This window comes from Eschrichtius robustus, chromosome 12, assembly GCF_028021215.1.
Source record: "Eschrichtius robustus isolate mEscRob2 chromosome 12, mEscRob2.pri, whole genome shotgun sequence".
Taxonomy (NCBI): domain Eukaryota; kingdom Metazoa; phylum Chordata; class Mammalia; order Artiodactyla; family Eschrichtiidae; genus Eschrichtius; species Eschrichtius robustus.
In genome coordinates, this window is record NC_090835.1 from 31,170,331 (window position 1) to 31,408,968 (window position 238,638).

General features: G+C 43.7%; 6 protein-coding genes, 2 non-coding genes and 2 pseudogenes across 33 annotated transcripts; 4 read left to right on the forward strand and 6 right to left on the reverse strand.

Moving 5' to 3' along the window:
* Positions 1–1,004: 1,004 nt before the first annotated feature.
* KCTD6 (potassium channel tetramerization domain containing 6) lies at positions 1,005–59,317 on the reverse strand. Of its 4 annotated transcripts, XM_068557548.1 has the most exons (6): positions 59,100–59,317; positions 20,405–20,523; positions 19,457–19,530; positions 12,202–12,301; positions 3,592–3,661; positions 1,005–2,336 (listed from the first exon to the last, which is right to left on the reverse strand). In XM_068557548.1, the coding sequence occupies exons 4-6, from the start codon at positions 12,210–12,212 to the stop codon at positions 1,650–1,652; spliced, it is 768 nt and encodes a 255-aa protein (XP_068413649.1). In that variant the 5' UTR covers positions 12,213–12,301; positions 19,457–19,530; positions 20,405–20,523; positions 59,100–59,317; the 3' UTR covers positions 1,005–1,649. The 4 variants fall into 4 exon arrangements, with proteins under 4 accessions (XP_068413649.1, XP_068413650.1, XP_068413652.1 ...); XM_068557549.1 differs by lacking the exon at positions 19,457–19,530 and having other exon boundaries at positions 12,202–12,294; XM_068557551.1 differs by lacking the exons at positions 12,202–12,301; positions 19,457–19,530; positions 20,405–20,523; positions 59,100–59,317 and adding an exon at positions 11,101–11,267.
* Positions 59,318–59,325: 8 nt separating this feature from the next.
* On the forward strand, positions 59,326–64,703 carry PDHB (pyruvate dehydrogenase E1 subunit beta). Its single transcript, XM_068557547.1, has 10 exons — positions 59,326–59,500; positions 59,608–59,661; positions 60,855–60,962; positions 61,053–61,115; positions 61,223–61,258; positions 61,413–61,698; positions 62,124–62,234; positions 62,581–62,672; positions 63,723–63,864; positions 64,172–64,703. Exons 1-10 carry the CDS (start codon positions 59,459–59,461, stop codon positions 64,315–64,317), a joined length of 1,080 nt encoding a protein of 359 aa, XP_068413648.1. The 5' UTR covers positions 59,326–59,458; the 3' UTR covers positions 64,318–64,703.
* Positions 64,704–65,239: 536 nt separating this feature from the next.
* PXK (PX domain containing serine/threonine kinase like) lies at positions 65,240–139,584 on the reverse strand. 9 transcript variants are annotated; one of them, XM_068559524.1, is made up of 19 exons: positions 139,382–139,584; positions 114,674–114,724; positions 112,479–112,526; positions 104,441–104,627; positions 96,459–96,536; positions 95,878–95,951; positions 95,079–95,153; positions 92,010–92,114; positions 91,122–91,223; positions 90,499–90,660; positions 89,950–90,067; positions 88,611–88,689; positions 85,881–85,929; positions 81,327–81,404; positions 80,707–80,793; positions 80,196–80,265; positions 77,428–77,487; positions 68,273–68,309; positions 65,240–66,527 (listed from the first exon to the last, which is right to left on the reverse strand). In XM_068559524.1, the coding sequence occupies exons 1-19, from the start codon at positions 139,481–139,483 to the stop codon at positions 66,341–66,343; spliced, it is 1,749 nt and encodes a 582-aa protein (XP_068415625.1). In that variant the 5' UTR covers positions 139,484–139,584; the 3' UTR covers positions 65,240–66,340. The 9 variants fall into 9 exon arrangements, with proteins under 9 accessions (XP_068415625.1, XP_068415624.1, XP_068415618.1 ...); XM_068559523.1 differs by having other exon boundaries at positions 77,428–77,490; XM_068559517.1 differs by lacking the exon at positions 68,273–68,309 and having other exon boundaries at positions 65,241–66,527; positions 139,382–139,583.
* Positions 139,585–145,817: 6,233 nt separating this feature from the next.
* Positions 145,818–147,069, reverse strand: HTD2 (hydroxyacyl-thioester dehydratase type 2). The gene has a single exon (XM_068557464.1). The coding sequence runs from the start codon at positions 147,067–147,069 to the stop codon at positions 146,563–146,565; it is 507 nt and encodes a 168-aa protein (XP_068413565.1). The 3' UTR covers positions 145,818–146,562.
* Positions 147,019–153,923, reverse strand: RPP14 (ribonuclease P/MRP subunit p14). Of its 8 annotated transcripts, none has more exons than XM_068557470.1 (6): positions 153,792–153,923; positions 150,860–150,957; positions 150,675–150,759; positions 148,224–148,300; positions 147,697–147,775; positions 147,019–147,244 (listed from the first exon to the last, which is right to left on the reverse strand). In XM_068557470.1, exons 2-6 carry the CDS (start codon positions 150,934–150,936, stop codon positions 147,188–147,190), a joined length of 375 nt encoding a protein of 124 aa, XP_068413571.1. In that variant the 5' UTR covers positions 150,937–150,957; positions 153,792–153,923; the 3' UTR covers positions 147,019–147,187. The 8 variants fall into 8 exon arrangements, with proteins under 8 accessions (XP_068413571.1, XP_068413569.1, XP_068413566.1 ...); XM_068557468.1 differs by having other exon boundaries at positions 150,860–150,978; XM_068557465.1 differs by lacking the exon at positions 153,792–153,923 and adding an exon at positions 153,510–153,717.
* Positions 153,924–161,180: 7,257 nt separating this feature from the next.
* ABHD6 (abhydrolase domain containing 6, acylglycerol lipase) lies at positions 161,181–221,352 on the reverse strand. Of its 8 annotated transcripts, XM_068558815.1 has the most exons (11): positions 221,301–221,352; positions 220,779–220,878; positions 195,822–195,886; positions 187,855–188,007; positions 177,336–177,492; positions 175,838–175,951; positions 174,400–174,532; positions 170,896–171,053; positions 167,733–167,787; positions 167,425–167,525; positions 161,181–162,287 (listed from the first exon to the last, which is right to left on the reverse strand). In XM_068558815.1, the coding sequence occupies exons 4-11, from the start codon at positions 187,971–187,973 to the stop codon at positions 162,111–162,113; spliced, it is 1,014 nt and encodes a 337-aa protein (XP_068414916.1). In that variant the 5' UTR covers positions 187,974–188,007; positions 195,822–195,886; positions 220,779–220,878; positions 221,301–221,352; the 3' UTR covers positions 161,181–162,110. The 8 variants fall into 8 exon arrangements, with proteins under 8 accessions (XP_068414916.1, XP_068414919.1, XP_068414915.1 ...); XM_068558818.1 differs by lacking the exons at positions 220,779–220,878; positions 221,301–221,352 and adding an exon at positions 214,422–214,440; XM_068558814.1 differs by lacking the exons at positions 220,779–220,878; positions 221,301–221,352 and adding an exon at positions 213,770–214,086.
* LOC137774368 (U6 spliceosomal RNA) lies at positions 173,003–173,107 on the forward strand. Its single transcript, XR_011075889.1, has one exon. It is a non-coding gene; the product is annotated as a U6 spliceosomal RNA (small nuclear RNA).
* On the forward strand, positions 173,861–173,964 carry LOC137774366 (U6 spliceosomal RNA). The gene has a single exon (XR_011075887.1). It is a non-coding gene; the product is annotated as a U6 spliceosomal RNA (small nuclear RNA).
* Positions 177,619–178,301, forward strand: LOC137773233 (histone H2A.Z pseudogene; annotated as a pseudogene).
* LOC137773137 (nucleolar protein 56 pseudogene) lies at positions 178,580–179,105 on the reverse strand (annotated as a pseudogene).
* Positions 221,353–238,638: the final 17,286 nt, after the last annotated feature.

The following is a 238,638-nucleotide window of genomic DNA, read 5'->3' on the forward strand; positions in this document are numbered from 1 at the left end:
CAATTTTCTAAAAAGATAACCTCATACTTAGTACATTTACTGAAACCACAGCAACCTACCAATAACATTAAGGGATTTTTAGTTTGAAGATGGTAAAAATGGGGTAGTTACAGGTTTCTGGATATTGGTCATTTGTCAAATCTTAAGTTTTCAGAGAGACGTGGGCAAAAATGGATGTAAGTAAATGTTCTCATCCTCCTTTGAAAGAGAGAACTTCAGAATCTTCTCAGAGGAGAAAAGGAGTGAGCTTCCCGGGGGCACACAGCCTCAGGACTCTACTCCTCCCTTAGACAACAGGGAAGAAATTTCTGAACTTTCTTTTAAAAGGTGTTCTAGCAAACTAGGAAGTTTCACTATAGTTAACATAATCCTTCCAGTAACTTCCAAGAAACAGAATCAAATGAACTATGCAAAATAAGACTACAGTAAAATTTTTAAAAGTACATAATATTTCCAACTGTTCTAGATCCTTCATTCACTGCAGTTTTCTTCTCCTCAGAAATTTAACCTTAATAACAAAATACATTTGTGGGTCACCATAATATATGAGAATAAAATGGCTAAAGAGTCGGTTTGTCCCTGTGCTCGATACAAAGCTAGAATGAGGGTCATGGAGCAATGACAACTGGTGGCTTACTGAAGAAAAATCTATAATCTTCAAAATAAGTCCTATTGGAAAAAAATTTGTCAAACTGTACGTTCACTGTCCAGATATGCACTCTTTTAGACAAAACTAATAATGCCATCAATTCCCTGCTTCAACAGCATAGTAGAATTCTATAAGCCGCATCCTAAAGTTCCACTGAGTCCTCCTGAATCAAATACAAATGTGCTATAGGCAGCATTTATTGGGACATAAAACAATGCATATTTTAGACAAGGAATATGATTTTCCCCCTTAACTGACGATAATCAATAAATACAAACCTAATTTTCATATTTCATTTATTTATTTATTTATTTTTTCTGGTAGACAGTACATTTGGGAATTATACTGCACCAGGCATAAGAAGTAAGATTTCTATCACAGGGACATTTTGTATTCAGAAGCCAATATAAATATTTCTAGTCAGACATTTCCATGGCTACAGATATTTGGTTGCTTGATTTATATGCATAGAAAGAAACAGTTGTCGTAACTGTAAAAAGCAGTACTTAACAAGTACTTTTAAATGATTGGAACAGTTTTCCTTTAATATTATAATACTGCTTATTGGTTTGAAAACTAGGTCACCCTACATGATGTTTTGATTTTTCCCAAAGGCATCATGAGTACTCTGTTTATTCTTTCATTCCTGCGTTTTTAGCCTTCTAGTTGAGTTAGGGACTATTTAATCAGAAATCATTTTAGCACTGTAATAAAAAAAGCTCTGTTAAGGGTAGATTATATACCATCATGATTTTCAGACTTCTTTTTATAAAAAAGGTATCTGGAGGCTCTGAACAGGCACATGCATACTCAGGGTGAAGGGAGCAAAACACAGAGGAGTCCTGCTAAAGCACAAAACTTCCTTCGGGTCCCCAGTGCCTTCAAATAAATACAAATATTTAAAAAAAAAAAATCTCACACTGTGATTTAAAAAAAAAAAAATCAGCCTCTTGGATCTCCTGGAGAGCCCACTTCCAGGAACTTCTCCCAGTGCTGGAGGTCAGTCATCTGTCTTCCGGGCCAGCCTGCAGAAGGTCCAGTTGTGCTCCACTGTGTTCTCGTTGGCCCGCTCACTCATGTGATGCACTCGGGTGTTTCGGATTGTGAAACCTTGTTTTGTAATGTATTCCATCAGGTGGACTCGGAGGGAAACTTCCTGGTGATAATCACAGGGTCCAAAAGTAAAGGAAACCTGGCAATCTCTGGTGTCCATCATGTGCTTATTCCACTTTGTAAAATAGTTTGATATGCCTTCTAGTAAGGAATGGACCTTGGTGGTGATGGTTAATTGGGTTATGATGACAGCTACTGGATTGGAGTACTTAGAAAGCTTCCGAGTACTAGATAGCTCCACAACTTCTTCAAAAGTATCCATAGGATACAAAGGCTTGGGGTCATTGAGACACTGAATCAAGGGCTCAATCTGATAAAAATCTGCTTCTTTCCGAAGCAGATCAAATTCCTTAAAATCCAGGGGTAAGGTCAACTCTGAAGTTCTCAAGAAGTTGAGGACATATCGGAAAAGAGGTCCATCTCGATCAATGAAGTAATTGCCTTGAGGGTCTCGAGCTGTGGGGAAGTCCCCCCCAAACATAGCTCCAAGCATGGAATCCGGGTAACGCGTCAATGTGGTGAGAGACGTTGTGTACAAGTGTCCACCTACATTTAACGTGACTGGGTCAGTCATCTGAAATTTTTTAAAAAATGATCAGTCATCTGAAACTTTTTTAAATCCTAACTTTGACAAATTAAGAAAATCAGTGGTAACAAGCAAAGCAAAAGATTCAGGCTACAACACATCTAGCAATCCACTGATGCAAAATATAGCTTTACTTTCAGTGAGAAACCCACCCGGATGAAGGGATCTAACATTTGCTTTCAAAAGAGAAAAGGGATACGTCCAATTCTTCAAAGCCTTACACTAAAAAAGGAGGACATGGCTTCCAAAGCCACTTTATTTCAGGCCCAGTATCTAGAGAGAAGGTTTCAGGTCAGAGTATATTATGGGACGAGAAAGGCCAAACTAAAATATACTCATTTAAGTTTTTTTCAGATTTAAAAAAAAAAAAAAAAAACTTTCACTTTTCTTAACTCAATTTAACATAAAATAGAATAAAAAATGATTTGATAACATAAAACATCTACTTTCAATATTTCTTTTGTCTTTTCCCCCTCAAAAAGAGGGGGAAAAACCATGAAATTTATTTTAAAAATAAAAATTTGTGTAGAACTAATCTTCCTAACTTTTTCATGGAAATAACAGTATCAAATACTAAGTTAAAATACACAGTTTGGTCAACACAATCTCATATACCCAATGGATAATAGCAGCTTTCAAATTTCATAATCTGATAGTATATTCACTTTTGTAATATTAATGTTGCAATCTGGCCTTTAATTTTCAAAAGCAAGCTTCTCTAAATAATACATACCGTTGGTTTTTAAAATCATATTTAAGAAATAAAATAAGACAGATAAAAACAGGTACTATACAAATAAAATATTTCTTACCAAAGGAAAAGAAAAATAGGAAGACACATGCACATGCGAAAAAAAGTGCTAGTGGGAGAAGTGGCACCTTCTCAACCGTACACCTCCCCAACCACAAGAAAATGTCCTCTCTACCCATTACCTACTAGACATTTAACAGTCACTACTCTATGATGGAAGAGTTTTAAGGGCAACATATTTTAAAGACCAAAAAAATAAATGATTATAAAAAGTTACATAGAGAGCCCATGTTGAGCTTGCTTACCTAAAAACACCAAACAAAGTTAAAACACCCAAAAAATACATCTAAACTAATTGGGGGGGGGGGGGTTGCACCATTGATAATTTTCATTCTTATGAGATGTATTATACCTAAGAATACATAAGAGGCAGGGAAAGACACACAAAAATAATTTGCCAGCCTTCAAAATGCATCTGCAAAAGCCTCTCACCATATAGCCCCAGTCTCCATTATCCATCTGCTCCAGTGCTGCGTCTCGGGGAGCCCAGGTTCCAGGGAAACTTGGGGAAGAGAAAAAGACATGTGACAGTGCATGTAACTATGAAAACAGAATAGAAAAGCTTTCTCACCCAACAGAGCAGGTCAAACACCAGAAAACTACTCATCTTGGCTCAACTAAAACCTGCTACAAGGCAAAGATCTGGGGAGGAAAGGATTCCTCTAAGGCCTTCTATGGGTCCCCAAGAGACTGGCAAATCTTTACAGAGAAAGAGTTATCCTATACTTAGAGAAGAAGGTAGAGCCTAGTGAGTAAACCAGTCATTCAAACTCTACCTACCTTCTCTGAGAATTCAATTTTTAGAATTCCTACAGGAGAACACTACGATTACCTCTACAACCTTATCCTGGTACAAGCCTGTGATGATCCTTATCAAAAAGGTTAAGAGAAAGAGAGAAAGGGAAAACTTTTTCATCAGCATTTCAGCTATATAAACTAAACACCTTAGCAAAAGCATTAAAAACCATAAACCTCCAAGACACCAGTATCTCTTTCCAGGAGAAATATGTCAGAATGGCAGCTCTTTTGTAAAATAGAAAAACTAATTATACTTTTAATAACGATACATTTCATTTTGTACAATAATCAAAACAAATAGAAAACAGTTAAATGCCAAACCGTTAAAGCACAACGGGGGGCAAAAAGAACCTTAGAAATCAGTCAGCTGGCACCTATGGAGAGCCAGTCTGAAGACACTGATACACACCTAGATACTAATGATGCCAGTTTGAATTTACTTTTATCTAGAATTCAAAAGCACTTTAACAGTTTCCCAGCTACTGAATTGCTTTAGTCAGTTCTCCCTCACACACATCATTCCCCAAATCACCCGGCAAAGCAAACTCCAGAGCAAATTTCAAAAGCTTTGGCAAGAGACAGTAAGAAACATGGAGTTATCGGTATTTATCCAGGAAAAGCACTGTTTTGTTTGTTTGTTTGTTGTTAACGTGGTCTTTGCACAGATTCACTTTCCCCACTTTTAGAGGAATCTGGCACACTAATTCCCAGAACAGGCCCTGGCTACAGAAGATCACAAAGGCTCTTTCTCAAAAGGTCACTCAGGCATGTAGAGAACATTTGCATAGCACAGCAGGGGCTGAAATCAGAGCCTGAAGCATCTATTTCTCTACCTTGCAAATTCTTCAAAGCAAACAAGCTAAAATGTGGACCAGACAACGTGGGTTCAGTTTTTATTCTCCACACTCAGCAGTTGGATATAGATAGGTCTCCACATGGTACAGGGTGAGAAATGGAACAAATGTCAAATTCAGGGCTGTTGTGACAACCTTTCATTCCTCTGACTTGCTTCATAAACAGTATTTGAAGTAACAGAACCAAGAAACACGTTTTACCAATTTGTATTACGAGCACCTGATTGAGTTACTGATCCAACAGACAGATCAGTAGATCAGCAACTGAGCGATTTAAAAGGCCAGTCATCCAAAAGTTCTGGTAAGATGCCCATCTTTGGCATTTTCCCATCACCTGAAGTATTCGTTACTGACAGCCTCAAAAATAATTCAGTCAACCAACATTTACTGGAGAGTAGAGCGAGGAAAGGTATGGTCCTTGCCCTCGTGGAGCTTTCAATCCATGAAGAAAGGCAACATGCAGCAACTGAAGTACAGAATAAAATTCAAAAGTACTATATAAGGGCTTCCCTGGTGGTGCAGTGCTTAAGAATCCACCTGCCAATGCAGGGGACACGGGTTCGAGACCTGGTCGGGGAAGATCCCACATGCCGTGGAGCAGCTAGGCCCGTGAGCCACAACTACTGAGCCTGTGCTCTAGAGCCTGTGCTCCACAACAAGAGAAGCCACCGCAATGAGAAGCTCGCGCACCGCAACGAAGAGTAGCCCCTGCTTGCCTCAACTAGAGAAAGCGCACGTGCAGCAACGAAGACCCAACCCAGCCAAAAATGAAAACAAACAAACAAACAAAAAGTACTATATAATAGATGGCCTGGCAGAGACCTGAGCCAAGGAAGACGCAGAACCATTCCAAATGTGAAAATGGAGGACTTCCGGGAAGAGCTTACTCAGTGGAGCTCTGCAGGCATATTAGGACAACCTGAAAAGGGATTCTAGAATAAAGAAACAATTTAAGTAATGGGCGGGGGCGGGGGCGGGGGAGTGTCCCCCCAACATTCCCGATACAGTAGCAGAGCGTGAATAACTATCCCCCTTTTAGAGATGCAAAAGAGAGAACTGGCAGATTAAGAGACTTGCTCAAGTCCCCACAGCTAGAAAGTAACTAACAACTGAACAAGAGCTTGGGTGTCCTGACTCCTAGTCCAGATCTTTCCATAAAATCCCTCCTCGGATAGAAACTGAAAGAATAGAATCCAAGAAATGAGAAATCGAAAGGATTAACTTAAAACACCCCTACAGCCATCTATTAACCCTATCCACCTAGTAGGGATTTATTTACAAATTTAACAGTAACTCAAAGTGAGCAATCATAATGGGTTTGTAAAAATTCCCCTGAAGCAAAATAGCAAGAACCTACTCACTAGTGTAATTGAAGGCTGCTATCCTCTGTCTTTTCTTTTTTTTCTTTAACTTATTTATTTTATTTATTTTATTTTTGTCTGCATCGGGTCTTCATTGCTGTGTGTGGGCTTTCTCTCTAGTTGCGGTGAATGGGGGCTACTCTTCGTTGTGGTGCGCGGGCTTCTCATTGCAGTGGCTTCTCCTGTTGCGGAGCACGGGCTCCAGGCGCGCAGGCTCAGTAGTTGTGGCTTGCGGGCTCTAGAGCTCAGGCTCAGTAGTTGTGGTGCACGGGCTTAACTGTTCCGCAGCATGTGGGATCTTCCCAGACCACAGCTCGAACCCATGTCTCCTGCATTGGCAGGCAGAATCTTAACCACTGCGCCACCAGGGAAGCCCTGTCCTCTGTCTTAAGTGAAGTAAAGAACTCCACTCCATGAATATCCGAATGGTAAGAAATGGGAGACCAAAGACAAGTAAAAAAACAGACATCATCAAAGTTACAGCTGTTATGCAAGGACTGTCCACTATTAATCCTTTTTTTTTCTTTTTTACTGCTAAATCAAAACAAGATAACTTTTTGAGCAAACACACACACACAGAATTAGATGATGCCCCTGAACCTGTTCCACAGCAAAAGCCAAGGTTCTGTTCCAGTACAAAGATGTAATAAAACCTCAAACTTAATAATTCAGGAAAGCAATTATGGGAATCTATATAAGCCCATGTTTCTTAAAAAGTACCCAAAAGCCTCCCTTCATTTGTGTGTAAGATACATCAAAATAAAATGAAGTTACTATTAGTCACTTCCAATAACAACTACTAAACTATCCCCCCAAATCAAAACGTTCACTAAAGAGATCTAAGGGGAAAAAATAGTATTGATTAGTTTAAATTTTATCTCTGCACCTTACTTCTAAACATCCTCTGTGAAGATGCTCAGATACAGCAAGAAGTAAACCAAAAAAAAGCAAAGAGATTCCTGGTCAACCAATAGCTGGATAATCGACCTCTGAATTGATGACTATTAGGACCGTCTCAGAGACAATGCAGATGAATGAAATAAAACATAATGCAAAAGAATTTCCGGAATAGCTTCAATTTCTAAGTCATTTTCCAGAGCTGCTAACAATTAGAAAATGATTCATTTGCTTTTCATCTTCTCTCCCTTCTGGCACTCTCCAGTGGAGGGCTTAATGAGAAATGAAAGGACCACAAGACAGGCAGCTGAAGGAAGATCTTGAAATGGGCATCAAATGGGCCTGTTTTACTTGATGAAGACAAAGAAAAATCCAACATTTCAGAAAATTGTCCAGGAATGGAGATTATGAAGGTAACAATGAAAAAAATTTTCCTTTAAAGTGACTTTCCTTACTAACAATCATTTTAAACAACAGTGAATGCAGCCAAGCACAAACAATTGTAAAGTTCAAAGAAAGACATCTGACCCTGTAAAATCAGCTCACCTGAAAAGAGCTGACCTTTGGTGCAAATAAAATACATGTGGAAACAACCAGCTGACCGTTCCCAAAGAATGTAAAGCAGTACTGAAAATTATGACTAATGTACAAATTCTGACAGTGTAATGTTAGCAGATAATTACATTAAGGAAAACACACACACACACTCAAGAATTTATAAAAGTCTTAAAAGAAATCGCTAAGAATTTTCCACAGTAGCAAATGTGAAAAATGCACAATTCAACAAGTTAATGACTTAAAGAATAGCATAAGAACACCTGAAAGTCATTCTCCTCACCACTGCAGAACTCAATTACAGGCTTCATGGTTATGATGAACTAATTTAACACAAATATTCTGGGTTTATCATTTCTGCTACAGACTAAGAATTCTCCGGGCTAAAAGTCCTGCTCCTACATAATAACCTATACACTGCAATACACACCTCCAAACTTGAATAAATAATAAAAATGTATAACTACCGCCTTCCCAAAGTTTCCAGGTAGCCCTTTTAAAACGCCTTCCTACTGAAATCTTTGTGTCTGGCATTCAGAAAAGAAGACTCAATAAATTCCACCTATACATACCCTCAGAATTACCTTTGTGCTGAATTTCTCTGTTCTTGAAATGTGGGAGTTTGAAAGTGAAATACTTTTTATAGTAACTAGTTCAGCGACATCTAAAGGAGTCTTTTGGGTTAACATTCACATACAAGGTGGCATAGGTAGCCAGGCGCACAAGGGGAATGTGATTATGGTGTTAGGTTACCCCAACCATAACCACTGCAGAAATGGATTGTTTTGTCCAAAAACTAATCCTTTTGTGGTCTAGGAGAAAGGCGCTCTATGTTGAAAAGTGACTTTAATACTAAAGAGCTGTCACAAACAGTCACAAAACCATAAAATTCCTCTTACCCCCAGTTTCTGTAAAATAAAACGGAATAACAGCACCTTCCCAAAAGTAATTATACCACTTGGGCACAACACAAAGGCAACAACTGGCCTACAGGGTAACAGATCCAGACTAGAATTCTAAAGTCACAGGCAGGCCAGCGCAGAAGAAAGAGAACTGGTCACCAGTGAGGATGTGTATCCCAAGTCGGCTCCATTACTAATTATGAGACTCTGAGTAAATCACTCTTTATGCCCAGCTGCTTCTTGCAGAAAACAAAATGAGATCATGAATCAAAAAACATTGGTAGGACTTCCCTGGTGGCGCAGTGGTTAAGAATCCACCTGCCAGTGCAGGGGACACGGGTTCGAGAACTGGTCCGGGAAGATCCCACATGCCGCAGAGAACTAAGCCCGTGCGCCGCAACTACTGAGCCTGCGCTCTAGAGCCTGTAAGCCACAACTACTGAGCCCATGTGCCACAACTACTGAAGCCCGTGCGCCTAGAGCCCGTGCTCCGCAACAAGAGAAGCCACCGCAATGAGAAGCCCGCACACCACAAGGAAGAGTAGCCCCTAGGGCTTCCCTGGTGGTGCAGTGGTTGAGAGTCTGCCTGCCAATGCAGGGGACACGGGTTTGAGCCCTGGTCTGGGAAGATCCTACATGCCACAGAGCAACTGGGCCCGTGAGCCACAACTGCTGAGCCTGCGCGTCTGGAGCCTGTGCTCCGCAACAAGAGAGGCCGCGACAGTGAGAGGCCCGCGCACCGCGATGAAGAGTGGCCCCCGCTCGCCGCAACTGGAGAAAGCCCTCGCACAGAAACGAAGACCCAACACAGTCAAAAATAAATAAATAAATTAATTAAATAAATTAAAAAAAAAAAAAAAGAGTAGCCCCCGCTCGCCGCGACTAGAGAAAGCCTGCGCACAGCAGTGAAGACCCAACGCAGCCGAAATAAATAAATAAATATATTTTAAAAAAACACACACTGGTAAACTGACAAGTATCAAACAAATGTGAAAATACTAGTGGCAGTACCATAAATAAAATTTCTGTGGTAAATTGAGAAACTTGAGAGTGTGAACACAAGTAATTTAGAGCACGGGCATGGAGACAGGGCATACATGGAAGAGAAGGCCTCTTAATCTGCTTCCAGTCTCCCCGACACCATCCTCCTTTCCCCCGAGCTCCAGAAGGGAGAACTACAGGTAAAGGGAAGCATCTGGCTTCCACAGAGACCACCAGACATCTGAGCTCTTCATCACAGAAGCAACTTCCCTAAAGCATGACTCAGGATTATCTCCAAGGTAAAACCAATCCAAATAAATATGTGTATTCCATTTTAAACAGACTCCAAATATCAAAATCCAAGACACACTGAGGGATTCATAGAACCCTAGAATTCCTTTATGCAGTAATGCTTTAAAATATGATTTATGAAAATTCAAATCACACAAACCTTAGAAATGGCATCTATGGAGGTCCCTGACCACTCAATCCTTAATATCTACGGTGTTATACAAAATGAAGTATTAGTATGGCCTGATAGTTCTCAGCCAAAGGGCAAGTTCTCTCAACCTGCCAACCATGTAGGTAAAAAGGTTTTCCTTTTCCTAGCTACACATCTGTTCATTTGAAAACATCTCAATCTTGGGCTCAGTCTTGTGTTAAATGCTGGCCCCTCCCTTCTTTCCTATCTTGGGATCATTCATGTACCTAGGTATTTGTGACGGCAAGAAAATGAACATGCCAAGGGGAAAGAGTAAGGGACACTTAGGCTACCCCAAACATTCTTAGCCAAACCAGGTCACCTCGGGTCTCTTGACCACTCAAACCTCTTCTATCACAAAGCCCTAAAACTGGAATTATCAACTTGTCCTAGAACTGGTATACTTGCAGAAACATAACTTCAGCAGAATATCCAAACAGGATCTCTGTTTCATTTCTCGAGTCCCACCCCCCAGACACAGCCTCCACCACTGACAGCCCGGCAGGTGCTTCAGGGGCTCCCCCTTTCCACGGCCATTTATCACCTCTGACATCCAGCATTAAAAATGCCCTGACACACACAAATCTGAGCATAAAGAACTCAGCTAGAGTCAGTCTCTTTGGGGCGGAAAATCCCCTAAGGCGTAGGCTTTAAATTAAGGCAAACGGTGGCCAATAAGCACCACCCCAAACAATCATTTTCGAGCAAACCTCGAGGTGCTCCCGTCCGGGCCGGGCTTTGCTGTTGCCCGCAGGCGGAGTCCCCCGCCCCGATCCGGCCCCGGCGTGGGACGGGACACTCTCGGGGCCTGGAAGGGGGCACGCACCCGAGCCTGGAACCCGGGTCCGCCGAACCCGCACGTCCCCCCCCCCGGCCCGGGCGGGGCCCGGAACCTCCGCCCAAGACCGGCCCCCGGCCGCAGCCAGCCCGCCGCGGGCTTGTGCCAGCCCCGGAGCGCGCCGCCCGGGCTCCCCACGGTCCCTTCAGTGCGGCCCCGCCGCCGCCCGGATTCTCCTCAACCCCGCTCCCCGGGCCGCTCCGCGCGGGCTTCTGCTAGTGCCCGGCCCTCCCGAGCCGGGCCCCCACGCCGTGGGCCCGCCCCTACTACTCACTGCGCTGCGGCAGCGGTGGTGGCCGGGCCGGGAGACGCCGGCGGCCGGAGAACAAGAGCGCGTGGACGAGTGAGCCCGCGCCCGGCGGCGACAGTGGCGGCGGCGGCAGAAGGGACGACTGAGCCCCCGCCCGGAGTTGCGGCTCCTGCCGCCCGGCGCGGGCGGCGCCTTCCCAGCCGAGACGCGGCGCCACGAGCGCAGACGCCCCCTAACGGCGGCGTGGGATGGTGGCCAGAGGGCCAAGCGGCCAGAGCAACTCAATCAAGCGTAGCCTGGGCGCCTAGGTCAGACCGGCTCCGCAGCAGCCCCGAAGCCCCGCCCCGACGCCCCAATCGAGCCCCTGAGGCTCCGCCCAGAATCCGCCCGACGTCCCGCCTCCGCCTGCAGATTGGGATCAGCCCAGACCCCGGCAGTTTTCGCTAAGTTCTCAGGCCTAGGGTCCCCACAGTTGTTTCTCTTGTCATTTCACGAACTCTCATGGGGCCCCGAGAACTCCCATGTTCCAGGCCTGGAGAGTAAAGCGGTCACCAAGAGGGAGGGGCGTCCTAATGAGAGGAGAAAACAGAAAAGACCCAAGGAAACAGCCAGTAGCCAAAATAATGACGTTATGATTATAAATGTTGGGAGGTACATGAATCAGATGGAGAATAAGGGGAGGGGACCTCTGCTTCAGATACAGTGGCTATGGAAGATCTGGACTCCGGGACTGTGGCCAGAGCACCTCCCGGCCCTGTCCTCTGTGGGATAGGTAGTAAGGTCACCTCTCCAGCCTTGTCGGGGAGTAGTGAAAGGCAGCCAGGTGGGGAGAAGGGCAGAGTGACTTCAGCAGAGGAAACAACTAGTGCAAAGGCTCTGAGGCCTGAAGGAGCCGGCCCTAGATGAAGCTGGCGCCGCTACCGCCACGAAGGAAGCCAAGGCTGCAAAGAGTGGGGAATTACCTAAAGTCTCAGAGCTAATTGGTCTCCAAGCATAGACTGTTTCCAAATCCCATTCACTTCCTGCTAACCAGATCTCCAACCCTTTCCAGGTGGGACCAGGTATGTGATGTTGGTATTTGCCATTTCCCCTTCAGCAGGATAACCACTTGCCTTGGAAACTCACCTGTGCTTCATGGCTGCGATTGCGTGAGCTGCCGCTGGGGTTTAACTTTTATCTGCAGGATCATCACAGTCATATCTGATACTTGGTTTTTCTCTGAAAACTCAATACGTTAAATAAATGACATATGCTTCATCAACATAACTGAGTGCTACATTATCATACTCAAAAAGACTAGGTGAGGATACAGGGAAATGTGTGTGAAAATAAGCAGTGCACAAAATGGTATACATGGTATAATCCTAACTTTATTTTTAAAAATAACTATACACAGGCAAAAATTTTGAAGGAAATACACGAAATCACTGATCCTAGTTCTAGGCAGTATGATGGGAATATTAGTGACTTACTACTTCCAAATGTTCTTCTGAATTTTCTATATTTTCTAGAATGCACGGATGCTGAATTTATAATCAGAAAAATACGAGTTTTATTTTTTACGGAAGAAAGGTAATGCTGAAAGTACCCAACACAGATCTCCAGGATTTGGTGCCACTGAAAATCCAAAATTGCCCCTGGCTTACTGGTGTCCTTGGAGGAGTCATTTCTCCTCTCGGGGCTTCTATTTCCTCAACTAAAAACTGAGAGGAATTAATTTTGTCAGTGGTTTTCTCAGAACAATTCCTACACATCTCAAAGTTTTTAATACTATTGTAAATTATATTTTCAAATTTGTATTTTATAACCTATTGATGGTTATTGAAATGTAGTTCATATTATATAATAATCTTATATCCAGCAAACTCTTTTTTAGTTCTAATTTAGTTCTAGGAAGTTTACAGGCTTTCTTGAATTTTCTATGTAAGTAGTTATAGAGTCTGTAAGTAATAACATTTGGTATCTTCCTGTCCAGTCTTTATTTCCTTTTCCTCATTTTACTGCACTGACTAAAATCTCCAGCACAATGTTGAGTAACAATGATGATAGTGACATTTTTATCTTGTTCTTGACTGCTTCTAATATGGCACCCTTAAATATGGTGTTTGTTGTAGATTTTTGGTAGATACCCTTTATCAAAGTAAGGATGTACCATTCTGCTTTATTATGAATGGGTGTTGAATTTTATCAAATGTGAGATTTTCCCCCCTAATGTAATTAATTACAACCATGGATTTTACTATAACCCATCCATGCATTCCTTGATGATGTGCTTTTTTTTCCAAAATAGTGCTGGATTTCATTTGCTAATAATTTAGAGTTTTTGTGTCCATATCTATGAATGAGATATGCCTACTATTTTCCTGTCTTATTCTCTCTTTGTCTGATTTTGCTATCAAAGTTACATGAGCCTCATAAAATAAGTTAAGGGGGGACTTCCCTGGTGATCCAGTGGTTAAGAATCTGCCTTCCAATGCAGGGGACGTGGGGTTCAATCCCTGGTTGGGGAACTAAGATCCCACATGCCGCAGGGCAGCTAAGCCCATGCACCACAACTACTGAGCCCGAGCGCTCTTGAGCCCGCGTGCTGCAATGAAAGATCCGCATACCGCAACAAAGATCCTGCGTGCCACAACTAAGACCCGACGCAGCCAAATAAATAAATAAATAAATAATTTAAAAAAAAATAAATTAAGGAATCGGTGTCTACCCACTAGAGCAGCTTCTATAAGATTGGGGTTTTTCTGTGGTTTAGATTTTCTATAGGATTCTCCTGTAAACCATCTTGGTTTGGGGCTCGGGGGTAGAAAGTGTTTACCCTTATATACCGACCCACAGCTTTCAATCTGACCTTAGGGCCCACTTCTCCACCTGCATAGCTCTTGTGGGGCCACCAGAAAACTCCTTGTTGTTGAATCCGAAAGACACTCCTCAGATCTCCTCTCAGGCCTCCCTGCAGTGATGTCACTGACCACACTCTCCTAGGGACAACCTCTTCCCCGAGCCCTGTTCTAGTTTTCCTCCTTCCTCTTAGACTCATGGAGATGCTCCTCCTCTTGCTTTACCCACTCCTTATGCCCAGGTTTCTGGCCAAGGCCATACTCTCTTCTCCATCTACTCCTCCCTGTGGACTGGCTCAGCCACCTCTGTGGATTCCATTCTTGTCTCTAAGCCCAAAGATTCCCAAATCCATAACTCCAGACCTACAGATGCTGCATTTCCTAAAGCCCCTACTATGTGCCAGGCACTATGCTAAGTGCTTTTATCCTCTGGATCAGTCCTCTATTGCTGCATCATAAGTTGTCCCAAAATTTAGGGACTTAAAACAACAAACCTTTCTTCCTTTTTTGGCTGCACCACGCAGCTTGGGGGATCTTGGTTCCCTGACAAGGGATTGAACCCAGTCCCAGGCACTGGAAGTGCCAAGTCCTAACCACTGGACCGCCAGAGAATTCCCAACAAACGTTTCTTTTTTTTGTTTTTGTTTTTTTTTTTTTGGCTGCTTGCAGGCTTTCTCTAGTTGTGGCGAGCAGAGGCTACTCTTCGTTAAGATGCTCGGGCTTCTCATTGTGGTGGCTTCTCTTGTTGCGGAGCACGGGCTCTCGGCGCGTGGGCTTCAGTAGTTGTGGCACGTGGGCTCAGCAGTTGCGGTGCGCGGGCTCAGGGTGCAGGCTCAGTAGTTGTGGCACATGGGCTTAGTTGCTTTGCGGCATGTGGGATCTCCCCGAACCAGGGATTGAACCCATGTCCCCTGCATTGGCAGGAGGATTCTTTTTTTTTTTTTTTTTTTGGCAGGAGGATTCTTAACCACTGCACCACCAGGGAAGTCCCCCAACAAACGTTTCTTTTCCTTTTTTTTTTTTTATAAATTTATTTATGTATTTATTTATTTTTGGCTGCGTTGGGTCTTCGTTGCTGCGTGCGGGCTTTCTCTAGTTGCGGAGAACGGGGGCTACTCTTTGTTGCGGTGCTCGGGCTTCTCATTGTGGTGGCTTCTCTTGTTGCAGAGCATGGGCTCTAGGCGCACAGGCTTCAGTAGTTGTGGCACGCAGGTTCAGTAGTTGTGGCACACGGGCTTAGTTGCTCCATGGCATGTGGGATCTTCCCAGACCAGGGATCCAACCCATGTCCCCTGCATTGGCAGGCAGACTCTTAACCACTGAGCCACCAGGGAAGTCCACCAACAAACGTTTCTTATCTCAGTTTCTGAAGGTCAGGACTCTGGAAGCAGATTAGGTAGGTAGCGGATCTTGCAGTCTAGATGTCAGCTGGGGCTGCAGTCAGCTGAAGGCTTGGCTGGGGCAGGAACATTTGCTTCAAGCTCACTCATGTAGTTTTTCGCAGAATGCAGTAGGTCCTCTTCACATGAGCCTCTCCTGACAACCTGGCAGCTGGTGTCCCCCAGAGCAAGCAATCTAAGAGAGAAGCCACAATGTCTCTTATAACCCAGCCTTGAAAGTGACATACCCATAGTCTCCTGGTCTCACAGACCAACCCTATTGCAGTGTGGGAGGGTACCACACGTGGACCTGAATACCAGGAGGCAGGGTCATTAGGGGTGATCTTGGAGGCTTCCCACCACACCCCCACAACTGTGAAGATGACCCACATCATCCCATGAATACAGGTGAGAAAATGAAGGCAAGGAGAGGTGAAGTCGGTGATCAAGGCCACTCAGCCAAGTCTGAGAAGAGATCTGAACACAGCTCTGCTTGCCTCCCCTTGGGTTTCTCCTCGTTCACAGTCTGTCCTCCATGGTCCACCACCAGCTTCCTCACCTTCAACATGTGCAAACCTGAACCCTCTTGCCTCACCACCCCCAAGCCTCCCAAGTCCCCAGCTCAGCTCAGCAAGTGGTGCCACCATCCTCCCATCTGTCCAAACCAGAAGCTTTGAGTCATGCGTGCTACTCCCACCCCCTCACATCCCGGTGCCAGATCACCCAGCCCTGCCAAGTCTTCCTCCTCAGTGCAGCCTGGATCCATCTCTCCTTCCCTCTCTCTCCATCTCCACCACCATCGCGCCGGGCCAAGCCACCAAATCGTCCATCCTGGGCATCCGCAGTAGCCCCTCCTGGCCTCCCTCATTCTCTCAGCCGCCACACTACCCACCCGTCCTCTTCTCTCCACCGTGAGTCACCTTTAAGAACACAAAGCTGGTTGTGTCACCCTGCCTGCTTTAAACTCCTTCAATGGCTCCCACTGCCTTCAGGATCCGGCCCCTGCCCACTTGTCCAGCCCCCTCCTCTGCACCTCTTCTCTCTCTCAGGACCCCAGCCCCTCTGCCACATTTTGGCATCTGGGACCCGCTGCACATTTTTTCACTTCAGGGCCTCCATTATGCTGTTCCCTTAGCCTAAAACACGCTTCCCCCAGCCCGGGGCAAGCCTGTCTCCTCGTCCTTCAGCATGTTGTCATCTCCTCAGAGAGGCCCTTCCTGACCTTCCCTGACCTCCCAGCCAGGCTGATGTCCCCCAGCTATAACTTCCACAGTGCCTGTCCTTCCCTCCTCCCCTCACTGCTTCTCAGCTGAACCATGGGCTCCCTGTGTCTGTCTGGCTCACAACAGCACCCTAGATCTTCACAATGTGCCTGGCACCTAGCACATCCTCAACAAACAGGTGACAGTTCAGTGCCTTCTCTCTGCCCCCTCCCTTTCCCCTTGGACTCCATGCTGCAGCCACTGGGCAATGTTCAGTTCCTTAAGTGAAGCATGGTCACCACCAGGTCTTTGCACGTGCTGTTCCCTCCACAGGATGCCCTTTCCTCCTGTCCCTCTATTTACTCAGCTAACTCCTGTATATTCATCAGGAACTAGGATTGCCAGGTTTAGCAAATGAAAACACAGGATGCTCAGTTAAATCTGAATTTCAGATAAACAGCAAATAATTGTTTTAGTATAAGTCTGTCACAAATATTGCATTAAATACAAGCCATCCTGTATTTTATCTGGCAACTCTAGCACAAACCAGCACCAATTCCCCCCTCCTTTGGGAGATCTCCCTGGCCTCAACCCCTCCCCATCCCTGGGCTCCCAAACCACCCCCCTGCTCGCCCCCACTGAGCATAAACACTCACTCTGTTTATGATTGTCCATTACCAGCTGGAACGTGACCTTGTTGACAGAGAAGGCTGTGTCTCAGTCTTCACTCAGGGTGTCCTGCTTCACCTGGGACAACCCTGGCCATAACCCTGGGCAGTATGGTTTACTGAGTAGAGAAATGAAAGAGCACCAAAGAGAAAACAGTAAACAAGATAGGAAAAGGAGCCAGCAAATGAAACTCGGCCCCCAAAGCAGCATGAATCTCTTGGATGATTACCCACAGCGGGGAGCACCCCTTCCCACCCCACCTCACCTCTGTCACTTAGAGCCCCTCACGCTGCCCCCTGCCTCAGGGAGCCTTAGGATTGGTGGACCAGGAAGGCAAAAAAGAAAGTCTGTGTCCCTTCAGGGCGTTTTCCCCAACAGCCTCTTGAGCATTCAAATGGGGGGTCCTGCGGGGAGCAGGGTGGGAGTGTATGCCTCAGCCATAGATTGGAGAGAGGCTGTGACCATCCCCTGGGTAGGGAGGTGCCCCCAAAGGTTGGGGGATGCTGATCAACTGCTTGGAGAGCTATCGAAGTCCAAGCAGGTCACCTGGGGGCTAAACCTACACTCAGCCACCTGTGGTCATACAATTACCTCCCACCACCCCTCCCAAGATGGGGACAGATGGTCCCAAGGGACCCCAAGAGGAAAGGGACCTTAAAGCAGCTAATTGCATGGATTATCTGGACCCAAGACTTTGCTGAACTCCTCCCAACTACCCTCCTGGGGTATTCTGAATAGCCAAGTGGATGGCCAGTGGAGAAACCCACTCAACTCAGCCTTTCTTGGTGGTGGGTCCTGTCTCTTTTGTGTGTGTGTCTCTCCCTTTCTCCCCCTCAGTCGCCTTTGGTCATTGTGCCACTGGTTTCACCAGCTGAGGTTCTCCTGGGGCTGGTAAAAGGCTTTCCTTAGCCTTTTACCCACTGGCTGCTGACTGGGAAACACATTTCTAAACAGTCTCCCCGCTCCACCCCTGGGGACCAGCTCCAGTCCCTCTGCACACTTGCCCCAGCCTGTCGGCCAACCGCTGGCACAAGTGGCCCTTGCTGCTGGCGAGGTTTCCAATGCCTTCCCCGCTTCCAGCCATGGAGATGCTTTGGTAAGTTTGATAAGAGCATTTTTCCTCTTTGTAAGGTTTCTAATTACCTATTATTACAGATTTTCTCTTTAATCAGCTTCCAAAACTCTGCTGGGAGCTACAGAACCAGGGGAAGGAATCTGGTTCTCACCAGTGGTGAGAGAGAGGCCCTGTGGTCGTCCTTGGATGTCACCATCCTCTTCACCATTATGACTCTGTAATTAAAGGGATCAGAAGATCTGGCTTCTGCCTTTAGTCCCGTGTGTGTCTTAGTGTGCCGTATCTGCGAAGTTCACAGGCCTTGAGAGTCCATAAATGCCAAAAGGGAATAAAGCTGCCTGACCATAGCATGGCCAGCTGGCACACAGGAGGCAAGACAACTCCACATTCTGAGTTCTCATTCTCCCTGACAGCTCAGTGCTCTAAATGCTTGTCAATAACACATTTCAGGCCTTGGTTCCTCCTGCCTCATTCTTAATCCAAACCACTTCCTCCGCGTGGGTTTGCTAGTTTAGCAAGAGGCTTATTCACTTGAAAAGCACAGCTCCTGTCCCCTCTGTCCTGTCCCTCCCAGGCTGAGTCTCTTCTTCCTAATACATCCAAGTCCTCTCTTTCCACACGTCTTCCTGCCTGGATGCCCTCTCCCTCCCTCAACGCATTGAGGGAGCACCCGTGTACACCCCCCCCCCACCCAAATGCATCGCTTTTATAAGGAGTCCTGTGGGACTCTGCCTAAAATACAGCCGTATTACCTTTAGAAAGCCCCTATGTTTTACACAAGGTGCAAATAACAATATTTGTAAAGCTCCCATAGTACGGAATCTGTTAATATCCCAGGGGCTTCTGAAATAAAAGGTCTGATTAAAAGGCAGGAACACGGGGGCTTCCCTGGTGGCGCAGTGGTTGAGAATCTGCCTGCCAATGCAGGGGACGCGGGTTCGAGCCCTGGTCTGGGAAGATCCCACATGCTGCGGAGCAACTAGGCCCATGAGCCACAATTACTGAGCCTGCGCGTCTGGAGCCTGTGCTCCGCAACAAGAGAGGCCGCGATAATGAGAGGCCCGCGCACCGCGATGAAGAGTGGCCCCCACTTGCCGCAACTAGAGAAAGCCCTCGCACAGAAACGAAGACCCAACACAGCCATAAATAAATAAATAAATTAATTAATTAATTTAAAAAAAAAAAAAAAAGGCAGGAACACTATTTTAAACCTACTGAAATGTCCTCGGGTTTCATGATGATGGTGGAGGTTCAACACCTCAATGGCTAATAGTGGATCCATTGTTATCCTGGCAAAAAACAAGAGCATCGTGTAGAGAAGTAACTATAGTAACCATGTAAAGAGCCATGTTTTGGGATTCAGAATTCTACACGTTATCACTTATTTCCTGTTACTGACGTCAGGTCCCAGACAGAGCAAAGCACACTGGGTGGGACTCCAGCTGGCTCTCTGGCTCTGTCACTCACCAGCAATGCGGGCCTGGACCCCTCAGCCTCAGTTTCCTCTACTATAAAGTAGAATAAAACAACTCTGTGGCAGGGTTGTTGTGAAAATGAAGTGAGGCAATTAAAGTATGAAAAACTCTGATAATGCAGGGCCTGGCATAAAGTCGGCACACAATAAATTGGTAGCTCTTATTATAATAACTAATTGCTATACTGCTGATTTGAAGAGATAAATATAGAATTGAAACTCTGGCAGGCAGTGGGAGAACTGGGCTGAGAGAGGGGGTTACTTTTTGAGATTGATGATTTGATTGTTCCACCAAGGTCTCTTAAAACATCTATTTATTTTGGTTGCAAGTTGAATATTGTCCATGTTGATAATTGCAATGAATAATTAAGAAACAATTGCTTCCGCTGACATTCTTATAGCACTTGTGTGAGTAGCTAAATGTATCTTTTTATAACCCTTTCTGTATTAAGACACACAAAACCTGAACACCTAACATCATGAAACTAAATTGGCAGGGCAATGTGATTATACAAAATAATAAACAGGAAAGTAATAACTTTTTATTACTTGGAAAGAAATGGTGTCCCTACCTTGGCTGATTTTTTCTTCTTTTTAGTAAATTTTGTTACTGGGATATAACACTCATATAGAAATGTGCATAAAGCATAAATGAATGGTTTGATTAGTTTTTCACAAAGTGAACATACCTTGTAACCAACACCCAGATCAAGAAACAGAACATCACCAGGACTCCAGAAGCCCCGTCTTGCCCCCTCCTTGTTGATTATTTCTTTTCTTTCTTCTTTTTCTCCTCTTCCTCCTTCTTCTTTGAGATACAATTTACAAAAGATTCAGTGTATCCATTTTAAATATAGAGTTTGATGAATTCTTCTAAATTCATACAGTGTGCAACCATCACCACCATCCAGTTTTAGAATATTTCCGTCACTCCAGAAAGTTCCCTGTTCAAGGTCAATCCCCACTTCCATCCCTAGCTCCAGGCAACTACTGTTGTTCCCTCTGTCTCTAGAGTTTTGCCTTTACTAAAATGTTCATATAAAAGCATACACAGGGAAGGAATGGAAGCTGTCAGTTCTTTAAAAAAAAAAAAGCATACAATAGTAAACATACAATAGTAGTCTTTTGTGTCTGACTGGCTTTTTATCATAAATTATGTAGATATGAACATAGCAAGATCAGAGATTCCCAAGTGTGTCACATAAAATAAGTTTAGGTGTCACATAGACAATTATTTGATATCTTAATTGTGTATTTTTTCTAAGATACATGAAAATAACTAGCACATAAAGCCCCCGATGTCACAGATACTATTGCTTAGATCTAGAATAGGTTTTAAAATGAATCAATTTAAAGAAACATGTTAGTAATAACATAGACAGTGCATAGGTAATGTGAAAATTCTAAGGGTGTATGCAGCAAATGTTGAAGCCAATTAGACGGTGACCTAGATTGAAAAAGAGAAATCATTTCTCTGAGCCCTGAAAATCTCTGCATATCAATCAATACGCAGCCTTTTAAAAATAATGTTCAGAATTTTAAGGCTATTCAGGTGTTTTATTGACCATTTCTACACTTTTTTATTGAGTGCCTCCTACATGCCAGGTGCTAGATAAATGTTCACTTAGAGATTCTAGTCATACTGCTTTTGTATCTGTATCATGGATGTTTTTCACAGGACTTCGATGATTGTGTGGTTATGCACTCACACAAAGCAACTGCCATGAAGGTTCTGGGCTGACATGAGGAACCAGAATTCAGGGAAGGGAGAGAAGGTGTGTTTGAATGCCGAGGGACTTGGCTCAAGGAAGGGGGAATTTGGACAAGTGGAGAAGAGAGGAGGATGGTTCTAGCAAAGGAAGCAGCAGAACAAAGCACATTCCAGAGTCAATGAGTTGACTCTACTGTCTAGTGCAGAGTTGAAAAAGGTGAAGAGTTGGCGACAAGACTAGAAGGGCTGATCCAAATGTTGACCACTCACAAACAACTATGAGCTGGACACCATGGAAACCAACCAGAGAAGCAGAAAGAATGTCAATCTTTTGTGGAAGATATAGAGGATGGATGGATGGATGGATGGATGACAGAAGGCAGGAAGGGATGGTTGCTCAGATGGATGGTCATCTGCCACATATATATATCCCACATCCATCCCTGTGATGTTAAGCCCTAACATTAAAGTTCAATAGTATGTGCTGCCTTGACATCTGATAAAATTGGGAGGACCTTAAATGGCCTAACTGCAAGTCCCCCTCCCCACTATGCTGCACCCATAAGGTCCCCTAGCCATATAACCCTTCTTGTTGAAGGGACCAGGCACAGTTCCTGCTTATCCCTGAGAAGTGGGCTTCAGTTCCTGCCAGCCCACGGAATTATTCCAACAAGCCAATCACATCCTCCTGCAGCAACTAAGGGGCACCTCACCTCTTGTGACTACAGATACTGTGTTCTCGAGTGTACCTCCCATGTGGCCCTGCATGGTGTGTGGTGTCCTCCTCCCCAAGGCTGAGTATAGGTGACTAATAAACTGCTGTCAGTCTCATCTGCCCAGTGTCAAGTGTCATGTATTTGGTCACCCCCATAACCCTAGGGTGGGAATCCCTCCTCACTAACAGGGTGAAGAGGAGGTGATCAAAACAACCCTCCCCATATTCCTTTGCTAATGGAACCTGGATTTCATTCAAGGAGCTATCCTCCCCAACGTGACTTAGGAAATGCTCACCTCATCCCTAGCTTAGAGATAAATCCTAAGTGGTTTAATTCCATCTTAGTCGTCTCATTAGACGACTCATTAGTTTAATTCTCATTAGTCGTCTCTAGCATGCGACTCAGTTCTGCCCACTGAAATGTAAGGATACACCTGATGGGACGTTTCTGGGAAAGGTTTTCTGGCTCCGAAGAAGAGGACACTGGAATAAAAGCCCCCTTGTTCTACCTCTGGATATTGCTGTGTCTAAGTATGATGCCTCTACCTGCTGCTCCAGTTACCTGTGACCACGAGTAGATACAACCTACTGTAGAGGAGGCTGAGAGACAGCAGGGAAACCTGGGTCCTTACCAACACCAGTAAGCCACTGAATCAACCATCACACCGTTGGGTAACGTATTTTCTTATTATTTATGCCAGTTTGGGTCAGCATTTTCTCTTCCTTGCAACTAAAAACATCCTATTGAAATGTCGCCTTTAAGCTGTATTGGTAAACATGAATTCCTAAATCCATCCATCCATGGCATTCTTAAAGAGTTTTCAGAAGGACCTAAGTTTAATATTTAAATTGATAGATTCAATTCATAGAGGTAAGAACTAGAAATTGAGTGCCTATTATGTATACTCACAATATCCCTGAAGTACGTTTTATTATTGCTCCTGTTTTATGGAAATTTTGTGGAAACTCAGAGAGGTATATGATGAGCCCAGGTCACACAAATAGCAAGTGTCCGAGCCAGGATTTAAAGGCCAGTTCTGGGACTTCCCTGTTGGTCCAGTGGTTGAGACTCCACACTCTCAATGCAGGGGGCACAGGTTCAATCTCTGGTAGGGGAACTAAGATCCCACATGCCTCACGGCCAGAAACAAATAAATAAATAAATAAAGGCCAGTTCTTACTGTCTTGCCAAAACCCTGCAGGGCATCCCATCCTGAGTGAGTTTGGCTGGGAGCTAGGAAGCCCAAATGAAGGAAGAATTGAAGAAGTCTCAGTAGGCCAAAAAAAAAAAAATTTTTTTTTAAACAGACCTAGAAGGGTATTTCTTATTTTTTAGGGAAGACAGTACCACCAGTAAGCTCTCGCTTTTTCTGTCACTTCTGAACCAGACACAAAAGTATTTGAAAATGCAAAGTTTTGCATTTGAGATGTACAATCAGTCAGTCAACCAGCTATGGCAAGAAGAATTCAGAGTTGCTTGTTCTCAGGAGATTGGAGTAGATACAAGGTCCATAGATTCCAGCAAGGAATAGAAATGAAGGTAAACTGTAGTCACCTGTACAGGTCTATCACCTGGAGGAGAGCACACCTTTGGTCTGGGCTTAGGCACAAACAAGGAAGCAAATGAAGGAGGGGAGAAACAAATAAACACACCTGGCAGAAAACCGCCATTAGGGGGCTTCCCCGGTGGCACAGTGGTTAAGAATGCGCCTGCCAACGCAGGGGACACGGGTTCGAGCCCTGGTCCGGGAAGATCCCACATGCCGCGGAGCAACTAAGCCCGTGCACCACAACTACTGAGCCTGCGCTCTAGAGCCCACGAGCCACAACTACTGAGCCCGTGTGCCACAGCTACTGAAGCCCACGCGCCTAGAGCCCGTGCTCCGCAACAAGAGAAGCCACTGCAATGAGAAGCCCGCGCACCGCAATGAAGAGTAGCCCCCGCTCGCCGCAACTAGAGAAAGCCCGCGCACAGCAACAAAGACCCAACACAGACAAAAATAACTAAAAATAAAAATAAATAAATTTATAACAAAAAAAAAACGAAAGAAAACCGCCATTATTCACAGCCTTTCACACCCAATTCTTACCAAATCCAGAGATTTGGGTTTGCAGCTAGGGTTTAGCAATTAAAACTATGTTGCAACACCTTTCGGTTTAAAGTGGAGAAAGCATAAGGCCTGTGAATTTGTAGACTTGACACCACAGCCTTCCGTGCAAACATCTAACTCACTCCGCCCCTCCAGGGGGGAAGAAGCCAGCTCAGGTTTCACTGTTAGCCCCCAAAACCCGCTGTGAATGTCAGTTTTTTCCCAGAAGTAAACTGAACTACCAAATCTCTTTAAATCAGTGCTGACAGACTAAACCCAAGTTTATGAAGCTGCAGGCCACAGAGGACGCCCTCTGTTCCAGGGCTGCACCATGAGGGGTGAGCAGCCCTGATTCAAATGAACCAGAGCCTAGATTTCACTGTTTTCATCACTTTAACATTTACATTCTGAGAGCCTGGGGAAATGGATCTTTGAGACACAGCACATTAACCTTTGCTATAGCAAAGTCTTGCCTGTCTTCAAACGCTTCACAAAAAATGGTACTCCTTATCTCCATTCTAGCCTCTAGTCTGCTGGAAAGGTCACAGCATGGGAGGAGTTCTGACAGCAGTGAAATCTCGGGAAATCGTAGAGCCTACAGGGACTGCAGCGACCATCTAAGTCCACCCTGACATTTTATGCATGAGTAAACTCAGGCTGAGGAGAGCTTAGGGAACTTTTGCAAAGTCACATTACTGGATGGTTGATGAACAATGACTGGAGTCCGTATTACCTGAGTCTGTCTATTCATTTACCATAATGAACATCTGCTGGTTACTATCTGGAGACCTCTGTGGTTGTGCGGGTCATAGAAGGGAACAGTGCCCCAACTTAACCATATGGAAGTCAGAGAGGCCCCATATCCCTCTCCCCACTTACTGGAAGCAGGGGTGTAACCTAGACTCATCCAATAGGACACTCCCATTCAGCCCTATCATAATAGCCAACCTGCCCATGGCTGCCATGTTGGTTCTACCCTAGGAACAGACTACTCTGACCAGAGCCACATGTCCTAATGATAAATTACCTAGTGACCAGTTTGTTCATTGACCAATTTGCATAATGAACAGTTTGCCTAAAATTCAGACAAATACTCTTTTGAGTATTTTTGCATTCATTCAGCTGCCATCTTCTTCTTTTTTTTTTTTGGCCACCTCTTTTGGCATTTTTACAAATTAAAAAAATTAATTTCCTCTAAGGGTTTTTTCCCCTGCTAAATTTTGTCTTTCTGATTAAGTATTTATGAAATATGTTGCCTTTTATAAACAATGAAATTGTTCCTTATTGTTGTGGGAGTCTTTTGATAATACATGGACCTTTGAACACACTGTTAGGGACTTTTTTGCAAGTTTGTATAAAGACTCTCTTTTTCAAAGCTGTTGCAGCAAGAGACACTTTCTGAATCTGATATTCAAGCTATTAAATTCAGGCGACTTCCCTGGTGGTCCAGTGGGTAAGAATCCGCACTCCCAATGCAGCAGGCCTGGGTTCAATCCCTGGTCAGGGAACCAGACCTCACATACATGCTGCAACTACAAGTTCACATGCTGCAACTAAGAGTCCACATGCCACAACTAAGAAGCCCGCATGCTGCAACTAAACATGCTGCAACGAAGATCCCACGTGCCGCAACTAAGACCCAGAGCAGCCTAAATAAATAAATAATATTTTTTTAAAAAAAGATATTAAATTCAGAATAAACCTAAGCGTTAAGCACAAAATGGAGTGACTTTGGTCAGCAATTTATCTGACTTTAGCAATGGGATAAACCAGCACACTCCTAACAATTAATGGCAATTAATGGCTGACTACAATGAATGAGACTATACTAGACCAGATGTGTAATACTCGGTTCATATTCCATTCAAGTCCACAAACAAGTATTGAGTTTAACTACAATAATGAAATAACTAACATTTCTCAAGGGCCAACTACATGCCAAAGGCTGGGCTGAGCACGGCAGTTATGGTCTCCTCTTTTAGTTGCGCTCCCGGAGGGCAAGGACTCCTCTTTGTTCACCACTGTATCCTCAGCTGGCCCATAATAGACACCCTATAACTACCTGCAGAACAACCGAACGGCCCTGTTAGCAGGTACTGTTGTTATCTATAACCTCAACTGTACAGGTGAGGAAATTCAGGCTCAGGAGTTATTATATGTCCAAGGACATCAGGAAGGGCAGCATGACCTGGAGCCTGCATTCCTGACATGGGGAAGTGTGTGACCTCACGCCTGTACCCTAACAACTAAAGCCTGGAGGGTGGGGGTCAGGGTAGACAGACATATTCAAAACAGTTTTAATGCTATTTAGTGCTGGGGATCTGGGGGGCAGGGTGTGTAAGTACAGAGGTCCCTGGGAGGGGATGGTTCTGAAATGACTCTAAAATCTCTAAATGACTATTCTTGGAGGTAGAACATTCCAGAATGAGACCAAGCTTCAGAGGGTGCCTTGGGACAGAATACAAGCAGGGGTCATAGGTCAGGGGTACACCCAGGTGACCTGCACAATGTGTTGCAGCTTTCCGACCAAAGGTTAGCTTGATGGTGAGGGAAGAATTATTCTGAAAACCTGGGACAATAAACATGGGACCTTGTGGGCCAGCAAAGAGATTAGTCCTGACCTCTCTTTTTTCCTCCATCTAATGTATATTAAATTTATTTTCTCTAGAAATTCAAAATAGCTCAGATTCTCATGTGCCTTTGGCCTCGTGCCGTTGTGGTAACACTAGTCAATAGCATTCTGTATGAAAAGAAAACTGTGGTTGGGAATGTAAAATGGTACAGCACTCTGGAAAATAATTTGGCAGCTTCTAAAAAACTAAGCATACACTTATCCTACAACCCACTGATCGCAATCCTGGGCATTTATCCCAGTGAAATGAAAACTTATGTTCACACAAAAACCTGTCCATGATTGTTCATAGTAGCTTAATTTGCAATAGCCCCAAACTGGAAACAACCAAAATGTCATACAATAGGTGAATGATTAAACAAATTGTAGTACCTCCAGATCATGGAATAATATTCAACAATAAAAAGGAACAAGCTACTGATACAGACAACAACTTGGATGGATTTCAAGGGCTTTATGCTAAGTGGAAAAAAAAATCTCACGCTGCATTACTCCATTTACATAATATTCTCAAAGTGACAAAACTTTAAAGATGAAAAACCGGTTATAGTGGTTGCCAGGGGTAGGGATGGTGCAGGGAAGGGTGGGTGTAACTGACACAGGGCAACAAGAGGGAGATCCTTGTGGTGATGCAACAGTTGTGTATCTTGACTGCAGTGGTGGTTACTCCATTCTACACTGGTGATATAATAGCATACACACACGTTGTACCAATATCAGTTTCCTGGTTTTGGTATTGTACTATAGTTCTTTGAGCTGCAACCATTGGGGAAACGAGACGAAGGGCACAGGGACCTCCCTGTACTATCTTTCCAACTTCCTGTGAATATATAATTGTTTTAAAATCAAAAGTTTAGGGCTTCCCTGGTGGCGCAGTGGTTAAGAATCCACCTGCCAATGCAGGGGACACAGGTTCAATCTCTGGTCCGGGAAGATCCCACATGCCACTGAGCAACTAAGGCCGTGTGCCACAACTACTGAGCCTGAGCTCTAGAGCCCGCAAGCCACAACTGCTGAGCCCACGTGCTGCAACTACTGAAGCCCATGCGCCTAGAGCCCACACTCCACAACAAGAGAAGCCACCACAATGAGAAGCCTGCGCACCGCAATGATCTCCGCAACTAGAGAAAGCCCGTGCGCCGCAACAAAGACCCAACAGAGCCAAAAAAAAATTTTTTAATAAATTAATCAATTAATTAATTAAAGAAAAGAAAGTTTAAAAAAAGAAAAGAAAATCATGGTTGAAAGCATCATCTGATTTCTCAAATTTCCCTTCATAAGCATTCTGAAGATATTCTAGTAAAGAAGAAAAATGGATATGCCTCTTGTATACGGAAAGCACCTTTATTTCTTTTACAGATTCATAATATTCCATTTCATGGATGTCCCACATAAGTTTTTTAATCCAGACCCTGAATATTTAGGTTATTTCCTTTTTTTGCTATTATAAATAGTTACCATGAATCATCTTATACATAAATCTATTTAACCCATTTTTTTTTTATAAATTTACTTATTGATTTATTTATTTATGGCTGCATTGGGTCTTCATTGCTGCGCGCGGGCTTTCTCTAGTTGTGGCGAGCAGGGGCTACTCTTTGTTGTGGTGCGTGGGCTTCTCATTGTGGTGGCTTCTCTTGTTGTGGAGCATGGGCTCTAGGCGTGGGCTCAGTAGTTGTGGCTCGCAGGCTCTAGAGCACAGGCTCAGTAGTTGTGGTGCACGGGCTTAGCTGCTCCACGGCATGTGGGATCTTCCTGGACCAGGGATTGAACCCGTGTCCCCTGCATTGGCAGGCTGATTCTTAACCACTGCGCCACCAGGGAAGTCCCTCACCCATTGCTTTTATGACTATGTTTACAGTACAAATTCCTTTAAGTGGCAAAACTGGTCTTCTGAACAGCTATGCTATATTGCTATATTTATGCTGTATCTTAAGCAACATATAAATTTTTTTCAAAGAGCCTCATTTCTGAAAATACTTATTTATAGACACATTCTTTAATTATTTATTTTTTATTGAGATGTAGTTGATGTACAATGTGTTAGTTTCTGGTGTACGGCAAAGTGATTCAGTTATACATACATATTCTTTTTCATATTCTTTTCCATTGTGGTTTATTACAGAGTATTGAATATAGTTCCTTGTGCCATACAGTAGGACCTTGTTGTTTATCTATTTTATACATTAGCAGTTTGTATCTGCTAATCCCAAACTACTAATTTATCCCTCTCAACCCCCTGTCCCCTTTGGTAACCATAAGTTTGTTTTCTATGTCTGTGAATCTGTTTCTGTTTCATGAATAAATTCGTTTGTGTCATATTTTAAGTTCCACATATAAGTGGTATCGTATGGTATTTGTCTTTCTCTTTCTTACTTCACTTAGTATGATAATCTCTAGGTCCATCCATGTTGCTGCAAATGGCATTATTTCATTCTTTTTTATGACTGAGTAGTATTCCATTGTGTATGTGTGTGTGTGTATGATATATATATATACCATATCTTCTTTATCCGTTCATCTGTTGATGGACCTTTAGGTTGCTTCCATGTCTTGGTTATTGTAAATAGTGCTGCTATGAACATTGGAGTGCATGTATCTTTTTAAATTATAGTTTTCTCTGGATATATGCCCAGGAGTGGAATTGCTGGATCATATGGTGACTCTATTTTTAGTTTTTTACTGTTTTCCATAGTGGCTGCACCAATTTACATTCCCACCAACAGTGTAGGAAGTTTCCCTTTTCTCCACTCCAGCATTTGTTATTTATAGACTTTTTGATAATGGCCATTCTGACCAGTGTGAGGTGATACCTCATTGTAGTTTGGATTTACATTCTCTAATAATTAGCGATGCTGAGCATCTTTTCATGTGCTTATTGGCCACCTGTATGTCTTCTTCAGAGAAATGTCTATTTAGGTCTTCTGCCCATTTTTTGACTGGATTGTTTGTGGTTTTTTGTTATTGAGTTATATGAGCTGTTTGTATATGTTGGAAATTAAGCCTCTGTCAGTCACATTGTTTGCAAATATTTTCTCCCAGTCCGTAGGTTGTCTTTACGTTTTAGTTATGGTTTCCTTTTCTGTGCAAAAGCTTATAAGTTCGATTTGGTCCCATTTGTTTACTTTTGCTTTTATTTCTTTTGCCTTAGGAGACTGACCTAAGAAAACATTGGTATGATTTATGTCAGAGAATGTTTTGCCTATGTTCTCTTCTAGGAATTTTATGGTGTCATGTCTTATATTTAAGTCCTTAAGCCATTTTGAGTTTATTTTTGTGTATGGTGTGAGGGTGTGTTCTAACTTCACTAATTTACATGCAGCTGTCCAGCTTTCCAAACACCAGCTGCTGAAGAGACTGTCTTTTCTCCATTGTATATTCTTGCCTCCTTTGTCAAAGATTAATTGACCGTAGGTGTGTGGGTTTATTTCTGGGCTCTCTATTCTGTTCCATTGATCTATATATCTGTTTTTGTGCCAATACCATGCTGTTTTGATTACTGTAGCTTTGTAATATTGTCTGAAGTCTGGGAGGGTTATGCCTCCAGCGTTATTCTTTTTCCTCAGTATTGCTTTGGTAATTCTGGTTCTTTTATGGTTCCATACAAATTTTAGGATTATTTGTTCTATTTCTGTGAAAAATGTCATGGGTAATTTGATAGGGATCACATTAAATCTGTAGATTTCTTTGGGTAGTGTGGTCATCTTAACAATATTAATTCTTCCAATCCAAGAGCATAGGATATCTTTCCATTTCTTTGAATCATCTTCAACTTCCTTTATCAATGTTTTATAGTTCTCAGCATATAAGTCTCTCATCTCCTTGGTCAGGTTTATTCCTAAGTATTTTACTTTTTTGGATGTGATTTTATTTTATTTTTATTTTTATTTTTTAAATTTATTTCTTTTATGTATTTATTTTTGGCTGTGTTGGGTCTTCACTGCTGCACGCGGGTTTTCTCTACTTGTGGTGAGCAGGGGCTACTCTTCGTTGCAGTGCACGGTTTCTTACTGTGGTGGCTTCTCTTGTTGTGAAGCATGGGCTCTAGGCACATGGGCTTCAGTAGTTGTAGCACGCTGGCTCAGTAGCTGTGGCTCGTGGGCTCTAGAGCACAGGCTCAGTAGTTGTGGCGCATGGGCTTAGTTGCTCTGCGGCATGTGGGATCTTCGCGGACCAGGGATTGAATCCATGTCCCCTGCATTGGCAGGCAGATTCTCAACCACTGTGCCACCAGGGAAGCCCCTGGATACAAATTTAACAGGGATTGTTTTTTTACTTTCCCTTTCTGATATTTCATTGTTGGCATAAAGAAATACAACAGATTTCTGTATGTTAATCTTGTATCCTGCTACCTTGCTGAATCCATTTATCAGTTCTAGCAGTTTGTGTGTGGAGTATAGACACATTCTTTTTTTTTTTTTTTAATAAATTTTTTTTAAATTAATTAATTTATTTATTTTATTTTTGGCTGTGTTGGGTCTTCGTTTCTGTGCGAGGGCTTTCTCTAGTTGCGGCAAGCGGGGGCCACTCTTCATCGCGGTGCGCGGGCCTCTCACTATCGTGGCCTCTCTTGTTGGGAGCACAGGCTCCAGACGCGCAGGCTCAGTAGTTGTGGCTCACGGGCCTAGTTGCTCCACGGCATGTGGGATCTTCCCGGACCAGGGCTCGAACCCGTGTCCCCTGCATTGGCAGGCAGATTCTCAATCACTGCGCCACCAGGGAAGCCCTAGACACATTCTTAACGGCAAAACTTTATAGTCTACTTCAAGTTACTGTACATAGTCAATATTAATAAAACATTTCCACTTGATTAATTTAAGCTAGTCATTTATCTATTTGTGTTGATTTAAATTTTTTAAGTTGCAGTAAAAGCAGTCCTAACAGGGAAGTTTACAGAAGTACAATCCTACCTCAGGAAACAAGAAAAATCTCAAATAAACAACCTAAACTTACACCTAAAGCAATTAGAGAAAGAAGAACAACAAAAACAAAAAAACACCCAGGCACAAAAACAGAAATATAAATCAATGGTACAGGACAGAATGCCCAGAGATAAACCCATGCACATATGGGCACCTAATTTATGACAAAGGAGGCAAGAACATACAATGGAGAAGACAGCCTCTTCAATAAGTGGTGCTGGGAAAACTGGACAGCTACATGTAAAAGAATGAAATTAGAACACTTCCTAACACCACACACAAAAAATAAACTCAAAATGGATTAAAGACCGAAATATAAGACTAGGCACTATAAAACTCTTAGAGAAAAACATAGGAGAAACACTCTTTGACATAAACCACAGCAAGACCTTTTTTGACCCACCTCCTAGAGTAACGGAAATTAAAACAAAAATAAACAAATGGGACTTAATTAAACTTAAAAGCTTTTGCACAGCAAAGGAAACCATAAACAAGACAAAAAGATAACCCTCAGAATGGGAGAAAATATTTGCAAATGAAACAACAGACAAAGGATTAATCTCCAAAATATACAAACAGCTAATGGAGCTCAATATCAAAAAAACAAACAACTGAATCCAAAAATGGGCGGAAGATGTAAACGGACATTTCACCAAGGAAGACATACAGATTGCCAACAAACACATGAAAAGATGCTCAACATCACTAATTATTAGAGAAATGCAAATCAAAACTACAAAGAGGTATCACCACACGCAGGTCAGAATGGCCATTATCAAAAAACCTAGAAACAAACAAACAAAAAAAACCTAGAAACAATAAATTCTGGAAAGGGTGTGGTGAAAAGGGAACCCGGGGCTTCCCTGGTGGCAGAGTGGTTAAGAATCCACCTGCCAATGCAGGGGACATGGGTTCGAGCCCTGGTCTGGGAAGATCCCACATGCCACAGAGCAACTAAGCCCATGCGCCACAACTACTGAGCCTGTGCTCTAGAGTCTGCATGCCACAACTACTGAGCCCATGTGCCACAACTACTGAAGCCCACGCACCTAGAGCCTGTGCTTCATAACAAGAAATACCACCGCAATGAGAAGCCCGCACACCGCAAGGAAGAGTAGCCCCCACTCAATGCAACTAAAGAAAGCCCATGCACAGCAATGAAGACCCAATGCAGCCAAAAATGAATAAATAAATAAATAAAAAGAATAGGGAACCCACCTGCACTGTTGGTAGGAATCTAAATTGATACAACCACTATGGAAAATGGTATAGAGGTTCCTTTAAAAACTAAAAATAGAACTACCATATGACCCAGCAAGCCCACTACTGGGCATATACCCTGAGAAAACCATAATTCAAAAAGAGACATGTATCACAATGTTCATTGCAGCACTATTTACAATAGCTAGGACATGGAACCAACCTAAATGTTCATCAACAGATGAATGGATAAAGAAGATGTGGCACATATATACAATGGAATATTACTCAGCCATAAAAAGAAATGATAATGAGTTATTTGTAGTGAGGTGGATGGACCTAGAGTCTGTCATACAGAGTGAAGTTAAGTCAGAAAGAGAAAAACAAATACCGTACGTTAACGCGTATATGGAATCTAAAAAAACAAAACAGAAAAAATGGTACTGATGAACCCAGTTGCAGGGCAGGAATAAAGATGTAGACATAGAGAATGGACTTGAGGACACGGGGTGGGAGGAGGAAGATGGAGTGAAGTGAGAGTAGCATCGACATATATACACTACTGAATGTAAAACAGTTAGCTAGTGGGAAGCAGCAGCATAGCACAGGGAGATCATCTCGGTGCTTTGCGATGACCTAGAGGGGTGGGATAGGGAGGATGGAAGGGAGGCACAAAAGGGAGGGGATATGGGGATATATGTATGCATATGGCTGATTCACTTTGGTGTACAACAGAAACTAACACAGTACTGTGAAGCAATTATACTCCAATAAAGGTCTATTAAAAAAAAAGTTAGCAGAAGGAAAGAAATCATAAAGATCAGATCAGAAATAAATGACAAAGAAATGAAGGGGGCTTCCCTGGTGGCGCAGTGGTTGAGAATCTGCCTGCCAATGCAGGGGACACAGGTTCGAGCCCTGGTCTGGGAAGATCCCACGTGCCGCGGAGCAACTAGGCCCGTGGGCCACAACTACTGAGCCTGTGCGTCTGGAGCCTGTGCTCTGCAACAAGAGAGGCCGCGATAGTGAAGAGGCCCACGCACCGCAATGAAGAGCGGTCCCTGCTTGCCGCAACTAGAGAAAGCCCTCTCACAGAAACGAAGACCCAGCACAGCCAAAAATAAATATAAAAATAAATAAATAAATAAAAAGATTAATAAAAAGATTAATTAAAAAAAAGAAAGAAAGAAATGAAGGAAACAATAGCAAAGATCAATAAAAATAAAAGCTGGTTCTTTGAGAAGATAAACAAAATTGATAAACCATTAACCAGACTCATCGGGAAAAAAAGGGAAAAGACTCAAATCAACAGAATTAGAAATGAAAAAAGAGAAGCAACAACTGACACCGCAGAAGTACAAAAGATCATGAGAGACTACTATAAGTAACTATATGCCAATAAAATGGACAACCTGGAAGAAATGGACAAATTCTTAGAAAAGCACAACTTTCCAAGACTGAACCAGGAAGAAATAGAAAACATGAACAGACAAATCACAAGCACTTAAATTGAAACTGTGATTAAATCTTCCAACAAACAAAAGCCCAGGGCCAGATGGCTTCACAGGTGAATTCTATCAAACATTTAGAGAAGAGCTAATACCTATGCTTCTCAAACTCTTCCAAAATACAGCAGAGGGAGGAACACTCCCAAACTCATTCTATGAAGCCCTGATATCAAAACCAGACAAAGATGTCATTAAAAAAAAAAAGAAAACTACAGGCCAACATCACTGATGAACATAGATGCAAAAATCCTCAACAAAATACTAGCAAACAGGGACTTCTCTGGTGGCACAGTGGTTAAGAATCCACCTGCCAATTCAGGGGACACGGGTTCAAGACCTGGTCCGGGAAGATCCCACATGCCACAGAGCAACTAAGTCCATGTGCCACAACTACTGAACCTGTGCTCTAGAGCCCACGAGCCACAACTACTGAGCCCGTGTGCCACAACTACTGAAGCCCACATGCCTAGAGCCCATGCTCCACAACAAGAGAAGCCACCGCAATGAGCAGCCAGCGCACCACAACAAAGAGTAGCCCCTGCTCGCCACAACTAGAGAAAACCTGCGCACAGCAACGAAGACCCAACGCAGCCAAAAATAAATTAATTAATGAATTAATTAAAAAACAATACTAGCAAACAGAATCCAACAGCACATTAAAAGGATCATACACCATGATCAAGTGGGGTTTATCACAGGAATGCAAGGATTCTTCAATATACGCAAATCAATCAATGTGATACACCATATTAACTAACTGAAGAATAAAAACCATACGATAATAGATGCAGAAAAAGCTTCTGACAAAATTCAACACCCATTTATGATAAATACTCTCCAGAAAGTGGGCATAGAGGGAACCTACCTCAACATAATAAAAGTCATATATGACAGACCCAGAGGTAACATCATTCTCAATGGTGAAAAACTGAAAGCATTTCCTCTAAGATCAGGAACAAGACAAGGGTCCCACTCTCGCCACTATAATTCAACATAGTTTTGGAAGTTTTAGCCACAACAATCAGAGAAGAAAAAGAAATAATAGGAATCCAAATTGGAAAAGAAGAAGTAAAACTGTCACTGTTTGCAGATGACATGACACTATACATAGAAAATCCTAAAGATGCCACCAGAAAACTACTAGAGCTAATCAATGTATTTGGTAAAGTAGCAGGATACAAAATTAATGCACAGAAATCTCTTGCATTCCTATACAGTAACAACAAAAAGTCAGAAAGAGAAATTGAGGACACACTCCCCTTTACCATTGCAACAAAAAGAATAAGATACCTAGGAATAAACCTACCTAAGGAGGCAAAAGACCTGTATGCAGAAAACTATAAGACACTGATGAAAGAAATCAAAGACGATACAAACAGATGAAAAGATATATCATGTTCTTGGATTGGAAGAATCAACATTGTGAAAATGACTATACTACCCAAAGCAATCTACAGATTCAATGCAATACCCATCAAACTACCAATGGCATTTTTCACAGAACTAGAACAAAAAATTTCACAATTTGTATGGAAACACAAAAGACTCTGAATAGCCAAAGCAATCTTGAGACAGAAAAATGGAGCTGGAGGAATCAGGCTCCCTGGCTTCACACTATACTACAAACCTACAGTAAACAAGACAGTATGGTACTGGCACAAAAACAGAAACATAGATCAATGGAACAGGATAGAAAACCCAGAGATAAACCCACGCACATATGGTCACCTTATCTTAGACAAAGGAGGCAAGAATATGCAATGGAGAAAAGATATCCTCTTCAATAAGGGGTGCTGGGAAAACTGGACAGCTACATGTAAAAGAATGAAATTAGAACACTCCCTAACACCATACACAAAAATAAACTCAAAATGGATTAAAGACCTAAATGTAAGGCCAGAAACTATAAAACTCTTAGAGGAAAACAAAGGCAAAATACTCTATGACATAAATCACAGCAAGATCCTTTTAGACCCACCTCCTAGAGAACTGGAAATAAAATCAAAAATAAACAAATGGGACCTAATGAAACTTAAAAGCTTTTGCACAGCGAAGGAAACTATAAACAATACGAAAAGACAACCCTCAGAATGGGAGAAAATATTTGCAAACGAAGCAACTGACAAGGGATTAATCTCCAAATTATACAAACTGCTCATGGAGCTCAAAATCAAAAAAACAAACAACCCAATCCAAAAATGGGTGGAAGACCTAAATAGACATTTCTCCAAAGTAGATATACAGATTGCCAACAAACACATGAAAAGATGCTCAACATCACTAATCATCAGAGAAATGCAAATCAAAACCACAATGAGGTATCACCTCACAACACTCAGAATGGCAATCATCAAAAAATCTACAAACAATAAATTCTGGAGATGGTGTGGAGAAAAGGGAACCCTCCTGCACTGTTGGTAGGAATGTAAATTGATACAGCCATTATGGAGAACAGCATGGAGGTTCCTTAAAAAACTAAAAATAGAACTACCATATGACCCAGCAATCCCACTGCTGGGCATATACCCTGAGAAAACCATAATTCAAAAAGAGTCATGTACCACAATGTTCATTGCAGCACTATTTACAATAGCCACGACATAGAAGCAACCAAAATGTCCATCGACGGATGAATGGATAAAGAAGATGTGGCACATATATGCAATGGAATATTACTCAGCCATAAAAAGGAACAAAATTGAGTTATTTGTAGTGAGGTGGATGGACCTAGAGTCTGTCATACAGAGTGAAGTAAGTCAAAAAGAGAAGAACAAATACCGGATGCTAATGCACATATATGGAATCTAAAAAAAACGGTACTGATGAACCTAGTGGCAGGGCAGGAATTAAGACACAGACGTAGAGAATGGACTTGACGACTCAGAGGTGAAGCTGGGACGAAGTGAGAGAGTAGCATTGACATGTATACACCATCAAATGTAAAATAGATAGCTGGTGGGAAGCAGCCACATAGCACAGGGAGATCAGCTCGGTGCTTTGTGACCACCTAGAGGGGTGGGATAGGGAGGGTGGGAGGGAGACGCAAGAGGGAGGGGATATGGGGATATATGTATACATACGGCTGATTCACTCTGTTATACAGCACGAACTAACACAACATTGTAAAGCAATTATATTCCAATAAAGATATTTAAAGAAATAAAAATAAATAAAATTTTTAAGTTATACACTCACTATTATAATACAGTTCATTTTTACACAGATCCTGAGATAATGTGGTGAAAACTTGTCTCCCTAAATTATGTAACAACCAGACATAGAATAAGACTGGTGTTATTAATTCACAGGCACCTTCCAACCCCAGTGTTATAAAGAAGTTCTAATATATTAAACAAAATGGCTTTCCTTTGGTCAAAAATGAATTTTCTAAGTCTAGTCAAGTAATCAATATCAAAATGTCTGGGATGCTATGAAGTGTTTCTTGTGCCCAGAAATGGGGGGTTTTATTTATCCTTTAAAAGTTCACAGTACAGCATGTGGGTGAAGCTTTCTGAGCAACCTTTTCCTTTGCTACTGCAAAGCCAAACTGTGGGCTCAGAGTCTGAGCTTTCCTTCCCACAAAAAATGTGGCTAAGGCCAGAGAACAAAAGTATTTATACTTTTGGAGGCCCCCCTTTTCGTGAGTCACGTGGCAGCGGCCGTGATACTGTCCTTTCTGCACCTTCTGCCATTTGCTGCTTCCAGTCGAGTGGAGGAGGGCACCCTCTAGGGGTGAGACTGGGGAACAAAAGAGTCTCCAACCCCTGGGAAAGGGACTGTGGGAATTCACCTGGATGGGCTTTCCAAGGCAGCTACGCTTCTAAAGCTTCCAAAAACTGAAGTCTATCAATGCAGTGCCAGATGTAACCTAAGGCACTGATACGTGTGCATGCAAGTTTGTGCGAACACACTAATAAAATCTGAGTATCTCTGGAAGGAGAAGCAGGAAACTAGTAACGGTGCTTGCCTCCTGGGAGAGAAATTCATAAGAGAGATGGGGATAGGGGGGAGACTCACTTTCCCTCCCCCCAAATTTATGATGAAAAACTTTCAAACATACAGAAAAGTTGAAAGAATAGTGCAATGAATTCCCACATGCTCACCACTGAGGTTCTACAACTGTTACCATTTACCATATTTGCTTTATCTCTATATTAATTTGCCTGAATTATTCGATTAGAGACTCACAGTAAAATCTTTATGTCCTTTGAATTTTGTACACAGTATATCATCTATCCAAATAAATAAATTTCTTAATAATAATAACCACCTCTGAGAGGCGTTGTGAGGGAGGATTACATTAAATAAGATATATGTAAATACCTGGCACAGTGCCAAGCACAGAGTACCTGCTCAATAAATAAATGCTAACTATAGTCATTCTCACATTTCTCTTCATTTGCTTTTAGTTCCCATGGTCAACTCATCGCCTTTGATCACCCCAAGGCAGGCAGCACAGACGTGACAGGGCTGTTACGGAACAGAGGACAGGCCTCTAAAAAGCTCAGTAACTCCAAATTGGCCAGGCACCAAGGGCCCCCAGACGGGCCTAGCATCTGGGCCTTTTCCCAGTTCAGCCCTCTTCCCACTTTTCCAAACTTCTCTCAACTCCTCAAAGGCTCCTGGCAGGTCCAGAGCAGGAGGGTCATAGTACCCTGTAGGGTGTATGACCACCCTGTTAGAAGCAGGCCAGGGAGCAGGGAGGAGGCCTAAAGTGGCCATGACAGTAAACCCTTCTGGGCTGCTCCAAGAAAATTGCTTCATGCCTACAAATATCCACCTTTTCCCACGGACTATCTTGTAATGAGTTTCACTAGTTTCTGATATCAAAAAGTAAAATAAATATAAAATATAATTTAGCATGTGGTAAAAACCAAATAGATATGCTACCTAGATCTCTAAATATATGTGTCATATAACATATGTAATTCATAATATACATATATACAATACGCATATATTAACATAATATATGTTAACATGTAATATACATGTTATCAGATAACATAAATATAAAATACAATTCAGTATGTGGTAAAAACCAAGTAGTGAGAGATTCTATGCTAGCTAGGCCTCTTTTTTTCTCTACACACACTTATATGCAACATATATAACACATTATATTACATGTTATTTACAGTATATATGTACATTATATTACATTTATTTATTTATTTAGAGACCTAGTTAGCATCTCTGACTATGTGGGTTTTACCACATACTGAACTATATTTGGTCAGACTAATCCTTTTCCTCACCAGGGGAAACCAGTTGTAGATAAACCAGTGAGTCACCATTCGCTCTGCTGGCCATGACTAGTATCTCTCTGGGGCCTCACACCTTCCTGCCAACTGCCCACGAACCCAGAGACTTCCTCCAGTCCTTGTGGAGAGAGAACCGGGGAAGGCACCTGCCCCTCAGTCCTATGAGGTAGGAACTACTATTATCCTCATTGCAATAAACTGAATGTATTTTCCCCCACAAAAGTCATACGTTGAAACCTAATGCCCAATGTGATGGTATTTGGAGATGGAACCTTTGGGAGGTGATTAGGTCATGAGGGCAAAGCCTTCATGAATGGTATCAGTGCCCTTATAAAAAAAGACCCTGGAGAGCTCCCTCACCCCTTCTGCTATCTGAGGACATTAAGACAGACATCTATGAACCAGGAAGCAGGCTGGTTGACACCAAATCTGCTGACACCTTGATTTTGGACTTTCCAGTCTCCAGAACTTTGAGAAATAAATTTATGTTGTTTTATAAGTTACCTAGTCTATGGTATTTTGTTACAGTGGCCCCAAAAGACTCAAGACACCCATTTAACCAAAGAGAGATGAGGTACAGACGCCACGAGTAATGAGCTCAAGGTCACAAAGCTAGTAAGTGGCAGTGCTGGGATGCCAGTTTCTGCCAGTGGACCTTTAATACAGATCTCAATGTAGAAACGTGCACACATGAACTATATCAGCAAAAGTGTGGGGGAAAAGGCACTTTTAGATATTCCTTGTTTGAAAGTAAATTTGGAAATCAATATGACAATACTGAACACAATTTAAAATGCACATAGTTACTTTGACCTTGAAATTCTTCCTCTAGAAATTATTCACAGATGCCTTTACATGGGTGTGCAAAAACACATGGACAAGACATTCCATTGCACCATGATTATAACAGTAAAGACCAGAAGACTAGGACATGGTGTAATAGGGCATCAGTTAAACAAATTATGATACAGCCACACTCTGGAACACTATACACCTGTGAAGATGAATGAGGGAAAGCTACTTGCACTGATATGCAGAGCCCTCCAAGGTGTATTTCTAATGAAAAAACAGCACAGGGCAGTACATGTGTCTTAAAAGGTAACATTTAAGCCAATGTACAGGGTGGTGATTCCAGGAAAGATGGAGTAACACACTCTGCCCTATCTATCACACTAACTGCAACTACAAACCCTTTCAGAATGCATGGAGCAGTGACCTAAGGATTTTGAAAAGCAAATGGTAGCAGGTGAATCAGGGAAAGAGACCAGAATCCAAAGGTCCACAAAACTGGTGAGAAGTTCAGGTTTTTTCCCTTCAGTATTGCCCAGCCTGGTTTCAAGTGCACCTGCTCAAAACTCAGAAGTGTTCATCAGGTGCAGACAGAAAGAGTTCCAAGAGAAGCCCTCTCTTTCTGATCTGAGGAGTGTGTGTGTGTGTGTGTGTGTGTGTGTGTGTGTGTGTGTGTGTGTGTTTGGGGGTTGGGGAGTGGGGAATCAGGGGAATATTCCATTTTGGTTTTTGTTATTCTTGTTCTTTTTTCTGTTTTCCTGCCCCACCCTGCAGGCAATACCTTAGTGTTGGTGGCAGTAGTGGGTGGTCAGATGCTTAAAACTCTAAATGGAGGGGAAATTTGTCTCTAACCAGAGGAGCTGTGATTCCAAGAGCATGGAGAGAATACCATTGCTTTGTTTCTCTCCCTGTCCTCCCGTGGTCCCAGACGCAGACACAGCAGTGAGAAGTGCACAACAGAGCAGGGAAACTAAAGCCACACTGTTAGGGGCTGAATGATCCCCCTCAAATTCATATATTGAAGTCATAACCCCCAGTATCACAGAATGTGACTACATTTGGAGATGGCCTTTGAAGCGGTAATGAGGGTAAAATGAAGTCATTAGGGTAGGGCCTAATCCAATATGACTAGTGTCATTATAAGAAGAGGGGTTTAGGACACAGACATGTACATGCACAGAGGAGAGACCATGTGAGGACACAGCAAGAAAGCAAGGAGAGAGGCTTCAGAGGAAATCAACCTTGCAGGAAACTTCATCATGGAATTTCAGCCTTCAGAACCGTGAGAAAATAAATTTCTGTTGTTTAAGTCACCCAGTCTGTGGTATTTTGTTATGGCAGCCCCAGCAAACTAATACACCTATCTTTCTGGCTAGGGGACGAGGAAGGAAGGGTCTAGGGCATCAAAAGGTATTCAGAACATCATAGAGATGAGGGAGATCTAGAGAGACATCCCAGAAAGCTATGTATGACCTCCTGGGCTCACCCTGGAGCTTACATGTACAGATCTGACACTAAACAGCATATCACAAGCCTTGCCATCTGAGCTACAAGGTAGCACACTACCACGGTCCCCGACTGACCACTGGGTAGCACACACGTGGGACTGATCCAAAGGGCACTGCAAATGCTTTAAAAACTGAGCTGACTTTGGAACCACAGCCCACAGCAGGCAGGCTGAAACTTGCAACCTGAACCGAACCTTCTGGATTACCTACAAAAATGTAAAATATCAACATTCTCTAGCCAGACTGACGAAGAAATAAAGACAAAAGACACAGGTTACTGGGGCTTCCCTGGTGGTGCAGTGGTTAAGAATCCGCCTGCCAATGCAGGGGACACAGGTTCGAGCCCTGGCCCAGGAAGATCCCACATGCCATGGAGTAACTAAGCCCGTGTGCCACAACTACTGAGCCCACGTGCCGCAACCGCTGAAGCCCACGCGCCTAGAGCCCATGCTCCGCAACAAGAGAAGCCACAGCAATGAGAAGCCCGCACACCACAACGAAGAGTAGCCCCCACTCGCCGCAACCAGAGAAAGCCCACACACAGCAACAAAGACCCAACACAGCCAAAAATAAAAATAAAAAATAAATAAATTTATAAAATTAAAAAAAAAAAAGACACAGGTTACTAATTTCAGGAATTACAAAGGGGATATCACTACAGACCCCACAGACTTTAAAAGTGAATTTTGTGAACAAATCAACATATATAAATTTGGCAACTTAGATGAAATGGACTTATTCCTTGAAAAATAAAAACAACTGTAATTTACCCAAGAATAAAAAGATACCCTGAATAATCCTATATTCATTAAAGAAATAGAATTTGTAGTTAAAAGCTCCGTAAAGGGACTTCCCTGGTGGCGCAATGGTTAAGAATCCACCTGCCAATGCAGGGGACAGGGGTTTGATCCCTGGTCTGGGAAGATCCCATGTGCCGCGGAGCAACTAAGCCCATGCACCACAACTACTGAGCCTGCGCTCTAGAGCCCACAAGCCACAACTACTGAGCCCACATGCCACAACTACTGAAGCTCACACGCCTAGAGCCCATGCTCCGCAACAAGAGAAGCTACTGCAATGAGAAGCCCGCACACGGTAACAAAGAGTAGCCCCCGCTCACCACAACTAGAGAATGCCCACGTGCAGCAACAGAGACCCAACACAGCCAAAAATAAATAAATAAATAAAAATTTTTTAAACTTTAAAAAATATATAAATAAAAGCTCCATAAAAAAGGTACTTCCCTGGTGGTACAGTGGTTAAGAATCCGCCTTCCAATGCAGGGGACGTGGGTTCAATCCCTAGTCGGAGAACTAAGATGCCACATGCGGCAGGGCAACTACTGAGCCCACACGCCACCACTAGAGAGCCTGTGTGCTGCAACTACAGAGCCCACGCACTGCAACTACAGAGAAGCCTGCGTGCCGCAACGAAAGATCCTGTGTGCTGCAACTAAGACCTGAAGCAGCCATAAATAAATAAATATATTTTTTTAAATTGTTGAATGATTAAATTGTAAAAAAAAAAAAAATCTTATATACAAAAAAAAAAAAACTCCATAAAAAAGAAATCTCTGGATGTTTTCAAATATAAATTCTACCAAACATTTAAAGAAGAAATAAAACCAATTCTACACAACCTCTTTCAGAAAACAGAAGAGGAGGGAACACTTCCCAACTCATTTTGAGGCCACCATTAATTACCCTGATACCAAAGTCAGACAACAGAAGAAAACTATAGACCAATTATCTTTCATAAACATAGACAGAAATCTCCTCAACAAAAATTAGCAAATCAAAATCCAGCAATATATATGTGTGTGCATATGTGTATATGTACATACATATATCCCACTGTGACCAAGCAGAGTGTATACCAGAAATGCAATATTGGTTCAATATTTAAAAATCAATCAATGTAGGGACTTCCCTGGTGGTCCAGTGGGTAAGACTCCTCACTCCCAATGCAGGGGGCCCAGGTTCAATCCCTGGTCAGGGAACTTGATCCCGCATGCATGCTGCAACTAGGAAGCCTGCATGCCACGACTAAAGATACTGCGTGCCACAACGAAGATCCCGCGTGCCGCAACTAAGACCCGACGCAGCCAAGCTAAAAATAAAATAAATAATAAATATTTTTTAAAACTCAATCAACGTAATCTACAATGTTAACAAACTAAAGAAGAAAAATCAAATGATCATATAAATTGTTGCAGAAAAGGCTTGTGACAAAATTCGATGGCCATTCAGGATAAAAGAACTCAGTAAATTAGAAACAAAGGGAACTTCCTTTGCCTGAATAAGGATCTCTACAAAAAAATTAAAACAAACATCACACTTACTGGTAAAAGTTTGAATGCTTTTCCTCTAAGATGCGGAACAAGGCAAAGATGTTCCTTCTTACCACTCCTATTCAACATGGGTACTAGAAGGCCAGCAAAAAAGGCAAGAAAAAGAAAGAAAAGACATAAATATTAGAAAGATAGAAATAAAATTGTCTCTTTCGCAGACAACATAATTGTCCAAGCAGACAATCCCATGGAATCTACAAAAAAATCTTCTAGAAATAACAAATGAGTTTAGCAAGGTTGCAGAACATTATGTCAACACCTGAAAATCAACTGCATTTCTGTACACTAGCAGTAAACTACCAGAAACCAAAATTTTTAAAACATAACATTTACAATAGCCTAAAAAGGACAGAAAATCTTAGGCATAAATCTAATAAACTATGTGCAAGATCTGTATGCTGAAAACTACAAAAGCCTGATGAAAAAAATCAAAGAAGACTGAAGTAAATGGGATACCAGTTCTTTCCAAAATGTTCTATAGATTCAACACTATTCCAATCAAAATTCTATCAAGATTTTTTTTTGTAGCTGCAGTTAAGCTGATTGTAAAACAACTTTGAAAAGGAAATGCTGGAAGACTCACATTACTTGATTTAAAAAATTACTGTACAGCTGCAGTAATTAAGACAATGTAATACTGAAAAAGGGATAAACACAGAGATCAATGAAACAGAACAGAGTCCAAAACCAGAAACCACTCAAAACAACCAACTGATTTTTGCACAAAGGTGCAAAGGCAATTCAATGGATGAAAGATGGTCTTTTTACCAAACAGTGTTAAACAATTGGACATCTATATGTAAAAAAACTCTGGACCTAAACCTCACACCTTATACAAAAATTAACTCAAAATGGACCATAGAGCTAAACGTAAAACTATAAAACTGTAGAAGAAAACATTAAAGAAAAGCTTTACAACCTGGTGTTAGGCCGAGTTCTTAGACATGACACCAAAACATGAACCATAAAAGAAAATTTTGGTAAATTGAATTTCATCAAAAATTAAACCTTTTCTCTGAAAGACAGTGTTGAAAGAATGAAGAGATATGTCACAGACTGGGAGAAAATACAGTGGGCCCTCAGTATCCACAGATTCCACACCTGCAGATTCAACCAACAGAGGATTGTGTCAGAGGTCCTACTGTTAGAAATTGATAAGAGGCCGGACAAGGAATTCGGGCAAGGCTTTACTGGGACTCGGGCTGCAGCACGAGGGAGTGAGAACAAGTAACAGCTACCCTTGCTCACTCTCCGAGGGGGGTGGTGAGCTGGTTCCTTAAATGGGGTAAGGCTAGAGGCGGGCTGGCTTAGATGTTCTGCCCACCCCCTTGGTGGTGCTGTGTGCAGGCATCATCAGGGTACCCTGCTTTTGCTCTGGGCACCTCAGAAGTGGCAGTTGGGTTTTGGCCTTTTTGCATCTTATTGTTCACACTTTGCCCCAACTGCACATGCATGCAGTTATTTTTAGTCCCTTATACTTTCTTTGTATTTTATTGCCGAAGGAGACGTTTGTCCAGGTGCAAGCACTCCAGTAGAGGGTCCCAGATCCCAGGTCCTAGCCTGTCTCACTACTATAAGGGACTTGAGCATTCACAAATTTAGGTAACCTCAGGATGGGAGAGGTTCTGGAGACAATCCCCTCGCAGATACCAAGGGATGACTGTATTTGCAAATCGCATATGCAACATACAGCTTATATCCAGAATATACACATATACATACAAACACACACACACACACACACACATATATATATATAAAACTCAACCTTAAGAAAACAAACAACCCAAGAAAAAATGGGCAAAGACTTAAACAGACATTTTACCAAAGATGACATACAAATGGCTAATAAGCAAACGAAGAGATACTTAACATCATTAGCCATTAGGGAAATGAAAATCAAAACCATGATGAGATATCACTGCACATCCATTAGAAAGGCAAAAAACAAAAACAAACAAATTATAACATCAAGAGTTGGTGAGGATGTGGAACAACTGGGACTCTCATACACTGTTGTTGAGAATACAAAATGGTACTCCAGAAGACAGTTTGACAGTCTCTTAAAAGTTAAATATACACTTGCATATGACCCAGCAATCCCAATATCGCATGGTAGAGAAATGAGAATGTATGTTCATACAAAATTCTGTACAAAAATTTTATATTAACTCTATTCATCATCACCAAAAACTGGGAACAACTAAAATGTCCTTTAACAGGTAAACGGATGAACAAACTGTGGTGCGTGCATAAAACAGAATACTACTCGCAATAAAAAAGAATGGACTATCCATACATGTGACAACACAGATCAATCTCAAAGGCATTGTGTTGAGTGAAAGAAGCCAGTCTCAAAAAGTTATATACTGTGTGATTGCATTTATATAACATTCTGGAAAAGGCAATAGTGTGGCAACAGAGACACAGATTAGGGGTTGTCAGGCATTAGGGATGGAGGGTGTGGTGTCACAAGGACAGCCAGAGGGAGTTTTGGGGGTCATAGAGCCATTGTGTATGCTGATTGTGGCTGTCATTACCCAAATCTGTACCAGCTTAGAAACACACACACACACATACACACACACATACATTTAATTTTACTATATGCTCATTAAAAAAATATTTTAAAAAACCTAACATTTGTGTAAAGAAAGAGCTTATACATAAATAGCCCTTCTCTGTAAACTGACAGAAGAAATGAGTAATGGTGGCTGCCGTGGCAGGGGGCAGAGGCAGCGTAACTGAGGTTCAGGAGCAGGAAGGACGATTACGTCGTACCTTTCTGTACTACTTGAATTTTTTTTCCTGCAATGGGATGAATTTCCTATTCAAAACATTTTTGAAATTTAAAATAAAATATAAAACAAAGTGTATATGGATATATTGGAATAAAATATGCAAAAATTATAAAAGATATTTTGCTCAGAAATGGGATAGAGAGTCTCCTTTTGGGAAAATGAAAAAGTTCTGGAGATGGATGGCGGTGGTAATTGAACAGCAGTGTGAAATCATTTAATGCCACTGAACTGTACACTTGAAAATGGTTAAGGGACTTCCCTGGTGGCACAGTGGTTAAGAATCCACCTGCCAGTGCAGGGGACACGGGTTCGAGCCCTGGTCCGGGAAGATCCCACATGCCACAGAGGAACTAAGCCCACGAGCCACAACTACTGAGCCTACGCGCCTAGGGCCCGTGCTCCGCAACAAGAGAAGCCACCGCAATGAGAAGCCCACGCACCGCAACTAAGAGTAGCCCCTGCTCGCCGCAACTAGAGAAAGCCTGCGTGCAGCAATGAAGACCCAACGCAGCCCAAAATAAATAAAATAAAATAAATTTATTTTTTAAAAAATGGTTGAAAAAGGCTTCCCTGGTGGCGCAGTGGTTAAGAATCTGCCTGCCAGTGCAGGGGACACGGGTTCGAGCCCTGGTCCGGGAAGATCACACATGCTGCAGAGCTACTGAGCCCGCGTGCCACAACTACTGAAGCCCACGTGCCTAGAGCCCATGCTCTGCAATGAGAAGCCACCACGCACCGCAACGAAGAGTAGCCCCCGCTCGCCACAACTAGAGAAAGCCCGCACACAGCAACAAAGACCCAACACAGCCAAAAAAAAAAAAAAATGGTTAAAATAGTAAATTTTATGTTATTCATATTTCATCACTATATAAAACAATCTAATTAGAATATGAGCAAAAATCTTGAACAGACACTTCACCAAAGATGGATGGCAAGTAAATATGTAGAAAGGTGTTCAACATCATTAAATATTAGGGAAGTGCAAATCAAAATCACGAGGGATATCACTATACATCTATTAGAATGTCTGAAATAAAAATTATTGACAATATCAGGTGCTGGCAATGACCCCAGAGCAACTGGATGTCTCCTACATTGCTGGAGGAACCCTAAAATGGTACAGCCACTCTGGAAGAACAGCATGGCAATTTCTTAAAAGTTAAACATACACTTAACATACAATCATACTGCTGGATACCTAAAGAAATGAAAATTTATGTTCACACAAAAACCTGTAAACCAATGTTCACAGCAGCTGTATTGGAAATAGCTAAAACTGAATACAACCCAGAAGTCCTTCAGTGGATGAATGGATAAACTGATATAGCCATACAGCTGTTAAGCAATAAAAAAGAATGAAATGTTGATACATGCAACTACTTGCACGGATCTTGGGGCATTAGGCTGAGTGACAATAGTCAATTGCAAAGAGTTACATATTGCATGATTCCATGAAATAACAAATTATAGTGTTTGAGAAGAGATTAGTGGTTACCAGGAGTTAGGGGTTGGAGAAGGTGTATCTATGAGGTAACACGAGGGAGTTTCTCTGTAGTGATGGAAAAATTCTATATTCTGACTGTGCTGGTGGTTACATGAATTTGTACTTATGATAAATTTCCATAGTACTACACACACACACACACACAAATGCATATAAAAATTGGTGAAAGCTGAATAAAGTGTCTACCTGAGTTAATAGTATTGTACTAATGTTAATTCTGGGTTTTGACAACGTACTATGGTTATAAAAAATATTACCACTGGGCAAAGCTGGATGGAAGGTATATGAAAACTCCTGCACACTCTTTGTATTTTTGTTCTTCTTGTGAGTCTTAAGATCTCTCAAGAGAAAAATTTATGAGAAAAAAAAAAGAGGAGTAAATTATTAATACTTAACATGGATGAATCAATCTCAGTAACATTTTGCTGAGCTAAATAAGCCAGACACAAGAGCACACGGTGTATAACTCCATTTGTTTCAAGTTCTAAAACAGGCCAACAGAAATATGACTATGGAAACCAGATCTGTGTTTGCCTGTGAGGTGATATGTGGGGAATAACTTAAGAGGAGACATGAGAGAACTTTCTGGGGTGGTGGAAATGTGCATTTTACTGTGTTTAAGTTACACCTAAAAAGATGGAGGAGCGAGGGCTTCCCTGGTGGCGCAGTGGTTGAGAATCTGCCTGCCAATGCAGGAGACACGGGTTCGAGCCCTGGTCTGGGAGGATCCCACATGCTGCGGAGCAACTGGGCCCGTGAGCCACAATTACTGAGCCTGCGCGTCTGGAGCCTGAGCTCCGCAACAAGAGAGGCCGCGATAGTGAGAGGCCCGTGCACCGCGATGAAGAATGGCCCCAGCTTGCCGCGACTGGAGAAGGCCCTCGCACAGAGGCGAAGACCCAACACAGCCATAAATAAATAAATAAATAGATAAATAAATAAATTAAAAAAAAAAAAAGATGGAGGAGCGAGAAGTCCTCTTTAAAAAACCTTGCTTGCAATGACCAAAATACAAACAAACAAACAAAAAAAACCACCACAAAAAAATATTGGTCAAGCCTGTGGAGATTGAAAACTTTGGATAAAGGACTTTCTGATGACTGACAACCCAAAGAGACTGGAGGACAAATGTTCCTGGAACTTTGGGAAGATTTAATTCCAAGAGAAAAGTGGCCTAGTTGGCCAACTTACACTTTCCAATCCCTTTCTGTAAAATCCAGCGAGCATATAAATGTAGAGTGGCTTTAAAAAGATAACGGATTTAAAATTCAGCACTTCTGTTACTTCCCTGGTCGCGCAGTGGTTAAGAATCCACCTGCCAATGCAGGTGTCACGGGTTCAAGCCCTGGTCTGGGAAGATCCCACATGCCGCAGAGCAACTGAGCCCGTGCACCACAACTACTGAGCCTGCGCTCTAGAGCCCGTGAGCCACAACTACTGAGGCCGCGTGCCACAACTACTGAAGCCCGCGCACCTAGAGACTGTGCTCCGCAACAAGAGAAGCCACTGCAATGAGGAGCCTGTGCACCACAACAAAGAGTAGCCCCGCCGCTCGCTGCAACGAGAGGAAGCCCACACGCAGCAACAAAGACCCAACACATCAAAAAAATAAATAAATAAGTTTATTAAAAAACTAATGAAAAAATAAAATAAAATTCAGCACTTCCATCTTTTGTGCTTTTTACTCCGAAACATAAAATTATGCCTAGCTTTTCCAAACTGGCCATTTATAAAGTTTAAAAGGAAAGCACATATACTGATGAAGATACTCAATGTGTCTGAAATGTCCACAGTCATTATTTTAAAAGGAAATTCTCACCTGAGGCCAGCTGAGTCCTCTGGAGTCGCCGCGGCCTTCCTGACTAAACTGGCCAGACTAGCTGCAAGGACTCAGGGTTCCTGGCTTTTTGGGATCTCTGTGTAAATATAGCCCAAAAATCCTGTCCTTTGTCTAGATCAAAGGACAGGATTCTGGCTTCTCTTTGGGTCACTGTTCCCTTACCTGATGTCTCCTTTTGCTTTGTAATTTTAATCCTGAAATCTTTTTTTTTTTTTTTTGGGCCATGCTGCATGGCTTGTGGGATCTTAGTTCCCCAACCAGGGGTTGAACCCATGCCCCTGCAGTGGAATGTGGAGCCCTAACCACTGGACTGCCAGGGAATTCCCAATCCTGAAATCTTTTAGTGTTGGATGGTGGGACAGACGGGAGTGGTGGGAGAACTGACACACATTTTCATTCTGAGTAGAACCCAGGAATCCGTGAGGGCTGACATCTCAAATTCAGGGATTTCCCAGGGATGCCGTGGCTGTCTGGAAACTGCTGGGGTCTCCTGCCAAGAACTTGCCAAGTAGAGAATGTTGCTCACCATCGTGCTCTACAAGTATTGAGTCATTAGCCACTGCAGTCTCTGACCATCAACATACCCTGAAAGGTGTTCAGGACAGAGACTGACAATGAGGCACTCTATGCTCTGAGAAAACTGGCGAAACAGGCCTTCAAATAAATAGTTTCAGGAGAAAAATTTATGAACCCAATTTCTTGCATCTTACTATACTTAGAAAAGCACTAAAAATCATTAACTAGGGCTTCCCTGGTGGCGCAGTGGTTGAGAATCTGCCTGCCAATGCAGGGGACACGGGTTCGAGCCCTGGTCTGGGAAGATCCCACATGCCGCGGAGCAACTGGGCCCGTGAGCCACAACTACTGAGCCTGTGCGTCTGGAGTCTGTGCTCTGCAACAGAGAGGCTGCGACAGTGAAAGGCCCACGCACCGTGATGAAGAGTGGCCCCCGCTCGCCACAACTAGAGAAAGCCCTCGCACAGAAACGAAGACCCAACACAGCCAAAAATAAATAAATAAATTTATTAAAAAAAAAAATCATTAACTAAAATATCTACTCATGACTAGCAGTAACCTTCTACCAAGATGTGTGCTTGACTGCATACCCTTCTCCAAAATCATGTATGTGCTGACCTCCCCTCTTACCTGTTCGGAGCAGTTCCTCAGCCCCATCTGAGAGGCAGTCTCCTGGGCTATAGTCCTCAGTACATCCCCAAATAAAACGAAACTCACAGCTCTCACATTGTGCGCTTTTATTTCAGTCCACAGACTGAAGGGACTAGAGGACGGTGCCAGATGAGGGAGACAGAAGGTCCTGACTCCATACCTTAGAGACTATCTCTCCATTTTAAAGACGATGAAGCGGAGGCCCAGAGACTAAAGGCCATCTCTATGCAGCTGCGCCCAAATTTATTTCTCTAGCGCTACCTAGCCTCTAGCTCCAAGCTTCTATATTCAAGCTGGGTATGATCCAGTCATCTAAATACAGCTTATTCAGAATGGATTCTTACCTCCCACCTGCTCTCAGGCTCCCCCCCTCCATCCAACAACAACAAAAAACCCCAAAACCTTCCTCCACTCTTCCCCTTTCCTCACGGCAATCCTATTGATTCCAGTCTGAAATAAATCTCAAACCTGTCCCCTCCTCTTCATGCTGAAACTGCCCTCTAGACCAGCTCTCCCTCTGCCAAAGACTCCCTGGGGTCTCCCTGCTCATCCCCCTCTTTTCATTCTCACTCAGCAACCAGACCCACTCCTGTGACCTAGTCGCTGCCCTGCTGCACTGGCCTCCCAGAGCCCTTACAGTAAACCCAGATTCTGAGGTTGCAGACCAGCAGCCCGCAGCCCTCAGAAAAGTTTTTGGAATGTCCTGGGGAAGAGTGAGGACTGAGGGAGTCCCCAGGGGTCCCACTTGACACCCCCCACCCCCTCCCCACCTCCCAGCCCCACCCCGGTCGAAATGAGACCAAGGAGAGGAAGCTTCCAGAGGCTTCCCTAGTAGGGTGTTTGGCCCCATAAGTCCCTCTCTAAATGCGGGTTGTTGTAACTCCCTCCCAGGCGGGACCCCAACTTCCACTTTAGGAAGCAGTGGGAAAAGACTACCCTTCAGAGTCAGACAATCCTAAAGCCAAATCCTGGCTCATTTAACCAATCCCAGCTTCAGTCTACCCACCTGAGAAATGGAGCCCATAATAATAACACTAATTACCTGAGAGGGTTCTTGTGAGAATTAAATAACACAATGCGTGGCACACATGAAAGCTCTTGTTCACATTCTAAAGAACCAACAGAGAGGAGGACCTTCAAGATGGCGGAGGAGTAAAACGTAGAGATCACTTTCCTCCCCACAGATACATCAAAAATACATCTACACGTGGAACAACTCCTACAGAACACCTATTGAACAGTGGCAGAAAACCTCAGACTTCCCAAAAGGCAAGAAACTCCCCACATACCTGGCCATGTGGCTGACAGGGTCTTGGTGCTCCGGCCGGGTGTCAGGTCTGAGCCCCTGAGCAGGGAGAGCTGAGTACAGGACATTGGACCACCAGACACCTCCCGGCCCCACATAATATCAATAGGTGAGAACTCTCCCAGAGATCTCCGTCTCAACGTTAAGACCCAGCTCCACTCCATGACCAGCAAGCTCCAGTGCTGGACACCCCATGCCAAACAACTAGCAAGACAGGAACACAACCCCACCCATAGCCAGAGAGGCTGCCTAAAATCATACTAAGTTCACAGACGCCCCAAAACACACCACTGGACACGGTCCTGCCCACCAGAAAGACAACATCCAGCCTCACCCACCAGAACACAGGCACCAGTCCCCTCCACCAGGAAGCCTACACAACCCACTGAACCAACCTTACCCACTGGGGGCAGACATCAAAAACATCGGGAACTACGAACCTACAGCCTGTGAGAAGGAGACCCCAAACACAGTAAGTTAAGCAAAATGAGAAAACAGAGAAATACACAGCAGATGAAGGAGCAAAGTAAAAACCCACCAGACCAAACAAATGAAGAGGAAATAGGCAGTCTACCTGAAAAAAGAATTCAGAGTAATGATAGTAAAGACGATCCAAAATCTCAGAAATAGAATGGAGAAAATACACGAAACATTTAACAAGGACCTAGAAGAACTAAAGAGCAAACAAACAGTGATGAACAACACAATAAATGAAATTAAAAATTCTCTAGAAGGAATCAGTAGCAGAATAACTGAGGCAGAAGAATGGATAAGTGACCTGGAAGATAAAATAGTGGAAATAACTACCGCAGAGCAGAATAAAGAAAAAAGAATGAAAAGAATTGAGGACAGTCTCAGAGACCTCTGGGACAACACTAAATGCACCAACATTCAAATTATAGGGGTCCCAGAAGAAGAAGAGAAAAAGAAAGGGACTGAGAAAATATTTGAAGAGATGATAGTTGAAAACTTCCCTAATATGGGAAAGGAAATAGTCAATCAAGTCCAGGAAGCACAGAGAGTCCCATACAGGATAAATCCAACGAGAAACACACCAAGACATATTAATCAAACTATCAAAAATTAAATTCAACGAAAAAATATTAAAAGCAGCAAGGGAAAAGCAACAAATAACATACAAGGGAATCCCCATAAGGTTAACAGCCGATCTTTCAGCAGAAACTCTGCAAGCCAGAAGGGAGTGGCAGGACATATTTAAAGTGATAAGAGGGAAAAACCTACAACCAAGATTACTCTACCCAGCAAGGATCTCATTCAGATTGGACGGAGAAATTAAAACCTGTACAGACAAACAAAAGCTAAGAGAATTCAGCACCACCAAACTAGCTTTACAGCAAATGCTAACGGAACTTCTCTAGGCAGGAAATAGAAGAGAAGGAAAAGACCTACAATAATAAACCCAAAACAATTAAGAAAATAGTAATAGGAACATACATATTGGTAATTACCTTAAATGTAAATGGATTAAATGCTCCAACCAAAAGACATAGACTGGCTGAATGGATACAAAAACAAGACCCATATATATGCTGTCTACAAGAAACCCACTTTAGACCTAGGGATACATACAGCCTGCAAGTGAGGGGATGGAAAAAGATATTCCATGCAAATGGAAATCAAAAGAAAGCTGGAGTAGCAATTCTCATATCAGACAAAATAGACTTTAAAATAAAGACTATTACAAGAGACAAAGAAGGACACTACATAATGATCAAGGGATCAATCAAAGAAGAAGATATAACAATTGTAAATATTTATGCACCCAACATAGGCGCACCTCAATACATAAGGCAAATGCTAACAGCCATAAAAGGGGAGATCGACAGTAACACAATCATAGTAGGGGACTTTAACACCCCACTTTCACCAATGGACAGATCATCCAAAATGAAAATAAATAAGGAAACACAAGCTTTAAATGACACATTAAACAAGATGGACTTAATTGATATTTATAGGCCATTCCATCCAAAAGCAACAGAATACACTTTCTTCTCAAGTGCTCATGGAACATTCTCCAGGATAGATGATATCTTGGGTCACAAATCAAGCCTTGGTAAATTTAAGAAAATTGAAATTGTATCAAGTATCTTTTCCGACCACAATGCTACGAGACTAGATATCAATTACTGGAAAAAACATGTAAAAAATAAAAACACATGGAAGCTAAACAATACACTACTAAATAACCAAGAGATCACTGAAGAAATCAAAGAGGAAATCAAAAAATACCTAGAAACAAATGACAATGAAAACATGATGACCCAAAACCTATGGGATGCAGCAAAAGCAGTTCTAAGAGGGAAGTTTATAGCAATACAATCCTACCTCAAGAAACAGGAAAAATCTCAAATAAACAACCTAACCTTACACCTAAAGCAATTAGAGAAAGAAGAACAAAAAAAAAAACCCCAAAGTTAGCAGAAGGAAAGAAATCATAAAGATCAGATCAGAAATAAATGAAAAAGAAATGAAGGAAACAATAGCAAAGATCAATAAAACTAAAGGTTGGTTCTTTGAGAAGATAAACAAAATTGATAAAACATTAGCCAGACTCATCAAGAAGAAAAGGGAGAAGACTCAAATCAATAGAATTAGAAATGAAAAAGGAGAAGTAACAACTGACACTGCAGAAATACAAAGGATCGTGAGAGATTACTACAAGCAACTCTATGCCAATAAAAGGGACAACCTGGAAGAAATGGACAAATTCTTAGAAAAGCACAACCTTCTGAGACTGAACCAAGAAGAAATAGAAAATATAAACAGACCAATCACAAGCACTGAAATTGAAACTGTGATTAAAAATCTTCCAACAGGGCTTCCCTGGTGGCGCAGTGGTTGGGAATCCGCCTGCCAATGCAGGGGACACGGGTTCGAGCCCTGGTCTGGGAGGATCCCGCATGCCGCGGAGCGACTGGGCCCGTGAGCCACAACTACTGAGCCTGCGCGTCTGGAGCCTGTGCTCCGCAACAAGAGAGGCCGCGATAGTGAAGAGGCCCGCGCAGGGCGATGAAGAGTGGCCCCCGCTTGCCGCAGCTGGAGGAAGCCCTCGCACAGAGACGAAGACCCAACACAGCCAAAAATAAATATAAAAATAAATAAATAAATAAAAGAGCCTTCCCTAAATTAAAAAAAAAAAAAAAAAAAAAAAATCTTCCAACAAACAAAAGTCCAGGACCAGATGGCTTCACAGGCGAATTCTATCAAACATTTAGAGAAGAGCTAACACCTATCCTTCTCAAACTCTTCCAAAATATAGCAGAGGGAGGAACACTCCCAAACTCATTCTACAAGGCCACCATCACCCTGATACCAAAACCAAATAAAGATGTCACAAAAAAAGAAAACTACAGGCCAACATCAGTGATGAACATAGATGCAAAAATCCTCAACAAAATACTAGCAAACAGAATCCAACAGCACATAAAAGGATCATACACCATGATCAAGTGGGATTTATCCCAGGAATGCAAGGATTCTTCAATATATGCAAATCAATCAACGTGATACACCATATTAACAAATTGAAGGAGAAAAACCATATGATCATCTCAATAGATGCAGAGAAAGCTTTTGACAAAATTCAACACCCACTTATGATAAAAACCCTCCCGAAAGTAGGCAGAGAGGGAACTTTCCTCAACATAATAAAGGCCGTATATGACAAAGCCACAGCCAACATCGTTCTCAATGGCGAAGAACTGAAACCATTGCCACTAAGATCAGGAACAAGACAAGGTTGCCCACTCTCACCACTATTACTCAACATAGTTTTGGAAGTTTTAGCCACAGCAATCAGAGAAGAAAAAGAAATTAAAGGAATCCAAATTGGAAAAGAAGAAGTAAAGCTGTCACTGTTTGCAGATGACATGATATTATACATAGAGAATCCTAAAGATGCTACCAGAAAACTACTAGAGCTAATCAATGAATATGGTAAAGTAGCAGGATACAAAATTAAGGCACAGAAATCTCTTGCATTCCTATACACTAATGATGAAAAATCTGAAAGAGAAGTTAAGGAAACACTCCCCTTTACCATTGCAACAAAAAGAATAAAATACCTAGATACTTAGGAATAAACCTACCTAAGGAGACAAAAGACCTGTATGCAGAAAACTATAAGACACTGATGAAAGAAATTAAAGATGATACAAATAGATGGAGAGATATACTATGTTCTTGGATTGGAAGAAACAATATTGTGAGAATGAGTATGCTACCCAAAGCAATCTACAGATTCAGTGCAATCCCTATCAAACTACCAATGGCATTTTTCACAGAACTAGACAAAAAATTTCACAATTTGTATGGAAACACAAAAGACCCCGAATAGCCAAAGCAATGTTGAGAAAGAAAAACAGAGCTGGAGAAATCAGGCTCCCTTGACTTCAGACTATACTACAAAGCTACATTAATCAAGACAGTATGGTACTGGCACAAAAACAGAAACACAGATCAATGGAACAGGATAGAAAGCCCAAGAGATAAACCCACACACATTTGGTCACCTTATCTTTGCTAAAGGAGGCAAGAACATACAATGGAGAAAAGACAGCCTCTTCAATAAGGGGTGCTGGGAAAACTGGACAGCTACATGTAAAAGAATGAAATTAGAACACTCCCTAACACCATACACAAAAATAAACTCAAAATGGATTAAAGACCGAAATGTAAGGCCAGACATTAACAAACTCTTAGAGGAAAACAAAGGCAGAACACTCTTTGACATAAATCACAGCAAGATCCTTTTTGACCCACCTCCTAGAGAAATGGAAATAAAAAGAACAATAGACAAATGGGACCTAATGAAATTTAAAAGCTTTTGCACAGCAAAGGAAACCATAAACAAGATGAAAAGACAACTCTCAGAATGGGAGAAAATATTTGCAAACAATGCAACTCACAAAGGATTAATCTCCAAAATATACAAGCAGCTGATGCAGCTCAATATCAAAAAAACAAACAACCCAATCCAAAAATGGGCAGAAGACCTAAATAGACATTTCTCCAAAGAAGATATACAGATTACCAACAAACACATGAAAGGATGCTCAACATCACTAATCATTAGAGAAATGCAAATCAAAACTACGAGTTATCACCTCACAGCGGTCAGAATGGCCATCATCAAAAAATCTACAAACAATAAATGCTAGAGAGGGCGAAAAGGGAACCCTCTTGCACTGTTGGTGGGAATGTAAATTGATACAGCCACTGTGGAGAACAGTATGGAGGTTCCTTAAAAAAATTAAAAATAGAATTACCGTACGACCCAGCAATCCCACTACTGGGCATATACCCTGAGAAAACCATAATTCAAAGAGTCACGTACCACAATGTTCACTGCAGCACTATTTACAATAGCCAGGACATGGAAGCAACCTAAAAGTCCATCGACAGACGAATGGATAAAGAAGATGTGGCACATATATACAATGGAATATTACTCAGCCATAAAAAGAAACGAAATTGAGTTATTTGTAGTGAGGTGGATGGACCTAGAGTCTGTCATACAGAGTGAAGTAAGTCAGAAAGAGAAAAACAAATACAGTATGCTAACACATATATATGGAATCTAAAAAAAAAAAAAAAAAAGGTTCTGAAGAACCTAGGGGCAGGACAGGAATAAAGATGCAGACGTAGAGGATGGACTTGAAGCCATGGGGAGGGGGAAGGGTAAGCTGGGACGAAGTGAGGGAGTGGCATGGACATATATACACTACCAAATGTAAAATAGATAGCTAGTGGGAAGCAGCTGCATAGCACAGGGAGATCAGCTCGGTGCCTTGTGTCCACCTACAGGGGTGGGATAGGGAGGGTGGGAGGGACACGCAAGAGGGAGGAGCTATGGGGATTATGTATGTGTATAGCTGCTTCACTTTGTTATACAGCAGAAACTAGCACACCATTGTAAAGCAATTATACTCCAATAAAGATGTTAAAAAAAAAAAAAAAAAGAGCGAACAGACAGTGCTTCCAAGAGAACTTAGGCTCACCTCTAAGACTGTAAATCCCCAGTCACCAAACTGTGTAAAAGGGCTACTTCTTACCAAAGAATTTCAGCGCCTGCAGAAGCCTGGCCTAATTCTGAACGTCCCTCGGCCTCGAGTTATGCTTCTTAGAGTCTGATTTTTGGTCCCCGCGATCCACGTATCAACACGCAGGGACGTGCTCCCGGCGTGCAACCGGCGCGCCAGCAGCCGCCAGCTATCAATAACGTTGATCCCAGGTTGCCTCAGGCTGAGTGGCGAGACCCCTGACACGCCTCCTCGGCCCCCGGCGCCCTGGGGGGCGGGGCACGCAGACGCCGTGCCCTGCCATTGGCCCGCGCCAGCAGGGGAAATGGGGCCTGAGTAGTCCGCGTCCCTGCTGTGTTGTCATTCGGCGGCGGCTAGAGGACACGGTCAAGATGGCGGTGGTGGCTGGGTTGACGCGGAGACCCCTTGAGCAGGTCGGCAGCGGCTCTCGGGCCCATGACCCTGCGCGATCTCTGCCCAGTCTGCGTCCCCTCTGAGCGTCCTCTCTCTCTCTCTCTCTCTCTCTCTCTCTCCCCGCCAGGTCTCCGGGCTGCTGAGGAGGCGCTTCCACCGCACAGCGCCGGCTGCACTGCAGGTAACTGGCCTGGACGCTAGCCGGGCCGGCGAGGCCCCTCGTCCCGGCGCGGAGGCTGGGGCCGCATGTCACCCGCGCGAGGCTCAGGGGAATCAGATGTCCGATCTGAGGGAACTAGACTTGACGCTTTTTCCCTCACTCTCCCCTTTAAAATTTTTTATTGTGGGAAAATATACATAACAAAATTTACCCTTTTAAACTGTATATGCAGTGGGACTAAGTACATTCACCACGTTGTCCATTCACCACCAGAACTTTATTATCATCCCAAACAGAAACTGTACCCATTGAACAATAACTCTCCATTTCCCATTAGCCCCTGGTAACCTCTATTGTACGTTCTGTGCCTATTAATTTATTCTAGGGACCTCCTATATATGGAATCATACAGCATTTGTCCTATTATGTCTGGCTTATTTCACTTAGCATGTTTTCAGGGTTCATCCATGTTGTAGCATGGTGTCAGAATTTCATTCCTTTTTAAGGATGAATAAATATTCCGTTGTAGGCATATACCACATTTTGCTTATCCATTCATCTTTGATGGACATTTGGGTTGTTTCCACCTGTTGGATTTGTGAATAATGCTGCTGTGAACATTGGTGTGCGATTATCTGAGTCCCTGCTTTTCAGTTCTTTGGGTCTATATCTAGAAGTGGAATTGTTGGATTATATGGTAATTCTGTGTTCAGCGTTTTGAGGAATTGCCCTCTCTTCCCCTTTTTGTTACTGGAGGATTCTACCAACCTGTGTAGTAAAATAACTCCTACATCCTGAAGGCAAAGTGTTTGGCAGTGCCTGGCACCTAGTGAGCGCTCAATATGTAGTAGTATTTAGGCTTCCTTGACTGTTCTCTGCCCCACAGTGTACCAGATGTGGAAATAAAATTAACTAGTACACTTTTCTACTTAGGAAGCCACCTATGAGCTGGTCTGGCCAGCAAGCAGATTTCTTAAGCTTAGGTGCACATCAATAAAGTGTTCAGTATACTTCTCATTTACACATCCAGTCAAAGACTGGCTATGAGTGATAGAAATGTTACTTTTTCAATTTTTTGAACTTTTGAAGAGAAGCCTGTTCTAGTGATAGTTTTTACGTTGTGTGCTGTGGGCAGCCTAGGTCAAGAGAGAGAATCTCAATAGTATCCTAAGTAATGCTGTAGCTTATTGACTGCTTTCCCATACCTGTGACAGGTGACAGTTCGTGAGGCTATAAATCAAGGTATGGATGAGGAGCTGGAAAGAGATGAGAAGGTATTTCTACTTGGGGAAGAAGTTGCCCAGTATGATGGGGCATATAAGGTAACCAAGATACATGAAAGCTATACAAAATTGAGGTGGCCATTTGCCCCCAGTACAATTAAAAGTAATGGGGTCATTGCTTAATTGTAGGTTAGTCGAGGCCTGTGGAAGAAATATGGAGATAAGAGGATCATAGACACTCCCATATCTGAGGTAAGCCTTCCATCAGGAAGCAGACCTTTGAGGGGCATGTCTATTAAAGTGTTCCCACTGTTCTAATTTTTGTGGATTTTTACTTATGTTTGCGTTTTACGTTCTAGATGGGTTTTGCTGGAATTGCTGTAGGTGCTGCTATGGTATGTAGTCCTCTTTATGAATCTTATGCAAAGAGATTGCTTTCAACATGACCTTTTAAAAATATTGCTTGAATGTTGGGGGAGCGAAGTGGTGGTCTGCCACTCTAAATTGCTGTTTCTAGTCTTTTTAACATCTATGTTTTTGATTTGACAGGCTGGGTTGCGGCCCATTTGTGAATTTATGACCTTCAACTTCTCTATGCAAGCCATCGACCAGGTTATAAACTCAGCTGCCAAGACCTACTACATGTCAGGGGGCTCTCAGCCTGTGCCCATAGTCTTCAGGGGGCCCAATGGCGCTTCAGCAGGCGTAGCTGCCCAACACTCACAGTGCTTTGCCGCCTGGTATGGGCACTGCCCAGGCTTAAAGGTGGTCAGCCCCTGGAGTTCAGAGGATGCAAAAGGACTTATTAAATCAGCCATTCGGGATAACAATCCAGGTCAGTAGCGTGACGTGTTGTGGGTCTCTTTTGAACATTAAAGAACAAAAATGAAATATATGCATGGAAGGAACCATTAAAGACTTCTAGTTAGGCTTAGACATATCATATAAAATGTTAGTGATTTACAGATATAGTAAAGATAGGAAAAAGTGTGGTGTTTTTCTTATTTCTGACTATAACGGGGCCAATTAGATACCGGAGAAATTTGCTGCATACCTACAACACCGGTTTAACCCCATAGATAAAATCAGGATCGCCCAGACTACAGATGTCTGTACTTAAACCATCCTCAAGGCTACTGGACACGATAGGTATGAGGCTTCCTAATCAGCACAGTGAAACTTTTCACAATATGAATGATAGTGTTGCATATACATTTTTAGTCATGTAGTTACTTTGGTTTAAATATTTATATTTTGCAGTGGTGGTGTTGGAGAATGAATTGATGTATGGAGTTCCTTTTGAACTTCCCCCAGAGGCTCAGTCAAAAGATTTTCTGATTCCTATTGGAAAAGCTAAAATAGAAAGGCAAGGTAAGAGAAATTAGTATACATGTAAACATTATTTGTAATCCGTGCCCTCTATTTATGTTCATCAAATTCAGTCTAGAAGTCACTGCCCTTTACTTTGACTAGGAAATTATAGGATGAGTTCAAGTTTAAAATGTGTCATGCCCTGATTGTGCATATATTTGTTCTTTTCTAAATCTCGGTCCAGTAGATTTGTATTTCGTTTCTAGGAAGGCTGCCACATTCCTCATCTCGCTGGAATGTAGTTGAGTTTAAGATTCTAAAATGAAGAAGAACCATAGCTGGCTGCAGAGCAGGACAGTGTCTTTGGTTTCAACCTGACCTCTGATCTGTGACCACTTTGTTTCAGGGACAAATGTAACCATAGTTTCCCATTCAAGACCTGTGAGCCACTGCTTAGAAGCTGCGACGGTGCTATCTAAAGAGGGAATTGAATGTGAGGTGAGTGGATATTCACTTGTTCTTAAAAAATCAGGGGATTTCCCTGGTGGCGCAGTGGTTAAGAATCCGCCTGCCAATGCAGGGGATGCAGGTTCGAGCCCTGGTTCGGGAAGATCCCACATGCCGCGGAGAACTAAGCCCGTGCGCCACAACTACTGAGCCTGTGCTCTGGAGCCCGCGAGCCACAACTACTGAAGCCCGCGCACCTAGAGCCCGTGCTCCACAACAAGAGAAGCCACCACAGTGAGAAGCCTGCACACCACAATGAAGTGTAGCCCCCGCTTGTTGCAACTAGAGAAAGCCCACGCGCAGCAATAAAGACCCAACGCAGCCAAAAATAAATAAATAAAAATAAATTTATTAAAAAAAAAGAATCAGAAAGGTCCCTTTAAGTTTAAGACCCAGAAAGAGGCGTTTGAGTTCTATAACATGTCAATTAGGTATAAAATCTTGCTTTGTCACTTAGTTCTGCCTCTGCTTAAAGCTGGGAACCTACTTGCTTTTCAAATACCTAGCCTTCTACCACCTAGGGTCTGGATCTTTTTAGTATGTATTTTGTCAAGTTAAGATCCAACCTTGGAGCTGGAGTTTGGGAGAAGGGAAAACTTAGAAGTCATCGAGTCTAACCCTTTCATAACCAGGAGGTATCACTTCCTAGTTACACTTGGGCATGTTACGTACTCTAAATCTCTGTCATCAGCTATAAAATGAGGATAATACATTTACTGTCCCATCAGGGTGGTTGTAGAATTATACTTAGTGTAGTGCCAGGTACAGGGTAAGCAGTCACATGTTAGTTATTATTTTGATGAGGAGGAAGTTAAGGCCAAGGGAGGATAAGTGAGTTCGGTAAGTGACCAAAGATGCTTGTAGTGGAGATAAAGATTTTTGTTTTAATTAGTTTTCCTTTTGACATTTTGTTCATGAATGGGCAGATTATGTTTCCCTAGACCCAAAGATTAACAGGAAACAAGAAAGGAAGTAGCATTTTGGGGATAAGACTATATTTGTGAGGAAGTGGCTCTGTAAAGCTATTTATTATCTGTTTAGGTGATAAATATGCGAACCATCAGACCAATGGACATTGAAACAATAGAAGCCAGTGTCATGAAGACCAATCACCTTGTAACTGTGGAAGGAGGCTGGCCACAGTTTGGAGTAGGAGCTGAAATCTGTGCCAGGATCATGGAAGGTATTTCAGAGAAACTGATTCCAGAACAGTTAAACCATAATAAACACTGTGTTACAGGACAAAACAATCAAAAGCTAGGGGTGGTCAAATGACTTGAATTTTCAACTTGTCAGCTTGGGATTTTTCCTTTGGGTAAATGTTTTAAAAAGCAAGACCAGAAAAAATTCTCTGTAATTAGCATTCATTTCAGATTTCAGATTTCCTTCTTCAGATTTTCCTTCTCTGGGCAGCCATACCTGCTATGCTGAGGTGGTGGTGCTCAGCTGGTTTTTCATGCCTCTCTCATTTGCACCTCATTCCCTCTTAGGCCCCGCGTTCAACTTTCTGGATGCTCCTGTAATTCGTGTCACCGGTGCCGATGTCCCTATGCCTTATGCAAAGGTTCTAGAAGACAACTCTGTACCTCAGGTTAAAGACATCATATTTGCAATAAAGAAAACATTAAATATCTAGCTTGGACTTGAATTTCAAGTCATTGGGATTTCCTTAAAATACTTAATGACATTTCATCTGGATTGTCCTATAAGACCTTTTGATTTGTAAAGTTATGTCTAAAGCAACAACACAGATGTTTTTGTACTGGGAAGAAGTTTAAATATGTCTGTGGAAAAACTCTCCACTCTCCTGCCTAGGTTCCGTGCTTTTTTTGTCTGTTACAATAGCCATGTTCTTTGAATACGATTAATGTAAAATTTTACCCTCTTACTAGAAGGACAAGGTATAAATGTGGCAAGAGTCCTGATGAAAGATATCTCCAAAAAAAGATAACTTATATGTAAAAATAAAAGCATATAATCTACATTTACTGTTAGACTGTTTTGATAAGGAATAAAGGAATTCCTAACTATGACTAATTGTATTTTTATATTCTTGAGATAATAAATGTGGGATAGAAGTCTTAAAATTCTGTTAAGAAATTACTGCCATCAGGAACTAATCAGTAATCATTAATCTCCTAGACTGCATCACTTACTTAAAATAGGAACTTGCCCCCCGACTCTTCAAATGCCTAATTCTAGTAGGTTCTCTTTAAAGTTAAACCAAAATCTGTGTCAGGTATTTTTCCCACTGCCAACAAACACACGTTCTGCCATACACTGCCCTCTTCAGAAGCTAAGATAGAAAAGATAGATTTAAATTAGTTATAGAAGCATACACGTGGTACCTAATTAAAACAGGAAGACAGGATTGTTAGCTCTTATTAATTAAGAGGGAAAATACGACACAAAAGAAAATAGAGATAGAATAGGTAGGGAGGAAACTTTAGAAATACTGTGTGAATCTTTTCTTTATATTTACCCAAGTTACTACAAAAAGTTCCCATTTAAAATATCTAGCCAAGCTACAAACAACACATTTTCTAGACATGGTTTATTTTAATAAAAAATACAGCTGAACATTTATCACAGATTACATGAAACTATACACAATGACATTCTCTCTGCATAGTAACCAACACTGATGTGTGTAACTTGAATTTTTAGATGGATTATTTATAATCCTTTAAAGTGCAATTTATTTAAGGGTTTAAGCAAATCATAGGATAAAGGATCTTTCTAATAAATGAGTAACATTAAAAAGATGATATATTTGGATAAATCTTTGGAAAATCAGAACTGATTTTGCCAGATGTACTTGTGTTGTAATAATAACCCACCCCCACAAACGCCAAACTTGACTTAATTGCTGAGGATTAAGAAGATCCTCTAATTGGCAAGAGCTTTTTCTGATGTCAACATTTTTTTGTCTGTTCGATACATACTAACTAAAAAGAACTAAGAGTCTAGAGTAGTTCCTTTAGCAGCCCTGAGTTCTATAACCACAATGGAGTTCCTGTTTGAACTTAAGAGACTGTTATGAACTTTCCCGGTTCTACTTCAAGGGAAAATGAAGAACTCAGTTGCTTCTCTGACTCTCAGCGACATAACTATGCTTTGGGCTACAGTGTTAATGTCTAGGATGAAATTAAGGTAGCAAAAATGGGAGTTATCTAAGAAATAACCAGAAAATGCTTTAGAATAGAAAAATGAACTATGAGAGGAGCATTTCTAGGAGCTGTCTGATGGGATACGAGGGATTGCAACACAAAGGCCGTTCACCGCTGTGACTGTATATTGTCATTGTTTTTGTTTTTTGTCCACTTCCTTCTGTTGGTGGAAATAATTGATTCCAATACGCTGCTGCCACCAAAAGATGACCATTAGAGGAAGAGCAAGACTCCTTTACAACAGTAACAAAGGAGCAAACTGTTTCTTAAGGCAGCAATGCCAGCCTGACTTTATTCTACTTGAAGACTATTTCCCTCTTGAAAAGCCTCTTACATGAGCATCTGCGAAGTCGTATGTGACTGTACTGGCTCAGCAATTATTCATCCAGAGAGAGGGTACTTTAGGGGTTGGAGGTGGAAGGAAAAACAAAACAACTTTTCCCTCCAAGTGTAAACACAAAGCTTTAGCCGATCTTAGGAGCGCTATGATCACAGGTTTCGGCTTTCCTCAAAGTTCCTTTTCGGAAATTCTGGATGGAGCTGAGTAAGGCCCCTCGGCTCACGCCATTCACAGCCTGGGGCGGAAGCTGTGTGGGCGCCTCTGTGCTCGCAGGAGGCAAGGGAGCTGCTGGTGGCGGAGGCGCAGGTGGAGGAGGTGGGGGTAACGCGGACATCCCTGTGGAGGAAAGGGCACAGTCAGTATCTCCACACGCCCAGTACCTGTGCTACTGCTCAGTCCTGGGCAGAAAGGACTTCGGTGAGACTGCAAATGTTTTCCCTCAAACGGGCCAACACACCTTGTACTGTGTGATTTTTTTAAAATACTTGAAACGTAGAAGCATTAAAGGGCAATTAATTAAAAGTGGCCATTTCTGGGCTACCCTGGTGGCGCAGTGGTTGAGAATCTGCCTGCTAATGCAGGGGACACGGGTTCGAGCCCTGGTCTGGGAAGATCCCACATGCCGCGGAGCAACTAGGCCCGTGAGCCACAACTGCTGAGCCTGTGTGTCTGGAGCCTGTGCTCCACAAGAGAGCCCACGATAGTGAGAGGCCCGCGCACCGCAATGAAGAGTGGTCCCCACTTGCCGCTACTAGAGAAAGCCCTAGTACAGAAACGAAGACCCAACATAGCAATCAATCAATCAATCAATCTTTAAAAAAAAAAAAGTGGCCATTTCTCCCAAGTAACAGTCATGTGAGAAAAGACTGAACAAATATCACAGATTACATGAAACTATACATAGTGACGTTCTCTGCATAGATGAGGCTCTACTTCCACTTCCAAACTTTAATCATGGTCCCAAAAGAAAAGTTCCATTAGCTACTTTTTCCAGGTTCCAGGCAGCTCCACCTATTCCTGAGCTAGCAATTAAAGATAGACATCTGTATGCATAGAGCTGGGCTACTGTAATATCAATTACTAGTAAGGGATGAACGGTTCTTTAGCTGCTCCAACACACACAATATTTGAAGGACGTGATTTAACATAAAATGACAAATCACTTAGGATTCTCGGCAAGTAACCATTGTCTGCTGGGTTATGGGCTCCCCAGGGGCATCTGTCTTGAATAATCATTTCCTATTAGGTTGCATGAAAAAAAACATAAAACGCTAATATTAGCAATGCACAGCAAGGCGCAGAGGGCTTTCTCTCTCCAGCAATGGTATTCTCAAGGAGGAATCTTCCTCAAGCACCCGTGTTTCCACTGTGGCGCAACCCAGGGACAGGAGGGAAATGCCGTAACCCTACATCTTTGCTGAAGTGTCAGGGGAGACTGGAATGCCGAGCTCTACCCTGGTGGGCAAGGAGAAGGAAACTGGACAGGTATCTGAAACCTCCCTTAGCTTTCAGAAACACGAACATTGGGTGCTCGAATTTTATAGTTCTGAATCAATGAATTGTCCTCTTGGGACAAAATAAACACTAGGTACAGAAAAAACCCTGCTGGGACTTTCCTGGCTCTCCAGTGGTTAAGACTCCGTGCTTCCAGTGCAGGGGGTGTGGGTTTGATCCCTGGTCCGGGGAACTAAGATCCTGCATGCCGCAACTAAGAGCCCGCGTGCCATGTGGCATGGCCACAAAAAAAAAAAAAAAAAAAGCCCTGCTTTAAAGAACTTGCCTGTGTCACAGTTGCCCCATTTCCTGTGACCCTTGCAGCTCCCCGTGACTCCACATCTCTTTCTAGTCTTACCCTCTACCCCATCCCAGTGCTACCACAGAAGACATTCTGCTAGATGGCTCCCCTACCACCTCCCTCAAACTGCTACTGAGCTGTGGTGATACTAGGTAAACATACCAACCGCTACTTGAGTTTATATGGATGAGTGGTCAGGATCATCCATAAAATACTTCAGTAAGTGCAACCTTTTTACCAACTGTGACAGGCAATGGTTAAAGCACTGTATTTCATAGAAAACCACTTACCTTCCTTTACATCTTTACCCAAACCTAAGGCAGCTGAAATTAAAGAATCACACAGATGCACACACTCATGCTCTGCAATCTTGGAATTCTCAAATAATAATACAGCAATACAAATAAACATTAAATACAGACAAATGAACAAAATGTAATTTTCACTGGTTCTGGACAATAACAACTAATGAATGAAGTTCTATTATGTTCTATGCCAAGGTGGATTATGGGGAAATGTTCCTGGCTTTACGTTACAGGGTTACAGAGATAAAAAAGGACTTCAAACCTGAAATGACTGTTGAGACGAAAAGAGCAGGGAGAGTAAGTGTGTGACATAAGCATTCCTCTGAAGGGGGTTCTTGGAAAGTGACCCGTAAAATACCAGGAGGAGGGGAGACAGCCTCTGAAGCCTCTTGGAACTCAACTGCAGAGCCCCGGAGGACTGAGTGGGAGCCAATGCCCTCCCAGCTGCCCCCTCCCCTTCCCAGCACTCTCACCCAATGGCCAGAAAAGGGCAGCGGAATCTGGACTTGACATGTACGGCCCAACACGTACCCGAATGAGTGCCAGCATGTCTGCCTCCCAGCTTTGTGCTTTGACCCTGGCAGAAGAGTCAGTGCGGGTTACAGACGAGAAGACAGGGCTGCACTAGCACTTTGTTCCACTAAAGGCATGGAATTGGCCATCCAGAGACTGCAAGTCTTCTAGCCCAGGATTCTCGGAGACTAGAGATGGGCCTCAGGCACTGGACTTGGGTACAGGCTGCTATCTTGGCACAGAACTAAACTGCTTGGCCCTCATGAGGAACCATCCCTTGACTTTGGCCTCATTACTAGGCACTCAAAATTAAAAGTGCAAATTCACTACCAGAGAGTTTGGAAATTGGGGGGTGGTATTCCGTAAATAGATCTTCATCTTCCAAGTAAAGGCTGAAACTGTCTGAATGAATCGCTTTGAATATGTAGGCAGCATAAATAAATAAATACACTGTCCAAAGTGCCACAGGGTAGCCTGTGCCTATAATAGGATGCTGAGGGCTGTGAGAAAGGAGACTATGCCCATCCAAGAGGAAAGAGCAGGTCACCTGCGGTTCCCTCACAGAGGGCCCAACCAGTCGTAAAGGGCACGATGTCCCACGAGGTCCACCTTTCCTCATTGGGCCTGCAACAACTAGGGCAGATCCTGATATGTATGATTAGGGCCAGGAGCAGCTCAGAACCCTCTGGAAGGGGAGAGGAGGTCCAGGTCTGAAGGTCAACACTGGAGAAGGCAAGAACACAGACCCAGGGACTCACAGTCTCTGATTACAGGCCCCATCGATTTTTTTTTTTTTTTTAAGCTTTTCCTTTTTGCCTCTTCTGTCGTCCACAAAATTCCTTTAAAGGTTCACTGGAGCTTAAGCTACAACACGTTGGTAATGATGTGGGAGGGGGGAATGTTAACAAGGGGCCAAATTCGGAGTTGGCTCTTTGGCCTGGAGCAAACCTGGGAACAACTGCCTAATGCCTGGGCGCCCCACTCCCCAAATATGAGGGGGCGCCCCCCCCCCCCAGAGGCCTCCTATCACCCTCATCCCCAGGCCGCAGACAAAACCAGATTCCGTGTCAGACTGATTGCCAAATGAATTCACCCAGCTTTGAAGAACATTGGCCTGCAACACCCCAGGATGAGGGATGCTCCGAAACAGCTTACCTACAGTGATCACCAGGTCAGCCCTGATCTCTCTGATCTTACCTTCTCTTAGACAAAAACCCCAAGAGCCAACTACTCCACCCTCCCCAGAACCCCAGATGGAAGCCTAGCCTGGAAATCCAGCGGAGGCCCTGGAACAGGCCACAGACTGTTGCAGCAAGAGCATAGATTAGATCTGGGTAGGAATGTCTTGCCAGAAACATCCTCCCCAGCCCCGTCAAAAGGACGTTTGAGGGTCCCCTTGCCTTGGGCCAACTCTGACAGTGGGCAGTCTACTAGTGTCTGCGGTCTGGGTTCCTTTGTGGTCTCCACACACATCAGGGGAGGCCACATGGCCGCCAGACCAACACCACACCTACCAGCTACCCTCGAGGGGGAGTGGAGGGCAGCGACCCCTGGAAGCAGGCAGGCCCCAGCTCTCTGTAACCGCCTTGGCCTCTTAGCTCAGAAAGATGCAGAGGCTGTACTCATGTCCCAACTCAAGTATTGTTAAGGATGCTTAAAAAAGAACTGTTTTTCCCTATTGTCAGTTATACAAGCCGTAAGTTGCTTCCCTGTGACCAAGAACGCAACTGCCCAGCGCCTTTTCCCCTTTGTCAGAGGAACAAGGAACCGACACGTTTGCAGCAACAGGACTGTGAGGTGCTGGTTTCCAAAGTTAAAAGACACCAAAATGCCATGCAGTTGATTTACAGGTTTTAGAGCTCTATTTTAAAACTAAAATCAGAGTGAGAATGAAGATTTTGAAGGTCATGATGAAAATGAAATGAATGTAAATGAAGTCACTTGGGTGCTTTTTAAAGATGCTGTATTTCATTTAAATATTCAGATAAGGAAATCGTCTCGAATCTGCTTTCCCATTTGCTCATCACTTCAGTGAGCTAGACACACTGGGTCCCATTTCAGATACAGAAACAGAGCATCTTTAAAGTTAGAAAAATCAGTATAGCTTACTTTACCGAAAATTCACGTTCAAAATGGTGCATGCTCTACTGAAAACAGCAAAGAGAGAGAGGGAGAGAGAGGACACAAGTCATTATTCAGATTTTAGTGTCATTTAATCAAATAGTAAGAGACAGTAAAATATTAGTCTGAATCACATGCTGATCATTCTCACTGCCAAACTAGGATACACTTAAGTTAACCACAAGAAGCACCGGTGTGTAAACATGACTGTGACCCTTTTAGAACATGGCAAACACGCTAACAGAGTAACTAATGAGTCACTTTCCTCTTCATTCTTTTTTTTTTTTTTTTTCTTTCTTCTGAGATATTTTTAGTTATTTACAAGCACAGCACTCATTTAAGAAGACCCATCACGGTTTTACCTCCCCTGAAAAGCAGAATGGGTACTGGGAGCGTACCTAGTGTACTAAGTAAGGACAGTTTATCAAGAGGGGAGAGAAATTAGAACATCACTTCCCCAAGCAAGTCTTCTATGGTCTAAAATAGAGATCTGTCTTTTTAAAGCTGGGAAGAGCAAGAGCCAGGGAAGTCTAGGGGGGGGCCCCCGGGCAGGAGCATGGGGCCTCTCCCCTGAAGGCGGCGGGCTCCAGAGGCTGGACAGGGCAGTGAGCAGCATTAGCTTACCTAAGGCTAGAAAACCATTCAAAAAAAAAAAAAAAGGTGGGAATTCCCTGGCGGTCCAGCAGTTAGGACTCAGTGCTTTCACTGCCGGGCCAGTTTGGGGAACTAAGATCTCACAAGGCCCAAGGCGCAGCCCAAAAAAAAAAAGGCAAACATTTCTTCCTATCTTCTTTTTAACTGACTGGATTCCAGGTTAATTGTGAAAGATAACCCTTTCCCTGACGGTGAATCCCAGCGTTCCAAACCTATGTGCCCCACTGCCCAGAGGAGAATCCCTTCAGCGAGGCCCACGTGGGGCAGGGCAGGCTGACCACTGCTGACCTGGGGGAGGGCTCTGGGAGGATGCTGGGGATACTGGCTGCCCCGCCCCACCCCTAGCAGCTGAGTACCCTGGGGAGGAGCTCACACACTTGGGCTTGGAAGCGGGCAGGAAGGCTGTGAGCCGGCAGGAGAGCAGAACCACCACACTGTTCGGAGAAGCGCTACAGGGCAGGCCTGTGTATCCTAAAGATGGAAACTGCTTTGTGTTTGTGTAGTTTTGAGAAAAAGAGGCAGCTCTTAGGGCCAGAGCCATTGATTTTGAGCCTAGAATGGGTTTCAGACTTTGACCTGGCTAGATAAATTCTGGAAGCTCCAACATTCTAAATGAATTCATCTCTTCTTGTGCCTTACTTATTCCTTTTCTTTGTAATTTTTTTTTTTTTTTTACTTAAGTATAGTTGATGTACAATATTATATACAATATTATATAATATTATATAAGTTACAGGTGCACAATATAGTGATTCACAATTTTTAAAGGTTATAATCCATTTATAGTTATTATAAAATATTGGCTATATTCCCTGTGTTGTACAATATGTCCTGGTAGCTTATTTTATGCATCATAGTTTGCGCCTTATTGATTCTTAACCCTCCTTCCTGTTATTCAAGTTCTCAGTCACTCTGTGCCCACAAGGCCCTGTTTTCCCTCCTCCAGCTCTCCAGATATGAAACTTCCCTCTCTCTACAGTCATGCTCACAGGCTGGGTTTCTACAAACCGCCAGCTCTCTCTTCAAAAGTATTGCTTAAAATGATAAACTTCAAGCAAGAAGGGCTAGAATTCTCTTGCAAGGCATTCATAGCTTATACTTGACAGTACTTTACTGCTTATAATAAAGCCCTGTTGTGTACATTATCTACCTCATAAAGACCATACATTCTCTTAAAAGACAGCTTCAAAGTATGGAAATTACTTGCCCAAGGCCACCTGGAAAGTGGTGGCGCTACGACCCAAGCCGGGGGTTTCTAACTGTTCTTTTGGAGCTCTTTTCACGCCAGCCAAGCAGAGCGTTTAGCAGCACAGGCCCTGTAGTGCACCTGAGGCAGCAGGCGCTCAGGAGAAATCAAGGAGATGAGCAAAGACAGAACCAAGTTTAAGTCTTGGCTCTAGTATCCCCCACTTGTGTGACCTTGGTCAAAGTCCTTTAACGCCACTAGTGCCTCAATTTCTTTGTCTGTAAAATGGAGCTGTAAGTATAATCCCTGCTCATTGGATAGGGAGGTATTCATGAGGATTAAATAAAACAGTAACTATAAATCACTTAGAACAGTGCCTAACACAGAAGAAGCACTCAAAAGATGTTAAACACAATTATTAACAACAACAACAGTAATAATTTGGGTCCCCTGCTTACTAAGCTTTCCCCAAATACTCTTCTGCAAATCTTTTGTTTAAACACACACACACACACACACACAATGGCAAGGCAACAGGTCTGTCTCCTCCCAAAGGGAGGGTAGGAGCAAGTATCAGTGTGTAAATTAGGCCCGTCTAAACCACTCAGCTCCATGAATACAGAGTGTAAACACTAGTTGGTGACACTGACCATGACATAAGTCAAGATAAAGTATTTTAAAGTTCTTGAAAGAATGATCTTCTAGAGGCAGGAAACAGAAACTTTCGCAGAAAAAGAAAGTGCTAGGAATGTTCTCACTGGAAAAAAAAAAAAAAAAAAGAGTTTTAGAGAATCCCACCCTACCTGATGGAATTGCCAGCAGACTTAAGGAAATATTTCTCCCATCAATTTGGTAAGGATTTCAAGAAGAGGCCCACGGCAGGGAAGTGCAGTAAGAAACAGGAGAGGCCCCAGTCCTTACACAAATGCTGGAAAGGGCTCATGAGAGTAAGACCCCTTCGCTTAGAAACATCTGTCACTTCTGCCCCGTCCCGAAAGCAACTGAGCTGAAGACCACCCTCAGCTACCACGAATGTGCTTAAAATTGATACTTTCAGGAAGAAAGGCAATGCTGTCAAACTGAACTTGCCTCAGTTGATCTACTACTGAACAAACTGCCAAAGGGCGGGGTCCACAGTGGGTTTAGAGGATGCTTGATTAGAACTGTGAGATAGTCTCCTCTGACCCCCACGCTTTTGCCTTCTACAGAGGACATAACCCAAACCCAGGCACGGAAAGTGACTCACTCAAGGTCTCTCAGTAACTAACAGTGTCCTGAGGGCTTACTGTGTATCAGGTGCTGTTCTAACTCCATGGGCATGGAACTCTCTGGATCCTCGTAATAAACCCACTAGGCAGGCACTGTTATTATCCTCCTTTACAAATGGGAAACTGATGCCGAAAGCTCAGCCTCTCTGTACACCACTGCCAAATCAAATCTCGGGGACAGAGTTTTGGGTGAAGTAGAAAAGGATAGCTTTATTACTCTGCCAGGCAAACGGGGACACAGCAGGCTCCTGCCTGGAGAAACTATGTGTCCCCACCCCAGAGGATCTGATGAAGGGTTTGATAACAACAGGTCCAAGGGTGGAGTCTCTGACAAGATTAGGGCGTGTGCAGGACTTTCACTTCCTTAATCTCATCTCAGGTGGTTTCCTGGCTGCTCCTCCCGTGATTAGCAACTCTTCCAATCTGCCCTTTGGAACTCAGGGAAGGTCATGGAGCCTGGAGTCTTGCCTACAAGAAACAGGGGACAAAAGGGCCTCCGTGCCCGGGAGCCCCACAGGGCCTCACTCGGTTTCAAAACCTGAAGCCCAGGGAGGTCAAGTATCTTCTCCAAGGTCCCGGAACTAGCGAGTGGTGATCCTCAAGTTCAGGTTCCGCAGCCCAAGGTGTAGTTCCCAAGGGCTCCCAGATCGAGTTGTGTTTGAGATGCTACCTTTAGCAGGAATTCCTTTTCTAAACTAGCCCTTGAAAATGAAGAATTTTCCTTCATTTCTTGAGAAAATTGCATTTTATCATAAAGCTGGAAGACACTATGCTTGACTTAGTTCCCAGATAAACCATAAATGTGGCCTAGAAGTAAAGACATAAATTGGAGTAAATGTGATTCCAGCAGTAAGACAGGCAGCATGCAGAGAGGCGGCAACATAGATGAGCCCAATGAGGAGCCTGGCCTCCTGTCCTGGAAGGAAAAGAACCAGTCTAAGCAAGGGCTTCCAAGCCAGAAGTTGCCACCCGTAGGCTGAGAGCCTTGCCCTCACCCAGCAGAGACCCTGAAGGCAGACCAAGTCCAAGCAAATCCACCCATAAGGATTTACTGAGCATCTCGCATGGGTACGGTAGCATGAGACTATCACCTGTTTGTAGCTCCCTGATGCCTTGTACAGAACAGAAGCTCGAGATGTCACTTTGTTGGTGGACTAGTTTTTTCAGGTGGAGATTCTCTATTTAAGAAGGGGAACTACTGGGAGAAAAAAATTACCACGGGTGGAGCCCAAGGAAAGCACTTGCTTGAACTGTATCTATCATTTTGGAGCTCCTGAGAGGTGCTGGCAATGTGAGGCCACCTCAGCTGGGGCCTTGTCTGCCTGCTCATCTCTGTGACCCAGCGCTTAGCACAGTGCTGGGCACACAGCAGCTCTCAATAAATGCATCTCCAGTAGCTGAATGAATAAACTCACCATGGGTGGCTCGCTTAGGGCCTGAAATGCTAGGTTGATAGGCAAATACTAGCTATTATTTTTATGAGACGCATTACAATAAATAATCAGCAGAGGTCAGAGTACAGTCTCTGGGGCTGAATCAATCATTTCATCAATAAAACATTAAAGGACATAAAGGAAAAGAGGGAGCCAATACTTGCTGGGAACCTCCCATTTCTGCCAGGCATCGTGCCTGTGGCCTCACATATGTTTCCCTCTGAATCTTTACAACTCCCCTTCAGGATAGGGAACTATCCACCCAACTGCTCCCTCTTGCCTCAGATGAAGTTTTTTCCAACCTTGAGTCTAATTACAAAAGATTCCTCTTTTTCTTCTTCTTCTAAAAGTTACCTCATCTCATGCAAACCTGCTACTGTATGAGAATCCTCCCACTGAGAACTCAGGTCAATTAGAGGATTCATCAAAAATAATCCATATAGACTGAATTCTCCAAGGCGTTTAAAAATGAGCACTGGCAGGTAACTTCCCACCTCCAATGCACCCAGCAAGGTGCTCTGAGCTACCGGAGAGACACCTAATTTGTTAAAGGAGGCTTCATGGATTCTCACTATTAATTCTCTCCAGTTTCCTTAATATGTCTAAGTGGTGTGAAATTAATATCCTATCTTCTAGAAAATGCCTCAGCATGATCTGGGCAGTGGCTCCCCCGAAATTTCTGATCGGCCTATACAGGTCACCTCTACAAAAGGCAGAGAAGTCTATTTTCTATGTTGATCAATATTTGGAAGCTTTCTTGTAAAATCTGCTGACAAAGTCAGACAGGAAATAGAATATTATCCCCCAACAGCCAGGTACTTTGCTATTAAAACAGGCCCTGGGCCCAGAACACTCGACAGCAAACTACCAGTAACCAGGCTCGGCCAGCAAGGAGAGGCACCCACCAGACAGATGCGAGGCCTTCAAACCAGTCCCCTTACATTTGACTGTTGTTTTGGGGGGTTTTTTTGGAAGGTCAGTTGGAAGCATTTGAGAGCTGTTGGGTAATGCTCTTGGTAGCTCCTGGGCACCACTTTAAGCCTTAATGAATATGGTGTCATCAACTCATAAATCAACCCCAGCCCATGACTCTCCCTCCAGACAGCTGCAGCAGCTCTTCCAAGCACAGCCAGCCAACAAGTTCTGAGTGGCAGAACCGACTTCGCTGACATCCAGAACATCTGGTTCAGTTAAGAAGTGAAAGGAGATACTGGTGCCCCAGTGTGTTTTTATGAGGCTTGCAAAATGGTTAGGAGAGAGATACTAGTTCAAAAAAAAAGTAGAAAGATAGCATTATGAGGCCACTCCACAGAATTAGAGATAATTTTTATAAGTATTCCCTGAAATAAACTCTTTTTACATTTTTCAAACAAAACTCCCAGTATCTATCTGATTTAAGTCACAAAGGCAAAACAAAAGGCTAGCTAGCCACAGAAAAATATTCAGGTGATGAAATGCAGAGCAGAATAAAGCACAAATAGTTATCAGGAAATCAGAAGCTCGGTGGGTAGTTCACTCCCATACCCAGGCATTTCACCAGCTGTGCTCTGTGACAAAGCCGACACTGTGGCTGGGCTCCCTGAAGAGAGAGCCCTGGCAGGACCGGGCCCCTGGGCAGCAGCGCGATTGTTTTGTTCAGCTGAGCGCGTACCCAGACAGGCTGTGATCTGAGGAGCCTGCGTGAGGGAGGTTTTTCAGCAGAGAGAGCAAGCTGGAGGTGGGGGCGGTGAGCAGCCCTGAAGCCGACCATCCCGCTACCTGTGAAATCCGACTTTAGAGACCTGGACCCTCGTCTCTCCCAAGTGACACTGCTAATCTGCACTCCCACCGGTTTCTCTGGAGGAGGCTGGTCCCCTCTGACCCCTGAAATGTTTGGGCCAAGGTGAGAAGAGAAAGCCCCACCCTTCTCCCCGGCTGGTGCAGAAGGGGAGGAAGGCAGGTTACTCTGCCTCCTCACTAACCTGCTGTGGAGGGTGGAGTCGGCGATGACGGGGATGTGAGAGGTGAGCTGGCCCCAGATCCTGCTGAGAGAAAACACAGAGAAACCCTCATGGGGACCAAAGGAAGACATCTGGAGCTTGGCCAGAGCCGGCACCCACCACTGTCTGAGAATCTGCCCTTGGCTGAGTGTGTGAGCCTTGTGGGAAAAAGCGAGGTGGGGCAGAGAATTCAGGGACGGGACCCCTGACCACAGGTGTCCAGCCCGCTTCCTTCCCCAGGTCTCGTTGCCTCCCACTGCTCCCCACAGCCTGCCTGGTTTGAAACCAACTTTGTGCAATCCAATGGCTTATGCAACTGGCTGCAGTGTCTCTTCCTGACCCAACGTCTGTCCTTGGGTAATGAAGGACAAATGACAGTGCCACAGCAGTAGAGGTGACAGAGAGGTGTAGAGCAATCTGGTGGAGGCCTCTCCAAAAGAAGCGAGAGTTCCCCACAACATCCACCCAAGGAATACTCTCTGTGGAAGTTCCATTTTACCAGTAGGCATATTCAATTGATTAGGATCAGCCTACTCAGTGTGTGGATTTCCCAGGCCTTTTCTTACCTGAAATTCAGTAAATACCATTATTTACATTAAAATAATGTGCATATTCCCGCACGTTGCATGCTTTTTCTGGACCTAGTAACCTTTTCATAGTTCAAATATTGCCAAATTCCCAGTATCTCCTCCATTGCTCAGAAATCCCCAGAATACATCCTCCTGGCTTGACACGGAAGTAGCCCAATGAGCAGATGGAAGCTCCCACATAAGCCCCCTCCCCCACATGGCGGTCCTATCATGGGGTTACCAAAGCTCCTGGGGGGCTGAGGCCATGCCCCTGAGAAGCCACTAGCTGTCCTGGGGCAGCCTCCCACCACCTCACGCACACCCACAGGACGTGGGGGGCACAGCACGGACACTGAGCACGAGGAGAATGTCCTAATGAAACCACACCTCCCTCCAGCTGAATACCCTTCCACTATCTGCAATCTCCTCTCGCCTCCCGATAAAAGGGAGAGGCGTTTCACTGAAAAAGGTGGTGAAAGTCAACCCATCCTGATATCATACTGCTGGTAGTGCTAACACAGATTTGAAGGGGGAGAATGTTTGAATTTGTGATTCCAGTGGGGTCTGGAGATGATCTATACATTTCTATCAACTGCTACTTTGCTTTCCTAAACTCCTTGAGGTGGTGTCTGGGAGTCCTTGGCGTCCCATCCAGCTGCATCTGGCAAAGAGGCTTGCAGGCAGGCAGGGCCTCAGGAAGGTGGAGTACACCAAGCCAGGCTTTCTCTGCTTTATAAAGAAGTAGATGCTGGACAGAGTGCCTGCCAGGGTGACAGGCTAGTTGGAGACACGAGTCTCAGCCTAGTGATGACAATGACTGGCCCATGTCCATCCCATCAACCATGGAGAAAACAGACCTCCAACTCTGAAATTACCCGCCGGCCACAACAGCCTCCAGCCCCTTCTCCTTTCCCAGCCTCCATCCCCAAGGAGCCTGCCTTGGTCCTCACAGGGACCTTCAGGGCCTGGAGCCTCCCCTCCTTCTCTTCCCTCCTAGCTCTTCCCTCCAGAGCCCGTCTCTGGCTTGGCTCTCCAAGCAGTGGTGCTGGCATGATTCCCACCCTCCCTCTGGAGTCTATGATCTTCTTCCATCCCAACTCTTCCAATTTCAGCTCTACCCACACTGCCTGCATTCTCTGGCTATGGCTAGACCAGCCTTCAGGTCTTGCGAACCCCTCACTTCTTCTTCTCTTGCCCCTGGCAGATGTCTTCCTCACTGACTTCCCTGAGAAGACCTGAGAAGGCATGAGCTGTGAACACCCTCAATTTCCTCCCTTCCTTCCACTTTTAAACACCCCTAACTCTTCACCTACCCCTCCTGGCTCCTGACACCAGGAAGGGATGGATGGGTTTCCTCCAAGAGACTGACAGCTGGGCTCTTGATGCTAACCCTTTGACCCCCAGCCCCCTCACTCCCCCCAACAATCACTCTCTCTTTTGCATCTTCAACTTCTCCATCTCTACTTGGTCCTTATCCTGCCTGGAAGTATATGCAGCTACCCCTCAACCTAAAAAAACCCTCCCCTTCCTTTGGCCCTCCAGGGCTAAACCAAAGCTGCCCCTGTTAGGATGAAACCTTCCCTTCTCTATGTGGAACTCTACTTCACAGACCATAAGGCAGAAGAACTAGAAGGTCCCAAGGGATCACTTGATCTGATTTCCAAAGATGGGGACATTAAGGCCCAAAGCCAGCAGGGCTGGGCAAGGGGCATCCAGGAGTGACAGCAAGGATGGCCAACTCATGACACTGCACTCTGTGCCATCTTGGCCCTTCTGGAATGTTGCTTTTTGCGATCCCCACACACTATAGAGGCCTTTCCTTGATGCAGGAGGGCATATCCTTCTGCCACGTGGGGACCAAGCAGAGGGCAGGATTTAGGGCCATTTCAGTTCCTATAGACTCTGCTGATAAACAGGATGCCTTGCATTGTAAGTTGCGTGGGTTTTTCTTCCAGGGCTGATGCTGCCATCAGTGAGGAGGCTGGATACCCAGTGAGCTCTGAGGTGCCTTTTAGCACTTGAGTCCTGTGAGCCTCTGAATGCTGTGGCAATCCTTCCCCGGGGACAGAGTTCTTTTGTTCTCTGCACTGGTCACCACACTGCCCAGGAAAACCCAAGAACCCTTGACTCCTGGTCCTAACCTTTGGGACCTGGGCCCCGCTACAACCTATAACCAGTTACCTGAATTATTGGAGTTGCTGTATTTTGCTGAATGCTCTTCACTATTTTCAACAGCAGATCGTTTTGACTTCTTTAAAAATAAAACATAGAGGGGGAAAAGCAAAGAATACACATACCAGAATAAAAACATTTTCCAGGCATAGTTAAACTAGCTACACACAGTCATATTTGGCCTCATAACTTAATACAGTGAAGAAGCCACAAGCCAAAACTAAAGGGAGAAATAAAACCAAGAATGCTGAGTTTACTCTCTCAGGCCAGTCATTCCCCGCAATTACATTAAGGCCATAATCAGCCCAGCAAGCCAGGAAACTCTATGGTCCATTTCTCTGCTGCTATTATATGGCTTTTCTTTCAGAAGCTGCAAACCAGTCATCTGGAAATGGTTTTAGCTTTCATGGAGATAAAGCACAGAATCTGTCATTAACTAAATGGGCACCATTAACCTAGAACTTTCTTCACATGTAGTCAGGAATTCGCAAGAAAGAATTCAGAGAGACACCAGACTTACCTTTCGAGCTAAGATCTTCCTCTTTTTTCTTTCTTCTTCGGATCCATGGTGAGACTGAGCTCTCGTCAGTCTTCGATGCTGGTGGATCTTTAAGAGACCACAATTCACCACAACTGTAAGCATATCCTACACTAATGAAAATCTCTAACATGTTTTGCCAAATCAAATCATTTGGATGAAAAATCTTTCCTTGCTCAGCCTGTCTGCCTCCAAGCTTGGGTCTGGATGTCTGGGAGAAGAGTGTGCCAGCAGATGAAGACCTTTCTCTCTCCCCGAGTTCCTTCCTGCCTTTCTCTCTCTTACGGAAAATGAGTGTGGTCCCCAGCACCTTTAGAGCATGGAGCATGTATGCCCCACCACCGCCCACTCTGTCCTGATCATAAAGGATGACCGCTCTTTGTGGACATGTCTGTTTCCCCCACAGGCTGAGCTCCTTGAGGGTAGGACTGTGAAGTACTCGGCTATCTCGCAGCATTGAACATGGAGCCTGGTCCAGAGCAAGTATGCAAGAACTGTTTATGGAATGAACACTCAGTTACAAGTAAATCACTGTGATCACCACAGCAGAGGATGGGGACACTAAAAGATCAAAAAGCAATGAGGAACTATTAGCAATTTACCTGTTTCTGTTCTTCAATTAGCCTCTTTTCTATACATTCTTTGGCAATTCTCAATGCCTCTTTTAACTTTGTGGGGATCTGAAAGAAGAGAAAGTACATAATCTATTGAGTAAAATAGCTGGAGAGTCTCTCAAGTCCCAGTTTGAATGAAAAACAGTTGCTAGTCAAGGAAGAGGACACCTGGAATGAAATCAGTTACAAGCTGTCCACTTGACTCCTATCCTGGCCACTTTTGGTATCCCCAAACACACTCACCTCATTAGCATGCTTTAGCAATAAATATATAAAACTAACACATAAATAAGCATGATGTATGTTTCAAGTATTTAAAGTTATTCTCAAGGAACCGCAAATTGCCAAAATAATCCTGAAAAAGAAGATGGAAACTGGAGGCCTCACGCTCCCTGATTTCAAAATGTACTACAAAGCTACAGAAAACAGTGTGATACTGGCAATAAAGACAGATACACAGACCAATGGAACAAACAGAGAGCCCAGAAATTAACCCTCATGCCAAAAGCACACAGTGGGAAAAGGACAGTTTCTTCAATAAATGGTGCTGGTAAAACTGGATATCTACATGCAAAAGAATGAAGCTGGACCCCTACCTTACACTGTATGCAAAAATTAACTCAAAATTGGATTAAAGACCTAAACCTAAGACCTAAAAACATAAAACTCCTAGAGGAAAACACAGGGAGAAAGCTTTGTGATAATGGATTTGGCAATAATTTCTTGGACAGGACACCAAAAGCACAGGCAACAAAAGCCAAAATAGACAAATGGGACTGCATCAAGCTTAAAACTTCTGAACATCAAAGGAAACAATCAACAGAGTGAAAAGGCAACCTACGGAATAGGAGAAAATAATTGGAAATCAAACATCTGATAAGGGGTTAATATCCAGAATATATAAAGAACTCCTACAACTCAAAAACAAAAACATAAGTAATCAATTATAAAATGGACTTGTCACCAAAAATGGATTATGCCACAATAAACCTGAAAAAAATAAATAAATAAAGAGCAGAAAATCAAAGGAAAAAAATGGCAAAGGACCTAAACAGACACTTCTCCAATGAAGATACACAAATGGCCAACAAGCATATGGAAAGATGATCAACATCTCCAATCATGAGAGAAATGCAAACCAAAACCACAATGAGATATCACCTCACATATTAGGATGGTGACTATCAAAAAAACGGAAAATAACAAATGTTGGTGAGGATGGAAAAAACTGGAACACTTGTACACTAATGGCGGGAATGTAAAATGGCACAGCAGCTATGGAAAACAGCATAGAAGTTCCTCAAAAAAAATCTAAAAATAGAATTACCATATGATCCAGCAATCCTACTTCTGGGTATATATCCAAAAGAATTGAAAACAGGATATCAAAGCATACCCCACGTTCACTGAAGCATTATTCACAATAGCCAAGGGATGGAAGAAACCCAAATGTCCATCGATAGATGAAGGGATGAATAAAATGTGGTATATACACACAGGGGAATATTATTCAGCCTTAAAAAGGAAAGAAATACTGTCACATGCTTATAATATGGATGAACCTTGAGGACATTATACTGGGTGAGATAAGCCTGTCACAAAAGGACAAATCCTGTATGATTCCACTTATATGAGATATCTAAAAGGTAAAATGTGTTTGCCAAAGGGCTGGGGGTGGAAAAATTGGGAGTTGTACTTAAGATGGGTCTCGAGTTTTGGTTTGCAAGATGAAAAAGTTCCAGAGATCTGTTACACGACAATGTGAATACACTTCACACCACTGAGCTGCACACTTAAAAATGGCTAAGAGGATACATTTTACATGATGTTTTTATCATAATTAAAAACAAAAAAATATACAAAGCTTACTGGAACATACACACACAAATTCAAGTAATTATAATATTTTATAACTTCAGAGGGATTTTCTCTGTGAAAGACTTATTTCCTCCCTCCCTCCCTTCCTTCCTTTCTTTCTTAAGACTTATTTTCTGAATTTCACAAGATTAAGTTTTTTCCTACTGGAAGATGCTATTAACAAAAGCTTAGTGTGGTTTTGAGCTTGTCATTTCTTAATTTACTAGTTTTTCAAACCATGAGGAGTTCAGGCCTAGAAAACAGACACCCAGACCATGTTCAACTTTTTGTCTCTATTATTCTTTTAAAAATTTAAGTTTAGGGGACTTCACTGGTGGTCCAGTGGTTAAGAATCTGCCTTCCAGTGCAGAGGACGCGGGTCCGATCCCTGGTCGGGGAACTACCATCCCACATGCTGCGGGGCAACTACTGAGCCCGTGTGCCTCAACTAGAGAGCCTGCGTGCCACAAACTACAGAGCCCATGCGCTCTGGAACCTGCGTGCCACAACTAGAGAGAAGCCTGCACGCCACAACGAAGAGCCTGCATACCACAACTAAGATCCGACATGGCCAAAAACAAATAAATAAATAAAATGAATATTAAAAAATTTTTAAGTTTAAAAAAGTTTTGAGTAGGTAATACACAGTGATATGGTTCAAAACTCAGAAGGCATAAAAAGGGTATATCCACAGTAAAAAACATCCCACCTAGTCCCCCACCATGGAGGCAACCAACATCACCAGTCTCTTGTGTATCTTTCCAGAAAGAAAACAGACATACAAGAGATTAACGCTGGTTTTTAAGATCACAGTGTCTTTGCTGCAGGCTCTCTGGCTTGGAGGAAGAACAAGGGCTGATGATGACCCCTGGGCTGGACTACTAGGGTTGAGGAGAGCATATTTATTTACAAGGCTGAATGCATTTCCTGAAGAGTTTCAGTAAAGAAGACATGAATTTAAAAGTTTTTTTTTTCCTACATCAGATCCAAAGAAGCTATTACTGTCAGAACTCCTCTAACTGGCAAAACAGGACAGAGGAAAGCTTCTCCCTTGCCTGTAAGTCTTCTGACCCCACCTTGTTTGGGGTTTTCTTTCTTTTTTTCCCCCCTAAATGTAATTTCTTCGTAAGAGTTTTACAGGTTTTTGGGGAATAGAGAGAGAAGAAAGAGAAATACCCTTCATCTCACTACCCAAAACAACGCTAACAGTGAGCGCCCAGCCCTGAGCTAGGCGTTCTCAGGGATCATCTCAGTTGTCCAGTGACAACAGACAAGCTATACTCACCAATTCTACACAACGAGTAAACGTAGACCAAAAGAATAGGTCCTTGCCCATATATCAGTGGCTCTCAAATGAGGGTGATTTTGCCCCCGTCCCCTCCCTAGGGGACAGCTGGCTGCGTCTGGAGGCAGTTTTCACGGTCACACAGTTGGGGGGTGGAATGGGAGTACTACTTGTATATAGTGCGTACAGGCCAGGGGTGCTCAACATCCCATAACGCACAGCAGAGCCCCGGCAACAAAGAACAGCTACCTGGCCCAAAGTGTCAAAGGTCATGGCTGAGAAGCCCTGCCTTAGATAAATGGCTGGTATCATGAAAGCAAAGCAAGGCATCAACCTGGTTTGAGGGAGTTCCAAAGCCCCTGCTCTTTTTTTTTTTTTCCTTTTTTTAAATTGGGGGATAGTTATTTCACAATGTTGGTTTAGTTTCTACTGTACAGCGAAGTGGAGTTCCCTGTGCTATATACAGCAGGTTCTCATTAGTTATCTATCTTATACATATTAGTGTATACACGTCAACCCCAATCTCCCAACTCATGCCACCCCCGCTTCCCCCCTTGGTGTCCATACGTTTGTTCCAAAGCCCCTGCTCTTTTCACAACACCGCATAACACCGCCACTTCCCAGGAGACTTCCTTCCAGTCCTTATTCTAGACAGAGGTATTTTTTTTTACACACTATATTTTATATCCTGTTTTTTTCCCTTAGCCCAAATAATAATCATTTTCCAGGCTACTACAATGTCTTTATAAATTTTACTTTTATTAGATAAAACACATTTAATCCAATACATGTACTTAAATTATTAAACTATTCCCTCATTATAGGATATTTAGATTATTTGCCATGTTTCTTTATGTAAAATAAAGAAGGCTGCTGGCCATTCCCGTTCCACAAGGATTAAGCTGCAACCCGTTGCAATTGCCCTCCGAAGCTTCGCCCTGGGGGGAATTCAGGGTGGAGAAAAACAGGAAGCATTTGGTGGTGCTTTGGATATACAGGACCCTAGAGAGTTAAGATGCCTATCTAAAGAAAAATTTCAATGACCCCAGATTCTTGGCATCTTTCATAAATAGAAAAACACTAAAATCATTAACTTGAGATGTCTGTCTTCTGTGATTAGCAGTAATCTTTTTATGCTTGACTACATGTTTTTTTCCCAGCGAAAACTTCATATATATCCTGGCCCCTCCCCTGTCTCTTCATAGTTCCTTAGAGCTATCAGAGAGGCTGTCTCCCGGCTATTGTCCTCAGTAAGGTCCCCAAATAAAAACGCTCTTAAGTGTGCGTTTTTCCAGTCCACACTTATAAATACTGTACCTTCTTTTTTTTGATTAAAAAAGCGCTAACTTTCCAAGTACACATTTATGTCACAAACCAAGAAATGATATAATTTGCTTTACCTTAAACTGTGGCTTTTCAGAAGTAGTTAGCAGAACATCACTGAATAACCTGTAAAGAAAAGAAACAAACAAAAATATCTTTCTTAAACCAGGTGCACTCCCAGAACAGGATCAAAGCAGAATGAGACATCTTTTGCCCATCAGGTCCCCTCCAACATCCTCCAGCCCCGGGCCAACCCACCATCTCGTGTTTATCAAACTCAAAGGAGTTTCCGGGCCACCCAAGGTGACCTCCAGAAACCCGCCACTCCCCACCATCTCGGAGCTCTCCAGGGGGAGTGGGTCAGCCATGTAGGGGAGGTGATTTCCCCACTGAGGGGTGACAGTCTTCTCATGCTACATAGTGAATTAATTCACATTTTGAAAAGAAATTTGCACGTTATTTATTGTATTTATATTATATTGCAAATAATATATGCAGTAGATATTTCTAAACAGAATAATTGGCTTTCCTTTTTTCTTTTTGCCCCAGAGGAGGATAAAATTTATTCTAGAGCTCAATATAATAAAAACATGAGAGTAAATAAAAAAGGAATTGTACTGATTGGAAACCAACGAGAAAATAATTTTCTTCTAAGAAAAGTAGTGTTTCTCATGCTCTCTTAAAAAGAAACAGCAGCTCTGGGAGAATATCAATTCTCTCTTCAAAAGTGTGTTTTTTGTTTTTTGTTTCTATAAAGGGAGTTATTTATTTTTTTAATAAATTTATTTTATTTATTTATTTTTTGCTGTGTTGGGTCTTCGTTGCTGCGTGCGGGCTTTCTCTCTAGTTGTGGCGAGCGGAGGCTACTCTTTGTTGAGGTGTGCAGGCTTCTCATTGCGGTGGCTTGTCTTGTTGCAGAGCACGGGCTCTAGGCTCACGGGCTTCAGTAGTTGCGGCATGCGGGCTCAGTAGTTGTGGCTCGCAGGCTCTAGAGTGCAGGCTCAGCAGTTGTGGCACACGGGCCTAGTTGCTCTGCGGCATGTGGGATCTTCCCGGACCAGGGATCGAACCCGTGTCCCCTGCACTGGCAGGCGGATTCTCAATCACTGTGCCACCAGGGAGGCCCAAAAGTGTGTTATTAAAAACAATAGCATGAGGAATTCTGAACTGTTTTGGCTAAAACAGGTCAGAGAATTTAAATGGTTGTCTGGGCAGTGCCCAAAAGGCTCTAAGTAAGTCTTCCCTTGAACGGTCCCCCTTTTTAAAAAACAGGAACTACATCACAAGTAGAAGTGACAGGGTTAACTTTTCCCCACAGCACTCCCTGGGCGGCCTGGAGGTGGAGACATAACTCTCCCCTTCAAGGCCGAGGGTCCACTTATTTCCAGACAACACATTTGGAACTGAACAGAGTTCACACCTCTCCAAGTGCTGTCTCAAGGCTGAAGCCCACACGGTAGAAAGACTTAAGTGAAGAAAAATTATCTGGATTCACTTTAGAACTGGAAGACTGGGAGAAAAATGTAAGCGCTTTGGAGCAGGGGTTGCGACTACAAACCCAAGTAAATTAACGTGGATACAAGCTGTTCCCTAACTACAAATGCATATGTTCTAAAAGTGTGTGTGAAAATTGTTTTGTTTCCCTGACTAGATCTATTTTTCCACATTTACACTGTTATTAATGGTGGCTGGTTCAGGGAGGGAGGCACCAGCGTCAGTCAAACATTAGGAAGTCACATCCACGTGGCGGGGGCTTGGGCTGCTCTGTCCATCACAGCCTCCCCAGGGCCGAGGACAGCGCCGGAGCTGGAGTAGACTTTCCCTAACACAAGGAATCTGAAGTGATCACCGCCTCCTCTGACCTCGGGCTGTACGTACCTCAAGCTGTCCCGCCTTATTTCCCCATACAATTGTTTCCCAAATACATCTGTTTACAGAGCACTGGGTAAGTCGCAAGGCACAGCGTATAAGCTGAATCAATAGTAAGCATAACTAACATTTAATAAACTCTGCTTTAGTAACTGGCACTGTACTAGGAATCATCACAATAAATCCTCCCAACAGCCCTCTGAGGTGGGGGCTATTATTGTCCCCATTTATAGATGAGGAAACTCAGCTTCCAGAGGTTAGGAAACCTGCCCAAGGTCACCCAGGTAGAAGTGGTAAGGCTGGGCCCACCCCCAGGTCTGTCTAACCTCAGACACATGCTTCTTAACCACCCTGCTGCCTTTCCATGAAGGAATAGAAAACATACCTAAAGGAAAGGCCCCAAAGCACTATGTCACCCACCTCAATTGACTATTCATAACCCTGTTTAAAGGAGAATGTCTTCTGAGCTCTACGCCCCAGCACAGTGCCTGGTACACGTCAGACGTTAGATACGCGTTACCCAGTGAGTAAATGAACAAACAAGTGCAGGGGAGGCCGGAGCCACGCTGCCCTCCTCCGAGAGGCCAGACCCTCCCCAGCCAGCGGCTAGTGAAGCAGCCACAGCCGTGGGCCACGCGGTGCACTGAAACAGGGTGGCCCCCCTTCACTACCTCCCAAGCGGGAAGTCCACGTATACGATGCCAACACGGACAGGGAGAGACACACGTGAAGATGACACTGATGTGAAGAGAGAGCAGTCAGGCTATGGTGCAGGGAGGTCACAAGGAAAGGTCAGGACATCATGCGGCAAGTGACCGTCAGCAAGCAGGTCACGGTGACTCTGCGGGGACGCTGTTGGGTCTCTACCAGGACCAGACACTCGGGCTAGTGGTCAACACAGTTAGGAAGGTTACAGCCAAGGTGTGGGATTGACTTACGGCATCTGTAAGAGCCGGGAGACGGTGGGCATGCCATTTTTACAGGCTTCACAAGACAGCGTAGACTCCAACACGGCCACTTGAAATGAACAGATACACATTTTAGTTCCACAGGACATGCTGGCAAATCCACTTGGTGATGAAAAGTTTGACACCGCTTTGCAACAACTGTCTGCGGGCTCATCAGGACAGTGTCAAAACTCTTCACGCACAGACAGATGGCACACGTGCCGGGGAGGCGGATGCTGGCAACACTGACACCACTGACGCCTCAAAAGAAATGGTTCAGGAGCCACATGCTGACAGAGAGCTAAATATACTCCAGAGATAACTGGAGGAGGGATTCAAGATATCATCCACAAATATGTTTGCTCTCTGAAAAGAGAAGTAAACACTACACAGAAGTAAAATTCTGAACCTGAGCGACATTTCTCTGCTTGCCTGCTTTTAGTCAAAACCATCACACGAAATGCCAACTGTTAGTATCGCACCATCCCACACCTTGGATGATGTAAACAAAAGCAGCCAGATTTTTCTACTTGCAGGTAACTGTTCAGTTTCAGCTGTTCTGTTCAAACTCAACCCAAAGAAGTCTCGGGGCCTGTTCTCTGGAACTATCTCATTTGATACAAAACTAACACTGGTGGAGGGTTGCCCCGCATGCCTGGAAGGCACAGTGGTCCAAGACCTGCCCTGCCCTCCCCTCCCTCTGCTCTGGCAGTGAGTTCTGAGCTGGCTGTGGAGGGGATGAAAGGGTCCCAGGATGACACTGCATCAGTCCTCACATCCCTTCTTCTTACAGGTGCCCACCCATCCCCGCACTCGCTTCAGCCCCCTCAGTAATGCTAGAAGAGCTCCTGAATCCGAGGTGCCAGGTATCTGCATTCCTGTCTGCCTTTCCTAGCCCTGGGCTTGCCAGGCTCTCCTCTACCATGTGTCTAGCCTGTGGCTGTCCTCGCAGGTCTCTCTCCAGCTTTGGTCTGACTCCTGACACCTGCCTGAGTCCGCAAGACTGGCTGCAAGTTGCCTGCTCCTGGCTCCTGCTTCTATATCAGACTCAGTCTGGCCATACTTCTCTTCACATCCTCTTGCTTCCAAAGTTCTAATGCATGTTATAAAATGTCCCCTGAGGTTTCAGATAGCCTGACAAATAGACAAGCTCTCTGAATTTTCAGGGAAATGCATTTAAGGAAGTCACTCAAATTACTTTTATACGAGTAAGACTTTCTGGCTGTGGAACGTAGCAACTTCCTCTGGGTCTTTCCTGGACTCTGGAAAGAGGGTGAGTAGCTCTGCACATTACGAGGGCCCAGAAGGCCCCTCCACACCCCATACTGACCCACAGCCATAGACGGTGCAGGAGGGAAGGAGTCTACAGGCACTGAGTCTGGCGGTCGTCCGTAAGTCATTTCATACAGTAAGTGGCCAAAGCAGTGGACGTCCACACTCTCCAATGTCTGCAGAAGAAAAGAGAGCAGCGGCATATTTGGCCTTTGCTTTGGCTTTGTGAATCCCAAGCCTCCTGCCCTGGGCTTCCACTAAGAAACATGGCCCAGGGGCAACCCCACTCACAACTGGTAGTGATGACCCAATTCCAAAGCCTTTTGTAAAAGCTCACAAAGCATTGCTCTGACCAAAGGTCTTGGTCCTACCCTCCATGGTATTCCAGTCACTGGTTCTATGCCCTCCTTGTCCCAGCTACCACCTCAACTAGCCTCTCGGAGATACAGCAGTGCTGTGGGAAAACAGCGCCAACAGGCACGCCTACCACAACTGTACCTGTCACTGCTTTGTGCATATTTCTTACAGTGGCAGATCATGCATCCTGCCATGGGCATAATTTATACCTAAAAATAAACCTGCTGTTTCATGACTTTCAGCAACTTACATTGATTTTCCTGAATTGTGAGAAATAAGATCGGTAGAAGGAAGGAAGGCCCAACAAGGAATTCTCAAGGTCCAGCAGCCGGCAAGTGTCCCCTTCCAGCATCACGTTGGAAGCATGAAGATGCCCATAAGGGAATCCCTTGTCATGGAGAAACTTCAGTACCTATTAAAAAATAGGTAGAGGTCACATTCCCCCCCACAACTCGTTCAGATACAAGACAGGTTAAACTTTGCTTTTTCAGTCAATATATTTTGAAACAAAACCAAACCGGTCACTAGGGAGATTCCTAGAAAAAAACTGAACAAGATAGCTGAGTTATCTTGGCACCAAGATAAAGATCAACCGAAAATAACACAAAAGTTGGTACTCACACAATAAAGTTCTTAAATCAGACACTAACTTAGGAATTTCCAATAGCTAAGCTTTTGGAACTGTGTTGATCTAAATTACTGCCTTAGTCTCAAATATTTGCTTTTTGGGATAAAATATGACAATGCCACCAGTTTATAAGCCATCAGACAACTTAAACTACTTTGGATATTGCCTGAGATCTTTCCCAAAAGAGCATGGTGAGGCTGGGTGAAATTCCAACGCAACTCAAACAAAAATTAAATAACTCTTACCTCTAGTATTTGCCGCCCATATGTTTTTATTTGCTGGAGTTCAAGGCCTTGAATCTTCTTAGGGTTGCAGTACTTCCTTAGGAATGGGTCTTTTGGTTTTGCCTTTGGAAAGGAACAAAGAGCACATAAGAAGGCAGTAGACTGGTCGAATTCTACACACAGCCTCCCTGAACAAGCAGGACGCTAAGAGGCTGGGGGGCACCAGATGAGTCCAGCTGGCAGGATGTGGGCTTTTAAATACAGCAGTCTGCACAGTTAATAGAAAGAGGCTGACCTGGGTTCCAGCCTTTCTCTAGTCCAGTGAAGACGCCAAAGTCTTGTATACTGTTAGAATTCTTCAGTATTGCTTTTTTTTTTTTAACATACAGAAGTGTTAATTATATTATCATGTTGTATACTACATCTCTAGTACTTATTGATATTACTTACCTTACAGCTGTGAGTTTAGACCTTTTGACAGCCTTCTTCCACTTCCCCCTCGCCGCCCCCCTCCCCACCTCTGGGGACCACAAATCTGATCTCTTTTTCTATGAGTTTGTAAAGTTTCTCAGTATTGTTTTTTTTTTTTTTAATTTTTTTTACAGCTTTATTGAGATAGTTCAACATTGCTTTGTTAAGTCAAAGTCATAAACTTTAAAACTGACCTAAGAGCAGCCTACAATGTAACGGATATAATTATGTAATGTTCAACCTTCCCTCATGTGGAGAAAGGAATGCTCTTTAGCCAAATTGGGTAGTTTCTATTGCTAAGATAAAAATTAATTCCAAATAAAATTAAAATTAAATCCTCAGGGCCTAGCTTCTGGAAGCCTAGGGATCAAGTATGAACAACAGGTTCTGAAGGGACATGAGAACGTCTTTATGACCATGAATTTGCACCACAAGTACCTTGTAGATCAGGTCCTTCAAAGTTCCTTTTTCATTAAACATTCTAATTAGCAATGCTGAGGATTCGTTAGCTGTGGCAAAGGTAACACGATAGATGTAAGGGTGCTGCCAAAACAAAAAAGAAATTCGCATTTATCTGCATCAGCATCTACTCTCCTTTTAGATCCAGGATCTGGTTATGCAGAGTCAAGTACCAGCTCGATAGTTTAATTGCACATAAATGCAGAATATTCCCGGAACACATGGCATTTTCAAGTTATTAGATGGTCAAATAGTAATTCATTTCTTAGATGAGAGAAGGAAGGTAAACTATAGTGACAAAAGGAAGTGGATAAATGATGAGCTAAGCTCTCCAAGTGAAGGTGTCTACTTTGGTACAAGTAGTCTCACAGTTCAGACAAAAGTGTGGTGCAAGAGAGGGAAAGTCTGCATTTTTGGAACAGTGGTTTTAATATTCTGCCTCTGTAAATTGGTAAGAAATACAGCCAAATCCTAGAACAGCCAAGTGGGAACCAGGATAAATGTGTCTTCACTCACAGCTTTGCCTAACATTCCACACTGCTGTTTAGTGACAAGCCAGGGAGTGTAACAGCCAGGAAACAAGCAGCAGCAGCCATCTTTCGGCATTTTGGCCCTTTTCCAGGGCAGCTAGCATGAATCTTCCTGTCCCTCTACTGGAGTGTGCAATGGATGTCGACAAAGTGGGGTGGGGAGTAAGACAAATTATTTAATGACTGAAAGAAAAGTCCTCACATGACCTGGAATTTTGGTTACATGGACAAATTGGCTTCAGGTATTACAGTGTCCATTAGCTCAAAGGAGTACCATGAGCATTTAAACCCTTGGGAGCTGGGCTGTGCAAGGACTTGATGAGCAGGGACTGAGTGTGTCGGGGGATGGAAGGGTGTGCCCAGGGAAATACAGCAAATTGATCATGAAGTTTCTCCTGATTATCACATCAAAGCGATTGCTGCTGATATTTTAATGGCTTTATTAAATATAATTCACATCCCATTATAAAGTGAACTCAATGGTTTTCAGTACACTCAGAGCTGTGCAACTATCACACAATCTAATTTTAGAACATTTTCATCACCTCAAAATGAAACCCAATGAATACAATAAAAATCCTTGAGTCCATATTGATATAAATAGACAAAGAAGAGAGAAGAGGAAGCTCTTCCTTACAGTAGAATGCCAACTAATAAATAGAAGAGGAATGATGGAATTAGAAAATCTCTATGAATGCTAAAACTAGTGGATTTGATAAAGAACAGGCTATTTATATAGTGTCAAAAAAATCTCCTTCAATTACTTATTAATTAATTCTAGCTATTTATCTTATAAAAATAATTAAGGAAGGGTACAAATGTTTAGCCAAAATTGTTCACTATGGCTTTTTTTTTTTTTAGTAAGAGCAAAAAACTAGAAGTGACCCAAATGTCTAATAGATTAGCTGAGTGAACTGAGGTAGAGCCAAGGATAATTCTAATGCAGCCAGTAATAATGATATTATACTATATTTATTAACAATAAAAGATGTTCATAGTATACCATTAACAACAACAAAAAAATCAGGTTTTAAAACAATATCTATATAATTTTTCAAATATAATCATATAAAATTCTAGAAAAGTAACAACTGGACATTTTGGTTCATAGTTCTGGTTGGTTGGAATTATGGGCAAGTTTTATTTTATTTTTGCTTATCTGTGTTTTCTGAGTTTCTGTAATTAATATGCACCAGCTTTTTATTTATTTATTTACTTTTGTTTGTTTGTTTGTTTTGGCCATGCCACATGGCATGCAGGATCTTAGTGCCCCCAACCAGGGACTGAACCCATGCCCCCTGCAGCGGAAGTGCAGAGCCTTAACCACTGGACCGCCAGAGAAGTCCTGCACTATCTTCTTTTTAAAAAGCACATCCATTAAAAGAAATTTAGAATTGGGTGCTCACAGCCTGTGTGACACAACTAATCAAACTCAAAGACCACAGCATTTGTTTTTTGGCCAGGCATCACACCTCATTAAAAGCTTGGTTTTGCTAGCCTGACAAGACACTCTATCTTCAAGAATGGACTTGCCGGGACTTCCCTCGTGGCGCAGTGGTTAAGAATCCCCCTGCCAATGCAGGGGACACAGGTTTGATGCCTGGTCCAGGAAGATCCCACATGCCACGGAGCAACTAAGCCCGTGCACTACAACTACTGAGCCTGCGCTCTAGAGCCCGTGAGCCGCAACTACTGAAGCCCGCGCACCCTAGAGCCCGCATGCTGCAACTACTGAGCCCACATGCCACAATTACTGAAGCCCTCACGCCTAGAGCCCATGCTCCGCAAAGAGAAGCCACCGCAATGAGAAGCCCGCACACTGCAATGAAGGGCAGACCCCGCTCACCACAACTAGAGAAAGTCCGCGTGCAGCAACGAAGACCCAACACAGCCAAAAAAAAAAAAAAAAAAAAAAACAAACTTAAAAAAAAAAAAAAGAATGAACTTGCTAACCCAACTGGACAGGTCAGAGTAATTGTGCTCATTCAAGGGTCCTACATCCTCATGCATAAAACAGATAAAGAACATTAACACTAACTCAATTTTCTGGCCAGATTACTCTTTTCCTTAAAAATTTCTGCATATATTTTGAAATACACTCATGACATTCTTTCCACTGAAAGCCTTCGATTAGAATCCTTCATCCAGTTTACCTAAAACTGTATCAGTTCTGTTTTCTCAGGCTGGAAACAGCTCTTTCACTGATACAAACGTCCTTACCAAGAACAAGAGGCTCAGAGAAGTGGCTGCTTTCCTATTCTGGTATTGGCTTAAAACACAAAAACTACATTTACATTACCACATGTGCCATGGATTGTCTAGAGGTCATGAATGTCATTTAAATGGCCTCTGATCTATGGGAGTAGCCCTGAGCGCTCTCAGTCTGAAATGAAATCCACTGTACCTCTCCATTCTCAGGCCTAGAGACTATTTCCAGCTCTTCTGTCCATGGTCACTCATGAGAAAACACTGTGAATCTCTCATCAGCACCAAGAATAATAGAAGGACTTGTACTCACCAAACAGGACGGCAGAAGTTTGATTAGACACTGAAAATCTTTATCTGACAGATACTTGTCAGGACCAAGGTCAGCCTGCAAACATGGGAAGAAATATCAGGGTGCTGTCTTGGTCATCAAAAGAAAAACTCCTTATAAGTCTTTCCTTTTTCCTTTTTTTCATGTTTCTTTCTTTTTTTTTTTTTTTGGCAGCGCCCCATGGCTTGCGGGATCTTAGTTCCCCGACCAGGGATTGAGCCTGTGCCCCCTGCAATGGAAGCGCGGGAGTCCTAACCACTGGACCGCCAGGGAATTCGCGAGTCTTTCCCTCTTTTTAATCTGTCCAAATATATAACTGTAAACCAAAGATGAAAACCACATTAATTCTTGCTGTCTCATGGCCTTTCTGGAGAGATAGCATATAAACATACAAATACTAGGACTTAACTGTAATCTTACCTAATTCCATTTATCAAGTGTATCACTAGAACTCTCAAAGTGACAGATAAAACAAAGTATTACCCAAGTATTTTCTTTAAAACAAACTGCCAAACTGTCAACCCTACAGAGGTTCCAGAGAACTATTTTAAACTGTTTGCATTTTTTTCCAAATGTTTACTAGTTGATCAAATATAATCACATCGATACTACCAAATGCATAAAAAAGTGACTTAAATGACTCTCCTTTGATGTGTGACTAAGGAGGCCTTTACATCACTCAGGAGCACAATACAATTTTGTAATTCTCTTGTCAATATCTGCTTTCATAAACCCATCTGAAGTCCTTGAAATGAGCCTGAAGTAAAAAAAACTAGCTTACCCAGCTTAACACTAGCCGTTCCTTTGGCTGATTTTTAATCTTCATCAAGAAATATTTCTTCCTTATCCTCCAACCTGTCATAAAAGCAGAGATGTGTTTATAGCTACATGATTTTTCACCAACTGATATGTTTTGGTGACCAAGTAAATAATAAAAATTAATTTTGGAAATATTATTCATAGCTATATAGGCACCATTAAACAACTATTTGGTAATACTGACATGGTAAAAGCTGAACTAAAAAAAAAAAAGGCAAAGAAATTACTCTACTCATGGAAAAGGGAAAACAGCACTTCAGTTTAGATTTAGTGAAAAAGATAAAACAAGAATGAATGATGGTTCTGAAACTATTAGTTACTACCATCCAAATCTTCAGATGGAGCTTTAACCAAGATTCATTAAGTAATAAAACTTAAGGACTGCATCCTCAAACAGTACGAAGGCAAAAAGAAAAACAAATCACCTGCATTTCTTATGCATTTCACCTGCATAAAAACTTCCTTGGGATACTTATAAGAAAGCATGACAAAGAACCCAGTTCTCTGATCTTTCTTAACGGAATGGGCATGCCAGTTTCTCACCTATGTCTTTCAATGGTTCCACCACCTCCCACTTTGGTTCTGATCGGAAGAACATGGAAACCTGTTGTAAGGCAATCTCTGCAAAGATATTTTAGAAACTCATTAGTCAAACATTATCGGGAAACTGCCATACGCTTAAGATATTATTCTTGCAAATGAAATTCTTATGGTCTATGACCTTCTTGAAAAACTTAATTATAAAAAAATGAACACAGACTAAATAAAATGTGGGATTCTAGATTGGATCTTGGAAGAGAATAAGATCATTAATGGAAAAGCTAGTGAAATCTGAATAAAACTATAGTTAATAGTAATGTACCAATGCTAATTCCTTAGTTTTGACAAAAGTACCATGCTTACAAAAGATGTTAACATTAGGGCAAAATGGGTGAGGGGTATATGGAAACTCTGTACTATCATTGCCATTTTTTCTGTAAATCTAAAATTATTCCAAAATAAAAAGTTTATTAAAGAAAAGAAAGTAATTACTAATGGAATAATTACTTAAACTGGAAGATCTAAAATATGCAAACTAGTTGGCTTAACCCAAGAATTCAATATATGCACCAGACAACAACCCGAGCACAAAACTCAAAGCGTATGGTAAGCTCAGCTTGGAATAGCATTAAATGTTGCTCCAAGTGATATTTATCCCACCTTCATTCCTCATGAAATTATAGCTTTCACCAACAAAGAAGCGATTAGCCTTAAATATATACATACTGGAAATAAAAGCCAGTGTTTTAGAAAAACATCCATGTACAGCAACAATATGGTTCTATGGTGGGAAATTACCGTACGCCTGCTTACTGGAAAAAAAATCCACCCTTCTCTTTGTGTTTGTTTATCATGAGAACGTTTCCCCCTTCTAAGAAGACAATGAAAAGAGGAAGTTCTTTAAAGTTCACTGTATAAAGAAATTATCAGAATAACTGTGTTTTTACATTTCCTGCAAAAAGCAACATCTATAATTTGCTATTTTCCCTCAATGTAGTGAGTGAATGAAGCCACACTGGATCCCTGAAAGCAAACAGCAATCCTGCAAATTCATTGTGGAACTGCACCTCTGCTTAGCATTAGTTACATTCCAGGCACGAGGGATTTAGCAGAAATGTTTTCCATGTGTCAAAATGACCTAGTCTGGAATTAACTATGCCGAGAGCTAGGCAAACAATATCATTTTGATATATTTTACAGTACATTATGAATTGAGATTTGGGGAAGAAAACAATCTTACTGACTCAATATGTAAAGTGTCAGTGTTGTCCACACACAAGAGAACATGAGATGACAGACACAGAACAGGCTCCATTTACATTTGTTTCAACTACTCCAACGTGACCACCCGTTTGGAGAGGTTCGGAGTGGCAGAAGCAGATGAATTTTTATAACCGACACTGGGGACCCTGAACCTCCTCTAGAAGTAATGCGGGTATAAAATGCTTTCAGTATTTCCAAAATAACTTGAACATAAACTACTTAAAAAGATATTCTTTTACGTGAAAATCATAACAACTTTGAGAAGGATTATGAAAAATAATTTTCTAAATGGGATACAATGTCATTCTCAGAGGCTGTAAAGGACAGTTGGTTCAAAACTAACAGTGACTCATAATTCCGCACAATATCATTATTCCACAATGTTTACTGTATGCTACTATATATTATACATTGTTTTAGGCATGGGGAAACAGCTGTGAGCAAGTGGAATATGGTAGATTTGTTATTGGCAAATTAAGGACTAGAAAATAGCTTTTTTTACCTTTGGGGTCAGGGAATTGTAGACAGGACATTTTCTTTCCTCTGAACTATGATTTATTGCCAAGTAAATCACATGACTACCATGCTCCCGAAATTAATCCCTTCTCTCCCCAGATTCAGGTAACACACTTCAAACCTAAACATCTACTCCTCTGCTTAGAAGCCTTTATTGGGGCCCCATTTCCTTCCCAAATCAAGACCAAGCTTCTAGCTCTGGCTCTACCTTACCCTTCTGTCTCTACCCCCAACAGTGTATATGAGCCTCACACTCTTTTCACTGAGATTTGCCTGCCAAGGCCCCTGAAGACTGGCCTACCTCCACCCCTTGGCATTTTCTATTCCTACCCATCTATCCTTTGAGGCTTAGCCCAAATTTGCTTCTCCCCTAGCCAGGACTCCCTCCCTTCTTCCCTCCTCTGCACACTTCAGTGCTACACCTGTCCCTGTCCTATGGGATTCTGTCTCACATTCGGGCTACTGTCTTCCACTAGACTGTGAACTCTAGCTGGAAAGAAATATCTTAAACAGGGCAGAGCCCACAGCCATACAAAAATACTTCTTTCTCTCTGGGAGCACTGGCCCTTGCCTCTTGGCCTGGCTAACTTCTACTCACCCCGCAGATCTCCATGTAGGTATCACCTCTTCTGGGAAGCCTTCCTCCATCTTCAGATCTGGATCATCTGCACCCTGACCCCCACCCTCAAGGTGCTGCCATGTTTTTAACCTGCCACAGTCTTCACCTGTCAATCTCCCTGCAGAAGTGCCATGGGGTGGGCATGGGATTAGGAGATTATTCATTCCTTGGTGCTGTATTTGTAGCACCTGGCACACAGTAGGTACTCAATAAATAGTTGATGAAGTAAGAACTAAGGGTTCAATACATGTTCAATGGATGTGGACACTCTCTCCCATTAGAACATGAAATCCATGAAAAGCAGGGCATTTGCCCTATATTTCTCTAGCACTGACACATGGGAAAAGCTGCATGCTCAATAGATGCTGATAAACAAGCCCCGGACAGGAAATGCAGAGCGATGCCTTCAACTCCATCCTGTGTTTCCCACAGAGCTCAGACTTCTCAGCTCAGAACGTACCAGCTGCCCCCACTGTGTGCAGCCTTTGACGTCCTAGATCCCAGCCCCGTGGGATGACTAAAGGGAATAAACACTGACTCCTCCCATCCCACGACTGGGCTCCAGATCCCCCAAACTACTACAGAGGGTGATACTGCAGCGGCCTGCACAGCGGATGTGGGCCTCCAGCCTCTCTGAAGCATCCTGCTCTTGTTCTGAATATAATCTCATCTTCCCTCCCACCCTCCCCTCCTGCCCAATCCCTCTCTCACTCCCTCCTTCCCCTCATCTTGGAGTCCACTACTATCTGACCTGTTCATAGCATTCCTGGGCTTTTAGGACTAGAAGAGAGCTTCGACACTACCTGGTCCACTCTCCCCACCCCCACCTCCTGTGTTATAGGTCGGGACCTCAAGGCCTACAGAGTGGAAATGCTGCTAATAACAAAGCTGGGACCAGGATGCAGGCCTCTTGATTTCTGGTCCAAGTGACTTCTGCATGGACATTAAAAGCTTCCTTACCGAGTTGTTTACGGTGGAAAGACGGCTACAGTGCAGTGAAGCACCTTGCTAACAAGATGAATAAGGTGGTGTGTGTGTGCATGCATGCATGTGTTTCCCAACACAAACCCCTCATGACCGGGAGACACCTGTTTTCCCTGTACAGTAGCTGGCCCTCAATTAGACTTTCTAATTCAAAGGAACACCCCAAAACCTGCCCTCAACAAAGCACCAAGGACCTATACTTCCCTCCTGTGAATTTGGCCATAAGGAAAACATAAGAAAAAGAAAAAAGGGACCAGCAATCCCAAGCTGGGGACCCAGGGAGGAGAGGAGGCAGCTGCTGATGTCCTCCGAGTTCCTACTCACCCATCCCCTGGGGAACGGGTGGTATCAACAGTTCCCCTCCAACAAAGCACCTTCGGGCTCAGTCAGAGCAACAGGCAGGAATGTGAGCACGGTGATTTCGGCCACATTTGAATGCAGAACTCAAATCCTGCTGCAGTGAAGCTGGGTGGTGAGCACAGACCATTTGGAAACTGATGAGAGGTAGAGACGTTATCCATATTAAAGGGAAACTGGCTCTGCTTAGGGAAGTGCCAGAAGTTTGAGGTATGCAGGGAGCCACGCTGTAAGTTTGGGGAAACCTGAACAAGTCTGTCTGGCTTTTCGGGGAATGGCTCAATTAAGATGGTGTGGAGGAGGTGGCCTGGGTTTCCCTTTCCTGAGGCTGCTGGTGAGTCAGCATAGAGGAAAGACAAGTTCTGACATTTCACGCAAAGGGGGAAATAAATCAGCACTTCTCTGAAAACAGCATCCATCCCTTACTGTTTCATCAGGACTGTGCCCTCTAAATAGCAGCAGCTTCTTGAGCATTTGAGTTCTGGCAGGAGTCTCTGACAATTTTCTTATACTCCTGCCCAGTCCATCTGCTTTGGACTCCTGACTGTCTGCCATGCTGGGAGAGGGGAAAGATCAGGACAAGAGCAGCATGTGAGAGAAGTACAATAGAAGGAAATACAGGGATCAGACAACCTTCCAGGGGCTGAGGAGCATTTCAACTGGGAAGCATTCAGACACTGGACACTTGTACAATCATACAAACCTGCAACCCTAGGTAAGGCCCTTCTTGGGGGGGCCACTCATGTATAAAATGAGAGGGTTCTACTGGAACTCATCAATGAGTTCGGTAAAGTTGTAGAATACAAAATTAATATACAGGGGGCTTCCTTGGTGGCGCAGTGGTTGGGAGTCTGCCTGCCAGTGCGGGGGGGGCGCGGGTTCGGGCCCTGGTCTGGGAAGATCCCACATGCCGCGGAGCAACTAGGCCCGTGAGCCACAACTACTGAGCCTGCGCGTCTGGAGCCTGTGCTCCGCAACAGGAGAGGCCTCGATAGTGAGAGGCCCGCGCACCACGATGAAGAGTGGCCCCCACTTGCCGCAACTAGAGAAAGCCCTCGCACAGAAACGAAGACCCAACACAGCCAAAAATAAATAAAGAAAGAAAGAAAGACGCTTTCATTTAAAAACAACAAAAAAACAAAAAAACACAATGAGGTATCAACTCATACCCATCAGAAGGGCTATCATCAAAAAGACCACAAATAAAAAACAAGTGCTGGTAAAGATGTGGAGAAAAGAGAACCCTTGTGCACTGCTGGTGAGAATGTAACTTGGTGTAGCCACTAAGGAAAATGATATGGAGGTTCCTCAAAAAATTAAAAGTAGAACTACCATATGATTCAGCAATTCCACTCCTGGGTATATATCAGAAGAAAATGAAAATGAAAATTAGAAAAAAATATATGCACCCCCATGTTCATTGTGGCATTATTTACAATAGCCAAGATATGGAAGCAATCTAAGTATCACAATGGAATATTAATCAGCCACAAAGAAGAATGAAATCTTGCCATTTGCAACCACGTGGATGGATACAGTCAATAACTATGTAATATCTTTGTATGGTGACGTATCGTAAGTTGACATCATCAACTTTTCATGATGATTATTTTGAAAGGTATAGAAACATCCAATCACAGTGTTGTGTAACAGGAACTAACGTAGTGTTGTACGTCAATTATTCTTCAAAAACAAACAAACTCATAGAAAAAGAGATCAGATTTGTGGTTACCAGAGGTGGGGGCTAGGGGATAGGGGGATGGGGAATTGAATGAAGGTGACCAAAAGGTACAAACTTCCAGTTATAAGATAAATAAGTACTAAGGATGTAATACACAACATGATAAATATAATTAACACTGCTGTACATTATATATGAAAGCTAACAAGAGAGTAAATCCTAAGAGTTCTCATCACAAGGAAAAATTTTTTTTCTATTTAATTTTGCATCTCTATGAGATGAGAGATGTTCACTAAACTTATTGCGATAATCATTTCACAATGTATGTAAGTCAAATCATTATGCTGTACACCTTAAACTTATACAGTGCTGTACATCAATTATATCTCAATAAAACTGGAAGGAAAACAAAAACAAAAAAATAACACTAAGAAATAAAACAAGAGGGTTAGTTCTGATACGTCTGCTCCAAGATCCCTGCTAGCTCTGACCCCTGGCAACTCAAGGTACTTCTGGTATAAGCTCCCTGAGAACAGGGAGCACAACTTCTTCACACCTGCACCCCAACACCCAGCCCTGCACCCAGCACGTGGCATAGGCAGAGCAGACAGTCAAGGTTTATGGAATGAATGGCATCATCACGTGTGCACTACACCTTGATGCTTGCCCTAGGAGAACATTAGCAGACACCCTCAGGAAAAAATGTGGACAAACCAATGAAGAGGGCTGGGTTGGGACTGACTTGATAAAAGTCAATACAGCGACTTCCCTGGTGGCGCAGTGGTTAAGAATCCACCTGCCAATGCAGGGAACACAGGTTCGAGCCCTGCTTCAGGAAGATCCCACATGCCGTGGAGCAACTAGGCCCGTACGCCACAACTACTGAGCCTGAGCTCTAGAGCCCGTGAGCCACAACTACTGAGCCCACGTGCCACAACTACTGAAGCCCGTGTGCCTGGAGCCCGTGCTCCGCAACAAGAGAAGCCACCACAATGAGAAGCCCGCGCACCGCAACGAAGACCCAACTCAGCCAAAAATAAATAAATAAAATTAAGAAAAAAAAAAAAGTCAATCCAGAAGGCCCATGATCTGATAATTCTGAGAACAAGTGAGGTAAATAAAGCATGGAGAAATGAAAGCCAAGCGAGATCTACTCTGAAAAAATGCGAACTGTCCTGGGAGCCCCTTTTCTCCTATGTGAACCGAGAAACACGTGGGGGAAGGATGCAAGCCTTGTAACAATTCATTGTTACTTACAGTAAATGTGAGTTTGAAATTAACTTTCCTTCACTTGATTGCAGTCTAGAAACGCATTTTTTTCTTACAGGCACTTCCATTAGAAGATGGCAGGTACGTTCTAGGACAAGGCTTCTCAAACTTTAATATGCATGCAAACCACATGGCAACCCTGTTAAAACCACATCCTGATTCTAGGTTTAGGCTGGGGCCTAAATCCTGCGTTACTGACACGCTCCCAGTGATGCCAGTGCTGCTGTCAGAGGACCACACTGTCAGTAGCAAGTTCTAACTGTGGTTGTCAAACTCGGCGGCAATTAGAATCTCTAGGGGAGCTTTACAAATTACGAACCCAATCCACAGAGATTCTGATTTAATTGGCATGAATGCAGCCTGGGCATCAGGAGTTTTTAAAGCTCCCCAGGTGGATTATATTATGCAGAAAAGTTTGGTGCCTGACAAGTAGTCCTCTATTTCCCTCTATCTGACACAGAAATAAGTGTCTCCCTCCAATTACTTCAAAAGCAGCGTTCTGAGGACCTAAAACGTAGTCTGTAAACAATCTATTCTCTTAGCAAGGAAATCAGCTTATTAATAATACCCAGAGTTCCACTTAGACTCTAAGCATGGTTTAGCTTTAAAAAACCAGTTGAATTCTAGTCACTGGTTCAGTTCTACAACAGTTTCTATTGGTCTCTTCAAGGCCACGCCAGAGTGTATTAAATATTTAATCACTCATTCTACTGACAATGAGCTTACATTACTGATGCTAGCTTTGTGTGTGACTGGCACCCTTTCCAACTCAGGCCCCTGGCTGCCACCCTGACCCAGGGAAAGTTTGGAAGAGAACCACCTCTTCTTTAGGCTTCGCACAGAGTAGATTTCAGCGAGCAACTGGGAAGACACAGAAAGAACACTTCTGGATCACTGTTGTGTTTAAAGTAATTCCCAGAAAAACCAGGCATAGTATATACTGTAAACACAAAAACAGTGCCAAATACAAATCAAATTGAGATTACTGTATAGATTAATGTGGACTATTTACTCTGTTTTGTCAGGGAAAATAATAAAGACAAGACTCTGTACATAGACAATAAGTTCTCCTCCATATTTTTCTAAACAGACATCACAAACATTTTGGAACAATTTTCTTCTTATATATCTATGGTAAAAATACAATCAGGTAATTATTAGTAAATGAATAACACCCTGTAACAGATGTACACATCTCCCCATTTGGAAGGAGAATTTCTCCCATGTATATTATCTCCAGCAAAGAAAAGTGCCTCTTTTGTCCCGGGACTGTAGCTGATAGATCCTTCTACTTACCAGTATAGCTTGCAGAATAGTTGTTTGGATCTAAAAACTTCTTAACCAGCTCACAATTAGACAAGATATGATTTGTGGTGATAACGTTGAGATAGTTCTGAAGACCTTTCTGCCTCTCAGCTATGAACTCACGATCCATGTTACCAATCAATTTTTTGGGAGGAAGAGGTAGACTTAGGCCTGCAATCTTTAATTAAAAAAAAAAAAAAAAAGTATTATACTCATGTCATCCCCAAATAAGATACATTATCAGAATCCTGAGCCATCATATTTCATTAGGTCTAAGGCATTTTAGGATGCATCCTAATTTGTCATACTATAAAAATGTGAAAAACCGTTAACAACTGAGAATTGATAAAATGCTTTATTCAGCGTAGCAACTTTAAAACTTAATTTTGTAATGTGGTTTTCTTTTTATCAAACATATACACGAACATCACTTCAAGAGTCAAACAGTTCTTTTTTTATTATTACTAGCAGTCCCACAGTGCTCCTACCACCCCCCCCAACAGGTGACATATCCATTCCCCACTCCCCAGAGGCAGTCACATTCAACTCTTTCAGCTGATCTTCTGGAATAGGGGAATGTTCACATTGTTATGTCTTGATTTTTCACTTTTATGCATTATCTGTAAGTTTCTAATTATGGAAGATTAGGATTAAGTTCTCTTTCACCATCCTAATCTCATTCCATACACGTTCTATTACTACTCCTTCCAATATAGTGATGTTATAATTTTATTTAGTGCAATATTCATATTTACATTAGGTAAATGATATTCACAACTGAGCCAAAGAGCATGCTTATTATTCCTTTCTGTCAATTAGTAGTCTTTTTAAGTTTTCTATTCAACTCCAAACTCTCTGCCTAAGCCTTTTCTCAACACACTCAGATACAAAGATGTATCAACTTTATCTTCTTGAGGAGTACCTTCCAGAACCCACCAACCTGCTCCAAGCAGGACTGGTGGTCCCTACACCTGCTGCAAAGCTGGCATCCTGGGACCTCCCTTCACCATCATGCTGGAGAAGCTTTTGCCCTTTCTCCTGCCGAACCCCATTTCTATATCCATACCTGCCCTTTTCTTAGATAATTCCCTGACTTTGGGTGGAGATACCCTGTGTCAGCTTCCTAAAAAGGGAGTAAGGGAGATAAATTTTTTGAAACCTTGCATGTTAAAAAATGTCTTTATTCTACCCTCACACTTGATTGATAACGAGTCTTGATCTGGAATTCTAAATTGGAAATATATTTCTTCCTCAGAATTTTTAGGAGCTACATTATTGTCTTTTAGTTTCTGGTGCTGCTGTTAAAGGTTCAAGCAGTAGATTCTTGATTCTGGCTTTTTTTCTCTCCCTGGAAGATTTTAGGATCTTCTCTTTGACCTCGGTTTGTGAATTCCATGTGCCTTTATGAGGCTCTATTTTCATTCTCTGTGCTGAGTACTCAGCCCTTTCAATCTAGAAACTAATATTCTTACATTCTTTGGTATTTTCTTGTACTAGGTCATTATTTCTTCCCCTCCATTCCCTTTGCTTTCTGTTTCTAGAACTCCTGTTTTCCAATGTTGGACTTTCTGGACTGGTCCTCTATTCTTATCTTTTCCCTCCCATTTTCCACCTATGTTACACATTTTCTCCCTGGGATATTTCCTCTATCTTTCAGCCCTTCTAAAGAGTTTTCATTCCTACTATTATCTTTTTTACTTCTAAATACTTTTCTTTCCTTAATAGCATCCTGATGTAATGTAATGCAATTTTTCATCTCTCTGAGATTATAAAAGACAATTTTTCTAAGAACCTGTGACCTCACTGTCTTTAGCTCTTTCCTCTTAGGCTGGACAGATCCTCCCAAAAGAATTTTCCAGTCTCCTGCCTGGAGGGTCTACGCCTGACTGCCAGTATTCTGGGAGCTGAAAGGAAGAAGAGGGCTTGGCTGGGGGCAGGGGTGGGGAGTAGTCAGGGCTCCTGTTTGTTATGTAAATTTTCCAACTATGCCTGCATTCTCCAGTCCAAAGACTGTTCTACCCTCTCCAGGAAATAAACTCAGTTTTTCTACTGGAGGGAGAAGAGCAGCCATAAGTTGCTCAGATGGGGAGATTTGGTGATCTGACTGCTTAAACATACTTTCAACTCCTGATTTTAGCTTGACCTCAGCCCAGGCTGCAGGCAGCAGCTGGTGCTGTCAATTGCTAAATCTTTTGGCGGTTCTGTGGTATAAACTGGGACCCAGTGGGGTTAGCCACCCTCACTGCCATCTCAGAATTCTGCCTTCCCATATCTGCTTAATTAGTTAGCTCTCATCCACTGGATTTTCAGTTTCAAATGTTTTTGTTGTAGTTTTCTCCTCTCCTATTCTATTTGTCCTTGAGGGTGTGTGTGTGTGTATAAGATCAATTTACTGTTGTTTTAGAGTGGCTTCGGGAGAGAGGGAAAGTAAATGCGGGTGCTCAATCTATCATTTTCCAGATCATTTAAAACTTATGAGTCCCGGGCTTCCCTGGTGGCGCAGTGGTTAAGAATCCACCTGCCAACGCAGGGGAAAAGGGTTCGATCCCTGGTCCGGGAAGATCCCACACGCCGTGGAGCAACTAAGCCCGTGCGCCACAACTACTGAGCCTGCGCTCTAGAGCCTGCGAGCCACAACTACTGAAGCCCAGGCGCCTAGAGCCCGTGCTCTGCAACAAGAGAAGCCACTGTGATGAGACGCCCGCTCACCGCAACGAAGAGTAGCCCCCGCTTGCCACAACTAGAGAAAGCCCGTGCACAGGAACCAAGACCCAATGCAGCCAAAAATAAAATAAAATAAATAAATTTATTAAAAACAAAAAAACAAAAAAAAACTTTATAAGTCCTTTTTCTTTTCTGGCCACACTGAGTGGCACGCAGGATCGTAGATCCCCAACCAGGGATCGAACCTGGGCCCTTGGCAGTGAAAGCACGGAGCCCTAACCACTGCACTGCCAGGTAATTCCCTATGAATCTATTTTTTAAACTTAAAAAAACAAAGTGTCAGATTGGTATCTTAATGAGCAAAACTGCTTTGAAAGAGCACTGCTAGTCTACACTTGTACGTAGATTAGAGCTGTCCAAGTGGCATGTGTACTGATCAAGGGGAAGGTCTAAAGAGAAGGGCATCTTGAATTCAGACAAGCATGTCATCTAAATCACCCATGTGAACGAACCTAACTTAGCCTGTTCCACTCTGTTGTATTTTTCAAACAATGCTGAAGACCTTGAACTTGATATTGGGCAAGATGAAAAGGCTGGCTGACAATTCTAAATTGCCTATTTCTCCAACATATTTATGAAAACATGTCAGAACATACTTAGAGTGAATTTTCAACCATGGCAAAATTCATTGCCAGATGACACACTTCAATTTCAGGTTGTTTTCCTCACTCATACAATTAGGCTTTACCTAACAGCAGTTCCTTTATTAGCTAAATACAAAGCATACTTATGAAGAAAGCACATCACTCAGCTAGCACACATCCAAGCCAATCGTTTTATTATTATTTTTGTTCTGGAGCATTGAGTAATACAGGGGAATCAAAGGTAATATATTACTGAAAACATAACTGATTTCTTTTAAAAACTCCTTTACTAAGTTGCAGGGTACAATCTCATTTGTGTGTGTATGTATGTGTGTGTGTATAAGCCCAGGCATATAGTTATATATGCACCAAAAATGTCTAAAAGGACTCACACTACCTGCTTGAGAATAGCTACCTCTGGGAGTGGGTTGGTGAATTAATTTTTATTTCTATACTATGAAATGTTACATTTCTCATTTACTACTTTTTTCAATTAAAAAAAAGAAAGAAACAAACAAACCCTTTTGCTCATCAAAGTGATCATATACACAACAACGATTTTTTTTTAAATTACTATCAGCCAATATCAGCACATTTTCCTGTACTACCTGCCCAAGAGCAGACCCGGCTGAACCTCACATCACTCGGAATGGACAGTCACATCTGACAATATCGGATTCAAACCCCAACAGGGCTATTTTTTTGGGGGGGGGGGCTGTTTTTAATTCATGAATTTGATAAGCTATCTGTTTCACACTTTGTGGCCTCCAAGCTTGAACCAATCTTTTTTTTCATGCTTCATTTCTCTTTAGGAAAATGTATTGATCTTCCCAGACATCCCATCAGCTCTTTCAAATCAACAGGTGAAACACAGTTCTTTGCCAACAGCTGTGATTAGAGTGTCCCTGCCATGTCAGTCTGCTAGACAGATGGGAGGTGTTTTCCTGCCCTGGTTTAAGATCTCACAATAAATATTCCTAAAAGTATTAAAACTATGCTGTGTGTGTTATTTTAAAATCTTGCCTTTGAGGGACTTCCCTGGTGGTCCAGTGGTTAAGACTCCGTGCTCCCAATTCAGGGGCCCCGGGTTCGATCCCCGGTCAGGGAACTAGATCCCGCATGCCGCAACTAAAAAGATCCCGCATGCCACAATGAAGATCCCGCATGTGGCAACTAAAAGATCCTGCATGCCGCAACAAAGATCCCGTGTGCCGCGATTAAGACCCGGCGCAGCCAAATAAATAAATAAATATATTTTTTTTAAAGTTCACTAAAAAATAAATGAATAAATAAAAATAAAATAAAATAAAATCTTGCCTTTGAAAGGAGATTAACATTCAAGAGAAACTTCTCTTTCAGCTTCCTCCCAGAATTTCTCAAATGCTTACCAGTCACAGAATACAAAATTCAGAACTCCCATGACTAATTAGAAAGGAGGGAGAGAGAGTACTAGCACATAAAGTGATGAAGCCACTAAGTCAGTGATTTCCTAGACACCTCCACAGGGATGGCTTCAAGCCAATCATCCCATTTTTTATTGTTCCCTCTTCAACGTGCCCTATGGATTCCCTTCTTGAGTTCCTTGTATAAAGGAAAAGAGAACAAGAAGGCCAGCAGAGAAGTCCCCAAAGTTCCTCCATTCATAACACCTGCAGAGTGACAAAGCAAAGGGGGGATAACAGCCAAACTGGGGTCTGGAGCCCATAATCTGACCCATGCTAGCCTAGCAGAAGCTTCTAAATTCCATGACAAACTCTATCAGTTTCAAGAAAACTAGCTTTTTCTCTGGAGGAAAAACCTTCTAACTCTGAATCTACTAGCCTCTCATTTCTGTTATCAGACCTTAACGATCTGCAAATTGTCTTCAACTACATTCTAGGGAGTATTCTAGGGAGTTCTAAGCTCTCAACAGACCCTAATTTGTCCCCATTTCCCCCCCCCAGTGTTCAGTAGAGTCTCTCCTACGTCAACAATGGGCAGTACAACCAAATTACAAAATATCTGTGCTACACCAGACCTGAGAAGTCATCTGGTTCAACCCCTTGGCTTCAGATGGGGAGAGTGAGGACAGAGACAGGAAGTAACTGAGCCCAGGTCTCAGTGCTGGTAAGGGGCAGAGACTGGGTCCCATGCAAAGTCTGAGGGTTCCCTGCCAGTTCCCATCACTGCAGCTCCTTCTTCTTTTTCTGTGTCGCATGCTATCTCCCTAGATGGTCACCAATTTGATGGTGCCTTTAAAATAAGGTGGTGATTTTTCTTCACTGTTACCACAAGATATGCTCACTATAAAAAGTTGGGAAAGTACAGCTTTTTTTGTTTTTCTACTTATATAGCTTGCATGTGTTTTCTTGTACCGAACTTGGAAAGTACAGAACAGTATAAAGAACCAGAAAAAAACATAACCCATAAGCCTGCCACCTGGGGATCCCCATTGTTAACATTTTGGCATATTTCCTTCCAACCTTTTTTTCTAAACATTTCAATGTAATTATTATATTGCATGTATAATTTTACATCCTGCTTTTTTTCTTTTTTTGCTTAGGTATGTTTCCTATTGGACTCAGACAACTCTTGCATATGTGTATTATATTTCTCTTTTTTCAGCAGGAACTCATTTATCTGCCAGAAGGGTAATCAGACACTGAAATTCATGGTCACAGTTTTATTCTGTGGTTTTGGAATCTTTTTGGTCTGTTTTATGGAGGTTGTTTTGAAATTATTTTGTTGCCAAAAAGCTGTATGTGCTTTCTTCTGTTTGTTTACTTGGATCCAGAAAAACCTCCCACTGAAGTGCTGTCTGGCCATATCCTGCCCAGCACAAGCCAACATCAATACATGTGGATATTTGCATTTGAAATAAGATGCACAGTGAAAGTGCCTATTTTAAAAAGGAAAATTACACTGATGCAAAAATAAAATTCTATTATATTAAAAAGGCTATAATTGAATAGTCATGGAGATGGAACTTTATATCCCCAAAGAAAGAACAAATAGGGGATAAAACCCTCCTCCCCACCCCCCATTCTTGGGGGCTAGGCCTAGGCAATTTCAATTTCAGAAGTATTTTTCCCATGATTCTTACTCAGCCGTGGCTGAACGGCACTGTACAAAAATCACTCCCCCTTCTGGGACTTCCCTGGTGGTGCAGTGGTTAAGAATCCGCCTGCCAATGCAGGGGACATGGGTTTGAGCCCTGGTCCAGGAAGATCCCACATGCCGTGGAGCAACTAAGCCCACGAGCTACAACTACTGAGCCGATGTGCCACAACTACTGAAGCCCGCGCGCCTAGAGCCCACGCACAACAAAGAGAAGCCCCCGCTTGCCACAACTAGAGAAAGCCCGTGCACAGCAACAAAGATCCAACGCAGTCAAAAATAAAAAAATTAAATAAATTTATTTTTTTTTAAATGTAGACAGACAACATGTGTGAAATGCATGACCATATGTCAATTACAAGAAGGTCTGCAGATACTCAGGCCAGTTCTACTGGAAGGAAAATAAGGCATTCATGCTTTCAGCAGTGTTGTAAATAATGTGAAAGTCTGGACTCTACAAATGCTATTTTTCCAAAGTCTGGTCAATAAAAAATGGCCTTTTGAAGGAAAGGAAGCATTACGCCGCCTCCCAGGCAGCAGTCCTCCTGACCTTTGTGGACAGGATCAGAGGTCACTCAGAATGAGTGATGATGGCCAGTTCACCTCCCAGCTGGGCTGGTCGTAAGCCAAGCACTCTGGCTCAAGGGTTTATGCTACCAATCAAAGCCGAGATATGATACAAGCCCAGTGGTCTTCAATAAACCAGGGCCCCTGAAGACCAATCTACCCTACCAGGTGAAGACATGGGTGGTATTGCCAGTACCTACGGTGCTAACACTTCTCTAGGACTCTTCGATCATTACCAGCCCTAGCTTTGTTTCCAGCTCATCTCTTTCCATTATGGCCACCAAGTTACAAACATTTAAATCAAAGGGATTTAGAAATACATATTTAAGAGAAAAAAGTTACACTGAGGGACTTCCCTGGTGGCGCAGTAATTAAGAATCTGCCTGCCAACGCAGGGTACATGGGTTCTATCCCTTGTCCAGGAAGATCCCACATGCCGCAGAGCAACCAAGCCCGTGCACCACAACTACTGAGACCGCGTGCCACAACTACTGAAGCTCGCATGCCCTAGAGCCCGTGCTCCACAACAAGAGTAGCCACTGCAATGAGAAGCTTGCACACCGCAACGAAGAGTAACCCCCGCGCACAGCAACGAGGACCCAATGCAGCCAAAAAATAAATTTAAAAAGTAAAAAAAAAAAAAAAAAAGTTACACTGAAAAAGGCTGAGTCTCTAGTTACTGCTGAGTGTTGTTGATCTGCAATGCCGACTATGCAGCCTTGTTTAAGAGAGTCTGAGCGTCCCAGCTCTCAGTGAACAACTCTAGCAATCCATTTAGTCATTCCTAACCTGCGAAAAGGAGGTAACACACAGCATCCCATGATTGTGGTAAGGACGCAGTCTGGCACAAAGGTGCCCAGCTGCAAGGTGACTATTATAAATGATGTTTATTCCCCAAAGTTTATTTTTAGAGTCACACATCATCTGTTTAAAGTATGAGCTTATCTCCTTTGCTAGGGAAATTTGCTAATTTCTTGTTCCTAATATTGTCGTTTCCAACCAGTTTCCAAGATACCCCAAGCAATAAATGTGTGTCATTGGTGTTTTAAAATAATTACCTGCAAGCTGTTGTTCAGCAAATCAAAGTCACTGTATCTCCTAACAATCTGTAAGAAATAAAAGTGGTGTTTTGATTCAGCACAGACCATCAATTTTCATTTCCCTATTTAATATTTATTGGCATTTTAGAGCCAAGGCACTTGCATTAAGGGTAGCAGGGCTTATATACCTGCTGCTTAACTTGCTTAACTCAGCAGCCCCAGAAAACAGACCGAGCAGTGCCCCAGAGTTGGCTGGGCCGTGGGAAACTGGTTAATGCTAGCCAAACTCGCAAGATGCCAACAAGTAAGAAAGAATGATGATGTATTTGTTTCCAGGGTGAATAGCCCTTTAAGTTTTGTTTTTTTTTTTTTATTAACCAGGCACCTAGAAAGATGAATTAATGATTTACAAAAAAAAAAAAAAAAAGTTTTAGTGAATATGAAATTAAAGTTAAAGCATGTGGACAGTCTGGAGACCATTTCATCCTTGCCCTGGATAAAACTTCCCCCATTTGAGATCCAACCAGTCTAGAGACTGGATGCATCTGCAGGCAGAGAGGTCACACCGCTCTCTGATTCCCCCTGTTTCCCCTCTTGGCCAACAGTCCACATCCACTGTGTATGCATTCTTTCTTAGTTATGTTGATGCCACTGGTTAGGCCATAGCCAAATTCCACTAGCTCTTCAGTCTCTGGGGAAGGAAGTTATTTTGCTTTCAAAAAGCTTTTTCAATCTTTATTGATGATTCTCAAATATTAGTGTGCAGGGCTTCCCTGGTGGCGCAGTGGTTGGGGGTCTGCCTGCCAGTGCAGGGAACGTGGGTTCGGGCCCTGGTCCGGGAGGATCCCGCGTGCCGCAGAGCGGCTGGGCCCGTGAGCCACGGCGACTGGGCCTGCGCGTCTGGAGCCTGTGCTCCGCAACGGGGGGGGGCCGCGGTGGTGAGGGGCCCGCGCACCGCGGTGGAGGGTGGCCCCCGCTTGCCGCAATTGGAGGGGGCCCTTGCATAGAGATGAAGACCCAACACAGCCATAAGTAAAAAAAAAAAAAAAAAAAAAATATTAGTGTGCATAAGAATTACCTGGAGATCACCTAGGAATTCAGGAATTTAAGGAGGTTAAGTATCTACATTTTTGTTAAGTATCCCCCAGGACTCTAAAGCACTGGATCTAGAAGACAACATCAAGGGTTGATTTTTCTGGTAGGACATTGCCCTTGGGCCTGTTTGACATATGTACATTAGAAAGTTAAACATGAGGCCATCCCTGATAAGTGCAAAGGAGCAAAAGGTAGTACAATAGTTAACCACAGAGAATGTGCAAATTCCAACCCTGTTCTGGCAGGGATATAAGCGTGACCTTGGACCAGTTACTTACCTTTTGAATGTAAAATGGGGCTAATACTATCACACAGAACTGGCTTTAAAGGGCTAAGTGAATTAATGTGCCTAACAATAAATGCTCAACTGATGTTAAATATTATAATTATTCCAACAAAAAGCAGTTTGAATTTTCAGGCAAAGAAAAGACCAAGTATGGGTCACTGAGGTCAAAGACTGCTTAAGGTGAGAGGTAAGGTTCAACCTGGGCTATGAAGGACCAGGTAAGATTTTTGGAAGACAGGAGGGTCATTGTAATTACTAAAACAGGAAAGAAATGGTCCCTGTACTGAATTCAGCCACCCTCTGCAAGTCAACTGGGATGGGAAGCACCTCTAGATCTATATAGTTAAGTTCTGCCTCTCTGAGGCCACCTGTGAGGAAAGCAGGCCCTGGGGCTGTAAGCAGATCCTTACCTATGGTCAGTGCGGGAACTAGCACTAGAAATTGTCCATGACTGGACTTGGGAGTCCATGAAATGCACAATGTCCAGGGCAGTGTCTCAGCCTTCTACCTGGTGGACTGAACATTAACCTGCCTCACCCAAACCATGGCTTCAGGGCAGGAGGTTTGAATTACTAGGAACAAAACAAGTAATTTGCCTACCCCACTTACTCTGTGTCCAGCTGGAGAACAAATTACTACTCTCTGTAGTAACATCATACACAAATTAAACCAAACAACTGGGAACATAAAAGCCTTTTATAATACATGTGTTAGAGCTAAACGTTTATATCTAAAAGACATATGATTAATATAGTTTTTCCAGATTTTTAGACGCCCCAAGTCAGAATTTTGTTTAAACATTTTTCTAATGAAAAAAAAAAAAAAAGCTTACCTGCCAGCTATTTTCTACAGAAATTCCTCTTTGTACCCGAATGATATACTCCTAAAAAAGAAGGGGAAAAGAGCCTCAATTACAAAACACCCAAATCATGCAGCTATATGGATGGACCTAGAGATTATCATACCAAGTGAAGTAAGTCAGACAGAGAGAAACAAATATCATAAGATGTCACTTATATGTGGAATCTAAAAAAAAAAAATTATACAAATGAACTTATTTACAAAACAGAAATAGACTCATAGATATAAAAAATAAACTTATGGTTACCAAAGGGGAAAGTGGGGGCCGGGGGGGGAGGGATAAATTAGGAGTTTGGGATTAAAATATACACATTACTATATATAAAATAGATAACTAACAAGGACCTACTGTACAGCACAGGGAACTATACTCAATATCTTGTAATAACCTATAATGGAAAAGAATCTAAAAAAGAATACATATCTGAATCACCCTGCTGTACATCTGAAATTAATACAACATTGTAAATCAACTATGTTTTAATAAAAACCAATTTTTAATAAGAAACAAAACAGAACAAAAAAAGCACCCAAATCAGAGGATCAAAAACATTAAGTGAAAGCATCAGGTAAAGTAGACTTCAGAGCAAAGACTACTAGAAACAGAGAGGGACATAAAGATACAAGGGTAATCTCGCAGCAAGACATAACAATCTTAAATGTGTGTGTACCAAATACCAGAGCTGCAAAATATGTGAAGCAAAAACTGATAGAACTGGAAGAAGAAATAGATGAATCCATGATTACAGTTGGAGACTTCAACACCCCTCTCTCAGCAATTGATAGAACAACTAAAGAGAAAACCAGTAAGGATATAGACGAATTCAACAATACCATTATTGATGAAAAATTAATAAGATTAATAATCTTACTGAATATTAATTAATAATTAATAACCGATTAATCTAAGAAAGAAATGAAAACTTTTATTCGAGCCAACCTGGGGGCTATAACCCAGGAGACAGTCTTTCAGAAAGCTCTGAGGACTGTTCCGCCTGTTAGAGGTCAAAGCACAGTTATGTAAGTTTTTAAGACAAACGGTTATACATCAAATGACATATCAACAGTTTACACAATCCAGATCTGCACGTACAAAGCAAGTCGTGGGTCATGGTGACCCTTTGCGAGATTAAGAAGGAATGTTATCTCCTAAGGAGGTCTAGTTAATGCAGCCACACAATACATACTAAAAGGGAGGGAGGAAGCCTAAATGGGCTGAGAAAAATTTTATGTTCGAATTTTTCTTGTCTTGCCATAGAATATGAATTTTACTTCATTACCATCAACCAACAGATTAATCAGCATTTATAGAACACTCTATCCAACAACAGTACTCCATCCAACAATATTCTGCTATTCAAGAGGATATACAGATGGCATACAAGCACAGGAAAAGATATTCAACATTACTAGTCATCAGGCAAATGTAAATTAGGACCACAATGAGATATTACTATATCCCTATGAGAATGGCTGAAACAAAAAATAATGATAACACCAAATGCTGGCTAGGATAACAGACAAACCGGATCACTCATAAATTAATGGTGGGAATTTTAAATGGTACAGACACTCCAGAACACAGTTTGACAGTTTCTTAAAAAATTAAAACATGCAACTATCATATGAACCAGCAACTGCAGTCCTGGACATTTATTCCAGAGAAACAAAAACTTATGTCCATACAATAACTCACATATGAAAGTTCACAGTAGCTTTATTGGTAACAGCCCAAAAGTAGAAACAAGCCAGATGTCCTTAAGCAGGTAAATGGTTAAACTTTGCTACATCCATACCAGGGAATATGACTCAGCAACAAAAAGGAATAAACTATTGATACATGCAACAAATTGGATGAATCTCCAGAGAATTGTGCTGAGTGAAAAAGCCAATACCAAAAGATTATAAACTACATGTCTCCATTTCTACAACATTCATGAAATGACAGAATTATAGATATGGAGAACAGCCTAGTGGTTGCCAAGAGTTAAGGCTGGGGTAGGAGGGTGTGTGTGGAAGGGAAACAAGTGTGGCTATAGAAGGGCAAATGAAGTGCTATGGTTTGAAGGTCTCTGTCCCCCCAAAATTCATGTGTTGAAATACTAACCCCCAAAGATGATGGTATTAGGAGGTAGGACCTTTGGGAGGTACCTAGGTCATGAGAGTGAAGCCCTCATGAATGGGATTAGTGCCCTTATAAAAGAGTCTTCAGAGGGGCCCTTGCCTCTTCCACCACGTGAGGATAGTTTGAGACGGTGCCACTAGCTATGAACCCGGAGGAGGACCATCAGCAGAAGGCAAGCATGCTGCCACCTTAGTCTTGGACTTCCAGCCTCTAGAACTATGAGAAATAAATTTCTGTTGTGTATAGGCCACTTGGTTTATGGCATTTTGTTATAGCAGCCTGAATGGACTAAGACGTGAGGGATGTCTGAACCAATGGAAATGTTCTTGATTATGTATCTTGACTACATCAATGTTAATGTCTTGGTCGTGATATTGTACCAAGTTTTGCAAGAATACTACCAATGAAAAAACTGGATAATGAATATATGGGATCTCTCTGCGATGTTTTTTATAACTGTATGAGAATCTACAATTATCTCAAATTAAAAATTTTAACCTTAGGCATTCAAAACTAGTATGGTAGAGTCAGAAGACTAAGATCCATGATTTTTACCACTCAAAGTTTGCATTTTATATGCATAGTCAACTAGAAAAGGCCATGGTTAAGAAAACAAGTAAAAAGGTAGAATAGATATGCAGTGATGGCATTTTCCAAAGAAACCAAATCTAATGACCCCCAAAGCTGCCTGATCATTGAAATCTTCCTGCTCCTGGGGAGGGAAGAGAAGACAGGGTGTTAAAAATACACGTTCCCAGGCCTTGCACCAGACTTGCTGAATCAGAGTCCCTAGGATAGAAACCGGGAATTAGAAGTTTTAAGAGCCTCCCCAGGTAATTCTTACTAATCAAATAAGAAGGAAACAGAGACCTAGTTCAGCCTTCTGCTTATACACACAGGGAGTTATGATGAAGGTACAGATGAAATCATATAAAAAAACATTAACTTTTTTTCCTCAAATGCTCAGAATTCTTTTAACATCTTTGGATGGTATGATTCAGGTATTACTCATAGTCACTAGTCAACAAGTGCTTATCAACACAGTACTCAACAAATCCTTTCTACTGAATTAATTCTGATTTAAATAGGTTATTTAGAAAATAAAGCCAAATAAGCATTGTTAACTTGGTAACTGAATTTTAAAATAGATCTTATTTTCACTACCATTCATTTCCATTCTGTTTAGTTTGCAAAGGTTGATAAAATCCACATACGCAGGAATTTCTCCTGCTCTGGACTATGTTAAGAATGGTACATTCAACAACATCCACTCAATTTACGAGTGAATCAACTATGTACCTGGCACCCTGCTTAGCTGGTTTCATGTGGGGTTATAAAATAAATATTTCAAAATTAACTTGGGTACTACGGCAAATCTCTTAAGCAATATGCCAATGCAATTATTTCTGAATACACAAAGATAAAACACTAAAAATATCTGACATTCTTGTATTTGGGGATCAGTCCATTAGCTTTGACATTTTCTTCTTTTCTCCGGGTTGTCCTCCTGGCAAATTGTCTGGGCTTTTACATTCTCATAGTAGAGCTAAAATCAGCACATATAATTGAGTACTTCCAAACAACTACACACAGACAAGTTGATGTCTAAGTCAGGGAGGAACTGTTATTTCTCAAAAATCACTTCAAGCATCCATTGCTTCACTATGATTTATAAGAGGAATAATATTAATTTTAAAAATTCCAGTTCAACGTTGAGCACTCGGTAGGTGCTAACACGGCTGTCCTGCTTTATATACTTTGGGTTGAAAGCTTAGACCTGTGTTTTACAAAGATGTTGCGGCCAGTTGTAAACATCAATTAAGCACCTATCATGTTTCAATCCCTGTGCTTTGTTCATGCTGGGGGTATAATTCTAAACAAGAAAGGTACAGTCTGACTCCATTCCTTCCCTCTGTATATGCACAGTTTAGGGGCTTGGGGTTTTTTTGGGTTTTTTTTAACTTGGCTATAATACGGCACACAATAATGTCGGGGAAAAGCATTTGGCAAAAGGGAAGCAGTAACTACAAGACGGTGCCTGGGTCCTGATGTCAGACTATGATATCCCAAACTGACATCCTAATTAATGTTTCTGCCGAGACACTCTTTATGTTTATATCAGTGTTTCTCCAAAGAGGGTGGTTCTGCCCCAGAGGAGACCTGGCAATGTCTGGAGACATCTTTGGTTGTCACAGCATGAGGGAGTGCTATGGGCATCTGATAGCTAGAGGTCAGAGATGCTGATAAACACCTACGATGCACAGGACAGCCTTACAAGGAAGGACTACCTGGCCCTAAACCTCAACAGTGCTGAGGCTGAGAAACCCAGGTCCAGGTGCATCGAGTAAAACAGGTCATTCCAGTCTATGGAGGCTGGGGATGCAGGGTGGTGGAGGGGTTACTTCTGTCATCATCTGCCCCCAGCTGCAGCCTACTGGTACGCCACACACCACACCATTGAGAGTATGCGCACGCCCACCTAGAGGGCTCGCTTAATTACCGGTGGCCTCAAAAACCCCACTGTGTTTCTTCCGTAAAGACACGTTAAGAGACGTTAAGGCTCCAGTGTTGCCCTCAGGTCCCATCTGCCAGTGTGGTTGCAGATACAGAAAGACAATGGGAAATAGGCACAGTGATTTTGCTCAGAAATACTTTCACTCCACTTGAACGGAGCAAGTTCATCCCTAACTACAAAACATTTTAATGTTTTTCCTTTGCTTGATACCACCACCCAGCCTGACCAAAAGGAAATACTTTCACCTCAGACCTCCGATTTGTCAACTGAACATAGCACAGCTGTTCTACTGCTTGCAACCAGGCTGAAGCTCTGATTAAAGCAGAGAGAGGAGTGCCCTGGAGACCAGTAGAAACACGACATTTGAAGTCAGGCTTCCACCTCCAGAGTTGGAGTCACCAGCCCAGAATCCTCCGGTGAATCATTCCCATCTCTGCCACCCTCTCTGATGTGGAACAGAACCTGCAGTCTATGTAAGAGACAATAAACCACCAGGCACAGAAGGGAGAGCTAAGAGCCCTGTAGGGCGGCTCTGCGTCACACAGACCTATGCCGGCTGCCCATCCCTGCCATCTGCTGCCACGTGCCCAAAGGGCCTTCTTCCCGCTCCTCTTCATGACACCACACCCTTATTTTGGCGGGGCAGGGTGGGCATTTCGGCAAGTCAGGGTGGTTGGTACCGAAGTTCTTCAAAGTGGAAAGGCATTGGGACCATGTGATTTCTGACTTAAGTAAAGGAAGAGAAGAGAGAATTAACGTAAAATAAGCACTGATCTTGTGCCAGGAACTTTCCTAGGCCCCTTAACACTTCTCATCCAATCCTCACAGCTGCCTGGAGGGTAGATCTCAGCAAAATTAAGTGAGCTGTCCAAGGTTGCACAGCTAGGAAGCAGCTGACTGGGAACCGGAACCCCAGTCACTGATTCCTAGGACCCTCCAACCTGCCAGACATGGCTGGCAACCCCCAGGGACCTGGGGATGCCCTGAGCCTGGCTCTTTCTGCAGCCCTGAAAGATGGGGGTCCTCACCAGTCTGGGGAACTCAGGTGGACTCATCCTGAGGGTGCAGGGGTAGGGGCTGTCATTTCCACAACTGTTGATTAATGCTTCCAATGCAGGCCATTTCCCCAGTAAGCATCCTCACTGACATTTTGTATCTCCCGAGTTTCCGAAAAGATACTTAAGATTTCACTGCACTGTAGCTGGCAGGCATTCAAAGATGCCTCAGTGTGATGAGATTTTAGAAAAACTAGGGAGGAAAACTTATTTTGAATCTTTCTGGCCCCAAATTACTTTAGTGAGGGCACACACCCAGACCACTTGGAAAGAAATGTGTAAAAGAAGCTAAAGCCAAAACTTAAGCCAACCTCCAAACCCACCTAACCCACGGCATTCTTCTCTCTTCCCTTTTGGCACAGCTATCAGACTTACTGAGACTCAGAGTACGGAGAGACGGGGCAGCTGTCTGGAGGTATCTTACCTGTCAGCGTTTCCACATCTCTACCTCTAAAGCAGAAGGTCTCAACCCTCCTACATTCTAGAATCACCCAGAGAACTTAAAAAAACAAAAACCAAAAAAACCCCATGCTTTGACCCTACCTGCCAGAGATTCTGATTTAACTTGTCTGGGCTGAGGCACAGGCATTAGTAGGTCTTAAAAGTTCCCAGGTGATTCTAATGTGCGGCCAGAGGCGAGAATCACGGTTCTAAAACCTCTTAAATAGGAAGCAGCTTCACACTACAAAAAGAAACACCCTGGCCTGAGAGGAAGGAAACCAGTGAACCAAGCACCCACCACAACTCACAGCATCCTCTCCGCCTACCCTCAGCCCTCCTGGCCTCTTCGCAGGCACTCTCCTTTCTTCTTGGCTGTAGGAGTTACCTAACCTGAGGCCTCTAGGGTTTCCCGAATGGTCCTACGGTGGTGGCCCCACTCACAAGATCCGCCAACGTCCCCTTCAGGTGAACAAGGAAGAACAATAACTCTCATTTGCAGCCAGGGGCACTGAGTCTCTGAAAGCATAAACGCCTTGACTGGAGAGCAGTGGCTCTGGGATAGGAGGCCAGATCTGTGCGTCTCCAGCGCCCACGAGCTACACCACTCCCAGTTCACTGCCAGACCCGCGTCCTCCCGGCACTTTCCCTTCATAGGGAGGCCCGCAGAGAAGGCTGAGCACAAGTGACCTTGCTAGACACCCAACACTATGCTACTTCCCCGCACAGGAACCTTCTAGGGCTCCCACTGGCCACGGGATAAAACCCAAACTCCTCAGCCTAGCTTCCATGCTCTTCCATCGCCTGCCTGAACTGTCCTAACCCTTTCTTTCTGCTTAATCCCTCCTCTACCCAGTCAGACCCTGCGTATCCTCAACACCCCTTACTTACTCCTCTCCCTTTGCTTTTCTACCTAATCAAAACCTGGGAAGGTCAGCTTTTCAACCATGTTACGGCTATCTTTGTCCCATGTCTGCCTATGTTTGCGGGGTGGGGTGGGGGACTGGGTTTCCTCTCCAACTGAACTAAGTTCATCAAGGGCTAGAACACACGTTTCTTCATATTCCAAATAGCACCCAGCACAAGGTCAAGCCAACGGGCAGAAGTGCAGCGAATGCTCGGTGATGGGTATTTGTTAACTGACCACCTGCACCTTCGGGAAGGAGGCAGCATGTTGCTATCTTCATGTGCACCTATATGCAGCTAAAGTCTAACAGCACTCTCCAGAAAATCCCCACGGGTCTCCCACGCCCTCAGGTTTTATAAAATCAGTATTCAAACCCGCGGTATCACATGGCACAACAGCTGCGGCCTCTGGGCAGTGGGTGGCACCACCCTGCTGGACAGCAAGCTTTCTGAGGAAATTCTGATGGTTGCAGGACTTCTGCTCAGCCCACTGGCCACCTGCCTGGCTGCTTACCATCCTTAATATTCCACTTAGAATTAATGATTACTCCTTGCTCTGCTGAATATTCATTACTTATCGTTGTTTCATCCGCAGATTTTCAGGGATGGAACATGCCTTTGCTTTATTTTAATTGCTGTGCAAGTCAATAATGTACAAAACCTGCCCCCAAATGAATGAAAGCGTTAAGGGTTTTAAAAGGCATCTGAAGAATCACCACTATCTTAACCTGAGTTTTGGCAACTCAGGTTAAGTTTTGAGTGAAGCCAAGTGTATCTCCTTTTCAACCAAGTGAAATAAATTTCATTTAAAACCTAACTGACTGAATCACAGAACCCTGTGCTTTAACTTTATGCAAAACAAATTCTCTAGTTTCCACTCTGCGTTCACAGAAGGGGCAAGGAACACATCACAAACATGCTCTGATCCGCGCAGTGAGATTCAGCGGCTGTATTGCGCATGCCTCCTTCTCCAGGCCTTTTGAAGTCCACGCTCTCCTCTTCGCGACGGACTCCTGCCCTGCCAGGGGAGCTGGCCTCCACGCTGACTTCAAAGACAGCCAATGTTCCAGCCAGGAGAAAGCGGCACTCCAAAATCCTCTGACCTGAGACACGACTACGGAATGGATGCGGCATTTTAAACAGCAGTTTCTGTAGCATTCTATAGTACAGAGACCCCTAAATGATGCCAACGCAATTACATAATTTGCTAAGATGGGAACCCATGAATTCCATCTTACGTCAAAGCAAAGAAAATAAACCCTGGAAAATCTGAGGCTCAATTAAATAGTAATTAAAAATGAAACACAACCTTCGCTTGTTCAGTAATCCTCACATGTCTTGGGCCCATGCCCTGAAAGGGCAGAAACAGACACACTGAACATAGTCTCAGAGAACCACACACGACATATTTAACTGGCTAGAAAAGACAAACACACAAACTCTGATCTGGCTGGCAATCATGATTTTTATGTGGGTTCTGGTATCTAAGGCGGCCAACTCCTCATCCCTCACGCCCTGAGCTGGTACCAGCCTAAGTACCTGCCAGGACTGAAGTGCTCCTCTTCCTTGGGCTAATTCTCTATCTACCCCCGTTTGCTGCTGCCCGGAGACAGGCCACCCAGAGTCCTTTTGGAGCCCGCAGCAGGGGCTGGCCACTATGTAGAGATCGGCTACGATGTGCGCCCCTTCCCCGCGTCACAACCACAAGGCTCCAGGGAAAGGGCAACGGCTCTCTGCCATTTACTAGTTTTGTGACCTAATTCCTCTGAGCCTCGGTTTACTCATCTGCAAAACCATACCTTTCCAACAGGGTTGTGGCGAGTATTAGGCAGGGTCGTGTACTTAGAACTTCCAGCAAAAAGGCTAGCTTTGTAACTTAGTTTTCTTTTCTGCTAAGAAAATAGTGAAGGCAAGGTGTCTGCAGGTGAATCAGCACACACGAGACAGCAGCAGCACCAAGAGCACCAACGAAAAAGAAGCAGCAGCCGTTTTCTCTGAACATGGGAAACAATGTTGTCAGTCTCTGATTGCTAACGAGGAGCACCATCCTTCCAGCCTCTATCGTCCCAGCTTCTACGCCCAGTTTTAAAGGGGGCTAATTAAAAAGCCTCCCCCCCTAAGATAACTTGGATATCAGCAACAAGAGGATTGGACAAGCTATTTATGGTTTATCTACATAGTGGAAGAATATACAAGCCTTGGAAAGGATGTATTGGGACCTCCCTGGAGGTCCAATGGTTAAGACCTCACCTTCCAGCGCAGGGGATGAGGGTTAGAGTCCTGACTGGGGAGCTAAGATCCCACATGCCTCGCGGCTCAAGGCCAAAAAACCAAACAGAAGCAATATTGTAACAAATTCAATAAAGACTTTAAAGGCACTTCCCCGGTGGCGCAGTGGATGAGACTCCACGCTCCCAATGCAGGGGGCCCGGGTTTGATCCCGGGTCAGGCAGCTGTATCCCACATGCATGCTGCGGCTGGGGGTTTGCACTGCCACAACTAAGGAGCCAGCCTGCCACAACTAAGACCCGGCGCAGCCAAATAAATAAATAAATCTTAAAAAAAAACAAATGGTCCACATCAAAAAACAACTTAAAAAAAAAAAGGATGTATTAAAATGATTTTTCAATACATGGGAAAAGGTGTATATTATAATGTTAACTGTTAAAAAAGGATTAAAAATTCTGTGATAACATTGATAGGAAGAGGGAACTACACCAAATGTTAATAGTTGTCTCCAGAGGTGAAATTATATGCGATTTAAATTCTCTTAGCTATTGTTTTCTATTTTTCACTTTATCCTCAATGAGCATATATTACAGTCGCAATCAGGAAAAACAATTTTTTAAGAAGTTCCTTGGTTTGTCACACATGTAGTTAAAACATGCTACTTTAGGACTTCCCTGGTGGCGCAGTGGTTAAGAATCCGCCTGCCAATGCAGGGGGCACGGGTTCGAGCCCTGGTCTGGGAAGATCCCACATGTCGCAGAGCAACTAAGCCCCTGTGCCACAACGACTGAGCCTGTGCTCTAGAGCCCATGAGCCACAACTACTGAGCCCACGTGCTGCAACTACTGAAGCCTGCACACCTAGAGCCTGTGCTCCGCAGCAAAGAAAAGCCACCACAATGAGAAGCCGGTGCACTGCAACAAAGAGTAGCCCCCGCTCACCGCAACTAGAGAAAGCCCGCACGCAACAACGAATACCCAATGCAGCCAAAAATAAATAAATATATAAATTTAAAAAATTTAAAAAAAACAAACATGCTACTTTAAAATAAGGAATCCCCGGACTTCCCTAGGGGCGCAGTGATTAAGAATCCACCTGCCAATGCAGGGGACACGGCTTCGAGCCCTGGTCTGGGAAGATCCCACATGCCGCAGAACAACTAAGCCTCCACATGCCGCAGAACAACTAAGCCTGTGCGCCACAACTACTGAAGCTGCGCGCCTAGAGCCCATGCTCCGCAACAAGAGAAGCCACCGCGATGAGAAGCCCGTGCACCGCAATGAAGAGTAGCCCCCACTAGCCGCAACTAGAAAAGCCTGCGCACAGCAACAAAGACCCAACACAGCCATAAATAAATAAATAAATAAAATAAAATAAGGAATCCTGAGTGATAAGGATTGAAATTATCTGAGCTTAGATAAGAGCACAGTATGTTATCAATGATAAATGCAAGCTAGCATCTTTTTTCCTTTGGCAAGGGATCTTTTGGTCATTTTACAACTCATCAGCACTTTTACTGTGCTGGGAAGACTGGAAAAACAGAAGATGAAAGTCAAATAAACGAACTCGGGGGCTTCCCTGGTGGCGCAGTGGTTGAGAATCTGCCTGCCAATGCAGGGGACACGGGTTCAAGCCCTGGTCTGGGAAGATCCCACATGCCGCGGAGCAACTGGGCCCGTGAGCCACAATTACTGAGCCTGCGCGTCTGGAGCCTGTGCTCCGCAACAAGAGAGGCCGCGATAGTGAGAGGCCCGCTCACCGCGATGAAGAGGGGCCCCCACTTGCCACAACTAGAGAAAGCCCTCGCACAGAAACGAAGACCCAACACAGCCATAAATAAATAAATAAATAAATAAATAAATAAATAAATAAATAAATAAATAAATAAATAAATAAGACTTTCTCTCTATTTCACTGTCTAAAAATAAAATAAAATAAAATAAATGAACTCTTCTACTTGTATCAGGGGTGCTAAAACATTTGGTGGGAAAAAAGCTTGAAACTATAAGTTGAAGTCAAGCTAGGGCAGTCCCTACTGGTTTCAATAATTTATAGTAGAACTGGCCACCATCTCTAAGGATAATGGAGAGCTGACTACACATAAATCTATTCTACCTGGCCTAAAAATGTCACTGTGCTCTTTCCTGAGACACGAGTTCCAGTTCATAACTAACCACATACGTGACCATTCACACCATGCTGCCATTTATCTCTTCAGAGCTGAAAGGTTATAATTGCTGTTTATGGAGCACTTACTCCACGCCTTCTGTTCCTCAGCTTATTCCATCTCCCAGCAGTGCGTGGAGGTAGATATCACTATTCCTCTTTTATAAGAATCCCAAGGCTCAGAGAGGGTAGATGCCCTGAACAAGGACACTTAGCTAGTAAGTGCTGAGAACAGACTCCACCCCAGGCCTGACTGACAGTTCTATGGCCTTGGGCAGAACGCTATCTCACCATCTACCCTCTCATTCTGAGGAACTGAGGTTGGCTGAACAGGCAGAACCAGTCCATCAAGTCAGGAAGAGGCTGGGAGAGAGTGGAGGCAAAGTCAGGAGAAGCCAGGCCTGGGTGATCTGAGTTAATACGGCTGTGGGGCTCGCACAGCACCTCCCAGCCCAGTCTCCTGACTTCAGTGCCCTGCACTTTGCAACCTAACCTCCTACTACATGTACACAGACTGTTGCCTACGTACATCTGGGCTGGATGTTAGCTGGGCACTGCACAGAGACTGTGTACAAATAAGAAAACTATTTTAAACAAGCCCCACTATGAACACTAGGCAGGTTTTGAAGAAGCAGAAAGAAGCATTTTTATATAAACATGCCTAAAGTGGACACAGATTTACAGAGTACTCAGCAATCTGAATGGCAGTTGCACCAAAAGAGAACAGGGTCTTTGACTAGGCCGTTCTGTTTCTACACTATGCTCCTATTAAACTCTAACAACAGCTGCACAATAAGTGAACCTCTTTCCTGTGCTTTACTGTTAAAAACCATGGCGGCTCTGGACCTCAATGGTCACAAAGCCCCGCTGGATGCAGACCGAAAGCTTCTACTCTCTAGCTCAGCCTTCCCCAATCAGGTCAGCGGTTTGAAGAAAATAATGACCTAAGGCTGTGAGGTCCAATATGGCAGCCACTATGCACACGTGGCCTGTGTGACTTAGGAACTGAATTTTAAATTTTATCAAATTTAAGTAGTCCAGTGGCTACAGTACCATTATAGACTACTTATTTGCAGATATAAACAGATATTTATGAAAATGTAAGCATACTAAGCATAGTGTTATAACTTGCTTTTTTCCCACTTAATATAACATGAATTTTTTCCATTTTAGTAACTATGCCTCTGGATATTATTTTTAATGTCTACATCTGTGCTGTCCAGTATAGTAGCCAAGTGTGGCTATTGAGCACCTGAAATGAGGCTAATCCTGGAAAATACACACCAGATTTCAAAAGCTTCATATGACAAAGAGAATGTAAAATGCATTAATAATTTTTATATTGATTACATATAATCAATGACAGTATTTCGGATATAGTGGGTTAAGCAGGCTATATTATTTACATTAATTCCACCTGTTTCTCTATACGTTTTTAATGTGGGCTACTAGAAAATTTTAATTTACACACATGGTTTGCGTTATACTTCCATTGGACAGCACTGCCCTAAGGCCTCCACTATATGTAATGAATTAACTCCACTCCTAGCAGCCAGAATGGAAGAACTGAGAAAATAGTCACCCAACTCAGTGTCTGGTTCTGCGGCTCAGGGAAGGACCGCTAACTTGTCCTTGGCTAGGCCTAGGCTTTGTGGAGCCATCGTACTGGTGTGGCCGTAATAACAGATCAGGTTGGCTATGGCTCCCGACTGGTATCTCTTTCATTCAAAGTCCACTAGCATCATACAAACCTTCGTTCTGCTGCCCCCAGTCCTATGGCCTGGAGCAAGTTACGTACCCTCTTTGCACTTTACTTTCTTCCAACTGAAAAATGGGAATAATAACAAACTCAATTCAGAGTGGTTATGAGAATCAAATGAGAATCTAGAAAAGTCTGGCAACTTCTTATAAAGTTAAATATTCACTTAGCATATGACTAAGCAATTCCATTCCTAGATATTTACCCAGGAGAAATGAAAGTATGTCTACACAAAGACTTGCATGTTCACAGCAGCTCTATTCATAATCAGCCCCAACCTGGAAACAGCCCAAAAGTCTTCCAGCTGGTGAATGGATAACAAACTGTGGTACATTCATACAGCAGAATACTACTCAGCAATAAAAAGAAACATGCAACAGCATGGAGGAAGCTCAAGGCTTTATGCTAAGTGAAAGAAGCCAGACACAAAAGACTATATCCTACAAGATTCCATTTATATATGACATTCTAGAAAAGGTGAAACAATAGTAACAGAAAGCAGATCAGTAGTTGCCAGGGATCAGAGGGAAAGTACTGACTGCAAAGAGGACCAAGGAAATATTTGGAGTGATGAAAACGTTACACAGTGGTTACATTTACATTTGTCAAAACTTATCAAATAAGTAATGTAAAGCACTTAGCACAGGGCAGGGTATATAATAAGTGCTTAAACAATGTTAGCTGTTATCATGACAAGTATTGTCTAAAACCAAACTTAGACTCACGATCTTCCTGGGAAGACCAGGTACCCCTTGCTTACCTTGTACTATTTTTCTAATCATTTCTAGTGCCTCTTTTTCCCTCCCGGCCCCTACCTAGCAGACTTTCCCTCTGATGTGTTCCTCCTCCTCTTTCTACCTTCCCTCCCTTCTGCCACTGACCTGAGATGTGGCCTTTCTAACTGCACTGCTTCGTTATCACCCTGGACTCTCTTCTCCCCTTCCCTCACCCTTTTTACTGAACCTCGAACACCACCAGCAAACTAAGCTTCCTAAAATACCACTTTCTGCCACATATATGCTCAAGCCCCCTCACTGCTGTTCAGATCCCTTAGCCTGGCATCCAAGGGGCCCCACAATTGGCTCTAGTCTCCCTTTTCCATCTTTTTTTTTTTAAATTTATTTAATTTATTTATTTTTGCTGCGTTGGGTCTCCGTTGCTGTGCACGGGTTTTCTCTAGTTGTGGCGAGCAGGGGCTACTCTTCGTTGCGGTGCACGGGCTTCTCATGGCAGTGGCTTTTCTTGTTGCGGAGCGTGGGCTCCAGGCACACGGGTTTCAGTAGTTGTGGCACGTGGGCTCAGTAGTTGTGGCTTGCGGGCTCTAGAGCACAGGCTCAGTAGTTGTGGCACACGGGCTTAGTTGCTCCAGGGCATGTGGAATCTTCCTGGACGAGGGCTCGAACCCATATCCCCTGCACTGGCAGGCGGATTCCCAACCACTGTGCCACCAGGGAAGTCCCCCTTTTCCATCTTTTACTCCACACCAGAATCCTCCACAGTAAATCCTTGTGGGATGAATGAACAAATGAAGGCAGGGACCAAGTCTATCTTGCTTAGACCTACATCCCAAGTGCCTAGGATAGTGCCAGGAATACAGGGGCATACTCACAGCAGTATCAGCTGAATAAACTAATGACCTCCTGCAGCCTGCAAATGCATCCTGACCTCAGAGAACATAGCTGCTCACTCTTTAGTTTTTTAAACTGAGATCCTTATGGTGGATTAGTAAGAGTTTGGAACAAGATGAACAGTTAGGGGCTCTGTTAAGCGTTTCAGAATTTATGTGTTAAAGGCTATAAGGCTTCTGTTTCTATTTCTACTTTAAAAAAAAAAATCTGTCAATAAATAATTATTTAAATATTTTCTCCCTTTAACTCAAAACAGGCAAAGAGCCTCCAAGTGTGCAGCATGCAAGAAGTATGGGAGGCACCACAGAGATCAGATGAGGGTGTGCATCGTTTAGTTGGTTTACCATGGTTTTGACCATTACATAGCTTTTAAAATTATTTTGTTCTTAGTCGTATATGTTTTCATTTACACCCATAATGGACCATGACTAAAGGCAGGCTTAAGGAATGCCAATGGCAAAATATGACTTAGTGAGAAATCAGTGAGAAACACAGGAAGTGCGAATCATCACAAAAATGGTTATTCTGCAAATTGTCTGAAGAAGCTCTTTATCGGTGCCTTAAGTTGTTATTCACCTTATCACAATTCTTACTGTCTGTAAGATTTCAGAAACCAGTATAATTCTGATCCCAAACATTAATATAATTTTCAAAAATGTGCTAATCTGAATAAAATATTTTTTAAATTTAAAATCACTTCCAGAGGAGGTTTTCACAATTCATTATTACTATGAAAAGAGTCTGCGAGTTAAAAAAGGCCTGGGGAGGGATTTCCCTGGTGGCGCAGTGGATAAGACCCCACACTCCCAATGCAGGGGGCCCAGGTTTGATCCCTGGTCAGGAAACTAGATCCCAAATGCATGACACAACTAAGAGTTCGTATGCCGCAACTAAGGAGCTGGCAAGCCACAACTAAGGAGCCTGCCTGCCACAACCAATAAATAAATAAATAATGAAAAAAATATATATATATATATATCAGTTAATAAGGCCTGGGGACAAGAGAAACTAACACAGCACTGTGAAGCAATTATACTCCAATAAAGATGTATTTAAAAAAAAAAGGCCTGGGGAGTGCTGATTTAGAACAAGTTCTCTGAAAGGCTCTGTTAAGCCTTTCCTAGTTCCCCCAGGAGGACCTGGGTTGAGCCACGCCCACTTTGCCCTCCCTGCTCCAGGGCAGACTGGCACGTTCTTTCATTTTTTTAAAATTTTATTTAGGTATAGTTGATTTACAATGTTGTGTTAATTTCTGCTGTACAGCAAAGTGACTCAGTCATACACATATATACTCTTTTTCATATTCTTTTCCATTATGGTTTATCACAAGATATTGAATATAGTTCCCTGTGCTATACAGTAGGACCTTGTTGTTTATCCATCCTATATATAATAGTTTACATCTACTAATCCCAAAGTCCCAATCCTTCCAGACTGGCACTTTCAATACCTTACTTCTTCTTTGGTTTAGAGGTCTGCCACCTCTACCGGGATATAAGCTCCCTATTTCATTCATCTTTTTACCTTAATACACAGCACAGTGCTTGGCACGCAGAAGACTCTTCATAAATGCTCATTAATGTTCCCAACATCTTAAGAGTCTTTCTGACACTGCAGAAACTCATTCTATGCCTCATTCATAGAGCAGACTGCATCCAAGCCCAGGATATGTACCCACAGCCTGACTGCACTCCTCTTAGGGGAAAGGAAGACAGCTGGGCCACATAGAATATAAACGCATTTCTCAGGAAGCAGCGTTCTGAAAGATGTCAGCTGTCCCCTACCCCCACAAACGTCAATTAGCGTGGTCACTTGTCAGAGGAAGTGGCAGGAAAAAGAACAACGCAGAGGGCGATTTTATTTTTTCACCCCGCTGCCAGAGGTCAAGTGTGTGTGAACTGACGTTGGGATTCCTTCGGCGATGAACAAAAGCTGGGATGTGAGGAGCTGAAATGGGCATTGGCCAGGGGCCTCCTCCCTTCAGGCCTGGCCTCCGGGAGCTCCTCTGCCAGGCCCGCAGCTGAGCCCGTGGCCTGCCCACTTGCCTCTTCCACCTCTTCTGCCACCTCTGAACACCAACAGCCAGCTCTGCTGCCAGGTAGGCCTGGTAAGGAGACCCTGTGCTGTATCTCAGAGCCTGGTTGTCACAGCGTGTCCCTCCAGGGTAAAAGGGTAAAACAAGCAGGGGTGACAGGGCAGTGGGAGTGTTCTTTGAGACGTTACTGGGTTTTTTGCTATTTGTTAGCAGTCACAGTTGACAGTGAGACAAACTTTTAAATAAATAATTTTCCTTTTTCCATTCAACACCTAAAAAGTACCAGTGCCTAAAAAGTTACTAGTGCTCTAGAAAATACAGAGGTAATAAACTACAACAAAAACAGTGAGATCTGTGTGCTGAGCTCTGTTCAGAACGCCCCGTGTGTCTGAGCTCAGTTAATCCTCACAGCAGTCCTAGCATCCTCTTACTATCCCCACTTCACAGATGAAGAAACTGAGGCTGGAGAGACTAAGCAAGATCATTAAGGCACTGCCCCCTCCTCAAGTTATTTACAGTTTCACATGTGTTGGAAAGGGAGAGTATAAATAGAAAACAGGGAATAAGAAATAATCAGTGTAAAATGCTTGCAACTTTTGGACAACTAAAACTGAATGGGAATTTCAGAGGAAGGAAACCACACTCAGCTTGGTAGGTAAGACGGTAGGTAGCAGTCCACAGGAAGGGTTTCCTGAGCTGCGCCTTGAATAAATGCATTCATTCAACAAACTCACGCATTCAACAATACTTACCGAATGCTTACTATCTATGTGGCAGGAACATGGTTTGAAACCGAATCAAAATAGCAATACATAGACATGAAAGGCTGGATTTCAGATTAAAAAAAAAAAAAACACCTCAAAGAGAAAGGCATCCACATGGACAGAACAAGAGGTCCATGTGGCCCTTTCCATCTAAGGAGTGGGAAGGGGCAGAGGTGTGCCCTCCAAGCACAGACCCACTTCTCCACCCTCAAAAGCCTGAGAGCGCCAAGAGCAGGGCCTCTCCCCACTGCAGCCCCAGAGCTGACCACGCTGCCCGGAAAGAACCGGAGCTCGCGAAGGACCCATGGGACAAATGAGCGCAAGGCTGCTATTGAGTGTGGTTATTATCTACCTGGTCACGGGCAGAGATGCCCAGAGCATGACAATGGGCCCCCAGCCACTCCCTGTGCTCTGCTGGGTCAGTGGGTGCCATCGCACTGGCCAGACCCTTACCCTGACATTAGAGGTCTGATGTGAGCAGGCCCGCCTTGGGCTTCATTCCCCTCTGCTTCTGCAAAGAGCAAAGCCTGCAGGACTGAAGTCCCTGCCCAGGAATCACTTGTCCCCTGGGGAAGGGCAGGCTCAAAGGAAGGATGGATGAACAACACTCCTTCCCTTTCACATCTCCAGGTGGTCCTCAGACATTTTTTGATTCAGGATTGTCCCACAGCAATCCTCCATTCATTCCCTCCTCCCAGCACCCCAAAAGAGCCTCAGCTGAATTAATGAGGAGAAATGGCCTGTTTCTGATGAGCCATGTCAAAGAAATGTGGGCAGCCTTGTTTGGATATCATAAACAGAGGTGCTGTGATAAGAGGCAGATCCGAGGACCGGGCTTTCCAGCACAGCGCCCTTTGCCCTTCCCCTGTGCACTCTGTCTACTAAGTCACCTGGCATGCACACCTACATGCCCCAGGCAGGCTGTGACTAAGAGCAACTCTTCACAATAACAGGACATAATTCATCTACTGTTCTAGATACAGCTGACCCTTGAACAACAGGGGTTTGAACTGTGCAGGTCCACTTACACGGGGATTTTTTCCGTAAATATGTACTGCGGTACTACACCATCCGTGGTTGGTTGAGTCCTCCAATACAGAGGGCTGGCTATAAAGTCACATGCAGATTTTCCACTGCAAGGAGGGCTGGTGCCCTAACCCCCGTGTAGTTCAAGGGTCAACTGCAGTGGGTTTTCTTAAAGTAGGCTGTATGTAGGAATTCCCTGGCAGTCCAATGGTTAGGACTCCAAGCTTTCACTGCCAAGGGCACGGGTTCAATCCCTGGCCGGGGAACTAAGATTCCACAAGCCGTGGGGCGTGGCAAAAAAAAAAAAGTAAGGGTATATGTGGTAGTGCAGCACATTTTTTTAGATGCACATCTCTCACCAACTGAAATAAGTAACTCTCCAACTTTACAGTTTTCAAGATTTTTCCAGTGATTCCAGCCTGAAGGTCCACAGCCCAAGAGCAGGCTTCAGGTCAGTGACGTTCTGAGAGGTCATATAAACGTGTGTATGACTGTTTTTCGAGAATTTGTCCCTCTGATGAGATCCTTAAATGAGCTGGACCCAAAGAGTTAAAGGACTCAGAATATATCCCGAGGTTAGCATCCTGCAATGTTATAAAACTTTCCAGGGTGAGGGTTAAGGGGTTGGGGGCTTCTTTTCAGGGTAACAAAAATGTTCTAAAATTGAGTATGGCGACAGATATACAATTCTGTGAATATACTAAAAGCGATTGAGTTGTATACCATAAATGGGTAAACTGTATGGTATGTGAAGTATATAAAGCTGTTACACAAACAACTTTCCAGGAAGACTCCTGTTACTCTGCAACGGATTCCCTAAGCTAACATTATGTTAATAAATACCTGTTAGCCACAAAAATGTAACTACTGGATTATTTGAAGACAATGATGACAACAGAATTCCCTTTTGCTTTCAACTGTACTCTTTTAGTAAGCAGGAAGAAACACGTGATATCTTGATGTTTAGCTAGAAATGGTCAAATTTACCTCAAATTTGGTGGTCAGAAAGTCAGCCAGAGACAAAATGGCCAAGCTGCCTAGACTCTTCCCCCTGCTGAGGTCAGAGTATTTACCCAAGGTGAAGAACTTGTTCCTTAGCCCTGAGTCAAAAGTTTCAAACTGAAGAAACGGGGCCCCCATCATCACCTCTGAAGAAGAGGCACACCTTAATTTCCCCAAACCATGTGCATGTCACCCATGAAAGAAGTCACGGACAAGGATGACTTTCAGGCTCAGGGGAGAACAACGGGAAAAGCCTATTGCTCTCCGTCCACAACGCCCCGCACACTTAAGCACTTATGAGTTCTAAAACAACGTCTGGGTCCAGCTCTGTCCTTTTCAGGGTGGGACTGAAAGGAGCTTCATTTTGTGTGAAGCTGCCCGGAAACTGCTAGCACTACCTGCCTGCAGTGGAGAACAGAGGGTTTGTTTAACTTGCCCCAAATGAACCCTTTTAGGCATCCAATCAACAACCTGTATTTTGAACAATCTCAAGATCACAACCCACATGGAAGCTGTGTACACATGGGTGGCTGTTTCCACTATTCCCCCAGGGGAGCAAAGCAAATTATCTTTTCACATAAAATGAACCTTAGCCCCAGAATCCTGCATTTCCTTCTAGTAACTACAGCCAGGTTCTTATTTGTATTCCCACAACAAGAAACCTTTCTAGTGGGATGCTCCTCGAAAGAGGTGATGTAGGAGAAGTGAGTCCTCAGCCCCTAAATCAAGCTGCGAAAAAACTGACTTCTTCAATAGGAAGAGAATGAAGAAGAGACTGACTCTACAAATTAACGAATTACCAGTCTCTAAGCTTCCAACTCAGTTTTCCAACTGCACCCATCATGGGTTTCAAGGACAAGCGGAGAGAAATATATAACCAAATATATAACCAAGTGTATAACCAAGTGGAAGACCGGTGATTAGATTCCCAGAAAACCACTACTGTTATCTTCTTATAATGTGTGCAAGTGCTGCAAGTTAACTATCATACTGTCTCCACTTGTCTAGGCACACATCTCCAAAAAACTTTCAAAATATTCAGTATAAATTGGAATTTGAAAGAAATCTCCAAATAGCATCTCCAAAGGAACCCCAGATGGATTCTTATATTGAGCACTGGATTGCCTTAAAATGTCAGGATCTCTAAGGCAACGACGTCTCCTGTTTTGGCATCCCATTTGAACAGGTGTTCTAGTGATACGTGAATAGAGTTTAAAAGACTATTAAAAAAGGTCACTGATGAAGAGGCTGAAGCTCATTAAACCAAGCCACAAAAGGAACTTTAAAGTATCTGTGTTATGACAGGTAAAGATTCTGGTTGACTTGTATACACCTTGGAAGACAGAAGATCTCAGAATCCCATAGAACAAAGCTTCATGAAAGCAGAAGCGGTTGAGTTCACCACCAGATCTCCAGCTTGTGCCTGGCACTCAACCAGGTGCTCGGTACATTTCTGTTGAAGGAATGAGGATTGTTGAATAAACAAACTGTGCAGGAATGCAGTTTCCAAAATCAAAGGTTCAAGGTGAGATCCATTTTCAGTAAAGATCTTAACATGAAATATTATCTTTTCCACAGACTTTTAAAATACTCTCTGTTATGCCTCAAATACCACTGAAATTATCTTCTGTTTCTCAAGAACAAAATGCACCAAACACAGAATCAATGGGCCCTGATTCAGATGAACCTCCGAGAACCTTTTTCCTTCCTAAAAAGGAGGAAATGGAGATTAAGAGCTATGGCACTACGGCACGGTCACCAGCAAAAACCAGATATGCGTATTTGATAACAACCTTCTCCAAAACTGGCAGCTTCCTCTGGTTTCTGTTTCAGCTAAGTAAGCATTTTTCTTCAGTCTACTGACTTTAAAAGTTTTCCCTTTCGTTTAGTCAAGAACTTACATATTTCCTTGTCTTCATTCTTAATGCTCCCGAAGTTTCCCACAATTTACCTGTGTGGCTTTTTACCAGAATCCCTTTTGTCAGGAAAATCCTTCCCTTTCTACCCCCCGACTCCCCTTGCTGAAAGCATCCCTAAATACTGTCCTTTCTTATTGTATGGAAGCTTCATTTCCTTGCAGCAGAGGCCTGATCTATTTCCTGAAGCTAAATTAATTGGGCTCCATAAAAGTGAAAATAAAATCATTCAAACCACCTTCAGGCACAGAACCACCTACGAACCTGCACCTTCCACCAGTTGCTTATCCCAATATGCCTTTCTGGTGGTGACCTTGTGTTCCCTTCATGCTTCTGGCATCTGTATTTTCCAATCCACAGAATTTTCCCCTCCCAAGTCCATAAATCCTAAATCATAGGTAACAAAAAATTTTCTGCTATAAATCCTGTTTCCCAAGGCTAAACAACCTTGATAAATGAAAGCAACCACGGACAGAAATTAGCTTACTTGCAATAAAAACGCATTAATGTGTTTAATCCTTTGCATATATGGCGCCATAAAGTGAATAGATGGAAGAAGGAAGGAATGCACTTTACAAATACTTCATAAAGATTATTTCATTTGATCTTTGTAACAACTGTGGAAGACAGGCAGGGCAGGCATTTATTACCCCCATTTACAGATGACGAAGCTAAACATCAAAAAAGGTTAAGTAACTTGCCCAACCAATGGTATCACATGACTAGCATCAGCCCAAATCCATATTAAGGTCCTGCCTCTTCCAACCCAAAGGATGTCTACTATGTATCCTCTCTGTAGGTTTCTGTCCTACAGCCAAGGAGCAACTTCCTAGAGATTCGGCATTTGAAAGGGAGGACGGTCCTCTGACTCTGATGGTCCTCTGACCATCTCTCTTCAGCTAACAAGCCAGAAAGCCACCTTCAACCTTCCCAACAGAAAACAATGCCTTTTTTTTCTGTAGACCACTCTTAACAACTACTTCTTTCCAAAACAATTTCCAACAGTTCCTGTTTTAAAGGGACTTACTCTTAAGGCACTAATAGTCCAAAAAGTTTGCATCACATATCATTTTCTCAATAAAGTTCAGGGCTGATGCAATACTTTTCACTCTTAGATTTTACAGCTAAAATGACAAGAACACAAAACAGTCAAAAATTACACAATGCTGCAATTTTTTTACTCCACCACATCTGCCTCTATGTGTCTCCTGTGAGTCACTGTCTGTGTTCCGTCATCATTATAGGAACTGCCATTCTCTACCCTAAATTATTTTACTTTATTACTTAAAGAAAATCTCTGCAATAAAAATGGAATCCTACTACATCTTTCACCGCCTTGCTGCAGCACTCACCCCTTAACGCAGAACCTCATATGTCATGTTGCTCCAATTTTTATCACTACCATTTTACACAAACAGAAAAAAAGAGGAAGTAAGGTTATAATTCATTTATTTATTCATTCAACAAACACATGAAATCCTATCAGACGCCAGGAACTGGGACCCAAAAATGAACACAAAAGTGTCACTCCTCTCACAGCCTGGTGGAGAGGTAAACTAAAGAAGTAAATACAGAATAAACTGATCAAGGTTAAGGTGGAGGTGAGCACATGGCTTGGGGCAGTGGCCATCATGAAATGCTTTCCAGAAGAAGTGGTTTGTGAGCATTTACAAGCATCTCTCTCTGGACTTTCAGTACCAAATAAGCCTAAAAGACTCAACTCCACTCCCTGGTAATATTCCCTGGCCAATAGTCAAGTAAAAAAATCTAATTAAATAGCAGAATTTATTCTTGACTCCCAGCCCTAAATTTCAACCCTTAACCCCTCCCTATTCCCTTAGGCACAAATTACAGAGGTGTTAACAAATTCTGTCCTATACAGTGCCTTCTCACAAGTCTGCAGAACAGGATTAAAGATATGCACAACGAAAGAAAATGTACTTTAAAAATATGTGATCATTTTCCTAACTGGATATGAACACTTTGAACAATACAAGCCCTACAAAGCATGGCTGTCGGAAGAGGAAACTGAGGTTAAAAAAAGTCCCACTTTAATACAACAGAATAAAAGGTCTCTTTGAAGTCGCCAGAACAGCTTGAGCAAAAAGAGAAACAGAAGGCTATTGTGGGGCTTTAGCCTCCAGATGATGAACCCCAAACGCCCTGCAATGGTAAACAAACAAGCCTCTGAGCCAGAATCTGATTTGGGAACCTAACAAAACATTACAATTTAAGGAATCTCTCTCTCCCCATTCATTATTTCCCAAACAAAGTCCCACTGGCTGGCAGCTCCTGTTTTTTTGCTTGTTTCTGGGTTTATTGCTTGTAAATTACATTGTGCTCTTCAAAAAAAGGTACAGGTAAATGAAAACAACCACGGTTTTAAAGACCCATAAAAGACACTATATGTAACAGAAATGAACTCTGCCTGTGTTTACTATGAGGACCTATTACTCCTCTATGCTCCTCCAGTGGATTTTAAACTCAAATGACTGCTACCACTGCCTGCTAAGTAGCAAGTTACAGGAGGGAAGGAGCAATTTCAAACACCTGCCTCAGCAGGGGCCCAGACCGCCTCCCTCACCATCTCCCCGTGCCTCGGTCAAACAGCTGACCTGGAAATGGGGCTGCAGACCCCGGCCACTGCTATCCCAACAAGGAGGCTCTAAAGTCACACTTCCATTTGGCCCGGCACACCCTCATCCCCACCACTCAGATCCCCAGCCTAAAGGAGGGAAACTCAGCGGCCCCAAAGAGGAGGAGATGGCTGGCGGGGGCAGAAACGGATGAGAGGGTCCTGAGTGGTTTCTTTACTCCGCCGGCCCGACGTGGGCCCGGGAATCCAACACCTCCCCCAACTCGGAGTCCCTTTCTAGGGCACCGCCGAGCCCCTCCCACTCCTTGGCCCAAGGGGCTGCGGTTCCCACCCTCGACCCCTCCGGACTTCAGCGACCGCTTGGGCCCCGGGGACCCTGGCCCAGGAACGACGCCACGCCAGAGCCGTCTCGGCCTGGGCCGCCGACCCCTGCCCCGGGCCCCGCCCGGCCGCCCGCAGCCCTCTCAGGGCCCGGGGCCGCCCCGCGCCGCCAGCCCGCCCGCCCGGTGGGCCGCGCACCGTGTGGGACTGCAGGCTCTGGCTCGCCTCGATGGCTGCTGTCAGCGGCACCGTGTCGTCCAGCAGGACCTTGCCGGCCGGCGGCTTCTCCATGAAGGCCATCCCGGAACGCCCGTCCACCACCGCCTCGGGACCAGGGGCAGGAACCAGAGACGCCGACTCCCGTCGCCCGCCGGGATCCGCCGCCGCCGCCGCCGCTGTCAACACGCGCCGCCCCACGCGCCGCCGCCGCCCGCCGGGCCCTCGGGGTCCTAGCGCCGACCTTCCCCCTCCGCGGCTGCTGTCAACACTGGCAACCCTTCGCGCCGCCGCCTCCCGCGGGTTCCTAGCGCCAAACTGTCGCAGTCATCGCTGCCCTGGACCCGCGCCTCCAAGGAGCCGCACCGCAGACCCGGTACCCTTAGCACCGGGCCTCAGATCTCGGGGCAATTCACCCTAAGCCATCATCACCTCCAGAGGTCCTCAGAGCCGAAAACACCGCGTCTGGGGCCCTGCGGTCAGGATCCCTCAGGCGCAAAGATCCCAAGCCTCTCGCTGATGGGCTTTTCGCTTTAGGCCCTCAGAAGCTGGACTCTCAGTCTCGACACCTTTACACCTGGACCTTTCCCACTCAGGCCTCCCAGGTCCAAGGACCCTTAAGACCCAGAAAAAAAGGGGCTTCAGGATGTGACCCTCCGTCTGTGCCCTGCAGTCCCAGAAACTTTCTAAAACAAACCCCTCAGATTCAGGTTCTATGGGGAACTCGTGAACCTGGCTCTTCAGACCCAAGAACCTAACAGCTGGGCCCTCAGGATTGGACCCCAGAGTTGGAGCCCTAAGACTCCAGCACCCTCAGACCCAGAGCTCTTTGAACTGGGGACCCTAAAAATTGGGTATTGGTCCACAAACTCCCAACCTCTACCCTTTGCCCCAGCTCTTAGCTCAGCCCACAAGGCCTTCAAACTTGAGAACTCTCAACCTCAGGCTTGCAGTGGTCAGTCCCACTGTACTGGCTCCAAGAACCTCAAACCCAGAGCCAGAGAACTCTGCCACCAACTTCTCAGCCCCAAATTTGCCCCATCTGCCTGAACCCAAGGCCGTAATCCTGGCCCACCCACAGTGCTGTCTCCCAGGTCAGCGTCCCAGGACAGTGGAGAGAGTTAGACTTGGAATTAGATGACCAGGATCTTCAGGGCTCCAGGACTTACCAGCTGTGTGACCTTGAATTCGTTACCCAACCTCTCTGAGCCCCAGTCCCCATCTGCAAAATGGAGATAATACTTTTTGGAAGGGTTGATATGAGGAATGCAGTAGGATGGGAAGGGGCTCAGCACATAATAAAACCTCAGACAATATTAGTTTCTTCCTTCCCCTACAGTTCAGAATGGAAGTTTCTAACTCTTAAATTTATCTTCCCTAAATTTCTACATTTCAGACAACAGAACAAAATTTCTTGGAAACACCACCACCGCAATCTGACATCACAGCACAAGCCCAGACAGTATCTAAAGGGTACCCTCCCCAGATCTCAAGCTTAAGGGGACTGTTGGGCAACTCCAAGTGGCCAAGTAGCCATGACAGACTGACTCAGAGGCCAAGACTCAGTGGAGAGAGAGATATGAGGAGGGAAACATGGAACTTCACGATTACATCCTAAAATAATCAAAACTCTTCTGCATTCCATGTTTGTCCCAGTGTGTTTAAAAGCAGCATTCTATTAAAACAAAACTATATATCACTTAGGAAGGGTTCAACTTTTTACTTCCATTTCTTTAAGGCAAATGGGTTATTTCATTACCAGAATCACAGAAACCAAAATTCTGCTTTAATCATTATTCCTATCATGTGGGCTGATCAAGACAAGGCTCTTCTCGCATACCGCTGGTGGGAGTATAAATTGGTCCAACCTTTCCAAAAGGCATTTATGCATTCAACAATTATTTACTGAGTACTTAAGCATGTAATAGGCCTGGCACTAGGAACTGGGATTTGACAACACATATCAAGGGCTTTGAAAATGTTCTCACGCAGTAATCCCACCTCCAGGAGAGTATCCTAAGGAAATAATCAGAGACAAGTGCAAATATATAGCACTCAAGGAAATATCTAACAGTAGGAGATTGGACAAATCATGGTACAATCATAAACAGAATATTTTGCAATGATTAAAAATGAGATTATCAAAGGATGTTGAATGATGTTGGGAAATGCTCTAGATATAACAGTAAGTAGAAAAAAGCAATATATACATTTTATGATCCCAAGATTTAAAAATATATTTTAGGAAAAACACCAGAAGGAAGCCCACCAAAGTATTAACTGAGGGTCTCTAGCAAGTGGAATCATGCTTTCTATTTGTTTGTTTTCTTGCACTTTTCAAAATGTCTCTAGTGAAGATATTTGTATGATTAGGAGAAAAATAATGGTATTATATAACTGAGTTGCAAAGGTCATCAAGTGACAGCCTGTTGTCTTCCTATGAAAACGAAACTGAGAAACCATATATTTGATGAAATGAAGCCACAGACTAACTCTCAATCTAGCCTTTCTCATTCTCTAGAAATTCTTGACTAAAGTAAGCCTCTCAGAATAAATACTAAATAGATCCTCTGGAGACCTGGCCCCAATCCTATGACAGTCTCGCTATCCATTTGGCTTTTGAACTGGCTCATACTGAAGGCGGGGCAACTCCCCAGTCCAGAGCTGATCTGAATCAAATCAACTTTGCTTCCAGTCTCATGCTGGGTAAAGCAAATGAGGTATGCTGTACCTTAGTTGTTGCCACATACACTACTCAGGGATGGCAGGGGGAAAAAAAATTTACATTCTTGTATGTTGCCAAATGTTTAGATGGCCCACAGGTTGTTTATCTAACAGCTTGACATTTGGCCAGACTGACTGAAGATAATGAGTTTTAGTGAGGTTGCTTCTAGACCTGGCAACTGCTCTACAAATCAAGACATAGAAGCTTGTGAAAAACTCAGTGCTTCCTAAGCAGCATCCCCTCCCAACTCAGAATGAATTTTTCTTTAAATATTCATGATCTGGATAAATCAAACAACTCACATTTGATCTTTCTTACTTCCCTTAAGTGTTATTTTCCATCACATCACAGAGGAATTTTGCTCAGCGTTTATAAGGTCATATGAACTGTGGCGTACCTAAGAGCCACCCTAAAAATTGATTATAGCCTAGAAGTCGATGGCTTGTGGAGCCTTCTATTAATCCTGTTCTATTTATGTAGTGTCCACATTTGTCTTGGGTTTTCTTACGATTTTGCTCCAACTCAAAATTTCTCTGAAGATGTCGAGAATTCTAGTCTCTGCTGTGTTTATAATCCATATGAAGAAAAGCCAAGAACAAAGGAAGTGAAACATCTGGGACACTGGAGATATTCAACTGCAGCCCAAGAGTAATTCCACAGCACTTGCATTCTGTTCAAATAGAGCCAGTTAATAAATTATGCCAGTACATGAGGCATTCAGAGTGGCACAACTGCTCAGAGTGACTGTCAACCTTTGGTAGAGTATGTTTTAATATAAAAACTTAATAGATGTAATTTAGTAGCTATTTTCTTTGGGAGTAAATTGGTCTCTTAATCATACTCTGAGAACATAGAAGAAAAATGACTAATAATTCAGCACAAAATGAAAACCTGTGGTTACCTAAGAGGTACGAATGTGCCTTTAGCAGTTTCTTCTTTTTCTAGCTGAATACACAAGATGAATGGTGGCTGTGGTGAGGCTTTCTCCCTGCTGCTACTTAAGATTTGCTGCTCAGAAAAAGAAATAAGTGGCACTTCACCAATATGGAAATGTTTCTAATAGAATATAAAAATCTGTTAAGCAATTTTCCAGTACATTAGACTGAAATTGCTTAAGATGGGTATATATTTCTGTGGCAATCAAACATTACATAAATTGCAGTCTTATAATGCCCCTATGTGGAAAGTGCTAGTACAATTTGGCCTCATATTTTATGTCAGTACTTTTGTACTCACTTCCACTTGTGACCCTGTACAGTCAAAGCCACTTCGCAATTACCTGGGAGAGGACTTCCTGATTTGAGGGTCACCCATGCTTTCATTAGAAGAGTCATTCTTTCTGGCAACTTGTACAGAGCTCAAAATGAAAAAGCCAACCAGCTAGTTTTTGTTAGTCAGCTTTAACAGACCATGAGAGGTCTGAGAATCTTGGCTCTGAGTAAAAATAACAAGTCATCGTGTACAGAGAAGTATCCCTAACTTCTTGCCTGCTTCTCTATTCCAACTTTTTATTGGTTTACAAAGATCACTGGTTTACAAAGAAGACCATGACATCTACTGAGCACAAAAAAAAAAAAAAAAAAAAAGGAAATGCTCATATTGAGAAGCTACTTTGTTAGAGTATTAATCACCTATCCGCCAGATCTGACATACATCCCTCCCCACCATACTTGACTTGCACATGATTTTTCATTTTTAGAATAACTCTTTCAGTAATTCTGCTCTGAAGACAAATAATCACTGAATGTCAGCTTAGGAAAAGTGTAGGCAATAGGTATGGGTAGAAGCCATCAAGTAACAGCGAAGAGGAAAACACTACAACTGTAGCAAGGGAATAAGATCTAGAACATTCTGAATATAAGCAGAATTATATAGAATGGTGGTTCCAAATACTTTACTGCCACATAACAAGATATCATTATAGAAACTGAAAGTGTTCCAGTATGGGAACATTTTAAGACACACAGGGTGATGGAAAAAATGCCCTGGAGCCAGGCAGGGCTGTTTGAATCCCAGCTCTACTGCATACTACCTGTACAACCTTGGGCAAGTCACACCACATCAGTCTGTTTCCCTGCCTATAAAATGGAACATTAACTTCATAAAACTGTTTAAAGGATTAGAATGTAGAAAATTGGCTTATCATTGAAAGAATGGTAGCTTATAGTATTAATGATTACATTACACTCTACTTAGGAACCCATGCTTCAGGACTGCTGCTAAGTCCCAGAGAATGAGTTCTGCAGGAGTATACAGTCTTAGTTTCAAGTCTCTATTTTGTGACTCAAGTTCCCCATTTTGTTTTTCAATGTCACATCAAATTTTTGGCATGTATAGTGTTTCACCTATAAATACACCTTCTTCAGGTGGATCTAAACCTGCACATGCTGTCCATTTTGAAACTCATGATAATGGCATCCTTGCTTCTCACTCTGATTTTGGTATTTTCATCTCACCAACACAAACTAGAGTATGGTACAGTATTAAAGTTTAAAATACTCACTTTATTTATACACCTCACTGCCCTCTAGTGACTAGAATAATTCCTTCTAGTAATCTGATACCCTTGATGTAAAAAAATAAAAAATCTAGTTACTCATCCACCAGCAGAAAGAAAAAATCTTTTTCCAGGAAATGTTGGTTTATGCAACCAATTAAACCTGATCTTACCTTCCTTATCAAAGCATCTAGCTGTGGTCTGAGCCACCATCTAAAGCTACAGAGCACAGGTGGACCACCCGTATGTTCTACTACAGATTCTTGTCTTAATAGTGTTGGCTATGTTGGGCATGACCAGTTAGTAATAACACATAGGCACATTTCCTAATACCCATCAACCCTTAAGATCTTGGCCTCCACAGTGTTCCTTAAATGTTTTACCTTATAATTTTTTAAATAAAAGCATATATTATTTATATAAGGGGGGGGGGACCCCACAGTATTTTCAAGGGAGAGATTAAAAAAATCTGGATTACTAAAATAGGAGCTTTGCATTCAAGATCTATTCCAAGTTTAGAATACCAATAGAGATTGGCTGACATCCTGAAAGACTGGTCTGTTCTCTAACTTTTGGCCAGTTAGCACCAAACTCAGGAAAACCTCTAACCTTATTCACAGAAGAGAATGGGCAATAGTAGTAGCTACTGTTTATAAGCTAGACTTTGTGCTTAACTATTTGTATCTGTCACCTCCAACAATCCCGTGTGGTAGGTGTTTTTATCCCTGTTTTATACATGAGACCAAGAGAGCTTACATAACTGAGTCCAAATCTGCACATAAGCCCTCCTCCGATAACAGGAAAACCATCTGAAGGGCAAGTGACACTGAACATTGAACAAATTACCATCTTGGTGTGAACAGTAACAAATTACAATAAACTCTGACCCAGAAACTGCTGAAGAACAGGATCTAAGAATATTTACTGGTAAAAGATAGGTGTTCAAAGATGACCTATCTTCTATCGTTGCCATCAATAATTAAATGCTAGCTAGTTACAAATTCAGTGAGAAACTTATTCTACACAGATATAGGTAGGTTTATCTTATCCAAATGCAAACCTAATCAGGTTTGAAATCCTAAAAGTAGAACATTAAGCTAAATGATAACTCTCCCAATATTTTTTCAGTTTTTTTTCTTTTTAATGGCACCTCATGGGAGCCTGGACACAATGTCCAACCTTAGAATCACCTATGATTTTCTTTTTTTAAAATTAATTAGTTTATTTATTTATTTTTGGCTGCATTGGGTCTTCGTTGCTGCACACAGGCTTTCTCTAGTTGCAGAGAGCGGGGGCTACTCTTTGTTGTGGTGCGCGGGCCTCTCACTGCGGTGGCATCCTTTGTTGCGGAGCACGGGCTCTAGGTGCGGGCTTCAGTAGTTGTGGCACGTGGGCTCAGTAGTTGTTCCTCACAGGCTCTAGAGAGCAGGCTCAGTAGTTGTGGCACACAGACTTATTTGCTCCACGGCATGTGGGATCTTCCCGGACCAGGGCTCGAACCCGTGAACCCTGCATTGGCAGGCGGATTCTTAACCACTGTGCCACCAAGGAAGCCCACCTCTGATTTCCTCTAGTCACTTTTTTTTTGGTTTTTTTTTGGCTGTGTCACACAGCTTGCGGGATCTTAGTTCCCCAACCAGGGACTGAACTCGCACCCATGGCAGTGAAAGCCCGGAGTCCTAACCACTGGACCATCAGGGAATTCCCTATTTTTTCAGTTTTAGAAACCTAGACAGATGATAAATATACTTAAGTCGTGTGAAGCATAAGGCCAAAGCATAAGTGGACAATGGAACACCCCTCTACCAGCTCCCCTCCACCAATGTGGGTTTATGGGTCTATCAGCCCCTCCTTGGTGAAGAACAGCAATCCCTGTTTTCCTCAGAGGCTCTTCAATAATAGTAACACTGATGCCTGAACTTGCATCTTTAAAGACATATTTCAGGATGTGGGAGCTTCTGGGACCATAACTTTAACCCAGCCTTCCATAACAGTCTTTTTACTTTCTACTACAAAACATGACACTGCAATAATAGCAAGGAACCGCTTTAACTTTTTCACTTCTGCAGAAGCTAAAACAACTTCCCCAACATATAAAGGGGCTGGAAAGTTAATTTCCTGGGAAAGAAATACACAGCCTGGCCCTGGCATTTTAGTACCTAGGAGAGCTGAAATAAGTCCATTGATCAAAACTCCATGTACAATCGTCTTTCCAAATCTGGTGTGTTTTGCAAAATCTTCATCCAAATGCAAAGGATTGACATCCCCTGTTAATTCTGAGAAGATAGCCACATCCCTCTGTGTGAAGGCCCTACTGAGTTCAGCCCGGTCTCCAACTCTGATGTGCACATGCTGTAAGTGCTGCCTGTTTAGCACTGCTTGGTTCAGGCAGATACTCCTCTGAAGCCTACCCCACCAAAGGCGATGGCTGGAAATTACTGGGAACATCTTCAGAGGTCTCAAATTCCATCAACAGGAGCTTTTGGGCTGCTTCAGTCTTCAAACATTATGCTGGCACCAAAATGTACTTTTGAGAGTGAGGAATACTTCTGAAATTGAAGACTATTCAATTCAATACTAGTTCTCTACTGTTACCAGATAATGCAAGGAGAAATGGAGAAACCTATAAGAGAAAGAAAAAGTTTAAGGCAGTATCAGGAGAAAACTGTACTGCAACACAGGACAATGTAGAAACATGCCCTATTCTATAGGATAAGCCAAACTGAGGCAGTAGCATTTTAAAGAGCATCCTGAGAGCTAGCCTTAGATAAACAAGTGGTCATGATAAACTCAGAAAGAGCATTCCAATACATTAGGAGCTAGGCATTAAGCAACAAAAGTTAAGACTTTTCCACAAGTGTTCCAAGTTTTATCCCCAAACCTCCCCCATACAATTTAAAACCTAAGTGTTTTGTCTCACATTTTTGTAATTAATAAAGCCCTGAATTTTCCCCTCCCAGCTGGATGATGTTAACCACACTAGATTTATGCAAGTGCCAAAATGAGACACATATTAATAAGTAGTTTGGTCTACTACTCAGCCTCATTTGGAATATGTGAAGGAATGGTCTTTACCTGAATCACTCTGAAAGCACATTTCTTGCCTTTATAGGATCCTAACAGGGTCATAGAGCTCCACAATTTGACAAGACCACTATGGAAAGATCAAGAAAGCGTAAGTAAAGATTTGTCCCTGCAACATCTCCCTAGTACTTTTGTTTGTGATGGTCCAGAAAGTAGTTTCTACCAGAAAACCTATTTAAAATGAGAAAACTTTAAAAATAAAAGCACAGTTATGTCAAAGGCAAAGAAAAAATTGAACCTCAATCAGGAATGTTTCTAAAATATACACTTCTGAGTTTGCAACCATGACTATCAATTGGGAAACACTACAGTTGTAAGCAAATCACAAGTTTGGCTCTCTAGGGTGTAAGTTCCTGGTGGATGAATGTTCATATTCTCCCCAATTTAAACTTCCAAAAGCTGCTCGGAGTTGACAATGACAAAATTCTTCTCATTCTCAGAAGAGAGCACTTTTGCTCTTTTTTTGCCATCCGTCTCTCTGCTCTGTTAAACTAGAAGTGTTCCACTGTCTGTCGTACCTGCTGCATATTCTCAAGATGGCTGACAAGGTCTTCTCTTCGTAGGTTAGAATGTCCAAGGGTAAAGCAGCATCAACCTAAGTATGAAATAATGCTGTTAGCAGACTATTATTATCATCATTACTCTTGAACTCTAATAACTAATTCTGTCAACTGCTTTTCTTCTCCAAAAAATCAGTATTTTATTTAATGGTGCTGGAGTACTGGGCCTGCTTTTTTATAACTTCCCCCTGCCTGGAACATTCTTCCTGTACCTCTTCATATTGCTAAGCCCTCTTTACCCTTCTCAAGTCTTCGTTTAAACTGCTCCTTCCTTGATTCCCAAGATTAAGCTCAACTGCTTGCTACACTCTTTCACATACAGGACCCACATACTTCCTATTTCAAGATACTCATCATTCTTGCCATTAATTGTTCAACATGGTTTCCTACTAAAATAACCAAGACCATGAGGCAGAAGCCATGTCTGTCTGTTTACAACTACATCCCCAGGAACCAGGTTTTATACTTGACATATAGAGGGTGCATGCATTTTATTTTCTCATACTTTTTATTTTGAAAAATTAGAGTCACATGAGATTGCAAAAAAAATGTGCAGGAAGATTCCACGCACCCTTCACTCAGCCTCCCCCAGTGTCAACATCTTGCATAACTACAGTACAATATCAAAACGAGAAAACCGAAATTAATAAATCAGAGCTTATCCTAATTTTGCCAATTATACATGCACTCATATTTGTTTACACTTATATATGTGTAGTTCTATGCAATATTACCATATAAGTAATTTAATTCAAGTATTACCATTACCAAGATAAAGAGCTATACCATCACAAGGCTCTCTCCTTCGACCCTCTTTACAGCCATACCCACCTCTCCTCCTCATCCCTAAACCCAGGCAAACACTTATCTTTCTCTAGATTATATAATTATGTTAATTATGTTATTTCAAGAGCATTATATAAATGGAATCACCCAGTATATTACTTTTTGGGACTGGCTTTTTCACTCAGCATAATTCTCTAGAGATTCGGTCAATTTGTCAGGTGTATCTATGGTTTGTTCCTTTTCATTACCGAGTATATTCCACGGTATGAATGTACCACAGTTTGTTTAACTATTCACCCATTGAAGGACACATGGCTTATTTCTATTTTGGGGCTCTTACTAATAAAGCTGCTATGAACATTTGTGTACACGTTTTTGTGTGGACATAAGTTTTCATTTCTCTGGGATAAACAGACAGGTATGCAATTGCTGGGTTGTACGGTAGTTTAAAAAAAACTACCATAGTTTTTTAAAGGAAACTGCCAAACTGTGTTCCAAAGTGGCTGTACCATTTTACATGCCCACCAGCAATGTATGAGTGATTTCGTTTCTCTGCATCCTCACCAGCATTTAGTGTTATCACTATTTTTCATTTCAGTCATTCTGCTAAGTGTGTAGTAATGTGTCATTGTGTTTTCAATGTGCATTTCTCTAATGGCTAATGATGCTGAACATCTTTCCATACATGTGCTTCTTTGCCAACTGTACACCCTTTTTAGTGAAACGTCTGTTCATATCTTTTGCCCATTTTTAAGAATTTTTTTTTGTATTTTGGCTGCGCCGCACCATGCCACTCGGCACACAGGATGGTTCCCCAACCAGGGATAGGACCCGGGCCTCCGCAGTGAAAGCGCCGAATCCTGACCACTAGGCCACCAAGGAACTCCCACTTTTGCCCATTTTCTAATTGGAGTGTTTGGGTTTTTTTCTATACTATTGAGTTTTAAGAGGTCTTTATATATTCTAGATATTACTCCTTTGTCAGATATGTGGTTTACAAATATCTTCCCCCCAGTCTGTAGTCTGTTTTTTAGCCTCTGAACCAAATCTTTTGCAGAGTAAAAGTTTTTAATTTTGATGTGCTTGACAGATTTTAATTTGATAGAATATATGTATCAGAAAATAATTTCCTGAGAATCATCTGTCTTTGTTCTCTCTTCAAAACTCTACTTGTTTTCAACTGAATGCGAAAACAGACTACTCAAAGTGCTGGTCTGTGATAAGGAGCTGCACCGGAGTGGGAATCAACAGTATCAGTGAGCACACCATTTAGTCCAGCTCAGGTTTTTTCACTGGAGACTGTCTCAGTAAAGGAAACGGTGTGCTCATTTACATTCTGGTACAAGCCACAATAGGCAAAAAACCCCAAAAAACCCCAGCAGTTTGCAGGTTGCCAGTCTATACCACACTTTGAGTTGCACTACACTAAACATTTGTCTAACAAGTTCTTGTCAACTAGAAGGCATATGAGAACAAACCTACACAAAACTCATCACTTCTGAAAGTCTGCTTCTGCAATTTCAAATGTGGTTTTAAAGTTTTAAAATAATGTTGGGAAGACTGTCCTTTCACTATGTCTTACAAAGACCTTAGGAGTGTTCAAACTACCAAGTGATTCCATACCTCTCCAAACAGGTCCTTCAGGGCTGAAATAAGCAGCTGTTTGAACTGTGCAGCATTCAGTCCAATGCCATGATCTTGAAATTCTCTGTAAAAAATATTTTTTAAAAAATGCATTGCATTAAATTTCATGCTATTCAGATTCATAAAAAAGCAGTCGAAAATAAAACTCAGGAGACTGAACTTACAGGTGGACTTTCATGTAGTGGTGCTCAGAGGGATTTTTGTAAACTATTCTTTCATATGTGGCAGCTGGGGCTGGCATCTTTTCCAATGCTGATCACACCTACATGAAGGGTCAAGGGGGCTAGAAATTACCAAGATATAAGCTATTTTTCACTTTTTTAATGAGAATTTGACCTATATGATTTTTTAAAAGAACTCTTAGTACAATAACTTATCTAATTCTGGTCAAACTGATGTTACCCATACAGACACAATGGAAGTTTCTATATTTTATATATGCCAGACCACCGTACTCTTATTTAATCCCAGCAAACATTTTCCCTTACTGAGTACCCAGCTCTGTGCTAAACACTTTACATGACTTAGGTCATGTCTTCAAAATGATCCCATGAGCTAAAAGCTATCAGTACTCCCATTTTTGAGAAGGGAACACTGAGGCTCAGCAAAGATAGCTAACACCTGCCCAGAGGCACACACAGATTCCAACCACTCCTGAGCTGCCTCAAGACCACTCTGGCATGATGCCCATTCATGCAAAAAAAAAAAAAAAAAAGTAAAAAGCATAAAGGAGTAAAATCTGGAACCAAAGACCCTCTTCTTATTTACTCTCAGTCAACATAGAACATTAACAGAAGAATGAGGGGTGGTAGTTCTCCTGGCCTCCCCCAACGTTGGATCTGCCTGTTCTCTGTCTAGAAGCCAGGCCTGTACAGGGCTATTTGGCAGCCTTGCAAAAGACTGAGCCTAAACAGCAAAGGTCTTAAGAGGAATTCTGGAATGGACACTCAAGCCATTTCTAACAGATCTGGAACTTTCAAGAACTCAGAACATGCTAGTCCCCCTGTACAGAATCCCTGTCCTTTGGCTCCACTCCTACCTCACTCTCACTCTGGATAGCTTCTACTCATCCTTCAAATTTTAGCTTAAAGTTCACCTCTTTCAGGAATACTGCCTCTTCAGGGAGGTCTTCTGTGACACCCTAAGTTAGGTTCTCTTGTTACACAATCTCTTAACATTGTCTATTTGTTTAACATCTGGTTCCCCCACTAAAGGGACCAGGAAACTGAGGCTGAACCAAGGAAAGGGACTTTTCCAAAGTCACATAGCTATAGACCAGCATTTACAAAAACCTCTCTGGGCCCTCTTCCAACGACTCCCAAATGATGACCTCAAGAGAAAATGAGAAGTCAGGGTCAAGTAGGTACATCCAACCATCCATTCAACAAACACAAATATTTACTGAGTCTGGCACAGAGTATTCAACACTTTCTGAATACAGGATTGATCAAACGGTGGTAGTGTGAGGCCTGTATGTTCAAGAGTATCTTTGGTTTCAGAACTGCAGCAATAGTTACCTGGTGCTTCTTTCCCCATCACCAGAGTCTCCCCGACTAAAGGGGCAAGGAGAACGGGACCCTCAATCATTCCATTCATTGTCCTGCACACGATAGGTGTTTTTTAAGTGTTACGGACTACCTTAGAGGAGTTGGCTGCTTGAGATAGGAGAGTGAGACTGGACTGGGGCTTAGGATGACAATAACAACAAAGACTTCAGGACTACTCTGGAAATGGATAATGGTGATAGTTGTACAACAATGCGAATGTACTTAATGCCAAAGAACTGTACAGTTAAAAATGGTAAATTTTATGTTATGTTTATTTTACAAAAAACAAAAAAAGACTGAAGGAGCAAGTGTTTATTGAGCAGTCACCTCTGACAGGGCTGAGCCTCAGGGTTAGTGATAGCTCTGCCCTCTGCAGGTTGTCCTGAGACTAAAGGAGATGATGCCTGTGAAACCCTCCCTACAGCCCGGCATATTCACCAGGCTCACCAGGAAAATGTGAGCACTTCCATGGCGGCTGTCATCATCATCTTTGAAGTCAGCCTTTTTGGTGGCTGTAGGGATGCTCATTACCTGATCTACTAGTAATAGGTGTCCCTGCTTCCCTCCCCAATCTAGTCTCTACAGCAGCCTGAGTGACCCTATTAAAAACCATCCAAGCCACATCATTCCTCTGCTCAAAACCTCGCAAAGATTCCCGTTCCACTCAGAGTAAAGCCAAAGTGTTTACAGCCGTGATCTGTACCGCTGGTTCCTCCCACCACCTTGACCCCACGTCCTACCGCTCTCCCCTGCTCAGTCCCACCACACAGGCCTCCTAGCTCTTTCCCTCCCGCCTCTGGGCCTCCCTCCTACTCTTCCACATGCTGTAAATACTCTTCTTCCAGATAGCCACATGGCTCATTCCCTTGCCTCCTTCATGGCTTTGCTTAATTTCATTCCTCCATTTATTCCAGTGGCATTTATATCTAATGTCATCGCCCCCATGCCCCTGCTCTACTTTTTCCTCATAGCATTCACCACCTTCTAACATAACATAATTGTGAAATTCATTTATTCTTTATTCGTACTTCTCTCCCCCGCCCTATTAGAATATGCATTCCAAAAGAAACCGGCATCTTTTTGTCTTGTTTTCTGATGTTTCCCGAAAACCTAAAACAATACATCGCATACAACAAGCATTCAATATATAACTTTGGCACGAAGTCAATGATTTAAAAAAAACCCAGAACCCTCGACCCCGTACTGTTGGGCACTTAAGTCGTTTTCAATTTTTTCGACTAACGTCCGCTATTGATTTAGCGTCCACCTGGGGGCCGGGCGCATGCGCTCTACACACGTGACCCGTTCGGTCCTCTCAGCCGCCCTCCGCGACTGAGACCTCGTTGTAGAAAGGCCCTGGGAGGTTCGCGGCCCAGCCTCGCCTTCAGCCCTTGGCGTCCGCGGCCGGAGCGGTAGGTACCTCTGACCGCTCCTCGCTGCCCGCCGTCCCTCCGCCTTGCGCATGCGCCCCTGGCGCGCGCGTCCATACGTCACCAGTGCGGCCAACTGAGCCCAATCCCGGAAAACAGCTGCCCTGCTATCCGCCTACCCGCTCTCCGTCGGACTGGTCTGCCGCCTCCCGGACTCCTATTCCCTGCAAGAATCCAGCAAGACTTGGTGCTCCCCCAAAGCCTGCGGCCCGAACTCCGAGGTGTTTACGTTTGGCTCCTCTCTGTCCCGCCCCCGGATGCGTGACGTCTAGGGAGGATACGACGTCACCGCGCGAGGTTCTCCTAAGGACCCAGGCGTGACTCTGAATCTGAGACTCGCCATGCTTAGTGCCTTCTAGTGCCCACGCTGCAGAAAGCCGTGTGCGCAAATGTCTGCATAGGGTAAGGGACTCAGGGCATGTTTATTGTGCCCGGGAGCGTGCTTCGTAATCATTTATCTATGCCTTCATTCGTTCAAAAAATTTATATCTAGCGTCTCTTCTGCTGAGCATCTCCTAAATAAAGCAATCCCAAAGGACAGAACCGGTTCTCAGTGTCTCTTGTGGCTCCCAGCGCATAGTAGGTGTTCTGTCTGGGTTGACATAAAAAAACCCAGATGGTCCTATTTCCGAATGTAAGCCAAGTTTCATCTATTCGTTTATTGAGTAAGTACTTGCTGAGCCCCTATTATGTGCTAGGCACTGGGAACAAGACGATATGGCCTCTGCACTTGTGAAACATATTGTGTGTATTCAACAATCAAGTGCTTACTTTGTGCCAGGTACTATGCAAAAACCTTTATATATGTTATCTCATGGAACTCTCACACAGTCCTAAAGTGACTATTATTACGATCATCCCCATTTTACAGAGGTGGAAACTGAGGCACAAGAGGCTAAGTTACTTGCCCAAGATCACACAGTTATAAGTGGTGGATTGGGCCATCTGACTCTAGATGATTCTCTCCACACTGCACCGTATTACCATCAATTTTGTGGTATGAGTCAGGGATATACATGGGAGAGGGCCTCGAGGCTGCCAAACCTTGAGTGTAAAGCCCATGAGGTTGGGGCCTTGTCTTTGTTGGCTCACCACTGGTATCCTGTGTCTGGCACTCAACTCCTACCAAGTCCCCGGAAAACTGAGTTCCCTTGACAAGTTTATGATTAGTCTCTCTCTCCAAAACTTTATTCCCTTTCTTGTTCCACCCCTGTTCCCCTCAGGATTGAAGGGTAGCAAAGAAAAGGGGGGATTGAAACCAAGCAGGACCCTGTGGAGCCTTCCCGGGTACAAAAGTCCTTCCATGTCTAACTACGAGAGCATTAATCTTGCTTGTTTGAGAATTCCAGGGGCTGACCTTAAGGAGGTGGAAGCAGACCAACCTTGGAGTAAATTACTGATTGAGTACACGTTAAAAACACCAAGATGACGCTGACCAGACCACTGCACGACCCATCTCGAGATGATTATTGGAGCTGACCGTGCTGTTCTGCACGTAGCCCCCTGCTTGTGCACTCCTGAAACTCCCTTTTAAAACCTTTGTCCTCTAACCCACAACTAGGAGATGGTCTCGGACATTTGTCCACCATTTTCGCAGGTTGCTGGCCTCCTGAATAAAACAACTTTTTTCACCAACACTTGTCTCTCGAGTACTGACCTTTCGAGCGGCAAGCAGTCAAACTTGGGTTCGGTACCGGCCTCGTCCAGTTACACATATGTCTGTGTCTACGTGTGCACAAACATACATATATACATAAGTATAACGTCTAGAAGGGTTCCAAGTAGACTGATGGAAGACAGGTGGGGCTGTGTGGAGGGTATAGGAGATGCTCACAATGTTTTAGCATTCGTTTTGTTTGATTTATTTTAAAGTGACAGGGCATCACTTTTATAATACTGATAATTGTTAAATAAAATTCAGGACTTGCCCCTAATGGTCACAAGGCGGAGCCTTGGACCACACCCATCTGGATGCCTCTCCTTCCACCTTGGAAGAACAGACTCTTCCTCAAGATGTCAGCTCCAACCCCCACCCACCAAGGTAAGAGAGGGGACAGGGAGTGCAGGTTCACTGTCCCGTATCTGCAATCCTGAAATCCAAGAAAAATCCAGGAACCAAATCTTTCTTCATCTGGCATAATGCTTAATCCGAATTGAGATTAAGCTCTTTATAGCTTTTGTCCCATTTGCTGTGGATATGCATAGAGCATACAGCAGAAATACGAATGCATCTGATCATGTAAAGCTGCCCCAGATCCCACTGGGGGTGTTGGACAACGTATGGTATACATACAATACCACCTCTGTAAAATCTGAAAATTTCTGAATTCGGTATCACATCTGGCTCTGTGAGATGTGGTAAGGGATTGCAGACCTACACTCACACTAATAGTTGCCCTTCAGCAACAGTTACCCAATCCCAGCCAGCTTTGACCTTGGGTCACTGGGATTGTCACCTTGGTGCCACTTTCTGCCCCTAAGAATCCCTTCTCCTCCTCTCATCCCCTGCTGGAGCTTGGCAGCCTTCTACGTGTGCCCTGAGGTTCCTAGTCATTGTGCTGAGGGTTTAGAGACCAAAGATCCAGAAACCATGGAAAGAAAGTTTCCTCCAGGAGCCAAGAGAGAGGGGCTGTCCTGTTGCTCAAAGGACATCCTCTCCCTCTCCCTGACTAGACTTATGGTCCCACAAGACCCTCATCCCATCACAGGCACTGGTAACCCCAAGCCCACATCCTGGTGATCTCCGGCCCAGAGACCAACACTGGGCCCCAAGGGTAGCTGGGGATACCAGGACAGCAGCCCCAGCACCGCTGCCCTCTGGCCCTGACCGCGGCAGGTAACTTGAGGACATTTCCACTGTGCCATCTGTGACCAGTCCCGCTGCTTTTTTGCCTCCTTTCCAGGAATGGAAGGGTTGTATGAACGTCATCCAGTGTGGGAGGGATGAAAGGGGGAGGGAGAAGTGGCTGACGGGAAAGCCCAGTCTGTATGGTTAAAGGAGTGACGCTGGAAGATTTGAAAGACTGAAGGATCAGAAGAGTCTGGTTTCCAACTGTTAAGAGTGTCTGTGTGGGTGATGGAGACAGACGGGTATGAGACAAAATGATGAAACAGAGATGGGGCAAGGGGTGGGGGAGGAGAGACAGAGACAGAAAGACTTGGAAAGAGACAGAGAGAGACTATGAGAGTTTTTTTAAAAAATGCTCTCGAACCCAGCCTAAGAGTATTTCAGCAAACATTTCTGAAATAGACCCAATAAATTGCTACTTTTTGAAAATTAATTAATTAATTAATTTTGGCTCTGTTGGGTCTTTGTTGCTGCGCACAGGCTTTCTCTAGTTGTGGTGAGCAGGGGTTACTCTTCGTTGTGGTGCACGGGCTTCTCATTGTGGTGGCTTCTCTTGTTGCGGAGCACGGGCTCTAGGCATGCGGGCTTCAGTAGTTGTGGCTCGCTGGCTCTCGAGCACAGGCTCAGTAGTTGTGGTGCATGGGCTTAGTTGCTCCGCGGCTAGTGGGATCTTCCCGGACAGAGCTGGAACCCATGTCCTCCGCACTGGCAGGGGGATTCTGAACCACTGCGCCCCCAGGGAAGTCCTAAATTGCTACTTTTTTTTTTTTTAATTATTAGCACCTTTAATTAATTAATTAATTAATTAATTATGTATTTTTTGGGCTGTGTTGGGTCTTCGTTTCTATGCGAGGGCTTCCTCTAGCTGCGGCAAGCGGGTGCCACTCTTCATCGCGGTGCGCGGGCCTCTCACTATCGTGGCCTCTCTTGTTGCAGATCACAGGCTCCAGACGCGCAGGCTCAGTATTGTGGCTCACGGGCCTAGTTGCTCCGCGGCATGTGTGATCTTCCCAGACCAGGGCTCAAACCCATGTCCCCTGCATTGGCAGGCAGATCCTCAACCACTGCGCCACCAGGGAAGCCCCTAAATTGCTACTTTTCATAAAAGACTTGGTCAACCCAAGTTCATGTGCCTGAGGCACAGTGAGGCCAAACAAACTGAAAGGTCGGAGTTTGGAGCAGAGAAAGGTTTATGGCAAGGCCAAGCAAGGAGCAGGGGCAGCTCATGCTCAAAAGACCCAAACTCTCCAATGGCTTTGAGGGAAGAGTTTTTAAAGGCAACATTTGGGGTGAGGGCTGCAGGGTGGACGACTTTCTTCCAATTGTTTGGTGGTGAGGTAACAGGTGATGTTTCAGGAATCCCAATCATCAACCTTCTGGTTCCAGCCTGTCTGGGGTCTAGTGCTTGTGCTCAGCAATGTAGTCACCATCTTCCACCTGCAGGGGGCGTAGGGTGGGGTCTTAGCTCCAGCAGAGCAACTCAAAGATATGTGTCGGATTGTTAACGTATATCCCTCCAGGAGGAACTAGGACTGTGTTTTATTACTGAACTATTGTTTCTTGAATGCTTTTACTTTGTTTCTGCATTCTCTCACTTTCCTAATTAGTAACTTCTTGAATCTGCTCTTCAGGAACTCAGGGAAGGCCTAGGAGACTAAAGCCTTTTTCTACAAACAGGAAACAGGGAACACAGAAAGGCTTTTGTACCCCAAGGACTTCCATGGTGGTCCAGTGGTAAAGAATCCATCCTGCAATGAAGGGGGCCCGGGTTTGATCCCTGGTCAGGGAACTAGATCCCACATGCAGGGGCCCAAGGTGTGACCTCAGTGATCTGTGGTTGAAGCTGCCACACACTGGCCTGGTACAGGCGAGCCAAAAGGGCCCCAGGCTCTGCTGGAAACTGAGCAAGAGAGCTCCTTCCTGAACCGGTGAAAGCACTGTTTTCGCAAGACACCTTCGATCATTAACCAAGAGGCTTCTCTCTGTTATCTGTGTGAGCTTGGGCAAGACGCTTTACCTCTCCATGCCTTGGTCTCCTTGGCTGTAAAATGGGCACAGTGTCCTATGTCCCTTTTAGGGCTGTGTGAGAGCTTGATAAGGTAATGCATGGAAAACACTTAGAATAGTGCCTGGCACATTTACATGAGTCAGTCATGTAATTCACATGATTCAGCCTGGCCTGACATACATTACAATCTCCCAGTACTTTCTGGGGACCTCCTTTGGACACAGCAACAAGTAAGTTTCCCTGGGATGGGGAACTAGAAGACAGACTTACCTACACACACGGGCAGCTCCATCCAATGTCTTGCGTCGGTCACTCCTGGTGTCACTTCTGCCCAGAACAGACTAACGGCAGATTGAGTTCTAAACATTGCTGGTCCCTCAGCCTCTTCAACATCTGCCTGCAGGCTCCATCCTTAGCAACCTTGACAACCGTGCTCCAGGCAGTGAGGCAAGAGCCCACTTTTGATTCCTGGGGCTTTCCACTCTTATTTCAGAAGCTTCGGGCAGTCCTGGAGGGAGGGCTGTGATGATTGACCCCTTTCTTCTTCCTAAGATCGTCATTAAAGACACTCCAAAGGGCCCAGTGGGGCAGTAACCAGCAGGCTCTTCATAATCACAAAGGCAGGAAGTGGGGCTCAAGAGGGAGATGTGCTTCTCTGCTTTCGAGTCTTCCTAGCACCGTGGGACCAGAAGTGCAGGGCCAAGAGAGGACCTTGAAAACCCACTTTTTGCAGGTTTGTCAAAAACAACTCTCGGGCTTACCCTGGTGGCGCAGTGGTTAAGAATCCGCCTGCCAATGCAGGGGACACGGGTTCGAGCCCTGGTCCGGGAAGACCCCACAGGCCGCGGAGCAACTAAGCCAGTGCGCCACAGCTACTGAGCCTGCACTCTAGAGCCTGCAAGCCACAACTAGAGAAAACCCGTGCACAGCAACGAAGACCCAGTGCAGCCAAAAATAAATATATTAAAAAAAAAAAACCTCTCAAGGGACTTCCCTGGCTGTCCAGTGGTTAAGACCCTGCGCTTCCACTGCAGGGGGTGTGGGTTCCAGTGATGCTTTCCAGTGACAGTGGAGTGCTTTCCACTTCCAGGTGGGAGCCGTGTCCTGCAGACCTTGCCCACTATCCTTCCAGGTGGGATGGCCAGCACATGCCCCTTTCTGGATGACCCCACTGAGGGTGCAGTGCAGTGGCTCCTTTGGACCTGATTCTTAGTTCAACCCAGGACATGACAATTGCTGCATCTAATAGGCTTAATGATCTGGGGTAGGTATCCCAGGTCTGGGGCTTCTTCAGGGACCCCAAGGAAACCATCTCTCCCTACCCAAATCTATCAAGACTGACTCCTCCCAGAGCCTTACTAGGCTCAGAATTTTTGGTGAATATGGGAGACTGGAACAAGCAACGTGTCAAATATCTACTTTCTTTTCTACTTCATTGATTTTTGCTCTCATTTGTATTATTTCCTTCTATTTTTTTCTAGGTTTGATTTATTTACTTTTTTTTTCTAGCTTCTTGAAATAGAAGCTTAAATTATTTATTTTTTAGCCTTTCTTCTTTTCTAATATACATATTTCAGCCTATAAATTTCCCCCTGAGCACTGCTTTAGCTGCATCCCACAAGTTTGACGTCACATTTTCACATCTCTTGTTTTTAAGATCTATATTCTACTCTTCCTTGATAAACTAAGATATTCAGACCAAGTCCTGAATTCCAATTTAAACCACAATGTTCACCAAAGTTCTCACTTTATTTCCAGAACTACATGGCTGCAGACTCTGTAAGAAGATTTGAAAGAGTGAATTTCCTGGGGAGTTTAGGTTCCTAAATGCCACAGAAGAGAGTCCAAGGGAACAGTTTGATGACTCATGCCTTTTGTTTTTGATATATAATTTCAGGACTTCCCTGGTGGTGCCGTGGTTAAGAATCTGCCAGACACTGGTTCAATCCCCGGTCCGGGGAGGTCCCACATGCAGCAGAGCAACTAAGCCCGTGCACCACAACTACCGAACCTGCACTCTAGAGCCCGTGAGCCACAACTACTGAACCTGCACTCTAGAGCCCGTGAGCCACAACTACTGAGCCCACGCACCACAACTACTGAAGTCCTAGTGCGCCCTAGAGCCCGTGCTCCACAACAAGAGAAGCCACCAAGATGAGAAGCTCACGCACCACAACGAAGAGTAGCCCCCGCTCACCACAACTACAGAAAGCCTGCGCGCAGCAACGAAGACCCAAACGCAGCCAAAAATTAATTAATTAATTAATTAATTTTAAAAAATTGATATATAATTTCAATTGAATAAAAACTGCAAACATGATTTCTGGAAATGAAACTAGCAACTCATGCAAGCAAGCTCTTCCAATGCCTGTAGAACAAGCCTTACTTTAAAAAACACATTTTAAAGTTAACAGAACATCTGCCAACGTTGCACTTCATTAAGAGCCTAAAAACAGAAACCAGTAGAGGGGTGGGATAGGGAGGGTGGGAGGGAGACGCAAGAGGGAGGAGATATGGGGATGTATGTATTTGTATAGCTGATTCACTTGGTTATACAGAAACTAACACACCATTGTAAAGCAATTATACTCCAATAAAGATGTTTAAAAAAAAACAAAAACCAGAAACCACTTGCATGTTGCTGATCTAGACTTATTAAATTTATTTTATGTCATTGCGGTCACTTTTACAGCGGTTTAGATTTATTTTCAATCACATTACTGTTCACAGAATTCACAGAATTCATTAACAAACTAGTATTTTACATCCAAGGGTTTTCAATAGCACAGCAAGATAGAAAAGAGGTGCTTGGGAGCGGAACCCGAGTCTGATTATTTAGATAGATGTCTAGAACATTATTGCTTTATTAGTTCTTTTTTAAAAATAATAAATTATTCCCAGGGAACCCACCCTGCCAGGTGTTCTTTGTACTGCCCCTGTCCTGGGTTCACTCAAGACATACCTGACACAGGGGTGCTGGTCAAATCACCCACCTGTGTTCTCTGCTGCTCTGAGAGCTGGCAAGGCAGAACACGCCCTTCTGCGTGTGTAAATATTTTCTACAGCCTGCCATGTTCCTCCGTGGTCTTGCAGTTGACGGGCTGCATTCACATATGGGACTCTACGTAAAACTTAAATTAGACATAAACAAGAGGGGCTTGGTGAGTGGGGACTAACGCTCCTAAAACAGCCACTGAGCATGCACGGGAGAGTGTCAGAAGCAACAGAAATACCTCGAGCCTCAGTCTGTGAGGAACATCTTAAAGAAAATGTCCTCGGTGGTTATGGTCCAATGTGGGCGCTTTGTGACATGAACTTGAAGACTTCTGGGTAGATTTCATGGATGGGTTTTCTTATTTCGTTCCATGTGAATGTGCATTTTGTGAAAAACATCTTGGAGTTTTCCTCGTGGCCCCCGCAGCTCTGTGGATCTGTAGAGACTGGGGCTGGAGGACCTGGCTTCCTCAGGGACGCTGGCGCTCCCACCGCATTTGGGGCAGGATCCCTGAGAAGTGGTGGCTGCGTCAGATTCTGGAGATGGGAGTGGATGCTGGGTGCAGAGTGCAGGCTGCCACTGGGGCCTCAGTCCAGCTTCTTGTCGTTGTCTGTGTTGTGCACAGAAGCTAAGAAGTCGACAATGAGCTTGGCTGTCTTCCTGGGTCTCTCCATCACCACCGAGTGCCCACAGTTTTCCAGGAGCTCCACCTGGCAGTTGGCAATCGACTTGGCCAACATGTCCGCCCCAGACACGTCGAGCACCTGCAGCATGAGAGAGGAAACTAGACGGAAAAGGTTCAGACCCCTGTGCGCTCCGTGGACAGAACTCCCATCCAGGCCTGGCAGGGGTGATTTTTAGGACCAAGTCACTTCAGTGTTGGGGCTCGTGGCTCTCTGATGGAAGTGACCACATGCCTCATGTTTTATCCTGCAACTCGGCGCTAGAGGTGTGCTGCTGGCGGCATTACTGAGGTGGAAACACAGTCCCTGCCCTGAGGACATCCTGGTCTGGCGGGGAAGCCAGACAGGAGAGCAGACAAATGCAGCACGATGTAGCGAGGACTCTGATGGGGGAGGATCCTGGGAGCTGAGAAACCACACGGGAGGGGAATTCATGGAAGAGGGAACAGCCCAAGGGTGGGAGGTCATGGCAAATGCAGGGGACAGCAAGGAGCCTGGTGCTGTCTGAGTGGGGATGGATGTGGGGTGGGACAGAGGGGGCCCACTCCTCCAGCCACGCTGGGAGTCAGGCCTCAGTCTGAGGGCAGCTGGGGGCCGTGGGGCTGTGTCAAGGACAGCGGCCAGTGATGTGATCAGGCTGGGCCAGGAGAACGCACCCTGCCCCTGGACTAGGGGAGCCCAAGCTGTGGGGAGGCCACACAGGAGACGCGCAAGAGGGGAAGACTAATTATCACAAGCTGGAGGAGTATGCCCTGAAAGTCCTTTGGAGGGGGGGGGTCCCTGAGCTGTGGGACCTCCGGCACTGAAGTTTGTGAATAACAGGGAGTGCTTTTCCAACGTGGAGGGCACCACTTTTCCAGGGCCAGCACCTTTTGAACAATGCAATTTCATTTTCACCTGGGTTACCTTGCTACTTCAAAGCCAACCTACCGACTTTCTCCCCAACACCCTCCTTTAGTGTCACATTTGTATTCACTCCCCTTCTCTTAATCACTTTCACCTTCAACTCATCCCAGACAAGATGGGCCCTCCTCTCCATCCGTAACAGCAAAAGCAAAACCCCAACAAACTCGAGCACAGTCTGTTTTTGAGCTTTAGTCTCATCAACCCAGATCATTAAAACAAAGATCTGCCGCCCACTGGGAAGCGGGGTGAGCAGAATGCAGAGCACCCTGGGCTGCAAAAATGCAAAAAGGAACAGCTAATGGGGAGCATGACAGGATTTCGCCTCTCCCTGTTGGTCCCTGAGAGCCCACATCACCTTTGGGATTTTTAGAATGAAGAAAGGCCTTTACTGTTCTGACTCTGATTTCTGACTGAATGACTCCCTGCTGGCCCAGCCTGGGTCCCACTTTTCCTATCAGGCGTCCACAAAGCTGCTTTCAGTCCCTGGCTGGTGTGGAAGGAAGCACAGGAGGCCTCCCTCCTCTGGATGCCCTCGTTCCCGTGCTGTGCATTCTCGGCTGCACCTGGCTGACGTGGAAGGAAGCACAGGAGGCCTCCCTCCTCTGGATGCCCTCGTTCCCGTGCTGTGCATTCTCGGCTGCACCTGGCTGACGTGAGATAGCTGCACGCGGACGCCACCACCGCTGCCTCCCCGCCTGCGCCAGGCGCACAGACCTGGCTCCTCCTCCCCAGTCTCTTCTCCTGGGTCGTCCGCAGTCGTGAGCCTTTGTGGTGCAGCCTGACATCCTGCCTGTGCTTTCACACACATACAGTGGGGATGTGCAGCCTGCCCAGGGCTCACAATGGTGGCTTTCACCTTGGTGTCCACAGGGGAGCTGTCTCAACAAGGAAAGCTTTACTCTAATTTCCTTTCTCATGACAGTCAACAGCGTAAGACCGCTAGATACCCTTTAACAGACACTGTAATTCTGTCTGCCTGGGGGCTCCATTTCCCACCCTCTCCTCTTGCTTTTAACTTTCCAAGAACTTTCAGTAGGATATGATTTCTAAAGAACAGTTGCAAACCAAAGGGGAGCTTCTGGGGTATAAATGAGTATTTCTTTGGAGGGTTTATTATGGGTTGATTGTGCCCCCTCCCCAAATCCATATGTTGAAGCCCTAACCCCCAAAACCTCAAAATGTGACTTTATTTGGAAATAGGGTCGTTGTAGATGTAATTAGTTAAGAAGAGGTTATACTGGAGCAGGGTGGACCCCTAATCTAGTATGACTGGTATCTTACAAAAAGGGGAAATTCAAACACAGAGACACATAGGCACAGGGAGAATGCCATGTGACGATGAAGGCAGAGATGAGGGTGATGCATCTATAAGCCAAGGAACACCAAAGATTGCCAGCAAGCTCCCAGAAGCTTGGGGAGGGGCATGGAACAGACTCTCCTTCAGAGCTCCCAGGAGGAACCAACCTGCTGATGCCTTGACCTTGGACTTCCAGTCTCCAGAACTGTGAGACAGTCAGTTTCGGTTGTTTAAGCCACCCAGTTTGTGGTACTTTGTTACAGCAGCCCTAGTAAACTAATAGAGCCCTCTGACAAAGCCTATCAAAATTGAAAAGTGTACAAAGCCTCTGACCTAGCGATTCCACATTTAAGAACTGACCCTTCAGATATGCTCTCAACACTCCACAAACACACATGTATAACGATGTTCACTGACGTGTTGTTTAATGGCAAAATTGAAAATGACCTAAGTGACCATCAGTAGGGCACTAGTTAAATATACTGTGGCAGAGCCATATAATGGAGTACTATGCAGCTCCCAAAAAGAACATAAAATTTTGTTTTGGGCAAGGATCATTCACAAATGATAAATCTAAGGGAAATGTTTGATGAGGAGGAGGATATCTGCACAGTCTCAAAGTGCCTCCCCACAGACTGCTTATCAGTTGCAAGGGGAGAAATAATTGGTCTATGATGAAGAAAACAAGACGTCGTGACCAGACAATCAAAATTCCCATCACCAGGACTTCTCTGGCAGTCCAGTGGTTAAGACTCTGTGTTTCCACCGCAGGGGGCATGGGTTCAACCTCTGGTTGGGGAACTAAGATCCCACATGCCACACAGCGTGGCCAAAAAAAAAAAAAAAAAAAAAAATCCCCATCACCCAGTGGCAGAAAGACACTGTCCCTCTGAGGATGTGATATCTTATCACCCATGAGATATTCTGGCAGGGATATATAACCTGAATTTAATCATGAGGAAACAGCAAACAAACTCAAATTGAGGAACATTTTGTAAAATAACTGGCCTGCCCTCTTCAAGTATCTCAATGTCACGAAAGATAAAGACAGACTGAGGGAAACATTTAATATTAAAGGAGACGAAAGAGACATGACATGCAGTATGTGATCCTGGTTCAGGGGGCAGGAGGAGGAGGAGGAGTCTATGTAGGACGTTATTGAAACAACAAATAAATTTGGAATATGGACTGTAGATCAGTTAAAAGCTATTGCATCAACGTTAAACTCCCTAAATGTGACAACGTACTGTGATTATGCGAGAGAATATCCTGGTCTGCAGTAAATACACCTTGAAATATTGGGGGTCAAGGCACATAATGTAAGCAACCTACTCCAAATGGTCCAAAAATACATATTTCTAGGTCTATCTAGATGAGGGTGATAAAGCCAGTGTGGCAACTGTTAAAAAGTTGGGAATAAATAAGATGTGGTACACACATACCATGGAATGACACTCAGCAATAAAAAGGAACAAACTGTTGGTATATGCAACAATACGGATGAACTCAAAAACATTATGCTTGAGTGAAAGAAGCCAGATGCAAAAGACTACATGCAATACGATACCATTTTATGAAAATTCTAGAAAACTATATTCTAAGCAAAACTTCAGAAACAAACAGATCAGTGGTTGCATGGGGCTGGGGTAGGAATGGAGATTAACTGCAAATGGGCAAGAGGGAACTTTGGGGAGTGACCGAAGTGTTCTACAACTGAGCTACAGTGGGGTGCACAAGGTGAATTTTACAGCGTGTGAATTATATTTCAGTAAAGCAGTTAAAACAGATGAAATTTGGTAAAGCAATATAGGAGTACTCTGTACTATTTCTACAATTCTTCTATAAATTTGTGATTATTTCAAAATAAAATATTTTTTAAAATAGAATGAGTAGATCTGCATGGGCGGATATGACGTGATTTCCAAGGTATATCTTTCTTATATATGTGAACTAAGGTGCAAAACAGTATATATATAGCATGTTTGAAAAACTTACAGATAAACTTATTTACGCATATTGATATATGCTTAGAATAGGAGCGGGCAAACAATGGTCCCCTGGCTGTTTTGTGACTAAAGGTTCACTGGAGCTCTGCCTGCCATTTGTCTGCATGTCCCCACGTCTGCTTTTGCAACACACAGCACAGTTGAGTAGATGTGACAGAGAACTTATCGCCAGCAAAGTTGCAAATATTTACTACCTGGCCCTTTACAGAAAACGTTTGCCAACTCCTGCCTTAGAAAATTTAAGAAAGATACACAAGACTGTAAGTGTTGCCTCGAAGAAATGGGAATTGGGATCTGGAATGTTAAAGAGACCAAGTTCGCATTATAAATCTTTTTGTACTCTTTGAAGTTTTTTGTACCATGTGATTATATGGCTTTGAGAAAAATAATTTGCAAAAATGATTTAAAATTGCCTTACGGGGTTCCCTGGTGGCGCAGAGGTTAAGAACCCTCCTGCCAATGCAGGGAACACGGGTTCGAGCCCTGGTCCGGGAAGATCCCACATGCTGTGGAGCAACTAAGCCCATGAGCCACAACTACTGAGCCTGTGCTCTAGAGCCCGCGAGCCACAGCTACTGAGCCTGCATGCTGCAACTACTGAAGCCCGTGAGCCTAGAGCCCGTGCTCCGCAACAAGAGAAGCCACCACAATGAGAAACCCGAGCACCGCAATGAAGAGTAGCCCCCGCTCGCCGCAACTAGAGAAAGCCCGCGCACAGCAACGAAGACCCAACGCAGCCAAAAATAAATAAAAAAACAAAATAAATACATTTATAAAATAAAGCTTGTAAGCATGTTTAAAAAAAAAATTGCCTTACATTTTAAGAGGTCAATGTCATTGCTCTCAGCTCAAGGAATGATGCTCCCCATGAACACTGGCACCTGGACCAGGTGTGTGCCACCTCTTCCTGGGATCAGAAACCAGCCAGCCTCCCATTATAAATGACCTCTAGCTTTTCCTCAGAGCCCGGTGTGACTGGCACAGGAGGCCACAGGGACACGCTACATACCTGGTCTTGTTTCCCCCAGATGATCTGCGTCGGGACCTTGATCTTGTCCATGTTCTTATGGAGGGAGTATCTCGACTTCTCACTGACGATCTCCAAAAACACTTTTGAGAGAAGGAAAACAAAGTGAGTGCATGCTGGGCTGTGCCGTGGACACCACCGAGTATAGACGGTCTTTGAGTCTAAGCCACCGCTTTTTTCTTGAGGGGCCCCAGAAAACTATCAGTCTCAGAAATGTAAGAAAAAAGAGCCAGCCACCCATAAAGCTTGACTTGTCACACAAGCTCAGAGCTTAACGCAGGGCTACTTACGTTTTCGGTAGAAATTGTTATGAGGGATGCGGACGTCGACGAGGCCTTGCAGGATCTGAGGATAAATAGCCCGAAGTCAGAAGGCAAGGTTAGATTCGTATCCTCAGGCCTCACATGGGTCTGGGACAACGAAGGAAAAGAAGTCCAGCAGTTTAGGGTTCCAGCAGTTTAGGGCATTGTCAAGGTTTGTAGGGCCTGGTCCTCCAAATTCCATGATGTACTACGCAATGTAATGGGGAGTTAGGTTCATAAGAGGCTTTTTTCTTCTCATTAGAAAGGAACTTTGGTAATACTGTGAAGGCAAAGGTCCCCTGCGGCATGTAAAATACACCCAAGATGGCCTGATAGCTGCTTTACCTTTGAGAAAATCTCCGCTTAGCCTGAGACACAATCAGGATGGAAATAATATCAAGTAATTATTCAGTAATACCCAATGGAAAACAGGTCTATTTAAAAAAAATTAAACCATGGGGATGAAGGGCCTCTCAAACAATGAAGAAATAAACTATTGGGGAAATTGTGGGAAGGCTCCCAGCGTCCTGTGCTCATTGTGTGACACTGCCCTGGCCCTCCCTGCCGCGGGCTGTGAGGCAGCAGCACACGTGGACAGCCCAGGCCTCCGGGACCTGCGAGATGGGCCCAGAGAGGTGCTGTGGCCAGAAGGAACACGGCCCGCCTCTCCCCCCGCCTCAGGGTTCTTGAGGTAGTGTCCAGGGCTCACATTAGCAGCCATCACTCCTCTCATCTCCCTGGGAATGGTCTGAACCCCTTAAAGGCACTCTCAGGAGTCCTGTGCACTGATTGAAGTGGGAAGATCCTGCCGTAACTGCTCTGGACTAAACGTACCCTCTGGAGCATGACAGAATCTGACTCCTCTGGAAGTGGAAGCCCAGAGGTGAGACCAATGGCAAGCTGTCCAACACACAGTGCTGAGCATCAGATGTTTTCTTTGTTCTACTATCTATCCTGCACTCACGCATATATCCATCTTCCATCCATCCATCCTCCACCTCTGCCCCACCTACCCACCTACCCATCCATCCTCCATCACCTATCCATCCTGCCCCTCTGAATCATATATGCACATGTCTACCCATGTATCCATCTATCCTGCATCCACCAACCCTCCATCCCTGCTGTCTCCAGACATTTTCCCATCCACCCAACCAAGCATTCAGCCATCCAGCTATTTTCAGCATCCCTAAATCATCGATGCATGCACATGCATCAGTTCATGCATCCATCTATCCTGTATCTACCTACACATCCATTCTCCATCCCTGCATTATCAAGGCTGCCTCCCATCCATTGATCCATTGAATCTATACCTAGGAGCTACCTCATGCGTGAACAGCCAAAGACAGAGTCCTTGCTCTTACAGAGGTAAGAACGGAAGACACAAACAAGCAAACAGAAGATCATAACACAATGTGACACAATGGGCTGAGTGCTCCGGTGCTCCAGAAAAGACTTTGGGACCTGCATTTATCTTCTCCCAGTACTTTCACATCCCTGACAGCTCAAAACACGGAAATTTCTAAAACCCTGTTTGGCCACTCTATTCTGGAAAGAGATCAGTGGACAGGGGATCAGTGCAATGTCATGACTGAAAAGAGGATTTCGTGGATAGAACATACCGCAGAATCTGATTCTGGGTGCTTCCTCAGAGATGGGCCACACCCATGAATGAGTCATGTTCACAACTTCTAAATAGAGCCCATTCTCTCAACTCCTAGGAGGACCCACCCCACCCTGAGGCAGGGTCCAGTTCCTGCAACAGAGTGAGATAATTTGCTGTTGTGAGGTCTCAGCCTCAGACTCTCCTCTCTTGGTTTTCCACACACTTTCCCTACACAACCTCATTTAGACCCAAGACCTTTAATATCATCATTGGCTGATGACTTTAATTGTACAACTCCAGGCCAGACTTTCCTCAGCTCCACCTGTATAGCCAACTGTCTACTTGACACCTGCACTTGATGGTCTCACAGGGAACTTGAACTTCAAACATCCAAAATGGAGCTCTTAGCTTATCGCTCAAGCCCACCATCCGTCTCCTTCTCTTACTCAGAAAACACTACCTTTATCCACTGAAGTACCAGAAAGTCACCTGTGACTCCTCACCTTCCCTCATCCTTCATTCCAATTTGCCAGTAAGTCCTGTCTTCTTCCTCCCAAAGCTTCTCCGGTCTTGGCTCCACTGCTACCACCCCAGTCTACACCACCCTCATCTCCAAGCCACAACAGCACCCTAATGGGTTTCTCTGCTTCTGCCTGTGCTCACCTACAATCCTTCAATGTTTCTCCTACTGTACTTAGAAAAACTCCAGTCTCCTTGCCATAACCTATAAGGTCCTACATGATCTAGCCCAGTGGTTCTCAAAGTGGTTCCTGGGAGTCCAAGACGTCAAACTATTTTCATAATAACACTAAATGTCACTTGTCGTTTTCACTTTCATTCTCTCTAAAGCATACTGATGTTCAGAGCCTACATAATGAGGGATAATATCATCATTCTGAAGGCTAATGAAATAAGTGCTGTGTATCCTTGTGTTTTAAGTTTTTCTGAGTTTTAATTTCTAATACGGTAAATATCAATAGTTATAACCTCTATAAACAAAAGCTTGTTGGGGTTCTCAATAATTCTTAAGAGTGTAAAGGGGTCCTGAGATTTTTTAAAAAATGAGAATCTCTGATTCAGCCCCAGAATCCCTTTCCAACCTTTTCTCAACCCATTCTTACCCTCACCCTCTAGGCTCCAGTCACCCTGGCCTCCTTCCAGCATCTTGAATTGGCTGTGTTTTATCCATCGCTGCCCATGCTGCTGTCTCACAGAGGCTTATCAAAGCTTCTCCGGCCTCCCCTGTTTTCAGTCTCTGCACCATCTTCATTTCCTCTATAAAACTTATTACAATGTGTAATTATTTGTCTTCTTGTTAATTGTCTGCCTCCCCCACTGGCCTGCATCTGCCCAGGGACCTTCTCTGACTTATTTACTCCCCATGGTGCTCAAGCACAGTGCCGGATACATCATGGGCATGATACAGATACTTGCTGAATGAATGAACAGATGAGTATAAGGCAGGAACGCAAGGAGAAAGCAGGTACTGGCCACCTGAGCCCTGGACAGAGGGCAGGCACACTGCTGCTGAGACCACGTTACCTGCTGGGGCACCTTGAAGCGGACATAGGAGCAGAGCTGGAGCATTTCACTCATCTCTTCTGGAGTGGATGGGATCAAGGGAATCTTCTCTACGGCGGCCGACTCCTGCAGTTCTTTGAGCCGCTGTACAAACTGATTATCAGTTGAGTACTGCAGACCTGTGGGATTCAAACCAAAACAGCTTGGCAATATATTTACCTCCTTACCAAACCCCATTTTATATAGAGAACTTCCAGTATCAGTCCAGAACTAATATATTTCTGGTGTTTTACACCAGTAGATTTCTTTTTCATTGGTACCGACATCCTTGCTCAAAGTCAGAACCACACTCTGAGAAACACAGAAAATAATTCTTCGGAATATTTTAGGGGCTCGTTACCCAAACTGCGGTCCATGGACCAGCAGTACTGGGAGCCCATAAGAAATGCAGCATCTCAGCAGCCCTTCCCCTAAGTCTCTTAAATCAGAATCTCACTGAAGTTGCCAGGAGATTCATACGTAGGATAGAGTTTAAGGAGCACCAGTCTAGAAGACAGCTTGCCTGAGCCCCTTTCACATCTGTATGGTTGAGAGGAGACCTGGTGAGATACGTGACTGGACTGGAGTGACTGACTACTCCTTCCGTCCGCCTGGACCCACTTGATAATCTCTTATTTGTGGTCAATCCATAAACACAGCGAGAAGGAGTCCCCTTGTGAGCTGCCCCCCACACAGTCCCTCCTCCTCCAGGGGAGCATCAGGCGATCCTGAGCCTGAACAGCTTTGAGACGGACCATTATCTTCTATCACCTGAAGCACGACACCAAGAGTTCACACGAGCTGATGTATACAGGAGGGTAAAACTAATTTCATTTCCAACACTGAGCAAATTTCTAGGTGTTTAACTTAGCTGAAGAGCTAGAGCTTTGCAAGAGAGGCAGTGGCATCCATACTGTGCCACAGAAATCCACACTTTATAAAACTCCTATATTCAGCAACTCCTCTAAATCTAACATGGGTATCATGTGGCTCTCATGATGCCATGGGCAGATTACATGATCTATTTCCTTCTGCTTTAAAAATAATCCTAAACTAAATGTCATGTGGTATATCCTGAATTGGATCCTGGAACAGAAAAGGATATTTGTGGAAAAACTAATGAAATCCAAATAAAGCCTGGAGTTTAGTTAACAGTAATGAACCAGTGTTGCTTTCCTAGTTGTGACAAATTTACTGAGGTACATGAGCTGTTAAAGGGGAGAACTGGGTGAAGGGCATGTTGGCTTCTCTGTACTATCTTTGCAACACTTCTGTAAATGTAAAATTATTTCAAAGTAAAAAAAGCGTACCTTTTCATTTTCGTATATAAACAAATGTAATTCTAAACTTCTAACGGAAACTCTGGTGTAGAACTTTGCTCTGAGCAAATGAACATAAACTCAAAAAAGACCTTCCGTAAGTGATTTAAGATCTGACCTTCCGTAAGTGATTTAAAATCTAAATAACCTTCCAGAGGGGCTATTCCTCCAATTCTCAAACATAAGACTAAATGATTTCAGACACAGTGCTCGGGAAAAGGAGAAGAGAAAACCCTTTGGGAGCTTGCCTTCGATTGCAATGAGCTTAACAGACCTGAAAACTTAACTTTCAGAGTAAGTAAAAGATTTCAAAGGTAAATTTAGTTATGTTTCAGTGGAAGGTGTACAAGTTCAATTCATGGCTGGATTCTAGCGGGTAAAGGAGGTAATGAATATGAGTCATATATAAAAGAGGTAGTGAATATGAAAGGACTTCCCCCAAAAACCACAGCTTGGGCTCTGGAGCGAGACAGCCTAGGGTCAGTCCCTATCCTGGCTCCAGCACTGACATAATTACTTCTATGTTCCCACCTATAAAATGGGCATACTAAATCGATCTGGGTAAGAATTACATATGTAAAAAGTCACTGAGATATACACTAAAAATCTGGACAATTTACTATGTGTAAACCATACTCCAGTAGAGTACTGGGGGTGGGGAGGGGAGCAAGCAAAGGAAGAAGAGAGAAAAATTAAGATTTTTCTCACTAACACACTCTAAATCCAAGTTTGAAGGCTTATATATAAAAAAAATTTAAAATCTAACTTTAGTGCTCGCTTCAGGGGCATATATACTAAAATTGGAACAATACAGAGAAGATTAGCGTAGCCCCTGCGCAAGGATGACACGCAAATTCATGAAGTACCATATTTTAAAAATAAAAATAAAAAAAATAAAAATCCAACTTCAGATCATAATTTCAGGGGACATGTTACAGCTCAAGTTGACATGAATACCTTTAAGAACAGAGAAACTAAAGTTTGTTGATTAAAAAAACAAAAAATCTTGTGGGACTTCCCTGGTGGTGCAGTGGTTAAGAATCTGCCTGTCAATGCAGGGGACACGGGTTCGAGCCCTGGTCTGGGAAGATCCCACATGCCACGGAGCAACTAAGCCTGTGCCATAACTACTGAGCCTGCGCTCTAGAGCCTGTGAGCCACAACTACTGAGCCCATGTGCTGCAATTACTGAAGCCCCCGTGCCTAGAGCTTGTGCTCCACAACAAGAGAAGACACAGCAATGAGAAGCCCATGCACCGCAAGGAAGAGTAGCCCCCGCTCGCCACAACTAGAGAAAGCCCGCGTGCAGCATCGAAGACCCAACACAGCCAAAAATAAATAAATTAATTAATTTTAAAAAAAATCTTATAATGAATAAAGATCTCTGAGTTTTCAGCAAAAAAAGGAAGAGGCATAATAATAGTACCTTCACCTCATAAGGTTAAGGCAAGAATTAAATCCATATAAATCCATATAAATTCTTAGCTCATAAGAATTCAATAAATGTTGTGTGTTAATATTATCATTATATTTCAAAGTATTTATATGTCATAAGGTACTATACACTTTTAAATTAACCACCTCAAATTCTTTGTGGAATAAGGCTGGCTCTATATTTTAAAACTCAAGTGCTCGCTTCGACAGCACATATACTAAAATTGGAACCATACAGAGAAGATTAGCATGGCCCTTGCACAAGGACATGCAAATTCGTGAAGCATTCCATATTTTTCAAACGTAAAATAAATAGCTAGTGGGAAGCAGTCGCATAGCACAGGGAGATCAGCTCGGTGCTTTGTGACCACCTAGAGGGGTGGGATAGGGAGGGTGGGAGGGAGGGAGATGCAAGAGGGAAGAGATATGGGCACATATGTATATGTATAACTGATTCACTTTGTTATCAAGCAGAAACTGACACACCATTGTAAAGCAATTATACTCTAATACAGATGTTAAAATAAAAAAAAAAACACTCAATATGGTTATGATTATGGTCATACAACTATTGTTTGTATCACTGAAGCAATCTGATTAGTATCTCTAAAATATCGTCGAAAAGATGATTCTAAAAAAACAGTCATAGCAGACACTGCCATTTATGTCTTCAGAGATTCAGACCCCGCTGTGCTCAAGTCACTCATAGGGTTATTTCAGCCTCATAACTCACCAGCAGGGCACACAAGAGACAGGCTGCAGACGTCTGATGGGTAATAAGCAGCATACACCCCAGCCACGTGGCCACCCATGGAGGTGCCTATCAGGTGGAAGGGTTTTTTGTTCAGCTTGAGGCATTCTACAAACTAGGAAGGGAAATGAGAAAGAGGCTTGGTTATACAGCTGTGGACAATGACAGTGGTGATTACAGAGTAGAAAACCTCTGTTCTTCCTATGCGGACAAGTGAAAAGGACTGTTGATGAAAGGGAATCTGGAATCTACTGCATCTATTATCCAGATGAGCCCTGTTACATGCATGTACTTCTCTTTACCTGGCACAGGTTACTGAAGGGTCATTTGTAAGTATAAAATCAACAAGGATTCACCTAATTCATCAGTCAGCAAACTTTTAAAATAAAGGTTCCGAGAGTCAATATTTTCTTGGGAAAATTTTTGTGGGCCACATGACCTCTGTTGCAACTATTCAGCTCTCCTGTTGTAGCACAAAAGCAGCTAAAGACAACATGTTAATGAGTGAGTGTGGCTGAGTCCCAATAAAACTTACCTTACAAAAAACTCGGTGGCAGGCCAAACAGAGCCCACGGGCCACAGTTTGCTGACTGCTGCCCTAATTTACAGGCCTTCCCATCCATCCAACCATCCATTCAGATAATGATCCACCCATCCGTCTATTCAACCATCCAACCACTCATCCAACCATCCATCCAACTTTCCATCTATCCAACCATTCAACCAACTCTCCACCCATCTGCCCATTCACCTAAAAAATATTTATTGGATGTCTATTATGTACAAGGAACTATGGTCAGCTGCTGAGGATACAGCAAAGAGTCAAAGAAACAAGGTTCCTGACCTCAACAGAATACATAGTTCAATGGGAGGAGAGGGGCAGGCATTAAATAAATATCCTCAACTGGGGAAAATATATCAATTTGAAGCTTATGAATCACTAAATTTTGAAATAGTTCATGAGCCCCATGACCTTGAAAGCCCAGTCAGAGGCGGCTGAAGACAGATACTAAATTAGAACAAAATGCAAAAAGCACCCTCCCCATCCTCTACAATTAGGCAGACATGCTGTTATTGTCATCATGTAGCTGGTAAGCAGAAAAATAGACTCTAAAAAAATAAATGGTCTTGAGGAATTCTAAACTCCCTTTCTGAAGAGCTGAGAAAATGCCCAGATTGTATTTCTTTAGAAACAATTGCAATAGGCTTAGAGGAGAACAGTCTGCAATAAGCCCTGGTCCTCCACAGCTGACCAAGGGTACCACTGGGCTGCTGCCATTTTGTTTGCAATTACTTGCAGGCAGAATGCATTGGAGAATGGTTGAGTCAGAATGGAACTCCCTTGCCTGCTCTTCAGACTTGGGCATGCAATGGTGGGCAAGACCCACCTGGGCAATTTTTGGTGGAGCCTCCTGCTTACCTGGTGTATCCTCTTGGCTTGCCCATCTATGGACAGATCATCCAGGGAGGAGCGGGTGGTGCCCTCATGTCCTGGCATGTCCACGCAGACCAAGTGCAGGTTCTTTGGAAGGAACTGAGGATACACAGGCACAGAGTGTCAGTATGTGCAGTGTAGAACATGTCTGCCCATTTTTCTGGGGAGGCTACCCCTACTTACCAAGTGACCTGGACAGCCACTCCCGGGGAGGTTATGAACCTGGACCACCCAGTATCTTACCCTAGTAACATCTGATGTGAATAAACATTGCCAGTAGCCTTATAGGGAGCAGAAACCCCCAAAATCTAATACAGAAATGGAAGGGGACTCAGGGGATGACTGGAAAAGTGGGACAAAGGTCAGGGTAGCAGGCCTGCGTCCTTTGCTCTTTCTTGACACCAGCTGGCAGGTATTACATCCTTCTCCTTTCCCTCACCCCTTCCACACTTAACTCCAGTCATGCAGCCACTGACTTGGGACTATAAGGGATAGTTCTGCTCTCCCAGAGTCCTGTCCAGCTCCAGCGCCCACAGGAGCAATGCTTTTCCTAAGAACCATGTCTGATTGCCCTAATTCTGGTTTCAACTTTTTTTTTTTCCTGCATTAGGTCTAATTCCTAGGGTATTTTTATCCTAAACACCTTCTTCCATTTAAATATGTGCCACATTTAACCAGGAACCTGAGAAACATCAATTATCAATAAACAAATATCCAGTTATATGAAAGATGGAGACAGCAAGTGAGAGGTTCATTAAGGCATGAGGATGACTGTCATAGTGAAATTTGGAAATAAGAACATAAGGAAGTAGAGGATGTATGAGCTTTTTCCTCCTGGTGTGAAGCATACTTGGGATCATTCAGGTATGGTCCTGCTTGAGGTGGGAGCCTGGGTTGCTTCCCTCCCAAGACCTCTCCCAGCCCCCATCTTCACCAGCTGTTCACTCTTACCAGTAAAGCAAGTTGCCACACCCAAGTAAACCAGGACAGAAAGGGAGTGATTTGGAAAACTATCCCAGAAAGCTGCCAGATCAAGACTGTTTCTCTAAAGGGCTACGGAAAAGAAAAAGCAGAAATAGAAGGAAGACGGAAGGAGATGGGGAGGGGAGAAGGAGAAACAGAAAAGGGAAGAGGAGGGGAAGGAAGAGGAGAATCTTGGAGTATAAAAAAACAAATGATTTTTTAAAAGCTGGATCTTGATAGTCATGACAGGCCTGAGATGAAGCTAAGTGTCTGAAATCTTCCCTAAGAAATACTCATACGGTGAAACGATTTTTAAGGCACAGATTTTACAAATAACATTCAATTCAATAAATTTTGTCTGATAAAAGGATCTGAATAATATACTACATTAATTTTAGGATGATTTGAGCCACAGTTCTGGGTTCCCCTTGCTTTCTACCCCTGATGACATCGTGTCCAAGTGGAAACCTCTTCTTGACTGAGTGACACCCTCTGAAGAGAGAAGGCTCTAGGACTGCACCTTGACCACGCTGAGCCACATGTCCTTATGGGCAGAGAATCCATGGAGCATGAGGATGGAAGGCTTGTTCCCAGGCCTGCCACGGAAGGAGTAACAGAACTGATAGTCTTCATGGCGCACATAGCGCACCTGCATGCCCAGTGCCCTCCGCCAGTACCTGGGGACAGAAAATACAAGCAAGTCAAAGTCATTGAGCTCCAGAGAAGCAGCTTCGGGAGGGGGACTCTGTATAGTCTCACTCTGAAGTAAGACCAACACTTTTCCCAGCCCTCGTCCTCCACGCATGTCTCTGGGGTCCCCAGAGCTTCACCCTCAAGGAGCACTAAGCCAAACCATTCCAGAAAGCACCTTACATGAATATTCTGTAAGTAACATGTATATATGTTACTAAGCAGTCTATTAGAAAGGGAAAAGGGGGTGTTTTCTTAAGAAGCATGACACATAATAACCCTTTGTTAACATGAATTTCTAGCAGTTTGAATCACAGTGCAAAGAAGGAGCAGGCAATGGGACCTCACTGGGTGTCTGACTTGAGTCCTTTCTCTGCCTTGCTTGTTTGAGCTTCAGCAGAATTGGAAACGGCTCGTGGTAAGGCTGGGAAGGACTCCAGAGACGCCAAGACAAAGGTGGTTTCCCCTCAAAGACAGCTGGCTTGCAGTTCCTGGTGGACCATGTTCATTGACACCTGAAATCTGGGACGAGCAGCTGTGGACTTGTGGGTGTCAGTGACTCTGGGTACAGGGCAGTCGCGCTGGAGTCCTAGAGGACCTCACAGCAGAGGTACTTTAATTGGAAGGAAATGCATCAAAAGACTTAAAGGTAAAGTGTGTTCCCTCTTGTCACCTACAACTTGCTACTCACGGAGATGAAGAATCGGACTCATCAAGGCTGCAGTTGCTGGCGGTGGTGTCATTCCACATCCACAAATCTCTGGATGGGAAGAAAGGACAACAGGAGGCTGTCTGATGGATGCCTGGATTCCTTATTGTCTCAGGGCTCAACATACCTCACAGCTGTCCAGTGTGGGTGATTCCAGTGACTGCTGTGAAAAACACTACTTTGCCTATTTGTAATTCTATTTGAGCAAGCTGGAAGTTTAATTAGCCTTTCAATCCACCACATTTCTGCATTTGAGTCTTAACCTTATTTATTTATCTTTTCTTGTGAATTCGTTTTTACTGGGATACAGGAGATGGGTTGGGAAGTACCTCCGCAGGTTACACCCCACCAGGGAAAGGTCCATTCTAGTCTTCCTGGGGTAGCTTTTGGAACTTTTTCATTCCTTGGAACTGCTGCTCTTGCTGCCAGCAGCCTCCTCCGGTCCACAGCTTACAGCTCCTCCTTGGAGAATTTCCTCTTTTTCTTTGGGACACTCTTGTTTCCTGACTCTTCAGGGTCGCTAAGTGGTTCCTCTTTGGGGAAAGATTTCTTCCCCTTGGGAAGATTTCCACCGCCGGCTGTCTCTTCAGGATCACTACTAACTAGCTCCCCCTTGGAAAAAGATTTCTTTTTCTTGGGTTTGGAGAAAGAGACCGAAGAATCTTCCGTGCCATTCTCCTGAGAAGCCTCCTGGAGCTTTCACTGTCTTCTTTGTGGGTCTTGCACTTGTCTCCTCGCACTCCCCCTGAGCACTGATGCTGTTTTCTGAAGATGCAAGGGGAACTGCAGCCAGCTGTTCTTTTCCTTCTTTAAGCGTTTCTTCTCCTGTTTCTCCAGCTTCCTAGTAATCTTAGCGGCGGCTTCCTCTGCCTGAACCATTGCCTCCTTCATGACATCCAGATTCTTTCATGGAACCTCTCCAGTCTCATAGAAGGACAGCTGCTCCTTGACTTGTTCTTGAAGCTTCTACACAAATACACTTGAGGGCACCTCAGAGAAGCAATCAATTTATGAGGATATGCTGCATTTGTTTGCCAGGTATTGGGAGATGCAGCCTTTGTTCTTAGCAGCTGCCTGGCCAATGAACGTGGAGTGGAAAATCAGACCATATTTTGGGGTGTTATCCCTTGTCTTCAGGGCTCTGGAAACTTGGTCCCTCTGCTGGGCCCAGGGAATCACTCAGACACAAGGACTGGCCATCAGAGTCTTAACCATATTTAAGTGTTACTGTGGTTTCAAAGAAGCTCTTCATTCTCAAGTATTGGATTTTGATTGATTTGACTGCTTAAAAAAAAAACTGTTTGGATTTTAATTGTGATGCAGAATTTATGGTAACAAACATTTGGTTTTGTACAGACATTATTTCCACTATGGTGGATAAGCTTGATAAAGGACATATGCCCTCCCCTGCCTTCCACTCCAGATATATTTTTCCTAGAGACTCTGAGAGTGAGAACGTGTTTCTTAAGAATTATCTCATCAGTCCTCTGGTTTTATTCCTTACAACATATGGCAGCTGGTTGAAAGCTCAGCTTCTGTTGGTTACATAAGACTTGGCAGTGCTGGAGTTTGGCCTGAAACTGATTTCAATATGAAATTACCATCTAAACAAATTGAACTCTCTGCATGAAGAATCTCTCCAAGATGAAAGATAATTAATTCTATCAGAGATTCACTCTGTGGTATACTTTGCACCAAAGAGGTAGCCAAGTCTTACAATAGCAAATAGACTAAATGGACCAACTTTAACCCTTTGTGTAAAATAAAGGGAGAGGGAGATGAGGATATATATTCATATTTACTCATATCTGCATACAAAATGCATGGGAGCATATACAAGGTACTACTAAAATGAGTATCTGGAGCGGAGGTGGGAAATACTGTGAGAAGTAGGTGCAGAGGGAACAGCGGTGGGAGGGAGACTTACCATGCTTTTTTTAGTACTTTTTCAATGAATATATTTATTGCCTATTCAAAACATTAAAGACACAATAAAACTGGCTAGCTTAACAGCTCTTCTTATGACAAAACATGCATATTTCATGATATGAAATATGATATGGTAACATGAATTTGTTCACTCATTCATATCCCAGCTCATTCATTTACTGGCTATATGATCATGAAACTCAATTTCCTCATCTATAATATGGGAACGCGTTGCATTCTACTAAGGATATGGTTAAGGTTAAAAGAGATAATCCATTACAAAGTCTGGTTCAATGCCCAACACACGGGAAATATTCAATAAATGGTAGTTTTATTATTACATAAAAAAGATTCTGTCCTTCAAATATATCATTTGCCAAAATTCCAGGGAAAATTGTGGAAAATTTTGTGACAAATATGATAGCCATATAAGTGGAATAATACAATATTTGTTCTTTGGTGTCTGGCTTATTTCACTTAGCATAATGTTTTCAAGGTTCATCCATGTTGTACCCTACATCAGAATTTTATTCCTTTTTAAGGTTGAATAATATCCCATTGCATGTATATACCACATTTTGTTTATCATTCATCTGTTGATGGATATTTGGATTGTTTCCATTTTTTTGGCAATTGTGCATAGTGCTATGTACATTGGTATATAAGTATCTGTTTGAGTCCTTGCTTTCAATTCTTTGGGGTATAGAAGTAGAATTGTTGGATCACATAGTAATTCTGTGTTTAACTTTTTAAGGAACCACTAAACTTTTCCACAGTAGTTATACCACTTTACATTTCTACCAGCAAAGCACAAGGGTTCCAGTTTCTCTACATCCTCACCAACACTTGCTATTTTCCATTTTTTTAATAATAGCCATCCTAATGTGTGTGTAGTATATCACTGTGGTTTTCATTTGCATTTCCCTAAGGACAAGGATGTTGAATATACATTTCTTTTTATTGAGATATAATTTACATACCATAAAATTCACCCTTTTAAATGGTACAACTGAGGTGTTTTTAGTATATTCACAAAGTTGTACAACCATCACCACTAATCCTGGAACATTTTTATCAAAAAGAAACCTGACTGCAAAATAGACACAGATGTAGAAAACAAACGTATGGACACCAAGGGGGGGAAAGGGGGGGTTGGGTAGGAAGAATTGGGAGATTGGGATTGACCTGTATACACTAATATGTATAAAATAGATAACTAATGAGAACCTGCTGTACAGCATAGGGTACTCTACTTCACTTCGCTGTATACAGTAGAAATTAACACAACATTGTAAAACAACTATATCCGCCCCCCCCCCCAAAAAAGCAAATCCTTCTCGCCATTAAGGTGATAGTTGTAAACTAAGTTGATAGTTGTAAACTAAGTTCCCACTTCTCCATTCTCTGGCCATTGAATAAAGCTTGCACTGCTTCAATCTCAAAAAAAAAAAAAAAAAGAAAAAAGAAACCCAACTGAACTATATACTTACAAATAGTTAAAAAGGTAAATTTTATATTGTGTATATTTTACCACAATTAAAAAAGAAAAAGAAAGAAATCCATACCCATGAGCACTCACTCACCATTCTCCTCTGCAGCTCCTGGCAACCACTAGTTTACTTCAAGTCTCTATGGATTTGCCTATTCTAGACATTTCCCATGAATGGGTTCATTCAATATGTGGCCTTTTGTGTCTGGCGTATTTCACTTAGCGTGTTTTCAAGTTCATCCATTATAGAATGTATCAGTATTTCATTCCTTTTTAAGGCTAAATAATATTCCATCGTATGGATATGCCATATCTGTTTATCCATTCAACTGTTGATGGACATTTGGGTTGTTTCTACTTCTCAGCTATTAGGAATAGTGCCACTATGAACATACATATACAAGTTTTCCTATGGACATATGTTTTCTATTCTCTTGGGGGTTCTCAGTTCATGTAGGAGTAGAATTCCTGGGTCATATAGTAGCTTTTTTAAAAAAAAACCTTTTGAGGAACTGCCAGACTGTATTCCAAAGTGGCTACATCATTTCACATTCTCCACTAGCAGTATATGAGGGATCCAATTTCTCTACATCCTTCATTGTTATTTTTTAGAGAAACTTTCAATATAAGTATAAATAATACAGAAAAGTACACATATTATAAGTGTACAGCCTGATGAATCTGCACAAAGTGAATGAACCCATTATCTGCCACCCAGATCAAGGTCTAGACTACGACCAGCATCCCAGATATCTACCTCACGCCTCGCCCCATTAATACCTCCTAAAGGTAACCACTACCTCATTTTCAAACAGGAGAGTTCTGCATGTTTTAGAATTTTATCATACAATAAGTTCTTATTTGTATCTGACTCCTTCCACTCAATATTATGTTTGTAAGGATCATTCATGTTGTAAAATGCAGCATTACTTCTTTCCATTTTCATAGCTATATAGTACTCCATTGTGTGAATAATGGTATGACTATACCTCAATTTATTTATCTATTACAGTATTAATGGACATTGGGTGTTTCCAGTTTGGAGGTATTATAAATGGAGCTGCTATGGAACATTTTTGTATATATCTTTTGATCAATACATACACACACTTCTATTGGGTGAAATTAGTGGGTCATTTTGTCAAACAGTTTTCCAAAGTGGATGAACCAGTTTACACTTCAGTCAACAATACAGCAGATTCTAGTTGTTGCAAATCTATAGTGGGTTAATAGTATCCCGGTAGAATTCATGTCCACCTGGAAACCGTGAATATGACCTTATTTGGAAATAGGGTCTTTGCAGATGTAGTCAAGTTAAGTTGAGGTCATAGTGGATTAGGGTTGGCCTCAAATCCAATGCGACTGGTGTCCTTATAAGAGGGAAATTAGGACACAGAAACACACAGAAGGAAGAACACCATGTGAAGACAGAGGCAGAGACTGGAGTAACACAACTACAAGTCAAGGAATGCCAAGGGTTGCTGGCAACCAGTAGAAGCTAGGGAGGGGGAAATGGAACAGATCCTCCCTCAGAGCTTCCAGAAGGAACCAACCTTGCCAGCGCTTTGATGTAGTATTTCTAGCCTCTAAGACCGTGAGAGAATAAATTTCTGTTGTTGTAAGTCACCCAGTTTGTGGCAATTTGTTACAGCAGCCCTAGGAAACTAATACAACATCCTTGCCAATACTTGGAATTGTCAGTCAGCCCTTTTCATTTTAGCCATTCTGATGGGTGTGAAATGGTATCTCACTGTGGTTTTAATTTGAATATCCCTTAGGGCCAACAAAATTGAGCATCATTTCACATGTTTATTGGCCATTATCTCCCCATCTTTAGGTCAAGTGTATATAATACAACATAACCGTGGGAGTAATATTTCATCACACTCACAGGTTCTGGGGATTACGGAGGTAGTTCTTGGTGGGGCTGTTTTAGTAATTCTACCTGCCAAAGGGGTCAAGTTTGACTTTTTTTCAGATGGATATCTAGTTGACCCAGTCCCCTTTCCCTGCTGCAGAGCAGTGCTACCTGTCACAATTCAAGAGACCATATCTATCTACATCTGCTACCGGACTCTCCTGTCCCGTTGGCTTATTTGTCCTTTGTGCCAATTTCACATTGTCTTGACTGCTGTTGCTTAATAACTAGTCTTGATAGCTGGTAGTGTAAATCATCTAGTATTGTTCTCGTTCAAGACTGTCTTGCTTAATTTGGCTCTTTGCTTTTCCTTATAAATTTAAGAATCAGTTTATTAAATTCCATAAGAAAAAAACCTGCTGGGATTTTAAAACGTGTGTACACTGAATCTACAGGTCACTGTAGGGAAATCTGACATCTCTCTATTGGAAAGTCTTGCAACTCACAAATATTGTCTATCCCCTCCGTTAATTTAGGTTGCTCAAAATTTCTCTCACTAATACTTTGCAGTTTTCTGAGTAAAGGCTTTGCACATTGTTCTTTAGATTTATTCTTAGGTATTTTATATTTGTTGATAAAAGATATTTTTATTTTCTATTTGTTAGTTGCTATTATATAAGAATAAAACTGATTTTTGTTTACTTATCTTGTATTTAGCAATCTTGCCAAATTCACTTTTTTAAAAAAAATTTATTTATTTATTTATTTATTTTTGGCTGTGTTGGGTCTTCGTTGCTGTGCGCAGGCTTTCTCTAGTTGTGGTAAGCGGGGGCTACTCTTCGTTGTGGTGCACGGGCTTCTCACTGCGGTGGCTTCTCTTGTTGCAGAGCATGGGCTCTAGGCACACGGGCTTCAGTAGCTGTGGCGTGCGGCTTCAGTAGTTGTGGGTCGTGGGATCTAGAGTGCAGGCTCAGTAGTTGTGGTGTACGGGCTTAGTTGCTCCGCAGCATGTGGGATCTTCCCGGACCAGGGCTCAAACCCGTGTCCCCTGCATTGGCAGGCAGATTCTTAACCACTGCACCACCAGGGAAGCCCCTCACATTTTTAATTCTAACAAATTATCGATAGATTCTTCTGGACTTTCTACGTACACAATCATGCCATCAGAAACAACATCAGTTTTATTTCCTCTTTTCCAATTATCCTCTTCTCTCTCTTATGTGTATGATTTCTTATCTTGATGGCACAACTGAGCTTCTTTGGGAAAACAAAAATCTTTAAAAATCTGTCTTTTTCATTTGGTGAACAGTTTTGACAGTTTACACAACGAAAGCCAGAGCAGCCCCTGATGTCACCCACAGTGGCCATGGTATCTCCAGCGTGGCTCTCTGTGGACTCTCACAGCCACGTGTTTGCCACCTCCTGCAGGAGCTATCAGAGTACCCATCTCTGTGGAACCGTGCTAGCCACGCTCCAGGGACACTTAGACCCAGAGAGAGTTCTCTGAAGGCTGGCTGTGACCCACCGGGGACACTGTGCCCTGAGGAGCTCAGAAGACCCAGAGGGAAGTCCAGGCGAGAGCACCCCGAGATGCCTTCCTCATACCCATATGCTCACTCGGCAGCGTGGCTTGGGGTATCAGGGATGCCCAGCTACCTCTACTGCCTGCTGTTCCTGTTCACATCGCAATCCTGAAAATTAACTTGGCTAAGCCAGGTCTGCAGGGTGAACCTATGGGTGGTCGTTACGGGCAGCGGAGTAAAATCAAGGTCTTTGGAGGAGTAGCTGTGGTTAAGGGACATAAGTGACTCACAGCAAAGCTGCTCATCCTATGACAACCACTGTGAAAGTGTCCCTTGCAGTGAGGTGATTTGAAGGAAACAGGCTGTGCATTTCAGTGGGGTGGGGGAAGCCGCTCACAGGAATTCCGGCGACTCTGCAATGGCATTACGGGTTCTATTACTATAATCACTGCCCCTCTGCCACAGCGCAACCCGGCATAATCCAAAAGGATTTCTAGGATTTTCATCCTCCCCAGCCAACGGGGTTTCTTCTTGGCCTGTGTGGCTGCGTTCACAAAATAAAGAGCATTGTGTTCATTCTCCGGCTACAGCCCTGAGTGAAGTGACAGGCATGGGCAGGCTTTAAGGTCACCTGCATCTGCGCCGTCAAATAATAAAGGACTGAATGTTCTCTGTGGGGCCTCGCTGGGTTTTGGTGGTATTACTTGTTAATAAAAGTGAATTATTTGCTATGAGGCATTATTCATAATAGCAAAAAGTGGAAACAACACAAATGTCCATTTGGATAAATAAAATGTGGTATAACCATACAATGGACCATTATTCAGCCATCACAATGAACAAAGTACAGATACACGCTGCAGCATGAGTAAGCCTTGAAAAGCGCAAGAAGCCAGACCCAAAAAAACCACAAATCGTACGATCTCATTTATATGAAATGTCCACAACAGGCAAATCCGAAGAGACAGAAGGTAGATTACTAGTTACCAGGGGATGAAGAGAGGGAGTAGAAAACTGGGAGTACCTGCTAACAAGTAGGGGGGTTCTTTTGCGGGAGATGGAAATGTTCTCAATGAGATAGTGGTAATTCACAGTACGGAGAATATATTAAAGCCAATTAAATGCACACTTTAAAATGGTGAAGTTTAAATTATATGAATTTTAACTCAAAAAAGTGAATTATTTGCTATGAAGTTAATTTTCTCTTGAGAGATCAAGCATCAAAATTATTCTAACATTCTGACTCTGAAAGCCTTCTCCGTGATGGCCCAAGGAACTTGGGTGTTGGGGGACTCTGCAGCAGAGGCTGGTTTCCGCATGTGGTGGCAGGTAGAATAATCACACCTCTGCATGCAGCCATGTACATGATTATGGGTCACATCGCTGAACTGCATTCTCTGCTTCACTTCAAGAAAAATGAAATTTGCATGTGGAGGTCCACGGTGCCTCTGCAGGGTGGAGAGGGGCACACCACTCTGGCCTCTCCATGTCAGGGGCCACATGGGAGCCCTGGCCCCAACGCACTCCTACTGCCAGTGCTTCAAGGGCAATGGCATTTAAGCAGCCGGAATCTTAGCTTCATCAATGCGGAGGCGGGTCCTGGGTGACCCTATGAAGGGGTCATCACCTCCCCACAAGAGTGAGTGAAACATGAAAGCTCCCTTCTGTTCAATTAGCTTCTTTTCAAGGATCAGAGCCCGGCTGGCAGGCGGAAAATTCCACACTCTAATGAAACAAAAGGGAGCCAGAAGGGAGGGCAGATAAAGGGCACAAGCACAACCTCCCTGCATTCTTCTCTCGGGGCACAGAAGGCAGTCCTAAGTTCCAGAAGTCCTGATAAAATCTCAGTGTGCTTCCCTACGGCACAGAGAGGAACCAGGTCTATTTCAGTATTTCCTTCATCATGGCACGAATCCATGGGAGTGTAAGAGGTGATTTTATTTGGTAAATGGACTGTGGCATGAAAAGTCCCTGAAGCACATCATGAGAAAGCTTCTCTCTTTTCAACTGTTAACCTTCTGACTCCATCAAGGAGAAAGGCTCTATACCTTTCACACCTCTCAGACTTTGTACCAAAGAGAAAGGAGAGAGTCTTTGGTAGGCAATAGTATCTAAGCTAGAATTTATGAACATAGTTTAATGGCATTGTGCTTATTTTTACTTTCTTATATTAATCTAATATTTTTGGCATGTATGGCAAGCTTTCCACTTAAGGTAGTGATATGTCACTCTTAAATTGATTGAAGGTTTTCTTAAAAAGTCACTCTAAAGAAAATACAAAACGAAAGTAGAGGTGGTACGCAGATAGAGCAAGAAGCATAAAGGTGATTCAAGAATGACAGAAGTTTTGGAAACTTCTTTTCCTTTCCATCACTTTACTAATGAACACTTTTTTTTTTTTTTTTTGGCATCCCTGGGTGGGCGCGACTAATGATTGCTTTTAAAAAAACCTAAAACCATTCTGTCTTACCCATGCCATCTCCACGATCCTGCTCTTTCTGACTCATTTTTCAGTGCATTTCACTGCACCTGTCAAGACATCACTGGATCAGAATCCAACGACCAAGAAAAACCAAAGGAATTCCCATGAATCAGTGACGTTGGGAGACAGGGTGGTCTCCTGAGCAAAGACACCATCAGAAACCTGGAAGAATTTACCTGGGGAGAAGCTACCACTACTTCAGGAACACTCCCAGCATTCAAGAAAGGATGTCTTTCAACTTTTCTGTAAGTTTGAAATATTTCATGATAAATGTTGAACAGCCACAACCAAAAAGGACAAGCAGAGAAGATGGCGTGGCCATGATACTCCTGAAAACTTGAACTATAAAATGAACTTACCAGTAATAGATTCTTATCAGTGCCGAAGGCCACAGGAGAAATGAGGCTACAAACGCCAGGATCGGGATGGCCAGCGTCCCGCCCGCGATCACAAACATGTTAACCACGTCAAGATCCATCCTGCTCTTTAGGGCTGGCTGACACCTGCAGGGGCTGAAGAGAGAGACAGCATTGAAAAACTCCGTCTCAGGGACTTCCCTGATGGTGCAGTGGTTAAGAATCTACCTGCCAATGCACGGGACACGGGTTCGATCCCTGGTCCGGGAAGATCCCACATGCACTGCAGCAACTAAGCCCGCGAGCCACAACTACTGAGCCTGCATGCCACAACTACTGAAGCCTGCGCGCCTAGAGCCCGTGCTCCACAACAAGAGAAGCCACCACAATGGGAAGCTTGCGCACGGCAACAAAGAATAGCCTCAGCTCGCCGCAGCTAAAGAAAGCCCACGTGCAGCAACAAAGACCCAATGCGGCCAAAAATAAATAAAAATTTTCTTTTAAATTAAAAAAAAAAAAAGAAAGTCCATCTCAGGAGACAAGGTGAAGGAGCAAAGCGGAACAGAGAAGTGAATGACACAGAATGAGAGCAAGGATCAGAAGGAAACACAAGTAGGCAAATTCTTTAAAAAATCTAAACAGGCAGGACAACTAAATGTAATGAGGAATCCTTAAGATGATCCTGGATTTTTTTTTAAGCTATAAAGGAAACTGTGGGGACAACTGGGGAAATCTGAGTAAGGACTGGTTATTAGATAATATTATTGTATTAGTGAGCGTGGTGATGAAATTGTGGTTATGTTTATATGTAAGAGAACGTCCTTGTTCCTAGCGTCTGCTGAAGTATTAAGAGATAAAGAATAGTAATATCTGCCACTCACTTTTAAAAGTTGAGGAGAGAAAAAATGTATATGTGTGTGTGTGTGTGTGAACGTGTGTGCATCTGAGTGTACACGTGTGTGCACGTGTGTGCATGCATGTGGTGCATGCGTGGGTGCATCTGGGTTTGCCTGCATGTGTGTGCATGTGTGCGTGTGTGTGTGTAGGGGAGGGAGAAATAAAGTAACTGTGGTGAAATGTACTGGTAACCTCTAACTTTCCTATTAGGTTTGCAATTTTTAAAAATGAAAAGTTAGGGAGGACAGAAGACCTGAAAGGAAGGAAGAGAGGAAGGAAAAAATACACATGTACACATGGATGCTTATCTATATACAGACTATCACTGGAAGGTGTACAAGAAACCAGCAACAGTGGTTGCATCTGAGGTGGGGAATCAGATGGGTGTCAGGGATAGAGGGAGACTTGCTTTTCACGGTCTACGCTTTAAAATCTTTGGTTATGTATCATGTACAGGCATAGACTTCAAATATAAGTAATATACAGTAAAAAGTTAGGAGGGAACACATCAGAACAGCAGAGTTTTCAGTATACTTTCTGATGTCCTACCATAGACTTGGTGGACACATCTGAAGGCTAGGATGTGAGCTCCAGGAGGGGAGGGACTGTATCCCCAGCATTCAGACTAGGGCCTGACCCATTTCTAGGCACTCTAGAAATCACCACTGAATTAGAGGTCCCCACCCAGTCCTGTCTCATGAACTCACTCACAACATGGTTTACTTTTTTTCATGGAATAAAAAATATTTCAAGTCCCGTCATCCTCCCCAATAGAGAAAACAACTCCTGCAAGGATCTGTAAGTCAGGTGTGGCCCTTCGCCATCTGAGGACTTGGCCACTTGTGTTAAGTGTGCATCTCACTAACATAAAAAAGAGCCTTCTTCAAGAAAAAGCAAACATCTAGCAAATCATGGTCTTCCTTATATTTCCTGTGAAATGGAAGGCTTTGTCCCATACACCTCTATCAACTGATGTGTGTTTCAATTTTATAATGATTTCATGATGGCACAGTATGACCACTGAGCATGGGGGTCAGCCAACTTTTTCTGTAAAGGGCAGATGATAAATATTTCAGCATTGCGGGTTATAAGGTCTCTGTCGCAACTCTTCAAGCTGCCCTTGTAGTGAGACAGCAGCCATATAACATGTAATGAATGGGTGTGACTATGTGCCAATAAAATTTTATTGTAATAAACAGCCTTCAGGTTGTAATTTGCTAACCCTTTATTGAGCACACCAACTCCATCAAACAGGCAAGGTGAGTGTTTTATTCCCTAATTATAGGCTGAGGCAACTAAGGCACAGAGAGGTTAAGTAACTTGCCCAAGGTCACTCAGCTGGTAGTCATGATTATAAAACAAGTTTCTGACTTGGACCCACTCTTTGTGCTCCTAACTCCACTTGGTCTAATTTTTTTCAAATGGCCTTTTCTCAATCTTTGTAACCTCTCTGCTGTTAAATACCCACATTTGTCACCCCTGATTTCTCCATGAAGATGTGACATCTCCATTTAGATGTTTGGTCTCTTGTGAGAGGTTTGGTGAAACAAGCCCCTTGGTCTAGAGGGGGAAACAGATACATCTGTTGGTGGGTTAGATGGTTCCTTTCAGTTTCACACACACTCTATCCGGGGACAGTACTGAGTCTACGGTAATGAAAGCTGCTGCGTTCTCAAGGGCAGAAGCACTGTCTGGGTTTCTGATTCAACTGTCCTCTCAGTTTCTCAGTCACTGTAAACACTTTTTCCAGCACACTTATATCACTGGCCTCTATCTCCTCCTAGAACCAGAGCTCCTAGAGGGTAGGAATAATCATACATGTTCTTTCTCAGTGCCTAGAATAAGCCCAGGACACAAATAAGGTGCAAATGAATTAATGAAAATCGAAGTTACAAAATGGGTTCAATCCTATTTGTCTTAGGGACAACCACTCCCAATGATGCTATAAGAGACCTGACTTTTCTCTCTTTCAATAATTACAAAACTCCCCAGAGGAGTCACCTATTTAATGCTGGGTACAATTTACGGTGCTACAAAGGCCCCACCGCCAAGGGGTAAGCAAGTTAATCACAGAGTGAAGGGAATTTTACGAATCTATGTGAATAGTGTGGGTCACAAGAGCTGATGAAGATGGGAAAGGTCAGATTCAAGAGGACTTTTCCACATCACATAAAGGCCTTAAAAACTGCTGAGGGTCACCATGAATTCTGATTCCTGAGCTGCAGGAAGTTAATTGCATGATGTTCTTTTAGACTAGGAATGAGAACATTTTATGCCCAAAGCCATATATGTCACAGACTCTGACACTGGAGATGGGAGCCCCAACATGAAGTCATGATCATCAAAAAGAAACCTCATGGCTTCATCAATGCCTGCTAGGGATGTCACAGTCAGTTTGGGGGAAGGTTTTATCGGGCTCCATCCTCCACTTAACGGCAGAATAAAGTCTTTAATAAGGAGCTTTTGCAGAACATCATCAATTTAGCAAGGCTTGGACTTGTTACAAAGAATCCTGCACACTTTCCCTGATGACATCAAATACAGACAGGCCCTGAGTCAAGACACTAATGTTTTCTGAGTTTTCTATAAAGAGCTGACCATTATTCCTACCTCTGCAACATCCTTCGTTTTACAAAGGACTTGCCCCAGCCTTTGAAAAGGCAGCTGCCCTACCCTGCTGGGGTTTGTTTATAGGATGTTCTATGTACCTAAGGCGGAAGCTGGACACAGAAAAACTGAAGCCTTGTGAACCCAGAATCACCAATGACTGAACATCAACTAAGGGGTAGAGCGTGGAGCTTCCCTAAGCACAGGGCCCAAACAACTGATGTTTGCAAGATGACTTCAGGGCGCAGGAGAACACTCAGGGCTACACAGCATCAGGTAACACTCACATTCATACTGAGAAAGTCATCTCTTTGCAGTTCTTTTCCCACCCTGCTTAGGTCAAAGAGAAACTCTCAGTGTGGTTATTAAATAGCTTTCTAACCCTTGAGCCTCCCGCAGGCAACAGTATCTAGCTATTTAATAACGTTGTTTGTGTTGATTTTTATGGATATTTTCAGTTTACGGTAGTGATGCACATTAATCTAAGTTAAAAGAAGGAAATGAGTTCAAGAAAAATGCTAATAGGTGATACACGGATCTGGTGAACATCATGGTGGTGACAGATGAATGGCTGCCACTGGGGCAGATGTGTGTGATGGACGGGGGTGGGGCGCTCCGCTGGCTCTTCCACGCACCGGCTGGGAGACCTTGGTTTCCTCATCTATTAATGAGAACATTCGTCCAAAACATCTCGTCCGCCTTTTCCTACTCTGGTGACTCAAAACATTTCTGAAATTATGCCAGACAACTGAAGAGTAGGATCTGGCTGGCTCCCCACGAGAATCTCGTTCCCTGTTACATTTTTCCCAAAACCTAAAACAGTATCTGGGAAATATCTGGTGCGTGGTAACGTTTGATAATGTTTTGGTGTTCGATAATGGCTGAATAGACTGAAAAAGAAAAATGAACTCGTTTTACGTATCTGGTGTGTCACGTGAGACAGCCCAGTGTTAATGACAGTGATTTCAGCAGCTTTGCGGCACAGTCTAACACGAGGGGACATCAGGAAGGAGAGCTGGCCTTTATGGTACCAGGGAGGGTAACACGCTCTCACCCCGAGACCGGAGCCTGCCACGTGGCCTTCCCCTGTTAACATCCAAGCTGTGCATTCAGGGCCTTTATCTCTGAGCGCAGGGACAAAAATTAATCAGTAGATCCAGATAAACATTGGACTCATGTTCCCAAGTTTAGTCGGGGGTTAGAGGTCAGGCATAACGTATCACAATTGTCTTTTAATGTTCTCACTGACTTTTAAAACCCGTCATCCTGAGTTCTGATACTTTAATCTTAAGGTATAAAGCAAAATTCCAAGAATAAATAGAATGTAAAACACTTTTATAGAATCTTGCCTTCCCCTGGACATCTACTCATATGCCATCAATTTTGACAAACTAAAGTCCTGGTCTCTTCAAAATAATGATTATTTTAATAACTATAGCAACAACAATAATGACCATGGCCACTACCACCATAGCCAAAGATAGAAGAGCGACAGCCTCCATGTATTGGATGACTGCTGTATGCCAGGCCCCATGCAGGTGGTTCACATACATCCTCTCATTTTATCCTGCACAACACTGGGAGTAAGAAGCATTTCTCACATTTTAAAGATGGAGAAACTGAAGCTTACAGAAGTTGTTAACAAATGCCCCCAAGGTCACCTGACTGGTACATGGCATGAGCTGCATTTCAATCCAATCCTGTAGGTGTGCCTGGCTCATGCTACCTTTGCCTTCTCTCAGCACTTGCTAAGCAGATATTTATTGTGCATCAATTACACAAAAGGCACAGGAGTTCAGTGTTCCCAGTTCAGTGTTCCCATAGACATTCTTTGCACTTCTCCAGAACTATTTTAAGAGGAAGTAACATGCTAACTTTACAAGTTAACAACTTGTTACCTTATTGTTGCTGGTGTCTTTGAAAAACTAACCAGTGCTGGGACTTCCCTGGTGGTCCAGTGGTAAAGAATCCGCCTTACAATGCAGGCAACTAAGCCCTGCGGGCCTCAACTAGAGAGCCTGCTAGAGCCCACACGCTCTGGAACCCGCGCGCCACGACTAAAGAAGAGAAAACCCGCACGCCACAACTAGAGAGAAACCCGCACACCACAACGAAGAGCCCATGTGCCGCTACTAAGAACTGACACACCCAAAAAAGACCAAAAAACAACAACAACAAAAAACTAACCAGTGCTGCTCATAATTTTTTTCTTTAATTCTACAATATAAAAATTCTTTCCACAGTGTTTTCCACCTGGAAAAAGCACTAAGTTCTTGAAATCTGAGTATAAAATCCCAGCTGTTAAACATTGTTGCATCTACCCAACACTGATTTCTGAAACTAGGTTCTTTTTTTTTTTAATAAATTTTTTAAATTAATTAATTTATTTTATTTATTTAGTTTTGGCTGCGTTGGGTCTTCCTTGCTGCGTGCGTGCTTTCTCTAGTTGAGGCGAGTGGGGGCTACTCTTCCTTGCGGTGCGTGGGCTTCTCACTGCAGTGGCTTCTCTTGTTGCGGAGGATGGGCTCAAGGCGCGCAGGCTTCAGTAGTTGTGGCACGTGGGCTCAGTAGTTGTGGCTCGCGGGCTCTAGAGCGCAGGCTCAGTAGTTGTGGCGCACGGGCTTAGCTGCTCCGTGGCATGTGCGATCTTCTCGGACCAGGGCTCAAACCCGTGTCCCCTGCATTGGCAGGCGGATTCTTAACCACTGTGCCACCAGGGAAGCCCTGAAACTAGGTTCTTGGAAAGATAAACCGATTCCTCAAAACTATCACTAATGACCAACAGTTAAAAAAGATACTAAGATTCTCTTGTATGGAAGCCCCAGGATCGATGAGACAGAGTAATTTGAGAAATGAGCAGTTCTAACGCCTCGTCACAGTAATCTTCTCCATCGTGAAGGAAAATCACACTGAAAGTTCCAAGGAAGTAGTTAAGCCTGCCCAGTCATCACTGAAAGTGTGGCACGACCCTAGGATTGCTGCCATAAGGTGCTCACCTCTGCCCTCCTGGCCTTGTCTCCCCCTCACTCTGGCTGAGCCCATTCCTCCTCTGTACTTGGCAGCTCAGACACCCCTGCTGTTCAGACAAGCCATGGCTCTGAGCATGCATAGCCTGGTTCCTAAAATTCTCTGCTCCCGCTCTCCCCTGATAGTCCCATGATGCTCTCCTTACCTGCCCCCTTGAACAGTCCCGTGATGTGCTCTTCATTGTCTTCCTGGAAGAGCTCACCATATCTACACCCTCTGCCACTCCCTCCTACAGGAAACGCGAAAATCAACATACCTGGCCAGGACCTTCTTCCAGACTTTTCCAGAAGCCTGCTTGACTATCTCCATGACCCAAAAGTCCTGTCCTACAAGGTCTTAGGTACATCTCTCCCCTTGCTCCTGACTTGTCGATTTCTGCCAACAGTATCCCCATCAGTCTGGCCTCCCAGACTCCGATGCATCTTTCACTCTTCCTCCTTGCTCAACACTCCTGTCAGGCAACGGCAGGGAGGTGCCAGTGCTGGAGCCAACTTGTCTGAGTCTAGACAAACTGCACTGTTTATAGGTGGCTATTTAAATTTAAATTAATTAGATAAAATTCAAAGTTCAGTCCTTCAGTCACATCCATCACATTGTAAATGCTTGAGAGTCACATATGAATAGGAGCTGCTGCACTGGACAGCACAGTTTTAGGGGGTCTACACCCCCGAAAGCCTCTTGCAACCAATTCCTTTGGCTTAACATTTACTAGGAATGTCATGGGGGAAGAAACATTTCCACCAGGTGTGAGACTTTGTAGGAGTCAGACCACAGCTCCCTCAGCCACCACACTGCATCCAGGTCCTCATCTCTCCTTGCTCCCATTTCTGTGAAGACTGCTCTTTCACACCCCATTCAGTCCTTCCACCACCAGCTGCCAGAGGAATCTTCTCAGCTCACGCCAAGGACTGGGGGCTCTGGTCTAGTGTGAACTCTGAGCACTCCGTATGATCTCGACTCAACTTCCTGGCCCCCACCTCCGCCTGCACCCCAAATATCCAACTCCTACCCCCAAGAAAGCCCCGCACAGCCTCACACTTCATCTTTCTCACACTGTCCCCTTCGTGAGGAGCACTCCCTGTCCCGCCTGCCTGATGAACTCCTCTCTGCCTTTGGGGCTGATTCAAGTGTCACACTCCCCAGGAAAGCATCCTGGTCCCCACGGGCCCAGGTCTTCTCGACTCCCTTCAAACTCAGAGCCCTGCTCCAGGCACAGTCTTTGAGAAGGGAGGGCTTTTGGATATATATCTTGTGCTTTAAAAATCTTCAGGTGTCCAATCCCCTCCCCACCAGACCTACTGAAACAGAGAACACCTCTGCCCCCAAATAGGCTGGCCTGCAGAAGGGTGCCAGGGAGCTTACAGAGTAGCCCCACTCTCATTAAAGGGCTGCCTGTTTTTCCCCCCCTGTAATATATGGTGTTAAAAATCCATACTCACTCTTTGAAGAGCACAGCCTTCTTTCCCAACTGCTACTGGCTCTGGCAGAAGCTGAAAATGAGACTCTGGAATCAAAGGAAAGAAAATGACAAAGCATTAAATCATATTAGAGAATATGAATGAAGTGCTAACAACCAACCAGCAAGGGGGAACATCTCCTCCTTGGCACAGGAGAATTGCAAATATCCTGTGGCTTTAAAGTTCCCTCCGGTTCAGGTCACCTCCCCTAATTAAACAACCTGCGCAAAGGGTAGGCAGGGCAAGTGAGATAAAGAGCTTGGCCAGGAGGGTGTGAAGGTCAGAGAAGGAATCTGTGATGAGGATAAAGCATGGGACTGAGCTGGTGATTCCTGGGCTGCAGGAACGAGAAAGGCAATAAGGGAAACAGGCATGCTTGGGTGAGAGGAGGTTCTGAAGGCTTCAAACTTAACTAAGACCTTCAAATAAAGATTAAAACTCCCCTTCTCCATCTGGGGTTAGGGTTACCTAAAGTTATACTCAGAAAGGAATGAGAGGAAGGTGGCAACCAATGGGCAAATGAATACAATATTTCTACTAGAGTGGCTAGAGAGAGGGGACCACAAAGCTCAAAAACTGGGCTGGACAGAGCAGAGATGCTGGCAAAGGCACTGCAGCAGAAAAATGAGAAGACGGGTAGATGGGTGATTGAAGGTAAATCCACAAAACCCCTGAATTATTTCAGAGGGGTCAAGGAATTAAACATAAAAAAATAACACCAAGATAGCCTCATCCACCAGAGAGCAGACAGCAGAAGCAAGAAGAACTACAATCCTGCAGCCTGTGGAACAAAAACCACATTCACAGAAAGATAGACAAGATGAAAAGGCAGAGGGCTATGTACCAGATGAAAGAACAAGATAAAACCCCAGAAAAACAACTAAATGAAGTGGAGATAGGGAACCTTCCAGAAAAAGAATTCAGAATAACGATAGTGAAGATGGTCCAGGACCTCAGAAAAAGAATGGAGGCAAAGATGGAGAAGATGCAAGAAATGTTTAACAAAGACCTAGAAGAATTAAAGAACAAACAAACAGAGATGAACAATACAATAACTGAAATGAAAACTACACTAGAAGGAATTAATAGAAGCATAACTGAGGCAGAAGAACGGATAAGTGACCTGGAACACAGAATGGTGGAATTCACTGCTGCGGAACACAACAAAGAAAAAAGAATGAAAAGAAATGAAGACAGCCTAAAAGACCTCAGGGACAACATTAAATGTAACAACATTCACATTATAGGGGTCCCAGAAGGAGAAGAGAGAGAGAAAGGACCACAGAAAATATTTGAAGAGATTATAGGCAAAAACTTCCCTAACATGGGAAAGGAAACAGCCACCCAAGTCCAGGAAGCGCAGCGAGTCCCATACAGGATAAACCTAAGGAGAAACACGCTGAGACACACAGTAATCAAACTGGCAAATATTAAAGACAAAGAAAAATTACTGAAAGCAGCAAGGGAAAAACGACAAATAACATACAAGGGAACTCCCATAAGGTTAACCGCTGATTTCTCAGCAGAAACTCTACAAGCCAGAAGGGAGTGGCATGATATACTTAAAGTGATGAAAGGGAAGAACCTACAACCAAGATTACTCTACCCGGCAAGGATCTCATTCAGATTCGATGGAGAAATCAAAAGCTTTACAGACAAGCAAAAGCTAAGAGAATTCAGCACCACCAAACCAGCTCTACAACAAATGCTAAAGGAACTTCTCTACGTGGGAAACACAAGAGAAGAAAAGGACCTACAAAAACAAACCCAAAACAATTAAGAAAATGGTCATAGGAACATACATATTGATAATTACCTTAAATGTGAATGGATTAAATGCTCCAACCAAAAGACACAAGCTCGCTGAATGGACACAAAAACAAGACCCATATATATGCTGTCTACAAGAGACCCACTTCAGACCTAGGGACACATACAGACTGAAAGTGAAGGGATGAAAAAAGATATTCCATGCAAATGGAAATCAAAAGAAAGCTGGAATAGCAATACTCATATCAGATAAAATAGACTTTAAAATAAAGAATGTTACAAGAGACAAGGAAGGACACTACATAATGATCAAGCGATCAATCCAAGAACAACATATAACAATTATAAATATATATGCACCCAACATAGGAGCACCTCAATATATAAGGCAACTGCCAACAGCTATAAAAGAGGAAATCGACAGTAACACAGTAATAGTGCGGGACTTTAACACCTCACTTACACCAATGGACAGATCATCCAAAATGAAAATAAATAAGGACACAGAAGCTTTAAATGACACAATAGACCAGACAGATTTAATTGATATTTATAGGACATTCCATCTAAAAACAGCAGATTACACTTTCTTCTCAAGTGCGACGGAACATTCTCCAGGATAGAGCACATCTTGGGTCACAAATCAAGCCTCAGTAAATTTAAGAAAATTGAAATCATATCAATCATCTTTTCTGACCACAATGTTATGAGATTAGAAATCAATTACAGGAAAAAAAAGTAAAAAAGACAAACACATGGAGGCTAAACAGTACATTACTAAATAACCAAGAGATCACTGAAGAAATCAAAGAGGAAATCAAAAAATACCTAGAGACAAATGACAATGAAAACACGACCATCCAAAACCTATGGGATGCAGCAAAAGCAGTTCTAAGAGGGAAGTTTATAGCTATACAAGCCTACCTCAAGAAACAAGAAAAATCTCAAATAAACAATCTAACCTTACACCTAAAGGAACTAGAGAAAGAAGAACAAACAAAACCCAAAGTTAGCAGAAGGAAAGAAATCATAAAGATCAGAGAAGAAATAAATGAAATAGAAACAAAGAAAACAAGAGCAAAGATCAATAAAACTAAAAGCTGGTTCTTTGAGAAGATAAACAAAATTGATAAACCATTAGCCAGACTCATCAAGAAAAAGAGGGAGAGGACTCAAATCAATAAAATTAGAAATGAAAAAGGAGAAGTTACAACAGACACCGCAGAAATACAAAGCATCCTAAGAGACTACTACAAGCAACTCCATGCCAACAAAATGGACAACCTGGAAGAAATGGACAAATTCTTAGAAAGGTATAACCCTCCAAGACTGAACCAGGAAGAAATAGAAAATATGAACAGACCAATCACAAGTAATGAAATTGAAACTCTGATTAAAAATCTTCCAACAAACAAAAGTCCAGGACCAGATGGCTTCACAGGTGAATTCTATCAAACATTTAGAGAAGAGCTAACACCCATCCTTCTCAAACTCTTCCAAAAAATTGCAGAGGAAGGAACACTCCCAAACTCATTCTATGAGGCCACCATCACCCTGATACCAAAAGCAAACAAAGATACTACAAAAAAAGAAAATTACAGACCAATATCCCTGATGAATATAGATGCAAAAATCCTCAACAAAATACTAGCAAACAGAATCCAACAACACATTAAAAGGATCATACACCATGATCAAGTGGGATTTACCCCAGGGATGCAAGGATTCTTCAATATACGCAAATCAATCAATGTGATACACCATATTAACAAATTGAAGAATAAAATCCATATGATCATCTCAATAGATGCAGAAAAAGCTTTTGACAAAATTCAACAACCATTTATGATAAAAACTCTCCAGAAAGTGGGCATAGAGGGAACCTACGTCAACATAATAAAGGCCATATATGACAAACCCACAGCAAACATCATTCTCAATGGTGAAAAACTGAAAGCATTTCCTCTAAGATCAGGAACGAGACAAGGATGTCCACTCTCACCACTATTATTCAACATAGTTTTGGAAGTCCTAGCCACGGCAATCAGAGAAGAAAAAGAAATAAAAGAAACACAAATTGGAAAAGAAGAAGTAAAACTGTCACTGTTTGCAAATGACATGATATTATACATAGAGAATCCTAAAGGTGCCACCAGAAAACTATTAGATCTAATCAATGAATTTGGTAAAGTTGCAGGATACAAAATTAATGCACAGAAATCTCTTGCATTCCTACACACTAATGATGAGAAATCTGAAAGAGAAATTAAGGAAACACTCCCATTTACCATTGCAACAAAAAAAATAAAATACCTAGGAATAAACCTACCTAGGGAGACAAAAGACCTGTATTCAGAAAACTATAAGACACTGATGAAAGAAATTAAAGATGATACCAAGAGATGGAGAGATATACCATGTTCTTGGATTGGAAGAATCAATACTGTAAAAATGACTATACTACTCAAAGCAATCTACAGATTCAGTGCAATCCCTATCAAATTACCAATGGCATTTTTTACGGAACTAGAACAAAAAATCTTAAAATTTGTATAGAAATACAAAAGACCCTGAATAGCCAAAGCAGTCTTGAGAGAAAAAAACGGAGCTGGAGGAATCAGACTCCCTGACTTCAGACTATACTACAAAGCTACAGTAATCAAGACAATATGGTACTGGCACAAAAACAGAAACATAGATCAATGGAACAAGAGAGAAAGTCCAGAGATAAACCCATGCACCTATGGTCAACTAATCTATGGCAAAGGAGGCAAGGATATACAGTGGAGAAAAGACAGTCTCTTCAATAAGTGGTGCTGGGAAAACTGGACAGCTACATGTAAAAGAATGAAATTAGAACACTCCCTAACACCATACACAAAAATAAACTCAAAATGGATTAGAGACCTAAATGTAAGACTGGACACTATAAAAGTCTTAGAGGAAACCATAGGAAGAACACTCTTTGACATAAATCATAGCAAGATGTTTTTTGATCCACCTCCTAGAGTAATGGAAATAAAAACAAATATAAACAAATGGGACTTAATGAAACTTAAAAGCTTTTGCACAGCAAAGGAAACCATAAACAAGACGAAAAGACAACCCTCAGAATGGGAGAAAATATCTGCAAACGAATCAACGGACAAAGGATTAATCTCCAAAATATATAAACAGCTCATGCAGCTCAATATTAAAAAAACAAACAACCCAATCCAAAAATGGGCAGAAGTCCTAAATAGACATTTCTCCAAAGAAGACATACAGATGGCCAAGAAGCACATGAAAAGCTGCTCAGCATCACTCATTATTAGAGAAATGCAAATCAAAACTACAATGAGGTATCACCTCATACCAGTTAGAATGGGCATCATCAGAAAATCTACAAACAACAAATGCTGGAGAGGGTGTGGAGAAAAGGGAATCCTCTTGCACTGTTGGTGGGAATGTAAATTGATACAGCCACTATAGAGAACAGTATGGAGGTTCCTTAAAAAACTAAAAATAGAATTACCATATGACCCAGCAATCCCACTACTGGGCATATACCCAGAGAAAACCGTAATTCAAAAAGACACATGCACCCCAATGTTCATTGCAGCACTATTTACAATAGCCAGGTCATGGAAGCAACCTAAATGCCCATCGACAGACGAATGGATAAAGAAGATGTGGTACATATATACAATGGAATATTACTCAGCCATAAAAAGGAACGAAATTGGGTCATTTGCTGAGACATGGATGGATCTAGAGACTGTCATACAGAGTGAAGTAAGTCAAAAGAGAAAAACAAATATCGTATATTAACGCATGTATGTGGAGCCTAGAAAAATGGTACAAATGAACTGGTTTGCAGGGCAGAAGTTGAGACACAGATGTAGAGAACAAATGTATGGACACCAAGGGGAGAAAGCGGCGGGGGGGTGGGGGGGGTGGTGTGATGAATTGGGCGGTTGGGATTGACATGTGTACACTGATGTGTATAAAATGGATGACTAAGAACCTGCTGTATAAAAAAATAAATAAAATTCAAAAATTAAAAAAAAAAATAACACCATGAAAGTTCTAGAAGAAAACATGAGAACTCTGTTTGAAAACATCTTCACAGGGAAAGCCTTTCTAAGTTAAGATTTAAAACCTAGGGGCCATAACATAAAGATTAATAAGCTGACTGCATAAAAATGTTTTTAAATGTCCACATGGAAAGGGATATCATGGGACTTCCCCGGTGGCGCAGTGGCTAAGACTCCATGCTCCCAATGCCAGGGGCCCAGGTTCGATCCCTGATCAGGGAACTAGATCCCACATGCATGCCGAAACTAAGAGTTTGTGTGCCACAACTGAGGAGCCCGTGAGCTGCAACTAAGGAGCCTGCTGGCCTCCACTAAGGAGCACACGTGCCGCAACTAAAGGAGCCGGCGAGCCGCAACTAAGGAGCCTGCCTGCCACAACTAAGACCCGGCACAACCAAATTAATAAATAAAATGAATAGTAAATAAAATAAATATTAAAAAAAAGGATATCATGGACAAGGTTACAATGTGTCAATACATATCAGAGACGACAGACTAATAAAGGGTTCCTACAAATCAATAAAAACAACAACAAAATCCAGTAGAAAAACGGGCGAATGATCTGAGTAGATCATGTAACAGAAAGGAAATACAAATGACTCCTTGACATATAAAAAGATGCTCAAGCTCACTTACAAGAGAAACGCAAATTAAACCTACAAGGTGATGGTGATCTTTGTTTATTGTATTGGCAAAGAACAAAAAGTGTAATAACAGACTGTGCTGCTGGGGCCGTGGGAAAATAGATGCCCTCACGCAAGGTACAGATTTATACTCCCATCAACAAACCCTGCAGATGGCATTTTGGCAAAATCTCCAGCAATGTACAGTACACATACCTTTGATCTAATAATCTAATTTCTAGGAACTTATTTGTGTTCAGACCTGAACATGTTTGAGAACATGTTTGTGAAGGGTTATTTGTTATAGTATTACTTATCATGGCAAAAAAAATTGGAACTCACATGCCCACTCATAGGGGATATGTTAAGTAAATGATGGTACAACTTTATAAAGAAGTATAATGTATAGCCATTAAATACAAATAAAATTAACTATAAGCCATTAAAATAATGAGGCATATTTGTCTCTACGGGTAATGACCTCCAAGGTACACTGTTAACTAAAAATGCAAGGAACAGAAGAGAATGGGTAGAATAACATCTCTTGCATTGAGAGAGAGAGAGAGAAATACGCATGTTATGCTTATATGTGTGTAAAATGTTTCAGGATGGATACAGATGGTAATCGTGACTGGGGCTGGGAAGGAAACTGAGAGGCTAGAGGCAGAAATGAGGGAGACTTTTCACTGATATCCTTTTGTACTTTTTGAATTGCTACCATGTGCATGTTCAAGGTTTTCCCTATTTAATTAAAAAATACAATATAGGGACTCCCTTGGTGGTCCAGTGGTAAAGAATCCGTCCGGCAATGCAGGGGACGCGGGTTCAATCCCCGGTCGGGTAACTAAGATCCCAAGTGCCACACGGCAACTAAGCCCATGCGCCACAACTACTGAGCCCATGCGCCACAAACTACAGAGCCCACGCGCCACAACTAGAGAAGAGAAAACCTGCACTACACAACTAGAGAGAAGCCCACGCACCACAGTGAAGAGCCTGCAAGCCACAAAGAGAGCTCGCGTGCCACAACTAAGACCCGATGGAGCCAAAAATAAAAACAGGGGCTTCCCTGGTGGCGCAGTGGTTGAGAATCCGCCTGCCAATGCAGGGGACACGGGTTCGAGCCCTGGTCCCGGAAGATCCCACATGCCGCGGAGCGGCTGGGCCCGTGAGCCACAATTATACTGAGCCTGTGCGTCTGGAGCCTGTGCTCCGCAACAAGAGAGGCCGCGATAGTGAGAGGCCCGCGCACCGTGATGAAGAGTGGCCCCCGCTTGCCACAACTAGAGAAAGCCCTCACACAGAAACAAAGACCCAACACAGCCATAAATAAAAAATAATAAATAAAATTTAAAAGAGATAAGCAAAACATTCTCTCTAAAAAAAAAAATAAAAAATAAAAAACAAGTAAATAAAATAAAATATTTTAAAAAATACAATATAAACTCAAGTACAATGGTCGATCCTACATTGTCCAATACAGTAGCCACTAGCCACATGGTGACTGTTTAAATGTAAAATGATCAAAACTAAATAAAATGTAAAATTCAGCTCCTCAGCTGCGCTAGCCACATTTCACATGCTCAATAGCCACAGAAAGTGTATCTCCTTCATGGTTCTGGGAAAGGTACTGATAAGAAGATTCACTCCGTCCTGCTGTGTACCAAATCACTAGCAGCTCATTCCCCATGGGGGTTTTTGCTCGAGAGCCAGCCAAGCCCACAGCCCCATCCCCTGCTTCTGCCACCTGGGGCAGCACTGTGGGCAAGGAAGCTCAGCCTAGCAGGCTGGTCCTGTAGACAGAGAATCAGAGAACCAGAAAACCCTGCTACCCAATCCTGAGGAGAAGGGACACAGCCCGAGGAGAGAGAGGCAGGCAGATCAATCAGGGGCTCAGCTGGAAGGCAGGTGGCTTATGTACCCAGTGGCATATCTTCTAAAAAAATCGTATTGGCCAAGAAGCAAGGCAATGAAACACGCACAACGTATCCTGAACTAGCCCAGCACCTTCAAAGCATCAGCCTCTGGGATCAAGATGTAGGCTGTGGTGATTAGTCTGAAATAACCACCTGCTTGAAATCATGCTTAAAGCAAGAAAACCCTACAGAAATACAAGCCAGTCTTCCACTGGATAAAAGAGGAGCCAAAAGCCACTTGACCCTTTACCTCCAAGGACCACAAAGTCTTCAGGCTCTCAGGGAGCCCAGAACAAGCTTTAATTCGAACACTGCTCTATGAATTAATGCGAACACATGCACTGTCATTGGCTGAGATCAGCTCTCAAAGGTAAAGTGCTAGAAAGAGCATCACATAAGTGACTATTTTCCACATGACTGAAAGGAATTAAAATAGCCCTCTATATGGGTGTGCAATAGCAGAAGGCCTGAAATAGAACCTCAGGGCCCCAAAACACTCTCCCATTGCTCGAATCTGTGCTCCGAACTCAAAAGAAAAGCAAGGAGATTAAAGAGGGCTTTGTCATTTCTAAAGGAGGGAAGCTGGTCTACAGTATTTTCTAACTGCAGGGACAAAGCCAGTGTGAGACAAAAAGGAGCCCTGTTATAAACAGCTGGCAGGTTCTACCAGGACAAGATCTCTGGCTCCCAGCATGAGGTTCAGCATTCAGAGCCCTTCATGAGCTGGTCCCTACCTTCTCTAGCCAGAATCTCTTCCCCAGAGATCTCTGTAACCCAGGGAAATCAGCATCAGAAAAAGGTGATGCCACGCTCAAAATTTCATAGTTAGAACACAGTTTTGTTTAGAACTTTATCCAAATAAGTAAACAAAAATCAAAATCTGTCTATCCTAAGATCAATAGCAAATATGGAACAAAATTTAAGTTATAACTGCCATCCTGTGCTAATTCTTAGAACAAAGAATAAACCGCATGTAAATTGCCTTAGAGTATGGTAAGTCCTTACAGTTAACATTTGGTTGTCACAGCGCTATTACACAGGGGACGTTTTTTGCAAAAATGCTTTACTGCTTTGCCCCGGGCCTCTCAATCCTTTGATTTTCAAGTCCCGCCCTCTCATCATCAACTAACAGGTGTCACATTGCCAGACCCCATCTATTACTGCCTCCACAGTCAAGCGGCTTCTGCGGTGAGTTCATGAAATCCCATGTTTCTCTCTCTAAGGTTTGTCTTGTATTTGTAAAATGTCCTTACGACCTGGGAGAGACGATGACCAAGAGGTAGATGCTCCTGGAGCGTGGCTGGACACCAGTGTTGAAAAGAGAGGGAGGCACGATGGGGTGGGACCCAAGTTTGTAAGTGGCAAGTCCATTAATGAATATTTTCCTGTTATAACGTCTGCTTCCCCGCTAAAACCTGGAAACTATGGGGAATCTGTTACTAGATAGGCTGATAATCTGACCCTCTGGTGACTGTACCTGAACTGGCTTTGTGTTTTTCTCCACTGCCCCATTTTCTGTCGACCTGGACGATACCCTCTATCTATCCCCATCCCCTAACAAATCTTTCTGGCAGAACTAAGAGTTATCTGCTTCAGTCCCCCAGCCATTAGCAACCTCGGCTTCATTCTCCATACCTACAAGTATTTATGACCTGCATCTTTTACCATAATACTCACGAAAACACTGGCTGTACCCTCCACTAGGCTGCAAGCTCCTCGAAGACAAGTCTTACTACATCTCTGCATCTGCCATGGTACTTTAGCATACACGTGCCTTGCCCTTGTGTGACAGGGAAGAGCTAAATGGGACCCCACGTTGGATCTGCTTCTTTGACTTTAACCTTTGCTTTTCCTTGTTTTTGTTATTATACTCATACCTAATGGCCTGCCTCAGGGAACCCTGCCCACCTGTGAACGGCTGCAAGAAAAAAAGAAACTAACACATCCCCTCACCGAGGCTGGTCATTCCAGGAGATGTTCTGCAAGACCGACGGCCCTTTTACTTTACTTCCTCTCCGCCTCTCCCTCTCTATTCTGCCTTATTACTTTACTTCCTCACCACCTCCCCCTCTCTGATTCTATAAAAGAAACTGGCATCCAAATCCAGATAAGTTGGTTTATCAGAGACGCTAGTCTGCCATCTTCTCGGTCAGCCAGCTTTCCGAATAAAGTCTTCTTCCTTGCCTCAACACCTCGTCTCCGATTCACTGGCCTCTTGTGCGGCGAGCAGAGCTAGCTTGGACTCGGTAACACTTGGTGGGCACTTGGTATAAATACCAAGTGAAAGCATGAAAGCCATGAATCAGCAGGGTGGCCCCAGCAGCGCCACTGCAGGCCATTCCTTCACTTTGTTCATTACTGCCACCAAGAAAATGAACATTCCTCATCAGAGCAGTGTAGCTTTAGAGGCTCCAGTTCAGATGGGAAGGTGAGACCCAGAGAGGTTAAGCCAGGTGCCCAATGGCACACAGCTCTTCTCTCCTCTGCCCCTACTCCACTGGTGGCTCACAGTGGCCCTCAGCATGACATGGAAGGCCCCCGCCCCACCTTTCCCTGAATGATCTGCAATCCCGATGCCTTACGCTCCTTCACACCCGCACAGCTTTGGCACAAATGCTCCCCTCTCCCTAGCACGCCCCTGCCTGGTGAGCTCCGGCTCATCCTTCAAGTCTTGGCTATGAAAACATTACCCCATCTGTAAATGCTCCTCGGAGGGTTCAGCTGCGCAGTTCCATAACCTGGGTTCAATTCTCTGCTCTGTCACTGATCCGTGTGTGACCTTGGCAAGTCACTGAACCTCTTAGAGCCTCGGTGTGGGGACAAAATGAGATGATGCAGGGGGACTGCTCACAGCACAGCCGGGAAGAGCTGGCCTGCCTTCCTAGGCGGAGCTAGAAAGCCCTGACACTGAAACCGAGCAGGACCCTATGGCGCCGTCCTAGGCACAAAAGCCCTTCTGTGCCCTCCATTTCTTGTTTGTAGGCTTCGTTCAGCCTCCTTGACCTTCCCTGAGTTCCAAAGGGAAGATTCAAACAGTTGCTAATCAGGGAAGAGAGGGAATGCAGAAACAGAGGAGCCGTCAGAATAGTGCAGCCTTGGGGCAGGGTCCTGGTTCCTCCTCAGGGAGTATACATCACAGTATCTTTGACCTCTTCTGCAGAAACTAAGTCCCCCACCCAGGTGGAGGATGGTAACTTCAGGATGAGCGCAAGATTCCTGGAGCACCACCCTGTTACCTCACCACCAACCAATCAGAAGAAACTCACAACCTGCAGCCCGCACCCCAGATTTGACTTTAAAACGGTCTCCCCCAAAACCATCAGGGAGTTTGGGGTTTTTGAGCATGAGTCACCTGTTCTCCTTGCTTGGCCCTGCAATAAACTTTCTCTGCTCCAAACTCTGACGTTTTGGTTTGTTTGGCCTTTCTCTGTGTCGGGCACACGAACTTGTGTTCAGAAACACCACACCTCCATCACCCTGCACTGCCACCGTGCCCAGGTCTGTTCAGATGCCTGCTATCTTTATATTCCCAGAGTGTAACCCATAGCTCAGTTCCCAAACTTTATCACATATAAGGCTTGAATCCTGTTCCATATAATCTTTTTTTTTTTTTTTGGCGGGGTTGGGGGGGGGGGGTTGCTGTACCACGCAGCATGTGGAACTTCCCCGACCAGGGATAGAACCCGCGCCCCCTGCAGTGGAAGTGCAGAGTCTTAACCACTGGACCGCCAGGGAAGTCCAAGCTTGAATCCTATTCTGGGTATATCACAGATCAAATACCCAATACCAATAGCCAAAAGCCACAGCTTAAACCACCTAGGAGAAAGGCTGCTGTCACTTTGGGTAATTACTTCACAAGAAGAGGATCTCAACCTGCAGCAGTGTAAGTAAGAACCTGCCCACACCTTCAGCAGGAGCTACAGCTTCCCTGAATCAGCAGCTTCCCTGGTACAGCCCCAAAGGCATCCAACCACGGGCAGCAACACCCTACACAGCTTCTGGGATTGAAAAACCTGAAATACGATCAAGAGGGTTTCTGAGGGTTCCGTTTAGGAGGATATCTTGATCTCTAACTTTCTTTCATTCATTCATTCATTCATTCATTCATTCATTTATTTATTTATGGCTGCGTTGGGTCTTCGTTGCTGCGCGCTGGCCTTCTCTAGCTGCAGAGAGCGGGGGCTACTCTTCCTTGCGGTGTGCGGCTTCTCATTGCGGTGGCTTCTCTTGCTGTGGAGCCCGGGCTCTAGGCACGCGGGCTTCAGCAGTTGTGGCACACGGGCTCTGTAGCTGTGGCGCACAGGCTTAGTTGCTCCACGGCATGTGGGATCTTCCCAGACCAGGGCTCGAACCCGTGTCCCCTGCATTGGCAGGCGGATTCTTAACCACTGCGCCACCAGGGAAGCCCCCTTGACCTCTTCTGAAGAGGCAACTACATCCAAGGTCAGGGAGGACTTTGGTTTGCAAAAATTATGTCTTTGGGGCCGGATTAATTCTTTGTTGTGAGGGGCTTTCCTATGCATTTCCTATGCATTGTGAGGGTAATTAGCAGTATCCCCGGCATCTGTCCACTGGAGAGAGGCCCCCAAGTTGTGACAAGCAAAAATGTCTCCAGATGCTGCCAAATGCTCCCTAGGGGGAAAGCTGCCCTCAGTGGAGACCACTTCTACAGGAAGTGAGCCCACTCGACTCCAACCCTTATTACTGTAGTTAATCAGGAGCATTTTTAGCCACTCACCAAATCTACCTTGAAACATTTTCTTCCAGTGCTCAGGAATTTTTTTTTTTTTTTAAGGGAACAGTCTAGAAGGCAGTTGTTCTCTTGAAGGCAGTGGTTCTCAACCCGGTCTGCACAACAGAATCCCCCAGGGAGCTTTAAAAAAAATACAGATTCCTGGGATTCCAGGGACCACCCTCGGAGATTCAGATTCAGCTGCCCTGGGGCCGAGTCCAGGCATAGGTATTTTTTAACCTTCTCTAGGTTCTAACATGCAGCCAGGAGATGCACTGCCCAGAGACATTTCATCTGATTCCACCCTCTCTCCCATCCTTTGAATCCGGCAGTGTTAAAAGCCAGTGAGCCATTCAGCCAAAATGAGGCTAAGGGGATCTATTAACATCCTCATTCTTGACAGTAAAACATCCTCTGCACACTCCATTTCTTGGCCTGCAGATGACTTGCCAGAAAGAAGGGAACTTAACCCCATAATCAAGTGGCTTTCCCATGGCCTTATAGATATAAACAGTGCTATCCCATAGGACTTTCTGTGAAGACAGAAATGTTCTCTATTTGCTCTGCCTAATACGGTAGCTGCTGGCCACATGGCACATGAGCACTTGAAATGTGGCTAGTGTGACTGAAGAACAGAATTTTTAATTTTATTTAATTTGAATTAATTTTAATTTAAATAGCCACATGTGGCTAAAGGTCACTGTAACGGATAGTACAATAAGTGTTTATATCCCTACAGGGTCACAGAAATAAAGAAAAGTCCTAAAGTCTGCTAAATTCCATAGAACTGTGAAACCTACAAAACCTTATGTCTTAAAATATCTAAACTCAACAGTCCTTAAATTATCAAATGGGATCCTAATGTATTCCAACAAAGAATCAATTTAGGAGAAATTTTAAAATAAAAAACTTTTTTTCAACTTGCATAACTAGCTTCCCAGCATATTCCAAACACAGCTTTGAGGGGGGCATTCCTGGCCCTCTTCTTTTGAACACTCATCATTGTAATAATTGATCTAGTCATCAGAATAACCAGGAGCTGGAAAAGAACACGACACAGGAAAGTTGATTTTCACTCTTAGCAGTTCACCAGAGTACTAGGATAAAACACTCTTGCTTTCCTTCCCTCCAAACCCAGATAACTTTTGCATGGAACCTCTTGCACCCAAGATAGGCCTGAACCAACACACACTGCAAACCAAGGTCATCTCTAAGAGCAAGTTTTTTTCTCCTATCATTGTTTCATAATCACGTACAACTGAACAAACCGCATTCACACATTCATTCCAGGTGCGCAGATCCTCACAGAACTAGAAGTTCATAAATTTTTAAAAAGCTAAAAAATAGAAAGGCAATTCTATCTCATTGTAAAGGCAATGGATGGTTTGGAGTTGAAGAAACTCTCACCGGCCTTTCTGAGTACAAAAAATATTTATCTCAAAAAAAAAAAAATTGTAAATCAACTATACTCCTATAAAAACTAAAAGAGGGCTTCCCTGGTGGCGCAGTGGTTAAGAATCCGCCTGCCAATGCAGGGGACACAGGTTCGAGCCCTGGTCTGGGAAGATCCCACATGCCGCGGAGCAACTAAGCCCCTGCACCACAACTACTGAGCCTGCGCTCTAGAGCCTGCGAGCCACAACTACTGAGCCCACGTGCCACAACTACTGAAGCCCGCGCGCCTAGAGCCCGTGCTCCGCAACAAGAGAAGCCACCGCAATGAGAAGCCCACGCACCGCAACAGAGTAGCCCCTGCTCGCCCCAACTAGAGAAAGCTCGTGCGCAGCAACGAAGACCCAATGCAGCCAAAAATAAATAAATAAAAAATAAATTAAAGTACAGAATCTTTAAAAAATAATAATAATAAATTAAAAGAAAAAAAATGTTTACCTCTCCTTGGCCCGAACTCTCTTGACCCACCTCTAAGCAGAGTCAGTATGAGCCATTTAATAATGAGTTAATAATTCTCCAGTAATTCAAAGTGGTGCTCACTCTTCATAATAGCTGGTACTTACTGAGTGCTTACCACATGCTGGGCCCTGTGCTTTATTTTATCTAAATCTCACCACTGCCTTCTGAAGCAGGTACTATTACCAGAAGCTGAGGCTCAGAGTTTAGGTAACTGGCCCATGGCCACACAGCTACCAAGTGGTAGAAATGGGATTTGGACCCAAGTCTCTCTGATTTTCTGGTGGGAATCCTTTGGGTTATAAACAAAAACAAACATGTAATTATAACATTCGGTACCACACTGAGCCATTCTCTCTTTGATCAGCTGCAGCTCAATGAAGGGAGTTTGGGGTAGCAGGGTTCAGAAATCCTGAGCTTATCCTTACTTCAGAAACCACCCCATCCCCCATGGACCTCTTTGTCTGTCCTGGGGCTTCACCAGGCAGGTGGAAGAGGAGTCTTGGGGAACACTCGTGATCCTGCCAGAACAACTGCACCCAAGAGGACAAGAAAGATGCGTGCTGCAGAACTTTCCAAACGCCATCATGGGAGTAGAAGGTAGTAGGATCCCAGCTATGGGATCCCAAGGGAGAAAGAAACAAATTTTAGTTGGGGGCAGGGGAGAAATCAGGGGAGTGTTCTTGGAGGGGACAGATGAGCTAGACCCTAAGGGGTAGGTAATATTTTGTTAAATCAAAAACAAATGGAGACCAGCCTTAAAAATTCCCTGAGCAGATGAGACCAGTTTAGTCATACAAACAAAGCTTAATTTATTTTGCAAGACTAACTTGACCTGGGTCATTTCTTGCTTATGTCCCTAAAAATCATAAGCAAAACCTTAACTGCTTCCCAAGGTTGATATGAGGTAACTAATAATCAATTCCCTGTTATTTAAGAAAATTCTAATACTATAACCAACCACTGTAAAGAATAAACCGTCACTGCTTTCTCCCTATGTAAGCTGCTTTATAATAATATATCCCTGACCCTCATTCCATCGTTTTGGTTTGAGTGCTCCGGGTTCTGTCTTTTTGGTGTGTGCACAATAAATTTTTACTAATTACTACTTTGGTGATTCAGCGGTCTTACTTCTGTTATTTCTGAACTTTTGACAATTTAGACATTAGAGATTCCATGAAGGGCATTCCCAGAGGTGGGGACAGCCTAAGCAAAGGCAGCAGCAGGAAGAATGTGTGTTCACTAGCCTGGGCTAAAGCAAAGGAAGCAGAGAAGGAAAGGGGAGGTAACAATGCAGAGGGGGAGGGGGCAGGGTCTCCAGGGGCCTAGGCTGAAAGGCTGAGGCAGCATCAGAGAACCCAGGACGTACCCAAGTAACCATCCCAGGACCTGTTTTGCAACCCGGTCCTGGCATTGTCAGGCTGTGTGGCCTCAAGCAAGTCCCTTCTCCTCTCTGGGCATCAGTATCCTAGAGGAGGCTACCAAGGATCTCTTGCTGGTCTGAAAACCTAATTTTAGAAAAATAAACTGATGGTAGGAACACAGGTTATTAATTTCTCTAATTTCTAACTTCCTATATTTTAAAAATATTGTTGATAAGAATTTATTAGTAACAATAAAATAAGTCTAGTGGTTCAGAATGGGGGCTTTGAGGTCAGACTCACTGTGTGTCCTGGGAGGGAACCATCTCTGAACCCCTCACCTTCCTCCTCTAAGAAATGGGCACAGTGGTGGCACCTACCTCATGGGGCTGTTGGGAGGAATAAGGCAGGTAAGTTTTTTTAAGGTGCTTAGGAAAGGGCCTGGCACCCTGTATTTGCTTATTGTATGTCAGCTATCATTACTAATAAACTATTTTTAACTCCCAGCCAGGTGGAGTCAGCCATTAGGGATTTCTGAGCCGGCGAGAGGTGAGACAAATGCTGGCCTCTGGTCTCAGTAGGGACCTTTTGTTACTTAACCAGCCAGGCCCGGGGGCACAAAAAAGGACTCATACATTGGCCTTGGATGCACAGCCTTTTCACCCTCTGGTAACCTCTTCCTCCCTCCCTACCTCACTCTGTCAACTTGGCCTCCTCCACTCCTCTGCGGGTTCAGGGGTGCAAACCCGCACGTGCTCTGCCCTGCAGCTGGCGTTACACAATCCGCATTTCCAAGACTGCCAGGAAGCCCTTGTAGGAGTGGGCTGGGGATGCCGCGGTTGTCGGCCGGCCGGCTCCGGGCTGTCAGGGTGTTTGGACCAGTATCCTGACTCGCCAGTTGTGGGGAGGAGAGGGCGCAAGGGCAAGGGAATTGGGGCAGGCTGGGAAAAGGGGAGCTGAAAGGCTGCTGGAGGTCGATTTTGGCTGGGAGAGGTCTTGAGGGGTGCAGATGTCTGGGGGCAGGACGGGGTCAGGCGACTGCGGCTGGGAAGGCAGCCGAGCAGCAGCCCTTCCCCAGAAAGTGGGAGAAACGGGGGTGCAGGAGCCTCCAAACCACCCAGGCACTTGGGTGGGGAGCGCACACGGGTTGATGATGGCGCAAGCAGTGGGGAGGCCAAATAGAAAGAGGTTGCAGGTCCCCGACCCATCCTCACCTTGTCCGCGGCCTTAGGAAAGCAGGCACCCCGGGCCCGGGAAGTAGGGGGACCAGGGATTCGGGAATGTCAAACCTATCCAGGCACCGGAAGGAAGCGCGCAGGGGCTGATGCCAGGGCGGGGGAACGGAGTAAAAAGGGAGGTGCAGGTTCCCGACCCTTCATCACCTCGTGCCGCTTGGAGCGAGGCCAGGCAGCCCGCACTCGGTAAGTGGAGGGTAGGTCACGGGGCCATTGGAGGAGCCCCCGGATACTCCCTCCTAGACGCGCACACCCCCACCGCGCCTCAGCCCGCCCCACCCCGCCCCACCAGCGCTCACCTCACCTGACCTCAGCAGCCTGGGACCAGCCGCACTATCTAGACGCCTGTCCTCGGCCCCGGGCCCCTGCTCAGGTCCAGCAGCAACGCCCGCGCCCGCGCCGCTCTCAGCTCCGGGGCCGGCTCGGCCGGGAGCCTTAAAGGCGCTGCGTGAGGCCCTACGTCCTCCGACAGAAAAGCCGGCTCCGCCCGCGCCCGGCCCCCAGCGCTGCTCCCCGGCTGTCGCGTTCTGTCTTGGGGGCTCAGGGGCGAGAACCACCAGCTCCCCGGCGCCCCCGGTTTATAGCGTTAAGCCCGGAGTGTAAAGTTAGTGTTCCGCACAACCCGACCCCAGCAACCCGTCTCCAGGCATCCAATAGCGCCTATTGTTTTCACGCCGCGGAGCCAGGGGCGAGGGTGGGGGAAGAGGGGAAGAACCCAAACACCCCAGCCCCGCCCCGAAGGCGCTCACTTGCGGCCTGGGGGAGGGATCGGAACCCAGAGGGCCACACACAGTTTCACAGTGCGACGCCAGAATTCGTCGCGGCATTGTTTCATTTACTGAGCACCTATTGTGTGCCTAGCGCTGCTGGGCACCGCACCCGGCAGTAACTCAGGCTGGATTTCTGACCCCGAAGGGCTCGGAGAGACAGACAGTTTCCCGGGCAAGCAAAGTAACCCTACCTTATGTGGGTTATCTCATTTGATCCTATGAGGTGGACATTGTGCTTGGCTTCCTGTTTCAGAATTCTGAGAAGGAGGGGCTTGCCCTGTAAAGGACAGAACTGGGAATTCCAACCCTGGATCGTCTAGCTCCAAAGCTCTTGGGGGCAAAAATGGCCATCTTGTAAGGCTTTCAGCCACCACTGGTTAAATGCCCGCTCTGGCCATTTCTTCATTTTAAGGACAATTAAACCTCACTAGGCCAAAAAAATAGGGAGGGGAGCATAAAAGTTATCACCCATTAAAATTCAAATACCGTTTTCTGTCTAGCTTGTCTGCCACAATGCCTAGGTTTTTGAACATCTGGCCTCAGTTTACCACTCCAGCCTCATTTCCCAGCATTCCAAGGGCGCCTGGGCTGAACTCTACCACCTCGGCCTTTGCCAAGAACTCTCATCCTTTCCTACTTGGCCTGGCTACTCCTTCCTCTCTCTTTTCCATACCTCAATTCAAATGTCACTTCCTCCAGGAAGCCTTCCTTAAGTTCCCTTTGGACCCACACTGTATTGTGGGCTTCTTCCACCAAAGTACTTATTCATTCATTTAACTAATATTTTTTACTGAGCACTTACTATGTGCTGAGCACCGTGGCGGGGGGGGATGGGGGGTGGGGGGTGGCTGCGGCAGAGGTGTCTTCCTCCTGCACTGAGTCCCTGGCTTGTCTGCTTCTCACTCCAGACCTAGGTGGGACCAGTACCCAGCAGGACTCTCTTGTCCATTTAAATCCACCACAAAGGCAGCCTCGGGCCTGCCAAGCCCTCCAGACTGGCAAAGCCTGGCTGACTTGGGCAGGTCTTGGGTTTTAAGGATGGGACGTGGATGAGAAGCCCCAGAGATGTGGCAAAGGTGAATCTCTGAGGCCACTGGTGACCACCCTGTAAAATCTGCTTCTGTCAGGGCTGCTGGAATCCATCCAGAGTTTGGGACAATTTATTCATCAAGGCCATGTTACCTTCTCTGGTCTTAACTCTCCTCAAACTAGCAGTCCTTCAACACCCCCAGAGCAGGCCCAGAGAGGCAGCAGGGACTAAGACTGACCTTTAGTCCTCACTTACCACTTATTAGCAATCTCAGGCTCAGGGAGCATTCACCAAACAGCTGTTGAGGGGGGTGAATGAATAAATAAGGGAATGAAATGCATGGATGACTTCCTGGAAGGCCCCATGCTGGAAGCCATCAATAAGCTTTACCTGGTGTATTGGAACACTGGAAAACACCTGTCTTTTACATTTAATTTTTTTTCCTCTCCAAAACCTTAAAAATGGGTAATTCATCTTTTCTTCTAATTCATAGTTTGTGGCCCCAGAGGCCTCCTAGGGTCTGGAGTTTCTAAATCCAGAGAGGTTTTTTTTTTTCCCCCGGAGTTTTTTATTTAGATACACTGAGCTCCAGGTGGGAGTCACCTTCCCTGTGACTCCTCTCCACCTGGTGACTGACAGGAGAGAAGCCTTAATTAGCTTCTATTTCACAGTGAAGCTCAGAAGGCAGGAGGAGAGGAGGGGGCTCACCTGTGGTCCCACCTCAAGTCAGCAATGCCCCATTCACTGTCTCTGAGGAATCAGCGGTGGGTGGGAGGCCAGGGAGGAGTCCCAGGGGCAATCCACATTCCTAATGGCACCTTCAGTCATTTTAAGTATAAACTCCTTATTACCTGACAGATCTCACCTCAGCATTAGGAAAGAGTTTGGAAACCTCTCCTCTGCCAGCTGGTGCAGCAAAGGGCCCCAGACTTCACCCTGCCACACAGTCTATGGACATCTCCTGGACTCAGCAGCATACCAGTCAGAACTGAGTGGTGCCAATGGTCACCACTGCTTAATGCACACTTATTACTGATCGGGCACTGGACATCACCTCACTTGGTCCTCACAATAACCCTGTGAGATGTGCTAACCCACTTTACAGATGGGAGCACTGAGGGGTTAACTGACTCACTCAAGATCCCATAGCCAGTGGTGGGGCCAGCAGTCAAAGAAGTTCATTCATTCATTCATTCATTCATCGAATATTACCAAGGACCTACTACATTCCAGGTACACTCTGGGTGAACACATCTTGCCGCAAAGGACTTAGAGTCTTTTAATAATAAGAAAATATTAGTAACTATTCAATCAAGGATCACACACAAGCTCTGATGCAATTATAAGTAACAATAAGTACAAAGGCCAAGTACAAACGCAACATGGCTGAGACTTAAATGCTATAGTATATGGAGGGCTTCCCTGGTGGCACAGTGGTTAAGAATCCACCTGCCAATGCGGGAGACACGGGTTCGAGCCCTGGTCCAGGAAGATCCCACATGCCGCGGAGCAACTAAGCCCGTGCGCCACAACTACTGAGCCTGCACTCTAAAGCCCACGAGTCTCAACTACTGAGCCTGCGTGCCACAACTACGGAAGCCTGCACACCTAGAGCCCGAGCTCCACAACAAGAGAAGCCACCGCGATGAGAAGCCCACGCACCACAAGGAAGAGTAGCCCATGCTCGCTGCAACTAGAGAAAGCCCGCACGCAGCAATGAAGACCCAATGCAGCCAAAAATACATAAATAAAATAAATAAATTTATTTTAAAAACCACACTATTAAAAAAAAAAATTAACTGTTCCATCATCCATACCCTTGTAGCACATTGTACATGAAGCTATATTTACTCATTTCAGTGACTCTTGACTCCACTGAGTTGTGAACTCCTTTTCCACCTCCATCTCCCCAGGGGCCAACATGATGAGTGTCACAGAGCAGGCAAATATTAGCTACCATGTGTTGAGCTCTTCCTGTGTGTCTCACTTCGTGCTCAGTGCTTTACATATATTATCTCAATGAATCATCCCGACAACTCTATGAAGTGGGTACTATTATTAGCCCCATTTGACAGATGAGGAAACTGAGGCTCAAAGAGGTTAAGCTACCCAAGATCACACAGCTGATACTGCCAGAATCCAAACCAAGCTGTGTGTGAACACAAAATCTATGTTCTAACCACTAAGATGCCTACTGCCATAACTAGTAATGGAATTAATTATGAAAGGTATGGCAAAGCTCACCTTGCAGCTTATATCTACAAATCTATGAAATACTAACATTTTTAGGCAAAAAAGCATCTTCTTTACAAAAAATTCCAAATATTGCTTATACATTTATTTGTGAATTAAATAATTGTCAAGCCTCTGTTTATGCGTAGGATCAAGTTGCGGGAGATACATTTTGACTCTAGTCTAAATTACAGGATGAATTATTACACACCCCCAAAACAGAACATCAAAGCAAGAGTCAAGAAATAAAAATATATCATGAGACAACAAGTCAACATATGTCAAAATGTAGCATATGATCATGGAAACAAGGACTCAATAATGAGGAGGCTCTAAAACGACAGTCCTTACACTATTGATTCATTTGTTGAAAATGCCGGTTGAGCACAGGCCTAGGTCAGAGAAGGTCCTGGATGGGAAGGAAGGGGAAGCCTTTGAGAGAGCAATGTGACTGCTGCAGGGGAGCAAAATTTGCCACCTCAAAATATGTCTCTTTGGCATGAGGATTAATTTAGGCTCCTTACTTTTAAGAAACAGAAGACTCAGGAAATCTTTCTTTTTACCTCCCCCTTAGCTGCCTAAACAATTTAGATAAAGGGGCTGTTCCCAGGATAGAGTTATCATCAGACATATCTTCAAAGAATATGGAGTAGGCATGGTGGGGGAAACACCGGCAGGGCCTAGAGGGCAGAGTTCACTTTGTGTCCACTGTCTCTGCCTGGCCCAGCAAACACTTACTTACCAAACATTTGCTTTTCCATCTTCGTGACTTGCCTTCTCCCCTGTAAAGTCCCAAACCACGACCCTCAAACATCCTTTTTTGTCTTTAGCCAAAGATGATATTTAATGTGAGGGTTTGGGCCATGTTGGCAAGTTACTCAGTTCTCCTGGGTCTCTCCCTTATATACACATTATTAAACTTTTGTTTGATTTTCGTCTGTTAATGTGTCTCATGTCAGTTTAATTCTTAGACCAGCCAAAAGAACTTACAAGGGTAGAGGAAATTTTCTTCTTCCCCAACACTGTACAAGTATTTTCCAAGCACCTGTGTATAAGTTAGAAGATAATGGAAATTTTCCAAAAGATTAACCTGAACTTTTAACAAGCAGCAAGAGAGACTAATACTCAGAATGGTTGAGACTGGAATGTCAAAGACAGAAAAAGTTTAATTTAAATTCAGATTTGGATCAAGAAGATGAATTTAAAAAAGGAACTGAGCATATGTAACGCTAACAGATGGCAAAGGGAAAGCAAAACCACCAGGTTCCTGTTTACTTCATCTTCATCACACAGAAAGAGCTTCTATTTGGTCAGGTTAGAACATCACGAAGAGGGAAACCAAGTCCAGGATAGGAAGAATAGACATGGAAAGAACACTCAACAACAAAAAAATTAGTCCCAGTTACCAGATCAAAAGAAATTATTGCCCAGGGAACCGAAAGGATATTTGGGTATGACCTCAGAGACGTAATCAGTGATCTTCGAGAAGTCATGCCACAAGACTCTAATTAGAGTTAGGGTCCCACTTCAAATAGGGAGAAAGATTGATATAGGAATCTAGAGACCAAGAGGGATGGTGTTGATTTCTAGCAAAGTTCTGAGCATGATTATTAAACCGAAACAAAAGAGGTAACTACCAAGAGCTCACATGGGTTCAGCATGCATAATCACTCCAAAGGAAGGATTTTTCAACAGTTACTAGCATAAGTAGATCTGAAGACTGCTGTAGGAACTGTATACAGACTGTAGTAGGCTTTGGACAAAACATTTTATTACCTGTTTATGGGCAAGACGAAGCAATCTAGACTGTATAACATCACAGCTAAGTGGATTCGTAGAAGGTTAAACAACAGTGGCCCAACTTTCTTTAATCTGACAGTATCAGACTGGAAGCAATTTTCTAATGGAAATTCTCCAATTCTATGTCCATGACAGTAAAAAAAAAAAAGAATTTAGATAAACAGAGATCTGAACTTGTCATCAAATTTTAAATCACACAAAGCTGGGAAGAAAATCAGGGTTCAAAATTGTTTCAATAATTTGGAATATGCCAAAAACATGGTGAAATTTAACAGTCCCATCTTTAGGCTTTTAAAATTCAAATGGTATCTCAGAATACAGTAGACCAGATATTCTGAAACACCCTTCTTCTCAAAACACCTCTATCTTGGATAAAATAGACTTTGTCATGGGTTGCTTGGCTGAAAGTGTGTTAAAATAAGAGTAGGGGGCTTCCCTGGTGGCGCAGTGGTTGAGAGTCTGCCTGCCAATGCAGGGGACACGGGTTCGAGCCCTGGTCTGGGAAGATCCCACATGCCACGGAGCAACTGGGCCCGTGAGCTGCGATTACTGAGCCTGTGCGTCTGGAGCCTGTGCTCCGCAACAAGAGAGGCCGCGATAGTGAGAGGCCCGCGCACCGCGATGAAGAGTGGCCCCCGCTTGCCACAACTAGAGAAAGCCCTCACACAGAAACGAAGACCCAACACAGCCATAAATAAATAAAATATAAAAATTAAAAAAAAAAAAAAAAAGAAGTATACATCTTAAAAAAAAAAAAAAAAAAAAAATAAGAGTAGGGGGCAGTGAGCAGTAAATAAATGTGAAATGCATGGTCGTCCCAAGACCAGATATGTACAGCAGACCCATAAACAATATTGGGAGACTAAGCCTTCAGCTCTACGTTGAAGAAGCTGCACGTGAGAGTCCTATATTTATCAGGACCCTCAAATGGCTAGAGAAGCCTCAGGTGGGTAGCGTTCCTTCACTCCAAGCACAAATAAGGATGCTCTCCATAAGAGAGCACCCAGTATTCTCATAGATCATGATTAACCAAATATGGTGATTTGGAAGACATATCTGAGGAAATTACTCAGACATATTAGCACAGAGTGATATGATATGAAAAACAGGAAAAAAGATATGGAATATGCAGGATAGACTGAGGAGTTCTAAAAATCCATTTAATCAACATCAAAGAAGAAGGAAGGAGAGGCCAAATTTGAAGGAGTAATGGCTGAGAATTTCCAGAGCAGAAAAAAGACATGACTCCATAGATGTAGGAAGCATAATATATAAAGCAGGATAGATAATAGGAAATCCACACCAAGAAACATTGTAGTGAAACCGCAGAACACTAAAAACAAAAGATCTCAAAAGCAGCTAGATATTAAAACAACATTACTCACAAAAGAAGGAATCAGATAGTTAGCAGATTTCTCAATGGCAACATTGGAAGCTAAAGGATAGTAGAATAATATCTTCAAAGACCTGAGAATTGGATACTCACCATCTTAAGAGGGACTTCCCTGGTGGTCCAGTGGTTAAGATGCCATGCTTCCACTGCAGGGGGTGCGGGTTCAATCTCTGGTCAGAGACGATCCCACAGGCTGTGGGGTGAAGAAAAAATTAGTCTGAGACAAGTTTTTCATCTTGCAAACCTGGAACTCCATACCCCTAAACAATAATTCCCTATTTCCCCCTTACCTCCACCACTGGTAGCCAACATTTTACTTTCTGTCTCTATGAATGTGACTACTTTAGATACCTCCAATAAGTAAAACATATAATGTTTGTCAAAAAAAAAGCAGATTCCTGGTTTTAAAAATAATTTAGATATGATCATGGTATTGTGTTTTGATATGTTTGCTATGTTATTATTGTTCTTTTCATTTATGTCTATCTTTGAGAGGTAAATACTGAAATAATTAAGGATGAAAAAGAAAAATTAGTCTGAGAATATACTCCAGGATGAGTGTGGGCTTGTAGAGGTGATTCTGCTGGTTCGAGAACAGTCTCAGTCCCTACGTACCTGTCACAGTGCGGGCATCTTGCCAGACTTTGAGATCTTGCTGTGTAAAGACTCATGTTGTCTTTGTAATAACAGATCCTAAATACAAGCCAAATATTAAAAAGAAAAAAAAAAAAAAAAGAATGAGGGTGAAATACGGATTAAAACAAAGTGATTTTACAACTGGAAGACTTGACTAACTGAACTTCTAAGATATACTTCAGAAAGAAGAAGCATGACTCAAGACCTGAAATGAAAACAGGAATAGTGAGTGAAGAAATTGGTAAATATGGTGAATCTAAACAAAACTGTCAGTAGAAAACAATCATGGTGACAATAATAATATAAAATTTATAGGTTTAATACAAGGTCAGAACTAAAATGCTGGGAACAATAAATCAGAAAAGAGGTGATTGGAGTTAAAGTGTCCTAATGCCTTTGTATTTGTGTGAGAAGTGAATTAGTATAATAACTTTGGCCTTTGTTAAATATGTGTGGTAAAAAGTCAATGGTATTCACTAAAATAATACAAATAAGACACATATATATGTACGTACAAACATACATGCATATGTATCTTTCGAAACAATAGAAGGAGGGAAATGACATAAGCCAATAAAAAAACAAACACCAATCAACCCAAAAGAAGTACATAAAAAAGTGACACTTCCCCCCCAAAAAAGATAGTAAAAATAAGTCCAGATATACTATCACAATAAATGTAAATTAGCTAAACGCCTCAGTTAAAAATCAGAAGTTGTCAAACTGAATGTTAAAAAATCTGAGGCACTGTTTCAAGAGGTACTCCCAAAACACAGGAATCTGGAAAGGTTGAAAGTAAAAGTATGGAAAATTATATACCTGACAAATACTATCCGAAAGAAAGCTAGTGTAGCTAAATTAATATTAGACAACATAGATGAACAAAAAATATTATTAAGGATGGAGAGGATCACTGCATAATGATAAAGAGTTCAATTCATCAGCAAAATGTAAGTTCTAAACTATAGAAAATGTATCTTATAATTACTAAAGATATTGATGAAATCTTTAATCAAAGGAAAACTTTAAGTCCAGAAACATTAAGAAAGTTTAGAAGCACATCTAAACTTTCAAGGAATAGATCATTCTACTCTCTCATAGGTTCCTCTGGAAAATAGAAAGAAAGGACATATTCCCAACTCACTCTACAATGCCAATGTAAATTCTGTACCAAAATAATCAGACCAATATTACTCATACATAACTCAAAAACAAAGAAGTAAAAATCCTAAGTAAAATATTAGTAAATTGAGTCCAGAAATATATAAAAAGGTTGATACTTCATAACCAAGATAGGAAAAATATTCTTGTAGTTAACCTCATCAATATATTAAAGAAAAACTATAATATCATCTAAAGAGTTGCAAAATTTTAAAATAAAATTCAACAGTCCCTTATGGTAATAACTCTTAGGAAACTAAGAGAACTTCCTTAACCAGTTAAAAGGCATTTACCAAAGACCTACAATTTGAGCAAGTATGATCATCAATAATGAAAAGTTAGGAATACTTCCTTCAAAATCAGAAGCAATTCTGACCAAAATCTCAACAGGGCTTTTCAAGGAAGATGAACTGATTCTAAGATTCCTTGGAAGAGCAAAGGGTCAAGAAAAGCCAAAATACTCCCAATGAAGAAGGAAAGGTAGCATCAAGCTTATTAAAAATATATAGTCATTAGGACAGTATGTATTCATGTAGGGGTAGATAAAAACACTAATGAAACAGAAGTCACAGAAGCAGACCCATGCACATAGGGAAACTTGGTTTATGACAAAGCTTACATTTCAGATCAGCAGGGAAAGGAGGACAATTCAGTAAAAAGTGCTAGAACAATTAATTATTCGTATAGAAGAACATGGAATTTAACGATTCTCACTCCCCTCCCCCATTAATTCAAGATAGATTAAAGACTTTAACATAAAAGGCAAAACTAAATTTTTAGAAGACAGTATAAGAGAACATTTTAAGGATCTTTCCAACACTTGGCACAATAAGGCTTTTTCAATCTAGTGGGTAAAATGGTATCTCATTGCGATCTTAATCTTCATGGCCATGATTAATGGGCTTGAGCAATTTTTCATGTATTTACTTGCCATTCCTGTTTCTGTGTCTGTGAAACACCTGTTCATATCATTTCCTCATTTTTCTGTCCATGTCTTAATGGTTTGTAGTTAACATGTGTTGCAAATACCTTCTCCCAGTTTGTGACTTATCTTTTCCCTTTCTTTAGTACTTTGGGATAAACAAACATTAATTTTAATTTAGTTAAATTATCCTTTATATTTGGTGCTTTTTATATCTTGTTTAAGAAATCCTTTCCTACCTCGCCTGAGCTACATGGCTAGATTAGGGGAGATATAGAACCCCAGGGAAACTAGGGATGTAGGTACTAAATTGTGACCAATGGCTGCTGAGCTGGCAAGAACACACAGATGGTGGTGCAGATGAGGAAACACAAGCTCCAGGTGTTTGAGTCACTTGAACATACCTCAGGTGAAGATGGTGAGCTCTGGCTTCATGAAGCCCAGCTCTACCACTTATTAGCTGTCTCTGTAAACCTGAGTTTCTTCACGTGGAGACAGGGGATGATGATGAAGAATTGATAATGGTACCAACCTCATGCGGCTACAGAGATGATCAAGCCAAACCAAGCATTTACTGGGCTCATCCAGTCCTTAGAGGGGCCCGAAAACTGTCTTTGAATAGTCAAATGTTAGTTATGGAAAAGAGAGTATGAAGAAGACCCCAAATGCAGGCCAGGAATCAATGGGTGAAGGTTGCCAGCAGGTGTGTGCATGTGCATGTGTGAATGTAGGGCAGAGCTCTTCTTGCTAAGAAAACACATTTCTCCAAGGCTTCTTGCTGGGTGCCTCATAGGCTTCACTTTAGCATCCATTTCACCCAGCTCATTGTACCAAGACCTCTCCCTCTTAGCTGTCTCTGCTGGCGCCTTTAGGCCACTTAAACATGAACATTGTAATGAAACTTTCAAAGATGTGCATCACATTATGCCACCTAAATCATGATGCTTCCTGATCTAATTTATCAACAGGCTAGTGCATCCTCATTTCTTCCCACGTTGTCTCTTCTCTGAGCTGCCGAGGTCGTGCAGGGAGCCAGGTCACACGTCTATATGGATGGATCATGGTCTGGTCACCCTTCAAGCAGTAGTTCTGGTGCCTGGGTTGGGGGTCTGGGGACTGGGAGTACTGGGTACCCAACAGGGCCAGGAGCAGGAGGAACGAAGCAGCACGAGGGGCAGGAACAGGCCAAAGAGTCAGAAACGGGACGGACACCGGGGGTGGGGCGGGCAAAGCCAGGAGGAGGAGGCAGCTGTAGGGGATGGACTGTCATCCACTCCTTAGTGTTAGTTCTCAAATGGATTGTTTTCATTTAAATCCATAGGGTGGGCAGATGGCAGTTAGTGGCTAGTGGACATGTCTTCACTGCCTACACTCTGTCCTGGACATTGTGCTTTTCATGCATTAGCCCATTTGTTTTCATCTTCACAGCAGCCATGAGTGTGGGTGTTATTACTTCCACCATGTAACAGATGAGGAAACAGGGCTTAGATGTTAGGTAACTTGTCCAAGATCACATAGCCAGCAACTGGTGGGGTAGACACTTGTCTCCTGAATCCATGCTCCTAACTGCTGTATCACATGGTGCTCAATGACTACCTCCTAGGACCTTGTACAAGACTTAAATTTTGCAGGCTGCCATGGAGAGTCCCCAAAGTTCGGAACAACAGAATGGGCATTGGGGTCTTTTCCTTACGAAATACCCCTCATTTCCCTTCTCATAAGCGGCCTGAGGTGACCTCTGAAAATGGTTTGCTATTCACTTGACCCAGAAAACCCCATAAAATCATGCAAATCAAGAGGTTCAAATCTTTGTGTTCACTTTCAGAACATTCGTGAAACTGCTCAGGCCAATAAGGGTGTGCATATCCGCAAATCCACCAAGTATCTGAAGGATGTTCACTTTACAGAGCCTTGTGGGCCATTCCGTTGGTACAGTGGTAGCGTTGGTAGGTGTGCCCAGGCCAAACAGAGGGGCTGGATGCAGGGTCAACGGCTTAAAAACAGTGGTGAATTTTTACTGCACGTGATTAAAAATGCAGAGTGTAACACTGAACTCCAGGGTTTAGATGTAGATTCTCTGGTCATTGAGCACATCCAGGTGAACAAAGCCCCCAAGATACAGTACAGGACTTAGCAAACTCATGCGTGGATTAACCCGTGCGTGAGCTCTCCCCACCACACTGAGACGACCCTCACTGAAAAAGAACAGATTGGTCCTAAACCAGAAGAGGAGGTTGCCCAGAAGAAAAAGACATCCCAGAAGAAACCAAAGAAACAAAAACTCATGGCCTAGGAATTAATTCAGCATGAAATAAATGTAAATTAAAGTTAAAAAAAAAAAAAAGAAATGCACCTCATCTTAGTGATGGCAGCTCCCCATCATTGTGGCTACATGTGATCACAGCCTGGTTGCATGTGATTGGGTCTCCATGGAAACACAACTCCCACTGACTTCTGCTTCCAGAGAAGTCTGCTCCCAATCTGAGAATTAATTTCAAATATGGTTTCTTTTTACTTTTTAAAAAATTTAATGCTCTTGGGTTTCCCTGGTGGCACAGTGGTTAAGAATCCGCATGCTATTGCAGGGGACACAGGTTCGAGCCCTGGTCCGGGAAGATCCCACATGCTGCAGAGCAACTAAGCCCGTGCACCACAGCTGCTGAGCCTGTGCTCTAGAGCCCGCGAGCCACAACTACTGAAGCCCACGTGCCACAACTACTGAAGCCTGTATGCCTAGAGCCCCTGCCCCGCAACAAGAGAAGCCACCGCCATGAGAAGCCCACGCACCGCAACAAAGAGTAGCCCCTGCTCGCCGCAGCTAGAGAAAGCCTGCGCGCAGCAACGAAGACCCAACGCAGCCAAAAATAAATAAATAAATAAATAAATAAATAAATAAATTTTTAAAAAATTAAAAAAAAATAAATTGTAATGCCCTTGGTGGGGACCTGAGCTGGGGCGCGCCGACCTCGTCTGCCCCAGGGCCGTCGCCGAAGCACCCGGAGCGGGCGCCACGCGGTCGAGAGCCAGGACCGAGCGGCTCAGGCTGCAGATCCGGGAGCCGTCGGGTCCTGCCACCCCCCGCAGGGCGCACAAAACTGGCCGTGAGGATGGCCACCAGGGTCCGGACAGCTGCCGTCTGGGTATTTATGGAGCACCCAGTATGTGCCAGGCCCCCTTCAAGGTCCAGGCATGCGGTGGTGAACGAGACTGACAGGATCCATGCTTTGGGGAGTTTGCACCCTGGTGGAGGAAGGCAGAGGCCACGTAAATGATGGAGAAACTACTTACAAGCGAACAGGAAACGTCGTTGTCCTGTCGTACGTGGGATTAACACTGGTTGATGTGAAAGACTGGGTATTTGGGGAAGTTCCCACGGAGGAGGTGATGTTTGCAGGTCTGAGTTACCAGAGTAGGCCAGCCGTGGGAAGAGCAGGTGCATGAACCTGCGGGGGGGTGGGGGGGGAGCCATTGCCAAGGCCACGAGGTGGGGGAGGGTCGGTGCCTTTGTAGCAGGGAAGGAAGGCCTGTGCGGCCCGGCTTGTGGGAGAGGGGAGGAGAGCAGACAGGCATGGAGGGGCCAGAGGTCCATCAGGCTTGGAAGCTGTTGTGTTAGGAAAGGCGGTTGGGTTTTTCAGAGACCCTCTGGCTGCTCAGTGGAGAATGGGAGACTGCAGGGGTGCAGATGAGAGGCGGAGGAGGTTTTGTCTGGGGTAGTGGAAACGGAGAAACCAGACAGAATTGCGGGTGTTTGAAAGGTGAGTCCTCTTCTCTGACAACCAGCTTATGCTTTTCACCTAGTCCACTGTCACTTTTTAGAGCGGTTGATTTTCTGTAAGCAGTCCTGTATTTCTTACCATTCCAACCCACCAAAGTGAATGCTCAGTGCTTACTGTGCGTGTGGGGTTCTGTGCTGCCTCTGGTGTAGGTATGCAACAGTGCCTCTTTCTTGGGACCAGGTTGCACTGCTGGTTGGTGCAGAGCCAGGATTTGAACCTGGGTGGGATGGCCCTACATCCATTTCCCTGGTCAGTGTACTCTACTGCCTCAGGGTGTAGCCTGAGAATTGCTCAAGAAACAGGGATTGTAGATTCCTGGGCTCTAATAGTAGTTATTATTTACTCACAAAGGGTCACTTATCAGCTGCTCCTTGGACTCAGGAGCAGTTAAGTCCCTTGCCGTGCCCTGGGCGCAGTGGGTGTGTGTGGCCCAGTCCCTGGGGAATGATTGATAGAGAGGATGTGGATGACCCCACTCAGGGATGCGCTGAAAGTGGAAAGGATATAACATGCAAGACATTTTAAAACTGTGCAACAGAGGGGTCCCTTTCCCATGGCCGGTGACATACCCGACCCATATTCTGGGTGTCCCCTCCTGGGTATCCAGGGTGATACCTCGTAATTAGAAGGCTATAGATGAGTGTGAATTCAGAGCAGAGGGAGGAGGTGACGTTGCACTGAGGCCTGTGAGCGCCTAAGTCTCTGCTTCTTTCCTCGGAGGATGCTGGGCACTTACTGGCAGGTTTTGTTTTTTCAGTTTGGCTACTTTCTGCTGTTGACACTTCCCTCCCTTAAATGTGTCATTACAAATCCACTTCAGGGAGTCTCCATTCCTACCTAGGGGCTTGGAAAGATTTTCCGTCTCCTCCTCTCGTGTAGGAGTTGACTTATTTTAAACCAGGGAACCTTGTTTCCCTTTTTCTCCAGCGTTGGGCAGGGCCTCTGCTCCCATGGGCCACCGCCAAACACCGTCACCATGGTCACCACCACGACATGCTAATAGCATAGTTTGCGGTGCAGTGAGTTGGGGCTTCAAGACTGATGTGAGGGGTGCCGGGGGAGAGAAGGGAATTCTGCCTGGCTGGGCCTTTCTGAGGAAGGTTGGCCAGTGTTCCCATGCATACCAGGCTGGATGTCTTCAGCTGTGCCCAGACTGACCCTCTTGGCGAATTAAAGGTTAAAATGATAATTTCCTGTTAAAATGTGGCAGTGTTCATGAATTACTCTTTCAAAACTAACAACCCTCACGCACCCTTGTTTATATATTCCAGGTACCGGTTAGGCACCGAGGATACACGGGTCAAAGGCAGCCCTGGGAGTTGAGAGAGGCGACAGAGGGCAGGCCAGGCGGCCACGGGATTCGCGCTGGGGCAGAGGGAAGCCCAGGAAGTGACCTTGGCCGCTGCTCTCAAAGGACCTGTGGAATCAGCCGTGGGAAGGCGAGGGAGAAGGAGGCTCCGGGCAGAGGCAGCCCCTGTGCGCTGCCAGCAGGGGGCAGGGGAGTGGCTGGCCGCCATCAGGCCCCTGGAGCCAGCTCAGCGCTCAGCTGTAGGCGCTGGGGAGGGGTCAGGTAACGCGGCGGCCTGTCCCCTCCCTGGCTGACTTTGAGCAGGCTGCTCATCCCTTCCAGACAAGCTGAAAACTACATTTTCCTCGCGACTCGAGCCTTTGATGATTGTGGAGTCACCTTATTTCCAGGAATCCTTTTTTTGTCTTAAAGTCTGTTTTATATTCTTGTAGCTGTAGGAGCCTCCTTTTGGTTAATCACTCGTCATGTATTTTTCTTCAGCTTTTGACTTTTTTGTATCTTCATATTTTAGATGTGTCTTTTTTAAATAGCATCATTTTTTTAAATCAGTCTGTCAATCTTTGTACTTAACTCAAATACTTTGTCCGTTATGATTAATGTAATTACTGTTATACTTGAGTTTAAATCTACCATCTTACTGTGTTTTTTCTGTACTGTGTTTGCTGTACCTGATCTGTTTTTTTGTTTGTTTGTTTTTTCTCCTCTCTTGGCTTTTTTTTTTTTTTTTGACTGATAATTTTTTATTCTTTTTCTTTCTGTAAAGATGTTTGGGAATTATACACATTATTTATGCTTTAAAGAAAAATGAGTACTCTTTATTCCCCAGTAGGAACTTGTGATTTGAGCAGTAACTTACGGGCATTCGGAGATATATTGTCTTTTCTTGAGCTTCACAGAACCTGCCAACTCTTCAAATATAGTTTTGAGACTTTATCTGCATCGTTTTCACATGAGACCTCTGAGGCAGTGCAGAGTAATGGCTGGGAACACAGATTGCTCTCTGGAAAGCCTGACTGCCATTTACTAAATATGCATTTCTGACAAGTTACTTACTCTCCCTGGGTCCCAGTTTACACCTCTACAAAACAGGGGTAATAAAGTACTTAATTCATATATTTGTTCTCAGTGTTACTAAATTCTTAACAAAATAAGTGTTGGCTGCCATTATTCCTCTCCCACCTACCCCTTCCCCCCTGCCGCCCCTGTTCCCAACAGCAGGGTGACCAATCATCCTGATTTGCTTGGGACTTCCCCTGTCTTTACACTGACCACCCCCCAACCCCCCCCCCCCCGCCCCCGCCAAATCTTCAGCAAACCAGGACCATTGACCACCCTCCCTGACTCTGCAGTCAGAGAAGTCATGATAGTCCAGATAAAATGGCGGCCAGTGGGGCTCAAGAAGGTTTGAATCCCAGATTTACATTGGTAATTCAAAATCATGACATTTTGTGGCCACAGGATGTAGAACGATAGCTCAGGGGCACAGAAAACTCACTGAACCAAAGGTACATCCAATTAACTCTCTATTTTTGAGTCCCCAAGGGCAGAAGCTGTCTTATTCATCTTTGTACCCTCTGCACACTTAGTAGGTTGATTTCCTAAGGTCACGTGTTATGAAGGACACTGGCCTGCATCTAAATCCAGTTTGGGGATGACTTTGGAGGAGGTTCTGTCTGTGGAGGGGAAATTCCATCCTGAAATGGGATTCCTGCCTTGAGACTCATTCATGAATCACAGGGTGGTTAAAGATTGACACCTTCTGCTCATAACTACCCTCCTCACCCTGTCTTAGGGACTGACGTGATTTTCAATGGTTTGTAAATAATCGCCTAATGCATGATGACCCAGAAGGGGTGTCGGCCCCTGGAGAACACCACACAACTTACTGAGGTCCCCTACTCACAGCCTGGGGTGTCTCCCAAGCTCTCACGTGCCTTCTGTGCGGGCTAAGAAGGAGGTTTCGGAATACAGGGAGAAAGCACCCCTTTTGCAGGGAGTCTGGGGGATGGGGACGTGGATTGTTCTCGGTGTTCTGAGATGAAATACTGATGGGGCCTTGTCGCTGCTACACGCCAGAGAAGACAGGGTACAGGAGACTGAGCAGGTGCTTGAACTCTGGTATCAAACAGTCTTGGTTGTGCCTCTTACTTGCTGTGAGACTTGTGGCAAGTGAATCACCGTCTCTGAGGCTCCATTTCCTCTTCCGTAAAATGAGGACAGTAGTAATACTTGATGGTAGGGAGGCCTTAAAAATCTAGTACATATGAACAGTATGTATAATATGGGGCCTAATACAGCTTAATAGCCTCAATACCCTAACAGGGTCTGTAGCTGCTATTATTTTTTAATATTGTTGTGATCCGACATAAGTATCGCATATAACATTGTTCCAAGGGGAGAATAGCCCCAAATCAACAAATGCAGAGAGGAGTGTCAAACAGCAAGCGCTCAATAAATGTTAGCTGTTATTAAGGGCTTTTAAATCAATCTGCTTCCTGTGTCTCAGAATCACCTGGCTGCCCTGTGAACACTAGAAAAAGCTCACTTAAGAAATTCCATAATGGAACTTCCCTGGTGGCACAGTGGTTAAGAATCCGTCTGCCAGTGCAGGGAACACAGGTTCGAGTCCTGGTCGGGGAAGATCCCACATGCTGCAGAGCAACTAAGCCTGTGCACTACAGCTACCAAGCCTGCGCTCTAGAGCCCACAAGCCACAACTACTGAGACCGTGTGCCACAACTACTGAAGCCCGCGTGCCTAGAGCCTGTCCTCTGCCACAAGAGAAGCCACCACAATGAGAAGCCCATACACCCCAACGAAGAGCAGCCCCTGCTTGCTGCAACTAGAGAAAACCCGCGTGCAGCAACAAAGACCCAATGCAGTCAAAAATAAATAAATTAATTAATTTTAAAAAAAAACAGAAAAAGAAATTCCATGAGACACATAAAGTAGTATTCATGCCAAAAATGCATCATGTTAATGTAATCATGAGGAAACCTCAGACAAACTTAAATTTAGATAACTGGCCTGTACACTTCAAAAATGTCAAGGATATGAAAGACAAAGAGTAGAGGAGGCCGGGCTTCCCTGGTGGCGCAGTGGTTAAGAATCTGCCTGCCAAAGCAGGGGACACGGGTTCCATCCCTGGTCCAGGAAGATCCCACGTACTGCGGAGCAACTAAGCCCATGCACCACAACTACTGAGTCTGCGCTCTAGAGCCCGCGAGCCACAACTACTGAAGCCCGCGTGCCTAGAGCCCGTGCTCCGCAACAAGAGAAGCCACCGCAATGAGAAGCCCGCGCACCGCAACAGAGAGTAGCCCCCGCTCGCCGCAACTAGAGGAAGCCCGCGTGCAGCAACGAAGACCCAACGCAGCCAAAAATAGATAAATAAATAAATAATTTTAAAAAAAAAAGAGTAGAGGAGACCAAGGAGACAAGACTGCTAAGAACAATGCATAATCTTGGATTGGCTTCTGAATCAGAAAGAAAATATTGCTATAAAGGACATTATTAGAATAACTGGTAAAATTTGAATAAGGTCTGTAGATTAGGTAATATATAATTGCTAAACTTTCTAGTTTTATAATTGCTATAATATTTTAATTATAATTATCTTGTGGTTCGTTGGTGAATCTGGATGAAGGATATGTGAGTTTGGGGGCTATTTTTGCAACTTTCATGCATGTTTGAAATTATTTCAAAATAAAAAGTAAAACATAAATAAATAAAACGTAGCTAAGAGCTACCACACGTTTAAAAGAAGAATAAGAGGGGACTTCCCTGGCGGTCCAGTAGTTAAGACTCCTCACTTCCACTGCAGGGGGTGCGGGTTTGATCCCTGGTGGGGGAACTAAGATCCTGCACGGTGCAGCCAAAAAAAAAAAAAAAAAGAAGAAACTGTGCAGTTACAGAAACAGCCCGCTCCCTGCTCGCTAGTCAGCAGCTGTGAGTAGCCTCTTGGTTCTGTTTCTTCACCGTCCCTTTTCCTGGTGAGCCCGAAAAGCTTACTTTCTATTAACGGGCAGCTTTAGAATCTTCCCTAGAAGTGGAGACAGGTCACTGGGCATGTCTGCACAGGTGGTAATGAGAAAGGCAACCGATCCAGCGCAGGGCAGAGGCCAGTGGGAAGTGGTGGGCCGGGGGCTCCAACGGCATCATTTGACCTGCCTGTAACCTTTTAATCTAGATGCCTCATGAAGGGGTCAGGGCGAAAAGCACTGTGGTGCCCGAAGAGACTCTTCTACCATGGGGATGCTGCTTCAAGGGGCAAGAAAGGTGAACTTGGCTCCTCAGAAAAGAAGCAGTGTTCACTACCAGTCAGAAGAGGGCGCTGTTTTCTCCAATGTCATCCTTCCCGCCAAGTGTGCCACTGAGTGGTTGCACAGATCTGCAGGTCCCAGGGGTAGAATTAGGGTGAGGTGAATGAGGCAGACTCATGAAAATGCAGAGTTGGATCTTGTCTTTATTTAAGATTTTGATACTTTGTTCATTATGGATGTTTCTGCATTAATTTGAATAATTATTCAAACTATTTCATAAAATACTATTTATCTTGATTACTGAGTTGTTTGGCACCCCCTTAAAGTTCACACCCAAGGCCAGTGTCTCATTTGCCTCACCCTAGTCCCACCCTGGCAGATCTAACCCATTAAATACAACACCACCAGCTCAGAGTTTGCAATTGGTCAGATGAGGTCTAGAGTTAATGGGCCATTTTGTACCCATGAAGATCTGGCAAAGGGAATTAATCCTGAGAACCCAAATTCCTGCCTTTGATGTCACTTCACAGTCAGCAACTGGGGCCTGACTTCATTACCTCTCTCAATTTTCTCATCTGTAAAATGGGGATGGCAATCCCTTCTTTGCACAGTTTATTCTGAAGACAGAATATCACCCTAACTGAATACCCCTAAGGGCCACTAAATACCCCTAACTCACTAAATCTTCACAGCTCTACCATGTAAGAGCTATTATTACCCCCATTTTCAAAAGCGAGGAAATGGGCACGGAGAAGTTTAGACACTTGCCCGAGGTTGAACAGCCGTAAATGGAAGTGCGTATGCTTTAACCTCCACACCAGCAGTCTCAACATGGGGTGATCTCCACCCTCACGGGGGCATTTGGCAATGTCTGGAGACATTTTTGGTGGTCATTCCTAGGGGGTTGCTACGGGCATCTAGTGGGTAGAGGCTAAGAATGCTGCTAAACATCCTACAATGCATGGGGCAGTCCCCACAACAAAGAATTATCTGGCCCCAAATGTCATCAGTGCCGAGAGTGAGAAGCCTGCTCCCTGCTCCGCTCCCAAGGTCAGGGAGTTATGTGAGAACTTAGCACCTAGTGCTCCGAGAAAGGCAGATGGCCTGTAGTGGTTTCTGTTATTATTTCTTTTGTCTCAGTGGCCTGGGGTCTCCCTCGGTTATCCAGGGACTTGAGTTCCCCTGGCTCAGCAACTTCTCAGGTGGTCGAGAAGCTAGGCTCTGGAGTCAGTCACAGCATCACATCATGCATTCAACAATGATTTACTGAGCACCTGCTACATGCCCAGTCCTGTCCTGGGCAGCACAGACGCACATATATGTCCCTGCCGGCGTGAGCTGTCAGGGGTCGGGGGTGGATGGACATTAGACAGCACACAAGCTCGTAGACAATAATACATCATCACACACGCCATGAAGCAAAGACCTGGGCTCCATGAAAAGAGAGTAAGAGGGAAGCCCCTGATGGGCTGAGGGGGGCCAGGGAGAGAGTGGCATTGAAGCTGAGACTTGGAGGTGGGAGGAAGGAAGAGCCTTGCAGGTGGAGGGAACAGCCATGCAAAGGCTCTGAGGCAGGAACTGAAAGCCAAGCAGTGTGAGGGGAGGCCAGCGGGGGAAGAAGAAGAGAATAGAGGATGTGACCTTGAAGGGGTGGGTAGGTAGAGGCCACAATAAGGAGTTTGGTCTTTATGCCAAATAAAGAGCCTTTGAAGGGCTCTAGTCAGAGCAGTGACTGCCTTCAGAGAGAAACCCGCTTGAGGTCCAGACACAGCCCCTTGTGGAAGATGCTGCTTGAGGTCAAACCAGAGCCTGCTTCATCAGTTGGAAACCATCATACAAAGGTGAGATCTGTCACAATTACGCAACCTTAAATAATGCACCTCCCCTGCTCCAAACGCCAAGCTGGTTGCGAAACTTAATGACTAAGGCAATTTGCATTTATTACAAGATTATTGCTAGGGCTCACTCCTTATTACACACGGAATGGCATCAGTCACTGGAAACACCTGTTCTGAGTTACGCACTTCATCCCCTGCCAATAATGGAAACTTTCCTACGGGCCCCTTGTTTCTTTTTCTTTCTTTTTTTTTCAGGGAACTTCCCCGACCAGGGATCCAACCTGTGCCCACTGCAGCAGAAGGGTGGAGTCTTAACCACTGGACAGCCAGGGATGCCCCAGGCCCCTTGTTTCTTTTTGCTGCTTTTGGGTAACTCAGCCTGTGATACTTTGGCTCCCCCCGGAATCCCCATCTTGCCTTCCTCAAATTCTGAGGTACCCTTTGTCCCCCACTGACTCTTGCCCCACCAGCGCCCATGGTGAATGGCTGTGGCTGCCTGTGGTGTCTGGGGCCATGCATCTCAACTCCTGATCCTCATGTCTGCCCACTCATATGACATACCTGGGACTCTTCAGTAGGGACGATTGACAAGGACTAGAGCTTAAGGCTTTGAGGGGATCAGACTGTCCCTGCTCAATCAGGATGGTGTTTCCCAAGGTGGACATAGCTCAAGATGCTAAAAGGAATTATGTGAAGAAAAGTGTTCCATGGACAATAAATTCCGGACATACTGTTCCAACATAGTTACGCAGCTTTGTTTAGGACAGGACTTTTCAGCATTTAATATTAGCATTAATATGCTAATGTGCATTATAAATCTCCAATATATGTGCATCCTTTTTTTCAGGAGCATCTTACAGACTAGTGTTTGGAAGTTCATGCCACAGGAAATGTCATCCATAGCCACTAAATGGCAGAAGGAAGGACACCTCAGAGCGTTCAGTGTAGGTCAGGTCAGTGCCTGCCTTTCCTTCCAGGCTCCAGGCTTCCGGAAGAGATTGTCTCAAACTCCCAATTCCCAACAAGGAAGCCGGACAGAAGGAGGAGCAGAGGGTTTCTGCTGTCCCTGGGCCACCAGTGCAGCCTTGTCGCTCCAGCCCCTCACATTATCAGTGACTCCTGGGGCTGGGTGAGAGCTGCCTGAGGCTAAGCTGGCACAGAAGGACGTGCTGGCATGGGCATTGTTTAATCAGCTTAAAAGAATAAAAAGCTTTTAGCACTTTATTTTTCTAATAACTAAACAAGTACATGTTTTTGTTAAAAAAAAAATTCAAACAACACCCAAGTGTATACAATAAAAAGTGGAAGTTCTCTTTTATCTCCTCACTGCCTGGCTGCATTAGGTCTTCATTGCTGCACGCAGGCTTTCTCTAGTTGCGGTGCGCGGGCTTCTCACTGCGGTGGCTTCTCTTGTTGTGGAGCACCGGCTCTAGGCGTGAGGGCTTCAGTAGTTGCGGTGCGTGGGCTCAGTAGCTGTGGCTCTCAGGCTGTAGAGCGCAGGCGCAGTAGTTGCGGCATGTGGGCTTAGTTGCTCTGCGGCATGTGGGATCTTCCTGGACCAGGGCTCGAACCCATGTCCCCTGCATTGGCAGGCAGATTCTTAACCACTGCGCCACCAGGGAAGTCCTGCAGACTTCTCATTGAGGTGTGGTGTGCCTGGTTTGGTGGGGGAGAAGGCTGACCCGGAGTCAGAGTGACCGGGATCAAATCCCAGCTCTGCAACATGCTAGCTGTGTATCCTTGGGCACAAGCCTCAGTTTACTCATCTGCAAAATGGAGGGACCATAATAAGGACCTGCGGGAGTGTTAAGTGAGATGAAACAGAAAGCACTCAGCAAAGCCCCTGCACTTAGCTGGATTCAGTTAAATCTGACTCTTAGGATTTTACTTCCAGAATCCAGGCACTTTTTAAAAAACAGTTCAAGTCCATGCAGTCAATGTGCTAATTACAGAATGGGGTCAATCTCTTCCGTCTGTTCATGTGATTTTTTTGAAGTCCTCAAGGGCAGTTTCTATATATAGAAACCACTAATCAGAGGCTCCTTTATTTTTCAAATTAATATTCAAATTATCAAACTTAAAAATTCAAAAACACCGGGCCGTCCCTGGTGGCGCAGTGGTTGGGAACCTGCCTGCTAATGCAGGGGACACGGGTTCGAGCCCTGGTCTGGGAAGATCCCACATGCCGCAGAGCAACTAGGGCCCGTGAGCGACAACTACTGAGCCTGCGCGTCTGGAGCCTGTGCCCCGGAACGGGAGGGGCCGCGATAGTGAAAGGCCTGCGCACCGCGATGAAGAGTGGCCCCCGCTTGCCGCAAATAGAGAAAGCCCTCGCACGAAACGAAGACCCAACACAGCCAAATAAATAAATAAATAAATAAATAAATAAATAAATAAATAAAAGTAGCTATAAAAAAAAAAAAGTGCTGTGAATTGCACAAATGATTTAAAAAAAAAAAATTCAAAAACATTAATTGACTCACTCATCCTATAGTTTAGGTTATTTTTGATGCTGGGAATTAAAACCTTTCCCAGGACCCTGACAGGGTGGTTATTGCCTTAGACTGTGTCATGCTTTTGAGTTCAGCTTATAAAAGTTTTTATTCCTGGGACTTCCCTCGTGGTCCAGGGTAAAGAATCCGCCTTACAATGCAGGGGACGCGCATTTCAACTAGAGAGCCTGCATGTTGCAAACTATAGAGCGCACATGCTCTGAAACCTGCACGCCACGACTACGGAGCCCACGCGCCCTGGAGCCCATGCACTACAACTAGAGAAGAGAAAACCTGCAAGCCACAACTAGAGAGAAGCCCGTGTGCCTCAACGAAGAGCCCGCGTGCCGCAACTAAGACCTGACACAGACAAAAATGAATAAAATAAATAAATAATTAATAAATCTAAAAAAAAATTTTTATTCCTTTTATAAGTCCAGTTGGTATTGCCAGATAAAATACAGGATGCCCAATTAAATTTGGATGATCTAAAATTCAAATTGATCTAGTGTTCTGTATTTTTATTTGCTAAATCTGGCAACTCTACATCCAACAAACTTAAATAATTACCCCTAAAGGTTATGGACCCATTTACAAACATTTTAAACTTCTTTTATACACCTATGTCCTTGTAAAGTTCTTCAGTTTTCTGAACTAACAAAAAAACCATCCTTTTTAATGCTAAGTAATTCTAAGTCTAAAAAAATCAAACTTATAAAACACTGTTAACCCAAAATTCTTATAAATGTTCCACAACTGTACAGAAACTTAGTAAGGTTTCAACTTAAAGTTACAAATCTAAAAAGATTCCCTCAATTGCACATTTTATGTTGGGATTACCAGATTGCCAATTTAATAGGTCAAAATCTCTCATATGTTACAAGATCATAAAAACCACATATGTACAAATTCCTTCTTGAAAGACACAAAAAATGTGTACCACACTGACTTCTAAATATTCCTCTGGTCAGAAGATGCCCACTCACCAGGAAGGACAATCACCACCAGCTTTTCACCAGTGACTCAACCAGGCTTAAGGCCTGGGCTGTGGCCAAGAGGGAGATTCACATCCCCATGAGCTCAGGAAGCCATTACTTCCTTTCATGTACTATTTGGGATTATCTCCTTAGAATGCCTGGGCATACCTGGCCACAGATTTCATCCAGGATGCTGACTGGATGTATGCTGGCAATACCTGCACGCTTTTCCCGGTGGCTGTGACCACATGCCCATCACTTCAGGAGGGGGTAGTCCGGAGATCCCAACGCTTGGGTTCAAGTTATTCTCATTACCTCCCCTCTTCGCAGAAGAATTTTCCTTGCCAAAGTCTGCAAATCCTACTTGGGTTTATAACTTGATTTGATTTTGTACTTCTTTTGCTTTTCAGATCTTCCTATCTTCCTGCCCAAAGCTCTAAAAGCTATTTTACTTGGACTGAAATCCTACAATTCTTGCAAAACCTTCCTTTCTTGGGGCCACACAACTCTCTCTCATAAACATTAAATAATACCAGGTTGAATCATGGATCTCTCCAGGGGCTTAAGTGCAAGGGTAGTT

What these genes read in the sequence shown, in the direction of transcription:
- KCTD6 (XM_068557549.1), bottom strand. An exon ending in ATGGAGACTGGGGCTATATG is followed by an intron (nt 2,337 to 3,591) that starts GTGAGAGGCTTT and finishes AAAAAATTTCAG; the next exon opens with ATGACTGACCCAGTCACGTT.
- PDHB (XM_068557547.1), top strand. Translation starts at nt 59,459, where the DNA reads ATGGCGGTGGTGGCTGGGTTGACGCGGAGACCCCTTGAGCAG. An exon ending in TAGACACTCCCATATCTGAG is followed by an intron (nt 61,116 to 61,222) that starts GTAAGCCTTCCA and finishes TTTACGTTCTAG; the next exon opens with ATGGGTTTTGCTGGAATTGC. An exon ending in AAGAGGGAATTGAATGTGAG is followed by an intron (nt 62,673 to 63,722) that starts GTGAGTGGATAT and finishes TTATCTGTTTAG; the next exon opens with GTGATAAATATGCGAACCAT.
- PXK (XM_068559523.1), bottom strand. Translation starts at nt 139,483, where the DNA reads ATGGCCTTCATGGAGAAGCCGCCGGCCGGCAAGGTCCTGCTGGACGAC. An exon ending in AACGGCTAGTGTTAAGCTGG is followed by an intron (nt 95,154 to 95,877) that starts GTAAGCTAGTTT and finishes CCATGTTTGCAG; the next exon opens with GCTGACCTTGGTCCTGACAA. An exon ending in AAAGATGTAAAGGAAGGTAA is followed by an intron (nt 66,528 to 68,272) that starts GTGGTTTTCTAT and finishes TTTCCTCCACAG; the next exon opens with GGATGTCCGCGTTACCCCCA.
- HTD2 (XM_068557464.1), bottom strand. Translation starts at nt 147,069, where the DNA reads ATGTTCCCAGTAATTTCCAGCCATCGCCTTTGGTGGGGTAGGCTTCAG.
- RPP14 (XM_068557470.1), bottom strand. Translation starts at nt 150,936, where the DNA reads ATGCCAGCCCCAGCTGCCACATATGAAAGAATAGTTTACAAAAATCCC. An exon ending in ATCTTGAGAATATGCAGCAG is followed by an intron (nt 147,776 to 148,223) that starts GTACGACAGACA and finishes ATCTTTCCATAG; the next exon opens with TGGTCTTGTCAAATTGTGGA. An exon ending in GTGCTTTCAGAGTGATTCAG is followed by an intron (nt 147,245 to 147,696) that starts GTAAAGACCATT and finishes TTTCTCTTATAG; the next exon opens with GTTTCTCCATTTCTCCTTGC.
- ABHD6 (XM_068558815.1), bottom strand. Translation starts at nt 187,973, where the DNA reads ATGGATCTTGACGTGGTTAACATGTTTGTGATCGCGGGCGGGACGCTG. An exon ending in TGTGGCTCAGCGTGGTCAAG is followed by an intron (nt 175,952 to 177,335) that starts GTGCAGTCCTAG and finishes GTGTATCCTCAG; the next exon opens with TTCCTTCCAAAGAACCTGCA. An exon ending in TCTGGGGGAAACAAGACCAG is followed by an intron (nt 162,288 to 167,424) that starts GTATGTAGCGTG and finishes CTCATGCTGCAG; the next exon opens with GTGCTCGACGTGTCTGGGGC.